This window comes from Engystomops pustulosus, chromosome 4, assembly GCF_040894005.1.
Source record: "Engystomops pustulosus chromosome 4, aEngPut4.maternal, whole genome shotgun sequence".
Classification (NCBI taxonomy): Eukaryota; Metazoa; Chordata; class Amphibia; order Anura; family Leptodactylidae; genus Engystomops; species Engystomops pustulosus.
Window position 1 is genome coordinate 167,938,085 of NC_092414.1, and position 288,358 is coordinate 168,226,442.

General features: G+C 41.6%; 2 long non-coding RNA genes across 2 annotated transcripts; one reads left to right on the forward strand and one right to left on the reverse strand.

Moving 5' to 3' along the window:
- Positions 1–19,044: 19,044 nt before the first annotated feature.
- On the reverse strand, positions 19,045–58,284 carry LOC140125697 (uncharacterized). The gene is made up of 4 exons (XR_011854698.1): positions 58,219–58,284; positions 56,724–56,866; positions 48,171–48,227; positions 19,045–19,919 (listed from the first exon to the last, which is right to left on the reverse strand). It is a non-coding gene; the product is annotated as an uncharacterized lncRNA (long non-coding RNA).
- A 1,288-nt stretch (positions 58,285–59,572) lies between these two features.
- Positions 59,573–181,427, forward strand: LOC140125698 (uncharacterized). The gene is made up of 4 exons (XR_011854699.1): positions 59,573–59,637; positions 61,374–61,485; positions 179,651–179,733; positions 181,255–181,427. It is a non-coding gene; the product is annotated as an uncharacterized lncRNA (long non-coding RNA).
- The last annotated feature ends 106,931 nt before the right edge of the window (positions 181,428–288,358 follow it).

The window sequence follows — 288,358 nt, forward strand, 5'->3', positions numbered from 1 at the left end:
ACTTTTAGTTCACGAGTTGTGAGCCCTATATAGATCTTGTTACACGGGCATGTGGCATGGTACACGACTGCCCTGGTATTGCAGGTGATTGTGTGGGTGATTTTAAATTCTTTTGACCCCGTAGAGTCAAAGAAGTTTGTAGCCCGTGCTATGTTCGGACAAGCGATGCATTTACCACAAGGTTTGCATCCCCATTCAGGTAATTTTGAACCAAAAATGGTTTTGGATTTCGCTGTAACGTAATGGCTGCGGACTAGCAGATCGCGAAGATTCTTAGAGCGTAGGTGTGTAGCCATTTACGGGAGCAGCGAACTTAGCCGAACCTGAATTTCAACTGGTCTGCTCATTACTATTGACTACAAATCTGTGTCCCCCTTCTTCACAAATGGCCTGTCCAGGACTCTACCTGCTCTTACCTTGGAATGATCTTGACCTTTCTATGGCTGATGCCTGGGGTACATGACCGTTGTCTGTAAATCACAGAGCTGACAACGGGACTCCATGCATCCTAGTGATATATGATACAATGAGTCTCCTTTCCACCCCCTAAATAGCAGCACAGGATTGTAATGATGATTACAATACAGGGTTGCTATTTAATGGTGCAGAAGGGGCTACTCGTATCATATATTGTAGAATATATCACAGACCAACCACAGTCTTTGCTGATGGCCTGTTTCTTAGAGTTTTTCACTGGCATCATAAGTACCTTGGAAATAATTAGAATATTGAATATCACACCTACCAGACACATGTAGAAGGACATAACCTCTAGACAGACTGATCATTACAGATGTGACATTGTGTCACCAGACTATCAATATGTATAAAAAAACTATCTAGTACCACTAATGAAATATAGTCCCAATTTCAAAGTAAGACTACTAAATATACATTGACATTTTAAAATAAGTTTAAGATAATTAGGAAGATAATTGCTCAAAGGTTATTTCACAGGCCAAGAGTAGTTTCTTCAGTGGACATGAATATTATGTGAATAGGAAAATATTTCCCCATTAACACAGTGTTACCTGTAACCAGAGCAGTTCTAAAACTTTGTCCTTGTACTTCATCAATAAGGTTGTGTGAACACACATAAAGAGGTGCAAACTCAATCTCTTCTGTACACTATACAGGCACAAGCTACACAAAAGTTGCTAGGAAACCCTATGATGTTGACTGTTAAGCAACTAACGGGTGCTCACTATTCGAGACAAACTTTTCCCGATGCTCGAGTGCTCGTCTTGAATAACGAACCCCATTGAAGTCAATGGGAGACTCGAGCATTTTTCAAGGGGACCAAGGGTCTGCACAGGGAAGCTTGGCCAAACACCTGGAAACCTCAGAAAATGATGGAAACACCACGGAAATGCACAGGAAACAGCAGGGGCAGCATGCATGGATGCCTCTGAGGCTGCTTAATCGCACCATTATACCAAAATTATGGGCATCAGCATGGCAATGACAGAGTGACCGAATGAGGCTAGATAGCATCTAAAACATGCAATAATTGACCCTGACACTATAGAAGACGGCATGCAGAGGTAGCAGCAGCAGCGGCAGGCTAGAGAGTGTCATGGCGACATACCCTAAATGGACTCAGGCTTTAAACCAATTTAAAAAATTCCTTTTGGCGAGGATAACGTGTAGCACTGTATGTATCAGTATTTTGTCTGGTTAAGGCGGCAGAGAGGAACCAAAGGAGGTGAGCAAGACGCGTTGAAATGATTTCCTACAGTATATTTAGTTGATAACACAGCATGGTGGCGACATAGTGACCAAGTTCCATAACGTATCTGGTGGAGGCAGCCATGGAGATGACTTCCATTATTAAGAGCGACAGTATGGGGCATCCATATTGCGCTGCTATGATTGCAACTTCAGGTCTCCAGCATGGCGGCGACAGATGGGACGAGTTCCATTATGTATCTGGTGAAACACTTGAAAATTCTGCCTGACACAGCTCGTTTGATAAGGGGATGATGTGCTGTATATCCTCTCGCGCTCCAGCGTCTGGGGTATAGACAGTTGAAAGTTGCGCATGGAGACATTGATGGAAGCTGTGGAGGATCGTGGAGGCGAAATGGACAGGAAACAGCAGGGGCAGTATGCATGGATGCCTCTGAGGCTGCCCTATCTTGGGATGGAGCTGGCGGTCTCTTGGCTCCTCCCCACCAAAAAGAGGCCTGTGGGCCAGAAGCGTTTACTTTGAAAAAAGTATCATTTTCAAAGCAGGCGGGGACTACAAACAGCACTTCTAAGAACCTTTTGTATAAGATCAAGTGTAGTACTGTTCTTTTAAGTAATTGGCTTGGTTATGGTGGGTGAGGGGAATGTAAACAGATGCACAAGAAGCGCTGAAATAATATCGGCAATATGGGCAACTTTGGGAGGCAGCTATGGAGATGATGTGTGGAGGTAGCAATGGAGACAACGTGTGGAGGCAGCTGTAAAGACGACGTGTGGAGGCTGCTATGGAGATAATTAAATTTGGATAGTGCCTGTATGTGGCAGTCCAAAAAAGTTTTCAAACCAGAGGAGCAGGTAGGTGGCCCTCCACAAAAATTAAATAGATTGAGTGCCTGTATGTGGCAGTCCAAAAAAGTTCAGGTTGAGCTTCTTTCACCAAGTGGAGAATGGAAATCCTGAGAAATCCAGGCTTTTCATCTTGATAAGCGTCAGCCTGTCAGCGCTGTCAGTCGACAGGCGTGTACGCTTATTGGTGATGATGCCATCAGCTGCACCGAAAACCCGCTCAGACAACATGCTAGCGGCAGGGCAGCCAAGAACCTCCAAGGTGTACAGCGCCAGTTCGTGCCACATGTCCAGCTTTGAAACCCAGTAGTTGTAGGGAGCTGTGTGATCATTTAGGACGATGGTATGGTCAGCTACATACTCCCTCACCATTGTTCTGTAAAGATCAGCCCTACTCTGCCAAGACTGGGGACAGGGGACAGTGTCTTGCTGGGGTGACATAAAACTGGCAAAGGCCTTGTAAAGCGTACCTCTGCCAGTGCTGGACAAGCTGCCTGCTCGCCTACTCTACCACGCTACTTGTCCCGCAGAAGTACGCCCTCTGCTGCTAGCGCTGTCAGAAGGGAAATACTGTTTCAGCTTGTGCACCAGGGCCTGCTGGTATTCATGTATTCTCACACTCCTTTCCTCTCCAGGGATGAGAGTGGAAAGAGTTTGCTTGTACCGTGGGTCCAGGAGAGTGAATACCCAGTAATCGGTGCTAGAATAAATTCTTTGAACGTGAGGTTTACGGGATAGGCAGCCTGGCATGAAATCCCAACTCGCAAGAATTCACTCCCCTCACTGTCCATTTCCTCCTCCTCCAACTCCTCCAACTCCTCTTCTTCTGCCCATACACGCTGAACAGTGAAGGACTGAGCAATGCTCCCCTCTTCTGTCTCGCCAACATTCTCCTCCTCTTCCTCCTCCACCTCCTCCGATATGCGCTGAGAAACAGACCTGAGGGTGCTTTGGCTATCAACAAGGGAATCTTCTTCCCCAGTCTCTTGTGACGAGCGCAAAGCTTCCGAGTTCATGCCGACCAGAGTTTTTCAACAGGCCAAGCAGCGGGATGGTGAGGCTGATGATGGCGGCATCGCCACTGACCATCTGTGTTGACTCCTCAAAATTACTCAGCACCTGACAGATATCAGACATCCACGTCCACTCCTCATTGTAGACTTGAGGAAGCTGACTGACCTGACTACCAGTTCTGGTGGAAGTTGACATCTGGCAGTCTACAATCGCTCTGCGCTACTGGTAAACTCTGGATAACATGGTTAATGTTGAATTCCACCTCGTGGGCACGTCGCACAACAGTCAGTGAGCGGGCAGTTGGAAGCGGCGCTGCGTTGCCCTGAGAGTGGCAGCATCTGTGCTGGACTTCCTGAAATGCGTACAGGTGCGGCGCACCTTCGTGAGCAAATCAGACAGATTGGGGTATGTCTTGAGGAACCGCTGAACTATGAGATTTAACACATGGGCCAGGCATGGCACATGTGTCAGTCTGCCGAGTTGCAGAGCCGCCACCAGGTTACGGCCATTGTCACACACAACCATGCCTGGCTTCAGGTTCAGCTGTGCCAGCCACAGATCAGTTTGCGCCGTGATGCCCTGTAATAGCTCTTGGGCTGTGTGCCTTTTATCACCTAGGCTCAGCAGTTTGAGCACCGCCTGCTGTCGCTTAGCGAGTTGCACTGTATTTGCTCTTGCACTCCAGCGTCTGGGGTATAGAGAGCTGGACGCTGCGCATGGAGACATTGGTGGATGCTGTGGAGGATTGTGGAGGCGAAGGTGTGGTTTTCGCACGGGAGGTGTTTGGGCCGGGGTCCTGGGCAGGTGGTGACTAGCAGAGGCAGCAGATGACACAGGGGAAGGAGCAGTGGTGTGCCCGGCCGGAGGTGAACGGCCTTGGTTCCATTGAGTGGGGTGTTTTGCATTCATATGCCTGCGCATACTGGTGGTGGTTAAGCTGGTAGTGGTGGAACCCCTGCTGATCCTGGTGTGGCACATGTTGCACACCACAGTCCGTCGGTCATCCGGTGTTTCTTTAAAGAACCTCCAGACTTCCGAAAATCTAGCCCTCGCCATGGGAGCTTCACTACGTGAAACATTTGGCGCGGATGCACCAGCACTGGCCCTGCCTCTCCGTCTGGCCCCACCACTGCCTCTTCCAACATGTTCTCGTCCAGGACTCGCCTCCGTCTCAGAAGCACTGTGTTCACCCAGGATATCAACCCAACTTGGGTCTATCACCTCATCATCCTCCGATCCCTCAGTCTGCTCCCCCCTCGGACTTCCTGCCCTGACAACAACTTCATCACTGTCTGACAACCGTGTCTCCTCATCGTCCGACACCTCTTTACACACTTCTTCCACTACGTCAACAATGTCATCATGACCCACAGACTGCGACCGGTGGAAAACCTGGGCATCGGGAAAGAGCTCAGCAGCAACCGGACAAGTGGTTTGTGACTCTGGGAAGGGTCCAGAAAACAGTTCCTCAGAGTATGCCGGTTCAAATGTCAAATTTTCCTGGGAGGGGGCAGACTGGGGGGAAGGAGGCTGAGGTAGAGCAGCTTGAGGAGTGCTGATTTCGGTGACATGGGTGAACTGCGTGGAAGACTGACTGGTGGACAAATGGTTAGAAGCATTGTCCGCAATCCACGACATCACCTGTTCGCACTGTTCTGGCCTCAACAGTGCTCTACCACGAGTCCCAGTAACTTGAGACATGAACCTAGGGAGTGTAGCTCTGCGGCGTTCCCCTGCTCCCTCATCAGCAGGTGGTGTCTCACCCCGCCCAGGACCACGGCCTCTGACCCCTGCAGTAGTTGGACGCCCACCCCCTCATCCTCTACCCCTACCGCTAGCCCTCGGGTTCAACATTTTCAAAATTAAAGTGTAAACTGTAAATTTTTTTTGTGTTTTTTTGTGTTTTTTTTGTGTTTTTTTTATGTTTTTGTACTTTTTTAACAAAAAAATCAGAAGAAATCACACAGCAACCACAGAAGATGATGATGATTGCTATGGCTAGTTTGTAACCTACACTGACAGCACACAACTGGATTTTGTGCTTTGCCTGTGATGACTTTTAGTTTTAAAAAAAAAATACAAGTAAAAAAAAAATCGGCAGACTGTGCCTAATTCAATCAAACCCCTAATAAATTGTCCCACTTAGGTGTTTGAGATGGATATGTGTGTCACTAAGAGCTAAATAGAACGTTCGCAAGTCTCCCTGCAAATTCCTCACAATATGGTACAAGCTGCACTACTAGTGCCAGCAAGGCCAGCCACAAGCAAATAAAAAAAAATAAAATATATAACGCTATTGTAGCCCTTAGAAGGCCTGTTGGATTCTTGTATGGCTAGTTTCTAACCTACACTGACAGCACACAACTGGATTTTGTGCTTTGCCTGTGGTGACTTTTAGTTTTGAAAAAAAAATTAAAGTAAAAAAAAAATCCGCAGACTGTGCCTAATTCAATCAAACCCCTAATAAATTGTCCCACTTAGGTGTTTGAGATGGATATGTGTGTCACTAAGAGCTAAATAGAACGTTCGCATGTCTCCCTGCAAATTCCTCACAATATGGTACTAGCTGCACTACTAGTGCCTGCAAGCCCAGCCACAAGCAAACAAAAAAATATATATATACGCTCTTCTAGCCCTAAGCTAATATAACACCCTAACGCTATCCCTGCAGCAGCAGCAGATCTCTCCCTAACGGCATCCAGACAGAGAATGATGCAAGCAGCGTGGGCAGGGGCTAGTCTATTCCAGGGTCACCTGATCAGGCCAGCCAACCACTGCTATCGACGTGTAAGGGTACCACGTCATGCTGGGTGGAGTGCAGAGTCTCCTGGCTTGTGATTGGCTCTGTTTCTGGCTGCCAAAAATCAAAACGGCGGGAGATGCCATTTTCTTGAGCTGGTAAAGTATTCGTCTGAGCAACGAGCAGTTACGAGTACGCTAATGCTCGAACGAGCATCAAGCTCGGACGAGTGTGTTCACTCATCTCTACTCCCCATCTATATGTCAAATCTTAGCCGACACTGGCTCTCTTAATTTGAACCTCATTTATATGTTGGCATTTGCATGGTTTAAGTAACACATTCCAGTGCTCTAGTGCAACACAAGAAAAGTCCAGAAAATGATAGTGGGATGTTCAGCTTATGTAAAATGTTATAGAATGTTGGCCGAATTTAGAGCACGGGAGGTTGGAAGTATGAGAATTTGGGCATATAGAGTGGTGCAGCAATGAGGAAAATGTGTGATTGAATCTGATGAGTTTAAATGTAACTATTAACACATACAATGTAGGCAGCCCATGGAGCATCTATGGAGCCCATAATGGAAGGTGGCCCAAAGCTAAACCTTTTTCTAAAGTGATCTTTTAAATTTTCCTGTGCCTGGTCCTAAATGAAGACGTAAGAGCAGGCAGAGTTCTAACAGTCTTGGTTTTATTAAGTATCTTCCCCAAGTATAAGTGTTCCTTCTCATGCTAGTGTCCTGTGAAGTTTTTTTTAGCAGAAATTACTGCTTGTAAGCTGCCCTCTGTGTTTGGGATCTGGGCCTTTTGATTCCTGATCTGCTGTTTTATTCCATGTGATGACCCCGGCTAATCCTGACCTCTAATCTGTGCTGCTGTCTTCACCTACAACGTGTCTCTATACTAGAGCTCTGTGAATACCAATATAAATATATAGGACTAAATTACTATCCACTATAAACAATGACTCCGGTATTGTAAAACAACTATTCCAATCTTTATTTATACATAAAAAGGCAATCAAAAAGGACTAAAACTAGAATACTAAAATAATAGAGCTCTGCCTCCCATGAACTTCACTGGATCTTGACTATTCTGTTCCTGACACCTAGAGTTTTCATTGACATAGCTAGACCTGCCAAGTGAAGTGCCACCTATAATAATAGTTTTAATTTCAGATCCAATATAAAATAAGGCCCAATCTGAGAGCTTACATGTTTACTGTCATTTTGAACTAAACCTTATATTGGATATGAAATTAGAATAATTATCAATTTTATTGGGTGCTGAGTGACTTTGAAAAAGTTTTGGATTTTCTCAATTTCTGGAGCCAGTGGAAAGTTTCTTGCACTCGAATTAGAGTATAGGGGATAATAAATGCTTGAAGGCCACTTTTCAACAAATCTCTTCTATTAGATATGATTCTGCATGTATATATACCTGTGTCTTTACCTCCTTTGAAAGCTGCATCGCTTCCTTATTCTCAGAATGCTGCCCTCTGCATATATGCAGTTGTCATCTCTGTATCTGCTCCAGGAAATCCATGTGATCTCACCCTCTGTGCTTCTATTCTGACAGTCCATACACACTGAAAGAGACAAGGAAAGGGAGGGGGAGGGAACAGGATGATTCATAACTCTGCTGCTGCAGCTCCTCCTATTCACCAGAACTCAGATATGTAAAGAAAGAAGCACAGAGGGTTTTCACACAGTTCAAAAGCGGAAACCGAAGAAGAAGTGGCCAAACCCACTCAACTAAACACAGCATTCCTTTTCTTACAGGTTCAGCTGCAACTCTGGCAACTATAATAACGATAGCACTGTAAAATATGTTACACCAAGGGGAAAATAACAGGACACATTTGTGGAGGAGCAGAATATGTTCAACTCCCTAACAAGTGTGCACTAACAATGCAGCTCAACGAAAATCTCTTTCACTTACTGCTGTGGTCTTCGTAGATTCCACAAATTATATTTAAAACCAGTTCCAAGGGCTCAGATGGTAAATGCACCTCTGTATAAAACCAGAATGGACAGCGCACCTCTGTATAAAACCAGAAATTCCCATTGACAATTCTGAATACACTCTTAATGCTCCCCTCATTTGCTGTTTGGTATCTTTTCATACGCCGCAATGTTTAAGCTGTCACTTTGGCAATAGGAAAAGTTTGGTTTAAGGCAGATTATCATACATATTTTGTGTAAATTAGATTCGATACCTGGAGTCTTTTAAGACAAGTATTTGATCGACTGCCAAGACAAAGAAATCTGTCTCATAGAGAACGACTAGGAGGGAGAAAGTTTTTGATTAATACTTTATGCTCTGATGATTGACAGTAATGGAATTTGGTTTAAGCAGGTCTGGAAAAAAAATCACCGACAAGGGAGGTCGCTGTATTGGGCTACTGTGACTCCATCCCTCTTCCTAGGGAAGACATTTAAAAACTTTTTCATACATTTCTCTGGTAAAGAGGACGCCTGCTGAATGACATATATTCTCTGGCAGCTGAAAGAAATGTAGTTCACAAACAGGGAGTTAACCTGGTTCCAAGGCAGTTTCTACGTCATTTATTTAACAGGGCACTTCTCAATATGTTGCTAAAAAGGCATGAAAATACATACAATTGACCCAAAAATTAATAATAACATAAATGGTGTCCCGAAGCAGGAGCATACAGTCTATTCCTAAAGTAATAGCGTTTACAGTGAATGCACCCATAGAGAGCTGCCTGGGTGTTTTTAGATGTTGATTTAGGGGCTATTCCCTGAGCTGTGCACTTGTACAGGTCCATATATACACACACACAGTTCCAGAATCAGGCTCACTACATAAAGGCAGCATTAACTAAGCTTATTGCATAAATACAGTCATAGAACTGACTTCTGTTAGAAAATACATTGCCAGAAACTAAGAACATAAATACAGCACCAGAACTGGACTCCGTATACAAATAACTTAAAGGAAATCTTCCTTTAAAGGACACCTGTCATCAGGTCGCTGTCACCTGTACCTGTTGGAGCAGCTCACAAGGATCCCATCCCAGCCTTTATCTAGTCAATTCATACATTAATCATTGTAAAATCATCTTTTCTTTATTATGTAAATGAGGCTGGTCACATGGTCAGAGGCAGTGATGTCACCCCTGTTCCCCCTCCCCTCTCCTCCCCCTGCTCATGTCTGTGTGTAATGTATAGTAAAACATTGCTAGTGTGTGTTCTGCATCTGCTGACATGCTCTCCCTCCTAATACACAGAGACACAGACATCAGCTACACAAGTACCTGACATGTTCTGCTATAACATGGCTGCCTGGAGCTGTTGTATCTCTCCTATACACACACACGTACACACACAGGCTGCAGGAGGTGTGGCCGCCAGCACCAGGAAGCACATGATTATGCCTCCCACTCATGAATAAGCTGGACATCTTGAATATGCTAATGACTCATTGGACATTTCACAGGTCATTTGCATACAGCTTTAGGACCTCATTGCTTAGGTTTACAGGCATGTAGAGGGACAATGAAGGGATAGAGGCAATGCTCTCTAATGGCAGTTCATGAAAATCTATTTAGATTAGGGGGTTATTTTGCCTGACGGGATCTCTTTAAAAAATCAACCATAGGCACTTACTCATAGTTCAAGGTATCGTGACTGTGGTAATCTTCATATATTTGTTATCCATGGCCTCCTTCGTTCTAAAATCAACTCTTACAATTATGTTAATACGTCTTAAGGGCTCTGTGCTGCAGCTTTACAGGCTTTTACAGTGTGCAAGGAGCACTTCCCCCTCCCACTGTGTGCTGAAACTTGCTCTATGGCAATGAGATTACATCAAACAGGCAGGGGGGAAAGTACTGTGGGAGCAGGGGGATGGGGAGAGAGACAGTCCAACAGCCTGTGAAACTGCAGCATGGAGGGGCTCTGGTAATGCAGTTACAGTGCCTGGATCTATAAGTGTGTACCCCTGGTTTATCAATATTGATTTTGATGATAGATTTCCTTTAATCAGAGCCCAGCACTATAAGGAAATTCAGCACCAGAACGGGGCTCAGTACATAAATAAAGCACCAGAACCAGTTTCTGCATATAAATACAGCACCAGAAGAACAAGGTTCCATACAGAAAATAGCACTAGAAATGGGCCGGACAGGTATACAGTGCTAAAACAAGATTTTGTACAGAAATACAGCATCAGAACCGTGATTCAAACAGAAGCAAGCCTCCATAAACAAATGCACATAGCTCTGCTGATGCTAAAAATGGCTTTGCAGGATTCCATCAATCAACCCGTGGTAGAATTCTCCATAAAGCAGATGACCATATTGGAGCAGGGGAGACAGTGTAACAGCCTGTAAAGCTGTAGCATGGTGGGGCTCTGGTAACACCCCCAGAACCCTTCTGGCTAATTAGCATAATTATAAAGTTGATTTTAGAAGGAAGGAGGCCATGGATATCAAATATAAGATAATGAACACAGTCACGGTGTCTATGAGTGTCCCTGGTTTTCATGATGGTAGATTTCCTTTAACAATATGACACTTTTTATTGAACTTTTGCAGAGTTAACCAAAGTCTTTACTAAACAATTTAATGGAAATATTGCCCCATTTAGGCTCGTCACTTTGGCTTCATGCTTAAAAACAGTGGTGTCAGACATTGATGAATTGATAATATAGGAACAGTAAGCTGAAAGACAAAATTGTATCAATTTGATAGTGTGACACACATATGTGACAGCTATTATCTTTATATCAAAGGGGCAAAAAGGAATTAATAAAGGTCAGGATACCTTTCAGCAACAGTAAGACATAAATCCTGCCAAGTACCTTTCTAACCTACATGCACAGAAGAACACGCAGTGGCTCAAGTCAACCTTTCTTCCTGCCAGCTCCCAGTGATTGAGGTGAAATGAGCATTTATGTGGCTGACTAGACCATAACACTGTGCTACTTCATGCAGTAAATTACCTTTCTCTTCCTCACATCCTGTATTAACCGTTGTTCTGCCGCAAACAAGGGCTTACTAAATACGGTTGACTTACACTGCAAGGATACTTGTCTACCTGACATACCAATCCCTCACATAATAATTTGCTCTAAGGTGAACAGATCCATTCATTCATATGGAATCAGTGCCCCTCCCCCCTAGACCCTGGATGATTTCCGCTTTGTAAAATACAAGTGTCAAAACAATGGCTTGTTTGGTCTTGGAACTACTCAGCCAACACAATGTTGGAAATAATAAGAAAAATACTTTGTTAAGAGTTTGCAATATTTTACTATTTGGATTTATGGCCATATTGTATGTTAAAGAATATAATATTATGTACAGTGACCTTTAATAACCATGACATGTCATCTTTCTGTAGAATCCTGCACTATTACAAAGACTCTGGTTAATAGACTGTAGTTGACATGGTTGCTTTGCTGTGCAGTGGTCTCTATGTTGTGCCTGTAGGAGGATATTTGCCCTCTACGAAGGATGGAAGGTATAAATGATGTACAGAGAGCATCAGTCATGCCAGTCACTCATGATAAAATATCCGGCAGTGTTTTACACTAGTGTGAAGCTCGCCTGAGGCTATGGTATGTTTTGAAGTAAGAGCTGGGATTACTTTGCTGACATTGTTATAGGGCATATCAAAAACAGATATATATATATATATAAATATATATAATATATATATACACACACTCACCGGCCACTTTATTAGGTACACCATGCTAGTAACGGATTGGACCCCCTTTTGCCTTCAGAACTGCCTCAATTCTTTGTGGCATAGATTCAACAAGGTGCTGGAAGCATTCCTCAGAGATTTTGGTCCATATTGACATGATGGCATCACACAGTTGCCGCAGATTTGTCGGCTGCACATCCATGATGCGAATCTCCCGTTCCACCACATCCCAAAGATGCTCTATTGTATTGAGATCTGGTGACTGTGGAGGCCATTTGAGTACAGTGACCTCATTGTCATGTTCAAGAAACCAGTCTGAGATGATTCCAGCTTTATGACATGGCGCATTATCCTGCTGAAAGTAGCCATCAGATGTTGGGTACATTGTGGTCATAAAGGGATGGACATGGTCAGCAACAATACTCAGGTAGGCTGTGGCATTGCAACGATGCTCAATTGGTACCAAGGGGCCCAAAGAGTGCCAAGAAAATATTCCCCACACCATGGCACCACCACCACCAGCCTGAACCGTTGATACAAGGCAGGATGGATCCATGCTTTCATGTTGTTGATGCCAAATTCTGACCCTACCATCCGAATGTCGCAGCAGAAATCGAGACTCATCAGACCAGGCAACGTTTTTCCAATCTTCTACTGTCCAATTTCGATGAGCTTGTGCAAATTGTAGCCTCAGTTTCCTGTTCTTAGCTGAAAGGACTGGCACCCGGTGTGGTCTTCTGCTGCTGTAGCCCATCTGCCTCAAAGTTTGACGTACTGTGCGTTCAGAGATGCTCTTCTGCCTACCTTGGTTGTAACAGGTGACGATTTGAGTCACTGTTGCCTTTCTATCAGCTCGAACCAGTCTGCCCATTCTCCTCTGACCTCTGGCATCAACAAGGCATTTCCGCCCTCAGAACTGCCGATCACTGGATGTTTTTTTCTTTTCGGACCATTCTCTGTAAACCCTAGAGATGGTTGTGCGTGAAAATCCCAGTAGATCAGCATTTTCTGAAATACTCAGACCAGCCCTTCTGGCACCAACAACCATGCCACATTCAAAGGCACTCAAATCACCTTTCTTCCCCATACTGATGCTTGGTTTGAACTACAGGAGATTGTCTTGACCATGTCTACATGGCTAAATGCACTGAGTTGCCGCCATGTGATTGGCTGATTAGAAATTAAGTGTTAACGAACAGTTGGACAGGTGTACCTAATAAAGTGGCCGGTGAGTATATATATATATATATATACATATATATATATATTTATATATATATATATATATATATATATATATATATATATATATATTGTGAGAAAGTGAGAGGTGTTGTGTGGGAAAACCGCTATCTGTCTTACAGGCAGATGAAATGCTGGTGGTAAAAGCCCTGGGTTTGTCTGCAGTAACCCAAGGGTTAATGCAGACATGATAAGCAGGAATAGTCTGTTTTGTCTGTGTTGGCCTAGCTAACACAGACACATTGGTAATGTCCGTACTGGGCCTGCTTATTATGGAGTAGGGGTAGGCTGGTAGTGGGACTCCTACTCCACCCGGGCTTCGGTCCTGGGCTTTTGTATAGCCCACAGGTGCAGGTCACAGGCCTCGTTAGGGCCTGATTTAGTCTGCAGGCCAGAAGCAGTAGGAGAGGCCCTACCTGGAGAGCTGAAAGCGAGATTGCATTCTCACAGCAAAGGTAACTGAGGGTCTCCTGTCTTGCTGCTGGCCAAGAGCGTGTGCCAGGCAGCCTGGTACCCGGATAGCTAGGGTCCTCAAAATGTATTAGACAGCGCCTAGCCGGGCAGGAATTACTTTTATAATGTTTTTGCATGTGCCTAAGCCAAGGCTGAATTTGTGTTCTGTTTTGCAAGTGTGAATAAACACTTAAGTTGGACTTTTAAACCTGCGTGTGTCACTGCTTCCTGCACTGCTACCTGTCAACTACCAGAGCAATTCCCCACAATATATATATACTGGAGATCAAAATAAGAGAAGAATGTATGATCCCTTGAAATAATGTAATCTAAGTGTTAAGCATTACAGCATTGCAGCGCTGGGGACCTGGGTTCAAGTCCCAGGGTCAACATCTGCAAGGAGTTTGTATGTTCTCTCTGTGTTTGCGTGGGTTTCCTCCAGGTCTCCCATGGGGACAGGGACTGATTTGGCAAACTGTGTGCAGCGCTGCGTATTCTGTGTGCCCTATATAAAGAATTATTATTATTATATAAATTTCTCCCATTGGTTGTACACCAAAATTATTCCTCCGTAAACTATCCATTTTCACACACCATAATGCACATTATGCGCTGTGTAATCTGTGTGTGCTATATAAATAAAGGAATTATTATTGTAAGGAGTACATTGTGCCACTAGAACAGTGTTTTACCAAATAACCAAAGTTTATCAACATAAAACCCAGGGGGTAACTAGGAGAGGCTGCGCCCTATTGCAGATTTCTGCATGGGCCCCCTTCCCCTTAAAGAAGTATTACAATCACACACATTTATACACTCATATACACACAAACACACATTTATATACTTATATATACTGTACACACACATTTATGCACTCATATACACACATATAATAATATACACACATGTGGTGAGATTTATCATAAGTTTCTGAGGTAAAACCGTTGTAGTTGCCCATGGAAACCAATAAGAGCTCAGCTTTTATTTTAGAAACAGCTGTGGGAAAATGAAAGCTGTGCTCTGTCTGGTTGCCATAAGCAACCAGAACAGTTCTGCTCTAAGAGAGTTCTGATAAATTTGCATAGCGCTGCAGTACTTGATGGCGCTATATAATAAAATATTATTATTATTATTTTGAATCTCCCCCCATAAAGCTCTAAATTTATACACTCCCTTTTATATACTTGTACACACATACATACTTACATGTACTCTTCCTCACACATTTATGTACTCATATATACATTTATACACTAATATATACAGTATTTACAAACTCGTATAGTATATACACACAGTATGTACATATTCATACATTTAACCCCTTCACGCTCCGTGGCGGATATATCCGCCACGGAGCGCAGTGACTTAGCGCTCAGTGGCGGATATATCCGCCACGGCGCTTATGCCGGCTCGGCTCTGGATCAGAGCCGAACCGGCATGGGGAAACACGGGGTGCCGGCTGTAACTAATAGCCGGCACCCCAGTGTAACACCCGCGATCGGAGTCGGCTCCGATCGCGGGTGTGTAACCCGTTAAATGCCGCGGTCAGCACGACCGCGGCATCTAACATGTCTCTGGGGTGTCTTTCCCCCACGATCGCCCCCCCCGAACCGTTTTCGGGGGGCGCCGATCGTTGCTATAGTAACTCTGGGGTCCGATCTGGACCCCAGAGTTACCTGCAGGCACTGCCAGTAAGATGGCGTCTGTGACGTCATCTTACTGGCATAGTGCCAGCCTATGCAAGTGCATAGGCTGACACTGATAATACTCTGCAATACATGATTATTGCAGAATATTATCATGAAGAAGCAATCAGATGATTGCTTGGTCATTTCCCATGGTGGAAAAAGTGAAAAAGTTAAAAAAAAAATGTTATTCAATAAAAAATAAAGTAATAAATCAATAAAAATGCCCATAAGTCCCATAACATATAAAGAGACATATAACCCCAAAAAAGTCTAAATCATAACAAAAACCGCACATATATAGTATCACCGCGTCCGTAACAACCCGTAGAATACAAGTAAATCATTATTGAACCCCCACGATAAACGCCTTAAAAAAAACCTGCTATAAACCTTCCAAAAATTATGATTTTTAGCTATTCAATCCCACAAAAAATGCTATAAAATGTGATCAAAAAACCATGTGTACTCCGACATGATACGGGTGCAAAGTACAACATGTCCCGCAAAAAATAAGCCATCAACCAGCTCCGTAGCCAAAAAAGTAACAATGTTATGCCACTTGGAAGACGGCAATACATAAATGATAGATTTTTCCCCACATTAGGGTTTTGTTTGACAAATTTAGTAAAACGTAAGAAAATATATTCATGTCTGGTATCCCCGTAATCGTATCGACCCATAGAATGAAGATAATATGATTATTAGTCTATACGGTGAACACCAAAAAAAAAAGAAGTAAAAAATCCAGTACAGAATTGATGCTTTTCTACTCCTGCCCTCAAAAAAAGTTCCTAAATTTTCAACAATAGGTGATACTAACCCCAAAATGGTAACAATGGAAAAAGCATCTCATCGCGCAAAAAAAATGGCATCACATGGCCCAAATAACGAAAAAGCGAAAATTGTATAGCCTTCAAAAGGGGCCAATGAGGAAACTAAAATCCTGGCAGCTGCAGGGTGCTCCTTCCCTTCTGCACCTCGCTGTGCCCCCATAACACAAGTCACAGCCACATGTGGGGTGTCTCTGTACTCAGGAGAAATTGTAGAACAAATTGTATGGTGGGTTTTCTCTTTTTATATTTTGGAAATGTGTAAATTTTAGTGCTAAATGAACGTATAAGGGAACAATTTGACCATTCTAAATTTCACCTCCATTTTGATTCAATTACTATGAAGATCTCAAGGGGTTAACAATCTTCGTAAAAGCTGTTTCTGATAGCTTGAGGGGTGCAGATTTGAAAATGGGTTGGTTATATAGGGGGTTTTGATGCTAAATATGTAAAATTTCATTCAAAACTGTATTTATCCCCAAAATAGTCAATTCTGAAAATCCGGAAAAGCGATATTCTTTTTGTAAGCCGCGTGACATCAAAATAAATTATCCAGACATTTCAGAAATTATGAAAATGTAAAGTAGACAAATGGGAAATGTTATTCAGCAACTTATTTAGGTGGTAAATCTATCTGCCTGAAAACGCAATGATTTTGAATTTCGAAAATGGCAAATTTTTCAAAAAATTTATCATATTTGCTTTTTTTTTGTAAGTAAACGCAAAACTTATCAGCCAAAATTTACCACTAAAATGAAGTACAACATGTGGGGAAAAAACAATCTCAGAATCGTTTTGATAAGTAACAGTGTTCAAAAGTTATAACCATATAAAGCGACGCAGGTCAGAATCCAAAAAATCGGGCTGAGCCTTAAGCTACAAAATGGCTGCGTCCTTAAGGGGTTAAACACACATACGGTGTATCCACATCATATACACACATAGGGAGAGATTTATCATCAAGTTTCTGAGGTAAAACTGTTATATACACATCAAATTTGCACATAATGTACGGTACATATACATTATATACATACAAATATGATAAGATAATCCTTTATTAGTCCCACAGTGGGGAAATTCACAACATTACAGCAGCAGAGAGAGTACAGTACAACCAATACTGCCTGGGCAGGTCATGTGATCATCACTAAGTTTGGCTGTATTCGGTTGGTTGCAGTGCATCCCATATGGCCAGTATTGTGGGGAGAAGTCATCTCTGTGATGTAACAATCTTAATGTGTTGCACACTTGACTCCTAGGAGCTAACAACGGCTCAGGACCGGTCCACAAACAGACCCACAATTAAAACAAAAGAAAGAGAAAAATTACTCTGACCAGAGCTCCAACAGTCCTCTATAAATTCTTTATGGATCCAACACAGTATATTGCTTGACGCATCAATCCCTTTCAATGAGTATTACATGTCTCCACAGGTTTCTGACAAGAATAGGTCACCATTCAGACCAACTCCATCGCGTTTCCTAATCCTCCTTCATTGCCATCTCTCTTTGAGACAATTTCACTAGAAGAAATACGCGTACGGATAGTGTAGTATATTCTTTGTAGTTTAAAATTTTATTAAAAATGTACTCACAAAACATTTGTAAAAATGTGCATATCTAGACATAAGCAGGACGACAGTCACACATGTCCACCCGACCCTGGGTTTCGCCTACACAGCTTCTTCCGGGGCGCTGCTGGCGTCTCATGTCCTGCCTCTTTTATATCATTCACAACACCATAAAATTACATAACAATACATCTTAAAAAATGCACAATAAGTTTATTCCACTATGCAACCTTTGTTCCTTATAATATATACATTCCAGAAATATATATTCCCAAGGTATATCTCATTTAGTTCCTAAATATATTCTCTTTTATATCAACTAATCATATAGCACATGATTTCATGCTACCCAACCCCTGTAAACTCACCTTTCAACTATTCACTTCCCCTTACCACATACTATTCACTCACAGAGATACTAGCATATGAGTTTTATCCCTGTCACAACCATAACGCCGGTATCTTATAACCTCTACCTTGTTTCTCAAGCCGTTTTTACACTTTTGATTCGATATCAACATAAATTTATCACTAACATATAGATAATCCATTTCAATCTAACCCCATATTTTCGTGGTATTCAACAAAAAGTATCCTTGACCTTTGTAATCCTAGGGATGTATTCACATTACCCTCTCACAAGTGCACTATTATCACTCCCTGTTTTGCATCTAATAGTGATAATGAGGTGACCTATCTACTATAAGGCCTTGTTCACATTATTACACACCATTTTGTGACTATAATCTCTATATTTCTTAACTTTACTACCTTATAATGTATCCTCATTCACCCATTCATCATTCTCAGTGATGTAATGTGCAGTGATAGCAGTTGCACATCATTACTATGGTAACAGATCAGGGCAGTCTATTAGACCATCACTGAGAGTAGACCATAAGAAGGAGGAAGAGTTACTGGGAGTTGCTCATGGGAGTTGTAGTATCTTGTGGCGGACATCTTGGAGATAACTCTGCCTACTTTAGAAAGCCTACGTATAAAATTTTGTAAATCATAAAAGCAAACTATTTAAGCTCCATTTTGTGACACTGAGTTTTGATTTAATCATTAATTTATCATTTGATGTTTTTTGTATCAGATATTCATATTCCCAGAATACCCCCTTAATTACACTTAGTAATAAAGGGTGATGTTGACAGAATTATACCTTTTAGCAAAAGAAGACTGTTACATATTGCCTAATGCCATAATATCCATTTTTGTAAATGCAGGTTGAAATAACAAAAAACTTTGTAGAAACATTTTTCCAAAAAAATCACAATATCAGGTTCTTGTGTAGAGATGCTCCCGTGGGTTCAGGTTGACAATTTAGTTCCTGTCTGATGTTTGCGGTTGGATACTTGGGTATACCACTGGGCTTGGGATAAAGGTTTAAAAGATTTTACTCACTGTGAGTACACAGGGCGCATCTGCAATAATCTTTTCTGAGCAGCCTTGGAACAGTCGCCTACTGGGTTTCCTTTTCCAAAGAGTTAGTACTCAACCTTTTCCTTAACAGAGATTTCAGCAGTCAGGGGAATGAAATGCTTTTTGTTTCAAGCTTAACATTTCATGTTTGCGGCATTTCCTCTGCTGTAGCGAGCGCTGACACACTTTGTATGAAAGTCGCCACATTATCTGACCGGATTATAATTGAGACTGTGAGAGCCGGGGACTTGGTGAGTGTATTAAAGTTCTGTGCGAGGCAGACGTGTACTTGTTTCATCACCATAAGCAAGTGCCGAGTCAATCAATATGCACATTACACCTACTGGACCGCATAGGTTTAGAGAAGAAAGCTTTCATATTAACCCTTTTCACCACCGGGGTTAAATTTTACACTTTCATTGTGTTATATATTTGATTGTTGTTAGGACTAGAGGCATATGATAACAATTATTCCAAAGAAACTATGGAAGCAAAGTTACGTTTTGTGTGTTTTAGTTGCAGTTTATCACAAGTCTTAATAATGGGGCTGTGCAGATTTTCATAATTTTGTCATGGGAACAAGGATTATGAATAAAACTTTATTACAGACACCTTACAGCTGATCATTGCAGCCTGGGACTAAAGTAACATCCAGAGAGCTTCACCAGTGGGCATAGAGGTCCGTCTGTAACTTGGGGTCGTCTGTTAATCATTTGTCCTTAAGTCGGGGACCATCTGTAGGGGGAAGAGAGGTAGATAGATGAGGCACTTTTCAGAGCTTTGTGGATGATGGTGATCAGTTTGAATTGAATTTGGAAGGAGACAAGCAACGAGTGCAATGACTTTCAGTATATACAGTAATATGTAGTCAGTCATTTTTAAGTGAGTAGCGGTTAGAGGAGCATGTAATCCTTAGGCCATATGGCCTGGCCAGTAGTGAGAGTGCTGTCACTTTGCTTTTCCTTTTTTATCTATGTCTTGACCTGTTCACTTGTAGTTTTCATCTCCCGTTGCTATAATACGTAACCATTGTTTAGAAGCTAGGTCTATATTTTATTAATGTCTTAATGGTTGGTGCTTCCCCAGGCTCTTATATATATACTAGGGGTGGCAAGGTAATACATCACCATAAAAGATATTGACAGAAATTGCTTCTGTGTTCTATGAGCTCATAGTCTAACTCACTGGCTGCTTGAATACTGCCATGTAGAAATGTGATATTTGGTGACAGTTCTCACTAACCTACAGAAATCCTATATATCTCTGTGATCTGCAGAACTAATAAGCAGCGTATCTTTTGAGAACTGCTGCCAAATGAAAACCTTTCATACTGAAGAAATGATGGAGAATCCTTCCACATTGACAAAGCAAAAAACTATTTGTATATGTTAATATAGCAAAAAATATAATCTTCAACCTCTTTCATCTATAAATTGCCGTCTGCAATGTAGCTTCAATATAAAATATCCACAATTTAGGTATTTTTATTAAGAAAAAGTGGAAATAAAAAGTTGGTGTTTTCTTAAAGAAAATCTACCATCAAAATCTATCATAATAAACTAGGGGAAATTACTCATAAATCCACATCAGCTCCATAGAGATGAACAGGGCAGCCCGGCAATGTGCGACCGACTGCTCCCCTCATCTCAGAAATCGACAAAGGGTCCAATGGAGGTACCTCCTGTTCTCGTTATCCATGGTGGTCTCATCACTGAGACTTCCACCGATCAGCAAGTTAGGCCCTATCCACAGGATAACTTGTTTAGTGGGACAATCCCCTCAAATGTCCCTTATAGTGGCTGATACTAGATATTGGGGCACATTTACTATGGATCCGCGGACCGCATTTCCGTCGGGTTTCCCGCCTATTTCTGATTTGTGCGGCAGTTAACAGGGGTTTTTGCCGCACGTGATCGGATTTTGGCACAGTCCGCCAACTTTCATGCAACACAAATCGGGGAGCGTGGCCATCGGACAACGCGACTGATTCAGACTAAGCACGGTATTTAAAATTCAAATCGTGTCGCAAGACATGCACTCACATACATCGGGAAGAAGAAGGTGAACTCCAGCGGACCTGAACAGGGAAGCGTCACATGCAGGATCTTGGGCACACGATCTTGTTGAATCGCGGCAGACTTCATCCTCATGGGACAACGCACCTCGGGGATTGCGCACCCACCGGGTAAGTAAATGTGCCCCTTTATGTCTGGTACTCTTAGCTTACTAGACCAACTCTTTTTTAACCTTTTTATTCCAAGATCGCCCCTCTCTACCTGTAAGCTCGGTAGTTTTATGTCTTTTTATCTAATAGTTAATGGGAAGTCCTGATAATATGCTGATCTTCTATATGACAGCTCTTGACAGATCTGCTGTAGAAACAAAGGTAAATGAATGTGCCTAAATCATAAAGCATTACAAACAACTAAGGAATGACTTAAAAGATGCAAGGAAAGCAACAACATGCAAATAAGGTCAGCAAAGCTAGAAACTCAAAGATGAATTGCTAAAAAAAAGAAACTCTAATCTGAAATGTTCTTCAAATACATAAATAGGAAAAAAGAACTATGAGCGTTGACCTTTAAAGGATAGACCAGGTAGATTTGCAAAGGAGATGAATGTGCACTTCCTAACAGTATTTAAAATTAAATGCCAAATAACAAATTGGTCGACTATGAGAACACTATGACTTGGGAAGCTGTGTGTACAGAAGAAGATTTATACTGAAAAATGCATTTCATGGAAAACACATTGCTTAAGGCTTTTTCCTCAGTCCTTTTGCTCCTTTGAGGATCATGAATATGCGTTGGCTGAATATATACTGGGGGGCAACAGCAGGCTGGCTCTATACTTGGGCAGGGCAGAAGCAGGCTGGCTACATACTGGGGAGGGGCAGCAGCAAATTGGCTATATACTGGGGGGGGGCAGCAGCAGGCTGGCTATATACTGGGGGCGGCATCAGGCTGGCTATACACTGGGGAGGCAGCAGCGTGCTGGCTATATACTGGGGGCAGATGGCTGGCTATATACTAGGGGAAGCAGCAGGCTGGCTATACACTGGGGGCGGCAGCAGGTTGGCTATACACTGGGGACGCAGCAGTGGGCTGGCTATATACTGGGGGGCAGCAACAGACTGGCTATATACTAGGGGGGCAGCAGCAGACTGGCTAAATACTGGGGGAAGGAGGCTGGCTATATACTGGCAGGATGCAGGCTATATATTGGGACAAAAGGCATGCTATATACAGGTGGTGGCCGACTACCTTCATACTGGGTGCAGGAACAAGCGATATCCTGCTGGCATGGTACGTCACATGTTGGTAAGGGCACGAAGAGGTTAAAGAAAACCCATCATCAGGATTTCACAGTCTCACCTGATGATAGGTTTTCGGTAGTCTTTCTAATACTTTTTCCCAATCTACTTTCATAATTAACATTACTACTTCCACTTACTTCTACAGCTCATGTTTGCACATAAGGAGGAAGTAAATGAGGATGACGTTATGACTCGATGCAGTTTGCTGGCAGGGAGCCAATTATACTTTTTTAAACTTTTAAAAGTTAGTGGAACCAGATTTGTTGAAAAAAAGATTGGAAATATTGGGAGTATTGGTAATATATGGGAGTATTAAACAGACTATGAAAATCTGTCATCAGGTGAAAATGTGAAATCCTGCTGACAGGTAATCTAAACTAATCTTTAATTTAGAAATGACTTGGCGCATTGCTAAGTTCCAAGAGAAGATGATTGAGATTTGCTTTAAGTAGATATGTCAAGATATTAAAAAACATGTAATTTGAAAGTGTCTTCTAAACATTATAATAATGATAAAAACAAATCAGGCTAACTTAATTGTGCCTTCACTTTGCAAACATATAGTTAAGCAATCCGACTTGTCTAGCCCATTTGTAGAGCATGACTAAATAAAAATGTACATTTACAGGAATAGAACCCACTTACATTTCAGATTTGTTTAGCCATTTCATGCCAGTTAAATGTTTGCATTTGTATATTCCACGGCATCACATCTTATCCATGAAAATGCAGTTTTGGATTATTAAGAAATTCTGGTACATCCTGTTCAGCGCTAGAAACCAGTGTGCGCTCTGCATAAAACGCCGTCCAGCCGCCACTAGTCTTTTTTACTGATGCAGTTTTACATCATAAGAGGCATAATACGATTTAATAAATGTTTTCGCAGTAGGGGAAAAAAAACAATTACGGATATATCTCATGAAGCATCCAGATTAAACGCTCAAGTTTATACTTGCAGTTTTCATGACTAATAACTTTGCAAAACCTTGCTTGTACAAGGAACGTTTAAGTGATAAATTATAATAGCAAAAACGTTGCAGCCACATTCATCAAACAAAGTGATGGTTTGTGTTTGTGTTGGCGTTTATACCGCCGTAGAAATGACTAGACTTCCTCGGCGCTGCATTAGCAGGGGGTAATGACAAAATAAGCCATCCAGGATTTTGGAGGTTCTTTTGCTAGTCCAATATTTGTTTTATGCAAAGCTCTTCTCGTTTTAATATTATAGTGCAAATAATAAAGAAATCCATCTCCTTTTATGAAGGTAATTTATAAATGTGTTTCTAAAAAATTTTTTTCATCTAATCCCCATGGCAAGGGATGTAAATACTAAAGGACTTCTAGATAATGGTGAACCGGTTCAACATAGAGGGGTTTTCGGGTTCTATATTGTCTTAGCCCCCATTTCAAAGTTGCAGTAAAGTCCCATAGGACCCTGGAGGTGTATCCAAACATAAAAGCATACGAGTACAGCAAATTTGGCTCAGTTGAGTGCCACAGCCTCACTTCTAAATGTAGGTAGGTGGAATGTAGTATTGAGGGTCCCACTTAGTTGCCTGTGTGTTTACCCACATGTTTAAAAGTTTTAGTAATGGGCCTATTTAACTGCAAAAAACTATTACATTTTTAATTCAACATACTTATATATTGTTTTTTTCAGTACATAAGACTATAGTTTTATGAAATCAGTTGAGGCAAAATTATTGAAAAAAACAGGCTTTAATTTTTCGATGTTATTTTTAAGTGGTAAAAAAAATTGAAAGAAAATGATTTTGGGAACTTTACCCTTATACCATCGCTGTATATTGCAATGCTATTTGTAAAATGTATTTGTTAGTTTGGCTAAGCAAAAGGCATGAAACTGCAGGAACGGATGAGTTTGAAGGCCTTTTTTTCTATTGGTCGGCTATCACATAGTTAATTTGCCCAGAGAATCCGACTGTACACTATGAACACCATCTAACTGTCTAGAAACAGCATCCTTGCACTGCAGTTCTGTTCCTTCTGGCCCGTATCTTGTCATAAAGGACCGCCAACTATATACTGAACCTCACAGCGTCTCAGTGAGCAGTGTGTAGTCGCACAGCAGTAAGAAAGTGGTTAAGAAAGAATGTTAAAGGGGTTTTCCGGAGATTGAAAAACATAGCTACTTTCTTCCTAAAACAGGACCTCATCTGGCAATTGTATGTGCAGGTATTGCAACTTAGCTACATAAAGATACAGTAAATGGAGTGGAATTGCAAAACTGGTACAAACCTAGGCTAGGTGTAGTGCTGTTTTTTCAAGAAAACAGTCATGTTTTTAACCTCCGGACAACCCCCTTTAAGAACTGTGCCAACCTATTATCTATACAAATTAAACAAAACAAATTAATTGCAATATTAATAATATCAAAATTATATCCTCCTCGATTATATTGCAGAGGTAAGTCTCCAATGTATGACACAAGGGGGCTTATTTACTAAGGGTCCTGTGACCGCATTTCCGTCAGGTTTTCGCGCTGCTGAAACAGGGATTTAGATGGGGGTTGTGTCACACGCGAATGGATTTTGGCGCATCGGCACCGGCTTTCATGAGACAGAAATCGGGGAGCGGGCTGTCGGACAATACGACTGATTCGGACAGAGGGATTTAACTTTAAAATTGTATTGCAAGCCAAGCGCTTACATGCACTGCGAAGAAGATGGTGAATTCCGGCGGCCCTGAGCGGAAAAGCAACTCATGCAGGATATCGGGCGCACAATGTAAGCTAATCGCGGCAGCTGTGCACTCTTGTCGGACACTCCGGATCAGGGAACGTGCAGGACCGGGTAAGTAAATGTGCCCCATGGTGTTAAAGATCATATTAGATAAAGTTGAGTAAAAGATCAAGTCCAATTTATAATCCTAAAATGAGGATGAAGAGGAAGAAAAAAAAAACTGTGACCAAATACAAATTATTAAAATTTTAAATTGAATCTCTGCTACTAATGTGCCAGTCAGAAAAAATTCTTGGATCAACACTTCCATCTAATAATTGAGACCTCTTGAAATTGTATAATATATCAACCATTATCTAATTCACTGTAATTAACACTTATACAGCATTTAACAGATATAATTCCAGCCCTGTACAATTTCAGTACCGAGGATCTGACTGTTAATCTTCTGACATATTGTTTTCCTGTCTGACGCTGCACTAAGCTCCTCTCTGCAACGGCCCCCACCCTTGCATTCTAAGATGAGCTCACACACACAAACAGAGACTGCCTGCCAGGAAGCAACAGTGTGAGGGGAGTAAATCTATAGGCTACTGACAGATAAGGTGTTTATCCAGGGTAGTGGGATAGAGTAATAACAGATCTGACAGTGTATATTTTGGTTGAAATGTACGGTAGCAGAGCTGAGAATGTAATTGCATGTTATATGCATCTCATGGATTTCATCATCTCTTATCTCTGATCTGTCTCATCTCTCTTTCTAAACTAGATGCTAGTGAGTGTTGAGAAGCTAAATGAAAGTGTATATAAACCAGTGTATATAAGTGTACATAAACTCTGATAATATAACCACATTGTCAGCACACAGCATCTCACATAGCACAAGAGGAATCATAATGTGTCTGCTTAGATAATCCCCGCCAATACTCTGGAATATTACACTGACCAGTCTAGGGAGTGATAGGCACTAAACAGCAATAAAACATCACTAAGGGATTGAAATTTTAGAATTTTCTTTGATGGGCTAACCCCTTTAACATATTAATAATTTTATTTGTTTACTTAAATATGAATTCTATGAAAGGGGAGGGGTGATTTGAACTTTTACTTTTCTTTTACTTTTTTTATTTTTCATTATTACTTCAACCTCTGGCAGGTTGTAAAAGATTATGACGGATGGCAAACCTGGGGCCAATCATGGAAGGTTAAAAGTATATAATTGAGCTGACATCTGTCTTGCATGGAACAAACTCAGTCTATGCCCTCTTTATTTATTCTTAGGGGTTATAGGGTTATAACGAACCTGTCATCAAAATTTCACATTTTCATATAATATCAGGTCCCTATTGTCTTTTTAAGACTGATTCCCAATTTGCATTACTGCTTCCACTCACCTCTAAAAGTCGATGAAATTATACCTAACTCCCCGCCAGCAAACGAGACCGAGTCGTCATTATTATCTTCACATTACTCTAACAGCTCTACTTCCTGCTTCCTTCTCCCCCTCCCTCCTGCAGACGTGAAGTGTCAGAGATTTACTTGCAGCACATGGTCAGCTCATGTTTGCAGGCGAGGAGGAAGTAAGTAATTGATGATGACCTGATGACTCAATGCAGTTGGGTCACTATGCAGGGGGAGTAGAGATAAGCTGTGACATCAGCTATTGTCAGTAGGGATGTAATGATGGGTTGTGGTATCTATATATGAGTCATTGTGTAGGGAGGGAGGGATAAGCTGTGACATCATCTATTGTCAGTAGTGATGTAATGATGGGTCAGTGTTATCTATATAGAGGTCATTGGGTAGGGAGGGAGAGGAGATGACCTGTGACATAATTTATTGTCATGTAGAGGTTGCCATCATGGACTTTTCTATAGATGCGTTATCTTTAGAGATGAGCGAACATACTTGTCCGAGCTTGATGCTCGTTCGAGCATTAGCGTACTCGAAACTGCTCGTTGCTCGGACGAGTATTTCGCCAGCTTGAGAAAATGGCATCTCCCGCCGTTGTGATTTTTGGCGGCCAGAAACAGAGCCAATCACAAGCCAAGAGACTCTGCACTCCACGCAGCATGACGTGGTACCCTTACACGTCGATAGCAGTGGTTGGCTGGCCTGATCAGGTGACCCTGGAATAGACAGGCCCCTGCCCGCGCTGCTCGCATCGTTCTCTGTCTGGATGCCGTTAGGGAGAGAGCTGCTGCTGGTCAGAGAAAGCGTTAGGGTGTTCTATTAGAATAGTGTTAGGTAGGAGTGATTCTACAAGAACCCAACAGCCCTTTTTAGGGCTACAATAACGTTATATATATTTTTTTTATTTGCTTGTGGCTGGGCTTGCTGGCACTAGAAGTGCAGCTAGTACCATATTGTGAGGAATTTGCAGGGAGACTTGCGACAGTTGTGTTTAGCTCTAAGTGACACACATATCCACCTCAAACACCGAAGTGGGACAATTAATTAGGGGTTTGATTTGAATTAGGCACAGTCTGCTGATTTATTTTTTTTTTTTACGTTTATTTACTTTTAGAACTCAAAGTAATCTGGCAAAGCAGTGTGCTTTCAGTGTAGGCTAGAAAATAGCCATAGGAGAACCCCAACGGCTTACTTAGGCCTACAATAGCGTTATCTTTTACTTTTTTTTGGTCTGCTTGTGGCTGGGCTTGCTGGCACTAGTAGTGCAGCTAGTACCATATTGTGAGGAATTTGCAGAGAGACTTGCGACCGTTGTGTTTAGCTCTTAGTGACACACATATCCACCTCAAACACCGAAGTGGGACAATTTATTAGGGGTTTGATTAGAATTAGGCACAGTCTGCTCATTTTTTTTTTTTACGTTTATTTTTTTTTATGACTCAAAGTCATCAGGCACAGCACAAAATCCAGTTGTGTGCTGTCAGTGTAGGTTAGAAACTAGCCATAGCAATAGGATAGCATTGTTTTGTTTAAAAAAACAAAAACAAAAAAAAACACGAAAAAACTATTAAAAAAATTTACAGTTTACACTTTAATTTTGAAAATGTTTAACCCGAGGGCTAGGGGTAGAGGACGAGGGCGTGGACGTGGGCGTCCAACTACTGCAGGGGTCAGAGGCCGTGGTCCTGGGCGGGGTGAGACACCACGTACTGATGAGGGAGCAGGGGAACCCCGCAGAGCTACACTCCCTAGGTTCATGTCTCAAGTTACTGGGACTCGTGGTAGAGCACTGTTGAGGCCAGAACAGTGCGAACAGGTGATGTCGTGGATTGCGGACAATGCTTCTAGCCATTTGTCCACCAGTCAGTCTTCCACGCAGTCACCCATGTCACCGAAATCAGCACACCTCCACCTCAGCCTCCTTCCCCCCAGTCTGCCCCCTCCCAGGAAAATTTGGCATTTGAACCGGCATACTCTGAGGAACTGTTTTCTGGACCCTTCCCACAGTCACGAACCGCTTGTCCGGTTGCTGCTGAGCTATTTTCCGATGCCCAGGTTTTTCACCTGTCACAGTCTGTGGGTGATGATGACATTATTGACATAGTGGAAGAAGTGTGTAAAGAGGTGTTGGACGATGAGGAGACACGGTTGTCAGACACTGGTGAAGTTTTTCTCAGGGCAGGAAGTCCGAGGGGGGAGCAGACTGAGGGATCGGAGGATGATGAGGTGACAGACCCAAGTTGGGTTGATAGGCCGGGTGAACACAGTGCTTCTGAGACGGAGGCGAGTCCTATACCAGAACAGGTTGAAAGAGACAGTGGTGGGGCCCGACGAAGAGGCAGGGCCAGAGCTGGTGCATCAGCGCCAAATGTTTCACGTAGTCAAGCTCCCGTGGCGAGTGCTAGATTTTCAGAAGTCTGGAGGTTCTTTAAAGAAACACCGGAAGACCGACGGACTGTGGTGTGCAACCTGTGCCAAACCAGGATCAGCAGGGGTTCCACTATTACTAGCTTAACTACCACCAGTATGCGCAGGCATATGAATGCTAAACACCCCACTCAATGGCACCAAGCCTGTTCACCTCCGGCCGGGCACACCACTGCTCCTTCCCCTGTGTCATCTGCTAGTCAGCCCCTTGCCCAGGACCCCGGCCCAAACACCTTCTTCGCCTCCACGATCCTCCACAGCATACACCAGCATTCAGCTCTCCATACCCCAGACGCTGGAGCGCAAAAGGAAGTATAGTGCAACCCACTCACACGCCCAAGCCCTCAACGTCCACATCTCCAAACTGCTTAGCCTGGAGATTCTGCCCTATAGGCTGGTAAAGACCGAGGCCTTTCGAAACCTCATGGCGGCGGCCACCCCTCGGTATTCGGTCCCCAGCCGCCACTACTTTTCCCGATGTGCCGTCCCAGCCCTGCACAAGCACGTGTCAGACAACATCATCCGTGCACTGACCAACGCTGTTTCTGACGAGGTCCACCTGACCACGGACACGTGGACGAGTGCTGCCGGGCAGGGCCACTATATGTCACTGACGGCACATTGGGTTAACTTGGTGGAGGCTGGGACCGAGTCTGACCCTGGGGCCGGTCATATGCTACCGACGCCGAGGATTGCGGGGCCTACCTCGGTCCAGGTCTCTCAGGCCTACTATGCCTCCTCCTCCTTCCACCCCTCCTCCACCTCCTCCTCCGAATTACCATCCGTGGGCATGGCGCCATCAGTCGGTAGCTCTAGGCACAGCAGCAGTGCCATCGCTAAGCGACACAAGGCACACCGCCCCAGAGATATTACAGGGCATCACGGCGCAGACTGATCTGTGGCTGGCACAGCTGAACCTGAAGCCAGGCATGGTTGTGTGTGACAACGGCCGTAACCTGGTGGCGGCTCTGCAACTCGGCAGACTGACACGTGTGCCATGCCTGGCCCATGTGTTAAATCTCATAGTTCAGCGTTTCCTCAAGACATACCCCAATCTGTCTGATTTGCTCCCAATCTGTCTGAATTGCTCACAAAGGTGCGCCGCATCTGTGCGCATTTCAGGAAGTCCAGCACAGATGCTGCCACTCTCAGGGCAGCGCAGCGCCACCTCCAACTGCCCGCTCACCGACTGTTGTGCGACGTGCCCACGAGGTGGAATTCAACATTAACCATGTTATCCAGAGTTTACCAGCAGCGCAGAGCGATTGTAGACTGCCAGACGTCAACTTCCACAAGAACTGGTAGTCAGGTCAGTCAGCTTCCTCAAGTCTACAATGAGGAGTGGACGTGGATGTTTGATATCTGTCAGGTGCTGAGTAACTTTGAGGAGTCAACACAGATGGTCAGTGGCGATGCTGCCATCATCAGCCTCACCATCCCGCTGCTTGGCCTGTTGAAAAACTCTCTGGTCAGCATGAAGTCGGAAGCTTTGCGCTCGTCACAAGAGACGGGGGAAGAAGATTCCCTTGTTGATAGCCAAAGCACCCTCAGGTCTGTTTCTCAGCGCATATCGGAGGAGGTGGAGGAGGATGAGGAGGAAGAGGAGGAGAATGTTGGCGAGACAGAAGAGAGGAGCATAGTTCAGTCCTTCACTGTTCAGCGTGTATGGGCAGAAGAAGAGGAGTTGGAGGAGGAGGAAATGGACAGTCAGGCCAGTGAGGGGAGTGAATTCTTGCACGTTGGTACTCTGGCGCATAGGGCAGATTTCATACTAGGCTGCCTATCCCGTGACCCTCGTGTTCAAAGAATTTAATCCAGCACTGAGTACTGGGTATTCACTCTCCTGGACCCACGGTACAAGCAAAATCTTTACACTCTCATCCCTGGAGAGGAAAGGAGTGTGAGAATGCATGAATACCAGCAGGCCCTGGTGCACAAGCTGAAACACTTCTTACAGCGCTAGCGGCAGAGGGCGTACTTGTGCGGGACAAGTATCGAGGGAGAGTAGACGAGCAGGCAGTTTGTCCAGCAATGGCAGGGGTACGCTTTACAAGGCCTTTGCCAGTTTTATGTCACCCCAGCAAGACACTGTCACCTGTCCCCAGTCTCGGCAGAGTAGGGCTGATCTTTACAGGAAGATGGTGAGGCAGTACGTAGCTGACCATACCATCGTCCTAAATGATCACACAGCTCCCTACAACTACTGGGTTTCAAAGCTGGACATGTGGCACAAACTGGCGCTGTACACCTTGGAGGTTCTTGCCTGCCCTGCCGCTAGCATGTTGTCCGAGCGGGTTTTCAGTGCAACTGGTGGCATCATCACCAATAAGCGTACACGCCTGTCGACTGACAGCGCTGACAGGCTGATGCTTATCAAGATGAATAAAGCCTGGATTTCTCAGGATTTCCATTCTCCACCAGGTGAAAGAAGCTCAACCTGAATAATGTATGCACTCCTCCTCCTCATTGTCCTCCTTCTCCTCCTCTTTGTACACTAAAGCAGAGGAAAATGGCTATTTTTTGCCAGGGCCAATTGGCTCTAGCTATAGTACTCTATGTATTTAATTTTTCTGGAGGGCCACTTACCCGGTCCTCTGTTTTAAACAATTTTTGGGAGTGCCACATACAGGCACTCAATCTATTAAATTTTTCTGGAGGACCACGTACCTGCTCCTCCGGTTTGAAAACTTTTTTGGACTGCCACATACAGGCACTCAATCTATTTAATTTTTCTGGAGGACAACCTACCTGCTCCTCTGGTTTGAAAACTTTTTTGGACTGCCACATACAGGCACTCAATCTATTTAATTTTTCTGGAGGACCACCTACCTGCTCCTCTGGTTTGAATACTTTTTTGGACTGCCACATACAGGCACTATCCAAATTAAATTGTCTCCAAAGCAGCCTCCACATGCGTCTTTTTAGCTGCCTCCACACATTGTCTCCATTGCTACCTCCACACGTCATCGCCATAGCTGCCTCCAAAAGTCGTCCATATAGCTGCCTCCATATATCGTCCCCTTAGCAAACGAGCTGTGTCAAGCAGAATTTTGGGTTGTTTTCATGGCTTCCACATCAAACTTGTTAACTTTGTTGCCACCCTGCTGTGTTATCCACATATACTGGCAAACTTTTATCATTTACCGATATTATTTCAGCGCTTCTTGCGCATCTGTTTACATTCCCCTCACCCGCCATAACCCAAACTTAGAAGAACACTACTACACTTATACAAAAGGTTCTTAGAAGTGCTGTTTGGGGAGTAGCCGAGAGACAGGGGCTTGGATAGGCGAAAGCTCGCCTGGCAGCGGAGCGCCAGCTCCATCCCAAGATCCAACTAACATAGTTTTAACTGCAGCACCTTTAATCTACTACTACTTCACTGCCTCCATACATCGTCCCCTTATCAAACGAGCTGTGTCAGGCAGAATTTTCAGGTGTAAACGCTTCTGGCCCCCAGGCCCATTTTGGGTGCGGAGTAGCCGAGAGACAGGTGCTTGGACAGGCAAAAGCTCGCCTGGCAGCGGACCGCCAGCTCCATCCCAAGATTAGTCAGCCTCAGAGGCATCCATGCATGCTGCCCCTGCTGTTTCCTGTCCATTTTGCCTCCGCGATGCTCCCCACCGTCCACCAATGTCTCCATGCGCAACTTTCAACTCCCTATACCCTCAGACGCTGGAACACGAGAGGATATGCAGCACATCATCCCCTTATCAAACGAGCTGTGTCAGGAAGAATTTTCAGGTGTTTCACCAGATACATAGTGGAACTCGGCCCATCTGTCGACGCCATGCTGGAGACCTGAAGTTGCAATCATAGCAGCGCAATATGGATGCCCCATACTGTCGCTCTTAATCATGGAAGTTGTCTCCATGGCTGCCTCCACATGTCGTCCCCTTATCAAAAGAGTTGTGTCAGGCTCATTTTTCGGGTGTTTCACCAGATACGTTATGGAACTTGGTCACTATGTCGCCACCATGCTGTCTTATCGACTAATTATACTGTCAACCTTTTGTTCACATAGGAAATCATTTCAGCGCTTCTTGCTCATCTCCTTTGGTGAAGCCTGAGTCCATTTAGGGTATGTCGCCATGACACTCTCTAGCCTGCCGCTGCTGCCGCTGCCTCTGCATGCCGTCCCCTATAGTGTCAGGGTCAATTATTGCATGTTTTAGATGCTATCTAGCCTCATTCGGTCACTCTGTCATGGCCATGCTGTTGCCCATAATTTTGGCATAATGGTATGATTAAGCAGCCTCAGAGGCATCCATGCATGCTGCCCCTGCTGTTTCCTGTCCATTTCCGTGGTGTTTCCATCCTTTTCTGAGGTTCCCAGGTGTTTGGCCAAGCTTCCCTGTGCAGAGCCTTGGTCCCCTTGAAAAATGCTCAAATCTCCCATTGACTTCAATGGGGCTTGTTATTCGAGACGAGCACTCGAGCATCGGGAAAAGTTTGTCTCGAATAACGAGCACCCATTTTAGTGCTCGCTCATCTCTAGTTATCTTCTATTGTAATTCTCTCTGTAGTGTATGCACAAAACCCTTCAGAATTAGTAAGTGTGAGTTATTATTATGCCTAATTGTAGGATATACTCGTTTTTACTATAAGAGAAAAGTTGAAAAAAAAAAGTTCCTAAAATATATTTCACTTAAAACTATATTTCTAGGCTCCAGCACTGTTCACAATATTCTCATATGCACATTTTATCCTCTTGCTGCTTTGTGATATTTCCACAGTGAGCAATTACCCGCAGTGGATATGGGTCATTGAGCTTATCTATGTCAGAGACGGGCTCGTCCTAAACAAATAACATTTTGGCAGTATGTCAATGGGAACATAATTCTGATAGCCTCACCTGCTCTATAACAGGAAAAGAGAAGTGTCTGAAATCACACATTATTATATATTCCTATCTCCAAGCTCAAATACATTCTGACTTTTCGGCACACTCAGACAACACAGTGAGAAACATGACCTCATGTCAATAGTGTAAATTGGAGATGCTTCTGCATTTCAAGGCAATTTCCTCTATTACTCTCAAAGGAAGAGAAAAAAGCCAGAACAAAAAAACACAACAATATTCTAAATACATAGATGAATAGACACAGTATAACCCCCTATATTATCTGAACTATTTCAGTGCTTAGAGGTAAAATACTATCATATAGGATAACATGGGTGAAGTATGTGATCTCAGATTTCCAGAATGATGAGATACTATAGAGCACTTGAAATGCTTTGTCATCTCCGGTAACACCTTTGGCACTCAGGGATTTCTATTACTCAACTCCTGTTCAAAATGCCATTATAACTATTCACTATTATTTACCATTTTGCCTTGAAAAATGAAAACCTATGTACATTTTTATATGCATACCTTTTACTAGGTTACCTTTGGCACACAATGTTTCTCTCTGTAGATGCAGACTGAAAACAAACCGTGCATATAGTCTAACCCAGGTAATCATCTACTAAGGGTGTCGCGGATCGCACTTTCGTTGGACTGTTCGCCATTTTCGGGGTTTGCGCGGCTTGGACAGGTATTAAACAAGTCTGCGCTGAGATTGTGTCATACGCGATAGTTTTTTGGCACAGCTGCGCTGGCTTCCATGCGACACAAATTGAGGGGCGTGCTGTCGGACAATCCGACTAATTCGGACTAAGCACGGGATTTAACTTTCAAATTGTGTCACAAGCCCTTGCTCTTAGATGCACAACTAAAAGGATGGTGGACTTTCGGTGAACTCCAATGTAAGTAAATGAGCCCCAATGTGTCTCTCCATAGATGCAGACTGAAAACATCCCGTGCATATAGTCTAACCGAGGTAATGGGGCACATTTACTTACCCGGTCCAATGATGTCACAGAATGCAATCATGCGCCCGATATCGCGTATGTGTTGTTTCCCCGCTCAGGTCCACTGGAGTTCACCTTCTTCTTCCTGGTGCATCTAAGTGCATTGTCTTGTGACACAATTTGAAAGTTAAATCTCGTGTCCGAATCAGTCGGATCGTCCAACGGCATGCCCCCGATTCTTTGCCGCATGAAAGCCAGCGCAACAAGATCCCAATGCAGACCCCTGTTAAATACCTATTAGAAACTCAGCTCCTGTAGTGTGGTTAAAAATTACCTTTAATCTTTATGTAAATCAATTGTAAGTACTCCAGAGGCATCACCACTTTTCTCAGACTTCCCTGCTCCCTCTGCACTCTCCCGGAACACCAATGGTTTGTCAGGTCTTAAAATCTAAGGTCTTTAATGTATGTGACCACCTCCTTTATGTGACCCATTATTAACTCTCCAATATAAAATAGCACTTGGGTCTGTGATCCACATTTTTGGTGAATACATTATCTCTATTTTTCTCTATTATGGCTCCTAACTACTTACACACCTTCTTATTGCCTGTTCAGCACCAGACTTATGGCTGTTCCCCAGCTCTCCAACTTACCGTATGTGTTATCCCAAACGCTCTACTTGCACTGCTTTTTCGTGTTCATATGATAACTTTCCTTGGGAACTTGTTTTATTTGAAGACACCCTTTAGGAAGGGATTAAATTTCCTTATTAGATTTATCTGGGCTATGCACAAATACTGCTTCACATTGCACCATGCATTTTGCCTGCTGTAGAAGATAGACACAGAATTCTTCTGAAATATTATAAGCCTGAAATTGATCTGAAATATTGTTTAAAGACTAAAGCTCACCCTGATTGGTCACCCATGTGGTCAGTGATTGGTTGAGAGGTCATATCAAGACAAGGATCAGGATGCAGGGCATAAAGACAAGGGTCATTATTTTGGAAATTACATTGATTTTGCAATGATATCATAACAGAAAACAAGTCAGAACCGAGTATTTCATGATAAGAAATACTGGAATAAAGTATTAAAAAATAAAAGATAAAAACCAAGGGAGAGTAAAAAAAAAAAAAAATTTAACAATAATAACTTTTACATTTTTTTTAGATTAAATTGGGAGTGTGGTAAAAATGTTTTATGTCACAAACATTGCTTAGCTTGTTTTGTGTCTTAAAGAGGTTAATAAGGAAATTTTCATCAACTCTATCCATTACTGGCCAACTATAAAATGCATGGCAATGAATAAAAACAATCAAAGCCAATTAATCCACTTTATGTTGAAGGAGATACTTCAGAAAAGCTGACATGAACATCTTCATCAGACTGAATACCAGTGAGACAACGCACTATTAACAAAGTGGGATGCAGGAACTGCTGAGGTGTTCATTGCTTATTCCTCAGACGTATCATATAGACTGGGAATCTTACTGTGAAGATAGACACTAAGAAATGGATGGGTGGAAACATCTGACATGATTAATGGAACACGTCTCATCAGTTTACAGGAATAGGAATCATTTTAACCCTTTGTCCAGTATGTGGAAGATATATGAGATGTGCTGGAAATAACCAGATTTGTTGTCCTCCTGGCTCTGGTTCAGTTTTTTGTTAAAACTTTATGCACTGAAGAGTGTCCAACTTTTTGGAAAGTAACATTTCAGCTGGTACCTAGAGGGGATCTTCAGTGTAGGGCTAAATGACTTCAGTTGCTGTATTGTCAATTTATTCAAATAAAGATATACAGTTAGGGCCAGAAATATTTGGACAGTGACACAATTTTCGTGAGTTGGGCTCTGCGTGCCACCACATTGGATTTGAAATGAAACCTCTACAACAGAATTCAAGTGCAGATTGTAACGTTTAATTTGAAGGGTTGAACAAAAATATCTGATAGAAAATGTAGGAATTGTACACATTTCTTTACAAACACTCCACATTTTAGGAGCTCAAAAGTAATTGGACAAATAAACATAACCCAAACAAAATATTTTTATTTTCAATATTTTGTTGCAAATCTTTTGGAGGCAATCACTGCCTTAACCCTGGCCTGTTTTTTTTTGGAATTGATGAATGGTTTGCATCTAGATGTGAACCCTTTGTATTTACTTTCATGGAGTCTTCTCTTTACTGTTGACTTAGAGACAGATACACCTACTTCACTGAGAGTGTTCTGGACTTCAGTTGATGTTGTGAACGGGTTCTTCTTCACCAAAGAAAGTATGCGGCGATCATCCACCACTGTTGTCATCCGTGGACGCCCAGGCCTTTTTGAGTTCCCAAGCTCACCAGTCAATTCCTTTTTTCTCAGAATGTACCCGACTGTTGATTTTGCTACTCCAAGCATGTCTGCTATCTCTCTGATGGATTTTTTCTTTTTTTTCAGCCTCAGGATGTTCTGCTTCACCTCAATTGAGAGTTCCTTTGACCGCATGTTGTCTGGTCACAGCAACAGCTTCCAAATGCAAAACCACACACCTGGAATCAACCCCAGACCTTTTAACTACTTCATTGATTACAGGTTAACGAGAGAGACTCCTTCAGAGTTAATTGCAGCCCTTAGAGTCCATTGTCCAATTACTTTTGGTCCCTTAAAAAAGAGGAGGCTATGCATTACAGAGCTATGATTCCTAAACCCTTTCTCTGATTTGGATGTGGAAACTCTCATATTGCAGCTGGGAGTGTGCACTTTCAGCCCATATTATATATATAATTGTATTTCTGAACATGTTTTTGTAAACAGCTAAAATAACAAAACTTGTGTCACTGTCCAAATATTTCTGGCCTTAACTGTAAATGAGGCATCTACTGACCAGTGGTTTAAGATGTCTACAATGGATCAAATATAACACCCAGTTTTGAATGATCATCATCATAGTTGAAGACATGACTCCATCCCCTTACTTGGGTGAGCGATCTCCTTCTGATTATACTTATGATCATATTTACCGTATATACTCGGGTATAAGCCGAGTTTTTCAGCACAAAAAATGTGCTGAAAAACCTAATCTCGGCTTATACATGAGTTAATTAAAAAAAAAATACACAAGTTAATAAAAAAAAAAATTAATACTCACCCTCCGGCTCCCGGTCCTCGGCGGCGGCTCCTGGTCCTCGGCGGCAGCTCCCGATCCTCTGCGGCGGCTTCTCTCTTCTATCTTCACGTGCCGGCAGTCGCGTCTATGCTACTTGCCGGCGGGCGCACAATATGATGTAGCGGTGTCGCTGCTGATGACGTCATCAGCGGCGACACCGCCGCATCGCACTGTGCGTCTGCCGGCAAGTCGCATGGACGCACAGTAACTCTCTCATCAGAATTGATGAAAATGAATTGACAAGTGAGTTTCCTTCTAGGCCTAGCAAAAAGTTTGGCCATAGCAAATGTCACTTTTTACCATATGATAATTAAAGTTTTCTTGTCATTCTTCATCTCCATAAATTTTTTCTGTCTCATGACTTATTTACCTTGTTTATTTAGTCATATAATTTCGTGGTATTTCCTACTCCAGCCTCTACCAAGAACACATTCATTATTCTGTTAATATTAGTTAAATAGAGAACACAACATTCTATGATAGTCTGTACTTATGAATTTCCAGTTATTTTTAAAAAATTGCAATAATGAGGGGTTGAGGGGTTTTAAAAGAAAGTTTTTACGTTATTAGTCATTTATCATGTATTATCCTTTTAAAAGATGAATGTTTGCTGCTGTTCTGAGATCTAGTCACAAATTAAGGAAGTTGATGGAAATTATTCTGGACTGAAATTGGACATTTGTAATCTTTTCAAGCTAACATGGATATAAGCACTTATTTGCATGATATAATGGAAAAAAGAGCTTGCTATGTTGCTTGTCCATTCTAGGCAAACATGTTTCCTAAAATGTTTAAACAAAATGAATTGTTGATGATTTGAAAAATCAAAAATCTACATCTGGAGTGAAGATAAGCAAATATATTCTTTGGTTCACAGATTCAGTATCAATTTGCCATTTTTCATGCACCTGCTATGTAACCATAGGGAGTACTGAAACTTAAACCCCTTCCCAGCTGCCCTACTTACCCTCAGCAGTAGGAGAAAATTAGTTGTCATTCCCTTCCTGCACCAAATTACAAGCAAACAGGTCAAAATGATTAAATCAAAAGTGAGAGATATTGGGGCAGATTTACTTACCCGGTCCATTCGCAATCCAGCGGCACGTTCTCTGCGGTGGATTCGGGTCCGGCCGGGATTCACTAAGGTAGTTCCTCCGACGTCCACCAGGTGGCGGTGCTGCGCTGAAGTTCCCCGAGGCCCGCTGGAATGCCCTGAAGTTCATCGGCCTATTCCTGGTGAAGGTAAGTGCAAGTTCCGCAACCCTTTTTTTTTTTAAATGCGGCGGTTTTTCCGAATCCGTCAGGTTTTCGTTCAGCCACGCCCCCCCATTTCCGTCACGTGCATGCCGGCGCCGATGCGCCACAATCCGATTGTGTGCACCAAAACCCCAGGGCAATACAGGAAAAATCGGTGCAAATCGGAAATATTCGGGTAACACGTCGGGAAAACGCGAATCGGGCCCTTAGTAAATGACCCCCATTCTGTCCAAATATGGATCAGAAGATATTGTACAAAATCACTAGGCAAATGGATAATCAGAGGATAAGGCTAATGGTTCAACAATTGGTGCCTGAATGCCCAGGTCAATTTTTGATGTTCTGCCAAGTGCTTCTTTAAATGATGATTTCATAACAATTTTTACTTTGTTTTCTGCATGACATGTGAGGTTTTCCCAGTTTCAGCTACAGATGCAGAGGGTGCATGTACTTTGGCAAAGTGAAAGTCTCCTGCAGCTTTATTTATATTCTGACTTCAGCTGACAGGCTGGAGGGGGGCACATTTCAAACGCATCTTCTGAACCATTGCATGGAGAAAAACAATTCTAGTGTCATATTAAACAATATAAAGAAATATATCCATTCCTAAAGTTACAATACGGAATTAAAGCTGCACATAAAAATATTTTTTTTTTAGTACAACTTTAATTGTGAATATCTCCGGCATCCCTACACAATCATACACCATATTAAAGGGGAGATTCTTCTAGTTAAAAATAAAAATTATGGGGGATAGTTATCAGGGCTTCTGCACCACGTAAGCCTCTTGATGTATCTTGATGTATCGGGTTGTGCCAGAGCGCGCGCCGGTGTATGTTTCTATGTGCCAGGGTACTGGAGACATGACCGTTTGAAGTTGGTCACTGTCAAGATATTTATAGACATCCTTTTTGCATGGGGCATGTGCAAATAGGACATATATAGCAGTATAAAAAATGGGGGGATTAAAAATGTCTCCAGTTGAACTCAATGGGGGGATTTATCTTAAGTGTCTGAGAGCAGAAGTGTTCTAGTTGCTCAGCTTCGCTTTCCCACAGCTGTTTTTCCCACAATTAGAACAGTTTTACCACTTTTGATAAATAGAGTCAAATAAGTTGGCTCTCCTATATTGCTGCCTATGTCAATTAGCCTTCCATGAAACTGCTGTAAATCATATTTCTAAATTCTGTAATTTGAGCACAGGCCTTATAGCAATACCCAGAATCATGGACAGAATATTGAAGAAAAATCTTTACAATCTGAGAATATAAATAGCTGAGAAAAAAGTGCTATTTTCTAAATTAAATGTGTAATTCATTAATAGGGCAAAAATTTGAAAGTTTGGAACACTAAAAATTTTCCATAGGATTTTTAAGCCTTGTATAAGGGTTACAAGTTTCGATTAGTTCAGTCAACGTTGAAGAATCACCATTTATCTTAAAACAAATACTTTCCAAAACTGTGTCTCCGTTTGCTTCATTGTGCAATGGTTCAATGTTTCCGCTGATTAATCGCAGCACTTGCAGAGAATTTTGCCCCTGGAGGGAAGGAGTAAATCTTCAGTAGCCAAGAGGTTAAGTAATAACATATAAAAAAAAAACTGCAATGAAGAACAGCTGGCTGCACAAAATTCCACTTCCTCGCACTTAAACACTGATTAACTTTAGTAAATGCTGTTTGAATTTACATATGTGACCTTCATAGACATAAAAAGTCATTGAAGGACCTATTAAAGGTCACTGAACCTTTGCATGGGAAAATTTTTATATTTAAAAAAAATATTATATCTTTCCCATTATTAAATATATGTTGGGAACAATATTTGCTGGAAGCTACGTTTCAATTACAGATACCTCAATATAGTTTCTTAATTACTTTGAACATTTCCTGCTGAGACAATAGTGAAATAACAAGATGCATTCTTCTAGGAGGAAAATTGGTAGCTGTGACAATATTATCACAGTCAAATATTTTTTGACTTGGCATTAAAAATGGAAAATGTTAATTAGACTGGGTTTTAAGTACTAATGGTCACAGATAATGACAGATGGTAAGATATATCTAAAGCAGGCAATCAAAAATAGAGTAAATTGCTCAGTTTATAGTGATTTGATGTAATTTAACAGACCTCTTATCAACACTCCTCCAGAATTTCTAAATATCATATGATTGCCTGAGTTCTAGAGGATGATTTGTAATTACTTCAGGTCAAGTCAGTTTCTGAAGTATTCATTGACCAAGGTCATAAAGAATTCACCTATAATTAGAACTGGATGAGTGAAGGGAAAGTTTGATGTTTTAGAAATTGTTATATGAACTTTGTTTTATACAGATGAGTGTTTATATCCTGGCAGTGTATTTCCTGACAAATCCAATTATTTTAGAAAAAACTTTTTTTTAATATCATGCACCAATAATACAGATAGGTTGTACTGATAAACATGGCGTTAACCCAGTGGCCAGATAGGGTAAGCCAGGAGATGAATGGTGGAGACAAAATCAGCATTGTCTCAAGTAGGCCCAAACAGGAAGCAAGATGGCCTCTAAATCCCACAACACAAAGCCTTCCAATATTTCGACAGCCCTTTGCTTGCTGATTTCTTTCCTTGAAGAGTTTCCAGATCTTATTGGTATTTTTAAAATCTCTACATATGTCATAAACTGACATGTATATATTTTATTAGGGGATATGTAAGCTTTTGTTAAAAATCTAAATCTTGAAATCTACCCCCTAAATGTCCATTGCTAAGGATAAAACATATTCATGCTCCTATGCAGGAGCATTATTGCTCCCTATTAAAGTATTTATATAATATCTACACTAAAAATTTGGTTCTAAATTTCTGGCTTCATTGTCTCCCTCTGACTTCAGCACTCCATGACCTCTTGTAGATGACTACAGGCAGTCCCCGGGTTTGTATGCAAGTCAGAACTGTATATTTTATATGTTAAATATATAAATATAATATATATTTTATATTATAAATGTTGGATTGACACAAGAACCAGGATTAACAATAAAGCTTAATTGCAGACGCATTTGATATCTGTTATAGCTGTTTATTGTAGCCTTAAAGTGCAGTAAATAACCAAAATCCAGACGTCTGTTTGTAACTAGGGGTCGTCTGTAAGTCGGGTGTTCTTAAATAGGGGACCGCCGGTATCCGGCTCTCCTTTCTTCCTGGAATATCATAAGCTTGAGAGCAGTCGGATATTGGATAGCATAGCTGACAGCCCGTAAAAATATAGAAGAAGAAGCTTTCTTAGTACATGGAAAGATTAATCCAGATATATGGATGAAGACAACATTAGGGAGAGTGAAGAGACTTTAACATTGAGTCGTATTCCTAATCTATTGTATAGGAGGAATCAGACTTTTCCCTAGCAATGGACATTTGTAGACGCATCCCCTACACTTATTTGAAAAAAAAAAAAAAAACTTTAATACAGTTACAAAAATTTCTTTAAAACTAATTCATCTCCAGGTCTGATCTTTCTATTTTCTTTTCCCAATATAAATTAGTAAATTCTTTGGTATAACATACTTTATTACATCTCATCACCATACCATTATTTCCAATATCTCCCTTATGTTAACTATCATACATTACTTCCTTTTTAATGTTCAATTTTTTTCTAATAATTTGTTTAATTCTGCATCAACGAATTGATTTGATAAAAACCAAAAGCAAAGAGTAAGCTCTGGCTCCTTGCAGGACATGTGGTCCTCTTTTTTATTACTTCTGTATTCATAATTTATTTTAATTTATAATTTATTTTTTTCTCCTGTAAGAAGGAATTCCATATCCAGGTTCAAATTCTAAAGAACAACACTCATGGAGTCAAAAGCTTTACCCTGTTTTACTTTGGTTCCAATAACCTCCAATATTATATACTGGATTTCACTTGATTTTGGTAGTTGTGCCCAAGGTGAGCCTTCTCATTATCTACCCCCCCCCCCCAAGTGTTTCAAAGAGAACATTTCTCAAGATGAATGGCACAAGATGACTAGCTTTGAAAAAAAACTCAATACAAGAATTTAGGGTACGGGTTCACTGCAGCGATTGGTACTGTTCGCTCAGCTGTTGACCATCTAAATGCCACAGCAAAGTATGATGTCACATTTAAATTAAAATGTTAACATGTTGATGTTAATCAGTGATAAACAGACATGTACCTTTAAATGGTTAACACTAGCGATTGGTGCCAGCACTGATCACAGTTGTTACCAGTGGGTGCTTGGGTTTGTGTGTTCGAGTTTTTGTTCAAGGTTCATCAGAACTCGACGAACCTGAACAGGAAAATTCATTATTAATGTTTGAAGCATTATGTGGCCACTGATTGCTTCACTTGTCTTTGCAATTATATATTAAAGGGGTATTCCCATCTGGGCATTAACATTTCCCATAATTTCCCACAAATATAGCCATGTCGTCCCTTAGAAACGAGATGGCTTCCTGGAATACGACCACCTCACATTTTGGCAGCAGTGGCAAGACATGCGCTATAGAGCTCTGTCTGACCACCAGGATTCAGCGATCATTACCACAGGACGGCTGTAGTACCTGCAGTAACTCCCGGACTTTTCAAATACAAAAAACTTTTGTTTCTTTGTGCAATCACTTCAGCAGAGGTGGCCGTATCCAAGGACACAGTTTTGTTTCTAAGGGATATATGGCAGATTAATAAAACTGAATGTAAATGCCCAGACGAGAATACCCCTTTAAATTTTATCCATGAAAACTGAAGCTGGGTACTTGAAGGGTGGATACATGTGCTCCGTGGTTAAGCTACACAGTCCACAGTTTGACAACAGGTCAAAATGGCTACCAAAAGTGAAGATAATAAACTTTTTTGGATGGGTACATTATGCAGGTGCTTGCGCTGACCCCAGGGCTCGACAGTGTTGACCTCTAGTGTTATGTAACATGATCCATATCCTATTCATGGGAATTTGCCTTAATTTTTCTTAATTAAATTTCTACCTATATACCATCTTCTTGTATTTTTTAATTGACTTGGTTATTAATGAAAAGGTAATGAGAAAAGCAAACAAATTAAAGTGCGATCTGACTTTTTTGTTCTTTAATTACAATAATAAACCCCTCCGGGGCAGCTGTATCTATTCTATTATGTGAATTGCATTATCTTGATGATAATAAACACTGTGCATACATGCTGTGGAATGGAGGTGAGATGAGATATAAATATATGTTTAATTCCTTTATAATTGCTACTATGAATAGATGGCAATTAACAGATTTCATAGAGGGGGAAGTCAGAACAGGCGCTGTGTTCTTTGTACATTCATATTAGGCATGTCGCTTGTTCTGTGTTTCTTATGTGGGAATAAACAAACTAAGCTCTTCAAAAGGTGATGCCCCTGGATAATTTTTATATTAGGGTTACAAATGTTTATATATATATATATATATATACAGGCGGTCCCCTACTTAAGAACACTCGACTTACATACGACCCCTAGTTAAAAAAGGACCTCTGGTAATTGGTAATTTTCTCTACTTTAGTCCTAGGCTACAATAAACAACTGTAACAGTTATCACAGGTATCTGTAATGAAGCTTTATTGTTGACATTCATTCTTATGACAACCCAACATTTTTAAAATCCAATTGTCACAGAGACCAAAAAAGGTTCTGGCTGGGATTACAATAATAAAATATACAGTTCCGACTTACATACAAATTCAACTTAAGAACAAACCTACAGACCCTATCTTGTATGTAACCCGGGGACTGCCTGTATATATATATATATATATATATATATATATATATATATATATATATATTATAATTAATTATTATAAAAAAGTCCAACTAGAAGATAGTGGAGGTTCCATGTATTGGATAGCCATGAGTCAACTGTTCTTGAATGTCTCCAGCATCCGAACTTTGCAGAAGAATCTGTCCACAGTGTGGTGGTCATAATGGTTTACTGCAGCTAGTCTCCCATTTACTTTAAGGAAATCTACCATCAAAATTAAGCATGAAAAATCAGGGTCACTTACTCATAGAGCCGGGCATTGTGACCGTGGTAATCTTTTTATGTTTGTTATACATGGTCTACAACCGACTAAAATTATGCAAATTTGTCAGAAGAGCCCTTGGGGCCTCGTCTGAGTCACTTTGTGAAAGTGCAGTAGCACTTTCTATCTCCCACTGTGTGCTGAAACTTTCTTTGTTGCCTTGAGATTACATCAGGCTGAGGGAGGTGGGAAGTGCAGAGGGAGCAGAGGGTGGTGAGATGGTTTAACAACCTGTAAAGCCAGGGCACAGAGAGACCCCAGAAGATGTTACAGCGCATGGATCTATGAGTACGTGGTTGGTCTTGTTTGATTTTTATGGTAGATTTCCATTAAACTATGACTATAACTACTCATAAATAGACACAGTTTCTGCAATTTCAGGACTGAAAGTCTGCATTCACATCTATGGCCATCTTCCTTCCAAAATCAACTTTTAAAATTATTTCACAAGGGCTCCTGGGGTGTAACAGGAGCCCCTATTCGCTACAATCTCACAGGCTGTTACGGTGTCTCCCCCTCCCCCCTGCTCCCTCAGCACTTTTCCCCTTCCTCTGCCTGATGTAATTTTATTGAAACGGAGGAAATTTCAGGTGAGAAGGGGGAAAGGGAGAAGTGCTCCCTGCACAGTGTAACATCCTGTGAATTCGGAGCACCTAGGAATGCTGGTCACTAGCATGTTTAATTGCAGAAGGAAGGAGGCCACTGATAACAAAAATAAGATTACCACTGCCCCAGTGCCTGGATCTATGAGTAAGTGTCCCTGGTTTATCATGATGGATTTTGATAGTAGATTTACTTTAAATATGAACTGAGATGTAGAACTTCCACTCCAGATCACTGATTTAAATAAAAATGATTTCATAAGGATAAGTCGCCAATTACTACCGTAAATCCGGCCTAGAAGCTTTTTCTTTGGGCCATGCTGTTTTTGATTTACTCTTTTCATTGACTATCATAGTACATGGTTCAATATCTTGATCTTTAGATCACTTACAGATGCCTAAAATTTTTGGTTTAGGTTTTTCCAAGACAATTTGGAATTCATTAGTCCTATGACCACCCCAAGGGTGGAACACAGATCCAGATCATTTTACTGGCTCTGCCTAGCTGGAGGTTAGATTTCTGCCACTCATTAACAACATTGTCAACAATCACTTAAACTAACCACTAAAGAAAACATATACCCATAGTACATATATATTGGCTTGATGCCAGTCCCATCAACCTTGTTTAGTGTTTCACTTTCATTACATAGTATTTGGGGGGATTACAAATGACTGCATGTTGTGCTCTTTCTACCTTATCTGCCTGTTTTTTAAAAATACATTTTTATTTATCTTATTCTATTATTATTATTATTATTATTATTATTATATTTTATACATCTTATTTGTTTTTTAATTGCACATTACAACCAAAAATTAAAAATAAATCATAATGTATCGGCCTTTACATCTAAAAGGCCAATTTTATAACATCCACTAATCCATAGTTTTTACCACACTATTATAACACAACCTACCCAACCAGAGGAGAAGAAGGGTGTAACGTCCAAACGTATTAAAAAGTATGGCTACAGGAGAGCAGCAACCATGGTACATAAGATCAATAATGATTTAAGGCATAATAGAGTAAACAACCCTTATTAAGTCTGCCCATCCAGACCACAAACATTGTAAAGCATATCAATTGCAATATAGTAACATTAGGATAAGGACGTAAATGAATTAGTCTAAAATAAAGGTCCGGGTCTTTGTGACCATGGTTACCTGGCTTACAAGATCCCCCAACGCGCGTTTCAACCCGCCGGTCTTTCTCAAGGGGTAATGTGACGTGTACATGCCCAGACATTTGAACCGGACCTGACCAATGAGCAATCAAAGATTATCAGTTGCGGTGATCCATCTGTGCAATCGGCGCATGCACAGTTGGCCTCCATCCCCGTCATCGAGCGGGCCGGGCAGTGACATCACAGAGGCCGTGCAACCACCGAGTCGTGATGGCAGTGCCACGCCCCCCACCCGAGAACCGCAGGACCGGCAAACCCGAGCATGCGCACAACAGAATAAGGTGCGGAGACCGCTGAGATGTGCAAAACGGAATGACAGGTAAGTCAAAATCAAGTGCAAGAACTGCTGTGATGTACGGAACAGAATGGCAGGTAAATCCAAAGTGTGTAACCAGTGAACAGGAGTTACAGATGTAGTTCACATGTATGGGGACATAGTAAAGATCATTAGTATTATTAGATGCATCAAACCCCTCAATTAAATATACATGTCAGAGCACAATAAGAAATGGTATACAAAAGTAAACATAAACATTTAGTGGATAAATATGCATACATATAAAACCCCTGATGTTGTGGAAAGTTTATTTGAGCAAATTGGAAACTTGGATGAAGGAATAAAAATGAGAAGTGTGGTTAGGGACTGCCTAAACATCATTGTGGGATGAACAATTGTTCCTGAAGAACAGGAATTGGTGAAATAAAGGGAAATCATGGGAAATCGGCCTTATTACCTGCCTATTCCCATCAGACCTTGCTGTTTATTTTGAGTCTTGTTTTACCAGTTTTACCTGTCTCCGTTTGTCTGCCTGTATCTGTACCTGACCTGTATATAATCTGCTTGATCTTTACCTCAACTGTGATTATCTGCCTGAAGACCTGTATATATCTGTTGTTTGTCCCTGTCTCAGTCCTGTGTTGGTATTCTGTGCACCAGTATGAACACTGGTCTATTCCTGTATTTCGGTTACCTGTCCGCTCCACCATCCAGCAGCTGCCAGATGAAGTAAGTCTTCCTGTCATCTTGTAGGGTCACTCAGGGACCGTCAGGGACATCGTAGGGTGAGTTTGCCACCACTTACCTAGTCTGACAGCTAGCGCCGAGCCAGGTTGTGGTTGCGCGGTTTGCTGGACAGGTACTGACAAAGGGTAAAAGAAAAAAATGAAATGATTTAAATAAATTAAAAAAAATATATATATATATATTTGTTTATATATATTTTGCCGCGAATACCATCCCTATGGTTTTCAAACTTTTTATACTACAAATAAATAAAAAAATGAATTGAGGGAACAATTTTCTGCAGTGGAAGGTGAAACCTTTGAGTGTTTGTTGCTATGAAAGAAATATGGGACAATCTGCCTAGGCTTTGTGAATCTATTTTCAGATATTACTACAGGACCTATAGAGGAAGAAGACCCTTGTAATATCAGACAGTCATATATCTTTTGACTCTGTAACACTGATGCATTGGTCCATTAAAAAGGATCACACCATCTGTGTCATGATTTACACTTTCTAGAAAAATTGGATAACTACACAGAGCCATAGCATGTTAGACAGACCAATATACAATAGCTGAGCCAGCATGTTCATTCTAATGCATATTGTATAGATCACATCAATTTTGGCGTCTGGAGCCATTATATTCCTGCATTTGGTTGTAATGACTTTATAAAGACTCTGTCAAATGATAACCCTGTTATTTATTAAACAGATGGTGGCTGGCTCCAAAATTAAAATGCTCAAAGGGCCCAGATCTATGGAACAGAATTACAAGAAAACTGAAATAAGCTTTTACTATGACAAATTATTGAATACAGTAAACAATATAACTCAACAGATCTTCTAAAGATAATATTGTGGCACTTGAGGCCATTATAGAACAGCCAAAATACCTACTACCCATTAATATTGTGTCCAAAGACGAGAGCCGAAAAATATATCAGAGTAATTGTATACATTGTAATGTGTTTAACAGTGAAATATAAAATAAAAAGCAAAACGACTAATAGCATTTGTTACAATAATACAATTGAGAATACAATAAAAAAGTGAGAGAAAATCCATTTAATTATTTTTCACCTCTTCTTTCCAGTCCAGTTTAAAATGATGAAGGTCTAAATCACAATATGGTTTTATTTTAAGTGGAATTTCTTTAACCTGAACATTTGTAAACTTTGGTGCAAAGATGCTTCTGCCTGCAGAATGCGGTTTAGAAGGAGTTAATTTTCTATTTTGTTTTGTGTGTGGGTGTAGGGGCTGCGTCCAGGAATTCCTTTATATATCTGTCAAGTTCTTTTACACCTTGTTGGGTTACTAGTCTACTGATGTTTCAATTTGATATACTGGGTATCTGACCTCTGCTGTGTTATTTGACCATTCTCTTTTCATTCAATTCTGTGTTTCACCACCATATTGGACCGGTTCTGTTGATATCGCTTGTCTGTAGTCCCTAACCAATAGTGTTTGCTTGATAGGTAGGTAACAGAGGTTGGGGGTGAGTCTAGGGCCTGCACCCCCTTCTCTACATCCGGAATTTGTTAGTTGTGATTTCCAGTGGATTTGTTTCTCTAATTTGGACAATCCCTACTACTGAGACAAGTAATTTGACAATAATCACTGATGAGCCTATTTCACTTAATGTTACTGGATTACCGTTGATCAGCCCCAAACCATGTATTACCATCTTTACAGCATTATAAGCTTAGGTTTGAAATATCCTTTTTAGAATTTCCTCTTTTATGGTAAAATTAATCTTTTAACAAATAAATATTTCCCTCCAATGTTATACGCAAATGATCTCAAAAGAGTCTCTTTTTACCAGAGACGAGTCATGCTGTGAAACTAAAGAGGGAGCCTCATTTCAAATTATCATATGTTGGGCTCTATACAACCTAAAGTTATGTTGCGGATTTCATTCTAAAAATGAAAATCTCATTCTGAGTAGTTCTGCTACAAAACTGGAGATACAGACAGCTAAAGACATAGCCAGGTATTGACTCTTTGTCTGCTGATCACATTTAACCATGTCTTCTCATATACCTCTTTCTCTGGTTCTATAAGACACAGTACCACAATTTTATCTTTAAAATTAGAAACATAAGCAGTATATAAGCAAAAGTCAACCCCCCCCCCCATCCTATCAGTGTGACTTATCTCTGGCAAAGAGTGACTCTTCTCAGCTCTTTTGCATATAACTTTTAAGTCTAATTTTTATAGGTAAACAGTGTTGTATTAATATCAAAGGATATTTCATACCCAATCTGAGGGTGCAGGTAGTTTAGTGGTGTAAGGAATAGTTTCTTTGATGTCACTTTTCCAAAAGTTTCCAGATACCGTGATAGTGTCAACCCTAGTCTAGGTACCAAGTGAAATGAGTACCAAGAAGTGCTAAAGTGTCATTTGTTGAACCTGGTATAGAGAGGGGGAGGAGAAAAAAAGAAGATCAGGTATTATACTATGTTAGGCCATCTTGGGGGACACAGGTTACTAGGTATTCTGCTCAACTGATTTGGGTGTCCTTATTCACAACCATGAGTTAGCTTGTAGTTATATGTGCTCTTGGATGCTGTTTTTTGGAATCCCTGTGTTGAACTTTCCAATGTGGGCATTGCTCTAGTTAGCCAAAAGCCTGGTTTAGGTAAAAACATCCGCTTTAATAGCTTTTTCCAAGAATAGTAATTTTATAAAAAAGCATAAGTAACAAAAGACTTTGTGCACATACATACTGTATGCATAACTAAAATACAGTAAAAGGCAGCAAGTCTCAAGTCCATACTGGATCCTTCATCACTCCATGTGTCAAACCTGCTCAGACCTGATTGGTACCTGCCTGAGTTATTGGTACCAGTAATAATAAAAGTTTGGTGAAAAACCAACCATATGGTACCCAATCCAGGTCCAATTAAACAAAACCAAACTGAGTCAACTGGAACTATTCCATGGAAAAGAGCATCCCTCCACATGGTCATCTGTAATCTGAAGGGATGCCTTAGTGTTTCGTGTCTCTGCAGCAGGGTTGGACTGGGGGGGCTTAGGGCCCATCAGTGGAACTGATTCTAAGGGACCACCCACTGCTACATAGACATATAACCTATAATGCAGGAGTCGTGAATCAGATAATTTGTAGGCACTGGAAGGGAGGCAGTAAAATAAAAATAAAAGAATCCCTTTCTCCACCTCTGACTTCCCGTGCATGACTCTTAGATTTTAAGCAGTGGTGCCATTCCAGTCTGTCGGGGCATTAAGGTTGGGAATCAAGAATGCTTGTGCCTGGGCTATGGTTAGGGATGTGTCAGCACCCAGCTTCAATGTTACCATTAAGAAAACACTGATAACAATAATAATAACAGATGACAATAACCATCTCCGACCCTGGAGTTAACTCAAAGCATACAAAAGACTAAAGGCTCACTGACAAGATGGAAATAGCACTACACAGAATGAGAGTTGCCTGACACAAAAAAGTTATGCAAATGAGCCTGAGGGGCTCCAGGTTGAGTTAATAGCTATGGAGCCCAGAGCGCTTTAGGTTAATTTGCATAATTTTTAAAACTTTGTTTGTAAAAACAATGGTGATCAATAAAGCACTACACAATATGATGGCACTAAATAAATAAAGATTGTTATTATTATAGTGCATCAGTAGTTGCTGAAAATTAGATTTTGTTTTAAGACTTTAATTATTATTGTTTTGAATCCAACTGAGACATATTCTGTTACTCTGGTGGACATGTTGGCCCTAGTTTCTAAAACAGGGATTTTGGAAAAAAAATGTATTTCAAAATAATTTTGTGAATTTGACAGTATGTTTTATTCAACATTTAAAGGAAATCCACCATCGCTCCAGCATGTATGGTAGTCTGATGCAGGATCTTATTTATTATTTTTAGGCTCTGACCTTAAAATTACTTTTAAAAATATGCAAACTAAGCCCAAGTGCTAAAGGGGGCATTGCAATAGGCCCTCTGAATTCCAGCAGAACTGGCAATTACCCACAATAAATACATGCCCTAGGCCATACTTTCACTTCTGCAGCCTGTCTACCTACCCTGAAGCCAATGCAGCGAGGGAGCTAGTTTGCAGGTGCAAGCTTTAAAATCAGTGGACCTGTGAACTAGACAAACTGAGGAAGCATCAACAATACGGGGGCGGGTAGTTTGCAGTGCTGCTGGAGCACCCAGGGGCTATGGCAATGGCCCCTGTAGCACTTGGGCTAAATTTGCATAAAAATGATGAAATAGAGATTCTGCATCAGGCTGCCATAGGGATTCTATAGCTGAAGCTGTTTTAGTAGGTATGATCCAGACGGTAGATTTCCTTTAAAATATACAAAGGTCGATGTGATAGAACATCTCCTACAAACTTATTTGGTGCATGTTTTCTTCATTTCTTGCACATTTGGGACTTGTGAACTGAGACACTACCTTCACTATATCTGGCAATATTTCATGGTTTGTTTTCATCTAATTATTGTTATTAGCTAAGGTAATAGAAAAATGACAAAATCGATTATTTTCAATATTTACACATTATTTTCACATGCTATTTGCAGACTCCATTGGTAATTAAAGAGCAGATCTTAAGCTGCTTCATTAATATCTCTTATTGTTAACCTAAGCAGGGTCATTCCAGGAGATAAAGCGTTTATAGTGAGCAAACCATAGGAGGAATATTACCCATTTCATACGATTTCTCCCTGATTTCCCCCACACCAGTGGTCTTCGGAGACATTGTTTGTTTTATTTTAACCAGCTGCTCCTGTTATCTGGAAATGTTCTGCGTTCCTTTCATTATGAGAAGAAGAGAGGCGGCTGTCTGCTGCCTAGGGAAAGGTTGAAGCATTATCCATCATCGTTAAATGTGTAATGTAATTTTCGGGGGTCTTCATCCTGTCCCACTGTCAGACTTGTGATTATTGATAGGAGAGAGCTAATGGAGGATCTTGATGGAAAGGCCAAAGAGGAGCACATGAATTTCACCACAATATTCTTACCAGATCGCACAATAACAGAGGGAAAAGTCAAAAAACCATTAAGCAAAGCATCCCATCTAAGTCTATCGCATAATGCCTATAGGGATTAATGGATGTTTGGGTAAAATGAAAACTCAATATCCTTAAAAGCTTGAGTTTATCAGGATTTTTTTTATGTTAAAGTACATACACTGACAGTGTGCTTTTCATCTTAGTCCATGCAATGGAGACAAGGCAGTAAAAAGTGCATTTTAACATGATGACCTTTCATAGATTTACCACCATATTGCAGAATTATGACTGTGAAAACAAATCGATACTGTTACGGCTTATATTTGCACATAGAAACTTATATGGTTTTCTGTTGTTACTGGATAGAGATTTCATAAAGTAAAATGGAAGCATTTGGAATAATACTTTCTCGGACCACAAACAGATGAGTGGTCCATTGTTTGTGGTCCATGTGTCACCAATCTACTAACTCGCTGAACTCGGCCCGAGATGCAAATTCGGTCAAGAAGAGGACCAGATCCATAATTTGTGTGTAAGCCAATAGAAATTCATTTCTCAGCATGCTATCTGTTGTATAAGGGCTTAGTGATGTAAAATGATATTCAGTTATGGAAGGGGTGGGTTTACCATTTTGTTCATTGCTTAATATTTTTATGATTTATGTAGTTTTCTATAGGGCTGCAAGTAAACCTACTATGTATTTTGCTCCACTGTAGAAAATTGTAAGATACAAATTCAGCATCTATAGCATAATCTTCCCTTACCAATTGATAAAGAGTGCACAACCTTCTTTTTCAACCTACAGAGTGGATTGTAGCTGATGCCACTGCACCCATACTATGGCTGACACCCCCAACCACCACAGACAAGACTATGACTGATGCCCCAGACCTAGCTTTGGCTGACAATGCAGACCTCCCAGATCAGACTATGGCTGAAGTCCCAAAACCACCAGACCAGACTATGGCTAACACCGGCCTAAGACCAAACTGACACCACAGGTCCCTCATACCAGATTATGGCTGACGCTCTAAACCACCCAAACCAGACTATGACTGACACCAACCACAGACCCCCAAGACCAGACTATGGCTGACACCAGTCCTAAATCCCCCAGAACAGACTATGGCTGACACCAACCCCAAACTCCCAAGACCGTACTATAGCTGACATCAGCCCTTAACCACCCAGACCAGACTATGGCTGATGCTGACCCTAAATCCACCATTCCAGACTATGGATGTTACCAGCCCCAGGCCCCCCAGACCAGAATATGGCTGACACATGTCCCAGACCCTGTAGACCAAACTTTGGCTGAAGCAGCTGAATTTGATTTATTCTTTTTTTTCCTTTTTTAATTTTTTTTTTCTTACAAATTTTCAACCAAGGCTCAACAATTTTTTAAGTTGGCAAAAGTTAGATTTTTCTGGAGCCATTAATGTCTGCCTATCAAACCATGCATGAAAGTATTTTGGACTTTAACTTTACTTTTGTTTTTTAATACAAATTTAAAAGAAATTTGTCAGAAATAAATGTTTTATTGGGGGGGGGCAGTCAGTAAATCATATGCTATTATTCTATTTTGATTTATGCAATCTTTCTAGAGTCTTCTTCTTGGTTCATTTGACCATGGTGGCTTCATAGGGTATTAATAATAAGAAGAATATGGTGGGGTTCTGAGTTATGAACCCATACAGGTCGATTATCTCAATAAACTTGTGCATTGTTGCCACTTCTGAGCAAATTGTAGAATTATTTCCAATTCCTAAGTCATAGTCCAACAAAAAGACTCAAAATTACTTGACAAATATACTTTCATCAGTGTGCAATTGTAATTCTCCATTTATAACTTGTCACCATTCTACAATTGCAATTGTTCTCATGTAACAAGAAAGCCTGAACTAAATCTTCAAACACAGCATTACAATTGAAGGAAATAACTGAATGTGCCGTAGAATTTTCTATAGCCATAAAAGAAAAAAAAAGTAATTGTACTGGAATCTACTGCGCTACATCTGCATGGAGACACTATGTATCAATTGTCAAGGAAAATTAAAAAAAACACTACAAAAGAATCTATAGAACATTGATGATTAATATTAAGACAATTGAGGAAATACATATAACACCACACAGCAACATAACGTAGGCAGCGACAATCTAAAACATATCAATGTCTCGCATCATCTTTGGAGCTACTTTGCATGTAAAAAAATTACAGTAAAGTGACAGTCAGTACTTAATGTAAAGAATGTACTCCAATGAAAATATCACAGTACGGAGCAGAAAATGAGATCCTGTAGGCTTCCTTTATGAAAGAAATTCCACCACGTATTATATACCAGTAGTTGTTATTGCTTGGAGATTTCGGCATAAATTACTAATCATTTATATTCATGATGAGCATATTAAATTCTGGAGGAAAGACATAGTGTCCACAGTGACTAAATTCTGCTTCTGCAAGGAGAACTGTAGTGAAGATAATTATGGCTCCACATTTAATATTTTAAGCCTGTGTGGCAAAGTCTGGAGACTTGTACGATGAAGAGACTCAGGGCAGCAAATCTGAAATAGACGACTTATCAAATCTTACGCAAGGCGCCATTTCATCAACTGTGTAATCCAATAAATACAACACAATCTCCCCATCATCTCTAGCCCGGCCTGATGGTCATAGCTGGGTGCACACATTGCCAATCTTCTGATGAAAGAAATAGTAGATAGGAGTCTTATTAACAACAACTTCTCACCAAAACAATGGAAATGTTGGGCATGGAAATCACATCTAATCGTAGAATACAAATCATATAGAATGGTTCCGCCACTCACAGTTACAGAAAAGAACCTGGAAGTTTACAACAATATTAACAAACACTTTGATACTAAGTATATAAAAGTAAAAAAAAAATATTTGTTACAAATGACTTAAAGGGATTGTCTGGTATTTTAAGTAATGTTATATAAGGCTGGGGGCAAAAAAGAACAATAAACCACTTATACTCACCTCCCCCGGCACTCCCATTGAGTCTCACTGCCACCATCTTTGTTTAGGGAGGCCAGTGGTGACGTCACGACAGCTGCCACACTCCTGAATTAGCCAAACTCTTGCTTTCCATTGTGAATAAGTGGTGTATAAGTGGTTTATTGTTTTTATTTAGCCCCCCTCCCCACCCCAGACCATATATAACCTTTTGGTTAAATCTACAACAACCCCTTTAAATAATAAAATAAAGCATTTGAAAACCCTTCACAATCCTCTTAGGACCCCAGTGCTTCTCAGTTTTACCACCACATGTTTTCAGTGATATAATATAATGACTTGGATCTTAGAGGATCAAAGCCACGTAGTGTAGACTGCAAGGAAACTGTGTTGCTACAAAACATGTATGATACTTAAAAGGTATATGGATAAAAAGCGCAGCACACTATATATACTCTGGTCGACCAAGAGCTTCACTCATTATTGGCTTCCTCGGGAGCAATGGCATTATGCTACAAGCATCCTCTTTATAAAGTGCCTGGATTCTCAACAAACATATTCTCAATTCTACCAATTATCAATGTGTATACATAACATGCATCACTTTAAAACAGAGTACACTGTAATAAAAAAAAAAATCAAGATATATAGATGTATGAACGTACTGGGAGTTGTTGATTTATTAAGACTGGCGTCTTAATATTTCCTCCCGTTTCCTGGATGTAGTGAGAGGCTCCGGCAAAACTTCAGAACTGGCGCATTTTTCTTTAGAAAACTGGAGGAAAAGTCTTCTGCCTAAAGCAGTAGCCTATTATACAGCAAAGACAATGCAAATATAAGTGCCCTAATGCATTAGTTGTAATGTTTTTCAGAAATTATGGTCCTCTATTGGTTTTATGGTGTTAAAAAAAACAACAGGTATGGTGTCTAAGAGGCAAGTTCCCAAGGCCTACAAACTACAGGGCTCCCTCCATAGGACATTTTTTTATCGAGCCCTTTGTCCCTAGGTGGGGGTCTAAACTAGAAGCTATCAAACCACAGGATACGTCAATAATAGTTGATTGATAGGGGTGCAATTTAATAAGAACAATGGGGGATATATGATAGCCCCGCCGCTGCAAATTCGCAGCCCGATACATCAAGAGGCTTCTGCAGTGCAGCGTTTATCCTATGCCAGGCAGGGCCGTAGAAAAAAAAACGCAAGTGGTACTTGCAAGACTTTTTTCTCTGTTAAAAAAAATGATGCCTGACAGATGGAGAAACTGATGAGAATGGATACAACTACAAACTCATTGAAATAAATGTCTGTTATAACAGGTCCATTTTTTTTGTTTTTCTCATTTTCTGAAGGAATAGACAAGTTGAAAGCACAAAACGCATGTAATGCTTTTGCGATTATTTTCCCCAATCCGCCACCTTCACGCCAGTGGGGCGTGAAGGGGTGTGAAGGGGGGGGGGCGCGGCCGGACGGGAGTGGGCCGGCGCGGGGCGTTACTGTCCCCGCGCCTGCGCACTCGCTGCTGCCGGCGACTTTTCATACGTGAGTTTACATGCGTTTTGTGCTTTCAACTTGTCTATTCCTTCAGAAAATGAGAAAAACAAAAAAAATGGACCTGTTATAACAGACATTTATTTCAATGAGTTTGTAGTTGTATCCATTCTCATCAGTTTCTCCATCTGTCAGGCATCATTTTTTTTAACAGAGAAAAAAGTCTTGCAAGTACCACTTCTCCTTCCATAAAAAAAAACCTGAGGCCTGATGGAACTGATGACAACTGGTGTTTTTAAACTCCGCTATAACTGGTGGGTTTTGTCTTCCTCTGTTGCAGCAGAAAAACCCAGGGCAAATCAGACATGCCAGTGTGTGTACAATGTGTGTAGGGTGTGTGCCATGAATAGGCAGTCTAGGCAGCAGAAATCACTGGTGGGGGATAGTACTTCCTTCAGGCCTCTGACCCTGGGGAACAGACTTTAAGAGGAATAAAAGGTGCAGAGCAAATGAAGGAGGGTAGGGGACGCAGTGGGTGCATGGGTGGCATAGAGTAAAGGGCATACAGGAAGTGACATAGTTGGGTGATACTAGGGGCAGGGGCTATGTGACTAAGTAAATATGTTATGCAGGTAGACAGCCCGCTCCAAAGACACTGCACAGCCATTAACCTTATGTGGAGTTTCCAAAACCTCTGCGTTTTCAGGCACATGTCTTCCCTCCTCCTCTATGGTCCCTTCTATCTGTGTTGTCGCTGTCTCTTCTATCTTAACAGGAAGTAGCATCACAACAATGCTGCCACCCACTGGACACAATAATTATCTCTCCTCGAAAACAGAGAGGAGATAATTATCGGAACTTTCCGACAGATAGCAACATCTTCGCCCACACAGAACACTAGGTCCTGCTGCAAACTATTGGTAGGAAGTTGTGTGCCGGATAGTTCCTAATGGCCCCAGATATGTCTGCTATGGTGGTAGTTACGCACCTGCATTTTTCCATAGGCTTCTCTATATACGGAACTACCTAAAAACATGGAAAATGTTTATATGAATACAACCCCCCCCCCTAAACTTATGGTAAAAACTTTGTATTTCCCAGTGGCCCAAATTGCTGAAAATGTTTCCCTCTCTCTCTAGTCAAGCTTATAAATAACAGAAAAAAACACATCTGTGTGATGGAACTGATGACTTCCTGTTGTATTCTTTTCTGTATTTTGCACACGTTTAAAGTCAATACATGCCACATAAGTATATATACCGTAACTGTGGAAAAGTTGGCAACTCTTAATAAAATGCTAATGAACAAAAAATTAACAACAACTTATTTTTTATTATAACTCAACAACTCTATGATCAGTTATTGCTTTGCATAGATTTCTGTCTCTCCGTGACATCAGACAGTCTTTGATCAATTACTATTATGTGATAAAGGCTTCACAGAGAATTTATAGGGTTTGACATTTCTTTCATGATTCTGTGACTCAGAGATGTTGTATGTGACTGCACTGAATAACTGTTTCCATCCATGTATGACTTGTCGTTCTCAGATCTGATTGTTCTAGGAAAGTGTGACAGAAGAGCTAAATGGGATATTGTCTGATTCTAATTAGAAATAAACAATGAGATTTGTTTAGTCAATCAATTTTATAAACACATTGTAAAGCGTGTGTGCCATGAAAAAATGTAGCGGGATTTCTTCTTAGAGCTGATATCCTTTTATAAAAACACAAGGACGGGTTATGAGAGTCATACGGGCAGGCTCGGTCTGGCCCGCCGGGGGGCCGGGTAATTCCCCGGTGGGCCCCGACTCCGGTCATTATGGCAGGGGCCTCCGTTCGTATCCATCGGAGGCCCCTGCCAGTGGCTGCAATAGTACTCGTTGCGGCTGAAACGGCCGCACGAGTACTATTCCTGCAGTCAAAGCTGTCAGTGTGACGCGGCCGGCTGCTTTGCGGCGCACGTCACACTGTAACTTAGATGCGCGCGCCGCGTCGTGACGTCATTGCGCGGCCGCGCCGTGACGTAACGACGCGGGCGCGCATCTCTACCCCGTCCCACGGCAGCAGCAGAGACAGGACGCAGGATGAGGTGAGTACATTTTTTTTTTCTATTGGCAAAACAGATGGAGGTGGGGGGCTAACTATTATATGAAGGGGGGTTAATGTGTATGGGGGGGGAGGTAACTATTATATGAAGGGGGTTAATGTGTATGGGGGGGCTAACTATTATATGAAGGGGGGGGGTTAATGTGTATGGGGGGCCTAACTATTATATGAAGGGGGTTAATGTGTATGGGGGCCTAACTATTATATGAAGGGGGGGGGGGTTAATGTGTATGGGGGGCCTAACTATTATATGAAGGGGGGTTAATGTGCATGGGGGGCCTAACTATTATATGAAGGGGGATTAATGTGTATGGGGGGGCCTAACTATTATATGAAGGGGGATTAATGTGCATGGGGGGCCTAACTATTATATGAAGGGGGATTAATGTGTATGGGGGGGCCTAACTATTATATGAAGGGGAGGTTAATGTGTATGGGGGGGCTAACTATTAAATGAAGGGGGTTAATGTGTATGGGGGCCTAACTATTATATGAAGGGGGGGTTAATGTGTATGGGGGGCCTAACTATTATATGAAGGGGGGTTAATGTGTATGGGGGGGGGGCTAACTATTATATGAAGGGGGTTAATGTGTATGGGGGGCCTAACTATTATATGAAGGGGGTTAATGTGTATGGGGGGGCCTAACTATTATAGGAAGGGGGGTTAATGTGTATGGGGGGGTAACTATAATATGAAGGGGATTTAATGTGTATGGAGGGGCCTAACTATATTATGAAGGGGGGTTTAATGTGTATGGGGGGGGCCTAACTTTAATATGAAGGGGGGTTTAATGTGTATGGGGGCCTAACTATAATATGAAAGGGGGGAGGTTTAATGTGTATGGGGGCCTAACTATAATATGAAGCTGGGTTTAATGTGTGTGGGGGGGGGGGGGTAACATGTATGGGGGGGTCTTACTAGAATCTGGAGGGTGGATGGCAATGTGTATGGGGGGTCTTACTAGAATCTGGAGGGGGCAGTGTGTATGGAGGGTGCCTATTTAAAATCTGGAGGGGGGCAAATGTTAAATTCTTGGGGGTGGTGTATAATAAGGGGGACAGTGTGTATGCAGGTGGAGGGGGGATGTATAATAAGGGGGGCAGTGTGTATATACAATATACAGAAATAAAACTATTTATATGTAGATGGAACGTGTCAGCAGGGAGTTTCCCAGTAACCAGCGACCTGTGCAGCAAGTCATTCACTTTATATTATAATACAATTAAATAATGTGCAGATACTATGTGTAAATAAATAGGAGGCAAGTTGTAGAAATGTATAACTGAAGGGATGCTATATGCGCATTAATAAATTGGAGGGGATTATATGTATACAGTAATTATAATTAGGACATGGTATAAAAACGTATTAGTACATTTTGTATAAAAATAATAAGTAGATTGTTATATAACACATTTCTTAGTAGGGGAAATGTATGAAAATAATTAGAAGGGACATTAAATAGATAAATTAATTCATTAAAATAATTCACAGGGGAACCAAATATTATGTAATTAATGGGGGGAACCATACTTTTTAAAGGCACGGTATTATTTATTCACAGACTGTAATGTAGTAATATATTTGGGGGTAACAATGTAATTTTTGATATGCTGGGGGCACAGAGGGGTTTCTTATGTAGATTCTTTATACGTACAGTGTGGGACATTGTTTTATCCAGGTGACATTATACTGTAAGTAATTGTGGTATTTTTAGGGGCGCATTGCGGCGGATCTGCTTCCCAGAGCTGAACACATCTGCCAGAAAATTCTGCAACCAGATTTTACGATGATTCTGGTTGTGAAGGCGAAGACAAGTCACCTGTGAGGTACTAGATGCTACTTCTTCCTGTGTCAGATCAGTATTGTAGTCACTGACTAACCTTCTAGTGTGAGACAGGTCTCAGAGTATGTACGGTTACATCTATAGGGTCAGAGAGCCAGGTGTGACTTGTCTATGTGGTGCGGGATGCCAGAGTAGGGTAGCATTTCCTTATTGAAAGGTCGGTGTGCAGTGCGAACACTTACATCCCTAACCATAGTCCGGCCGCCAGCAGAAAGCCCTTGAAACCAGTGGTAATTCTTATACCATTCCTAACATTATTGCCCCGGAGTTGACGTCACCCCTGCAGGGAGAAAGGGCTTAGCTTATCCGTTGCTTCACTGCCCCTGCTAGTGCGTATAAATTCCCTTATTCCAGAATATTTCTATGTAGTAGTAGGTGGGCCCCCAAAATCAATTTCACTGGTGGGCCCCAGGTATCCCAGTCCGACCCTGCATACGGGTAAAACATTTAGGTTTCATATGATTGGATTACATATCATATTGTGCACATTGGCCGGTAATGTGAACCAGTACAGACTCCATAATTGAAGCCCATATCTAATAATATAACTGCAATCAAGAATCTAAAAAGTTTTATGGACTGAATTTTTTGATTGGAGATTGGAAAATATTACAGATAATCGCACTTGTGAACAGATGAGTCTCACTGTGGACTCGACCTCCAAGGAAAGCTGCATGCATGGGCAATATTTCCTGCACTGATCAGACACCTGCCTTGCAGTGCACTGGTCAAAGCGGTTGTAGAGAGGGACAGTGCTAGAGAAAATGGGGAGTAAACGGGTGTTCAATAGCAACGCCTTGGGTTCTCCAAGGCTACATTCACACACATGTATGGGGGACGTATACGGCCCCCATACACTTCTATGGGCTCACGGCCCTGTACGGGAGCGGTACAGTGCAGCACACGTACGGCACCTTACCGCTCTATAGCCCGGGAAAAGATAGGACATGTCCTATCTTTTCCCGTGATACGGCGACGTGCGCTGTATCTTCCTATGGAGAGGGGCGGGGTGAGCAGCGCTCATCCCCTGCTCCTGTCCGCAGCGCCGATGTATGCCCACCGTACTACGGTATGGCGGGCATACATCGTGTGAATGTATATGTCTGCAAAGTAAATTGTTTGGAAAATGAAGCCAGAACTTTCAGTCTGTTAGGAATGTGTGTAAGGGTCTCAGTAACACTTAATTTTTGGTTACATATGTAGAAGGAAGTTTTGCTAGACTCCTGTTAAATATATTTGGAAAAAAAAAAACCTGATTGTTTTTAGGAGGCATAAGAGAATCAACCCACTTCTGATTATTTCCCTCTGATGCTTCTATATCTCCAATAAAGATGAACGGACCCAAACTTTAGGTTCGCCATCCTTCATTCGCCAGCTCTGCCTATCCCAGACATGTTGAAGAGCAGCCAATCAGGCAGCTTAATGCCCCAAGCAACTAGACATGGCTGTGATTGGCCATGTGTATGTATTATTCCCATTTTTATTTCTTTTGCTTACTATTTCTTTTGCATGTTTATCCCAGTTTCCCAGGTCGCAAAGACCAAAATGTCAATATACCTTTACTACAATTTTGAGTGCAGAGTTATCATGTTATTGGCCATGTGGACACATGGTGGACACACCTGGTCAATCACAACCATGCTTATAATAGTTGCTAGGAGCATAAACCTGGCTGATTGGCTACTCTGCAGCCCATCAAGCAACACGCTCGGGTTAGGTGGAGCTGGTGAACAGAGGACGCTGAGCCTAAAATTCAGGTCTGCTCATCTCTAATCACCAATATATTCCAAAGTCCTAAACAGAAATTACTTTCCGTACGGCCTCATAAACTTATATCTTTCACCTAAATATTTGGGCATAGGACATGAGATATTTTATAACACTACAGACCAAATTATCACTTTTGGTTAACACATTGGGGGTCATTTACTAAGGGCCTGATGCGCGTTTTCCCGACGTGTAACCCGAATATTTCCGATTTGCGCCGATTTTCCCTGTATTGCCCCAGGATTTAAGTGCACACGATTGGATTGTGGCGCATCGGCGCCGGCATGCACGCGACGGAAATCGGGGGGCCTGGCCAAGCGAAAACCCGACGGATTCTGAAAAACCGCCGCATTTAAAACAATAAAAGTGTCGCTTGGGACACTCTTACCTTCACTTGGTCCGGCTCGGTGAACTTGAGTGCGTTCATATGCTTTTCAGCGCAGCAGCGCCACCTACCTTGATAAATCCCGGCCGGACCTGAATCCACCGCAGAGAACGCGCCGCTGGATCGCGAACGGACCGGGTAAGTAAATCTGCCCCATTAAGTCAGTCATATTTACAATGTTTGCAAATAGGTCTGGAAGATGCAAATTACATGGAAGAGAACTGGCATTTACACCTTTTCTTCAATTACAAAATCGGATATTTGACAATTCTACCAGTAGCCAAGTAAAGAACTGTTGCTCTCCTTCCCCTTACCTAGTGCAGACCTTCACAGTACAAGCATGCTGTGACCTGCAAGTAAAATTGTTGAGGATGTGTGAAATCGCTGTGACTCTCAGTGCCACATGATTACCTACCCAGAGAATACAGCTCATTTTTCTCTTTTTCTTTTGAGTTGTTGAGATTCATTTACTAGAAAGCCCACATTGTGTTGATTGAAAGAAAAAGTGCAAGGAAGGTGATATTACTGCAAGTTTGAGTTGAGTTGAAATTTAAAGGTCATTGAAAGCAATGGCAATTTTCATGATGCCTGATAATCTATTTTTCAATATATATTTGGTAACATTCCCAGTTTTTATCTAATTTGAAGCAGCCATGTACGCCACATTGAAAAAAAATTGAAGTAAGCTCCTGGAAAATGTATGTAATATCTATTCTAAATGGGTGTCTGATTTGTACACAGTTCTAAAATTATGATTATAATAGGATTATAATAGGTATGTAATTATCCACCTGACGAAGGCTCCAGCCCGGGGCCGAAACGCGTAGTGTTTTACCTTTTACTTTTTATTAAAACTGGTTTTATGGATACACCATCCCAGTCTATTCTCTGAGACAGCGCCTCCAGAACGGGACGACTCCTCGTGGTTCTTCAGTATGATTATAATAGGGTTATGGTTATTTCCTGTTTTTTCCTTCACAAAGTCCCTTTAAAATAATGATACGTTAAAAAATATAACCTAAAGATTTCCCACAGGAATTTTCTCTATATTATTCATTGAGTTAAAGGAAACTACAATAGAACAGATACAGAGAGATTCTCCGAGGAACTGGGTCATACAATAACTTTGACCTCAACTGAAAGGAGAACTTCAAAAAATGTACATAAATTTACATTTTTTTCTGATGTTGAATTTGTCCAAAAATATTTTCTGCATATTCGTCAAGGCTTTCACTTAGCATTTGTTATATTGTAAATTGCAGTAATTTTCCCTTGTAGAATCAATTTACCAAATATATAAAGATATAGGAAGTTATTTATTATTGGTTTTTTCTGGTTCCAAAAAAATAGCATTAAGTTTTTTTAGGACTTTTCATTGCTAAAATGTTCACTTTTCTTGTGTACATGTAGAATCTGTTTCCTTTGCACATTACTTCTGTACTCAGGACTTTTCTCACATCTATTTCATTAAAGGAAACCTACCACTTTAAAATTACACTTTTAACCCACAAATACCTTGCAACAGCTCGGTGACGTCACCAGCTTTCCGGCACCTCATAATAATGCACACAAACAACTTTTTATCGCGGCTGGCTTCGGACGGTTGCTCGCATGGTGGGCACAGCGATATTGTGTTGCGCTGAAGGGGGGTTTGAATATGGCAAATAAAACAGTTTTTCACAGAATACAGCGGTTTCTGTGGTAGGTTTCTCATAAATTTAGTCATTTAGAAACAATACTGTGTCCTTGGATATGACCACCTCTGCTGGAGTGATTGCACAAAGAAACAAAAGGTTTTTTTAAATGAAATGTTGGGGAGTTACCGCAGGTCCCACAGCCGTCCTGTGGTAATGAATGCTGAGTCCAGGTGGTCAGGCAGGGCTCAATAGCGCATGTCTGGCCACTGCTGCCAAAATGTAAGGTGGTCGTATCCGAGGAAGCAGATCTTGTTTCAAAGGGACAGAATGACTACATTTATGAGAAATTATTTTCACACAGGAACATTTTTTTTAATAACTTCAAATTGAAGAAATGTTTACATATGGCAAATTAATTCAATTAAATGTAAATGCCCAGATGGGAATACCCCTTTAAAGAGAACCTGTCACCCATAATTTCGGCACTAGTGCTTAAACAAACGCTGCAGTGTTAGAAGGATAGCGTTACCGTAAACCTCCGATAACGGTATCTAATACTGTGGCGGAGTACAATGTAAATGCCGGACCGCTCACAAAGCGGTCCAACGAATTCATGAGGGGGCGGGATTGGGGCGGTGACTTCCACATGACGCGTGGCAGTCACCGCCTCCCTCTGGAGCGAACGGGGTGGTCCGATGAAGAGGCAGCTCCTCAGACCGCCCTCTCATGAATACATCTTTGCGAGCGGTCCGACGATTACATTTCCGGTAACGCTATCACTCTAACACTGCAGCATTTGTTTAAGCAATAGGAGCTGCTTTCTTTAGTAACATCTAGTGACGAAATTATGGGTGACAGGTAGAGATGAGCGAGCACTAAAATGCTCGGGTACTCGTTATTCGAGACGAACTTTTCCCGATGCTCGTCTCGAATAACGAGCCCCATTGAAGTCAATGGGAGACTCGAGCATTTTTCAAGGGGACCAAGGCTCTGCACAGGGAAGCTTGGCCAAACACCTGGGAACCTCAGAAAAGGATGAAAACCCCACGGAAATGGACAGGAAACAGCAGGGGCAGCATGCATGGATGCCTCTGAGGCTGCTTAATCGCATCATTATGCCAAAATTATGGGCAACAGCATGGCCATGACAGAGTGACCGAATGAGGCTAGATAGCATCTAAAACATGCAATAATTGACCCTGACACTATAGGGGACGGCATGCAGAGGCAGCGGCAGCAGTGGAAGGCTAGAGAGTCTCATGGCGACATACCCTAAATGGACTCAGGTTTCACCAAAGGAGGTGAAATGATTTCCTATGTGAACAAAAGGTTGACGGTATATTTAGTCGATAACAAAGCATGGTGGCGACATAGTGACCAAGTTCCATAACGTATCTGGTGAAACACCCGAAAAATGAGCCTGACACAGCTCTTTTGATAAGGGGACGACATGTGGAGGCAGCCATGGAGACGACTTTCATGATTAAGAGCGACAGTATGGGGCATTCATATTGCGCTGCTATGATTGCAACTTCAGGTCTCCAGCATGGCGGCGACAGATGGGCCGAGTTCCACTATGTATCTGGTGAAACACCTGAAAATTCTGCCTGACACAGCTCGTTTGATAAGGGGACGATGTATGGAGGCAGTGAACTAGTAGTAGATTAAAGGTGCTGCAGTTAAAACTATGTTAGTTGGATCTTGAGATGGAGCTGGCGCTCCGCTGCCAGGCGAGCTTTCGCCAATCCAAGCCCCTGTCTCTAGGCTACTCCCCAAACAGCACTTCTAAGAACCTTTTGTATAAGATCAAGTGTAGTAGCGTTCTTATAAGTTTGGGATATGGCGGGTGAGGGGAATGTAAACAGATGCGCAAGAAGCGCTGAAATAATATCGGTAAATGATAAAAGTTTGCCAGTATATTTTGTGGATTACACAGCAGGGTGGCGACAAAGTTAACAAGTTTGATGTGGAATCCATGAAAACAACCCAAAATTCTGGCTGACAAAGTTTGTTTGATAAGGAGACAATGTATGGAGGCAGCTATATGGACGACTTTTGGAGGCAGCTATGGCGATGACGTGTGGAGGTAGCAATGGAGACAACGTGTGGAGCCAGCTAAAAAGACGACATGTGGAGGCTGCCATGGAGACAATTTAATTTGGATAGTGCCTGTATGTGGCAGTCCAAAAAAGTTTTCAAACCAGAGGAGCAGGTAGGTGGTCCTCCAGAAAAATTAAATAAATTGAGTGCCTGTATGTGGCAGTCCACAAAATTTTTCAAACCAGAGGAGCAGGTAGGTGGTCCTCCAGAAAAATTAAATAGATTGAGTGCCTGTATGTGGCACTCCCAAAAATTGCTTAAAACAGAGGACCGGCAAAAAATAGCCAGTTTCCTATGCTTTAGTGTACAAAGAGGAGGAGAAGGAGGACAATGAGGAGGAGGAGTGCATACATTATTCAGGTTGAGCTTCTTTCACCTGGTGGAGAATGAAAATCTGGAGAAATCCAGGCTTTATTCATCTTGATATCGGTGATGATGCCACCAGCAGCACTGAAAACCCGCTCGGACAACACGCTAGCGGCAGGGCAGGCAAGAACCTCCAAGGCGTACAGCGCCAGTTCGTGCCACATGTCCAGCTTTGAAACCCAGTAGTTGTAGGGAGCTGTGTGATCATTTAGGACGATGGTATGGTCAGCTACGTACTCCCTCACCATCTTTCTGTAAAGATCAGCCCTACTCTGCCGAGACTGGGGACAGGTGACAGTGTCTTGCTGGGGTGACATAAAACTGGCAAAGGCCTTGTAAAGCTTACCCCTGCCAGTGCTGGAAAAGCTGCCTGCTCGCCTACTCTCCCTCGCTACTTGTCCCGCAGAAGTACGCCCTCTGCCGCTAGCGCTGTCAGAAGGGAAATACTGTTTCAGCTTGTGCACCAGGGCCTGCTGGTATTCATGCATTCTCACACTCCTTTCCTCTCCAGGGATGAGAGTGGAAAGATTTTGCTTGTACCGTGGGTCCAGGAGAGTGAATACCCAGTAATCGGTGCTGGAATAAATTCTTTGAACGCGAGGGTCACGGGATAGGCAGCCTAGCATGAAATCTGCCATATGCGCCAGAGTCCCAACTCGCAAGAATTCACTCCCCTCACTGGCCTGACTGTCCATTTCCTCCTCCTCCAACTCCTCCAACTCCTCTACTTCTGCCCATACACGCTGAACAGTGAAGGACTGAGCAATGGTCCCCTCTTCTGTCTCGCCAACATTCTCCTCCTCTTCCTCCTCCACCTCCTCCGATATGCGCTGAGAAACAGTCCTGAAGGTGCTTTGGCTATCAACAAAGGAATCTTCTTCCCTCGTCTCTTGTGACGAGCGCAAAGCTTCCGACTTCATGCTGACCAGAGAGTTTTTCAACAGGCCAAGCAGCGGGATGGTGAGGCTGATGATGGCGGCATCGCCACTGACCATCTGTGTTGACTCCTCAAAGTTACTCAGCACCTGACAGATATCAGACATCCACGTCCACTCCTCATTGTAGACTTGAGGAAGCTGACTGACCTGACTACCAGTTCTGGTGGAAGTTGACATCTGGCAGTCTACAATCGCTCTGCGCTGCTGGTAAACTCTGGATAACATGGTTAATGTTGAATTCCACCTCGTGGGCACGTCGCACAACAGTCGGTGAGCGGGCAGTTGGAGGCGGCGCTGCGCTGCCCTGAGAGTGGCAGCATCTGTGCTGGACTTCCTGAAATGCGCACAGATGCGGCGCACCTTCGTGAGCAAATCTGACAGATTGGGGTATGTCTTGAGGAAACGCTGAACTATGAGATTTAACACATGGGCCAGGCATGGCACATGTGTCAGTCTGCCGAGTTGCAGAGCCGCCACCAGGTTACGGCCGTTGTCACACACAACCATGCCTGGCTTCAGGTTCAGCAGTGCCAGCCACAGATCAGTCTGAGCCGTGATGCCCTGTAATAGCTCTTGGGCGGTGTGCCTTTTATCGCCTAGGCTCAGCAGTTTGAGCACCGCCTGCTGTCGCTTAGCGATGGCACTGCTGCTGTGCCTAGAGCTACCGACTGATGGCGCCATGCCCACGGATGGTAATTCGGAGGAGGTGGAGGAGGGGTGGGAGGAGGAGGAGGCATAGTAGGCCTTTGAGACCTGGACCGAGGTAGGCCCCGCAATCCTCGGCGTCGGCAGTATATGAGCAGCCCCAGGGTCAGACTCAGTCCCAGCCTCCACCAAGTTAACCCAATGTGCCGTCAGCGATATATAGTGGCCCTGCCCGGCAGCACTCGTCCACGTGTCCGTGGTCAGGTGGACCTTGTCAGGAACAGCGTTGGTCAGGGCACGGATGATGTTCTCTGACACGTGCTTGTGCAGGGCTGGGACGGCACATCGGGAAAAGTAGTGGCGGCTGGGGACCGAATACCGAGGGGCGGCCGCCGCCATGAGGTTTCGAAAGGCCTCGGTCTCTACCAGCCTATAGGGCAGCATCTCCAGGCTAAGCAACTTGGAGATGAGGACGTTGAGGGCTTGGGCGTGTGGGTGGGTTGTGCTATACTTCCTTTTGCGCTCCAGCATCTGGGGTATGGAGAGCTGAACGCTGGTGGATGTTGTGGAGGATCGTGGAGGCGAAGATGGGGTTTTCGCATGGGAGGTGTTTGGGCCGTGGTCCTGGGCAGGGGGCTGACTAGCAGATGACACAGGGGAAGGACCAGTGGTGTGCCCGGTCGGAGGTGAACGGGCTTGGTGCCATTGAGTGGGGTGTTTAGCATTCATATGCCTGTGCATACTGGTGGTAGTTAAGCTAGTAGTGGTGGAACCCCTGCTGATCCTGGTTTGGCAAAGTTTGCACACCACAGTCCGTCGGTCATCCAGTGTTTCTTTAAAGAACCTCCAGACTTCTGAAAATCTAGCCCTCGCCACGGGAGCTTGACTACGGGCAACATTTGGCGCTGATGCACCAGCTCTGGCCCTGCCTCTCCGTCTGGCCCCACCACTGCCTCTTCCAACCTGTTCTGCTATAGGACTCGCCTCCGTCTCAGAAGCACTGTGTTCACCCGGCCTATCAACCCAGCTTGGGTCTGTCACCTCATCATCCTCCGATCCCTCAGTCTGCTCCCCCCTCGGACTTCCTGCCCTGACAACAACTTCACCACTGTCTGACAACCGTGTCTCCTCATCGTCCGACACCTCTTTACACACTTCTTCCACTACGTCAATAATGTCATCATCACCCACAGACTGCGACTGGTGGAAAACCTGGGCATCGGAAAATTGCTCATCAGCAACCGGACAAGTGGTTTGTGACTGTGGGAAGGGTCCAGAAAACAGTTCCTCAGAGAATGCTGGTTCAAATGCCAAATTTTGCTGGGAGGGGGCAGACTGGGGGGAAGGAGGCTGAGGTGAAGGAGCTGGAGGAGTGCTGATTTCGGTGACATGGGTGGACTGCGTGGAAGACTGACTGGTGGACAAATGGCTAAAAGCATTGTCCGCAATCCACGACATCACCTCTTCACACTGTTCTGGCCTCAACAGTGCTCTACCACGAGTCCCAGTAACTTGAGACATGATGAACCTAGGGAGTGTAGCTCTGCGGCGTTCCCCTGCTCCCTCATCAGCAGGTAGTGTCTCACCCCACCCAGGACCACGGCCTCTGACCCCTGCAGTAGTTGGACGCCCACGTCCACGCCCTCGTCCTCTACCCCTAGCCCTCGGGTTAAACATTTTCAAAATTAAAGTGTAAACTTTTAATTTTTTTTTTTTTTGTGTTTATTTTTTTTTATTTTTATTTATTTTTTAACAAAACGATGCTATCCTATTGCTATGGCTAGTTTCTAACCTACACTGACAGCACACAACTGGATTTTGTCCTGTGCCTGATGACTTTGAGCTATAAAATGAAATAAAGGTAATAAAAAAATAAATCAGCAGACTCTGCCTAATTCTAATCAAACCCCTAATAAATTGTCCCATTTCGGTGTTTGAGGTGGATATGTGTGTCACTAAGAGCTAAACACAACGGTAGCAAGTCCCCCTGCAAATTCCTCACAATATGGTACTAGCTGCACTACTAGTGCCAGCAAGCCCAGCCACAAGCAAATAAAAAAAAAAATGTATAACGTTATTGTAGCCCTAAGAAGGGCTGTTGGGTTCTTGTAGAATCACTCCTGCCTAACACTATTCTAATAGAACACCCTAACGCTTTCCCTGACCAGCAGCAGCTCTCTCCCTAGCGGCATCCAGACACAGAATGATCCGAGCAGCGCGGGCAGGGGCTAGTCTATTCCAGGGTCACCTGATCTGGCCAGCCAACTGGCCAGCCAACCACTGCTATCGACGTGTAAGGGTACCACGACATGCTGGGTGGAGTGCAGAGTCTCCTGGCTTGTGATTGGCTCTGTTTCTGGCCGCCAAAAAGCAAAACGGCGGGAGATGCCGTTTTCTCGAGCGGGCGAAGTATTCGTCCGAGCTACGAGCAGTTTCGAGTACGTTAATGCTCGAACGAGCATCAAGCTCAGACGAGTATGTTCGCTCATCTCTAGTGACAGGTCCTTTTAAAGTTCTCTGAGTAACTCGGTTTGCACCAGTGTAGTTCATAGTCTTCAACCCTTACTAGCTTTCACCTGCTCTCTTTCATATTAATTCTTGACTGCTTTTTTGTCTGTGTACCATCATTGTAACTCTGCAATATCTTTATGTACTTTTACTATGTTAATGTGTTGTGACATGTATTTATGTGAATAAAGATTGTTATATTTTAATTCTATTTTGGAAGCTATCTTGAGGAGTACAATAGGTTGTATATATCTTGTGGCTTTCTGGGGCAACTGACCAGGTGTGATAACTTATACAGGCACCCCAAGCAACTCTGAGAGTAGTCTTTGCCCTCCCAATTTTCGCTGTTTCTTCCTGTCCCTATTTTCTGTCAAAATTGTTACATTGGTGCATCGTATGCTACTGTATTTACATGTAGTTTCCAGGGATTTGGGGGTTAAGCAAGCTAGTAACATCATTTGCTAAGTCACCGTGTTTTATACGGATACGGTGACATACATTCACATACAGATAAAAAAACATCAAGTATATGTGATCAAATACGGCACTGAAATACTTGACTGACAAAAAAGAAATACATTCATGTGAAAGGGGCCTAATTGTTGCAAAATATTTGTTTCCAGCATTATTCTATCATTTCAGATACCCACAGTATTATCTTCCATATGTTTATCGCACATACAGCAAACATTATTACAGAAAATCAGAATACTGATACAACAAAACCATGTGCTGCAACGTGCAGTGCGCTTGTTTATCTGGTATTTCTGCATCTGCGTGATTAAATTAAGCATTAATCTGTATTCCTGATGACAGCTCCATTACTATAAAGTATGGTTATGATGACAAAATTAGTTCAGACATCAACTGAGCTCCGAAATGTATTTAGCAGTGCAGGAGCCCTCTAATCTCTCAGTGACCCCCTACGTTTGTTTACATGGATATATAAGCAGTAGTAATAGTGTCACACATCAACTATAATGTTAAACAGCATGCTGAAAGCTTAGACGTTGGCGCATGCTGTTTCATGAATTGAAAATATCTCATTTCTTTTTAAAATATTTCCCTCATTTTTCATTGCCAGTTTCTAAAAATAATCGCTGAAATAATAACTATTATTACGTTGATTTGGCCTGTATCTATGTATTTAATATTCAAGACAAGTGGAGGCCCACAATGTTTATACATCCTCGGATGATGAAAATATGAGCTGATCACTAGGAGTGGATCATGAAATCTCAAAATGGGGGCCAACCAGAGCCATCAACGGCACACTAGAGCACTATGGGGTACATTTCCTTTAAGACATTATGACAAGTAATGTTCTGCTTCTGTTAGGTTAGGACTCAATGTATATAACGTTTGCAACTTGTCCCTTTTGTAAGGAGGCACTTTTGTAATTCCCAAAATAATTTCTTTTATGAAAAATACTATATAATTACTATAATCATCTTCTCTGCTTAAAAGAATACCAAACTTACACAATTTGACCAAAATACAAGGTAGTTATAACACATTTCCCACACCATTAGCAAGTCTATTAGGTATGTAAATGGGTGCAAAATACCACAGAATCAAAAATGTTATTTATTGTACAGTTAGCTGGCCATGATATAAATGGCTGGATTTCCTTCTAATGAAGTAATAATCCAACACACCAGGACTTGAAATTTCTTCTTTATTAGATCATTTTAAACGCAATTAAAAACATGAACTTCACACTGCACAATTAATGGGGCACATTTACTAAGGGCTTTTGTAAGACTGTGCACATTCTTCATGGCTTAAACGGCTTGCACAAGTATTTAAGAAGTGTGTGCGCTGCAATTGTATCGCACACAATCCTGTTGTGGTGGAGCTGCACTGGCTTCCACACGGCACAAATTATGGGGCGTGTCGTCGGACAGTGCGACTGATTGAGAACGAGCGCCGTATTTAACTTTCAAATTGTGTTACACACCCTATGTTAAAGGTGCACCACAAAAAGGATGGTGAACTCTGTCCAATCAGTGCGGGGGAGATTCATGATTTCTTATTGTCTTTCTATGTTTCCACCTTAGAATGACCGCTCTGGGGCGCGGTCATTCCAGACAGCAACCATCGGTCAATATGGGTAAGGTATATGACATCTATGCATTAGGCACTTTTATGCATTTTTGAAATACCACTAGGTTTCATTTAAAGTGTCAACTATTCCATACCTTCCCATCTGGTATGCAGCCAGAGCCACTGGTGCTTTCTATCTTTATGTATATATATAAAAAAGTTTTTTTGTGTGATGATCTTGTTTGTCTGGCGTGCAAATTTCATCTTGTGTCCCCCTTGGGGTTGAATCACTTTTTACCAGTGTTTGTTCAATGTCTATTTTTTTATCTAAATAAAGTACTATTTTTTATCAACATTGTGTTTTTGTGTTCTGAATTGGGCTATATTGTTGGACCCCCTTCTTTCTCTTTGTGAGGAAGAACAATTGGTTATATGTTAACTTTCTCCAACAAGCCATATGGTACTACGATATGTAGGAAGAGGGACAGACTTTAACGTATTACTATACATTATACTTTTTTCTATTCCCCCCCCCCCCTAAATTTTGGTTTGTTTCAATTTTATAAGCTAGATACACATGATGTTTGCCCGCTATACAGTAGCACGGCGGGCACGCGGTGGCGCCGGGGAGAGGAGGAGCGCTGCTCACCCCCGCCCCTCTCCATACCAATATATGTCACAAGGCGCCGCATTCTAGGGAAAGATAGGGCATGTCTAGAGATGAGCGAACACTAAAATGCTCGGGTGCTCGTTATTCGAGACAAACTTTTCCTGATGCTCGAGTGCTCGTCTCGAATAACGAGCCCCATTGAAGTCAATGGGAGACCCGAGCATTTTTCAAAGGGACCATGGTTCAGGAATAAAATGTGTTATTTAATTGAAAAAGAATGTCTTCTGATAAGTTAGCAGATGTATACTAACATCTGCAATCTATTCTTCACTGTTCCACGCGTATATTATCTCCCGACAAGATAGCAGATGTGAAGAACAGTGAAGAATAGAATAAAAACAGTGAACACAGTGAACACAGGATCATTTAAGTGAAAAACGCAGTGCAAAACACAGTGAAGAATAGATTGCAGATGTTCGGCACATCTGCTTACTTGTCGGGAGATACGCTGTCCCGGGATCCGCTCCTCTTCTTCCACTGAAGTCTCCCCGATCTCTCTGCCCTTCCCGATGTCTCTGTGCCCGCCGCTGCCCCGGTGTCTCCGTGCCCGCCGCTCCCCCGCTGTCTCCGTGCCCGCCGCTGCCCCGCTGTCTCCGTGCCCGCCGCTGCCCCGGTGTCTCCGTGCCTGCCGCTTCCCCGCTGTCTCCGTGCCTGCCGCTGCCCCGGTGTCTCCGTGCCTGCCGCTGCCCCGCTGTCTCCGTGCCTGCCGCTACCCCGCTGTCTCCGTGCCTGCCGCTACCCCGCTGTCTCCGTGCCTGCCGCTGCCTGTGCTGCTCCCCGGTATCTCTGTGCTGCTCCCTGGTGTCTCTGTCCTGCTCACCGTGTTCTTCAATGTGTTCTTCACATACTATTTTGTTCGCACCGTTCCGCGCGTATCTTCCGACAAGTAAGCAGATGTGCCGAACATCTGTAATCTATTCTTCACTGTGTTTTTAACTGTGTTTTTCACTTAAATGATCCTGTGTTCACTGTTTTTATTCTATTCTTCATTGTTCTTCATTGTTTTTTTATAATTAAATGCTCGATCTCGAGCAGGGGAAATACTCGTCCGAGCAACGAGCCGCTTCGAGTACCTTAATACTCGAACGAGCATCAAGCTCGGACGGGTATACTCGCTCAACTCTAGGCATGTCCTATCTTTTTTCCCGGCTAAGGGATGGTACGTTGCCGCTTGTGTGCAGCACCTTACCCCTCCCATACGGTGTTGTGCGCCCATTGCCATTAATGGGGGGGGTGTATATATGGCATATATATGTCGGCCGTATATATGTCCTCATACAATCGTGTGAATATTGTCTTAGTCATGATCTCTCATTCTGAGATAAAGAATACAGTGGGAACAAAATTCCAAGTGCAGGATTGCTGAATTCGAGTTTCTTGCCCTGGCCTCTGGGAACTGTCCACCAACTGGAGTTTCTCTTTATTGTTACTCTTTCAAATAACTGTTTAGATTGCTTTCTAATTGCTGATATATTTTAACTGGTGTCATTACTATCCATATGTCTTTGGTCTTAATTTTTTTAATGTGTTCAATACTTTTTCCCTGTGAAATAGTCATTCTTAATTTATGGAAATCTTTGGCTTGATTTCTTTGCCAATGTGGTTTGGATGGGTTGTTTACTTGGGTTGAGCAGAGCCAAACTGTAATATTCAGGTCTTCGTCGAACAGTGCATTCGGCTCCTCAAGCCTGAACTCAGACTTCGGACAGAAGTTTGGGTTTGGGTTCAGCATTCAAGGTATGCCCGCCATTTGCATGGGTTTACCACAATTGGGTAGTGACAACCTGTTCCCATGACAGACTGGATTCTGTACAAGACTCTAGACCTGTCATTCTGCATGATTTGTAGCAGTTTGCCAGTGCCAGTTCCAGTACACCATATAATGCAATACAGTAGTTCTTAAATATAGCCATTATTAAGATGAATGCATTTTATTACCTCTATTGTTTTTCATAGAAAAGAAGTGGTAATAGTGATACTTTCACAATATTATTTTTCTTTATGAAAATCGAACATTACCTCTATAAAAATTCAGCTGCCTACATCCATATTTTAACATTTTAAGATTTACATGAGACTTGGTGTCCTTCATCGCTACAAATTTTAAGAAAGGTTTTAGTTGACATTCTTATTAGTAGGGTATTGCATAGAGTGGTTTCAAAAATAGCAAATTTAATTTAATTGAAAAGCATATTTTTTTGTGCTGTTAGCATTTTGTTAAAATATTGCGACCTATTAGAGAAAACCATTTTAGATTCTTGCCATATTTCTTTTATACAAAGCAGCATATGCAGTAGGTTTGGGATTTTTGAAATATTTCTTATGACTAAAGGATGTAAAAATGTATGAGTGATAAAACGAAGGCAAAGGAAAAGGACAAAGGAAAAACTAATTGTTGAGGGTGAGTCATGGCAAAATCACTGATGGGAAATCCAATGTGATTTCCTGGAACAGAATAGTGAGGATTTATACAAAGCCCTTCACATATCACATCGAAATCTTGCCGATTTACAAGTGTGGTATCTTATGCGATTCAAAGGTTTCACCACACCACCTGCCACAAGGGAAGCATAGCCTAAAAACCCAAGAACAAATGATCCATTTTCAGAAGGATTTGGGGTTTCTTGGAATTTCTGTGAAATCTCTGCTGCAAAAATTCTGCCTTGATTCTGGAATGTGTGTTTCTGGCCCAAAAACTTATGATAAATGTAGGAAATTCAAAGAATTCTTTACAAGCCAAGAAAGTATTTATGAAGGTTTTGTTTTTTATTTTCATAGTAACTAGAAATATTCCGTTGCAATTTTGAAATTCTCAGGAAACAGCTGTTTTTGCTAGAAAATGTTTCAAGCCTTTAAAAAGTATGAAATCCAAGTCCGGCACCACGTGTAATTCTTGCTACGTATTTATTGGGGGATCTCTATCGCAGCCTAGACCCCACCTATATGACTCTCATATGCCTTGAAAAGTGCTTATCAATAGGGAATGGCCAAATATAATGAAACTTCCTCAAGGCAACATTGCTATAAAATGCTTCATGAAGCACTTGGAAAATTCCCATAGGCCACATGGTACAAGCACATTCAATTAAGGAGATGCTAGACTTCCACAGAACATTCTCTTTACTAAGCAGAACATACTACTGAGTATCATCACACAGAGTAAGATGATTGCTTGGCTAGTTTCTGCATAGCACAGTTACTGAACTTTACTTTTCAGGCATAGAACAAGGCTGTGATGTTTCAGCTGGGGAACATTCTGTGCTGGATGTGTACCTGACAACATTCAGTGGCAGATGTTCAATATAATCCTGTTTGTTTAGTGCACTCAAGGGAAGCAAAGTAAGATCTGAAAAGTCTTTTTAATTGTCCTTCCGGTTTCTTTAACAGTCCATGAAGATTTATAAATTCTTCATGTGTGGGATTCCATGAAGATAATGCTCCATTGACAAGCCTCCTGGCGCCCTTCTTTAGATACTTAGTCATCATTTAAGAAAATAATTAGTAAAATGTAATTTATCTACAAGATAAAACGTGAATGTGCTCATCCTGAAGACATGCACATGGACTATGTAAAATAAGAGATAAATATTTCAGTTCCATGTCAAGGAAAAAGTGGAACTGTGTAGTATCATTGGCCAAATAAAAAGGCACATTTATATACAGATGGTCTCCCCGGTCTCCCCGGTCACCCGACTTACAGATGACCCCTAGTTACAAACGGACCTCTGGATGTTGGTAATTTACTGTACTTTATCCTTCAGCTACAAAAACAGCTCTAACAGTTATCACAGGTGTCTGCAATGAAGCTTTTTTGATAATCCTTATTCTTATGCTAATCCAACATTTTAATAATCCAATTGTCACAGAGACCAAAAATTTTTTCGCTGGGGTTACAATTATAAAATATACAGTTCCGACTTACTTACAAATTCAACTTAAGAACAAACCAACAGAACCTATCTTGTACATAACCCTGCTTGTAGGTAACGGTAAGTAACTGCCTGTAAAAGCTTTTGATGCAACACTCTCTTTAAGTATGTTTAGATTTCAACATTCTAGAATTATTGTTTGTATTTGATGAACTTGTATTTTTGTAGCCTTATTACCCACTTACAGACAACATCTCAATTATTTCATTAGTTTAAATATTTTAAGCAACTTTTCAGAATTGCAGAAATCCTGTGAACCAATCAATCATAAATCATAAGGTAAGGGAAAATGTTGCCTACTTTAAGACTTTAGGGGATATCCAACTTCTGAAAACATGTTTGAAATGACTGTTAATAGTATGAGTCACATAAATTTTATTCACCTGAACTAATTTGATTCAACTTTGTCCCTGCTGATGCAGTACTAATGCTTCTCATTTCCTCCTGCTTTTTACCAGCATATGGCTGCTGCAGCCAATAAGTGGTTAGATTGGGGACGTGCTAGACTTTACATTGCATTGATGCCACGTTGACAGCCTATGACAACTGTGTCCACTGAGAAGTTACACAGCCTAAATATCTTTTGACATAGACTTGAAGGACCAAAGATAGACTGCTAAACTTTCATTTTAAATGTTTTTTTTTTTTTTTTAAATGTGGTACTCTCATATAGATACTTCCATTTAATTTAATCCAACTGCCATATACATACATTTCTTTGATTGGATGTAATTAAAAAATATGTATGCCTATATGTAGCCCTGTTGTCCATTAGAAACAAGAAAGTTGGGGGCGTGGCTTAGCGGAGGATGTGAGCGGTCGCACGCTGGCTGAGCTCCCGCTACACATCCTTACATTATCCGGCACCCTGCTAATTATAGTGCTCGGTAGCGAGGAACTCACTCCCGGAGAGCCCCACGATCCTCCATGGCCGGCGGGGGGAACAAAAAGAAGGCGCGGGAGGCGCCGGGAGAACAGACTGGCAGCGATCAGCATGCGGGCCGCGCGGCCATCGATCCTGCAGAGGTGGCGGCCCGCCTTCAGAAGTTTGCCCACGTGCTGCCTGCGGGCAGTGCGCTGGATCCGCAGCAGGAATCCTGGGGGGGAGATCAGAGGAGTGAGGACTGGCCGTCTCTGCCGACCCAGCAGTCCAACATGGCGACCGCAACGAGGTCCAGGGCACCAGACACCCCAAGACCACCACGTGGACAGCGTGTGCTGCAAGAGCAGGCAACTGCCTCCCCACATCCTGCTGCCACAGGCTCTGAACCAACTCTCTATGAGGTACTGTCTGCTGTGCATAATTGTAATAATGCTATTTCCTCACTCACAATGCTAGTGGGTGGTGTGAAGGAAGACCTTAATATTATACGTCATGACATGCAAAAGGTCTCAGAGAGAATGGGGGCCCTAGAAGGCAGGGTAGGAGAAGTGGAAGACCAGTTCCCGCCAGTCAAGAGGGATGTTTCACGTATGCATACTTCCATAGCTGCCCTGCTAGCTAAACAAGATGATATGGAAAACAGGCTACGGCATAATAATGTGCGCCTCATCGGGGTACCGGAGAAGGTGGAAGGCAGAAACCCGAGTGAATTCTTTGAGCAGTGGCTTCTATCTGTTTTTGGCAAAGAAACCCTGACTCCGCTGTTTGCTGTGGAACGTGCTCACAGGGTCCCATCCAGACCCCTGCCACCAGGCAATGCCCCGAGACCGGTGCTCATACGCATTCTACATTACAAGGATAGAGATATCATCCTGAGAAAGGCGAGAGAAAAGCAAAATCTGCGCATTGATGGAAACCGGATCTCAATCTTCCCCGATTTCTCAGCTGAGGTTCAAAAGCAAAGGGCCACATTTATGGGGGTGAAACAGCGCTTGCGCCAATATAATCTACCATATTCTATGTTTTACCCAGCAAAGCTGAGAGTGGTGGCGCCGCAAGCTACGCATTTTTTCACTTCACCGGAAGAAGCTACATCCTGGCTGGATGCTCACGACAACGAACTGCGACGGCGTAGCCCTCAGCGTGAATAGACTGTCTGCCAAACTGGACACTGACCCGGGAGCTGCAAGTATACACATGTTTGAGTTCTAAAAAGTAATTGCAGGGTGCAAACTGTTCATAGTTAAAGTTGAATAGCGGGTCACGCTCTACCAGTGACTGTACCTTACATTGTAATGATTTTTCTCACTACTGCATTATGTTGCGAGCAGGCAAACTGCAGGCCGCAGCTACTTTTTTTCCCCAAGGTTGCGCCTACGGCGCATGGTTTTATGTTTGTTTGTTGTATGTTGGTTCCTAACCGGGCATTTGCAGAGTATTATCAGGTGCATAGCAATTTTATTTTTAGACCTCTCATACAATGGCGACTAAGATTAATATAGTAGCCTGGAATGTCAGGGGATTGGGCGATTCCGTTAAAAGGTACGCGGTAGTTACAGCCCTAAAGCAGTATCAGCCTGCAGTAATTTGCCTATCTGAAACCCACTTTGCAGACACTAATATAGCTAGCTTGGGACGATCCTGGATAGGAACCGCGTATCATTCTACTTACTCTTCACATGCTAGAGGAGTGAGCATACTGGTACACAGAGCGATACCTTTCCAGTATTTAAGCTGTAGTATTGACCCAGACGGGCGCTTTATTGCTCTCAGATGTATTATACATACAAGGGAAATATTACTAGTAGCAGTGTATATATACCCCCGCCCTACTCCTCAACTATATTGAATAAAATTATATCCGTGGCTATGGAATTCCCAGCTATCCCTGTACATACTATGACAGACATCATAGAGGTAACATTCCTGCTAATAGTCCTGACACTTCCTTGGCTAAGGTTCTGGCTGAGGTGGGACTGACGGATATTTGGAGGCATAAATTCCCCACGACACGAAGATATTCATGTTATTCGAGCTCCCACAACTCCCTGTCCCGCATTGATCTGGCAATTGGGAACGATAGAATGCTGAACATGGTGGCAGGGGTGGAATATGCTCCTAGAAGTGTGTCTGACCACTCCCCAGTGTTGGTTACGCTTAAAATGGCTGCAGACACTGGGGGGGGACAGCGCCTCTGGAAGCTTAACCCCTTCTGGATACCGATTCTGCGACCGACAGATAGGATACCTGGGGAAATAAAGGAATTTTTAAGATTTAACATTGGCACCACCTCCAGACTGATAGTGTGGGACACATTAAAATCACTCATCAGAGACTGCTTTAATAAAGGCATTATCGCTCACAATTCCAAACAGAAGTCATATACACAGGTGCTACAAACGAGGGTACCAGACACTGAACGATGCTTTGTAGACACTGGAACGGAGGAAGCTAAGGCAAACTGGATAGAAGCCCAAGACCTTCTTAAGTCTCATGTAATGGCAACAGCTGAGGCTAAGAAGTTTTTCGTCCAACAGAAATACTTTGAAGGAGGGGAGGGTACAGGCAAGCTATTAGCCTCGGTAATAAGAGCACAGAAAGAGTCTAACAGGGTGCGTTCACTGACCTCGGCAAATGGGGAAATAGTTACTTCAGACCAAGACATTCTAGAGGTGTTCCGGGGATTCTATGAGGACACCTACTCCTCTAGACTTAGGGATACACCAGAAGATATCGAGAACTTTCTGGATCCAATCAATATACCCGCACTCTCCAGAGAACAGAGACAGATGTTAGAGGCCCCGATTAATCTAGAAGAATTAGAGGAGGCCCTTAAAACAGTGCAGAATGAAAAAGCTCCAGGGGCGGATGGCTTACCTGGTGAGGTCTTTAAAACCTATAGCTCCTTACTACTACCAGAATTTCTAGAGGTAATTAAAATTGCCGAAAGAATGGGTGAATTACCTAGCTCCATGAGCGATGCCATTATCGTGGTTATACCAAAACCTGGCAAAGACCTGCTGTTACCAGATGCATATAGACCAATATCACTGTTGTGCAATGATGTGAAATTGATAGCTAAAGTACTGGCAAACAGGTTGGTCAGGGTAATACTGACACTGATTCATGGAGATCAGACTGGTTTTATGCCAGGCAAGTCAACATCTATTAATCTTAGGAGACTATTTTTGAACCTGCAACTACAGCAAGAGGGAGAAGGGAGCAGAGCAATTTTATCGCTGGATGCCGCTAAGGCATTTGACAGTGTTGAATGGCCTTTCTTGTGGGCGGTCATGAGGAAAATGGGATTTGGGCCCAAGTATATTAAATGGGTACGGATGCTATATGGCTCACCCAGAGCACAAATAAGGGCGAATGGGCTTTTGTCTGAGGCTTTTGCACTTCACAGGGGTACTAGACAGGGGTGCCCATTGTCCCCGTTCCTATTTGCCCTGGCTATAGAGCCCTTGGCCTGCCTTGTTAGGTCTTCTCCAGACATACAGGGATTTAGCTATGGAACATTGGAGGAGCGCATCGCCCTTTACGCAGATGATATGCTGCTGTTTGTAGGAGACGTGGAGCGCTCTCTGGGCCCAATCATGGCTCTGTTGAATGATTTTGGCCGCTACTCTGGTCTAACAATAAATTGGCACAAGTCGGTACTGATGCCATTAGACCCCATCCCACCCAACCTAGACTTGCACCAAATTCAATCGGTCGTTACTTTTAAATACCTAGGCATCTGGATCTCGCCTAGGGTGTTAGAATATGTAACACTTAATATAGACCCTCTGCTTGTGAGAGCGACATCCAAGGTGGACACGTGGTGTCGCCTCCCCCTATCTGCAATAGGACGGACTAATCTATGTAAAATGGTGCTTATGCCTCAATTTTTATATGCTCTCCACAACTCCCCTGTGTGGATTCCAACTGGAATCTTCAATAAAATACAAAGATTATTCAGAACACTTATTTGGGGTAAGAAATCGGCCAGGATTCGCTTAGAAACCCTACAAAGAGCTAAAGACCAAGGGGGGCTAGCGGTCCCAAACCCGTGGTTATATTTCCTAGCGGCGCAACTTCAACACCTGAAAGGTTGGAGTCTAACAAACGCTAGATCTTCTTCTGAAAAACTACTGAGATACCATGGCGGTGGTAGACCTCCGTTATACTTGCTAGAACTGGGAGCACAGGGTAGACCACCTGACCGTATATACACTGTGACATTAATACGTAAACTATGGCAGAAAATTAAGAGTATACTCAGAATGAACGGTTTTACGCGGTTCACACCACTGTGGCAAAACCCTGATCTACAAGAAGTAATACAACTAGAGGGCTTTCAGAGATGGGAGAGTAAAAGCATACACGGGATACATCAGCTGTATCTGGAGGGTGCTCTCAAAAGTTTTGATCAATTGAGGGAGGAATTTCATCTTACACACGATTCCTTTTATCAGTACCTACAGCTAAGGCATGCCTTAGAAACTCAAAATAGGGTTGAGACCATACATATAGTAACACATGAACTGACTGAGAATATACTGGCTACAGATGGCACGAAAGGATATATATCTAGGGTGTATAGTATACTGTTGGAGGCCCAGCATACACAGAATCCCCTTACCATTAGAGAAAAATGGGAAGAAGATGTAGGACCTTTGACAGATGATCAGTGGACTGAGGCACTTTCCATCGTCCCCTCATTATCTCTATGTGAGGCTCACCGGCTTTCTCAAATATATTTATTGCACAGGGTATACCGTACTCCTCACTGGCTATGTAGGGTTGGTTTGCGTGAAGTGGACTCGTGTCCCAGATGTGGTATGGAGGGCGCACACATACTTCATATGCTGTGGGATTGTAGAAAACTCAAAAGATTTTGGGGAGAAGTATTAAGGCTGATTACAAAAGTGTATGGAGTGACACTGACGGCATCCCCGGTAGTTTGCCTGCTAGGTCTGTTGGGACAGGATGACTTGGAGGATGGAGTAACTGTAGGTATCAGTAGAATGCTATATCAAGCAAGGAAGCTTATTGCTATGTACTGGCTTCATCCCTGTGCACCAAGACTGGAGGCATATGTTAAAAAACTGAACAACATTATAAGGTTGGAAAAGACTGTTTATTGTAAACGTAAAGCAAATACAAAATTCGAACGCATTTGGGGCCCCTGGCTGGATTCGCCGGGACTCCCCTCGATACACTTGAGGCGTCATCCCCTATCAGCATTCATGTAGAGCATTTGTACTGTTGGAAATATGATATGTTGTAACTGCTAAATGCTGTGTATTTATTAGCTATGTATCCATATTTTATTGAACTCCTGTAATACCACTACCACTATGCAAGTGCACCGGAAGGGTAAGGGTTGGGGGGAGGGTATATGTGTCAGAGGGTGGGAGGGGGAAATGGGAAGTTGTGGTTATGTATAAAATGTTTTAAAAAACCAATAAAAAAAGATTTGATTCAAAAAAAAGAAACAAGAAAGTTGTCCAACAACTGCTGCTGGAGTGATTGGTTCACGTATACAAAATTGCTTTTGTATCTGAGATATATGGTACTTGCTGCATGTCTCACACCTGCCCTGTGGTAATGAATGCTTAATCCAAGTGTTCAGGTGCTTCAATAGTGCTTGTGTGGTCACTGCTGCTAGAATGTGGCAAAGGTCATATCCAAGAAAAACTGTCTTGTTTCTAAGGGACAATATGAGCTTAGCATTTATGGAAATTTACCTTCACCCAATTATCTTAAATTTTTTACATCCAATTGAAGAAATGTATGTATGCCAGATGTTTTACATTAAATGTGAATTTCCAGAAAATACACCTTTAATAGTTAGGGTAAATATAGGAAAATTTACAATATAGCTTATTGGAGTACAACACATTTTTTTTTTTCATTTCTTCCCAGCTTTATCCTGTCTGTTAAACTTCTTAACTCACTGCTCAGTCCCTTCTTCAGTTAAGATAGGCTGCATATCATAGAGGAGAAGTAGGAGCAAAGAAAAATACACACAGGCACAAAGAGAAGTTGCACCAGAGGACAGATTTCCCGTAGTTTTATTCCAGCAGCCTTTACACTGAATTTATTACATTTGAGTTATGGTAAAACAGATATCCTATTGGTATCATCTCCAAAACGACTACCTCTTTCTGATTTTGAATCATCTACTACTCAATGAAGACCAATCTAAGTAGTGAACTAAGCAGTCAAGGCGACAGGGGTTAATTTATACTAATAAAGAGTAGAAAGAGTATCCCTCATAGGGTATTGAGGGAATGGCTGCTGCAGGTTTTCTTCACTCCCTGGAAACTCATAGCGGCCAGTTGCTTGCAGTATAACTGGAATGTAAAAAACGGACATCTGCAACGCCAGAGACTCTGTATCCCACCTCAAATAAACTTTCACCACTTGGAATTCTTTTTGCTTCCAGCTTTATTAAAAGTATCAAATAAAAAATATTTTTGGGTTAAATAAAATTAGAGTTACAAAAGACTCATATGCAAATTTAAAGTGATTTTGCATAGCAGGTCAGGGCTCTGGTTTCCAATCTGAAAGGATCCAGGCATGACATAGCTGAAGGGTGAAATATGAAAGAAGGCACTGGGTTATGGAAGTGTAACAGGGGGCATTTTTGGAGCCAGATTCCTCCTTCAGTATCATTTGAAAATCTGTAAAGTAACTTTTGGCACAGAAGGAACAGCTGGAAAAATAAAAAACAAAGATATCGGTGGGAACTGTGGAGATTGCATTCCATATAATGAACATTATCATTTAAATTTGGTATTTATTTCATATATATATATATATATATATGTATATATACCGTATATACTCGAGTATAAGCCGACCCAAGTATAAGCCGAGGCCCCTAATTTTACCACAAAAACCTGGTAAAACCTATATATTTTTTACTCGAGTATAAGCCGAGTTTGGGTTTTCAGCACATTTTTTTGTGCTGAAAAACTAGGCTTATACTCGAGTATATAAGGTGTATATATATATATATATATATATATATATATATATATATATATATATATATACAAAATTGAAGCCAGATGCACATGTTTAGTACAAAGGCTTGAAAAAGGCTCCAAGCGAGCCGAAACGTCACTGTACAATGCTATGCTGTACTCTTAAACATGGAATAAAAACCACCTTCACTGGAAGCTTTGGAGTGCTACCTATTTTTCATATCTTATCATTGGAGGACCTGTGGACTGGTCCATGTGAGCCTGCACCCACCATTTTCCTTTCTTGTGAGCTGTTTGAACTTCTCTAAGTATATATTATATATATACAAAATTGTAGCCAGATGCACAAGTTTAGTACAAAGCATGGCAATTTTATCCAACACCAGAAAAAAAATAAAGCTTGAGGTCATGATATATTCACCGTTCTAGACATACTTTCTTGGCAATATTCACCTTCATATATTTTGTGGACAAACCATAAAAGTATAGATGAAAAAAGTAGAAAATGTATACATTTCCAAATTCTTTCAAATCTTAATATCAGAATTATAGGCTGTATCACTCGTAACAAAAAGAAAACAAAAATCAACCAAAAAAATCCTATATTTTAATCAAATTAAAAAAAATAATAAAAAAGTTTTTAGTGAGGAGGGAAGGTCATACTGTAAAGCTTTATTTTCTTTTTAATGTTTAGTTAATAGATCTTAGAAAGTACCAGTCGACCAAGCTAGAAACATTACTTCAGCTGCTCAATATTTTGCCATTTGTATCGCTGCTCTAAATCCGGTTGTAATTTATTGTATACAAATTTATCAAACCTCCATAATTCTGGTGCCAAAATTACACTGATATCATTGATTTTAAATAGCTGAAATCACTTAAAAAGCCCAGCCATTCGAGTCTGACCCCCCATCAGTTAACTGTTTATATGCTGATGGTCGAGTTAGCAGGGGCACATAAATGGTGGCGGTGGCATGCACCCTGGTACCATGATGTTGGTGGCGCATGTTGAGATTTTGGGGAGGGTCGTTTCTCTCGATGACATCTTCCGGGAACATCAATACTCCTCAAAATGGCTCGAAGCCGCAGCCATTTGAATGCTGCTGGAGACTTTACCAGTGGCATTTAAAGAGTTAACACTCGCAATCAGTGCCAGCAATGATCGCAGGCATGAAAAACAGGGGGCTGATCCAAACTTTGAATTTCGGTTCCGGTCAACACTATTTAATAACAAATAAAAACAAGATCTGATTTACATGGCATAAACACCAATACAAATACAAAAATATGCCTTGAAGATATTTAGGGCGTACCAAATGCTACATATGTGTCTGATTAAGGAGTATTTGACTCTTTTCAGAATTTTTGCACAAATTAGACTGGACAGATCTATGGTGAGTCATTGGTTTGCAGGGAGCATTGTAGCTTGCAGCATCGGAGCCTTTGGTTTGAATTTGACCTATGAAAACATCTGTATTGAGTTTGGATTTTCTCCTCATGTTTGTTTTGGTTTCCTGAGGCTACTCTGGTTTTCTCTTCCCCACTAAAAAACATACTTATGATGAATTGGCTGTTTTTGGCTTGATGTGTGTTTCTCTGGGATGGAAGAAGGATGTATCACACTGTTGTTGAATTTTTTCTTTTAATCTCAATGAAATCAGGTCAAATAGGAATATTTATTTAAAAAAAATCGACAACTTATTGTTATTTGACCCCAATTAACATTTCTGCGGCATCACATAAGCAGTAGCAGTAATGAAGACCCAGTTTTCTCTCCCTGCAAACTCCACTTGACATGCTGCACTTCTTTTACACATACTGCACTTTTTGCCCTCTCTTCTCAAATTATAAACGTTCCATGATGCATCAGCACAACATCACATGATAGCAAGAGGTGCACTATGATTGTTCTTTTCAGTTATTTCAGCCTAAATGTTTCAGAAATCTGTCTAATTGTTGTTAGTAACTATGAATTTCTGTGTGTTTGTTTGCGCCCCCGTTGAAGAGCGTATTTTGTACAATTCATGCAATTTACAAAATAAAGGAAGGTGTGATGCCTTTGATGGATGACATACAACTCTCTATAGATTCAAATTGTATACCATAATAGGACATGCTGGATATATAAATATAACTGTAATACAAACAATTTGGAAACAAGTCTTTTCCCACCCATTGTTGCTGGAGGTAGCAGGTCAAACAACATTGCATGTTCCACTTCAGAATTCTCTGATTGTCCACACGCCTGCATCCTGAACATTATTACAAGAGACACAGGGGGTAATTTACTAAGGGCCCGATTCGCGTTTTCCCGACGTGTTACCCGAATATTTCCGATTTGCGGCAATTTCCCCTGAATTGCCCTGGGATTTTGGCGCACGCGATCGGATTTTGGCACATCGGCGCTGGCATGCACGCGACGGAAATCGGGGGGCGTGCCCGAACGAAAACCCGACGGATTCGGAAAAAACGCCGCATTTAAAAAAAAAAAAAATGTGTTGCGAAAATTGCACTTGCCTTCACTCAGCCCGGCTCGGTGTATATTCCAGTGCGTTCCAGGGAAGTTCAGCGCAGCAGTGCCACCTGGTGGACGTCGGAGGAACTACCTTAATAAATCCCGGCCGGACCCGAATCCAGCACAGAGAACGCGCCGCTGGATCGCGAATGGGCCGGGTAAGTAAATCTGCCCCACAGTGTTACCCCCTTGGTCCTGGATATGGTGAAAGCAGGGACATGCATGCCAAACCGGCAAACGGAAGAAATATCAAGGTTAATTTCTGTGTACTTACTCACTTACTAAAATACAGCCATAATATAAGAAGAGGTTCAGATCTCAACCGAGCCACCCGAGTTTCATATGATTCTGGTTGTAAAAGATATAACCAAAATCTTTAAAAAAATGACTAACAGGTATCAGAGTCAACTTTAGAGGGAAAATGTTTCCTCTGATTTGATCAGAAATATAAAAAATAGGAGTTTGGAATCACATAGTCATGCAGGGCATAGAAAATTGCATTTCATGTCACTGCAATCATTTTATGTAAAAAAAATGAAAATGTTTCACTGTATCTAGGCCAGTCAAATATACAATGGGGGGCATTTATAATAGTTGTCATTCTTTTTTTTCTTTCTATTTACACCGTTTTAAGCGATTTAGGACTTTTTTGAGGCCTATTCAATGATTGTACAAAATTGTACTGAACTTTTGCCAAATTTTCTTTTTATTTCATAACGAAACATAAAACTTATCACTTAAATTTTACAACTTACATGAAGTACAATGTGTCACAAGTAAACAATCTCAAAATAACCGGGATATGTTAAAGCTATAAGTTATAACCAAATATCGTGACACAAATATCGAGTCTGGTGACTAAGCTGAAAACAAGCGTCGGTGATGAGGGATTGAAAATGATGACAACATAAAACAATGTTTGTAAATACTTTGAGTAGTAAAACTATTTAAAAAATGACACATTTTAAAAAAAAAGTTTTACCATATAAACACAAAACAAATCTAGCAAAATTTACCACTAACTTGACGTACAACATGTCATAAAAAAAACTCTCCCAAAATCACTCAAAGTAATAACCATATCAAGCAACACATGTTTGATTACATAAATGAGGCTGAGTTTTAAGTCACAAAATGTCTGTGGCCTTAACGTTTTTTTTGCATTTATTTACTGTGCTTCCCAATTTTAGACTAAATATATTATAAGAAACATTTCCACGTCAAGGTCATATAAATGTTTACAAAAATAAGCAGAACAGGAAGGATATTGGACAAAATTTGATAAATATCATCACATAGCATGTATTCTTTTATTACACACATGACAGTATTCTTATAGAAATTTTTTACCTGGCATACATTTGTATGCCATGAGTTAGTTTCATAAAATATGACTTTCTTGCAGCAAATAATCCTTTATAAATGCAGAATCTGAAAAGAGGCCCACTCACTGGGAATGTGTGATAGTAGTGTGATAACAGTGTTGGAACATGCCAGTCTATCTCCACTATATGTCTCACAGTCATGAATCTCTTGCTTCAAAAGCAAATACACATCATCGCTCACATAATTCTCATTTTGTGGACAGACAAGAAAAGGGACTATCATATTTGTACAGCATTATTCCTAAAGCGGAGATCTCTGCGTCTGTAAAAGGGACATATTTACAGAAATTCACATTGACTGATTTGCATAGGATCTATGTTTAGCAAACAACTTGTCAAAAAACGGTCACTATTTAATACGACTGCAACCCAACCATATTAAAGCAGGGAGTTAGAATAGTTTATGCCAAAGTTATTAAGAGACAAAATAGTTTGTTGCAGTTTCAACTTAAATAGGATATAATTAAACTTTTAGAATAAGTTGGCATGTTTGGCGCCTATACACAAAAATGCGTGTACAGTAGGTTCTTCCCATGTATATATAGCATAATCTTGAATATGTCTCCTCTTGAACATAACTTAATAATTCAATTTATACAAGATATTTGTAGTTTAATGTCAAAAATGTCTTGGTGTTCCATGGTGTTATTGCTCTAATACTCAGCCCCAGACACAATTGTCCTAAATTCTTGCAAAGATATGGGACTGCAAGGACCTACCATAGATTAGACCAGTAATTTACACCACTTTATAATAAATCTGTTGGGCCTGTCCTTCTCATTAAACCTTCCTGACATGACCACATTTTGAAAAATTTGATATAAAATATATGTTGGTTCAAGTAAAGGTAACTCACAGTACTTGAAAGAGAACACAAATGTTGTTATCTTGCATCACTTAAAGGGAGTCTATCATAAGGAAGATCATTCCAATAGTTGTTGTGTATCTCACTAATTACATTGCTTTTTAATTGTTTCTTTAACATGACCTGGCTCCCTGCCAGTAACGTGTGTGTCGAGTCCCAGAGGATGGGGGCCTTCAAACGAGAATTACTGGCTGTGGTAAGCTGGTATAAGGGGGGAGGGAGCAGGGGAGAAACTGAGGAGGGGTGAGGAGAAAGCTAATTGTGCCATTTGAACTTCCCCACTTCCCCTCAGGACATACCACACACTACTGGCAGGGGGGTAATGTTAAAGAAATTAATAAAAAGCACTGGAATTATTCAAATGCATAACAAAGGCATTTTTTAAATCAATGTATCAGAGGCTATTGGAACCTGTCATCAGGTAAAAATGACCTGAGGAAGGTATAATACACTATGTAAAGCCAATGAAGGACAACTCTTACTGTGTGAAGAGTCAAAAAAATTGTGCAAAAATGTTTTACCATACTGGGCTTCCCACTGATCATGAAAATGTGAGGTCCCTTTCTCACCAATTGATTGAAGCCATAGGTTGCACATGTGTCCTGCCAATCTATTGAATATTATGGAAGTGATTGTCAAGCATGGTACTCAGCTATCTCCAGCAATCACATTCACTGTTTATGAGAGATCAGGAGATAGCTGAGCTCTGTGCTCTGAATTTTCTGGAAATCCCATAGAATTGAATGAAACAGCGAATGCTTGCTTGACCTGCTGCTTCATCACTTCATTCAATTAGTGTGACCGTGCCCCCTGTTTTCATGATCTTCAGGAGTCCATCCCTCCAGTGTTTAGAACATGTTTTTATAGCTATGTAAGTGCCTATTGTTGCCTTTCAGACTTCTCAGATAAGGCTCCCTTTAAATATTCGGTATATTTTACACATTGACTGATTTATACCTGTGATTTTGTGCAGCTCTAGCCTCTTTGTGCTTCTTAAGCAGAGATTGATTACATCGCAAGATAATGTTAATCCACTTCATAATAAACATATTTTATAGTATCATCTAAATGAAACCTCCCAGACCCTTTCAGATGCATAGGAAATACATTTGGATAGAAAGAGTGAGCAGTGGTAATTTTATCACAGGACTGGGAGTGCATGTGAAATTACATTGAAGGCTTGAGATGATTAAAGTGAGGGAATAGTTAGCATTGTAAAAAAATCTCATTTTTTTCGGTGGCGTGCGAGGAATTGAAAGAGAGGCTCACTTATGAGAAGCAAATCTTAGCTGCATAAGAGGTTTGTACAAGTGCTCTGGACCTCTTACCAGCTTTCCTTCAATTTACTTTAATCAAAATCAAATTTCTTTGTTTTGTGTCCACTGGATTCTGAAACTCAGATGAATGTGTAATTTCTGTGTTTCTCGTGAGTAGCAGCATGTGACAAGGTTAATTAGATGGAACAAGGAAACGGACAACCAAGCACTTAAGACTTTGTTCAGTTTTTTTTTTTTTTTTTTTAACAGTTAAATCTCTATTGCTCTGCCTATATAATTTACAAAGCAGTAAGGATAGTTTTTAAAAAAAAAAAATAAAAGTATTATTATTATTATTATTATATATAGAGCACAGTTAATTTCTTTCGAAAAGAGGTTCACATACACTGTGTAAAGACAAGAACAAAATCTGGACTGAAGGGACCTTGAAGGCTCACAGTCTATATAATCGTTTGAGGTTTATTGGCTAAGGTGGTGCAGAAGGAGGCAGAAGTTGGCGCAGGAGCTGCAGTTTGACAACGTGGAGGAGAAAGCGGCGTCTCCTGTTCAGGTTGTTGGTGTGGCTGGGCGGGAAGCACATTCACCCAGTGGGCCGTAAAGGACATGTACTGGCTCTGATCGTAGTTACAGCTCCACACGTCCACTCTGCCGTGCACCTTGGAAGAAACAAATTGGACAGGAGCATGTTCAGCTTCTGCACCTGAGGATGGCTGGACGCATACAGTTGTCTCTTTGTAATCGCCTCTTGCAACGACTGCTGCCGCCATGCGTAGCGAGGAGCAGGAGCATCTGTCCGGGAGAGGATGTCAAAGACAAACAGCTCCCTTCGGCAAAGGTGCTGGAGCCCTGACTGTCTGAAATGGCATGTGTACCACTAGGTGCTGCTGCTGATGCTGCTGCGGCAGAATGGACCTCCACATCTGTACCATGTTTCTCCCAGGCCATTGGATGGTGACGCTCCATGTGTCGACCCAGGGCTGTGGTGCCAACATTAGCTCCCTGGGCATGCTTCACTTTCTGCCGCAGATTCTCCATATACACACGCTCAGCTCATCTGGTGTCTTAACAAGAAACTGGTGATTTTACTGCAACTCTGCACTGAGTGACAACTAATGCCGCTGCCTCGCTGAACCCCTGTGCCACTGCTTACTTGGACATGTGAAGTGGGGTTTGTACCCGATAGCAAGAAACAGGAGCTTGGGTGAACGAAGTCACGCAGGGGAGGAACTGCTCCGCGTCATGAACTGCTCCGCGTCATGCAAGAAGTCAGAACTATGGCTACATACAATGGGAGGAACATGGTGTCCGCTCTGCACCGAGAAGGGATCGTCCAATGCGCCCTGCATGGTGCACGTGTTCAATCTGGTTGTCAAAAGTTTCCTGAAGTCTTCCACCCATCTGCAAGACATTCCAAAAATGGCCTGGAAACTGCATGCACTTCATCCATTCTTACAAAGTCAAGTACACCCTCGTCGAGTTGCAGCAGCAGAATGACCTCCCCCAACATATGCTGATATGCGATGTTTCCAACTGTTGGAATTCCAGCCTCCATATGTTAGACCACCTGTATTAACAGAGAAAAGCCATTAATGATTTTTTTGATGATACAAGTGGACAAGAGTACTTCCCTATGTAACTTTGATATCAGCCACTGGCAGTACATGCGTGGCACCTGCCATTTGCTCAGGCTCTTTGAAGAGTTATTTGTCAGTCGCCAGGTCAACGGGATGAATAATGTCATTCCACTGCTTCATTTCCTGGAACTTATGCTGCAAAATCTGTCTGGTCAGGGCATTGTGCCACTCTGAGGTCTACCATGTGCTGCCACCTCCACAATCTGTCATTGTGCCACTCTGTGGCCTACCATGTTGCTACCATCCCCACACTTTGTCATTGTGCCACTTTGTGGTTTACCATGTTGCTGCCATCTCCACACTCTGACATTGTGCCACTCTGTGGCCTACCACATTGCTGCCACCTCCACTCTCTGTCATTGTGCCACTCTGTGGCCTAGCATGTTGCAGCCACCTCCACACTCTGTCATTGTGCGACTCTGAGGCCTACCATGTGCTGCCACCACCACAATCTGTCATTGTGCCACTCTGTGGCCTACCATGTTGCTGCCATCCCCACACTTTGTCATTGTGCCACTCTGTGGCCTACCATGTTGCTAACACCTCCACACTCTGTCAATGTGCCACTCTGTGGCCTCCTGCTGCTGCCACCACTACACTCTGTCATTGTGCCACTCTGTGACCTTCTGTTCTGCCGCCACTTCCACAGTCTGTCATTGTGCCACTCTGTGGCTTACCATGTTGTTACCATCCCCACACTTTGTCATTGTGCCACTTTGTGGCCTACCATGTTGCTGCCATCTCTACACTCTGACATTGTGCCACTCTGTGGCCTACCACGTTGCTGCCACCTCCACACTCTGTCATTGTGCCACTCTGTGGCCTACCATGTGCTGCCACCTCCACGATCTGTCATTGTGCCACTCTGTGACCTTCTGCTTCTGCCGGCACCTCCACACTCTCTTATTGTGCCACTCTGTGGTCTACCATGTTGCAGCCACCTCCACACTCTGTCATTGTGCCACTCTGCGGCCTACTCATGCTACTGCCAACTGACCGCTGTCTCCCTGGAAGACCTTGTGATTTCCATAATGCTGTTTTCACCCTCCACCACTCTATGACATTGCCACTATGTTTGGTTCCCCTTCATTTCATCTCAGGATTGTTAGCTTTTGAGTGGATACAGAACACAGAACACAGAGGACATTCAAATATCCCATTTACTGGTCATCTCTGTTTTGGATCAATTCCTGTTTGTTTTTGGCTTTAGCAATACTGACGGATTATTGACCGATTGAAAGTGGACACTGACGGATGAAATGAAGAGCAAAATGATCAGTGACGTCAATGCAAAAGTACTGCCCACACCCTCTCCATTCTTTCGGGGGGTTTCTACATATATCCGCGTTTAATAGAACAGGTTCTGTCGCAATCTATGGAATCATCTGATGTCAGTGTAAAAAGAGTGCACTCTTTGATGTTATAGTGGGATCTTGGCCCTCAGCTCTGTCCTTTCGATCTGGCACAGACGTTACCTTGTCAGGCTGCGTTCCTGCTTCACTTATTTGGTAAAGTTGGCCTCTGTAAGTGCACATGGAATTGAAGAGTGAAGCGATACTAAGAGCGGCGGCTGTCATGTGCGTGTCATACTAAAACACAGCATTGTTTGAAGACCAAACCCCGCTCCCTAAGCATATTTGAGCATGGCACAACGTTCTACAACACCCTTCAGGCTCTCTGCAGCCAGGAAATACCTGTTTTTTAATGTGATACTACATGATTCAATTCGGGTTGAATTGAATTTTGAAAAATTTGGCGAACCTGGTCGCATCAAATTTTGAAAAATTCGCCAATCTCTAGTTATAATGCAATTCTAAGCCAAGGAGGACCTGAGGTTAATACTTGCTCCCAATATGCTAACTGCTCACAAATGACCATTTGTACACTATGGGGCAGATTTACTTGCCCATTCGCGATCCAGCGGCGCGTTCTCAGCGGTGGATTTGGGTCCGGCCGGGATTCACTAAGGCAGTTCCTCCGCCATCCACCAGATGTTGCTGCTGCGCTGAAGTCTGCCGAGGCCCGCTGGAATGTCATGAAATTCACCAGCCTATACCTGGTGAAGGTAAGTGCAATTTTCGCAACACATTTTTTTTTAAAAATGCGGCGGATTTTCCGAATCCGTCGGGTTTTTCGTTCGCCCACGCCCCCCCGATTTCCGTCGCGTGCATGCCGGCGCCAATACTGACTGGCTTCGTAAATGCCATATAAGAGGATAGCCTCTATATATTAGCGATGAGCAAATCCATTGGTTGTAGAGATGAGCAAACATACTCGTCCGAGCTTGATGCTCGTTCCAGCATTAGCGTACTCGAAACTGCTTGTTGCTCGGACGAATACTTTGCCCGCTCGAGAAAATGGCATCTCCCGCCGTTTTGCTTTTTGGCGGCCAGAAACAGAGCCAATCACAAGCCAGGAGACTCTGCACTCGACCCAGCATGACGTGGTACCCTTACACGTCGATAGCAGTGGTTGGCTGGCCAGATCAGATGACCCTGGAATAGACTAGCCCCTGCCTGCGCTGCTCGGATCATTCTGTGTCTGGATGCCGCTAGGGAGAGAGCTACTGCTGGTCAGGGAAAGCGTTAGGCTGTTCTATTAGAATAGTGTTAGGCAGGAGTGATTCAACAAGAACCCAACAGCCCTTCTTAGGGCTACAATAACGTTATACATTTTTTTTTTTATTTGCAGCTAGTACCATATTGTGAGGAATTTGCAGGGGGACTTGCTACCGTTGTGTTTAGCTCTTAGTGACACACATATCCACCTCAAACACCAAAGTGGGACAATTTATTAGGGGTTTGATTTCAATTAGGCACAGTCTGCCAGTTTCTTTTTATTTTACATTTATTTTTTCATAACTCAGCGTCATCTCATCTGGCATAGCAGTGTGCTTTCAGACTTGGCTAGAAAATAACCATAGGAGAATCCAAACGGCTTACTTAGGCCTACAATAGCGTTATATATTTTATTTCTGGTTGATCTGCTGGTGGCTGGCCTTGCTGTAGTGCATCTACTACCATATTGTGAGGAATTTGCAGTGAGACTTGCAACCGTTGTGTTTAGAGCTTAGTGACGCACATATCCATCGCAAAGACCGAAGTGGGACAATTTATTAGGGCTTTGATTGAAATTAGGCACAGTCTGCCATTTACTTTTTATTTTACGTTTATTTTTTCATAACTCAGCGTCATCTCATCTGGCATAGCAGTGTGCTTTCAGACTTGGCAGAAAATAGCCATAGGAGAATCCAAACGGCTTACTTAGGCCTACAATAGGGTTATATATTTTATTTCTGGTTGATCTGCTGGTGGCTGGCCTTGCTGTAGTGCATCTACTACCATATTGTGAGGAATTTGCAGTGAGACTTGCGACCAATGTGTTTAGCGCTTAGTGACGCACATATCCATCGCAAAGACCGAAGTGGGACAATTTATTAGGGGTTGGATTGAAATTAGGCACAGTCTGCCATTTACTTTTTATTTTACGTTTATTTTTTCATAACTCAGCGTCATCTCATCTGGCATAGCAGTGTGCTTTCAGACTTGGCTATAAAATAGCCATAGGAGAATCCAAATGGCTTACTTAGGCCTACAATAGCGTTATATATTTTATTTCTGGTTGATCTGCTGGTGGCTGGCCTTGCTGTAGTGCATCTACTACCATATTGTGAGGAATTTGCAGTGAGACTTGCAACCGTTGTGTTTAGCGCTTAGTGACGCACATATCCATCGCAAAGACCGAAGTGGGACAATTTATTAGGGCTTTGATTGAAATTAGGCACAGTCTGCCATTTACTTTTTATTTTACGTTTATTTTTTCATAACTCAGCGTCATCTCATCTGGCATAGCAGTGTGCTTTCAGACTTGGCTATAAAATAGCCATAGGAGAATCCAAACGGCTTACTTAGGCCTACAATAGCGTTATATATTTTATTTCTGGTTGATCTGCTGGTGGCTGGCCTTGCTGTAGTGCATCTACTACCATATTGTGAGGAATTTGCAGTGAGACTTGCGACCGTTGTGTTTAGCGCTTAGTGACGCACATATCCATTGCAAAGACCGAAGTGGGACAATTTATTAGGGGTTGGATTTCAATTAGGCACAGTCTGCCATTTACTTTTTATTTTACGTTTATTTTTTCATAACTCAGCGTCATCTCATCTGGCATAGCAGTGTGCTTTCAGACTTGGCTAGAAAATAGCCATAGGAGAATCCAAACGGCTTACTTAGGCCTACAATAGCGTTATATATTTTATTTCTGGTTGATCTGCTGGTGGCTGGCCTTGCTGTAGTGCATCTACTACCATATTGTGAGGAATTTGCAGTGAGACTTGCGACCGTTGTGTTTAGCGCTTAGTGACGCACATATCCATCGCAAAGACCGCAGTTGGACAATTTATTAGGGCTTTGATTGAAATTAGGCACAGTCTGCCATTTACTTTTTATTTTACGTTTATTTTTTCATAACTCAGCGTCATCTCATCTGGCATAGCAGTGTGCTTTCATAGTTGGCTAGAAAATAGCCATAGCAATAGGATAGCATCGTTTGGTTTTAAAAACTAAAAAACACAAAAAAAACACAAAAAAAACACAAAAAAAAGTAAAAAAAAAATTAAAGTTATAACTTTCATTTTCAAAATGTTTAACCCGAGGGCTAGGGGTAGAGGACGAGGGCGGGGACGTGGGCGTCCAACTACTGCAGGGGTCAGAGGCCGTGGTCCTGGGCGGGGTGAGACACCACCTGCTGATGAGGGAGCAGGGGAACGCCGCAGAGCTACACTCCCTAGGTTCATGTCTGAAGTTACTGGGACTCGTGGTAGAGCACTGTTGAGGCCAGAACAGTGCGAACAGGTGATGTCGTGGATTGCCGACAATGCTTCGAGCAATTTGTCCACCAGTCAGTCTTCCACGCAGTCCACCCATGTCACCGAAATCGGCACTCCTCCAGCTCCTGCACCTCAGCCTCCTCCCCCCCAGTCTGCCCCCTCCCAGGAAAATTTGGCATTTGAACCGGCATACTCTGAGGAACTGTTTTCTGGACCCTTCCCACAGTCACAAACCACTTGTCCGGTTGCTGCTGAGCAATTTTCCGATGCCCAGGTTTTCCACCAGTCGCAGTCTGTGGGTGATGATGACCTTCTTGACGTAGTGGAAGAAGTGTGTAAAGAGGTGTCCGACGATGAGGAGACACGGTTGTCAGACAGTGGTGAAGTTGTTGTCAGGGCAGGAAGTCCGAGGCGGGAGCAGACTGAGGGATCGGAGGATGATGAGGTGACAGACCCAAGCTGGGTTGAGAGGCCGGGTGAACACAGTGCTTCTGAGACGGAGGAGAGTCCTCGACCAGAACAAGTTGGAAGAGGCAGTGGTGGGGCCAGACGGAGAGGCAGGGCCAGAGCTGGTGCATCAGCGCCAAATGTGTCACATAGTGAAGCTTCCGTGGCGAGGGCTCCCGCGGCGAGGGCTAGATTTTCAGAAGTCTGGAGGTTCTTTAAGGAAACACCGGATGACCGACGGACTGTGGTGTGCAACCTTTGCCAAACCAGGATCAGCAGGGGTTCCACCACTACTAGCTTAACTACCACCAGTATGCGCAGGCATATGAATGCTAAACACCCCACTCAGTGGCACCAAGCCCGTTCACCTCCGGCCGTGCACACCACTGCTCCTTCCCCTGTGTCAGCCCCCTGCCCAGGACCCTGGCCCAAAAACCCCATCGTCGCCTCCACGATCCTCCAAAGCATCCACCAGCGTTCAGCTCTCCATACCCCAGACGCTGGAGCGGAAAAGGAAATATAGTGCAACTCACCCGCACGCCCAAGCCCTCAATGTCCACATCTCCAGATTGCTTAGCCTGGAGATGCTGCCCTATATCGGTCCCCAGCCACCACTACTTTTCCCGATGTGCCGTCCCAGCCCTGCACCAGCACGTGTCAGACAACATCATCCGTGCCCTGAGCAACGCCGTTTCTGACAAGGTCCACCTGACCACGGACACGTGGACGAGTGCTGCCGGGCAGGGCCACTATGTATTGCTGACGGCACATTGGGTTAACTTGGTGGAGGCTGGGACCGAGTCTGACCCTGCGGCTGGTCATATACTGCCGACGCCGAGGATTGCGGGGCCTACCTCGGTCCAGGTCTTTCAGGCCTACTATGCCTCCTCCTCCTCCCACCCCTCCTCCACCTCCTCCTCCGAACTACCATCCGTGGGCATGGCGCCATCAGTCGCTAGCTCTAGGCACAGCAGCTAAGCGACAGCAGGCGGTGCTCGAACTGCTGAGCCTAGGCGATAAAAGGCACACCGCCCAAGAACTATTACAGGGCATCACGGCGCAGACTGATCTGTGGCTGGCACCGCTGAACCTGAAGCCAGGCATGATTGTGTGTGACAACGGCCGTAACCTGGTGGCGGCTCTGCAACTCGGCAGACTGACACATGTGCCATGCCTGGCCCATGTGTTAAATCTGATAGTTCAGCAGTTCCTCAAGACATACCCCAATCTGTCTGATTTGCTCACGAAGGTGCGCCGCATCTGTGCGCATTTCAGGAAGTCCAGCCCAGATGCTGCCACTCTCAGGGCAGCGCAGCGCCGCCTCCAACTGCCCGCTCACCGACTGTTGTGCGACGTGCCCACGAGGTGGAATTCAACATTAACCATGTTATCCAGAGTTTACCAGCAGCGCAGAGCGATTGTAGACTGCCAGATGTCAACTTCCACCAGAACTGGTAGTCAGGTCAGTCAGCTTCCTCAAGTCTACAATGATGAGTGGACGTGGATGTCTGATATCTGTCAGGTGCTGAGTAACTTCGAGGAGTCAACACAGATGGTCAGTGGCGATGCCGCCATCATCAGCCTCACCATCCCGCTGCTTGGCCTGTTGAAAAACTCTCTGATCAGCATGAAGTCGGAAGCTTTGCGCTCGTCACAAGAGACGGGGGAAGAAGATTCCCTTGTTGATAGCCAAAGCTCCCTCAGGTCTGTTTCTCAGCGCATATCGGAGGAGGTGGAGGAGGATGAGGAGGAAGAGGAGGAGAATGTTGGCGAGACACAAGAGGGGACCATCAGCGTGTATGGGCAGAAGAAGAGGAGTTGGAGGAGGAGGAAATGGACAGTCAGGCCAGTGAGGGGAGTGAATTCTTGCGCGTTGGTACTCTGGCGCATATGGCAGATTTCATGCTAGGCTGCCTATCCCGTGACCCTCGCGTTCAAAGAATTTATTCCAGCACCGATTACTGGGTATTCACTCTCCTGGACCCACGGTACAAGCAAAATCTTTCCACTCTCATCCCTGGAGAGGAAAGGAGTGTGAGAATGCATGAATACCAGCAGGCCCTGGTGCACAAGCTGAAACAGTATTTCCCTTCTGACAGCGCTAGCGGCAGAGTGCGTAGTTCTGCGGGACAAGTAGCGAGGGAGAGTAGGCGAGCAGGCAGCTTGTCCAGCACTGGCAAGGGTACGCTTTACAAGGCTTTTGCCAGCTTTATGTCACCCCAGCAAGACACTGTCACCTGTCCCCAGTCTCGGCAGAGTAGGGCTGATCTTTACAGAAAGATGGTGAGGGAGTACGTAGCTGACCATACCATCGTCCTAAATGATCACACAGCTCCCTACAACTACTGGGTTTCAAAGCTGGACATGTGGCACGAACTGGCGCTGTACGCCTTGGAGGTTCTTGCCTGCCCTGCCGCTAGCGTGTTGTCCGAGCGGGTTTTCGGTGCAGCTGGTGGCATCATCACCGATAAGCGTACACGCCTGTTGGCTGACAGCGCTGACAGGCTGACGCTTATTAAGATGAATAAAGCCTGGATTTCTCATAATTTCCAATCTCCACCAGGTGAAGGAAGCTCAACCTGAATAATTTATGCACTCCTCCTCCTCATTTTTCTCCTTCTCCTCCTCTTTGTACACTAAAGCAGAGGAAACTGGCTATTTTTTGACAGGGCCCACTGGCTCTAGCTATAGTACTCTATGCATTTAATTTTTCTGGAGGGCCACCTACCCGGTCCTCTGTTTTAAACAATTTTTGGGACTGCCACATACAGGCACTCAATCTATTCAATTTTTCTGGAGGGCCACCTACCTGCTCCTCTGGTTTGAAAACTTTTTTGGACTGCCACATACAGGCACTCAATCTATTAAATTTTTCTGGAGGGCCACCTACCTGCTCCTCTGGTTTGAAAACTTTTTTGGACTGCCACATACAGGCACTCAATCTATGTAATTTTTCTGGAGGGCCACCTACCTGCTCCTCTGGTTTGAAAACTTTTTTGGACTGCCACATACAGGCACTATCCAAATTAAATTGTCTCCATAGCAGCCTCCACACGTTGTCTCCATTGCTACCTCCAAAAGTCGTCCATATAGCTGCCTCCATACATCGTCCCTTTATCAAACGAGGTGTGTCAGGCAGAAATTTGGGTTGTTTTCATGGATTCCACATCAAAGTTGTTAACTTTATCGCCACCCTGCTGTGTTATCCACAAAATATACTGGCAAACTTTTATGATTAACCGATATTATTTGAGCGCTTCTTGCGCATATGTTTACATTCCCCTCACCTGCCATATCCCAAACTTATAAGAACGCTACTACACTTAACGTGGTGGAGGCTGGGACCGAGTCTGACCCTGGGGCTGGTCATATACTGCCGACGCCGAGGATTGCGGGGCCTGCCTCGGTCCAGGTCTCAAAGGCCTACTATACCTCCTCCTCTTCCCACCCCTCCTCCACCTCCTCCTCCTCCGAATTACCATCCGTGAGCATGGCGCCATCAGTCGCTAGTTCTAGGCACAGCAGCAGTGCCGTCGCTAAGCGACAGCAGGCGGTGCTCAAACTGCTGAGCCTAGGCGATAAAAGGCACACCGCCCAAGAGCTATTCCAGGGCATTCCACATCAAACTTGTTAACTTTGTCGCCACCCTGCTGTGTAATCCACAAAATATACTGCCAAACTTTTACCATTTACCGATCTTATTTCAGCGCTTCTTGCGCATCTGTTTACATTCCCCTCACCCACCATATCCCAAACTTATAAGAACGCTACTACACTTGATCTTATACAAAAGGTTCTTAGAAGTGCTGTTTGGGGAGTAGCCTAGAGACAGGGGCTTGGATTGGCGAAAGCTCGCCTGGCAGCGGAGCGCCAGCTCCATCCCAAGATCCAACTAACATAGTTTTAACTGCAGCACCTTTAATCTACTACTAGTTCACTGCCTCCATACATCGTCCCCTTATCAAACGAGCTGTGTCAGGCAGAATTTTCAGGTGTTTCACCACATACATAGTGGAACTCGGCGCGTCTGTCGCCGCCATGCTGGAGACCTGCAGTTGCAATCATAGAAGCGCAATATGGATACCCCATACTGTCGCTCTTAATCATGGAAGTCCTCTCCATGGCTGCCTCCAAATGTCGTCCCCTTATCAAACGAGCTGTGTCAGGCTCATTTTTCGGGTGTTTCACCAGATACGTTATGGAACTTGGTCACTATGTCGCCACCATGCTGTGTTATCGACTAAATATACCGTCAACCTTTTGTTCACAGAGGAAATAATTTCAGCGCTTCTTGCTCACCTCCTTTGGTTCCTCTCTGCCACCCATTGGTTTGAAGCCTGAGTCCATTTAGGGTATGTCGCCATGCCACTCTCTAGCCTGCCGCTGCCTCTGCATGCTGTCCCCTATAGTGTCAGGGTCAATTATTGGATGTTTTAGATGCTATCTAGCTTCATTCTGTCACTCTGTCATGGCCATGCTGTTGCCCATAATTTTGGCATAATGGTGCGATTAAGCAGCCTCAGAGGCATCCATGCATGCTGCCCCTGCTGTTTCCTGTCCATTTCCGTGGTGTTTCCATCCTTTTCTGAGGTTTCCAGGTGTTTGGCCAAGCTTCCCTGTGCAGAGCCTTGATCCCCTTGAAAAATGCTCGAGTCTCCCATTGACTTCAATGGGGCTCGTTACTCGAGACGAGCACTCGAGCATCGGGAAAAGTTCGTCTCAAATAACGAGTACCCGAGCATTTTAGTGCTCGCTCATCTCTAATTGGTTGGTTTATAGATTTGGAACAAATCTGGCATTTTTCAGGCAATTTCTTTATGATTCACCTCAGATGAATCTTTCAAAATGGCAGCTAACTTATTTATCTCAGAGCATAGGAAGAGGGATATAGGCAAGAAAGGAAAACTTGTTAAACTTTAAAACATTAACTAAATTAGACATTTGGAGCAACATCCGTTAAGATTTATTCTATATGGACTTGAACCAAATCTTTTGAAAAATGACAAAGCTTCTACAAATTAAATTATTCTCTCATCTCTATCTACAATGCTAGCTCCCAGCTGTGTTAGATTTCAGCTATAAAACATTGGGGCACATTTTCTGGTCCAAACTGTACTAAAAGTATGTTTGCCTGAGTATAATGCAGGGTGCGCCACAAAGTGTTGTGTGCGCCAGAAATGTGTCTCAGTCTGCCAGAAAACTGGTGCATGTCCCTTAGTAAATATGGGCCATTATTTTTGGGTTACAGTAAATTTGGCTGGCCAAGACATCCACACCTTTGGCCAAATTGTTCAATGCCATCCCAACTTTGTTAAAAAGTGTGGCGCATGACACAAAAGGACCATAAAGTCACAAATCCATGGGAATATAGTCACAAATCCATAGTTTCATGCCTTGTATGCCAAATAACTGGCATGATACATCAAATTTAAAAAAAATGTTTTTTTTTAAATCACAAAAATGTTGTTGCTAGTAGAAATGATTAATTCCTATCATTAAATTATAGATAGAATCAAATTCTGTAAGTTCCTTCTATATTTGAACATTTCAAATGCTAAATCTTCATAGTATATGTCTGATACTCCTGAGGTTTAGAAAGCAAAACTATTTTGCTCTATGGGTGGTTTTACTGTGCTGTATAAGAAATATGAATTCCATCAGTCTAGAGGTTATCTCTGCTCCTAGGCCTTGTAGTTTAGTCTTTCTAAGTTATTTCGTTATTATACGCTCATTTTATACTAGAAGTGCTAATACCGAATCCATCTTGACTGAACTTGTATCCAGTTAATGAAACAAAGGAATCGGAAATCAATGTTACAAAGACCCTAAAAGGTATTATTATCATGATCTTATCTCAAGTCTTAGCACATTCCAAGAACATGTCATTAGCATTGTGTACTGTGCAACATCATGCAAAATACATTTGTTATAAACTGGAATATACTAAATATGACCTACAAACGGTATGCATTTATACAGCATTAATACAAACATCATCCACCATTATTGGTTGTTAACTAGTAGATGCTATCAAGGTCAGACCACTGCCGTATCAATAAGACTGAAAAACCATTGTTAATATAATTATAGACCTTCTGCATTCTGAAAACTTTATTTATAAAGCACCATATGGGGGCACTTTCTCTTTGAAGTAACATTTTCCATCAGTAATAAGTAATCACTAATCTTCTTCTACTACCAGCAGTAAAGCCATGTGTTATACATGCATCGCCCTAGTATTTTTTTTATATTTATGCAGCTCACATCTATTTTGTTATATTTTTTCGATGACATGTTTTCTTGGTACTTACCATTACATATTTTCTACACTTTTCACTATTTCAATGTTGGTTCTACTTTCTACTTGTATTATTGCTTTCTAGATGTTCTTGACGTCTGCTTCACCTACACTCACCGGCCACTTTATTAGGTACACCTGTCCAACTGCTCGTTAACACTTAATTTCTAATCAGCCAATCACATGGCGGCAACTCAGTGCATTTAGGCATATAGACATGGTCAAGACAATCTCCTGCAGTTCAAACCGAGCATCAGTATGGGGAAGAAAGGTGATTTGAGTGCCTTTGAAAGTGGCATGGTTGTTGGTGCCAGAAGGGCTGGTCTGAGTATTTCAGAAACTGCTGATCTACTGGGATTTTCACGCGCAACCATCTCTATGGTTTACAGGGAATGGTCCAAAAAAGAAAAAACATCCAGTGAGCGGCAGTTCTGTGGGCGGAAATGCCTTGTTGATGACAGAGGTCAGAGGAGAATGGGCAGACTGGTTCGAGCTGATAGAAAGGCAACAGTGACTCAAATCGCCACCCGTTACAACCAAGGTAGGCAGAAGAGCATCTCTGAACACACAGTACGTCGAACTTTGAGGCAGATGGGCTACAGCAGCCGACCAGCAGCACACCGGGTGCCACTCCTTTCAGCTAAGAACAGGAAACTGAAGTTAACAATTTGCACAAGCTCATCGAAATTGGACAGTAGAAGATTGGAAAAACGTTGCCTGGTCTGGTGAGTCTCAATTTCTGCTGCAACATTCGGATGGTAGGGTCAGAATTTGGCGTCAACAACATGAAAGCATGGATCCATCCTGCCTTGTATCAATGGTTCAGGCTGGTGGTGATGGTGTCATGGTGTGGGGAATATTTTCTTGGCACTCTTTGGGCCGCTTGGTACCAATTGAGCATCGTTGCAACGCCACAGCCTACCTGAGTATTGTTGCTGACCATGTCCATCCCTTTATGACCACAATGTACCCAACATCTGATGGCTACTTTCAGCAGGATAATGCGCCATGTCATAAAGCTGGAATCATCTCAGACTGGTTTCTTGAACATGACAATGAGTTCACTGTACTCAAATGGCCTCCACAGTCACCAGATCTCAATCCAATAGAGCATCTTTGGGATGTGGTGGAACGGGAGATTCACATCAAAGATGTGCAGCCGACAAATCTGCGGCAACTGTGTGATGCCATCATGTCAATATGGACCAAAATCTCTGAGGAATGCTTCCAGCACCTTGTAGAATCGATGCCACGAAGAATTAAGGCAGTTCTGAAGGCAAAAGGGGGTCCAACCCGTTACTAGCATGGTGTACCTAATAAAGTGGCCGGTGAGTGTATACAACTTATATACTTATATATAGTACTCTGTATTTTTGGGATAAAATGTTTTTTTTTCCCCACAGTAATATTTCAACACTGCTACCCAGCCCAAACAATAAGACTCTAAATATTAACCATTTAAGCCACCATGAAGTTGGGGAACATCATGCTAAGCTTGTTTTTGCCCCCCCCCCCCTCCTCCCACAACCTCCCACGACCTTACCCAGAAGCAGAGCTTAAGTGATCAGTGCAGGAGGCTGGCTGTATGTGTAGGATGAGACTCTGCACTAATAGCCGGGATTGCAATAATTGTGTTCCCGGCTGTTTAACCCTTTAGGTGCCTTGGTCAAACATGACCACAGCACCTAAAGGGGTCATCCAGCTCTCCACTCGAGGATAGCACCCCCACGCAGAATATGGGGGTGCCGTTCGTCTCCAGAGCAACCCTAGAACCCTAGTGAAGGGCCCTAAGACTGCCTTGTCTAAGTGCCTGCTAAATGCCTTCTGCATAGGCTCACTGATATAATGCACTGCCATACTTCAGTATATTAATTTGAACAAGTGATACATTCCAGTAAATAATTGATATTGTTTGTGTAATGAAAAGTTATACTATATTCCAATATACATTCTGTATCAATTCTTCATGGTTTCCCAGATCTCTGCTTGTTGTCTGCTTGCTGTCTGCTGCATCAGGAAGCTTCATCGTTTACTTCCTGTAGATAAACACTGGTCCATGGTCATGTGATGTCACACAGGTGCACAGTTCGTTATAATGCACAGTATATTAAAAACTGTGTGATGTTAACAAGCTGCACCTGTGTGACATCACATGACCACGGACCGATGTTTATCTACAGGAAGTAAACAACAAAGCTTCCTATAGAATAACAGCAAACAGAGATCTAGAAAACTGTGAGGAATTGATACAGAAAGTATAATGGAAAATTGAATAACTATTTATTACAAAACAATATTAAATATTTGCAGTCATGTGCTAAATGTGGACAACCCCTTTAAAGTTTGGTTAATGCTTTTGACATCTCAAAACTCGTAGGGGCTTGAAAACAATCAGAGAGGTCACAAACAAAAAATAATTTATTATGTTCTTATAAATGTCTTATATATATAGTATATAGCATATACTATAATTAAACTAAGTTCCAAAGGATCCCCTGTGGTCACAGAAATGGTGCATAGAAATGTCCCTTTAAAATGAAAATAGAAAGTTGTCTTTAATTTAAAGTTATCTAATTTAAGTAACACTTATAATTCGATCACTTTTTGCGGTTCCTTCCTAACACTAGGGCATTATTAGTTTCTACTTGTTCATTATAAGCCAAAGCAAAGTCATCCATTTCATCCATGTGTAAGATGTGCGGTCTCCTCGCTCAGTGATGTTACATTTGTTATAGCATATGTTTAAGATCTCCCTGTAGAGTTTCCCTGAATGTAATTAGCATAACATCCGTTTTGTTCTCCATCATTGCAGAATCTTTAACCTGCAATTCCAGTAGATTTTAACAACCGGATAAGACCCCCTATAGCACAACTTCTCTAACTTTTTTCCTGTTCAGCAATACGTCTGCCAAAATCCATTGCTATTGTTTTGTCTAGAACTAAAGGGGTACATTGAATGGCTGCCAGATCACCATGTATTATAGGAGTGAGATGGAAAGTAGAGTTATAAGGGACCAGAATGAAATAAAGTTAGAAATCACAGTCCTGCTATTAATTACAATAGAGCATTGGCATTTAATTTAATCCATCTCCCATATACTGTATATACATTTCTTCAGTTGGATATTATTGAAAAAATGTTCCTGTTTGAAGATAATTTCCCATTAATGTAGCCATGTTGTCCCTTAGAAATGAGTTTGATGTCCTTGGATACGACCACCACTGCTGCAGTTGCACAATCAATTTTTATTTTTGTATTTGAAATGTCTGAGAGTTATTGCATGTCCCACATCTGTCCTTTGGTAATGATTTCTGAATGCAAGTGCTTGGGCTCCTCATTAGCGTTGTCAGGCCATCGATGTCAGGGTGTGGGGGTATCTTGTTTCTAAGGGACAACATGGCTACATCTATGGAAAATTATCTTCACACAGGGACAATTTTTTAAATAATATCTTTTTGAAGAAAAGTATATACTGTATATGGCAGGAGAATTAATTTAATTGTCAATGCCCAGATAATAATACACCTTTAGGGCTCATTCACACGCCCGTCTGTGGGGATGTACAGGCGGCAGTGGTACGGTGCAACAAATGTGTGGCACCGATCTGCGCCATACACCTGGAAAAGATAGAGCATGCTCTATCTTTTCCCGTGTGTACGGCTGTGCGCCGCTGTTTTCTATGGAGGGGTCACCTCCTCCTCTTCTCCGGGCGTGTGAATGTACCATTAACCTTACAAGGTGTCGGTGTTGTTGGTTAACCAATATAAGCCTAAGATGTTTTTTAAATGAAACAAGTCTTATTCGTATGTTTTATAAAGTGAGGTATTACAAAAAAACAAGTTGATTTGCCCCTTTATACGGTAAAAAGAGCCAAATTAGACCAATTAACCCATGTACCCATTAGCTCCATATTCATACCTAGTCGTGCATTAGTGGGCTTGTACTCTTTGCATAGCGATTTTTTTAAACCGGTCTCATTTTCCGTTTCGGAGGCATTTCATCCAGTGTATTATTTATTTATATTCTATTAAACGCTGATATATGTTTATTTGCTGTTGAATGCATTTTTCTTCTTTTTGTGCACTTTCTCTCTCCGCTCTCATTTGCAATCCATTTTAAAGCTCTGTAATAGCAGGGAATTTGTGTTTGTGCTTCGCCCTCCTGTGGATTAAGGCACACCACATTGAAAACCACTGCACTCAGAGCGGTTTGTAATGGTTTAAAGAGCAGTGAAAAAACACGGCTAAGCTTCTAATATGGGCTTCAGCAGACAGACCGAGCTTTCAGAAAACCCCACAATAGGCTCTATAATGACCCTGCTTGCCAAACTTCCATCTTGGCTTTTAACAAAAGATAGATGCCTTTTGAAAATTGAAGTTCTCTACCAAGGTGACCTTCCTAATTTGGGTTGTGCTGTTCAAGGAAACTATAAATGGATTCCCTTGTCTGTTAAGAGCATTTTAAGCATAATGGTATTTTCTCAGTATATCACTTCGCATTACTTTTTTATGTTGTGGGTGTTGTACAGTTTTATGTTACAGTATCCCGATGACTCATGGGTTATGCAAATTAGATTAGTTGTAGTTTTGATGTATGTCTTATAATAAGAGGAAAAGATAAGCAGAATTTGGTCTTCCGAAACTTTGGGGATAATTTATTATAAGAATATTTCCTCACAGTGGATGGTGATGTGTCATTGTAAATTATCTAATTGAATTCCACCTATTGGTTGGCTTTATATGTTAAAAAGGAACCCATTTATGCTAAACACCGCCCATTGTTGGTTTAGGCATAAAAACAGTGTAAAACGTGAGGAATGGCAGGGACACTGTGCGTACAGTGACAGCTGTAAATAATTGAGTATAATCCCTCACTGGACTTATAAGAAATAGCAAAAATACTCATTATACCCTTTTATATGTAATTATATAACAACCCGCAAAGGCGTCAGTGGTATTTAAAGTTTGAATTTGCTGCCATTGGATAGAGACGATCCTAGGGAAAAAAGTGTCACCCATACTTTACTGCTAGCTGTGTCTATAGAAATAAGACTGTTAACACCCAGGATTGGTGCTAACAATGATTGCGAGCATTGCCCATGGGTGTTGAGCCCTAACCTGAACTTCTGGCTGAAATCAAGGATCAAGCTTAGGAACCTAATGTTCTACATGGACCCAACCATTGCGGTTCCAGTCCATTACTACCCATAATGTTAAATCTATTATGCTGCAAGAGAAGGAAGGCGATGCGCGATGAGTTCCAATGATAACAACTTTTCAACACTGAAAGTTAATTGAAACACATCAATTTTACTAAATATTATACAAATACGACAAAGAAAAAAAAACATTGGGGTTTTATCTTTATTCAGGATTTGTGTGTCAGTTCATAGATTGAGCTCTTCTGCTGATCAGATTAATCATAGTAAATATTCATACTGTCTGAGGCTGTAAACCATAGAGCTGTCCTCCTCTCCTTCAGTTAAATCCGATAAAAAGGTAAATCCACAGGTCGCAGATTTTTTTTGAGTAAGTAAACACTCATGCGGACATCATGGTTTTGCTATGTTTCCACACTTCGCAATGGACCCCTCCATGTAGTAGAGACATCAACAAGTTGTCTGCGCTTGGATTGTGGTGTGCATGTGACCCTTTATGTGCTGCAGCTGCGCTGGCTTCCATGCGACACAAATTTGGAGGCGTGTGGTCGGTCAGTCCGACTGATTCGGACTGAGCGCAGGATTTAACTTGCAAATAGTGTTGCACGCCCTAGCTCTTACATGCACAACTAAAAAGATGGGGAACTCTGTCGACCTGAACGGGGAAGCAACTCATGCAGGATATCGGGTGCACAATCTTAGTAAATCGCGGCACAGTGCATTAAAGTCGGGCAATGGACTTTATGTGAACTCCGGTGACGGGGTAAGTAAATGTGCCCCGAACTGTTAAGGGCTGCTGAAAAGTCCTACATTTTTGTGTAACTGATTCCGAAGTATTTCCCACGCCAAGAGGAAACTGGAGTTTGGTTTTTTTGAACAGTCGCTCATCTTAAATCTGGATTAAAGTGGTAAATTAGGTGCATGGTAGGAGAATTAAAAAGTGGAATAGTCAAAAAAGAAAATAGCCTGAATTGGCAGACAATTTAGGGACTTGAAAAGGCCTGAAAACTACAAAGATAAATCCCTCCCAAAAAGGTCAAGTGATGAATAGATGATACAACCATTGGGGCACACATATCATGAGTCTGGCTTTGTCCGTCTGTTTGTCTATGTTTTTTTTTCACGTTTCTGCTGGTGACATTTATTTAATTTAATCGATTTTAATTGATATATGTGGCATTTGGTCTTTAGTAAACTTTGACCTCTGGATGCAAGCAACTCAGGGAAAATTACACAATGGAAAACTTTGAGGGGAGACTATCTAAGGAGTCATCACAAAATACAAAGGAAAACAAAAAGTTTGATACATGTGTCCCATTGACTGTCATGCACTCCAATGACCTCGGATTACTATACATGAATATTCAACATGAAGTAAAAATGAGTTTATCCAGTAAATGAAAGTGTATCTGAAAGTATTTGATGGGAAATTAGTTTTTAAAGGGATATTAAAGTTCTGTTATACACATTTCTATATGTGCCTATATATATACATTGAAATATTTTGTAACACTTTTCAGTATTGTAGCTCTACTTCCTAGCTCATCAAGCCCTAAGTAAGTCCATAATCGGGTTGTACGTTACAATTTCTCTTTCCTTGGACCAATCTCGGTAGGCATTGGCCACAACTTACTAGGAACACCTCACAATCTAGACCTAGTCCGTCCCATCCATCAAACTGACACAATTTGGTCTGTGTTAAAGTCATTCAGATAATTACACTTGATTCCAATACAACTGCTCCAATACATCAGTTTCAAAAAATTACTGTCACTTGATATATCTTTCTCTTTGACAGTTGTAGCAAGGTAATCAATGCTAATCAATGTAACCCTCTCTGCAGATATATATATATATAGTATATAGTATATATATATATATATATATATATATATATATATATATACTGTATATATATATATATATATATATATATATATATATATATATACACCAGATATATACACCATATATATATACCATATTTATTACATTGACATTCCATTCAGTGGACAGAAAGTCGCTTCTATTTTTCCCAGTACAGCTGGCTATAGATCTGGCAACAAAAGAAAGGCCTATTTCCCAGATGTATTCAAAACTGTGGTATAAGCAGAATCGTATTATCTGTGACATTAGTACTGCTAATTTCTTGATTTGTTGCATTTGCTACGATTTTTATATGGTACACAAAATGGTTGCCACGGGTGTTTGCAAGTGACAGGTGAATTTTACCGATAAGCCGTGTGTGACAGTCTTTTCAAATGTAACATAAAATCTCCATCTCTAGCTAGAGCCGCTATGTTTTATTCATAATATACTTACATCTGAACATGGGTAAACTGCAAACGTTTTGATTTAATACCTTGAAATAAATTATATATGAACTGATATGTTTTATGTTTTCATTATCTAAATATAAGCCATGAAGCTCCGGGAGACACTTTACCTCTATTACTGTCCTAGCTGTTCCCAGCCCATATCGACAATTGCTCTGTTTATTTACTCTTTATTCATACACTTTTATATATCTCTTTATATTTAGTATAGGTTTTTATTGTTTTAAAGTTTATTTTAAAGTGCAAAGTACTGAAATAGCTCTTTCTCCTAACAGATTGCAAGCTCTTGGGAGTATGTATTGTTTGGATTTGTGATTATATTATTATTCTGTCATCATATGCTTCTGGGTGTGTACCCCATGATTTCTAAAGTGTTACAGAATATGTTGGTGCTATCTAAACAAACCTAATGATGGTCATTTACTATGGCTCCGAGGACCGCACAAATGTCGGATATTCCGACGATTACCGTTTTGCGACGCATTTAAAAGGGGATTGTGGCGCACGCAATCAGATTTTTGTTCAAACATGCCGGCTTTCATGCAACACAAACCAGGGGACGTGCCGTCGGACAATCCGACGGATTTGGACCTAACGCAGGATTTAACATTTGAATTTGTGTCGCAAGCCATGCGCTTACATGTAGCAGGAAGAAGATGGTGAACTCTGGCAGACCTGAGCGGGGAAGCGACACAAGCAGGAAATCGGGCGCACGATACTAGTGAATCGCGCTGGAGGCCATGATCGTAAGACAATGCACAGCGGGGATCGTGCAAGGGACGGGTAAGTAAATGTGCCCCGATGATTATTAAAGGAAACCTGTCATCAGGAGCCCTTTTTCTGGCTCCCCCATGTCCCCATAGACAATAGTGTAAACATTACCAAAGAGTTTTTGTAGTAAAACTGGCTTTTCCGAAATAAAAGATGAGTTAGATCAAAGTTTACTGTATGCAAAGCTGTGTCCCTAGTCCCATGGGAGTGGCCAGTGAGGAGTGGTCCTCCCTCCAATTTTTGGAAAACCGCTCCGTCATGCATCAATTTCAAATTAAAAAACCTCCCATGTCCCCCATATCTCCTCTCCCCGTCGCTTCCCCCCTCAGAAATTTATACATGTCTGCCCCATTCCTCACTGTTCACTGCTATGGAGATAGAGACCCAGCTCTGCATACAGAAAGGTAAACTTTCATATAACTTATATCAAAGTTATAGCAAACTCCCTACTCACTCACCCTCCCAATTCCATAGACTTGATGAATCTCTGTGTACCGAGGAGAGCTGTGTAGGGAACAGTGAAGGGACAGAGTTGTGGCAAACAACTGGAAAACATAAAATGTATGTAACATACATTACAATGTTACTTATTCCAAAATGTACAATCAATTTATAAAAAGAAGCAGAATGTTGAATTTTGCTTTTAATAAGTTATTGCACCACAGATACAAATGTCAGGGTTGGAGGTAGTGGATCATTTGAACCGCCGCGGAAGATGACACAAGCCAACACCTGGGACCGGAGTCTAAGTGGCACTCGATCTACATCACAGCAGCAAAGCAGGATGGTCTTGTTGTGGTACCACCAGGTCGTTCCACAGTCGTAACTTGTCCGCGGTGGCAGCCAAGGTCGAGTTACAGGAACGGCAGGCAATCTCGTAGTGGGACAGGCAGGAGGTCAGGATGGGCAGCGGAGAAGCGTAGTCTGGAACCGAACTGGGGTCACAATGGGAAATCACAAAAATAACGCAGGACATCAGACAAAGCTTTCTCTAAAGCACAAGGCACGAAGATCTGGCAGGGTGTGATGGGAGAGGCAGATTTAAATAGCCTTCTGGGAAATGGCCAGTGCCAATTAGCGGTGCTCTGGCCTTTTAAAATTCCTGATGCCAGGGCGCGTGCCCTAGGAGACGGGGAAGCGCACACACGGGCCAAGGATGGGAATCCCATATCTCGGGTTGCGGGCTCACCCGTGCCCCCCGTGCCCGTGACAACAAACTAAAAGGAGATCTGTCATCAAAATTCATCATGATAAACTAGGGACACTTACTCATAGTGACTGTGGGAATTTCCTTATATTTTTATCCAGGGCCTCCTTACTTCTAAAACCAATTTAAAAAAAAAAATGCTAATGAGCCTAAAATGCTACTGGGGCAGTAAAATGATAAAGATTTTCATTTGCTAAAAAAGCCTACATTTTTTAAAGAATTAATAGCAACTTTTGCTTTCCTAAGGGTTCACTGCAATGCACATTATTATTCACGTCTAAACATGATTCCTACGAGTTCAAACCTGATTCATTTTCTAGAGAAAATCATTTGCACTGTGATTGCATCTGAATGAATTTTCCAATGAAACATTTGTTTTCTAGTATTGTACATTTATTCTCATCCAACCTTCAGTGTGCTCATTTTTGGAATCATCAGCAAGGCCTGGGACTGAGAATTGGGTAATGTCAAAGTGGGTAAAACTTTGACATCTCTCCACTCCATTTGGGGACCAGGTTCTCTATCATTTATTTTGTGCTACATGCATAACACAGTCATAGATTTCTGCTCTTCTTATCTCTATGGCAGTGAAAGGTGAGCACTTTATTTTATCTCCATCAGGGACATAGACAATGAAAGGGGCATCAGCACCCATGTCCAACCTTCTGCTCAATTCAACCATGACATATGGGGGTCCATACTGATGATAAAGTTATTCCCTATACTGTTGATAGGGGAGAACTTGTTATGACTGGACAACCCTTTGAACACTGCAGCCCTTTATTTACTCAATATATTCCAAAACCCAAAACTTTTTTATTTCTCCACTATATCAGTGCTGTATGAGGCTTGTTATCTGCAGTTCATTCTCTCTACTGGCGCTACTTAAAGTGGTTGTCCGAGAGCATAAAAAAAACTATTGGTGGTCGGGAGGGGTTAAAAGAAATAAACATTTACTCCGGTCCGTGCCCCATGTAAACAAACAAAAATAGAATCTTTTGAGAAAAAAATAGCTGTATCACCATATTCTGACATCCATATCTTTTTCATACTTTCGTATACAGATCTGTGTGAGGTGTCTATATTTGTGGAATGAGCTGCCATTTTTATTGATATCATTCTGGGTACTTTACAACCTTTTCATCCTATTTTATTATGAGTGGCGTAAAGTGGCAATTCAGACACTTGGACATTTTTTTTCCTGTTACCCTGTTCACTTTATGGGAGAATTATTACAATAGATCTGTCATTGGGACACGGAGATGTTCTCCCCCTCACACAATTAACCTTCCTCCATTCATGCATATGGGCTCCCATATGCATGAATGGAGATTAGGTGTGCATGTACACCAAACCCCTGTTCCTCACCTAGGGATCTGCACCTATAATCTATCCTGTGGATACAGAAGGTGGACTGCTATTGTTGTGTACCTACTTTAAGAACTGTTTGAATAAATTGACAACTGGGTGTTATCAACTTACGTGGGGTTTTGTCTTTGTCCAGTCTGACACCATCCAATCATGTGCTGCCACTGCCAAACTATCAAGGGACACACCCAGTAGGACAAGGAATTTGGTAATCTTTACTTGTCAATCTCATTTACATATATTTCATTATAAAACATATATGTGGTCCTAAAGCTTTCTTTAAAACAGACATCATAAACTGTACCAATCCGCATTGCATCAACGTAGACAACACGTCAATATTGAATATTTCATAATCTTATTTTTATATCATACATCTCGAACAGCCATAGATTTTAGCAATCTATGTTACATCTATCTAGCAATAGTATATGATCTAATCTGAGCTGTAAAATTCATTGTATGTCCTGTGAATATCCAGCAAGGGTTAATCTTGGGGCAGGCTTGACATGGCATGGGAGACAGGGTTGCGTCAGAGTTTATAGAATGAGCGCGGTAAGCTGCTCCTCGTACAATCACAACACGGCAGTGGCTACTGAGTCTTGTTCTATTTTCGGACCCTGCTTGATATCTCCTGCTGTTGCCTGTAGCTCCTGTGCTTTTTACTCTCCAAACAACTCCTGATTTATTGGGCAAAACACGAGAATAAAATCATCTTTCAGAAGAATTTTTAATGTTAGCTTTGACTCAACAATGAACTGTGATTCTTTCATTTTTCTTGACAGACTGCACAATGAGTTCCCTCCATTATAATGTGAACTGCGGCTGAGGCCACTAACAACAGGTGCAGCAGTTGACGTCTGTGTGATATATATGACAATGCACTCATATCAGTGGTGTACAGAATAATACTGCAATATAAAAAAACAAATGATAACTCCTTCACATAAATGTGTGTACATGTACTCCATTACCTGCAAGTGCATATTTCTGAACCATGCCACCCTATTATAGGACACACAACTCCACGCCATACAAGCTCTAGGGGCCCTTTAACATGTGTTTGTGAGCTGGAGAATGAACTGGGCATGTATCAATCGTCAATCATTATATGCATATACCATACATTTGTCAGTGCCACATAAAATGTTACATTAATCCTAATTGTCGATTATATTTTTAATTTGATAAGAATTTAGCCCTTCAAAGGTTTACATATCCTCCTGTTGTTTCCACTTTCTAACATTTAACATGGACAAAATGGAATCCCTCCTACCATCATAATTAATGGCTCTACACTGTCTCTAGTCCCAAATACTTGTATCTGCCCTATCATTTAAGTCCCGGATCCATGCCCTCACTACCACCTGCTTCCCCTGACTCAAGAACGACTCTAAATCTGGAGTCTAGTCCATGCCCTCTTCATTTCCCATTTGGACTACTACAATATTCTTCTCTGTGTCTCCCATCTAACTCTCTAATGCCCCTCCAATCCATCTTTAACTCTGTAACCCAGGTAAACCCCCTCACTTCACGTTTCTTCTCCTCCTCACCTCCCTGCCAGTCTCTCCATTGCACAACAAGTTCAGTGTAAAATATAAACCAAGCCTTCCACAACCTGTCCCCTTCATACATCTCTGACCTAATCACTCAATACCATCACAGCCATAAGGATTCACAAGACTTTCAAGAATGACTCTCAAACTAGCCATTCTTCTCACAATCTTCTACAGGGCTTCTTCCCCGACACCCCATACTTTGGAACAAACTAGCAACAAGTGGCTTTTCCTGCCTTCATGTAATGTGTGTGATCCCCATAGTGAATGTACAGCACCATAAAATTAATGGTGCTGTAAAACTTAATTATAATGATGACATAATTCCAGCCACTACTACCTCTTGGTGAAAAGAATTCCATAATTTGACAAATAAATTGACAACTGGGTGTTATCAGTTTGCGTGGGGGTTTGTCTTTGTCCAGTCTGACACCATCCAATCATGTGCTGCCACTACCAAACTATCAAGGGACACACCCAGTAGGACAAGGTATTTTACAGAATTTATTTTTTTAAGACATTGCTTTACCCCCACAGCTTATTTCAGTGTTTGGATCTTTGTATTCTGCTAAAAAAATTGACATTTTTATTTAATAATGTTCAAGCTTGGACAAGCGTGGGTTGGCCACTCTTTTATATTAGTTGCTCATGTGCCTTTACCATCTTAGTAATAATCCCTGAATGTTCGTTAAGTGATTCAGAAATCCTTCTACTTATTTTAGTGTTGTCTGTAAACTCTCTGTGGATCTTTGTTCACATGTCTGAGCTCTGATGGGGGGGCTGCAGCAGGAGATTATGAATGCTCCTGCTCCCTCCCCTCCCCTGTCCCTGTGTCTGCCAATGAGATAGACTATGGGAGACAGTGGGTGACACCATAAGACTGGCTGGAGCAGTTAGAGAGAGGAAGTTGTGTATATATGCAGAGGGCAGCATGGTAAGAACAGGGAAATGCTCAAGCTCTCAAAGGAAGAAAAGGCACAGGTACATATACATGCAGAGACATGTCTAATGGAAGAGATGTATTAAAAAGTCACCAACCCCTTTAATTTTTGAGGAAATGCTTTAAATCACCATATTAAACTCTTTTGAAGTACTCATTACTGACAGGATATCAGGATGGATGACAGAGTAGACTATGATGTCAACCACTTCAGAATTGTAGTAGAATGGAATGGTGGATGGAGATGTAGGGAATACATTAGAGAAAAGGTAGAAATCGAATATTCAAGCCTGTATGTATGCAACGCTAAACAGAATCTTTGCCAAGGGTGAAAGAAAGCCTAGCCTATATATGTCAGTATAAACCATATTGCTCCTGAGCTTTACAAGAATGAGTGATTGGAATCTTAACACAAGAGACACAACAGAGTGGAAATAATTCCAAATCTCTTGACCAGGCAGCAGTGAAATCTCATGTAGTTGGTTGCCTTCCAGCGCATCAGGGAGTAAGCTCTGGTATTTCCAGCACTGTCTATCATAATACTTTTAGAGTCTCCACATAGAATGTTTTGTCTCATTAATGAGGATAAAGCTCTCAAACATAAAGAGGATCCAGAGGATAGACGCAGAAGGTTAGTCCTGATCTGAAGAGGTCAGATAAAATCCATACTAGTAATAAACATGCTATTGATTTGTAAGCCTTGAAGAAAAAAAGAATATTTGTCTTTGAAATGTATTACAATATCTAAATAATGCACCATATTTGTTACAAGAATCACAAAATGTAATAATATCTATTTTAAGAGGGGTTATCTCGTGGGGATAACGTTGTTCTAATGTAAGATGCTGCTGCAACCAACTGATCTCTGTGGTTTCTGACTTTTGCAATTTGGGAGGATAAGATATCTAGTCAGACATTTCCCCTGCAGAGCCCACTGCTGGAAAATGTCATAGTAAATGGAAGCCGTAGCTTCCTATCAGGAACTATATGTGTTATAGAACTTACTGTACAACATTTCATCCTTCTGCTGTACCTTATATCAGTTCTCATCTTCTACATGGATCGGCTTAGATATCATGGATTTTCTTTGAAAACCTTTGAACTTTAAAAATGAAATGTTACCGATATAAATCTCCCATATGTAGTATCTGAATTTTTATTTCTTTCTACTCCACTTTCAATGCTAGTTCCTTATTGGAGGGACTTTGTAACAGATGGAGTTTAAGGTGTAAAATATGACCATGGGGCACATTTACTTAGAAATTCTGAAAATGCACTAAAACTGCTATTTCCGTCTATAATGCTGTGTGTGGCAATTCACTAAGATCATGTGCCAGAAATCATGAATGTGTTGCTTAGCCGCGATGGTCCGACAGAGTTCTCCATCTTTTTTGTGGGGCACCTTTAACATATTGGGGCAGATTTATCAAGCAGTCTGAAAGTCAGAATATTTCCAGTTGCCCATGGCAACCAATCACAGCTCCCCTTTAAAATATTCATGAGCACTGGTGAAATGAAAGCTGAGCTGTGATTGGTTGCCATGGGCAACTGGAAATATTCTGACTTTCAGACTGCTTGATAAATCTGCCCCACTGCGTACGACACAATTTGCAGGATGCTGGATATACTAAGACGCACCAGCCTATTAGTAGATTTGAACATGTGTTCTGCTGCTCTCTGTCAGGTTAGACCAGGTCCGGTTGAGATTTCAGCTATAGCATCAGCTGGAGTTGTCAGTGGAGAGTATAGTAAATACAGCAGGCCGGGGCATTCACACCCGCAACCCACCCCCTGCTTTGTCGTAATCTCTTCCCCCTCACACACAAAGGGCCAATCTGTGTGAAAAACTAGAAACAAGATTGAAAATGTTGATTTAACAGGCCTTGTCTGCAAGAAAACTTTAATTCTCCCAAAAAGTTGTAAAAAACAATGTTTTTTTGGGAATTTTTAATGACAAAATTCAGAATGTAGGGATTAAAAATTTTCAACAATGTGCTTTGCAGAATTTAAAAATCTTAATATTCCCCCTGGTGTCCCTGATCTAGCAAGAGGCTGGAGCCGGACACAATCACCTCTGGGTAGTACCTGTTTACAGCAAGTCTAAGCTGGTGGAGATTTCCGCTATAGTCTCCCCCTGTTTTCCGTCAGAGACTATAGTAAATGCGGCAGGCCTGGGCGTTCTGTCATCAGGTAAGTGGCATGTGGGACAGAAATGGCTCTGAACTGTCGAGGATGGGAAGGTTCACATGTCTACTCTAACAGAAAAATGGCATAATAAATCTCCCCCACTAATAAGAGTAATAGTGGAGTAGATTTCAAAACCCTCCTTATGACAACTTAAGTCAATACAAAAACTATAGACTACCATGATATTGACTCGTGGTGACAGGGGTAAGATGCAATAATATTGGTTGACATGTGTCCTGAAGAGATTACACATGCAGAATTCCAGATTGGGCTTTATTGTATCTGAACAAACAACATGATTATTAAAAGACTGGATAACAAACTGCAGACAGTAAACTATAATGTAAATGCATTATACATACACTTGGAAAAATGTTTTATCTGTGCCACACAGTTATAGACTAATATACTGTAACTGGGGAACTTGCAGCTTGGCTATTGGTAAATCCCCTCTAAGGGATATTTAATTGTTTTGATTGTTGGCCAGAATTGCATTTTCCAGTTCTCTTTATACATAATTCACACATGCAGTTAGTAGCCTTGTTTACAACATGTAACATAGCAACATTTTCAAGACGTCAATAAATATCGGTCTGCTGGAAGCAAAGCCGATGTAAATAATACACATATACCGTCTTTCCATCCATGCTTTAGTGTGATAGAGAAACATAATTCACATCTAATAGTTTATTCATATTATAACATTTGTAATGTTCGGCTCTTGTTCCAGAACAAGTTAGTAGCAGCACGCACTAAACAAAATTATAAAAATCATATGTATTCATTCAAAACAAAAAGGGGGAAATTTAATGCTTTATTGAACACCGCTTCACCCACTAGAAGGGCCCAGGGGTGTGTTGAGAATGTGAACCCCCCTAGACTCAATGGGCCAGATTTGTGAAAGGTGTCCTAAGGTAAAACCCTGCAGAGTTAGACTAGACAGTCTTCTGCACAACATTCATATGAGAGTGTGACACTGGATAATAAATCTGTTGTAGTATATGACTGTCAAATTTTGCACCTCTTATTAGTTGGCTTATTTTACTGGGACAAAATTATGTTGGTGCATCGTTATTTTTGGTGCACAGACTTTTTGGCGTGAAACCAAGTCCCCTTCTAGTCTTACTAGTCATAGAAATGGTTGAAAATTGTCAAAAACCTTTATAAATGTGGGACAAATTATGACAGAATTATGTCATAGATTACTAAATCTTCCCCAATGTTCTTACTACATACATACAGCCTCCTACTGCTGAACCCCCGCTAAATCATGTCAACTGATGTTACCATGCAAACCTTAGAAAATTATTTGTTGATCCTGCAGCTCATAGCTGACAATTCTTTTCCAGTGGGTAGAGGACATAAGAGTAGCTTCTCTAGGCTGTGAGTTTTCACTTTGGAATTGGCCTCCTAGCACATCTCCACACTGCGCCCCTGAATATATGTCATTTACGGATTGGTTACAGTAGAGTTTCCCATAAATAAACTATACCTCTCATAATGCATCTGACAATGTGCCCACAACAGTCAATATAGGATTTTAACATAGCATGGCAAGTCTATACTTGGGGCCTAGTATTCTATACTCTTCACCAATGTGGGGTTTTGCATAATGGGTGGAATTTCCTTTAAAGAATTACATAATTATATAAAAAATATTAAGTACATTGACTCAACTTTGTTGAGTGAAGAATGAAATATCTCCTATGCATACATCTTCATATTCAACATTTCCTGAATTGCAAAAAAATAGATATTTACAATAAATGGTGTTGATGGAAGTCAAAGGAGAAATCCATGGTTTGCAATTACATGTAAATAATTTATATGTCAACTGATACAGGTTATACTTAATTACGAACATGGGAAATATCTGTGCCCTGTCACAATATGTACATAATAGGCTCATCAGCTTCTAGTTTTCCCCTTTGCCTGACACGTACCTCTATATGATTTGCAGCATGAGATTTTCATGTGTGTAAATAGCAGAGATATATATTACACCGCACTGTGGGGGAGGTGTCATATTGTACTCATGAAGATACCAGATTGATCAGGTTTTAGTAGGGGGGCAGAGAACTTTGATAAATCACATGTTTTTATTTCTGGAGGAATAGAATATATATGTATATGTGTAGTATATGGTTAAACAACGCAAGATGCTCAGGTGATAGAAAATCATAGGGAGACTAAATGGGCAGATTTCTACATCGTACAAGAAAGAATTGTGACGTTCCTCACCAAATGTAGGTTAAAATCCTTTAGATTTTATTCACTCATCCAATTACATAAAATAACAGCAACACATCCTGACAAAAGGAGAGAAAGTGAGAAATGGACTACGCGTTTCAGGTGTGTGCTACGCCCTTAGTCATGGCTAAGGTTAGTAGGTCTGTTTGTGTTCACTTTGTCCTACAGATCTAAGCGGTGTTCACATATTGCTCTGTGTAGCACCAAGATTACTATAAAATACAATCCCAAATACAATATGACTCAGAATTTCTTACAAATAAGATCTAACAAATGTTAATTATTAATAATTAATAATAATAATAATAATAATAATAATAATAATTAAAACATAGTATGCCACATCTACTCTCATGAGCTATAGCCTGAAGGTAGAAACCAATGTCCCCATCAGAAGTCAAACTTAACACAGCGACAGGGAAGGCTTGTAGGAATCCAATTAGCTTTTTACTGGCACCTTCAGATTTACTTTGTTTCCACTGAGTTCCTCTTATTTAATAGGTAAATTAAGCATTAAGCATAACTTGTAGTTACAGTGAATGCAAACAAGGAGATTGAGACATTTATCCTTTGTATAGTTGAGTTCAGAACAATGTTATTATGGCTCTTAAATCTCGTCATCATAATAAGATAATAATATTCTTATTCAGCTCCTGGTGACATAACCGTCATGAAAAATAAACTATGTATAAATCTCAAAGGGATTGTGTCACTATACACGTTTCATCTTCTATCCACAGCATGGGGGGGAGCAGAAGTCCCATTTTATTGAAATGTATTTCTTACGTTTAACCCCTTAACGACTTGGCCTTTTTTAGTTTTTTCACTTCCATTTTTCACACCCCACCTTCAAAAATCTATAACTTTTTTATTTTTCCACATAAAGAGCTCTGTTATGGCTTATTTTCTGCGTAACAAATTGCACTTCGTAGTGACGGTATTTAATGTTCCATGGCGCGTACTGGGAAGCGGGAAAAAATTTCCAAATGCAGTGAAAATGGTGAAAAAACACATTTGCGACGTTTTCTTGTGGGCTTGGATTTTACAGCTTTCACTGTGTGCCCCAAATGACATGTCTACTTTATTCTTTGGGTTGCTACGATCACAGGGATACCACATTTGTACAGGTTTTATAATGTTTTCATACATTTAAAAAAATTAAAACCTCCTGTACAAAAATTTTTTTTTTATTTTGTCATCTTCTGGCGCTAATAACTTTTTCATACTTTGGTGTACGAAGCTGTGGGTGGTGTCATTTTTTGCGACTTTTGATGGCGTTTTCATTGCTATCATTGTTAGGACTGTGCTACCTTTTGATCACTTTTTATGAATTTTTTTATATTTTCCAAAATGGCAAAAAAATGTCATTTTTGACTTTGGACGCTATTTTCCGTTACGGGGTTAAACGCAGTGAAAAACCGTTATTATATTTTGATAGATCGGACATTTTCGGACGCGGTGATACCTAATGTGTTTATGATTTTTACTGTTTATTAATATTAATATCAGTTCTAGGGAAAGGGGGGTGATTTGAATTTTTAGGTTTTTTTAATATAATTTTTTTTTTTTAAACTTTTTTTTACTTTTACTTTAACTATTTTTCAGACTCCCTAGGGTACTTTAACCCTAGGTTGTCTGATCGATCCTACCATATACTGCCATACTGCAATATGGCAGTATATGGGGATTTTACTCCTCATTCATTACAATGTGCTGATAGCACATTGTAATGAATAGGTTAAAACGAGACAGCTTCGGGCCTTCGTGAGGCCCGATGCTGTCATGGCAACGGATCACCGCTCCCCGTGACGTCATCGCCGCCATCTTTTTGAAGCCTCCGGCAGCATTGCCGGAGGAGATCGCGGTGAAAGCACCCGCGATCGGTGCTAGTACCGATCGCGGGTGTTACCGGTAAGCCTTTGCTGCAATATGCAGCAAAGACTTACCGGCTATGGAGAGGGCTCGGCCCGCGAGCCCTCTCCATGCACCGGGACCCGGCGCGCGCCGTACTAGTCGGGAAGGGGTTAAGGGTGGGGTCACACCTTGCATTAACACATGTGTTTTCAAAGGCATCACAACAGCTGAGAAGAGCAGATTTGCCTAATTACATTAGTGTCAACATGCATCAACATGCATGCATTAACGCAATGATAAAATGTATGTTAACACAGTGTTAACAGATGCATGTATTAATGATACATTAACAGGGGTGTTTACATCTTGTTGACAGATGCATTTTGTAAAAGCCATGTAATTAGGACAATCTCCTCAGCTGTTGGGATGCGTTTGAAAGGTCACCACGTGTGACCACAGCCTCATATGTCCATCATGGGGTGTGACTCGTGTGCTTTAAAATGCAGGCCACAGCCTCAAATCCAAAATTTACAGTAGTGTCCACTCTTGTACATAACCTTTTGTTGGGTGGATTTAAGACATTTGCAACAAAAAGTCTAAAAAAAAAGCCAAAAGTTGCACCTACCAGGACAGGAAAAACTAAACATATATCACAGGGAAAAAGACATGATCATGTATAAGGCACAAAAAAAAAACCTTCCATGCACACTCATTATTAATCAGAGCTGTTATATAACGAGTCGTGTATCCGGGTGAATCCATCACATGACCATGGACACATTTGTATCCACTTGAAATCTGTCAAGTGTATTTGAATCACATGAATATAAAATTTCTGCTATGTTCATGATTTACTTTATATTTTTATATTGTTTGCCCACCCTCTCCTTTCCCTGTAAAGACAACCTGCCATTTAAATGAACTCACCTAAAATAAATACTTTATTAAAATATCATTAAAAAGCATTGCTCTTATCCCTAAATGGTTCTTTTTCATGGCTGCAATGTTAAAAAATATCAGTTTATAAACTTATATGCAAATCACCTTGTGTGAGTCAAATCACAACTTATGTGAGTCCTGCATATTAAATTTTACTTGCATTGCCCTGTCTCCTTGCTCCTGATTGACAGGTCTCACTGCAGGGACATGCTGCTGTATGGAACATAGAGAGACAGCTCTGTTACATTGTTGACCAGTTTATGTCATGTGACCATGGTGATGTAATCTGAGATCCTTTATCTAGTAAGTTCTTCAACTTATACCCCATGCATGTATTAGATTGTGAGCCCCATGCGGACAGGGACTGGCAAGCTCTGTGCAGTGCTGCATAATCTGGGTGCGCTATATAAAGAAAGAATTATTATTATTATCACAGCATGCCTCCATGGAGGATGAGGAGGCGTAAAAGTCCATGGAGGCTGCTGTGATTTCATGTAATCAGATACATACATACGGTAGACGTTGCAAATTTTACTAGGTAAAGAGCCTTAGATGAAATCATATAAACATAATATATGTGTGGGCAACAATATATCTACCTTATTTTGTCACTATCTACAAGCAATCTACCAACAATTTCTTAACCCCTTTGTGTCTAAGCCATTTTAGACCTTTAGGACCAGGCCTGATTTTTAAAATTTGCCCTATGTCATTATAGGAGGTTATAACTTTGTGACGCTTTAACGTAACCAGGGGATTTTGAGATTGTTTTACCATCACACATTGTACTTCAAACTAATAGAAAATTTTTGATGATATCTTTTGTGTTTAATAATGAAAAAAAATTCAATTTTAAAAATTCAAAATTTTCTGCTTTTCAGGCAGATAGTCATAGCACCCAAGTAAGTTTATAACTAACATTTCCCAAATGTCTGCTTTATATCGGCATAGGGTTTTATGCATCCTCTCTCTTTTCTTTTTCTCATTTTTATGAAAATCGCCAAAACCCTAATTTAGAGGCACCTCCTCAGCTTTAACTGACTTTGAGAGGCCTAAACAGAAGTAAAACCCCATAAATCATGCCATTTTAGAAACTACACCCCTCAATGTGTAAAAAAATCAACTTTAAGAAGTGTGTTAACCCTTTAGATGCTTCACAGGGGTTAAAACAAAATGGAGGTGTAATTAACAAGCTGTAATTTTTTTTAGACAATGTATTAATTTTGGCCTAAAATTAAACAGTCACAAAGTATTAAATGACAAAAAACTCCACAAAGTCTGATACACAATTTCTCCCGAGTATGAGGATGCCCCATATGTGGTGGTAAACTGCTGTATGGGCACACGCCCGGGCATAGGACAGAAGCAGTGCCATTCAGAGCAGATCTGCAATGTCACATTTTACAGGCTATAAAATGTTTATTTTTTTGTAATTTGGACATATGGGAGATTATTTTTTTTGTGGATGAGATCCACTTTTCAGGTACATCATTTACGGGGGGCTCAATAGCTAATAATCAGATTTTATCAACTCTTTCTTGCTTATGCTTTTTAGCATTTTTTTCACCGGAAGTTCACCATACCATAAAAATAATGTGTTTAACGTTATTCTATGGGTCCTTACGATTACAGCGATACCCCATTTATATGGCTTTTTTATGGTAAACTTGTTTTTCACAATATAGAACTCATTTTTTGAGAAATTTGTTTGTTTTTGTATCGCCATGTAACAATGGGCAGAACATTTATATTTTTTTGTTTACAGAGCTGGTTTAGAGGTTATTTTTTGCGGGACAAGCTGTACTTTTTCTTGGTATCATGTTGGGGTAAATTTAACTTTTTGATCACTTTTTATGCGCTTTTCATGCGGTCAGATGTGAAAATTTTATAATTTTTTTAAGGTTTTTTTTGTGTTTTTTTTACGGCGCTCACTGTACGAGTTCAGGGACAATTTTATTTTATTGGGCGGGTTGTTACAGACGTTGTGATACCCAATATGTTGTGATTTTTTGGTCATTTTCATTTTTATTTTACTGTTTTATTTTGTCGCAGGGTGAGACATGAACAAGTGATCATTTGAGTACTAAAATGCTCGGGTACTCGTTATTCGAGACAAACTTTTCCCGATGCTCGAGTGCTAGTCTCGAATAACGAACCCCATTGAAGTCAATGGGAGACTCGAGCATTTTTCAAGGGGACCAAGGGTCTGCACAGGGAAGCTTGGCCAAACACCTTGAAACCTCAGAAAAAGATGGAAACACCACGGAAATGGACAGGAAACAGCAGGGGCAGCATGCATGGATGCCTCTGAGGCTGCTTAATCGCACCATTATGCCAAAATTATGGGCGACAGCATGGCCATGACAGAGTGACCGAATAAGGCTAGAGAGCATCTAAAACATGCAATAATTGACCCTGACACTATAGGGGACGGCATGCAGAGGCAGCAGCGGCAGGCTAGAGAGTGGCATGGCCACATACCCCAAATGGACTCAGGCTTCAAACCAATGGGTGACAGAGAGGAACCAAAGGAGGTGAGCTAGAAGCGCTGAAATGATTTTCTATGTGAACAAACGGTTGAGGGTATATTTAGTCGATAACACAGCATGGTGGCGACATAGTGACCCAGTTCCATAACGTATCTGGTGAAACACACAGCTCGTTTGATAAGGGGATGACATGTGGAGGCAGCCATGGAGACGATTTCCATGATTAAGAGCGACAGTATGGGCCATTCATATTGCGCTGCTATGATTGAAACTTCAGGTCTCCAGCATGGCGGCGACAGATGCGCCGAGTTCCATTATGTATCTGGTGAAACACCTGAAAATTCTGCCTGACACAGCTCGTTTGATAAGGGGATGATGTGATGTATATCCTCTTGCGCTCCAGCGTCTAGGGTATAGACAGTTGAAAGTTGCGCATGGAGACATTGGTGGACGCTGTGGAGGATCGAGGAGGCGAAATGGACAGGAAACAGCAGGGTCAGTATGCATGGATGCCTCTGAGGCTGCCTAATCTTGGGATGGAGCTGGCGGTCCACTGCCAGGCGAGCTTTCGCCTGTCCAAGCCCCTGTCTCTCGGCTCCTCCCCACCCAAAATGGGCCTGGGGGCCAGAAGCGTTTCCTTTGAAAAAAGTATCATTTTCAAAGCAGGCAGGGGCTACAAAGAGCACTTCTAAGAACCTTTTGGATAAGATCAAGTGTAGTACTGTTCTTATAAGCTTTGGTTATGGTGGGTGAGGGGAATGTAAACAGATGCGCAAGAAGCGCTGAAATAATATCGGTAAATGATAAAAGTTTGCCAGCATATTTTGTGGATAACACAGCAGGGTGGCGACAAAGTTAACAAGTTTGATGTGGAAGCCATGAAAACAACCCTAAATTCTGCCTGACACAGCTCGTTTGCTAAGGGGATGATGTGCTGTATATCCTGTCTCGCTCCAGCATCTGGGATATAGACAGTTGAAAGTTGCACATGGAGACATTGGTGGATGCTGTGGAGGATCTTAGAGGCGAAATGGACAGGAAACAGCAGGGGCAGTATGCATGGATGCCTCTGAGGATGCCTTATCTTGGGATGGAGTTGGCGGTCCGCTGCCAGGCGAGCCTTCACCTGTCCAAGCCCCTGTCTCTCGGCTCCTCCCCACCCAAAATGGGCCTGGGGGCCAGAAGCGTTTCCTTTGAAAAAAGTATCATTTTCAAAGCAGGCGGGGGCTACAAACAGCACTTCTAAGAACCTTTTGGATAAGATCAAGTGTAGTACTGTTCTTAAAAGTTTTGGTTATGGCGGGTGAGGGGAATGTAAACAGATGCGCAAGAAGCGCTGAAACAATATTGGTAAATGATAAAATTTTGCCAGTATATTTTGTGGATAACACAGCAGGGTGGCGACAAAGTTAACAAGTTTGATGTGGAAGCCATGAAAACAACCCAAAATTCTGCCTGACACTGCTCGTTTGCTAAGGGGACGATGTATGGAGGCAGCTATATGGACGACTTTGGGAGGCAGCAATGGAGATGATGTGTGGAGGTAGCAATGGAGACAACGTGTGGAGGCAGCTATAAAGACGACATGTGGAGGCTGCTATGGAGACAATTCAATTTGGATAGTGCCTGTATGTGGCAGTCCAAAAAATTTTCAAACCAGAGGAGCAGGTAGGCGGTCCTCCAGAAAAATTAAATAGATTGAGTGCCTGTATGTGGCAGTCCAAAAAAGTTTTCAAACCAGAGGACCGGGTGGGTGGCCCTCCAGAAAAATTAAATACATAGAGAACCTGTATGTGGCACTCCCAAAAATTAAATACATAGAGTACTATACCTGGAGCCAGTTGGCCCTAGCAAAAAATAGCCAGTTTCCTCTGCTTTAGTGTACAAAGAGGAGGAGAAGGAGGACAATGAGGAGGAGGAGTGCATACATTATTCAGGTTGAGCTTCTTTCACCTGGTGGAGAATGAAAATCCGGAGAAATCCAGGCTTTAGTCATCTTGATAAGCGTCAGCCTGTCAGCGCTGTCAGTCGACAGGCGTGTACGCTTATTGGTGATGATGTCACCAGCTGCACTGAAAACCCGCTCAGACAACACGCTAGCGGCAGGGCAGGCAAGAACCTCCTAGGCGTACAGCGCCAGTTCGTGCCACATGTCCAGCTTTGAAACCCAGTAGTTGTAGGGAGCTGTGTGATCATTTAGGTCGATGGTATAGTCAGCTACGTACTCCCTCACCATCTTTCTGTAAAGATCAGCCCTACTCTGCCGAGACTGGGGACAGGTGACAGTGTCTTGCTGGGGTGACATAAAACTGCCAAGGTCTTGGAAAGCGTGCCCCTGCCAGTGCTGGACAAGCTGCCTGCTCGCCTACTCTCCCTCGCTACTTGTCCCGCACAAGTACGCCCTCTGTCGCTAGCGCTGTCAGAAGGGAAATACTGTTTCAGCTTGTGCACCAGGGCCTGCTGGTATTCATGCATTCTCACACTCCTTTCCTCTCCAGGGATGAGAGTGGAAAGATTTTGCTTGTACCGTGGGTCCAGGAGAGTGAATACCCAGTAATCGGTGCTGGAATAAATTCTTTGAACGCGAGGGTCACGGGATAGGCAGCCTAGCATGAAATCTGCCATATGCGCCAGAGTTCCAACGCGCAAGAATTCACTCCCCTCACTGGCCTGACTGTCAATCTCCTCCTCCTCCAACTCCTCTTCTTCTGCCCATACACGCTGAATAGTGAAGGACTGAGCAATGCTCCCCTCTTCTGTCTCGCCAACATTCACCTCCTCTTCCTCCTCATCCTCCTGCACCTCCTCCGATATGCGCTGAGAAACAGACCTGAGGGTGCTTTGGCTATCAACAAGGGAATCTTCTTCCCCCGTCTCTTGTGACGACCGCAAAGCTTCTGACTTAATGCTGATAAGGGAGTTTTTCAACAGGCCAAGCAGCGGGATGGTGAGGCTGATGATGGCGGCATCGCCACTGACCATCTGTGTTGACTCCTCAAAGTTACTCAGCACCTGACAGATATCAGACATCCACGTCCACTCCTCATTGTAGACTTGAGGAAGCTGACTGACCTGACTACCAGTTCTGGTGGAAGTTGACATCTGGCAGTCTACAATCGCTCTGCGCTGCTGGTAAACTCTGGATAACATGGTTAATGTTGAATTCCACCTCGTGGGCACGTCGCACAACAGTCGGTGAGCGGGCAGTTGGAGGCGGCGCTGCGCTGCCCTGAGAGTGGCAGCATCTGTGATGGACTTCCTGAAATGCGCACAGATGCGGCGCACCTTCATGAACCATGATGCCCTGTAATACCTCTTGGGCGGTGTGCCTTTAACCCCTTAGGGATGTGCCCCTTTTTCGTTTTTGCATTTTAATTTTTCACTCCCCACCTTCAAAAATCTGTAACTTTTTTATTTCTCCATGTAAAAAGCTCTGTTTGGGCTTGTTTTCTGCGTAACAAATTGCACTTCATATTGATGGTATTTATTATTCCATGCCGTGTACTGGGAAGCGGGAAAAAAATTCAGAATGCAGTGAAAATGATGAAAAAACGCATTTGCTCCGTTTTCTTGTGGGCTTGGATTTTACAGCTTTCACTGAGCGCCCCAAATAACATGTCTATTTTATTCTTTGGTTCGGTATGATCACGAGAATACCAAATTTGTACAGGTTTTATAATGTTTTCATACATTTAAAAAAATTAAAACCTTCTGTACAAAAAAAAAAATTCTTCACTTTGCCATGTTCTGGCACTAATAACTTTTTCATTCTTCAGTGCACGGAGCTGTGGGTGGTGTCATTTTTTGCGACTTTTGATGCTATCATTTTGAGGACTGCATGGCCTTTTGATCACTTTTTATAGAATTTTTTATATTTTTCAAAATGGCAAAAAAGTGGCATTTTTGATTTTGGGCGCCAATTTCCGTTACGGGGTTAAACGCCGGAAAAATTTGCTAAGATATTTTGATAGATCAGACATTTTGGGACGCGATGATACCTAAAGTGTTTATGATTTTTACTGTTTATTTATATTTATATCACTTCTAGGGAAAGGGGGGTGATTTAAACTTTTCCTTTTTTTACAATTTTTTCATTTTTTTTAAATTTCTTTTTAATTTTTTTTACCATTATTTAAGATCCTCCAGGGTAATCTAACCCTGCAGGGTCCGATTGCTAATACTATTTACTGCAATACTACTGTATTGCAGTATATAGCAATTTTACAATGATTTTTAATAGCCTGCCCTCTGCTGGCTACTATAAATCATTGCACATAGCAAGCCTACGAGTCTCAATGAGACTCTAGGCTGCCATAGCAACCGATCGCCGCCCTCCTATGACATTCCAGGGGGCGGCGATTGTCCATCCGAGATGGCGGCGCCCATATAACGGTATGTTATGTGCCGCGGTCGGGTTCGACCGCTGCACTTAACAGGTTAACTGCCGCGATCGAACCAGTGCCAGAACCGACCGCGGCACTGACAGGCGGGTGTTGGCTGTTTTATACAGCCGTTACCCGCTGTGTATGGAGAGAGCTACAGGCTGATGGCGCCATGCCCACGGATGGTAATTTGGAGGAGGAGGTGGAGAAGGGGTGGGAGGAGGAGGAGGCATAGTAGGCCTGAGAGACCTGGACCGAGGTAGGCCCCGCAATCCTCGGTGTCGGCATTATATGACCAGCCCCAGGGTCAGACTCGGTCCCAGCCTCCACCAAGTTAACCCAATGTGTCGTCAGCGATATCTAGTGGCCCTGCCCGGCAGCACTCGTCCACGTGTCTGTGGTCAGGTGGACCTTGTCAGAAACGGCGAATACCGAGGGGCGGCCGCCGCCATGAGGTTGCGAAAGGCCTCGGTCTCTACCAGGCTATAGGGGAGCATCTCCAGGCTAAGCAGTTTGGACATGTGGATGTTGAGGGCTTGGGCATGTGGGTGGGTTGCACTGTACTTCCTCTTGCGCTCCAGCGTCTGGGGTATGGAGAGCTGAACACTGTGCATGGAGACATTGGTGGATGCTATGGAGGATCGTGGAGGCGAAGGTGTGGTTTTCGCACGGGAGGTGTTTGGGCCGGGGTCCTGGGCAGGGGGCTGACTAGCAGAGGCAGCAGGTGACACAGGGGAAGGAGCAGTGGTGTGCCCGGCCGGAGGTGAACGGCCTTGGTTCCATTGAGTGGGGTGTTTAGCATTCATATGCCTGCGCATACTGGTGGTGGTTAGGCTGGTAGTGGTGGAACCCCTGCTGATCCTGGTGTGGCACAGGTTGCACCCCACAGTCCGTCGGTCATCCGGTGTTTCTTTAAAGAGCCTCCAGACTTCCGAAAATCTAGCCCTCGCTACGTGAAACATTTGGCGATGATGCACCAGATCTGGCCCTGCCTCTCCTTCTGGCCCCACCACTGCCTCTTCCAACCTGTTCTCGTCAAGGACTCGCCTCCGTCTCAGAAGCACTGTGTTCACCCGGCCTATCCACCCAGCTTGGGTCTGTCACCTCATCATCCTCTGATCCCTCAGTCTGCTCCCCCCTCAGACTTCCTGCCCTGACAACAACTTCACCACTGTCTGACAACCGTGTCTCCTCATTTTCCGACACCTCTTTACACACTTCTTCCACTATGTCAACAATGTCATCATCACCCACAGACTGCGACCGGTGGAAAACCTGGGCATCGGAAAAGAGCTCAGCAGCAACCGGACAAGTGGTTTGTGACTCTGGGAAGGGTCCAGAAAACAGTTCCTCAGAGTATGCGGGTTCAAATGCCAAATTTTGCTGGGAGGGGGCAGACTGGGGGAAGGAGGCTGAGGTGGAGGAGCTGGAGGAGTGCTGATTTCGGTGACATGGGTGGACTGCGTGGAAGACTGACTGGTGGACAAATGGCTAGAAGCATTGTCCGCAATCCACGACATCACCTGTTCGCACTGTTCTGGCCTCAACAGTGCTCTACCATGAGTCCCAGTAACTTGAGACATGAACCTAGGGAGTGTAGCTCTGCGGCGTCCCCCTGCTCCCTCATCAGCAGGTGGTGTCTCACCCCGCTCAGGACCACGGCCTATGACCCCTGCAGTAGTTGGACGCCCACGCCCTCGTTCTCTACTCCTAGCCCTCGGGTTCAACATTTTCAAAATTAAAATGTAAACTGTAAAATTTTTTTTGTGTTTTTTTTGTGTTTTTTTGTGTTTTTGTTTTTTTTAACAAAACAATGCTATCCTATTGCTATGGCTAGTTTCTAGCCTACACTGACAGCACACAACTGGATTTTGTGCTTTGCCTGATGACTTTGAGTTATAAAAAAAAAGAAAAGTAAAAAAAAAAGAAAAAGCAGGCTGTGCCTAATTCAATCAAACCCCTAATAAATTGTCCCACTTAGGTGTTTGAGATGGATATGTGTGTCACTAAGAGCTAAATAGAACGTTCCCAAGTCTCCCTGCAAATTCGTCACAATATGGTACTAGCTGCACTACTAGTGCCAGCAAGGCCAGCAACAAGCAAATCAACAAAATATATATATATATATAACGCTATTGTAGCCCTAAGAAAGCCTGTTGGATTCTTGTATGCCTAGTTTCTAACCTACACTGACAGCACACAACTGGATTTTAAGTCACTTCAAGTTTAAAAAAAAAAAAAAAATCATCAGACTGTGCCTAATTCAATCAAACCCTTAATAAATTGTCCCACTTAGGTGTTTGAGATGGATATGTGTGTCACTAAGAGCTAAATATAACGTTCGCAAGTCTCCCTGCAAATTCGTCACAATATGGTACTAGCTGCACTACTAGTGCCAGCAAGGCCAGCCACAAGCAAACAAACAAAAAAAAAAAAATATATATATATATATAACGCTATTCTAGCCCTAACAAGGGCTGTTGGGTTCTTGTAGACTCACTCCTGCCTAACAGTAAGCTAATAGAACACCCTAACGCTTTCCCTGACCAGCAGCAGCTCTCTCCCTAATGGCATCCAGACAGAGAATGATGCGAGCAGCGCGGGCAGGGGCTAGTCTATTCCAGGGTCACCTGATCAGGCCAGCCAACCACTGCTATCGACGTGTATGGGTACCACGTCATGCTGGGTGGAGTGCAGAGTCTCCTGGCTTGTGATTGGCTCTGTTTCTGGCCGCCAAAAATCCAAACGGCGGGAGATGCCATCTTCTCAAGCTGGCGAAGTATTCGTCTGAGCAACGAGCAGTTACGAGTACGCTAATGCTCGAACAAGCATCAAGCTCGGACACTGTGGTCACAATGACCGCGGCGTCTATAGTGTTAAACAGCCGGGATCACGACTATCGCTATCCTGGCTGTTTAACACTATAGACGCCGCGGACATTGTTACTGCGGGATCTCGGCTACCGCGTAGCTTCTGAGCCCGGGTGATCAACATGATGGGATACTACATCAAGGTGTGGGAACGACCCGCATCCTATGACGTAGTATTACGTCAAGATGCAGAAAGGGGTTAATAACATCAGAGTTTTGTTATTAAATAAAAGTAGTGCAGGGCTTGGAAAATAATAAAATTCTGATGTTATTAAGAAATTGTTGGATAATAATACAATTCTGATGTTATTGAAATTGTTAGGAAATTGATGGTAAATAGTGATATTAAGGCAGACTCACACAATTTTTATGTCTTTATGTTTGCCTATTGTCCCCTGCAATACCCAGGTAGTGTTGAGAGAACAGTATTGATACTGACACCCCTTTTTCTATGATGCCCCTCACTTTTGTGGTATAGAAACTGTATTTTTAGATGAAATCATCATGGTCCCATGACCTGCTGAGAAGGGGCATGGAAGATGAGGAGTAGATGGGAGGGGCTAGCAGAAGAGGACATGCCCTCTCTGATAAAGTTGACTTATGGAGATGTGAAGCAAAGTATTTTTTGCTAAAGAAGGGTGTCAGTTATTTGTGAAAATGTGGTGACGGATTCCCTTTAATGTAATAGCAGTAGCAACCGTTCCCAGTGAACTTTATATTACATCTTATAAGTCCACAATAAGATTCCTTCAGTTTGGTCATTCATCCTTTAAGGGGAATATTACAATTGATTTGAGCAGAGATCTACTTATTTGTCTTCCTTCCAATTTAGAGAATATACAACCTGTACCTTGCAGGCAACTTTTTTCTTTGTCTGGTCTGACAATGCAGTGACCGTCTTGTTGTAGACACACAGTTAATAGCTGCGCCATTCACAAGGAAGATTACTATCACTCAGCAGGAGCATCGGGTCCACAGTCGGCAGCAGGTAATTTCGGTGCGGGAATTCTAGTGTTATTTCTTCCCTTGCTGCTGCCTTCTTTGCTATTCTTCTACACTGTAGCACCTGGTTCTCCATTGTCTGGTAGGGTGCTCCTTCTAAGAATTAATGTACTGTAATCATCTCCGTTTATTTATAAACAATAATTCCAATAATTCCAATAATGAATGGTAATGAACCAGTGTACAGAGCAATTCTTCAATAAATCCAATTATTATGCAACAATATGTTTTTACCTTATGCTTTATTGTGTTATGGTTGTTTGTACAGGCAGTCCCCAGGTGACGTACAAGATAGGTTCTTTAGGTTTGTTATTATGCAGAATTTGTATGTAAGTCGGAACAGGTATATTTTATAATTTTAGCTCCCCTTTTCAATTGCATTTTCAAAATTATCAATAAATCTTCATTTCCGACACCTTACAGCTTATCATTGCAACCTGGGACTAAAATGTAGCTTCCAGACAACTTCACAAGTGGTCACAGTGGGGAGAGGAGTCCGTCTGTAACTAGGGGTCGTCTGCAATTCTGGTTTCTTTAAAGGGAACCTACCACCACAAATCTACCTAGAAAGGTAGATCGGGTGGTAGGTGGATCAATGGAACGTGAGGATAGCCCTTTTAAGGGCTAATCCTCAAGTCCCCGCACTTTTTTGGTAACTTTTATTAAACTAGTATGCAAATTTTGTTATGCGGCTTCTGGCGCGTGGAGTAGCCGCATCTGAGGTTACACGAGGTGGCTACTCCACGCCTCGGTAGCCTCTTTTCTCCTCCTACTCACTATTAACACTAACGAAACTAAGCACCGGCACCAGCTCACCCTGAGCTGGTGCTCGGTACTTACTGCTTACCCCTGCCATTCTAACTGGTAGGTTTCCTTTAAGTCAGGGACTGTCTCTATTAGGATCCACAATATAATCTCTTTACTTCAGTACTTTACCTATGATCTGTACCCTACTATATTTATACAGTATGTATATCTATCTATCTTGTCTAGTGTCCATCCATCTGTCTGTCTAAGGTATAAACCCTGTTAGATACATTGCTCACTTACATGCAGGTTTTACATAATAAATTTCACAGCAGATAGAAAAAAAGGAGATTAGCCAAACAGATAAGAATTCACTGCTGTCTCAAGGATTTATCTACTGGAGCAAAGTCTAATAGTCCTAATGCTGCCCAGGCTTTCATGTAACAGATGCAAGTGAGGTTCTTCGGGGTGATCGGAGGTCAGGAGAATATTTTGGATTATTTCTTATATTTAGGAAGTGAAGTTTGCACACAGCACTTGCTCCATAATTCCTCCTAAACCAATAAAGAAACCATCAAACCAAAAACACATTAGACAATACTATTTCTTCATTGTTTGGCTAACAACTACTTAGGATGAGTATTATTTTCCAGTGCTTATGAGGATCACTATGACAAAATGTAATTTAGTCTTAAAAGTGCTCACATCTCTAATGTAAAGCTTTATGGCTACTATCACTATTTTCAAATCTGTTATTCCATCTTCAGCATGTATGATATATCCATAGAATAAGCCATGAAAAAACTTATAGGGGACAGTCCCTCCTCAAATGCATTTTAAGATTTTCCATAATCTTACATGTGCCCTTTCGGACCAAGCCAAACTGATCCTGTATCTGTATGATAGAGTTTGGTGGGTTAAGAATTAGCTAAAAGAATGTTTGGCTGCATCTCATCTATATGAAGACTGAGCACCGGTCACATATTCATTATCCACATATCACATTAAATATATAGAGGAGAGCTATTTTTAAAACTCATTTCAGCAGTCTTCTAGACCTACTCTGTGACCCATAGTGGAGAGTTCCATGAGCTTCTTTTTGAATGGGTATCAGTATACTGCCCAATAAATAATAAGAATAGATGATAAACTCTGATCACTGGAAGTTTGACCGCTAGCATCCCATTAATCTTCAGGATGGTCGAGATATGCAAATTTGTTTTCCCAAATGGGAATTGGATATTTTATTAGATTCTCCCTTGTTCCTCTGTTTTTTGGATCTCAGAGTTCTGACTAGGACTCACATAAGAGTTTTTCCCACCATATTAAGGGTGTCTGCTGTCTGTCTCCTGTTATTCTGAATTTTGGCTCATATTTTGAGTATTTGAGGCTATCACGATTTTGAACTTCATTTGTCCTCTTGGTTCCAACTCTTTTTTGTCTAGTTTATCTTGTCCTGTCTTTGGCTTTTGCAGTCTGGCGCAGGAAGGGAACATCTCCTAGTTGTCCTTTACTGCTAGGGTTTATGAGGCAATCAGGTGGCGACAGGTGCAAAGTGTGTTTAGCATTAGGGCCCACTGTCTTTGTCTATTGTTCCATCTCGTTCCTGTTTTTGCATATTTCCCAGAATCAAAAGTATCAATGGCTTGAAGTCGACAGACACCTGCAGAGATGGTCTTAAATGGCAAAGTTTCCATTAGAAACCTTCCTAATTCCCTGACCAGAATGAGGGAGTTCACTGTGTGAATCATGACCACTACTCTGCTCACATCTATGAGACTAATGAATTACTGTACATGGTTATCTGTCACTTCCATAATAGTGAATGAATATTTCAAACATCTTGGAGAACTCACCACAGACTTTCCATGAATGTAGACTTGCGTAAATCCTTCTCTAAAAAATATTTTACTAGAAGGCACAGATAACAAGTATAGTGATATTAAAACAGTTTAAGTGTGGAATTCCCATGGCGTGTTCAGACAGCTGGAGGAAACATTTTATAAACTTAGATAAGTCATCTCATTGTCTTAAATGCATTATATTTCCTTCATTCGCCACAAGCTGATATAAAGCATAACATCATTTATAACGCCAAACAGAATGACAGAGAGCGGCAGCCATGCTGCATTATAGGGCTTATTAAAATTTGATGCAGCAATTTAACACTTATTAGCAAGCGAGATGCCCTTTACCCAGACAGAGAAAGTATTAAATGGATACCCAGAGCACCAATATGGCTTTAAGCGGCTCGGATTTTATTTTATGATTCCAATTAGTGGTATGTAAAAACACAACAGAATATCAGTTTGCAGCAGGTTAATGTCCATACACTAGAACCACTGAATTTTTCAAGCAAGAAGTTAAATTTTTAATTGGTTTCTTTGCTTACAAAATATATGATGACCCAGGCTCCCGGAAGGATCTGTAAGCTATGGGATAATGGTCACTATTTACTTTCCACATCCCGATTACTAATTCGTTTTGTGGGAGAGGTGAAGGAACATGCAGCACAATGGTGTTCTCCTTATCTCCTTCTATATTGTTATACCTTAAGGGTAAATACTTCATCATCCTTATCACAGCTTGCACACTGAGAAATCACTTACAGTAAATCACTGAGGGCACTCGTCTACATCAACTTCTAATCATATATACATTTCAGGTAAGAAGAGGGAACATCAGGAGTGTCACAGAACAGATAACATTTGCATAATTTGCATCCCGTCTGATTTGTGTTTATTTGTGAAGCAAATTTGCATCTGATTTATGTGTTGGGGGCTTGTATATGACTTGAATAGTGTCAGTCGCATTCAGAGAGTGGTAAAGCTCATTTTACAGATATTATTTTTCTTTGTGGTGTAGTAGACTATGGAAATAATTGAAGGACATTGTATATTCGCATAATTCAACCATCATAGTGAATTTGACCATTTTTACATGATAAAATAAAGCCAGTTGGATAAAAATAAAATATTCCATAAGAATAATAGGCAGATGGTAGATGGAGACCTTTACTACATCTAGCATAAGGGCCCAGGAGCATGTGATTATACTATCATCATAATAATATGTTTTGTTGATAAGAAGCAGGGGGCGTAACTACAGAGGTAGCAGCCATAGCAGCCGCTATGGGGCCCGCAGTGTCAGGAGGCCCCCTAATCTGACCTGGCACTAAAGAATGAAGGATGTGCATCTTTATGTACATATTATGCTGCACATTGTACAGTACTACATGTGTATGTAACATATGGTATGTATACATGCTGTATATGTGTTTATCTGTGATGTGTATATGTTGTGTGTATATCTGATGTATCGTGTGTATATACTTTGTATATGCTCTATGTGTACATATATGTGTGAGGCTAAAAATGTGTCTGTCTCTGACTGAAGAGCTGTATGTTTATGTATAAAGGTATATAAATATATGTGTAAATCTAATAATTATAATAACAATTCTTTATTTATATAGCGCACACAGATTGTGCAGCGCTACACAGAGCTTGCCAAATCAGTCTCTGTCCCCATGGGGCTCACAATCTAATCAACCTACCAGTATGTGTTGGAATGTGGGAGGAAACCCACGCAAACAAGGAAAGAACATATAAACTGTTTGCAGCTGTTGACCCTGTGACTTGATCCCAGGTCCCCAGCGCTGCAAGGCTGTAATGCTATGCACTGAGCCACCGTGCTGCCCCTAATAGTGTAATATGTACATTTTAAGGGGGCCCCAATCCCGAATCTGCTATGGGACCCTGTCTCTCATATTTAAGCTCCCCATAACAGGACTTTTTTAACTCTTTGTCACCAAAGCCAGTTTTCGCTTTTTGACCAGGCCCAATGTTTACAATCTGACATGTGTCATGATAAATGGTTATAACTTTGAAAAGGTTTGCCACTCTTTTACATAAGTTGCACATGTGCCTTTACTGCCTTAATAATAATCCCTGAATGTTTGTCAAATGATTTAGCAGTCCTGCTACTTACTTTAGTGATGTTTACAAACTCTTTATGGATCTTTATCACATGTGGACTGATGAATAGGGCTGATGACTAATCCTGTCCCCCTCCCTCTCTCTGTTAGTGAAGCAGACTGTGAGAGAAAGAGGCACAGTGGGTGATGCCAATAAAACAAACTTAAGGATTAAGAAACAGGAAACAAAAATTTGAAAAATTCTCCTTTATCAAAGTTTAAAATGTTTTGCTATCCAGGCAAATAGTCAGACTCCCGAAATAGATTGATAACTGATAATTCCTAAATGTCTGCTTTATGTTATGTTTTTTATGTGCCCTCTAATTTTCCTTTGAAGTTATGAGGCTTGGAAGTTTAGGTGCGATTCAGCTTCAAGTGACTTCGAGAGGCCCAAATAAGAGTAAAGCCAGTAAATTATTCCATTATAGAAACACACCTCATTGTATATAAAACCAGTCAGTTACTCCTTTAAGTGTTTAACAGTGGTTAAGACAAAAAGGAAGTATAATTAAGAAATGCATTTATTTTTAGAAAATACATTCATATAGGACAAAAATTACACATTAACAATGGATTAAAATAAAACAAAATTTAAAAAATTAAAATTAAATGCTCTAAAAAGTTTGATACCCAGTTCTCCCCAACACCCCATATGTGATGGTAACCTGCTGTGTGTTAACACGGCCAGGCATTGAATGAAAGTAACAACATTCAGAGAAGATTGGTATTGTACAGGGTATAATTGTATTTTTTTGATATCGGAGAAGATGACATTTGTTTTGTTATTGCCAAATTTTCAGAAGCATAACCTGTTGAGCTGGTTAAAGGATTATTTATTCTTAAAAGAGTTGTTCTTTACAGCAGGATAATTTTTGGGAATGTAACTTTTTATTGCTTTTTACAACAGGGGTCTAATATTGCTTTAAATTTAGTATACAGATTGTTACTGATGCTGAAATACCCAATATGTGTTTTTTTATATGGAAATACAGTGTATTATGGATTTTTAATGCATTTATTTATACATTTTTTTCCAAAATAATTGTAGCTTTATTTCTAACTTTTTCTACTTTTTTCAGATTTTGGCTTGAACAAGTGTTATATGATTGCTTGTTCAAGCCCTTGCATAATGTAATAGAAATGTATTGCAGTGTGTTATGTAACTAAGTGAGTATGCAAACTCATGCTCAGTTATATGCAGTGGCTGGGAAGCCTCGGGGCTGCCAGAGGAGTTATCAGTTCTCCCTGATAAGCTCCCCAGGGGAGGGGTCAGATCCACAAGGAGAACGTGTGAAACATACATCAAGGTGTTAACACTCACGATTGGAGTTATCTCCGATCATAGGTATTAGAAAAGGGTGTGAGCTGTAATATACAGCTGACACCTGCAGCTTCTGGCACCAGCTCCGCTTGGGAGGTTTACGGAAACTTACTTCCCACAGCTCAATAGTATTAGCTACTTTTGCAGGTCCAGCCAGCCCCTGGGTCTTTCACTAGACCCTGGGCTGCCATGCAACACCATCGGCACCCCACGATTGTTGCTGCAGGGTGCTGATGAGTGACACAGAGAGTGTGCTCCCTATAAACCTGCTTAGAATCCGTGATCCATGTTTGATCCCAGTGTCTAAGGGGTTAAGCACCTGGCATCAGAGCTTTTATGATCCTGGACACTAGGTCCTGCAATCTTCTTCCAATCTTCTCCCTCCTTTATGTTGCAATGCCTGAGAAGAAGTACTCTTTATGACCGCCATACAAACCCCATATTGCAGTCATTAAAGGGTTAAGGCTCATTGGAGTCCCAATGCCATACAAGTTGGAAATAGCGCATTCATGGGAAAAGTTTTGTAGGTAAACACTTAGCTACCAATTATTATGTATAGTAGCCCGTTTGGCATGCTTGTAAGGATCCATTGATCGTCAGAGTGTCACACAGAAGAAGAAAATTTTCATTCAGCATATGTACCATGGGAAATAAAGAATGGAATTTTTTATATTTTTTTAAAGTGGAAGCAGGATGAATATTTTCTTCTTTCCATATAAAGAGATATATAGTCATCGAAATATATAGTTGTCACACAGTGATTGCATAGAGGCAGTGAATTGATTTTGTAACTTAGTCTTTATTATTTGTTTAAAATTGGTCACAAATAAGGACTAAGTTTAATGTAAATATTTAAAAATCTTTTTCCATTCAACTATCTATATTATTGATATTATCTTATACAAATGGTACCCTAACCACTCGCAGTCTAGCACTTCTTTTATTCTTCTTTTTCCAGCAGTCACCCAATTATCAGCACTGGTAATCCTTAGGACTATAATGAATAATAACACCCCTATTACAGGCAGTCCCCGGGTTGCATACAAGATAGGTTCCACAGGTTACAATAATTAGCTATAACAGTTACTAAAGGTGTCTGCAATAAAGATTTATTGTTAATCCTGATTCTTATGGCAATCCGACATTTTTAAAATCCATTTGTTACAGAGACCAAAAATAATTAGTCTGGACTTACAATTATAAAATATACAGTTCTGACTTACATAGAAATTCAACTTAAGAACAAACCTACGGAACCTGTCTTGTAAGTAATCCAGGGCCTGTATACTGCCTGTATTTTATGATTGTAGATCGAGACAAACATTTTTTTTCCCCACTTACAATTGGAATTTAACATTTTTTGCTGTAATGGGACCAAGGATTATCAATAAATCTTCATTACAGACACTTTACAGATGTCTAGGTCTATAGCAGTGGTTCTCAACCTGTGGGTCGGGACCCCAGCGGGGGTCGAACGACCAAAACCGGGGGTCTCCTAAAGCCATTGGAGCCTAAATTTTACTGTGTTTTTACTGCGAGTTGCATGGTTTGGGGTCACCACAGCATGAGGAACTGTATTGCGGGGTCACAGCATTAGAAAGGTTGAGAACCACTGGTCTATAGTAACATCCAGGGAGCTTCACCAGAGGTCACAGTGGGCAGAGGGGTCCGTCTTTAACAGGGGGTTGTTTGTAAGTCAGGTGTTCTTAAGTAGGGGACTGCCTATATAGGATCTACTATTCACAATAGATATGATCATCCCCCCTCCCTGCATAGTTCCCATAGACTTTAATACACTTCTACAGACTATTGTGTCTATGTCCTTGTGACTGCAGTAAAGCAAATAACTAAATGACGTTACCAACAAGAGGACTGCCTAAAACATCATGTACAGAAAAAGGAATACACAAACACAGGAAATTGTATTCTATGCTCAAGATTTAATGAGAAAAAATATAAATGGCGCTTACCTTTTTACGCATTGAGGTAATAAAAAAACCAAGTGATATAAATATACATCTATGGTAATATCTGCCACTCTCCAGCTTACACTGTAATGTTTACTGTACAATGACAGGCAGGTTGTCGTTATACAGGTATATAATTATATTTACATATTATGTAGTTATTTTTGTGTCGCTCAATGAGAAACATGTATAAAGACAACTTGCCAGTCATTGTATAGTAAGTATAGTCCTACCTGCGAAGGCTATATATAGTACAGAAGAACAAGAAGGTATAACCACTTGAATGTGAAGGGAGATAAAGAACAAAAAAAGCATACGATTATTAGAAGGTCTTACAATTATTCAAACACAAGATGAGACATTCCACAGAATCATTATGTATATGGCAATATTATAGAAATGATAAAACATAGTATTAGGCTCCCTAAATAACTTCAGGTGCTGTAGCTGTAAAACACTTTGGTTCTGCCAATGCAGACTTTTTGCATGTTGGCCAAACATTTTTAACTGTCCAAAAGACATTTGGAGATGTGTTAATGTGTCTGTCTTTGGAACAGTAGATCACTAGACAGTTCTCTGCTGTACCAGATTAACCGCTGTGCCTGATGCTGGCACAATGGGGCACATTTACTTACCCGTCCGGAGGAGTTCACAGAAAGTGCATTGTCCGACGATAATGCTTCTGTCGCGATTCACTAAGATCGTGCGTCCAACAGAGTTCACCTTCTTCTTCCTGGTGCATGTAAGTGCTTGATCTTGCGACACAATTTGAAAGTTCAATCCAGTGCTCAGTCCGAATCAGTCAAAGTGTGCACGCCCCCCAATTTCTGCTGCATGAAAGCCGGCGCAGCTGCACCAAAATCCGATATCGAACGACATAATCCCATGTTAAATATCTGTCACAGCTGTGCAAAACCCAAAAACGTTGGAAAGTCCGATGAAAGTGCGTCCGCGGACCCTTAGTAAATAAGCCCCCAATATTGCTATTACTAAACCACAATATTGAATTTTCTAGGGCACAGACTGAAAATGGGCTATTTTCTGTTGTGGACATGCCCCTTTTTATCAAAGTAACTCCCCTTTATTGGAAGTCGGAAAACTGCCTAAAATGGTTAGGCCCTTGATAAATGTGTCGCACTTGTGGTTTGTCCAGATGCACCATTGAAAACATAAGCTATTATGCCACATTTAAAAAAAAAAGAGTCTTTCCTGGCAATACTATTAAACCAGTCATATTTAATAAGTCTTCTTGCTCATTGTATAGTCATTAAAGGGGTTTTCCCATCTGGGCATTTACATTTAATTAAATTCATTTGCCTTATGTAAACATTTTTTCAATTGGATGTTAATAAGAAAAAATGTTCCTGTGTGAAGATAATTTCTCATAAATGTAGTCATGTTGTCCCTTAGAAACGAGATACGACCACGTCACACTCTGGCAGTGGTGGCCAGACTTGCGCTATAGAATCCTGCGGACCACCAGGATTCAGGGATCATTACCACAGGACGGCTGTGCGACATGTAGTAACTCCCGGACATTTTATATACAATAACCTTTTGTTTCTTTGTGCACTCACTCCAGCAGAGGTGGCCGTATCCGAGGAAGCCATCTCGTTTCTAAGGGACAACATGTCTACATTTATGAGAAATTATCTTCACACAGGAACATTTTTTTTAATAACATCTAATTGAAGAAATGTTTACGTATGGCAGATTTATCAAACTGAATGTGAGTGCCCAGACGAGAATACCCCATTAACTTAAAAATTTTACATGAAAACTGATCTCTCTGATGTCTGAGATGTAGCTCTCATATTGGACAGTATGACCTTGGGAGATATTTCAGTTGTTGTTACAACATCCTTTTGCACTAGTTTAGAAGGAGGAGCTTCATGTGAAATCGCACATGCACCTGCACATGCACAGGATTTGAATCCATGGGCCACTGATGTCATTGTCAAAAATGACATGTATAGTTAAATCAGAGCCGACAAGAGAGAAGCGAGCAGTGCTTGGGCATAGATGGTGATGCCCTGGATTCATTGTTAAACTAATTTGCATAAGAAATATAAATTATTGTAGTACCCAACTGAATATCCAGCAAGCACTGTAAATTATGCATGAATCAAAGGTGTTGTGCTCAGTGTGCTGTTATAATATACTAATATGGTGTAATATATGACACATTCTGGTGACAGTAGACACTCCCTTTAAATGTTTACACTTTTAAAAAAAATTTTCATTTTACAATTATACACTTCAAATTTCTTGGAAGCAAATGATTGCTGAGATCCTTTTTCCTTGGCATTGTGTATATGCACACCTAAATGCTAGCGAACTAGCAAAACCTTTATCGTCGAACCTATTCTCTTCAATCTGCCAGTGATCTAATATTATTCCCATTTTTATGTTTGAGCACCCACTCACATCTCTAGGACTTCTCTTGTGCTGCACCAATTCTTTAGAATGCCCTACCCGGTCTATCAGACAACACCCAACCTCCAAAGCTTCAAACATGCTCTTAAAGTTGCATGCAATTAGTGAGTGTGATAGTCTTGCCTAAAGAGATGAGTTTTAACTCTCCTTTTACCATTCTGTGTACCCCTCCCATCTGTTATCCGGCAAATACCAGATACCAAACTCGAGACTTGTGTATAAGATGATGGCTGATGAATGTTTCAGGCAGCAACATTTTTTTTGTATTAAATTATTTTTATTCTTCAGAAAGAATGGCAGGACCTTTATACAACCTCTTTTACCTATTGTGTAACCCCTTTACCCTCATACACAGCAATCTCTTGTGAGCAGGGCCCTCATTCCTATAGTTTCCTATTACAATAGATTTGATGGCGATATATAAATACAGATTTTTATTATTACTTTTTATATAGGAGGTCACACCTGTTGATGGTCAATTAATCAAAGGCAATTGATTGGCCACACTTTTTGGCCAATTGTCCTTCTAATTTCATTGGAAGATTTTGTTGTTCAGCAAAGGTTTAATTTAATCTTAAGACCTTCCAAGGACTAGATATTTTCATATCCTGGCACATAAAACCATAGGGCTTACATTCTTTTTCTCACAACTACATTTTAACACCTGGGACACAGCCCGATTTCTCACGATTATTACACGATATGCAGTTATAACTTTGAAATGCTTGATCTCACAGCGTTCAGATAGTTTGTTTTTTCATGACATGTTGTACATTAATGCTATATTTTAGTTGAAATATATTTCACTTAATGGAATTTTCAGATTTTTCTGATTTCTAAATGTTAGACTAACTGTATGATAAGTATAACTGCCAAAATTGGTTGCTAACTAACATTAACCATTTGTTTGCTTTATGCTGACATATCTTTTTATTTGTTAATTTTTTTTATTAGGATGTTAGGAGGCTTACAGTTCAAACAGTGATTTTCCAAATTTTTAAGTACATTTTAGATTCAATATTTGTAAAGGACAATTCATCTTCGTAAGCGTTTTCCATGTTGTTCTATTTATTAGAAACTGCCCACAATGTGCCCATTTTAAAAACTGCACCCCTCAAACTATTCAAAAGAGTATAACACTATAAACATCTCACAAGAAATAAAACAAAATGGAGGCTCTTACATTTTACATTTTGACAATAAAATTGTTATTTAGTCCTAAAATGTACACTTTCATGCAGGATAAATGAGAAAACACATCTCAGATTTTATTGTGCAGTTTCTAACGAGTACGGCAATACCCCACATGTGAATGTAAATGACTTTAGGGGCCTACAGCAGAGCAGAATGGAAGGAGCTTTTGAGCTTAGAGGGCAGATTTTGATGACATTGGAGCTCATTTACCAAGGGTCCGTCGGACACATTTCCACTGGGTTTCCCGACAATTTCCATTTTTGGTGCACGCAATCGGATTTTGGCGCATCGGCGCTGGCTAGCACATGACAGAAATCGGGGGGCGGGCTGTCGGACAACACGGCGGATTCGGACAACATTTAGAATTGTGTCGCTAGACACGCACTTACAAGCACCGGGAAGAAGCAGGTGAACTCCGGCGGACCTCGGCGCGGACAACCTCGTTGGACAACGCACCGCGGGATCGCGACAGGACCGGGTAAGTAAATCTGCCCCAATGTCTTCAGGTGTCATTCAACATTTGGAAAGTTCCTGAGCTACGAGAACAGTGAATCCCCTTACAAAGTATTCTATTTTGGATACTACAACACGCAGGAAATTTATCATGGTTTATCTGAAGCTTTTCACCACCGCTAATGTTTTATGGAAAGTCTTTACATTGGCTCTTGTAAGTGAAAATCTTTTTCCAAAAATCTTACTTTGGCCCCTAAAGAAGTAAACGCACCCCATACTTGTTTACTCAGTTTCTTCTCAATGCAGTAATAACCGATATGTGATCACAAACTGTGAACCCATTTTAAAAGTAGACTCCTCAAAGATTGCAGTAACACTATATTTGGGGGTTCGATACCCCGTTGTTTAACCTTTATCAGCTTTGTTTTGGGGGGGGGTTTCAAAAAAAATCTATTCTGTAATTGATTTTTATGTTTTTTTTTTTGTTTTATACACCAAATAGCATAGATTACATATTACTTATGTTCTATGGGTCAGTACGTTTACGGTGATATCTTATTTATGTAGCTTTTTTATGTCTGACCTGATTAAGTTGTTTTAGATCTTATTTTTTATGGGACAAGTTGTACTTTTTATTGGTATCATGTAGGGGTAAATTTGACTTTTTGATCACTTTTTTTGTTTGCTCGGATGCACAAAATTTGTAACTCTTGCTGTGTTTTTAATTTTTTTCTTAAGTTGTTAACCTTCATGTTTAGTAATGATTTTTTATGATTTTTATTGTACGGGTTGTTAAAGATGTGGCTTTACTCAATGTGTTGTTTTTTTATACTGTGTGGAAGTTTTAAACTATATGGAGTATTTAGGGGACTTTTTATGTATTTAATTTTATTTTTATTAACTTTTTTTTATCTTTTTTTTGGTCCCCCTCTGGGGCTTGAACAAGTGATCAGATGATCACTTGTTCAAATTAATACACTACTTTATTGATGTATGACAGTATATTAGAACAGTCCGCCTATGCAAATTTCTTGCCATTTGTCCTATGAATTGGTCTAATGAAGGGAAGACTCCTGAAATGCGTTTCCATGTAAATTGGATTTTTTATATTCATATACATTTTTATATGTTTTATAGCTTTTGTTGATTGATGGATATGCCTTTTACCATCATTATATACTAATAGTATATTTTATGTGCTTTCTACGACGGAGTTGAATCAGTTAATCAGCTATTCTGGTGTAGATACTCCAATATTGACAGGTTTATAGCGCCCTGTGGGAGCTCGTTTTTTTACTCTACTGTTTTTTTAGCCTATGTAAATGCATAGGCTGACAGCTGTACTGCAGGGTCTGATCCAGCAGGTAGTCAGACAAGGCAGCCCTGCGGTTGCAGTGAACATGATCGGCACCCCCATACTTGGGGAGCAATGGTTTGGTGGAGAGGTGGGTGACACCTTTAGGTGCTGCAGTTTGACCGCTGTACCTAAAGGGTTAAACAACAGGGATCACTACTATTGCAATCCCAGCTGATTGTGCAGAGGCTCAGCTGTCACATACAGCCAGTCTCCTGCACAGATCTCACAGGCTCTGCTTATGAGCCTGTGTCAGACAGTAGGTGTTCTCCTTAAGGAAAGATTGCCAATTAAGGCCACCTTAAAGGCATGTGGAGACTTAAAGCCATAGATGCTCCACTAGGGAATTCCAAGGTGTTTAATGGAAAACAATGCCTCCCTTTGCTACCTTAAAAGGCACCTTGGAAAACTTATTTGCATTCTTCCCAGAATTCCCTAGTGGAGCATCTACACTCACCGGCCACTTTATTAGGTACACCTGTCCAACTGCTCGTTAACACTTAATTTCTAATCAGCCAATCACATGGCGGCAACTCAGTGCATTTAGGCATGTAGACATGGTCAAGACAATCTTCTGCAGTTGAAACCGAGGATCAGTATGGGTAAGAAAAGTGATTTGAGTGCCTTTGAACGTGGCATGGTTGTTGGTGCCAGAAGGGCTGGTCTGAGTATTTCAGAAACTGCTGATCTACTGGGATTTTAACGCACAACCATCTCTAGGGTTTACAGAGAATGGTCCGAAAAAGAAAAAAAAACATCCAGTGAGCGGCAGTTCTGTGGGCGGAAATGCCTTGTTGATGCCAGAGGTCAGAGGAGAATGGGCAGACTGGTTCGAGCTGATAGAAAGGCAACAGTGACTCAAATCGCCACCCGTTACAAACAAGGTAGGCAGAAAAGCATCTCTGACGCACAGTATGTCGAACTTTGAGGCAGATGGGCTACAGCAGCAGAAAACCACAACAGGTGCCACTCCTTTCAGCTAAGAACAGGAAACTGAGGCTACAATTTGCACAAGCTCATCGAAATTGGACAGTAGAAGATTGGAAACACGTTGCCTGGTCTGATAAGTCTCGATTTCTGCTGCGACATTCGAATGGTAGGGTCAGAATTTGGCGTCAACAACATGAAAGCATGGATCCATCCTGCCTTGTATCAACGGTTCAGGCAGGTGGTGGTGGTGTCATGGTGTGGGGAATATTTTCTTGGCACTCTTTGGGCCCCTTGGTACCAATTGAGCATCGTTGCAACGCCACAGCCTACCTGAGTATTGTTGCTGACCATGTCCATCCCTTTATGACCACAATGTACCCAACATCTGATGGCTACTTTCAGCAGGATAATGCGCCATGTCATAAAGCTGGAATCATCTCAGACTGGTTTCTTGAACATGACAATGAGTTCACTGTACTCAAATGGCCTCCACAGTCACCAGATCGCAATCCAATAGAGCATCTTTGGGATGTGGTGGAAACGGGAGATTCGCATCATGGATGTGCAGCCGACAAATCTGCGGCAACTGTGTGATGCCATCATGTCAATATGGACCAAAATCTTTGAGGAATGCTTCCAGCACCTTGTTGAATCTATGCCACGAAGAATTGAGGCAGTTCTGAAGGCAAAAGGGGGTCCAACCCGTTACTAGCATGGTGTACCTAATAAAGTGGCCGTTGAGTGTATGGCTTTAAGTCTCCTTTAAGGTAGCCTTAAATGTATTTGCATTCTTCTTATGAGCCTGTGTGCAATACACATGATGTCAGGGAACTTTATGGTGCCCGAAACAGAAGCTCACCATGACGTTCCCCAACGCCATGGTGGCTTAAGGGGTTACAGACTGTACATAGTTGTATATAAGTCTATCAAATAAGATTTGTGCCTGCCTATAATGCATATGGTACTTAAAAAAGAAATTACTATATCATTAAAAATACATTTGCATCTTGACGACCAGCTGATTCCTGTGCCTGAGGTGTTGTAGCTATTGGATACAGGGAAGGACTAATCTCCTTGTTTTTTTTATTACAACTTTCCTGGAGAGGAATATGAAGAGTTGATACTGATCTAAGTAGTTCTCCTCAGTGTATAGTCATGAGTGAGTACTTGGACGGATAAATTGAACACCACAGATATAAAATCGCCAGAATAATCTGTCCAGACCACTTTAGTATTCTCCTGCTGTGCTTTATTTCCGAGTATTTTAAAAACAGGTGAAATGTCTCATTATTACTGATTTCTGAAAGGTCTTCCTTTTATTGACCTTGAAATGATGGAAGGCTGATTACATCTAATTCACATTTTCACCAATGATTATGCAATTACACGCAGGTCATCCTAAAATAAACCCTATGTTAAAAGCAGCTGTGATGACACTGAGAAGCGAGCGTGGAAAATTACATTGCATAATACTATCAGTGGGTTAAGTAGCGTCTGCACTGGGATAAATACACCACTGTAACTAAGCCAGAGAGTGCAGAGGAGGATTCAGATTAAAATAGACATCTGCTAAGCACTTGGATAAGAAAATAAAAAATTCTTAACTTTTTCTTTTGCCTTTAAAATGTAATTCTAAATATTTAGGTGAAATTGTTATTGGTGAATTTGGAACCTGATGATTTTGTTAGGGCTTAAACTGGTTGTTTTGTAATGGCTTTTTAATAGACTAATTTAAAAAAAATTATTGGCACAGTAGAGCCTTTGGACAGAAACGTTGTATTGGACAGTGTGATATTTATTGTTTCAATTGCTAACACACAACCTCATGTATTTGTACGGGCTCATAAACACGGCCATGGTTTCCGCAACTCCGATTGCTCAAGACCCAAACCAAGAGCAGGTCCTACTCATGGCTGTGTGTGTGGCTCAGTCAGTCTTGCCTTTTGTCACTGGTGTGTGAGTGGACTCTCCACACCGATGACAATCTGACCACAAACAAAGGACCACTGTCCTGTTAGAGACAGTTAGAGAATGCACAAGTTCTTGTGCAGGTAGGTTATATGTCTAATGCCACCTGTTTTCTGTGGTTGGTGCAGGAAAATTGGATAACTGCTGCAGCATTTCTACATAATTGTAACCTGCAGCATGTAAATTTATGCTGAAGATTTCCATTGTAGATTTCAGCCTTTACAAAAAAGGTAGAACTACTGAAAACCAGCTGTACTTTTTAATATAAAGAGAACCTGTTGGCAGGTTTTACCAAACTAAACTACTAGTACCCTCAGAATGGGTATGAGATGTCTTGTCTAAAATTCCCTCTTTTCTGTGAAATCTCACATTACCTATACAAAATCTTCCCTGAAGTCAGGCAATATGACTCTGCACATCATTTTTACATGAGATGAGTCAAGTTTAGTAGTTGCAGGGGGAGTTTAACTTCAAAAGGCTTTATCTTCTGTTCTATGGCACATATAAACATGCTTATTGTATCATATTTAAGATAATAATTTAATCTTTAATAGTTTTATAGCTTTGTTAGTTACAAGAGCTACGTGCATCTAAAAGCATAATTGTCAATGTGAGCGACAGATAAAGATTTTGCGGTTCTATCCCATTTTTGAACTGCCTGTAAGTCCAGTTCTGTAGCTCACAGAATGCATAAGCTTGATTCTTATCCTTAATTTGACACAAGAAGCATGTTCATAGGTTCTATAGAACCAGAGATAGGGGCTTCTGAAACGACAGTACCCTTGAAACCACTAAACATGACTCATCTCCTTTGGTCTAGGCCAGTGATGGTGAACCTATGGCACGTGTGCCAGATGCGGCACTCAGAGCCCTTTCTGTGGGCACCCGGTCCATCGCCCCAGCACACCAGTGAGGACTCAAAGAATCTTCCTGCAGTTCCAAGCAACTTAATAGATGCTGCTTTCAGTCATATTTTGATACTTCCTTTGCTACTTGGGACTGTAGGAAGAGGGAGAATTAGACAGGGCTGAATTATTTTTGGAGGATCTCCTGCTGGCCCCACGATTCTCTGTGTACAGAGGGACACTGGAAAGAAGTGATGTAAATTTTCCATCTTTCTACTGCTGTCCTCAGGAGGCCAATATGATTGAAAGTTGTTGAACAGGGAGCAATAAGTTACTGCTTTAATTTTTGGTTGGCACCTCGCGATAAATAAGGGAGGTTTTGGGTTGCAATTTGGGCACTCGGCTGTTAAAAGGTCGACGCAAGGGTGGAGAGAGGACATCAAAGATGATCCAACAGAGTGAGGCCTATGTATTAAAACCAGCCTTTGTCTTCAAGTGCCAAAAACCAATACAATGATCCAAGAAAAAGTATTACTACATTATCAATAACTTTTTTTGCTTATCAAAGGGCTATGCCTAAACAAAATATGCAACCTATAAATCACAGTCCCTGTAGGGTTGTACACTCAAAAATTTACATGAAACAGCAATACTGTATATCAAAAATCAATATTTATTAATTACAGACACCAAATGACAAAAAATTACCCTAAGTAAAACCATCATATAAAAACATACAAAGCCCATGGACAGTGTGACATACATAAAGCAGAATGAAACAAGTTACTAAATGGGCTTTGTTAATAGATAGAAAATCCAATTCCTAAAACAATAATACCAAAGCCGTGGAAGTAAAGTAACAGACAACATGCACGGATTCTGGCTTATAATTGTTACCATTGAGCTGCAGACACTGTCAAATATTGCACATATTTCTGATACTAGAAATCCTTATCAATAGACTCAAAATCAATTAGCATGTGCAAAAAAGTGTCATTTCTATAAATAAACCACATCCCGAACAAGAAAGAGTTAATACCAACCACTGGCCATCATGCTATGTAAAATGCAGTCACACTGTCCAGCACCCCAACGCATGATTCGAACCCTGCTTTGTCACTTTGTCTTAATGTGCACCTGTCACCGGGATTGTAATGTTTAGCTGGTGACAGGTTACAATATCCCATGCTATGCTGATTATAAAAACGCCTTCACCAGCATTCTGAATCATTTCAGTTTATAGTAGTTTATTTCACATTACCTGGCTCCATGCCAGTAGCATGTGGTGAGTCCTGGTGGCAAAAGGGGCAGCTGCAGCCGGTGTGTTCCTGTGCCAGTCTTGTCTCCTCCACACTCATGCTGCTCCCTCTCTCTCATGGTGGAGACACAGGCACACACAGGCTGCAGCAGCACCCCCCCCCAGGACTAACCACACACTGCTGGCAGGGAGCCATGTAATGTGAAGTAAACTTATGTAAAGTAAAAAAGCAAAACAGTCACAATTTCAATGGCATGATACATTGACCCCAATGCACATAGATAGGTCTGAGTATCCTGCTCATTATTTTACAGATAAAAGAAAACAGAGAATGAAATCATTTATAGCATTGCATTGTGTGTACATGTAGCTATCATACAGCTGCATTAGAATTCAGAGCTTGTTGCTATAGCTTGTGATCTCCAATAGATGGTCTTTATTGATATGCAATGTTATACGGAAGGCCTGGACTGCCAGTATTATTAAAGCAAGAATGCTATAGTAACCAATGTACTGAACGGTGGCATTTTAATAGCATTGCTTTCGCCATTGATGGAACTGAGAAGTAGAAAAGTTTGCAACAATAAATCTTTTCTGCAACTGGATTTGTTTTTTAGTATTAGTATTAAAGAAATAACCAAAATAGTTCATTTTCTAGTTAAGTGTCACTGTGGTTAGTATAATTTATAAAGTGTGAGCACAGTTAGCCAATAGGGCAGCATGGTGGCTTAGTGGTTAGCATTACAGCCTTGCAGCACTGGGAACCTGGGTTCAAGTCCCAGGGTCAACATCTGCAAAGAGTTTGTATGTTCTCTCCGTGTATGTGTGGGTTTCCTCCGGTTTCCTCCCACACTCCAAAACATACTGGTAGATTGATTATATTGTGAGCCCCATTGGGGACAGGGACTGATTTGGTAAGCTCTGTGCAGCGCTGCATAATCTGTTTGCAATATATAAATAAAGGAATTATTATATTATTATAAATAGAAGCAGTTCCTGGGTTATGTACAAGATAGGTTCTTTAGGTTTGTACTTGATTTGAATTTGTATGTAAGTCGGAACTGGTATAGTTTATAATTGTAACCCCAGCCACATTTTTTTTTGTCCCTTTGACAAATGGATTTTCTAGATTTTTGAGCTGTCTGGCCCGGGACTAAAGTAAAGCATCCAGAGAGCTTCACCAGGGGTCACAGTGGGCAGAGAGGTCAATCTGTAACTAAGGGTCGTCTGCAAGGGGTGGCCCTAAGTCGGGGACCGCCTGTAAATAAATGCAGACAAAACATTTTGTGGGAACTACCTTAAAATGTGATGGTTTTTGAATGGGGGTAGTGTTGTCATAAAATGAGGCTAATATATAGGCTAATATAATATAATCCAAAATCTAGTCTGAATAAGAGCACAAAGAGGCCTCATTGTATACTGAACTTATGAACTAGTATAGTATATAAATGAGTTAAGATTATGGCTGTGGAAGTGTTAACACATCAAACTGTAAAATTTACGTTTCTGCGCATGCAAGATTAAGATCCATTCCCTGCTGCCTTCCTCATACATACAGGTCGATTGATACTTTGCATTTCCACATGTATATTTTACAAATGCTTGGTTTTAGTTTGCTGACCTGGCTATTCTGACAGCAGGAGATTAGCCTTTGTTGTCTAAATTCACATGTCAAAAATCAATCTGTCATGAAAACATGTTGGCTGCATATTCAGAACCAATACCACCGTCATCATATAGTCAAATGTATGCAATATTATACAGCGCTACGGTGCAGAAGCTCTGAGCAAGCAGATCCGTGGAGTTCAGTTAGTGGTGTCAGATTTTTCATGACAGATTTTTACAGTTATCCAGGTCAGCGATTTATTCTGCCTCCCAGCAATAATCAATTAATCCAATTAATTATTGAGCTGATGTCACTTCATTATTAGTACTTTCTCCACAAATCACATTTGATTGTCATTGATAATGAAGGCATTTGTTTTCTTGCTCTTTAATGTTCTTATTTTAAAAGCTTTTCACTGTTTATATATATGGATAAGGCATCTAAGATAACTAGACAGAAATTAATTCTTTATAAGACCTTGGAGATTTGAAGGAACTTGTCTTGTTGAAAATGTTGTCTGTTTTACAGGCAGGATCTTATAAATCAGGAGGAGCTGAGCAGATTAAATCTTGTGTTCCAATTTCAGGTAACATGCAATACAGCAGGAGGAGCTGAACAGATTGTATATGGTGTAATATATGCTGGGAGCATGTTATAGAGCAGGAGGAGCTGAGCAGATTGTATATAGTGTAATATCTGCTGAGAGCATGTTATAGAGCGGGAGGAGCTGAACAGGTTGTATATAGTGTAATATATGCTGGGAGCATGTTATAGAGCGGGAGGAGCTCAGCAGATTGTATATAGTGTAATATCTTCTGGGAGTATGTTATAAAGCAGGAGGAGCTGAGCAGGTTGTATATAGTGTAATATATGCTGGGAGCATGATATAGAGCAGGAGGAGCTCACCAGATTGTATATAGTGTAATATATGCTGGGAGCATGATATAGAGCAGGAGGAGCTCAGCAGATTGTATATAGTGTAATATATGCTGGGAGCATATTATAGAGCGGGAGGAGCTGAACAGATTTTATATAGTGTAATATATGCTGGGAGCATGTTATAGAGCAGGAGGAGCTCAGCAGATTGTATATAGTGTAATATCTGCTGGGAGCATGTTACAGAGTGGGAGGAGCTGTGCATAGTGTAATATCTGCTGGGAGCATTTTATAGAGCAGGAGGAGCTGTGCAGATTGTATATAGTGTAATATATGCTGGGAGCATGTTATAGAGCAGGAGGAGCTGAGCAGATTGTATATAGTGTAATATCTGCTGAGAGCATGTTATAGAGCGGGAGGAGCTGAACAGGTTGTATATAGTGTAATATATGCTGGGAGCATGTTATAGAGCGGGAGGAGCTCAGCAGATTGTATATAGTGTAATATCTTCTGGGAGTATGTTATAAAGCAGGAGGAGCTGAGCAGGTTGTATATAGTGTAATATCTGCTGGGAGCATGTTACAGAGTGGGAGGAGCTGTGCATAGTGTAATATCTGCTGGGAGCATTTTATAGAGCAGGAGGAGCTGTGCAGATTGTATATAGTGTAATATATGCTGGGAGCATGTTATAGAGCGGGAGGAGTTAAGCAGATTGTGTATAGTGTAATATCTGCTGGGAGCATGTTATAGAGCGGGAGGAGTTAAGCAGATTGTGTATAGTGTAATATCTGCTGGGAGGATGTTATAGAGCGGGAGGAGCTGAGCAGATTGTATATAGTATAATATCTGCTAGGAGCATGTTATAGAGTGGGAGGAGCTAAGCGGATGGTGCATAATGTACTATCGGCTGACAGAATGTTATAGAGCAGGGGGCGCTGAATGGTGTCCTAAATGTAGAGCAACTAAGGCAATATAGAGCAATATATAGCAATATGGGGCTCTACTGGATGGGGGGTAAAGTAAATAACCAGAGAGTGTCTTAGATTCCTCTGCAGTGTGAGATAGATATTTGATTACTCCATGAGAGAGCACCCGTAAACGACTTTAAAGAGACTTGCAAACGAAATATCTCTTGCCACAAACTCCTAGGGATGGACGCATCCCGCTGCTTGTAACAAAACACTCACCACGACCTCAGGACAAAGAAGTTATAAAGCTGCAGAAACTCTGTCATCTGACGCAAGATCCACGCCAAAACAGGCGCCTTGAATGCCATTGCGCAACACACGTGGCGGTGAAGACGACATTGTTCATACAACCTTCTATTATCCTCTGATACGGAGAAACCGGGGTCTGTGACGAGAACAAGCCATTGCTAATTGCAACATATCATTGGGCCGATCCCATTTTTTTTTTAGCCACATATACTGCAGATATAGGGCCCTATATCCTGCCAGTTGCAAAAGATACCTCCTGGATATCCACTTTTTTACCATATGCATATGAACGTTTTTATATAAAAATATTTTTCTCTTATACCTCACAATATAAGTAAAATACTTATCCTTAAACCATTTTTTTTTTTAAACTTTATTGTAAACCAGTTGTTTTTTGTTATAAAGACCAAACTTTTATGTACAGACGTCTGTAGGTCTGATTTTGCATTATCTTTGTATTTATTTGTATATACCGTATATACTCGAGTATAAGCCGACCCGAGTAAAAGCCGAGACCCCTAATTTTACCACCGAAAACTGGGAAAACCTATTGACTTGAGTATAAGCCGAGGGTGTAGTATACAGCCAGCCCCCATGTAGTATGCAGCCAACCAGCCCCCATGTAGTATACAGCCAGCCCCCAGTAGTATACAGCTTGCCCCCATGTAGTATACAGCCAGCCCCCAGTAGTATACAGCTTGCCCCCAGTAGTATACAGCTTGCCCCCAGTAGTATACAGCTTGCCCCCAGTAGTATACAGCTTGCCCCCAGTAGTATACAACAGCCCCCATGTAGTATACAGCCAGCCCCCAGTAGTATACAGCTTGCCCCCATGTAGTGTACAGCCAGCCCCCAGTAGTATACATCTTGCCCCCAGTAGTATACAGCCTGCCCCCAGTAGTATACAGCACAGCCCCCAGTAGTATACAGCACAGCCCCCAGCAGTATACAGCACAGCCCCCAGCAGTATACAGCACAGCCCCCAGTAGTATACAGCACAGCCCCCAGTAGTATACAGCACAGCCCCCAGCAGTATACAGCACAGCCCCCAGTAGTATACAGCACAGCCCCCAGTAGTATACAGCACAGCCCCCAGCAGTATACAGCACAGCCCCCAGTAGTATACAGCACAGCCCCCAGTAGTATACAGCACAGCCCCCAGCAGTATACAGCACAGCCCCCAGTAGTATACAGCACAGCCCCCAGCAGTATACAGCACAGCCCCCAGTAGTATACAGCACAGCCCCCAGTAGTATACAGAACAGCCCGAGTAGTATACAGCACAGCCCCCAGTAGTATACAGCACAGCCCCCAGCAGTATACAGCACAGCCCCCAGCAGTATACAGCACAGCCCCCAGTAGTATACAGCACAGCCCCCAGTAGTATACAGCACAGCCCCCAGCAGTATACAGCACAGCCCCCAGTAGTATACAGCACAGCCCCCAGTAGTATACAGAACAGCCCCCAGTAGTATACAGCAGCCCCTATACAGATAAAGAAATAAACTTAATACTCACCCTCCGTTGTCCCGATGTTCGTCGCGGCTCCCGATCCCCATTGCGGCTCCCGGCGGCTTCTTCACTCTTCTCTGGCCGGGAGATCGCGCTGGCCGTCGCACACTGTGATGCCGCGCTGTCGCCGCTGATGACGTCATCCACGGTGACAGCGTCGCATCACAGTGTGCGACGGCCAGCGCGATCTCCCGGCCAGTGAAGAGTGAAGAAGCCGCCGGGAGCCGCGACAGAAATCGGGAGCCGCCGGGAGCCGCGAGGAACATCGGGGACACCGGAGGGTGAGTATTAATGTATTTATTTTTATCACTGTTTCGTGTATAAGCCGAGGCGAGGTTTTTCAGCACATTGTTTGTGCTGAAAATCTCGGCTTATACACGAGTATATACGGTAATTAGATTACATAAATTAAAATTTTCATATTAAGAAATCTGGCACCGGCCCTTATTAGTGCCCACCTATACACCAATTTCACAAACCAACAATTTTCTCTTTTCCCTTTTCTGGTGTTTAAGGGTTAAGGTGGTAGCACATAAGAACGGTTTTATAAGTCTGATAAGTGCCACTAAACATTTTTTCCATTTTGTTACTATAGGTTTGTTCTATCTAGAAAGATCAGTAAACTCTTTATTACATGGTCATATAAGGTTTATAAGCTACAGATGTAATGGGCTGGACAGAAGATCTGTCTCCAGGGATTATTCCATGAGTTAAAGTCCTATCAGGACCCAAAGAAACACCGTCTTACTGGTTGTAGAATATAGACCACCATATTTAAAGCTGCAGCCCATGGGAGCCGTGATGGATAATATAAAATTAGTAGCTTGCATATTGTCTGATTAGGTCTATTGTAACTCTGTTCTCATAGATGGTAGATATACGTAAGTGTCAGAACTAGATTTACCTTGTCAGCGAAAGTTCACGGAATAACAGATCAATGAGAAATATTGAAATGATTAATATTATGTGCACAGCAGCAGGTTTCTTTGCACAGGAAATTACAAAAAATCTTTTTTCCATCATATTTATTTTCATATTATAAGTTTAAAGGGACACTGTCAGCAGCTGTTACCATACCAAACTACTAGCGCCCTCAGGTGGGACATGAAGTATCCTTTCTAGAATTCCCTCTTTTAGGTGACCTCTAAAGTCACATACAAATGGGGGAACAATAGTCATTTATTGCATTAGATGAGGCACTTCTAGAGGCTGGATCAGGAGGGTGACTTCAGTCCACTACTACCCAGTACAATTTTTTGTTGTCAAATTAATATGATTCTCATCTTTCAGATGACATCAGACTTATGCTCCTCTCTACATCGCGTTACTTCTGTCCGATGCTGTGAAAAGTGACAAAGGGAGAAGCGGTAATAAACTGCATCTTCCTTCTCCCCAGGGTCTTGGGGTGCCTCTGACACCCAAAGTCCCATTGCTGTTCCTTCGGCTAATGTGGGCGAAGAAGAAAACTGCAGCGGCGTCTGAAGACAACGCTGCATACTCCGAACCTGCGAGCAGAGAGGAATAAAGAGCTTCTTCTGGTCACTTGTCATGGCACCAAAATGTTGTGACAAGATCATTATACTTCTTAATAACCAGCCCACTTTATACTACTCAACCAGGTACTAATCCAGGACAGACAACCTCGGTACTTCGTCCAGAGACAAAGCTTACTTTATTAGATTTCAGGCCCAGAGACTGCCAGATATTGACAATGGTGTTAATATATATTGTCCATTCAGCCCCACATAGCAATCAGTCTTCCTTGTCTTCAGTGTTGCATCCCTTCCATCCCTCTGTATGCTTACACCCTCATAACCTTTTCTCTAACTACCTTACTTTATAGAGATTATTTCCCATTGACAGGCATGTGGAAGGTATCTTATTGGCTGAAACAGAGATAACTGAAGATCCTATAGCAGTTTTTGGCTAATTAGTGGGCTCTGTTATTATGGTTACTACTAAACAAACTTCTTCTCTTTGAAATGCAGAGGGGCAGTTGTGTGGTAGGATTGACATTCGCCTCTCCGCAGGCAATGGCCATAAACTTACATATTTTCAGTCGTTATTTTCAAAACTTTTTTGTTAACTATATAATTCACTCCCACTTACTGTTCGCTGTTGGAAAGTGTAAATTCAAAAATTAGCCAAAAAATTCAAACTATGAGAATCCTTTCTCAAACTATGCTAAATTCATTCATACAAAAATGTGTTTAAGCGATGGAAATGAATTCTTCTGTTAGAACCCAGTTGCCTACTATTGAAGTCAATATTCTGGATCCTCATGAGGTTGGATTCACACATGAAGTTTTTGATACAGATTCTGTGCAGTTACGATGCATTTTCTGTCAAACCCATGAGAGAATCCAAAAGGAAGTAAAAGAATAAAGGAAAGATTTATCTCCTCCTGGCTTTGGCTAAAAAAAAGCCTTAGGGTAAGGAAAAATTCTTAGATTATTTCAATACAGTTTTTGAAGTTAAAGAACAGATGTGGATTTAAAAGGGTAATTTTTTTTAAAGAAAATCTACCAAATGGATTAAGGATATTATATCAAGCATACTTACAGAACAGTGTGTGTCCCCTGAAATTTGATACATTCTTCCTTTGTCTAGTTTTGGATATTATTGTCTTTTAAAAATAGGCAAATTAACCTCAGGGGCTCCTGTCTATCTCACAGAAGCCCTGTCTGGCTCTGTTTTCTGCTAATTATGCATGCCTCTTCAGTGTTAATGCACACGTCCTTCCTCTCCTACCTAGCCAGAGAGCCAGTGGAGTCATAATTAGCCGGCTTGTCGGATGAGGGCGTGCAGCTACGAGGAGCTGTGCGCCGCACACAACAGGGTAGGAGGAGTAACGTGGCTACTGGGGCGTGGAGTAGCCACGCTGTGTAGCCTCGTGTCCGGCTACTCCACGCCCCAGTAGCCGCATAACTAAATTTACATATTATGGGAATAAAGTTTACCAAAAGTTAGCGGGTACGTGAGGATTAGTTCTAAAAAGAGCTATCCTCACATCCCTTACATCCAACTACCACCCGTTCTACCTTTATAGGTAGAATCGTGGTGGTAGGTTCCCTTTAATGGATCCGTTAAAAAAGTATTGCAATTAGCGCAGTCCTGTGCCGGCAATTCAAAAAACAGACAACAGATATTTGTTTTTCATTTCCAACACTAATCTAGACTTGATGCAGAAAGAACAGATTCTCCTCAATCCAGTATTAACTAAAAATATTTTTTCAGCAGTCTGTATATGAAAACTTTATTCCACAAAAATAGTTGTTTTGTGCAATGTTCCTATCTATTATGCTTTTTGTTGCTGAGCAGGAGGATCGGAACATTCTATATTTCAATGCTAATTTTTTTCACGCTATTCTACACTGAGAAATGGTTGCTCTGATTTTTTTCTGAACTCCTGCCCCTTCTCTTTTACATCAGCAAGTATCTTTTAGAAAAGCTTGTCCCCTCACAGCTTCATTGTCATCCTTAATGAGCATTACTTTTATATTATACATTTTTAATTGAAATAAATGATAAGTTACAGGTAATGCAACAGGACGTATTGTAATAGAGTAGTTATTACTGGTAGGTTGTTGCTGTTCATGGAGTTTTTTTGTATGATAATGTAATTGTCTTTAAGCAGACAAGTTTTAATTAATGCAAGTTACAATTAAATTCCCTAAGTGGCTAAAGTCCTTTTCTCTTCAGAGTCTGCTTGTCCCGCCCCCCACCTGTCAGATTGCCTCCGCTTCCTGAACTTGTCTGTGGAGGTGGAGTATCAACACTTGCAATTAGCAATGGCCTTTCAGCTGTAAGTATCATAGCACAGTTATTGCTTCTCTACATCCACAGGAGTTCGGAGAAAGGTCGTAATAAAAATTTTTTTTATAATTTAATAAGTCTATTTCACAAGGTATAGAAATGCAACAAGTTCTGCTAATTATAATCTGCATAATAATACCGCACACTAGTAGATTCACACATTTGTACTAAAAATGTATGGACGGTTGCGTTGGTTGCAGAATATGCAGGAGGATATGTGGCATGAAGTACAAAGGGGATCTGAGGGCCGCAGTTGGTTAGTGACCTCCAACTAGTATCAAAATAGTTTAGCCACACCATATCAATCAGAACTTCCCCAATTAATTTACATCTTGGGCAATTTTCTTTCATAGCACCTGAAAAATTTTGGAGTATCATGTACATCATGAATTAAAAATAGCTGTGAGATAACTTATTTTTAGTAGTTTGTTCATTCCACTCCTCAATAGACAGTTTCCACAACATATTTATGCATCTTTCATAATGAGGCCTGACAGCAAACACCAAACTTGGCTTTCCAGTCCATACAATCTTGACAGTACACCTTTTGATGGGGTACATGAGTCCAATAGGGCAAGCAGGGGATGTTTCTCTTCCCTAAATTTAGAATCACTCAGAGCCACAATAAATGCATAATTGATTTGAGCATAATAGAACCAATCTTGTGGATCAGGACCCCTACTAATTAACAGTTCTTTAAAATATTATAATAATATTAATTATTATTATTTTATTTTATTGACTATTCTTATAGCCAATGATAAGTTTAACTTGAACGAAACCCCAAATTAAAACCCCCAAATTACAGGGTTTATATTAAATTCAACATGCTCCATTGGATCTCTACATATTACAATATTGTTTGACACAGAAAAATGTCTCAGCCTATATTTATCCCCCTCTGCTTGATCCAGCAACAAGCGGGATGATTTTGCCCAATTAAATGTAAACCTTGAAAACCGCTCATGAAATTTAATTCAATATTTCAATTTCCTCAACCATATGCGCTAAGAGATCCAATAGAAGAATTTCTCTGGGGACTTCTAAAAGTATATAGGCCCACATTGATCAAAACTAGTGCACGGTTTTCATGAATCTGGTGCCCCCTGCTCTGCTCGAGAAATGTGTACCATTTTTTTTTGGTGCTTTTTGTTCATGCTGCAGAATTGTGCCACACATCAGTAAAAAATGTGGCGCAAACTCTGACGGTGCACATTTTTTCAGTTTCGGACACAGAGCAGCCGCGACACAAAACTTACATGTACAAGCACATGTTCAAGCAGTTTGTATGTTCTTTTCAGTCCAAAGTCAGAAAACTGGTGCAATGTGGGACATAATCTTTTAAGTGAAGAAATCTACACCCACTCATTGACATTTTGGTAATTTAGTATGAGATAGAATGCATGTCACATAAATCTGTAAGTAACATCCTTTTCTGAGGACCTAACTGTATGACAGGTGGAAAATATTACGCATCATTGTTAAGTTAGGAACTTTTGAACATTTGTATTTTCTTCTAAGGTATACGATACAAGAGAATTACATGCTGTTGATCATCCCAATCCCTTGTAGTCTTAAATCTGAAATGACTAATAGTCAAAGTCAACTACTCTACTCGTTGTTAGCTCATAAAATGCCCACGTCAGAAGACATAATAGACTTCTGACTAAAATGAGCTAGAGAGGCTGCAGCCCAGATTTCCTGAGATGAGCATTTTATCCTAATCACTCATTTCAATTACACAACCATTTCCGCGAAACCTTATACATTCCAGTTTCCATTTGGCAATGGATGGTCTTCTCTGAATTTAACTTTGTGGTTATTGCTCAGCATCTATGATAGAAAACAAACTCCGCTAATAAGCAAAGACATTGATCAACACAAATAAAGAATGTCATAAATTAAATTTATTGACTGAACACGTTCAACATTGGTGAGAGAGACTGTAGAAAGGTTCAGCATTTCACATCTTATTTCTGCACTCGGGCATAGGCCTTATGAACAGAGAGTGTTTGAGGAGATTCCACCAGCGTGATTGAGAAAAAATCCAAACTTTATTTCAAACCATTTAAAACATGTGCACATGACAGACAAAAGAGAAAACTCTAAACCAACACAAAAATTGGACACCAAATATGATAGTAAAGAGTTAAAAATACATTGCTTTTATTAATAACTGACTTGGAATGCGGAAACAGCCAAAGCCATGTGCAAGAACAAATGTGGACTATACACGCACATATATAATATCAATGTTTGCAATTTTTCAAGCATGATTGTATACATAGTGCAGGGATGGGGAAGCATACAAATATTTGTAGTCAAACATACACTGAATGTTCAATCCATAACAAAGTACCAAAGTAGTATGAAAGAACATGCAGTGTATAAAAAGCCCACAAACTGCCCAAAAGCACATCTTAACCCCTCAGGTCTTCATCCAGGTGGTGACAAGAGTGTGGTCTAGCTTAGCATTTAAACACAAAGATGGCAATCCAGGTACTGGAGATGGCACCTTGATGGAAAACATCTCAGTTTAGTGGAAAACACATAAGCCTGAAATACTCCCGGTTACATCCAGGACTATACTGACATTTCCAATAAACTCAAGACTGTAGGCCCACTACCTAATGTTACAATTCTGGAAACCCTGGATATGGAGTCTTCTGTACACAAACATTCCCCACAAAGATGGAATAGCGGTGTGCTGGGTACACTTGGAGAAAATTAAATTACCAACAGAACTTATACAATTTTCGCTCACCCACAACTGTTTTGCATTTGGAGATGACCTGGACCTACATCACTTGGTTTACATCACTTGTGACATGCACCACAAAACCCATGGTCTACCTATGTTACATTGACGATATTGTGATCATCTGGGCTGCACATGAGGATGCCCGTCTTCAATTCCATGAGAGTTTCACCCCACCATAAATCTGAAATTAAGCTATTCAGATAATGAAATACCTTTTCTAGACATCACCATACACATTAAAGTCAGCTGCTTAACCACATCAATATACCACAAACCAATGACTTGAGAAATGATAGTTTCCACCTCAAACACAAAAAGCAATTTATGATATACAGTCAGCCTATATGTTACAACCATATCTGTTCAGACAAGACGGACCTGGAAAAACACTTCCTAGAGCTAAAGTCTAAATTTCAACAGTTAGGCTACAGACCACAAGTTATTCAGAATTTAATATGTAAAGCAGCAGCCATCAAGAGACATAGACACCTTACTCTCATGTAAGGAGACCCAACATGAGGCCCAAGAGCCCCTAGTTTTCACTTACAGCCCACAGTCAGAGATTCTACAATATATTGTATTCACCATAAAGATATAAGAAATATCCCCTCCCCCTCTCCTTTCCTTCTGGCAAACACCACATCTAAAAGAGCAAGTTGTCCGGTGTGCCGCAAAGCCACCACCATAAAATGGGACCTCACTCTGCCCGCAAAACAGGTACAAAACATGTTGGAACATTCACACAATTGACAACGTACTCTAGGTTTTCTAATGTGTGAACAGTGTCCCATCACAGGCATCTATGTGAAAGATGGCCACACATTTCTCCAGAAAGGATCATAGTTTTAATTAAAATTGTAAAAAAAAAACCAGAAGGAAAGGAAAGAATGAAAGTATAAATGAATGCATAGATTTAACACCTTGCAAAGTGGTCTTAATATTGATGCCAACTTCATGACCCCCTATCTCTGACCTGGAGGCCACAAGTAGATAAGAGCCAGAGCCTCACAATATTGTAGTCTGTTTATTATTATACAGTTGTAAATAAGATGTCTATGTATATATCATTTTTGTGTTATACAGTTTTTTTAAGATCCCTTGATGATAAATCCGGGCTGTATATGAAATGCTGTGTATATTCATGCGTTTCATGCGTAAGGTCAGTAAAAAAAAAAATCAAGTGTGAAAAAGCCCAATGAAAAGAATGAGTCAGTAAGACGTCAGTGAAGGATCACTGAAGCCAGGAAGAGAAAACCAATCTGTATGTGTCCATAAGCCAAAATGGTTCCAGTGAGAAATCACTGATGTGTAAAAAACGCCAACGTGAAACTACCCTAAAATGGACAGATCACTTGTTTTGTTTTCCCATGCTAAACTTCCAACAGACATAACTTGTTTATTTTTTTCTGACAGGGGAATATGAGGGTTTGTTTTTTGTGGTAAGAGGTATATTTTCCCATGGGTTACATTTTAGGGTAAAAATAACATAATGCTAAAAATAAATTAACTCTTTCTTGTAGATGAGCAGAAAAAACATTCCACTACTTATATTTGAATTCAAATGTTTACACAGTTCACTGTAAAATATAAAAAAAAAAATATTCTGTAGGTTAGTACGATTAAGGAAATACCAAAAATGTACAGTTTTTCTTATATTTTACTTCTTTAGCAAAAAAAACACTTTTTTGAAGAAAACTCCTCTGATTATGTGTTGCCATATTTTAAAACTATTACTTTTATATTCTTCAGTGAAAATATCAATATCAGGGATTGTTTATTGCGGGAAAAGATAACAGTTAGGCTAGTTATTTTGAGTTACACCAAAATTTATGATCACTGTTTAGTACAATTTTTGGTAGGTAGGAAGCGCTAAAATTGCAATTTTGAAATTGTGCTATAGTTTTTAATTTGCATACCTTTAACAGATCAAGTATAATAATGTAATATCTGCTGAGCTAAGGTCGCTACGGACACTACAATACCCATTTTCTTTTAATTTATATAATTTGTATTTTAATATGAGCTTTAGTGAGAAGTGCCACCAGAGCCCTTTCTGAGCTTCATCTTCACATTAGCTATCACCAAGCTAAGGCTATATTCGTATATACATCCCCTATTGGCTCACAGAGTGATATGGTGCAGCACACCTCGCCTTTCCTCCTGTTACGGCCCTGGGCGCTATCCATCGCTTTGGAGAGGGGAGGAGTCACCACTCCTCCTCTCCATCGCGAAGAACGTATGTACATAAGTTCATGTGAATGTAGTCTTACCCTGATCATTTTTTATCCACCCACCACTCCAACTTCACAACCTCCTCCCAAGAGACAGAGCGAGCTTCTGTGCAGATATGAGATTTTAGTTGTATTGGCAGAAGAAGGCAGTGCAGCTGGATGGTGGGCAGGTAAGAAGTGCTCTGGGTGGTATGTGAAGCTGAAAGTTGAATTTTGAATTAAGGAACCCATAAGCAAATAATATAAACATAGAAATGATCAGTAATAACTGTGCCCAGGTGCCACCATAAATGACTTTCCTTTTCCTTTAATTTTTCTCCTTTTTTCCTTTAATTTTTTTCCTTTAATCTTTATACATTGCAAGGGTCTATATGTCTCCTCAGGCATCACTGCACAGGAACAACTTCTAGTTCCAAAAATAGCATCCTTTCCAAAGGATATAGACGAGTATCAAATGTCAGATCGTCTACACAATATATACAGTATACAATATGGTGTTTTCTTCAGGTAGGTCTAAGCAGCCTCCAGCTACAAAGGATTATATTCCCTGATACTTCCTATAAAAATAATTAAAGAAAGCGCAAACAGCTAAGAACTATTGAAGTGATGTATTTATATGTAAGCCTTCATGTCATAGATGGTAAGCTAGGATGAAGCATGAATTATACATCAGTGAGTGCACAAAATACTCCTTTTATTATGGTAATTTCACATGTATCAAGTGCCGTATTTGAATCTTTTTAACTTCCTAGTCAGAGTTTTAATATTTTACTTTCTAGAGGACTATTATGTCTTTGCTGCTGACTTCTGATGGATGTCGGGATGAGTTTAGCTATGCATGAAGATATAGAGCTCAGCAGGAGGCACTATGAATGTGGCTTAACTATTGTATTGTGTAGCTGTGCGCTTGACTGTACTGGAGGGAAAATCATTTATCCCACAAGATCCTCTTCAGACCATTGTTTAGATGTGAAAGTAACTGCATATACTCATTAGAAGAACACGCTGAAAAGAAAACAATTCTTTATCTGAATACTTCACTTTTATCTACTAAAGAAATATATGATTATTATTTTTAACATTACTCTATAAGCATCTTTACAATGTGACTGGGATCTATCTATCTATCTATCTATCTATCTATCTATCTATCTATCTATCTATCATCTATCTATCTCATATCTATCTATCTATATCATATCTATCTATCATGTCTGTCTAGAGATTTATCATTACTTTTCTTTTAAATGTCAGTGCAGTAATATTTTTGCACATTTTTTTGCAACTTTTCCACCTTTGCATGTGGCACCATTCTGCGTCACACACCAGGAAAAGATAGAACATGCTCTGTCTTTTCCCTGGTGTGCGGCTGTGCGCCGCTGTTTCCTATGGAGGGAGGAGGGGCCACCTCCTCCTCCTCTCCTGCACACAGCTGTATAATAGATTCTTAAAAGAATGAAAAAACAAGACCAATATATATATATATATATATATATATATATATATATATATATATATATGAGCATAGAAACACCTATAAAATTATTTAATATATCCAATGAATATGAATAAAGCAGACATATATAAAAATAGTCTTTTACAAAAACAAAAAAAAAGTAGAAAAATATCCTAATAAGATGAATAAAAGAACCTACTTACATACAGGGGTCACACTCCAGCAGGATCGCTGTGTATTATGTCCTGCTAAGGCGTGTGGGTTTTTGTACCAACAGAAAAAAAAAGAGGGGAAAAAAAAGCACTAATAATAAAATAAAAAGTGTGAGATGTTGAGAATAAAAATACCATATATACTCGAGTATAAGCCTAGTTTTTCAGCACAAAAAAATGTGCTGAAAAACCCTAACTCGGCTTATACTCGAGTCAAGGAAAAAAACAAAAAGTGAACTCACCTTCTGACGCTCCCCGGCAACCATCGTGACTCCGACATCGGGTCCTAGACCATCAGTCTTTGTGACATCAGCTGCATTGGCACACACTAGGATGTCAGCTTGCGGCTGACGTCATGGTGCTTGCGACGGACCGGGAGGGGCTGGCAGGCCATACACTTGAGGGGGCAGGAAGGCAGGCTATAAACTAGAGGGGGCGGCAGGAAGGAAGGCTATATACTAGAGGGAGCAGGCAGGCTATATACTTGAGCGGGCAGGCAGGCTATATACTCCAGGGGGCTGGCAGGCTATATTCTTGAGGGGGCTGGCAGGCTATATACTACAAGGGCTGGCTATATAGTACAGGGGACTGGCAGGCTATATACTCCAGGGGGCTGGCAGGCTATATACTGGGGGGGGCTGTGACCAATGTATTTCCCACCCTTGGCTTATACTCGAGTCAATAGGTTTTTCCAGTTTTTTGTGTCAAAATTAGGGTCTCGGCTTATACTCGGGTCGGCTTATACTCGAGTATATACGGTAATAGGTTAAGGAAGGGAGTAGCTTAATGATAAAGAGCTACATTCAATAGCTAAATGCAATGGAGAGAACAGATAGAAAATTGCTTTCTAAATAACTTATGTAAAAAATGGAAAATAAAGATACAAAGAAAAAAAATAACATGGCAAAATGCAAAGGTTATAGCCATAAAACTGCTTTCTGACTGAATAATGTGGATTTTATATGAAGGACAGATGCTAAAAATGGAAGCTAAAAATGGACAGTAAAACACTAGGAAACCAAGCCGATAGAGATAGACTAAACTCTCTACAGGGAATCATTAAGCCCATAGGGACAGATAGTGTTCAATTTATAAATTCAGTAGTCCTCTCCACGGATAAGTTGGTTGAGCCTATCTGGGTGGTCTCTTGGGATCTGCTCTAGTACAATGAGGGATCGAGCATTAAAATTACGATTATGATGAGAATGGAAATGTATAGATAGACTGCGAAGCTGGTACCTTGTCTTGGTTATAATCCATTGTGAATTAATTCTCTCTCTCAAAGTTTGAGATATTTTTCCGAAATATTGCAGTGTGCAGAGATACTTCAGTAAGTAGACCACATACTCCAATGCACAGTTAAAAAAGGTTTCAATCAGGCATGTTTCACCTTTGGTGGTCGATGAGACTTGTCGAGTGCGATGCTGCATGATGTTACATGTCAAGCAGCGGCTACTATTACATCTGAATGTTTCTTTCAATGTGGGAAAAAGAGTAGGTGGGGCTGAAATAGGTTTGTGAGCATTATTGCACATCTTTTATGCATCTTTTAGGATCTTCTTTGGACAAAAGAAGGTTTTAAGAAGGTTTGAGTTATCAAACTCATTTGAGAATCATTAATGGAAATGAGTCGGTCCAAGAACTTAATCTGGGTGGGAGAAAAATTTGTCAAAGTGATAACCCATGAATTCTTGTGGTCATATTCTGCAAATTTAAGGTCTGCTTGTTAACTCCTTTCCCAGATCATCAATGTACTTTTTAAATATTTTAATCTTCTGCATGTAGTTGGAATTGCCAATGATGTGCATTGTTTCTAACTCTCCCATAAAATGTAGCTGGGTGCCCATTGCTGTGTCTTTTTATTGCTGGAACATATCAGTAAGAAAGGTGAAAACATTATGTTACAGTGTAAAGTGAATACTATAAATTTAAAAAAATTGTGCCGGTAAAGAGGAATCCCTCAATGTATTAATGATTGCTTTGATGCCCGAATTGTGTGGTATATTTGTATAAAGGGCCATGACATCCATGGTGAGAAGGTTCATAGAAGTCCTCCAGTTCCAGAATAAGTTGAGAGCAATACTTTAAGAATGTTCAAAAGGAAAGAACATGGTTTTGTAGAAAAGTATCTACCGTACATATTTGGAAAGATTATATAAAATAGAAATAACTCCCAAAATAATGGGGCAACCAGAATGTTGGGCTGGATCCTTATGGATCACTCATGAGATAGAATAAAGCTATCTTTGAATTAGTTGGGATAATAAAATCCTTTTTCCATTTGTTAAGGATCCCTTATTTATGGACCTCCTCAACGAAAGCCTTCAAGCTTTCAATATGTTCTAAACTGGGGTCCATCTTGAGTTTCACGTAATAGCTTTCATTTGACAGTATTCGTTTGCTCTTTTCTACATAGTCCTTTTTGTTGAGTATGACTGTATGGTCACCCTTGCTTGTTGGTTTGTTCACCAGGTCTGGGTTCCTCATAAGGCCATTCAAAGCATATCATTACGACTGTGTGAGATTATCTCCCAAACTCAGATGAAATCATGGTGAAAAACGTTTCAATATGAGGCCCGCGGTTTGGACTGGATTAAATGAAGGAGATGCTTTTAAAGTGGTATGAACAAACAGGTTGCTTGGTATTTCCTCATTGGTTTTGCATTTTGCCTGAGCGACTGCAAAATGGCAACTTGTGTGAGTTTGCGGATAAAGCTATTCAAATCCATGTAAAGGTCAAAAGCTAAAACCCTTACTAGGGTGCTAACACCAATCGCGGGTGTTATCTCATTGATCGCTGCCGGCTAAGCTGCCAGTGGCTTCAAAAAGGTAGCGGCGCCACCGTCTTGCCGAAGATCGTCGCTCCCTGTGACTTCCAAAGACCTGAGGCTGTCTCGTTTTAATCTAATTGCACATTGTAATGTATGAGGATGAAAATCCCCATATACTGCCATACAGTAGTATGGCAGTATATGATAGGCTCGATCAGACAACCTAGGGTTAAAGTACCCTAAAGTGTATGAAAAATAGTAAAAATAAAAAAAGGTTAAAAAAAAAAAATAAACCGTAAAAATCATCAACACTTTAGGTATCGCGACATCCAAAAATACCCGGAGAACATGGCACACACCAATTCTGAATTCTTCAAATGGTTTTTATTTCAGTGATTACAGATTTCTCATGTCAGATCCTACTTGACAAAGGTCGTGATGACCGAAACGTCGTACTAAATATTTAAGATCTGTGAAAAATTACTCTTTAAAATTTCTTTATACTATGGTGAAGGCTTTGCTATGTGATAGAATCACTGAAATAAAAATCATTTGAAGAATTCAGAATTGGTGTGTGCCATGTTCTCCGTATAAGATTGAACGTGGATTGAGAATCCTACATTGAGCACCACCCTCCTCAAGTGTGCGGTCACTATTGTTCTACGTATCCAAAAATACCCGATCTATCAAAATATAATAATGGTTTTCCACCACATTTAACCCTGTAAAGGAAAATAGTGCCCAAAATACAAAATGGCACTTTTTTTCCATTTTGAAAAATATGGAAAATTCTATAAAAATTGATCAAAAGATCATACAGTCCTTAAAATGATAGCATTGAAAACGGCATCAAAAGTCGAAAAAATGACACCACCGACAGCTCTGTACACCAACGTATGAAAAATTCTTAGTGCCAGAAGATGGCAAAATTTAAAAAAATCAAAGTCCAAGCCCACAAGAAAACGGCACGAATGCTTTTTTTTTTTTACCATTTTCACTGCATTTGGAATTTTTTCCCCCTTCCAATGGAAAATGAAATACCATCACAATGAAGTGCAGTTTGTTACACAGAAAACAAGCCATCACACAGCTCTTTACGTGTAAGAGCTTCTCTTTTCTGCGCACAGAGTAACGCGCCCAGCGCTGGCAGCGTTATGACGTCATTACGCTGCCAGTGCTAGGATGCTTACCGTCCTGTGCGCTGCTTCAGGCATCATTGTGACAGAGCAAGTAGTGTCAGCGCATGTCACTTCCTGCTCTGTCACAGAACTAAGCTGTATCAGAGCTGAATCCGCCTGGAATCATTAAATCATAGCCAATGCATAACAGGGGAGACAGACATTCCCCCGAAAAGTGGGAATGCAAAAACGCTAAAACAATAAAGGGTCTTTTCGTTAAGGGGTTAAAGTGGCTTTTGGCCCTTGATAAACCTTGGTGGTGTCTTGTGCTAAGGGGGTTGTTTACAACAGTCAAAAAGTAGCAACATCAAAAGTCGCAGAGTGGGAACAGGAGTCAATTTGTGCCAAAACTTGCACCTAAAAAGAAAATCTGATTATGCAAATAATGAATTTGGTACCAAATGTCGTGTCTAAGTCAAAGTGACTTTGCATTGTCCTATTTTCCTATTCATTTAGTGCAAAAGAGAATCCCAAAACAGCTGTGACAGAGCAATTTGACAAATGATACAACGCCACCAGTCTTTCTCAACCATGCATTTTTTGGGCATTTTTGCATTCCAAAATAGGGTATTTATCACTGCTTGTACGCCTGAAAACAGGCGTGTGTATTATACTGACAATAATAAAACCTTCTCCTTTAAAGCTTTCACATCACTTCATTGTTCCCTGCCCGTCAGTGTCCATTCATCCTAATGCGATATGTTATAATTACGAGGTGATGACATGGTGTCTATAGTGATGTAACATCCTGTGACATTCTATTACAATATTGCTTTTTCTGCACTTATTCAAGCTTCGCTTTACTTTATGATTTACTGCAAAGCTCCACCTCAATGAAATGTTGACACCGCTGGGGTTTTGCTTGCATATCCTGAATAATTGCATCTATATCCTTGAGTACAGGAGATGGCTCAGAATTCCTGGTCAACAAGTCTAATGATGCTCAGTTTGCAGAAAACAATTGTGGCGCAATAAACAAAAATTGTATGCTGGGAAAATACTAATAAAATCAGACAACCATTGGGCTCGGAGCTGATTAAATTATAGTTGGTTTTGTATTGATTCTGTTTGTTCTTGGTCTGCTGACCTCAATGCGAGTACATTGTTTGGCCAGTTTTAGCAATGCTTATTTTTTGCTGACTTCTTATAATGGAAGTCTTTGTAATTCTATAAAGCCTCACCACAAACATGCAATTTCCTTCCCCATTTTCACCTATGACTGACAATAAGCAGCATAAATATTGCATTCTCCTTTTCCTGAGCTGCATAAAGAAATTGATTTCAAATAAAATCCCGAGCTAATCTACTGAGGCTTCTTTACAAGATGATCTCTGGTGATGATGTAACATTTTACATATCCCTTACAAGCTGCAGAGACCATGGTGATATGGAAGAACCAATGTAATAGTACTAAAAACTGAAAATCGAAAAGGTTTACATAGGACTGCAGGAACAAATATGGGAATATATTATACTCTTTCTCCTTAGTAAAATTATGTAGAAGGTCTGGGAAATGTAACATTATAAATGTAACTCTAATAATTGTGCATTGCTGAATCCTACTTCCAACCTTATCTGAACAAAGGCTTGACAGCAAGTATTTTTTCAAGGCTTACTTGCAGAATAAGGAGGGCTGCAAGGATTGTTGTTCAGTACAACGTTAGTAGGCATTCACCCCCTAGACCAGGGGTATCAATCTCATTTTCACGGAGGGGCCACATTATTATGTGACATTATCACATTATCTTCAGAGCCTGCCTGTACTGCAGCGATCACGGCTTTGTGGGAGTGAGAAAAGGTGAGTATCGGACCCTGCCTCTATGGTTTGCTCCCAATTAGTTCAGCATAGAGACAGGGAAACAAGTGCTAAATAACACAAGGCCATGGGCCGGATATGGAATAGACTTGATAGATATACCTCAAGTAAAGCCTTCATACATGTATGAAGCTGACCAAATCTGCTGATTTAGGAAGACCAAGTGGTATGTTTGGATGCATCTGGACTCCCTCTCCCCACAAAAAAAGATAAAACATGTAACTTTGTGCTGTGCCATAACATCTAGATACAGAAACATCTTAAAAAAACATGTCAAGTGCTGATGCAACGTGTGCCTGCTTTTGATGTCCTCCCACCTTGCACGACTTGCTGAATTCACTGAGTCGTGCAGGATGTAGCTATATGCAACCACGTCCTCCACTCTTGCTTATTCCACGGTCTGCCAAGGCCCACTCCATGCCCCTCCCTGTCCACTCCTCAAGGAGGTGGAGTGCAGGGGAAGGATGAAGTATGCCAGTACAGACCATGATAAATCCCCCTGATGTTTGATATCCAAATGATTTGTCTGAATCGATAATTCAACTGTGCTACTCCTGTAACATTCCCTCTTCATCCGATGGTATGTTTCTAGCACTATATAGACCATAGGCAGAGATAAAAAGGATGATTAAAACTTTCTTCTTTACTGAGCATGGATAAAACAGAAATGCAACAATTGATGCATTTCGACTTATTCAGTCTTGGTCATAATCTAATTCCCTCTTTGTCATCCCTCTGTTACAAAGACCTTGGAGTGTGGTAGAAGGGGATGTATCCGGTAACCTTCAGTGCCAGCTCAGGGCCATCTGTGTTTTTAGAGGACTGACTCTTTGGGGGTCCATGAAACTGTATAAACTGATTTGTTTCTATTTATACATTTCAATATTGTCAATTATTATAAGACACACATTATTATTTCACACCCAGAACCTGTCCATATAAATTGCCTTGTTAAAAATAATCTTTGTAATAGATCAATCACATATACCATTACAGAAATAATCAGATTCACGGGTCCCTTATCTATAGTTAGATCACGAGTGAGCCTGGGAAATTGATTCTCAATGAACTTCTAATTGACTGTGCACTGATAAAAAGGTTTCAGTTACAGCAACTGAAACCCAAGTTATAGCTGAGAAGTCCCGAGGACCCCGGGGGACACTGATTTATGAGGCCTTTATCATTTCATTTTGTATTAAAGGATATTTTAGTGTCCCTTTGGAAATGATAGTGGAATGACAAGAGCAGCATGAACTCACCAGGCAGAAGGCTGTAAGAATATGGGATGAGGAAGGATCGCTTATCAATGATGATTTATCTATTTATATATAGAGCTCCGCATCTGTGCAATTACCAGCATTATTTATTAGTAATCTAATTCACAGAAGATGGCATGTTTTCTATAATAATACTGTGACCTTGTTCGCATCAAGTCTGACCTTAAATGAGTCACTTTCTATATGTAACATCACCATCTCTAAGCTTACTGAGAAAGATAACCAATCCAAAAAGTTATACAAAATCTACACGTGTATGAATGCTGGGGTTCCCAGTACGCCTGCTACATCTGCTGTGACAAAGGGAATTACACTGCCCTCTCTTATACTGTACAGATCATTATATCAAACTGTCTTCTGAACCAACAAAGTCCCACATAGGGGCCACAGAAACATATCATTGTGGTAACAAACCAATGGCCAATGAAGAGAAAATGATTTTTAAATAGATATGAAAATCAGGCACACCTTCTCTTAAATGAAGTCCTTCTGGCTTCATCCCTTGCCTATAAAAAGGATAGGTGACCTCCTGGGAATGAAATCCCACATAACCTCACCAGACATATCGATGCAAACACTACTGAACAAAAAAACCATTGGGGATGTTCTATGCCAGTGGTGGCAAACCTATGGCACGGGTGCCAGAGGTGGCACTCTGAGCCCTTTCTGTGGGCACTCAGGCCATCGCCCCATTACAGAGTTCACCAAACAGGACCAAATCTTCCTGCGGTCCCAGGCAACTTATGAGATGATGCTCTCAGCGCTATTTTAAAGCGACACTTTATTGACTGTTTGGAACGGCAGGAAAAGTGAGGTCATCTTTGGAGGTCATCCTGCTGGACCCACCAATCTTCCTCTACAGAGAGACCCTCTTTCTTTCAACTGTATTGGTGGCCTCAGAGGCTGATACGATTGAAAGATGTGGAAGAACACGTAGTAATAAGTTACTACTTAAAATACCACGTTTGCACTTTACCGTAAATAAGTGGATTTGGTAATAGTTTGGGCACTCGGTCTCTAAAAGGTTCGCCATCACTGTTCTATGCGATGTAGCTTTCCCCTCTCTCAACCAATTCTAACAAATCTTCCCTCAATCATCGCTAGACCCCCTCTCATACACTCATTTGAGAACATTTAAACAGTGCCTCACCACCACACCATAGCCTACTGGTTGTGACACTGTGTATACCAGCACAGTATTATCTATAGGCATCTGTGACTACATTTCCGTGCCCTAATCTCTAAGAATTAACCTTTCAGGGTACCAGAGCCAAACACTGTGAAACATGTCATGTCAGGATATGAACCACATTAAGCCCATTGGACCACCAACGGTACAGTAGTGGCACAATAGGGCATCTTATTGAGGTTCTGGTCAGGGGGCAGCATCCTAGGGTGGTTACTTAGAGGTTAGGACTACAGGGGTTAATAGCTACATGGTGTAATAGGTATAGATGGTGGTCCTATTATAGGTCCTAGACATCAGCAAGCACACCACAACTTGACTTACCCCAATCCACATGTACTATTGATAAGCCTATTTATTTTAACCCTAGGTGTGGATATAACACAGGGACCGTTTTCGGATCAAGTAGACCTCATTGGATCAACACCTAAGCACTGACCGCATCAAGAATGGGTAAGATCCCCAAATGTGGCCTGGTTTAAATACTTGCTAGCTGGTGTAATGTCTTTGTCCATCATCCTTTTGTGTGGTGTCTCCACAGAGACAAGATTGGTCTAAAGCTGGGACAGTCCAGCTGGTTGTCTTGTATTTATAAGTTTATAGGAAGTGAAAGTTATGTTTTATACACAAGCAAAGTCTGTTTCATACTTTTGTAACTCAATTAAAATCTAACTTAAAATAATTAATTTGTCAAGGGGACATTTTTCAGGACCTAACATGACTAGAAAAGACCTTTTCCGCCACCTCATATTCCACTATATTGATCTCCACACTCTACAGATTCCTACTCACTCAAGCCAGAGGAGAAAATGCTAAATGTTTCCTTTTCAGGTCCAAAAACTCTTCAGATTCTACATCACAGTCATGGCCTCTCTAGATGTATAGCATTAGAAGAAGCTACAAGTTAGTGAGCAGGTGGTAAAAAAAACTGTTATTCTCCAACACTACAGTGGCCTAATCCCAGACACCTGCTGGAGATGGCAACACTCAAAAAACACATTTATTCACATGTACCTAAAAATTATTTGGATTCTTCCGTTTCGTAACTCCTTCCCCCCAACCCTGTAACCCACTCCAGCACTCTGAAGAACCTATTCAGGGTCAGCTCCAGGCTTCAGTAAGTCCCTGCAAGACAGAGCCTCTGACAGCCCCTTTGAAGTGAACTCACAAGGCAGCATTAAAAATTCTAAAACTAAAACAGACTCCATATCCCTAAAATTTTCCTTAGCTTATTATCCCAAACAGCCCCATCATATAAAGCCCCCCTCACCCCCTACGGATTAATTAGATACAGCCCCCCTCACTTCTATGAATTCCTTATGTACAAACTTCCTAGCAGCTCTGGGCCTGAGTACTTGCCGGAGCTTTCCCAGTGCTGGCGCCGGTCCTGAACCTATTGCAGCCATGTACACTATAGGGGTCATTTATCTTTAGTCAGGACATTTGAGCATGTCTATTTTGCTTTTTCTAGCGTTTGGACTTACTCTCAGAGGGTGATATATCAGGCATGCGAATCTGTTGTTTATTTGGCTCCTTTTTTTAAAAAGTTACACAAAGGTTTCAAATTATTCTTCAAACCCCTTCTAAAGACCTGCTCAGGCCTGAAGTTTATTTATGCCCCAATTGTCCACATCTTGTTTTTAAAGAAATATCAGGCACAATTTCTTGCACTTCTAACTTTTCTAGGTGTGTGGAAAGTCACAAATTTTGGAGCAAATATGCAACTGCACCAAAAAAAGTCGCAAATAAGAGAATAAGAAGAGAAAATCCTCAGATTAATGACCCCCGCTATGTGACGAACATCTTATAATGTTGAGATCTTTTCGCTATGTTCACTTCCTCATGTCCTGAAATATAATACCAGGGTAGCACAGTTTGATATTCTATCCCCGTTCTGTGAACTCTAAATTGTTAAAGCAATGTTATTGTCTTTAAGGTGTTATCTTTTAAATCTCTTTTTATTGGTTTTTCAAGGTATATGAAAATCATCCTACAAGTGTCACAAGGGTGGACCTGATTTTACATTAGTGGCTATAGGTTGATAAACCAGAAGATAGAGTGTAAGCTCTTGTGACCATAGCCCTCACTCCTTTTGTTTCATATGACCATGTTATTACTCTGTAATGTCCTATTTTGTCTGTCTATGAACCCAATGATCTGTAAAGCGCTGCAGAATATGATTGCACTAAATAAAGAAAAATACCTTCTTCTTCATCATCTTTTTATTATTAATTATTATTTTCATTATTGGTCCAGTATATATTGCAATTGCAGGCTGATTTGCCTACCCATCAAATTATAATTATCTCTGCAATGCCTCATCACTTTTTGACCATAGTGATGTTTCTGCTCTTAATGGCCCCTTCATTACACTACTTTTGGCTTAGAATGCATTGCAGACCTGAAAGGCTGCCTTTAAAAAAACATTTCCCATTGTAATCAAAATTCCTACCCCTATCACCCTGCTGAATGACAAATGTGGCATAGTATAAGACATGTCTACTCATACTTTTCACATCTCATTAGTTGGCTTAATAATGTAAAAACATGTCCAAGGCAAAAAAAAGGGCTAAAGGGTCATGTTACTGCTTAATCTGAGTTTGCGCCATTTATTATTGATGTGCGCCACAATTTGGCAGCATGAACAAAGTCCACCAAAAAGAAAAATGTTGCACTCTTTTTGAAGTCCATGTCTACAAATCAGACTGTAAAAGAGTGATACAGATTGATATGTTTTCCCCAATATACTGTGCATACTGCATACATATTGATAGAAAGATACATTGGATGTAAATGGATAGATAGATAAATAGATAGATAGATAGATAGTAAGGAGATGGATAGATAGATAGATGTCACGGGTGGTGCCCGGCTCGCTCCCCTCCGCTGTGCTCCTTCTCCAGATTTAAAGGGCCAGCGTGCCATTAATTGGCGCTGCCCATATTGCCCAATTCTATGTAAGCCTGCCTCTTCCTGCAAGCCCTGCCGGGTCTTTATGCCTCACAGCCTGAGAGAAAGCTTTACTGCGATTTGCCTGAGTTCCTGTATGTCCTGCGTTCCTGTGTGTCCTGCGTTCCTGTGTGTCCTGCGTTTCTGTGTCTCCTGCGTTCCTGTGTCCCTCCGTGTTCCTGTGTTACCTCAGACCCTCAGTGTTCCCGTGTACCAGTGATCCTCTGTGCTGCTGTCCTGTGTGCTGTGTTCCCGTACCCCTCTGCTTGGACCTCCTATTGCTTACCTCGGATTGGACTCTGACGTTGCATCTCTGCCGTCTGCCCTGACCCTGTGCCTGGACCTTGACCACGAGATTGACTGCCGTTCTTGTACCTCAACCTTTGTGACCACTGCAGACAAGTCACGCCTGAGGAACGACCTGGTGGTACCACGCCGCAGCTTGTCTAACCCGCTTTGCGGCGGGGTCTGGTGAAAACCGGGTACCAGGTAGTGGCTTGGGTCATCATCTGCAGTGGTCCAGAAGATCCACAACCCGCAAGCCTGACAATAGATAGATAGATAGACAAGTACTCTAAGCAAATAAAGTACTTATTATTTAAATTTTTATGCATTGATGTGCAGCCCCTTTCATTTTATAGATAGAAAGATGCACACAAAAAAAAATGTAGGTATACACACATACATAAGTCTTTGACGCATCCTACACCTTGAGGTTCGCGAGACTCCAGAGGCACCAGCAGCTTCAAATATCTGTTTGCTGGTTTGTAAAGGCATTTTAGCAGCTGCTCGATTACAGTAATGCTGCAAATTCAAGAATTGACCATTTTCAGTTTTTTACAACCTATAAAATGCTTTGAAACTCTGCTGTGCAGAATAATTTGGCCCATTTAGATTTTTTTTTTAATTTTGAAGAATATACTTTTATCATTTGGAAATTTGTTCAATAAAATTTGATTTATACTCTAAATAAATCAAATTTCTGACTTTTATTATGCTGACCATCATTTGGTTGACAAAATCAGAGATAAATATAATTTGCATAATAATTTGGATTGTAGTGTGCATATATATTTGGACAATATTTGGCTATATTGATGCTGGAAGAAGAAACAACAGGACATGGGCCTATATGTCATTTCCGATATCGGATGACTTTCATACTCGGGAACCTATGAGATAGCCAGGTCCTCCCTATGGTTAGACACGTCTCCTGAGGAAGCAGCAAGTGAGAAGACAGACAAAAAATAAGGTATTCATCTCCATAATAATAAGGTATACATGATTGTGATAACAAGTAGTTAGTAGTAAGTAATAACGCAAAGCACTTTATTGGTTTTGGGCTTTCTTATCCCCTGATTACTTGGGACCACTTTTATTATGTGTAATTGGGTGATATATATATATATTTTTTTTAATTATGAAATAAAATGTAAATACCGTATATACTCGAGTATAAGCCGAGTTTTTTAGCACAACTTTTGTGCTAAAAATTCAACACTCGGCTTATACTCGAGTATACAAAATAATAAACTTCCAACTCACCATTCCGACGGCCCGGACAGCTCCTCTTCATCTTCGTGCCGCAGGTCCGCGGCAGCTCCGTGGCCGCGCCTCTTCTGTCTTCATGCCGGCTCAGGGCTGTGACAGCTCCGTGCGCACGTCCCGGGACGTGCGCACGGAGCTGTTGCAGCCCTGAGCCGGCATGAAGACAGAAGAGGCGCGGCCACGGAGCTGCCGCGGACCTGCGGCATGAAGATGAAGCTGAAGAGGAGCTGTCCGGGCCGTCGGAATGGTGAGTAGTAAGTTTATTATTATTTTTACCGGCAACAGGGGGCTGGCAGGCATTATAGATAAAGGGGCTGGCAGGCTGTATACACAAATGGGCTAGCAGGCTGTATACACAAAGGGGCTGGCAGGCTGTATACACAAAGGGGCTGGCAGGCTGTATACACAAAGGGGCTGGCAGGCTGTATACTGAAGGGGGCTGGCAGCTATATACTGGGAGGCTGTGACCAATGCATTTCCCACCCTCGGCTTATACTCGAGTCAATAGGTTTTTCCAGTTTTTGGTGGTAAAACTAGGTACCTCGGCTTATACTCGGGTCGGCTTATACTCGAGTATATACATAATTTTTTTTTTTTTTTTATTATTATTATAAAACTGTTAAAGTTCCTTATTTGTAGGATTTTGTAAGATTGTGTGGTGAGAATTTTCCTGAGATTTAAAAGAACAGGACAAAATTAAATTGGTCCTATAAATCTAGAACACAAAGAAAAATGATACACGGCAAATGCTTTCTACATATACTATACAATTATTGGCAAATGATTTATCTGGCCTCTCGATACATCTCCAGATGAGATATTTTCTTTCATATGTATCCTTGTCAAATATTTCTACTGAGGCAATTACTTTGTGATTGTATAATAATCTCACAGAACAGACTTATGTCAGACACAAAAATCCAAGTTAATACATTGTTCAAAGGACGAGCAAGCAGAAAAATGGCGTTTTATGAGATTCTTAGTTTATCTAATTCATGACGTAGCTTTTTTTTTATATGGAGCTTAAGTGTTATTCCACATTTCCAGAGAAGAATGCATGCCTTCAGTGATCAGTCTAATTGGCTTCTACAAATAGAAATAAGCTCCACAATCTGCATGTCGTTCTGTCTCCATAATTAATTATAACAGGAAAATGTCTGCATTCTAAATGGGGAAGTGTTTGTCAATCAAATCTGCGTTCATGTGTACTGCAATGAGAAATAAGAAAGACAAACAAAGGAACAATAATTGATCATATGAAAACATATGGATAATATAATATGCAAAAAGGCCCAAATTATAATGGCCTCGGATCTATGGCAGATATTTACCATGATATATACCATGGTAGGATGTCATGTCCTGCCATGTCTATTTTAGTGAATACCTGTATTTTTTAAAATGGGAAGAATTTTGGATCATCTTTCCTGATGTTGCCTTTTTCTATTGTTGCTCACAGAAATGTTTTCATAAATTGACAAATAGGAGTAAGTCTATACACAGTCTAACAATATTCACTCAGTGGTGACTGATCCTATACTGCTTACTGGAGTTGTTGTTGGATTTTAAGTCCTTTTACTTCGCCACTCAACATAACATAAAAATTATATTTGATCTTTATTCTTCGGTTCACTGCCATTGTGGTGATACCTCATTTATATAGTTTTCTTATCTTTGCTCAATTTTACTGAGCAAAACCAATATTAGAGAAAATCGCATTTGTTTTAGTATCAGCAAATTTTCAGAGGTATAACTTCTGTTTTTTTTTTTGTTGACAGAGCTGGTTGAGGGCTTACTTTTTTGCGAAAAGGGTTGTTATTTTCAGCCGTACCATTTTGGAACATGTAAAGTCTTTTGATGTATTGCAGTGTATAAGGTAAGTAATGTTAGTTACAGCCGGTCCTGCCAGGAGGCGGAACCCGATATGAAGAGGAGCCAGCAGCCTCAGGGCACATGCACAGCAGGGGATACATTTACACTTAAGCATGACAGGGGCGTGCAGGTGGTTAAACACACAGCATCAGAGTTTTACCAATCCCAGGTGTCAGTGCTGGGTCCGTGTTTTGATGACAGCCCGACACTGGCACTTCCAGAATCTTCTTCTGATGCACCGACGTAGAAAGGGCGCCATAAAAACCTGATACAGCGGACACTAAGGAGTTAATAGTCCATACAAGATATAGATGAATGCTTCATATAAAAGTAAGGGTTCATTCACACTAACGTATGCTCGCCATAGTCGAGGAAGCACAGGAAGGGGTGCTGGAGAGGAGTAGGGGTGAGCACTGCTCACTCTTCCCCTCTTCATAGGAAATAGCATGTCCGGCCATACGTAAGGGGAAAGATAGAGCATGTGGTGGAGTATGGTACCGACCTACATACTGCAGCCAGAACACTATAGTCATCAAAAGGGATGTATATAACAGTTCGGATATACGTTACCACAATGGCTGTGCAAATGCAAACTTACAATGTAAGTAAAACATTTGAATTGAAGGTTGGATTTTTAAAATTCATCAACTGGAGACAAATTTTATTACTAATTAGTTAGGAAGGGGTCCAACTTCTGGGACCTTCACCTTTGACCAGGACAAGAGACCCATAATCTTACTCCATGGCTGGATGAAAATACTCATTGTTCACTCCTTAGACACAGATGAGAGCACCGGATAGAGCCAAGCAGACTCCTTCTGTAAAATGAAAGTACTCACACTGATATTCCAATTCATCATTATTGTAGAGATGCTTTATACTTGAGAACAGACAGTCGTTCCCAGAAGCATTCAGCTGTATGTGGTCGCCTTTGCTATAGCTTTACATTTGCAATGGCGAAATGTAATAATAAAATAAACTATATTACTCTAATAAATAATTCATGTATATAGAAGAAGAAATATTCATGTGAAATCCACTATGGTTTCTTTTACACACTCCTATGCCCTGTATCTCTATCTCTCCTAGTGCTAAAAGGTCCGTTTTGTGCTAAAAATATTGAAGCATAACCATTTTTAGAACATTATAGATGTCTTACCTATATTGCTTTAAAAAAAAAAAAAGATAAAACCTTACATCTATTAAGTGTTATTTTTCGGAACTTTGCAGTCTGACATTGCAGTCAAGGTCAGGTTGTGTGGAACAGACAGACACACTATGATCTTTGCTGCCTCGCTCATTGTTCCCCCAAAGAGCCATAAAAAGGAGAAAAGGAATAACAGAGGATTACCAAAGGGATTTTTAAAATATTGATTTTAAAGTTTTACTGTCTGCTTGTTTTATTGTTTGGATTATTGAAATGCGTTTTGGCCGTTTGCTGGAAATACCTCATCTGCATTTATATGGAGGCACTGAGTAAAGGAGCGATACATGGAAGTCTTCATCCTCCAGAGTGGCCAGTCACTATATAATTGTACATAGTAGTTTTACTAGCAAAGTAAAGGAAACCAAATGGCAATAAAGAATCGAAACATTTCCATTTTTTTTTCTTCTTCTATCTGGAAAGGTGCTTAAGTTTGCACTGGATCTTTTCCCCTCAGGCAACCACTGACCTCAGCTTCTGAAAAGCATCCAGGCTTTCCTCTATTAGACATATGTATGTGGCTGTGTTTTAAGTTTGGCTCAAAGATCTTTTGTTAGCTAAGCCAAGAAAACTGTAAAAGGTCCCAGGTTGCAGTGAACAGAATGTGTGTCTATCAGCGTTCTCTGGGGTGAAAGCTTCAGTCTTCCAATGACTTGACCTTGTGTACATGTAGAAAGATATTAGGGTATATATATATAACTTTCTGTTATTTCTTTCTGACATTGTAATACTGATCATGTATAGGAACATCACAGGTCACTTCTCAAACCAAGTGCATTTACCGCATATACCATACGTATAAGCAACTAGAAGTCACAGCCTGTGTATTCAGCGCAACTTCCAATGTCCAATATTATATACATTAATTAAACATACGCAGAGAGGTGCAGCGCTCCTGGAGACTTCAGTGATTTTACTTATCCACGGTACAGGGCGATGGTGCAGCTCCTAAATGTGTGTTTATTGTCATAACACAGCCCAGTCCTGGCACCAACAGGGCATGATTGCCACAAGCAACAGACCTTCTGACAATAAATTAAATAGATGGGCCCATGGTAACCATATCCTTGATCATAGAAATACAAAAGCCCATTTCACATTGTTTCAGGTGCTAGGACATAGCCAAAAACAATGTTTGTGTGCATGTAACCAAAACATACATGTAAGTATGTCTTACTGAAAGGGAACCTTCCATCATACTAACCCCCCTGGTTCGCAAACAGTACCTTCTTCTATAATATATATGTCTGCTGGAGGTCCTTTTATTATATTTCTTATTTGCAGCATGAATTAAAAATCATCTTTTATTCTTTTGTAGAATGCAGTCAGGCAACCCCACCTCCTGCAGTCAGGTAACCCCACCTCCTGCAGTCAGGCAATCACACCACCTGCAGTCAAGCAACCTCACCTCCTGCAGTGAGGTAATCCCACCACCTGCAGTCAGGCAACCCCACCTTCTGCAGACAGGCAAACCCACCTCCTGCAGTCAGGTAAACCCACCACCTGCAGTCAGGTAACCCCACCTCCTGCAGTCAGGTAACCCCACCTCCTGCAGTTTGCTCTCCCCGCTTAATGCATCTGGCATCCCATGCCACATATATGGAATTGGCAGAGCAAATTGACTGCAGGAGGTGGGGTTTTACCTGACTGCAAGTGGCGGGGTTGACTGACTACATCCTACAAAACAATAAGATTTAATTTTTTTATTCATGCTGCAACCTAGAGATGCTAAAAAGACCTTCAGAAAACATACATATTGCTGAAGAAGGTAGTTTTTGGACAAGAGGGCTGTGTGGTGACATTTTTTTACGCCTTCACAGTCTGAGAGTACCTCCCTACGCCAGTTTCATGATGGAAGGAACCCCAGTCAATTAATTATTGGGATCACAATCCACAGAATATTAAGTAACATTATAGGAAGGGTATATTCAGTAAATAAGATATTCATCTCTATAATGCAGAGACAAAGGAAAAGCATGAATGGCTGCCTAAACTCATCAGTGACATTACTGATTGCATTATTACACGTTTTTTCCTTTTACGACATGACAAAATGCTCTTTATCTGTTAAAGCTTTTCATATCCTATCTCCCGACCAAGCCAAAATGCACTTTTCCTATTTATTTTTAGAAAAGCTTTTATTGTTAAAGCGATTGTCTTTTTCTTTCTTTTTAACTGCTTTAACCATATGTCAGTGGAAAAATCTCTTCAAGTTCTGCTGTGGAAGGGCTTGATGGTGATCATGTCATATTAGAAATAATAATTTAATCTACTGCTGTGAAGCAAATGGCAGAATGCTCTCATAATGAGAAAATTCCCCCCTTCAGCAGACAATACAGAGCTTAAAAGAGCCTCTGTTCAATACGGACATCAGACAGAAACATTTTCTTTGCTGCCCCTAGTATTTCCACTAATGGGACTTTTTGTCAAAAGAAGATTACTATATACAATATTTCTAGTTTCTTTTTTTTTTGTATTGTTTGCTTTTCCCCAGATCCTAAACACAGGGTTGTAGTATCAAACCAACACGGCAGTGGTAGAGTGTTAGCCCCCAGGAATATCATCATTGAGAGGCTCAGGGTGTTATAAAACCGTGTGAGGTCGGTGATTATAGCCGGGATGGAAGCTTCAAATCCAAAATTAATAAGATAAAACTCCGGCAGAAAAAAAAAGAAGGATAAATTTAGAGAATGTTAAATGTTAAACATGACCCAGCGCTGTCATTTCTGCTATAAAACAAAACTTTAGTATTAATGTTCAACATTGTGGAAGCATAAAAAGAGGCTTTTATCACACCGCCCAGTCATGTCCCAGTGTGAGATGTGAAGTCTGGAGGATGCCATTATATTAACTGTATTATACATTCAGGGGATTCTTTTTTCTAAAATCCGGATCTCGTGTAATTCTAAGATGTCAAAAGGCACAGCTTAGCTAGCAGTTCTTTCATAGAGGCAAACAAATAACGTGATTATGGTAATTTCCCTGCCAGCTATTAGTTACCTCCTGGACGCCGCCTATTCACTGCCAAAAATGACTGACAGACCCAATAGCATTCGCCATTTTACCTTCATAATGTGACATCGTAATTAACAAATCTACTTACAAAATGCTAGCCAGGCGGAACAAACATTTCACATGGTTTATGCGCATTGGAATATTTTTAAGGCTACCACCCGGCAGATGAAGTAATGCTGTTTTATCGCTCATCTTTCTGAAACGCTCTGCTTTTCCTGTTTTTTTCCCACTTATACAACACATATTGTTACTTTACAGATAACCGATGTAACAGAATAAAATATTTATAACTGTACCGTTTATGTGAGGTACTTATGCTTTATAGTTTGTGTACAAAGTATCCTTGCGTTTGTATGCAAACTGAGCGGAGGTGTTATCTCTAGGATTGGCAGAATTGTCAGTTCTCCTTACGTAATTATGTTAAAGATGCATTGAAAATATTTTTCTGGTTTTACAGCTCCATAGCCACGATACACGTAAACACACCACCCAGCACATAACTTATTTCTGTTATACATTTACATATAATGATACCATTCTGGCCAGGGTAGTAACTACAGCTGCTATGGGGCACGCATTGTCAGGGGCCCTAGTATCCAACCTGACATACTAAAGAATGGAGGATGTGCACCATTGTCAGGAGCCCGCCACGAAGCAGATTGGACTTGTTGCCGTGTGGTACCACCAGGTCATTCTGCAGGCACCACTTTGTCCGCTTTGGAGGCCAAGGTGAAGTACAGAGTCGTAAAGCAGGATCGTAGTCGGGGACAATCAGGAGGTCAGGACAGGCAGAACGGGATCAGAGTTGGGGACATACCAAAAGGTCAGTTCAGGCAGCACAAGAGAGAAGTCAGAAACAGAACAAAGGTTACAACCCGAATTCAACAGACATCATGAGACATCATTTCTCTAAGGCATGAGGCACAAAGATCCGACATGGCATAAGGGAAGAGGCAAGCCATTTATAGAATGCCAGGTGGCCAATTAAGGGTGTGCTGGCCCTTTAAATCTCGGACACCTGTGTGTGTGTGTCCCAGGAGGCAGCGATGAGTGCACTGGAGCGAGGAGACCGTTACTTTAGCGCAGCAAGGTAAGTGCACCTGCTGCTGGTGGGAGCACCCCTGACAACCTTTATATACATATTATGCTGCACAGTGTAGATCTTTCACAGTACACAGCATAAATTGGCAGCTCAGATAAGGGAGGGGACAACAGAATGACAGGACTAGGGATCTGCTATCTCTAATTCCTGCCGTGAACTTTCCCTGTGTGGTCAGCAGCTACTGGGGCAGACCTGTGTAAGTGTATAAATGTATATATCAGAGCATAAATGTGTATGAGTGTATAAATGTGTGAGTATACAAATATATTTATTTTCTGAGGGTGAAGGGGACCCCATTCAGATGTATGCTATGGAGCCCTGCCTCTCCTAGTTACGACTCTGATTAAGGCTTTAGTTAAAATTCAGGCAGAGATGACCACAGAACTATTCACCTATAAGTCTTTACCCCTGGCTTAAAGGAAATCTACCATCAAAATCAAGCATGATAAACCAGGGACACTTACTCATAGATCCAGGCACCATTACTTTGGCAATCTTCTTATATTTGTTATCCATGGCCTCCTTCCTTCTAATAATCAACTTTTGTAATTATGCTAATGAGCCTGAAGCCTCTGAGGCTGTTACCATAGCCCCTCCATGCTTTAGCTTCACACACACTGTCTCCCCTCGCTCCCTTAGCAGTTTCTCCTTCCGCAGCTGTGAGTTCCCCAGGCTTATAACCACATCTGGATGAGAATGTCCATTAAAGGCTTTTCAAGTGATAGGTGAATAGCCTGGGGGTGTGTGACACAAGGCTTTACGAGTGACGGGGAGCCTTGCCAGGTTGTTTCCTCACCGCCATATGGGCCTCCATTTAAACCTGCTTGTTTTCTTACCCCTTGCGTGTTATTGTCTATCTTGAAAACTTGGAGGTTACACACAATGCCCTACATCCCCCTTCCCCGCAGTTGTCAAAAAAAGAAAGGTCACAAATCTTTATATAAAGAGTTGTGCAAGACCCTCAGTGGGCCCCTTTGCAGTGAACTGATGCTGCAGCAGTTGAAATTCAGAAACTAAAACAGTCTCCTGTTCTAAAATATTCCATAGTTTATCATCCCATACAGCTCCCTCATGGTTATTTTATTTAAGCCCCCCTCATACCCTATGGATTCAGTAGATACAGCCCCCATCACCCCCATGGATTCCTTATGTGGGCCCCCCCAGCACTTGCCCAGGTATGCCCAGTGCTGGCGCTGGCCCTGGCTATATTTGCAGGAAGCATAAAGAGCAGGAAAGGCTGAGCAGACTTTTATATAATATCATGTCAATTAGAGATGAGAGAGCACTAAAATGCTCGGGTACTCGTTATTCGAGACGAACTTTTCCCGATGCTCGTCTCGAATAACGAGCCCCATTGAAGTCAATGGGAGACTCGAGCATTTTTCAAGGGGACCAAGGCTCTGCACAGGGAAGCTTGGCCAAACACCTGGAAACCTCAGAAAAAGATGGAAACACCACGGAAATGGACAGGAAACAGCTGGGGCAGCATGCATGGATGCCTCTGAGGCTGCTTAAACGCACCATTATGCCAAAATTATGGGCAACAGCATGGCGATGACAGAGTGACAGAATGAAGCTACATAGCATCTAAAACATCCAATAATTGACCCTGACACTATAGGGGACGACATGCAGAGGCAGCGGCAGCAGCAGCAGGCTAGAGAGTGGCATGGCGACATACCCTAAATGGACTCAGGCTTCAAACAAATGGGTGGCAGAGAGGAACCAAAGGAGGTGAGCAAGAAGCGCTCAAATAATATTGGTACATGATAAAAGTTTGCCAGTATATTTTGTGGATTACACAGCAGGGTGGCGACAAAGTTAACATGGAAGCCATGAAAACAATCCAAAATTCTGCCTGAGACAGCTCGTTTGATAAGGGGACCATGTATGGAGGCAGTGAACTAGTAGTAGATTAAAGGTGCTGCAGTTAAAACTATGTTAGTTGGATCTTGGCATGGAGCTGGCGCTCCGCTGCCAGGCGAGCTTTCGCCAATCCAAGCCCCTGTCTCTAGGCTACTCCCCAAACAGCACTTCTAAGAACCTTTTGTATAAGATCAAGTGTAGTAGCGTTCTTATAAGTTTAGGATATGGCGGGTGAGGGGAATGTAAACAGATGCGCAAGAAGCGCTGAAATAATATTGGTAAATGATAAAAGTTTGCCAGTATATTTTGTGGATTACACAGCAGGGTGGCGACAAAGTTAACAAGTTTGTTGTGGAAGCCATGAAAACAACCCAAAATTCTGCCTGACACAGCTCGTTTGATAAGGGGACCATGTATGCCTACAGTTCATGCCAGTCGCTGCACTGGCTGCCAGTCTCCTTTCGAATACAGTTTAAAATAATAACCCTCATCCATAAAGCTCTGTATAATGCTGCACCCCCATACCTCTCCTCTCTTATCTCAGTTTATCGCCCAACCCGTGCTCTTAGATCCGCCAGTGATCTTAGATTAACCTCTACCCTAGTGCGGACCTCCCACTCGCGTCTCCAAGACTTCTCTAGAGCTGCACCAATTCTATGGAATGCTCTGCCCCGGACTAACAGACTAATACCTAACCTCCAAAGTTTCAAACGTGCTCTTAAAACCCATTTCTTTAGGCAAGCCTATAACACTCATTAACTGCATGAAGTTTTAACTCTTCTACTAACCCGTCCTGTGTCGTCCTCCCATCTGTTATCCAGCAACCAACAGGCACCAGACTTCTCTGCAGTCCCATTCACCCTGGACCTGGTATATAAGATGACGGCTGAGTGGTTCAAGCGACAGCAATTCCATTTATTATATTTTGTTCTATTCCCTAAGAAGAATGGCTTGACCATTAAATATTCTTTTACCTCGTGTTACCCCATCATCTTCATAAACCGTAAGCTCTGGCGAGCAGGGACCTCACTCCTGTTGTTCCATACAAATGTTGTGCTCTGTTATATTACATTTGTATTTGTTTCCTATGATTTGTAAAGCGCTACGGAATATGATGGCGCTATATAAATAAAGATTATTATTATTATTATTATTATGGAGGCAGTGAACTAGTAGTAGATTAAAGGTGCTGCAGTTAAAACTATGTTAGTTGGATCTTGGCATGGAGCTGGCGCTTCGCTGCCAGGCGAGCTTTCGCCAATCCAAGCCCCTGTCTCTAGGCTACCCCCCAAACAGCACTTCTAAGAACCTTTTGTATAAGATCAAGTGTAGTAGCGTTCTTATAAGTTTGGGATATGGCGGGTGAGGGGAATGTAAACAGATGCGCAAGAAGCGCTGAAATAATATCGGTAAATGATAAAAGTTTGCCAGTATATTTTGTGGATTACACAGCAGGGTGGCGACAAAGTTAACAAGTTTGATGTGGAATGCCCTGTAATAGCTCTTGGGCGGTGTGCCTTTTATCGCCTAGGCTCAGCAGTTTGAGCACCGCCTGCTGTCGCTTAGCGACGGCACTGCTGCTGTGCCTAGAGCTACCGACTGATGGCGCCATGCCCACGGATGGTAATTCGGAGGAGGAGGAGATGGAGGAGGGGTGGGAGGAGGAGGAGGTATAGTAGGCCTTTGAGACCTGGACCGAGGTAGGCCCCGCAATCCTCGGCGTCGGCAATATATGACCAGCCCCAGGGTCAGACTCGGTCCCAGCCTCCACCAAGTTAAGTGTAGTAGTTTGGGGTATGGCGGGTGAGGGGAATGTAATCAGATGCGCAAGAAGCGCTGAAATAATATCCGTAAATAGTAAAAGTTTGGCAGTATATTTTGCGGATTACACAGCAGTGTAATCAACAGATGCGCAAGAAGCGCTGAAATAATATCGGTTAATCATAAAAGTTTGCCAGTATATTTTGTGGATAACACAGCAGGGTGGCGACAAAGTTAACAACTTTGATGTGGAATCCATGAAAACAACCCAAATTTCTGCCTGACATACCTCGTTTGATAAGGGGACGATGTATGGAGGCAGCTATATGGACGACTTTTGGAGGTAGCAATGGAGACAATGGGGGTCATTTACTAAGGGCCCGATTCGCGTTTTCCCGACGTGTTACCCGAATATTTCCGATTTGCGCCGCTTGTACATGAATTGCCCCGGGTTTTTGGCGCACGCGATCGGATTGTGGCGCATCGGGGCCGGCATGCGCGCGACAGAAATCTGGGGGGGCGTGGCCGAACGAAAACCCGACGTATTCGGAAAAACCGCCGCATTTAAAAACCGAAATGTGTCGCTTGGGAAGCGCTCACCTTCACCTTCTATGGGATGGTGCATTCCGGGGCGTTAAGATTATTTTCGGCGCTGCAGCGCCACCTGGTGGACGGCGGAGGAACTACCATCTTAAATCCCAGCCGGACCCGAATCCTGTGCAGAGAACGCGCCGCTGGATCGCGAATGGGCCGGGTAAGTAAATGTGCCCCAATGTGTGGAGGCTGCTATGGAGACAATTTAATTTGGATAGTGCCTGTATGTGGCAGTCCAAAAAAGTTTTCAAACCAGAGGAGCAGGTAGGTGGCCCTCCAGAAAAATGAAATAGATAGAGTGCCTGTATGTGGCAGTCCAAAAAAGTTTTCAAACCAGAGGAGCAGGTAGGTGGCCCTCCAGAAAAATGGAATAGATTGAGTGCCTGTATGTGGCAGTCCAAAAAAGTTTTCAAACCAGAGGAGCAGGTAGGTGGCCCTCCAGAAAAATGAAATAGATTGAGTGCCTGTATGTGGCAGTCCAAAAAAGTTTTCAAACCAGAGGAGCAGGTAGGTGGCCCTCCAGAAAAATTGAATAGATTGAGTGCCTGTATGTGGCAGTCCAAAAAAGTTTTCAAACCAGAGGAGCAGGTAGGTGGCCCTCCAGAAAAATGAAATAGATTGAGTGCCTGTATGTGGCAGTCCCAAAAATTGTTTAAAACAGAGGACCGGGTAGGTGGCACTCCAGAAAAATTAAATGCATAAAGTACTATAGCTAGAGCCAGTGGGCCCTGTCAAAAAATAGCCAGTTTCCTCTGCTTTAGTGTACAAAGAGGAGGAGAAGGAGGAAAATGAGGAGGAGGAGTGCATAAATTATTCAGGTTGAGCTTCCTTCACCTGGTGGAGATTGGAAATTATGAGAAATCCAGGCTTTATTCATCTTAATAAGCGTCAGCCTGTCAGCGCTGTCAGTCGACAGGCGTGTACGCTTATCGGTGATGATGCCACCAGCTGCACTGAAAACCCGCTCGGACAACACGCTAGCGGCAGGGCAGGCAAGAACCTCCAAGGCGTACAGCGCCAGTTCGTGCCACATGTCCAGCTTTGAAACCCAGTAGTTGTAGGGAGCTGTGTGATCATTTAGGACGATGGTATGGTCAGCTACGTACTCCCTCACCATCTTTCTGTAAAGATCAGCCCTACTTTGCCGAGACTGGGGACAGGTGACAGTGTCTTGCTGGGGTGACATAAAGCTGGCAAAAGCCTTGTAAAGCGTACCCTTGCCAGTGCTGGACAAGCTGCCTGCTCGCCTACTCTCCCTCGCTACTTGTCCCGCAGAACTACGCACTCTGGAAATAGGGAAGGGAAATACTGTTTCAGCTTGTGCACCAGGGCCTGCTGGTATTCATGCATTCTCCCACTCCTTTCCTCTCCAGGGATGAGAGTGGAAAGATTTTGCTTGTACCGTGGGTCCAGGAGAGTAAATACCCAGTAATCGGTGCTGGAATAAATTCTTTGAACGCGAGGGTCACGGGATAGGCAGCCTAGCATGAAATCTGCCATATGCGCCAGAGTCCCAACGCGCAAGAATTCACTCCCCTCACTGGCCTGACTGCCCATTTCCTCCTCCTCCAACTCCTCCAACTCCTCTTCTTCTGCCCATACACGCTGAACAGTGAAGGACTGAACAATGGTCCCCTCTTGTGTCTCGCCAACATTCTCCTCCTCTTCCTCCTCATCCTTCTCCACCTCCTCCGATATGCGCTGAGAAACAGACCTCAGGGTGCTTTGGCTTTCAACAAGGGAATCTTCTTCCCCCGTCTCTTGTGACGAGCGCAAAGCTTCCGACTTCATGCTGATCAGAGAGTTTTTCAACAGGCCAAGCAGCGGGATGGTGAGGCTGATGATGGCGGCATCGCCACTGACCATCTGTGTTGACTCCTCAAAGTTACTCAGCACCTGACAGATATCAGACATCCACGTCCACTCCTCATTGTAGACTTGAGGAAGCTGACTGACCTGACTACCAGTTCTGGTGGAAGTTGACATCTGGCAGTCTACAATCGCTCTGCGCTGCTGGTAAACTCTGGATAACATGGTTAATGTTGAATTCCACCTCGTGGGCACGTCGCACAACAGTCGGTGAGCGGGCAGTTGGAGGCGGCGCTGCGCTGCCCTGAGAGTGGCAGCATCTGTGCTGGACTTCCTGAAATGCGCACAGATGCGGCGCACCTTCGTGAGCAAATCAGACAGATTGGGGTATGTCTTGAGGAAACGCTGAACTATCAGATTTAACACATGGGCCAGGCATGGCACATGTGTCAGTCTGCCGAGTTGCAGAGCCGCCACCAGGTTACGGCCGTTGTCACACACAACCATGCCTGGCTTCAGGTTCAGCGGTGCCAGCCACAGATCAGTCTGCGCCATGATGCCCTGTAATAGTTCTTGGGCGGTGTGCCTTTTATCGCCTAGGCTCAGCAGTTTGAGCACCGCCTGCTGTCGCTTAGCGACGGCACTGCTGCTGTGCCTAGAGCTAGCGACTGATGGCGCCATGCCCACGGATGGTAGTTCGGAGGAGGAGGTGGAGGAGGGGTGGGAGGAGGAGGAGGCATAGTAGGCCTGAAAGACCTGGACCGAGGTAGGCCCCGCAATCCTCGGCGGCGGCAGTATATGACCAGCCGCAGGGTCAGACTCGGTCCCAGCCTCCACCAAGTTAACCCAATGTGCCGTCAGCGATATATAGTGGCCCTGCCCGGCAGCACTCGTCCACGTGTCCGTGGTCAGGTTGACCTTGTCAGAAACGGCGTTGGTCAGGGCACGGATGATGTTGTCTGACACGTGCTGGTGCAGGGCTGGGACGGCACATCGGGAAAAGTAGTGGCGGCTGGGGACCGAATACCGAGGGGCGGCCGCCGCCATGAGGTTGCGAAAGGCCTTGGTCTCTACTAGCCTATAGGGCAGCATCTCCAGGCTTAGCAATCTGGAGATGTAGACATTAAGGGCTTGGACGTGCGGGTGGGTTGCACTATATTTCCTTTTCCGCTCCAGCGTCTGGGGTATGGAGAGCTGAACGCTGGTGGATGCTGTGGAGGATCGTGGAGGCGACGATGGGGTTTTTGTGCCAGGGTCCTGGGCAGGGGGCTGACTATCAGCTGACACAGGGGAAGGAGCAGTGGTGTGCACGGCCGGAGGTGAACGGGCTTGGTGCCACTGAGTGGGGTGTTTAGCATTCATATGCCTGCGCATACTGGTGGTAGTTAAGCTAGTAGTGGTGGAACCCCTGCTGATCCTGGTTTGGCAAAGGTTGCACACCACAGTCCGTCGGTCATCCGGTGTTTCCTTAAAGAACCTCCAGACTTCTGAAAATCTAGCCCTCGCCGCGGGAGCCCTCGCCACGGGAGCTTCACTACGTGACACATTTGGCGCTGATGCACCAGCTCTGGCCCTGCCTCTCCTTCTTGCCCCACCACTGCCTCTTCCAACCTGTTCTGGTCGAGGACTCTCCTCCGTCTCAGAAGCACTGTGTTCACCCGGCCTCTCAACCCAGCTTGGGTCTGTCACCTCATCATCCTCCGATCCCTCAGTCTGCTCCCCCCTCGGACTTCCTGCCCTGACAACAACTTCACCACTGTCTGACAACCGTGTCTCTTCATCGTCCGACACCTCTTTACACACTTCTTCCACTACGTCAAGAAGGTCATCATCACCCACAGACTGCGACTGGTGGAAACCTGAGCATCGGAAAATTGCTCATTAGCAACCCGACAAGTGGTTTGTGACTGTGGGAAGGGTCCAGAAAACAGTTCCTCAGAGTATGCCGGTTCAAATGCCAAATTTTCCTGGGAGGGGACAGACTGGGGGGGAGGAGGCTGAGGTGCAGGAGCTGGAGGAGTGCCGATTTCGGTGACATGGGTGGACTGCGTGGAAGACTGACTGGTGGACAAATTGCTCGAAGCATTGTCGGCAATCCACGACATCACCTGTTCGCACTGTTCTGGCCTCAACAGTGCTCTACCACGAGTCCCAGTAACTTCAGACATGAACCTAGGGAGTGTAGCTCTGCGGCGTTCCCCTGCTCCCTCATCAGCAGGTGGTGTCTCACCCCGCCCAGGACCACGGCCTCTGACCCCTGCAGTAGTTGGACGCCCACGTCCCCGCCCTCGTCCTCTACCCCTAGCCCTCGGGTTAAACATTTTGAAAATGAAAGTTATAACTTTTATTTTTTTTTGTTGTTTGTTTGTGTTTTTTAGTTTTTAAAACCAAACGATGCTATCCTATTGCTATGGCTATTTTCTAGCCAAGTATGAAAGCACACTGCTATGCCAGATGAGATGACGCTGAGTTATGAAAAAATAAACGTAAAATAAAAAGTAAATGGCAGACTGTGCCTAATTGAAATATAACCCCTAATAAACTGTCCCACTTCGGTCTTTGCGATGGATATGTGCGTCACTAAGCGCTAAACACAACGGTCGCAAGTCTCACTGCAAATTCCTCACAAAATGGTAGTAGATGCACTACAGCAAGGCCAGCCACCAGCAGATCAACCAGAAATAAAATATATAACGCTATTGTAGGCCCAAGTAAGCCGTTTGGATTCTCCTATGGCTATTTTCTAGCCAAGTATGAAAGCACACTGCTATGCCAGATGAGATGACGCTGAGTTATGAAAAAATAAACGTAAAATAAAAAGTAAATGGCAGACTGTGCCTAATTGAAATCTAACCCCTAATAAATTGTCCCACTTCGGTCTTTGCGATGGATATGTGCGTCACTAAGCGCTAAACACAACGGTCGCAAGTCTCACTGCAAATTCCTCACAAAATGGTAGTAGATGCACTACAGCAAGGCCAGCCACCAGCAGATCAACCAGAAATAAAATATATAACGCTATTGTAGGCCCAAGTAAGCCGTTTGGATTCTCCTATGGCTATTTTCTAGCCAAGTATGAAAGCACACTGCTATGCCAGATGAGATGACGCTGAGTTATGAAAAAATAAACGTAAAATAAAAAGTAAATGGCAGACTGTGCCTAATTGAAATCTAACCCCTAATAAATTGTCCCACTTCGGTCTTTGCGATGGATATGTGCGTCACTAAGCGCTAAACACAACGGTCGCAAGTCTCACTGCAAATTCCTCACAAAATGGTAGTAGATGCACTACAGCAAGGCCAGCCACCAGCAGATCAACCAGAAATAAAATATATAACGCTATTGTAGGCCCAAGTAAGCCGTTTGGATTCTCCTATGGCTATTTTCTAGCCAAGTATGAAAGCACACTGCTATGCCAGATGAGATGACGCTGAGTTATGAAAAAATAAACGTAAAATAAAAAGTAAATGGCAGACTGTGCCTAATTGAAATCTAACCCCTAATAAATTGTCCCACTTCGGTCTTTGCGATGGATATGTGCGTCACTAAGCGCTAAACACAACGGTCGCAAGTCTCACTGCAAATTCCTCACAAAATGGTAGTAGATGCACTACAGCAAGGCCAGCCACCAGCAGATCAACCAGAAATAAAATATATAACGCTATTGTAGGCCCAAGTAAGCCGTTTGGATTCTCCTATGGCTATTTTCTAGCCAAGTATGAAAGCACACTGCTATGCCAGATGAGATGACGCTGAGTTATGAAAAAATAAACGTAAAATAAAAAGTAAATGGCAGACTGTGCCTAATTGAAATCTAACCCCTAATAAATTGTCCCACTTCGGTCTTTGCGATGGATATGTGCGTCACTAAGCGCTAAACACAACGGTCGCAAGTCTCACTGCAAATTCCTCACAAAATGGTAGTAGATGCACTACAGCAAGGCCAGCCACCAGCAGATCAACCAGAAATAAAATATATAACGCTATTGTAGGCCCAAGTAAGCCGTTTGGATTCTCCTATGGCTATTTTCTAGCCAAGTATGAAAGCACACTGCTATGCCAGATGAGATGACGCTGAGTTATGAAAAAATAAACGTAAAATAAAAAGTAAATGGCAGACTGTGCCTAATTGAAATCTAACCCCTAATAAATTGTCCCACTTCGGTCTTTGCGATGGATATGTGCGTCACTAAGCGCTAAACACAACGGTCGCAAGTCTCACTGCAAATTCCTCACAAAATGGTAGTAGATGCACTACAGCAAGGCCAGCCACCAGCAGATCAACCAGAAATAAAATATATAACGCTATTGTAGGCCCAAGTAAGCCGTTTGGATTCTCCTATGGCTATTTTCTAGCCAAGTATGAAAGCACACTGCTATGCCAGATGAGATGACGCTGAGTTATGAAAAAATAAACGTAAAATAAAAAGTAAATGGCAGACTGTGCCTAATTGAAATCTAACCCCTAATAAATTGTCCCACTTCGGTCTTTGCGATGGATATGTGCGTCACTAAGCGCTAAACACAACGGTCGCAAGTCTCACTGCAAATTCCTCACAAAATGGTAGTAGATGCACTACAGCAAGGCCAGCCACCAGCAGATCAACCAGAAATAAAATATATAACGCTATTGTAGGCCCAAGTAAGCCGTTTGGATTCTCCTATGGCTATTTTCTAGCCAAGTATGAAAGCACACTGCTATGCCAGATGAGATGACGCTGAGTTATGAAAAAATAAACGTAAAATAAAAAGAAACTGGCAGACTGTGCCTAATTGAAATCAAACCCCTAATAAATTGTCCCACTTTGGTGTTTGAGGTGGATATGTGTGTCCCTAAGAGCTAAACACAACGGTAGCAAGTCCCCCTGCAAATTCCTCACAATATGGTACTAGCTGCAAATAAAAAAAAAAAATGTATAACGTTATTGTAGCCCTAAGAAGGGCTGTTGGGTTCTTGTTGAATCACTCCTGCCTAACACTATTCTAATAGAACAGCCTAACGCTTTCCCTGACCAGCAGCAGCTCTCTCCCTAGCGGCATCCAGACACAGAATGATCCGAGCAGCGCAGGCAGGGGCTAGTCTATTCCAGGGTCACCTGATCTGGCCAGACAACCACTGCTATCGACGTGTAAGGGTACCACGTCATGCTGGGTGGAGTGCAGAGTCTCCTGGCTTGTGAGTGGCTCTGTTTCTGGCCGCCAAAAAGCAAAACGGCGGGAGATGCCATTTTCTCGAGCGGGCGAAGTATTCGTCCGAGCAACGAGCAGTTTCGAGTACGCTAATGCTCGAACGAGCATCAAGCTCGGACGAGTATGTTCGCTCATCTCTAATGTCAATAGTTTCACTATAGTTTGCTATTCTTTGAGCAGTCCTTATGAATGATTGACAGCTTATCCTACATGAGTATGTATAAAAATATAGCTCTGTATCACAGTCTGGGACCACCCATTTGACATTACTCTAAAAACAAAACCTGCTGCCCCCAGCCGTGCATTGCTCTGAAATCCTCACTGTTACACGCGCTGATGCCTCTTTCTCTCTAGTAATGGAGGACATCATGACTTCCCTTATCTGTACATCAGAATATATGGTCATATATTTTTACCGCTAACCCTAAAACTCCTTCATTGCTGCATTACACATGAATACAGAGTAGATAACAAAGGGTTTCTACATTCCTGCTGGGACCTGGCCTTTATGACATTTCCACCATTCTAAGTCTTATGTGTGTTCTAGCTCTTCATAACAGATGGCATTTCATCCCATCAATCACTATCAGATACCTTGTCATTCGGTAGCACAGTTACATATGCTTGGCTTTATAATGGTAATACTACAGCAGTCAAGCTGATACCAATGTAGTAAATGTTAACTTGACTTTTAACATGTTATCTTCCATTTCTTTCAAGGATATGTAAAAATTTTACTTTGCATTAAAGTGGTTTTCTGAAGGTTGCATTAATCTGCCATATATATATATATATATATATATATATATATATATATATATATATATATATATATCTTCAATTAGACATTATTAAAAAAAAATCTAATTTCTCATAAATGTAGTCATATTTTCACTTAGAAACAAGACTGTGTCCTTGGATACGACCACCTCTGCTGGAGGGATTGCACAAAGAACCAAAAAGCTTTTGCATATGAAATGTCTGAGAGTTCCTGTATGTCCCACAGCTGCCCTGTCGTAATGAATGCTGAATCCATGTGGTCAGGCTGGACTCAATAGCGCATGTCTGGCCACTACTTCCAGAGTACGGGGTGGTTGTATCATGCTGCTTAGAGACCACATGGCTACATTTAAAAGACATTATCTTCACACGGGAACATTTTTTAAAATAAAACCCAATTGAAGAATTGTTTACATATGGCAAATGAATTAAATTAAATGTGAATGCTCAGATAGGAATACCCCTTTGAGTAAAACCTGCCAACTTTGCTGACACTCCACCACTTTTTGATTAAGGCTCCATGCACCCGTCCGCATAAGCCTTGCCTTGAGCTGCAAGCCGGATGGAGAAGGAGGTAAGGAACGCTGCTCACCCCTTCTCTCTCTTCTCCACAGGGCAGGAATAGGGCCTACTCTATCTTTTGTTGCCTGTGCACAATGCACATCTATGGTGATCATAAGCTAGCTGCCGTTTTGCTGTGAGCTGCCATTATTGCAGCTAACATGCCACCATTTGCAGAAGTGCACATGAAGCCTCAGCATGTACAATTTATGCTGTCCAATCTTTTCTTTGTACGACACTGCCACAGTGAAAGTACTTCTTTTTCCCTATTGGCAACACATGCACCCTCCACTGAGCCTTGTAGTGTCATCTATTATTTTAGTTACACATATTTAATTTTATATTTTATGGAACTTTTGAAATAAAAAATGATTTCAAATGGAAAATGATATTTCAATAGATAAAACTGGTAAGTGATGTCAACTAAGATATAATGTATAGAAAACCTTGGATACGATCCCTTTTCTATACTTAAAAGAAGTTGATTAATTGTTTAAGATATTATTATAATCTACCAAATGTTTCTGATTTGCCTTGAAAAACTTAGCACAAAGGGGTAACCTGAATACACAGGCTAATCCGGATACGAGATGTAAAGAGATATGGTGATAACTATACAAAAAGTGGCTACAAGCTATAAAGTACCGGACGACAACACCCAAATATAAATCCCCTAGAGTATTTTTGAAACAATGATGCTCCTCTTGGCACTTCTATAGCAATATTTCTATCTCTTGAATGGAGCAAACCTATGTTTTGTAAGTCATTGTATCACGCCTTTCATGTTTTCATGCCTGCGTGCATGAGATGTTATATGTATGATATATTGTGTCTTACATGACTGGATTTTGTAAACTTATCTTATATGTTTCTCAATAAACTTGAATGATAAAAAAAAAAAAAAACTTAGCACAAAAGCAAATAAAGTTTTAATTAACAATAATGTAATTTATTCAGTAATGCATTAGAGGAAGGCGGGGCACACACCTAACAATCCTCTAAAAATTATTAACACAATGGATGGTGCTATTGTTTTCAATACAGTATAATTGCAAGTGCATTCTATATTCAGAACTTGTTTTTTCATTGATTTTTCAAATATTTTTAAAACAATCTGTGCCAGAAGACAACAATGTCAAAAATTACAACGATTTGTATAGTGGCCTTTTGTTTTACTTCAATGGGAACACAGTCACAGCATGGTGCTATCTGCCTTTTCTGCACTATGTTTATGCCACCTGCAGACCCTAACAGCCGGTGTAGGGGCCTAGTGTTGATGATTTATCCCAAGTATACAGTATATAAAGTTTATCCCAAATCTGTCCCTGTGCCCTCCCTCCATTTCAGGACATTCAGGCAATTCTCCCCTCAGACTACACTGTTGGCACAGTAAATTCTAATGTAGAATAAAACTTTCAGTTTCAGTAACTATACATTGTGTTTTAGGTGTCTTACTACAAAGTAGAGGTAAGTCTGCCAGTTGTTTAATGCTGCAGCTCTTTTCCATTCCTGCACTTTTGTTTTTTACTCATCAACTTCTAAAAGTCAATACTTTTTACTTTTCTAAGGGCACTCTAATTCTAATTCCTAGTGTTGCCCTTAAACTTTACCTGCAATGCATTATAGAGTTGGTTACCAATTCCAAATGCAGTGTAATGGAAAAAAAAAAGTTCTACCATTTTCTTGCAGGCTTTGTATTTGCAGATTTTGCTTTTTGTAAGCTTTCCACTATTCTTTGGGTGAGTACAATCATGGAGATACCACATTAATAATTTTTTACTATTTTTAAATACCTTAAATAAAATCACTTAAAAGACCATAACTTTTTTTTTTTGTATGTGTAATACTCTGAGGGACATGGCTTGGATGGACTGGAAGGACAGAATAAGACAGCAAGCATTAAGGCTAAAGAACCTCCTTCCCAGCTGTCCCCACCTAATTGCATATCCTACTTTAAGTGATAGATGACTACTGGCCGACATTCCCAAAGTACAAACACGGTGATAAAGAACTGACAATAGAAACATAGAAGAGTAGTCAACAAATACAGGTCAGAACCAAGATGACAAAGCATTACAGAATCGATAGCCAGACAGATAATCAGAAAACAGGTAAAGGGTGAAGGAATCCAGAAAACAGATGTCAGAATCAACACCAGAAAGCCCAAAATAAGACTTTTATCAAGCGCATGTGAAATGGCAGGCAACTCCTTTTATGAAATGTCAGATCCAGAATTTGATTGGCCAGTTCCCTGACATCCAGACAAGTGGAATGTAAGTGGAGGAAGATTCTGTCCATCTCAGCTAACTTAATTGTTTGAGCACAGAGCAAATCCACAGGAAAATGAATCCCTGTCTGTGTAGGGAGGCAATGGCTAAAGTGTTAATTAGTTGACCCATTTGGACCCATAGACTTCTTGCCATATAGGATACCCACTCCTCGTCAGTGTCCTGCTAGTCTGTTTTTATTTTGCCAGATTTGACTTAGACCTCATGTAGTCACCTTTTTTGTCACATTTGGTCCCTGCCCCATTTCCCTCCCCCATAGCACAATCATAGCTCTGCTTTTACCATCTTTATTCCTTTTGATACATTTAAACCTAAAGTCTTGTGATCAGGATTGATTATCATGTGCTTGACATGTAAACAATGGAAAACGTATGCTGCTTGTTAACGGATGCAAGTGTTTAGGTCTAAGGGTGCTGTCACACATACCACTTTGACTTAGTTTAGAAACAGAATCAGGGCACATGAGGGTGGGCCACAGCCCGATCGCATATGCGTTTCTATGTAAACTCATACGATTGGTAACCAGCACCCGGTGTCTTGTATTGCTTGACTACAAGACACTGGGTGCTAGTTACCAATCTGATGGGTTTGCATAGAAACGCTTATGCTATCGAGCCGTGGCCCACCCACCCCCAAACCTAACTAAATCAAAACGGTTTGTCTGTCCGTACTCTCATTCAAACACAGCGTGTGAATACGGCCTGAACTTCTGTTTTAATTGTCTGTTACCTCAGTCTATTCACTAGATAAGAGGCTTCCTCTTCAAGTTCTCATAGCTGGAAAGGATCTGCGTGGGAGTACAATAGAGTATAAGGCTGTGTTCACACAATGCATTTTGAAAGTAACAACATGTGTTTTGCCTTGTTAAACATTATTAATGTTAAGAAGCAAAACATATGTGGCTGCTGTAAACTCCCATGTGTGTTTGGTGATGTTGCTCAGTGCATTTACAATGCATATCAAAATGAAATGCAAATGCATCGTGTGAACATAGACTTAGGGTGCATCCAGATCTCATCATTTTCTGACCACATAATACATTTTCAGAATTCCTTTTTTCATAAAAATGTATCAGTCACCAGATCTCATGACCTGGATGTTATCTGAGTAGTGTGGTAGGTTGGTCATGGGGAAAAGGGGGTCTAAAAGCAAGAAGTGTGGGACTGGACTTAAGGAGGGGGGCAATAAATATTAGAGGGGACAAGGAGAGCATCAAAACTATTTGGAAAAAGAAGTAGAGGAGCAAGAAAGGGGGCAATAAGTGGCATTGCAGTAGCATTGGTGTCCTTTACATGATGAAGTTAATCACTTTGTGGCAGTAATATTCTTCACTGCATGGTGGTAATATTTATCACTTTATGGTGTTAATGTTCAACACTGGCACTAATGGACATCTACCACCAGCATGAAGGACTGTAAACCAAGCACACTGACTTTCTGGTGTGTGCCCCCTCTGGCAGGATATGATCTCCCTTTAGCTTCTTATGTACCTGTTTTTTTTTTAAAGTATTTTAGAATTATGCAAATGAGCCTGAGGGGCTCCAAGCTCCATAGATTTAAATTTGCATATATTTAATTTGCATATTTGTTATGCTTTATTACTTAAAAGCAAGGGCATAGGAAGCTTTAAAAAAAGCGGATCCTGCAAGACGGAACGCGCACCAGTATCTCAGTGTGCTTGGTTTACAATCCTTCTTTCTGGTGGTAGATGTCTTTATCAATTACTTTATGCATATTTTCTATATATAATTGAGTAATTGGCCGAGGAGCTAGGAGCCAGCCTGTGGTGTCAGAGAGCCGGGGCATAGAAAAAATGGGGCTGTGCTCTCTCCTTGCTCCCTGAATGGGAACAGGATGTACTATTACAGTAGGAAAACCCGGCATTGCTGAGAGGCTCATTTACATATTTTTTAAAAGTCAATTTTGTAGCAAATATGCCCTTTCTTTTTGCACTAAAAGCAGTTCCAATTAGTGCATAAGGAAATGAGCTTGTAATGCTGGACATGTACCATCAGTCAAACTGGTACATGTCCCTTAGGCATGATGCTATTTATATTGTTGTAATTGTGGTGGTCATCACGTGGCAGTATTATTTGGCACTTAAATAGTGTTATTATGGGTAATATTAGGCTAAATTACTATGTAGTCACTATGTGATAGATAAGTGGGTTTTGGATTGCAATTTGGCCACTCGATCTTTAGAAGGTTTGCCATCACTAGTATTGGGGATCATATTTTGCATGACAAGCTAATGTTTTCATGAAAACCATTTAAGCAAATGTATAACCTATTGATACATTTTTATTTAACATTTTATGGATGATAAAACAGAAAAAAATTGGTAATTTAGCCTACCTGATGTCTTATGCCCATCTGGTGTCCCCATGCTAGCTCTTTTTATAGGGCTTTTTCAGATGTAAAGATAATCAATATATATTCAATATAGTCATATATATAATCATATATATGTCATATAGTCAATGTCTATGGTTTAATGTAGCAACCAATCTGTGCAAGGGAAATCTACTTTTACTTTCCCATTCGGAGGAGTTCACAGAAAGTGCATTGTACGATGATAATGCACGGTTGGCGATTCACTAAGATCATACGCTCAATATCCTGCATGTGTCACTTCCCAGCTCAGGTCTGACGTAGTTCACCTTCTTCTTCCTGGTGCATGTAAGTGCTTGATTTTGCAACACAATTTGAAAGTTAAATCACACGCTCAGTCCAAATCCGTCAGATTGTCCGATGACACTCCCCCTAATTTCTGTCACAAGAAAGCCAGCACAGCTGCGCCAAAATCCGGTCACAATCCTCTGTTAAAAAACTGTCATAGCCGCACAAAACCCAAAGACGTCAGAAAATCTGATGAAAGTGCAGCCGCTGACCCTTAGTAAATAAGCCCCAAAATGATGAAAATCTTATTCAAATACAGTAATTATGCAGCAATGCAATTTCACATAACTAGCATTTTTCTGGTCACATATATCTTAGTGATTGCTTCTTCATCATTTGTGCTTGTTTGCTTCGGTATTACAGCCATGATAGTGCACACCTGCACATATATTTTACTTTGTTTGGATATGATGACTATTTTGGTATTTTGCCGAGCATATTTCAGCCTTTCCTTGTGCTTTCATGATATGGCACATTAAATAGTTTCCTACTGCTGTGTTCTTTTGTTTCACAAACTGCTAACATAGTGCTTATGATCTCGCCATGTTTGAAGTGACTCATGCGACTGAATCATTCCTAAAATGAACTTGGACAAAAAGTTACATAAATTTTACATGTCTCATTTCGTGAAATGGTAATGATGTGTACTTATAATATTTATGATAATAAACCTTGCTGAAAATTATATTTTTAACAAACAGAAAAAGAAAATAATTCCTGACCTAAATTAAAAGATCTTACAGAACGCCTCAGTATCATATGGTTTGAAATTTTGAGCAATGCATATTCAAGAGCAAGCCATTATTTCTAGTCTTCTTTATTAAAAATTCTAGATAAAAATAGATTTGTATGAAAACATTTATTATTAGAACTACATAAAGATACTGTGGAGTGCCAGAAAACTGTGTTAGAAAACCAAGTTTTATGGAAGATCCCCTAGGCACTGCCCATAAATAATTTAATAAAATTTTCAAAAGCTTTATTCAAAAAGTACCGCAATGGCAAGGCATTAGGTGGAATGTATTGATATATATACCCCTGTCACCTACCTAACAAGTCTTTCAAAACCTACTGTTCAAGGGACTACTGAATAAGTACAGGAAAGATGGCAACACACAAGGAACTTTACAACAGATAATAGACAGACAAGCAAAGTCAAATCCCAAATGGTGGATAGACACAATATCAAATAGCAAGGGAATAGTCAAATAACCTAGCAAGGGTCAGTTACACAGTATAGCAAAACAATAGCAAAAGGCAAGAGAAATGGACAACAAGTGTCAGAAGACTGAATTAATCAGCAACATGATCAGCAACAATCAGCACTGGGCAAATAAACAAAGAGCTTCCTGAAAGCTGTCCCCCAGAAGCTTGGCTGTCCATCAGTCCACAGCTGAACAAAAACTGAACTCAAAATGACACACACAGCTTTCACCAGGAACAGAACCTGAAAGACAGCAGTCAATCAAAAGAAGCACTGGGAGTTGTTTTTAAGCAAGAAGCCTAAAACCTGAGCCCATTCAGAGGCTTCTACCAATTACAGCAGATTAGATGTGCTCAGCCATCACCCACTCCCCATGCCTTAAACACTTTGCAAACAAGTGACAAACAGGGTAAAAAACAGTAAAAAGTCATAAGAATGGACTGATACAAAAATGTGAAACTTTTAATAGAATCATTTTAAAGGAAATTTATTATGAAAATCCATCATGATAAATCAGTGACACTCGTAGATCCAGGCACCATGACTGTGGTTATCTTCTTATATTTGTTATCGATGGCCTCCTTCCTTCCTTCTACAATCTTCTTCAAAAATTATGCTAATGAGTCTGAAGGGCTTCTGGGGCGGCTCCTAGAGTACCTTCGTGCTGCATCGTCTGGCTTATGCAGTGTGCAAGGAGCACTTTGTGGCTTCCACAGGAGACATTGGATTTGATCGCCGTCCTTTGTGAAGTCATTGTCGGGCGGCAATCGATTACTATGAAATACAAAGTTCAGATGCTGCCTGATTTAAAGCCTTGTATCACAATGTGCGATTTGCACATTGTAATACATGATGGGGCAGATTTATCAAGTGTCTGAAAGTCAGAATATTTCTAGTTGCCCATGGCAACCAATCACAATTCCCCTTTAAAATATCCATGAGTACTGGTAAAATGAAAGCTGAGCTGTGATTGGTTGCCATGGGCAACTAGAAATATTTTGACTTTCAGACACTTGATAAATCTGCCCCGATGTGTAACATCCCCATATACGGCCATAGTGTAGTATGGCAGTATATGGTAGGATCAATCAGACAACCCCTAGGGTTGTAGTACCAAAGGGGGTCTGAAAAATAGTAAAGAAAAATTAAATTAAAAAACCCGAAAAAATTCAAATCAACCCCTTTCCCTAGAACTGATATAAATATAATTAAACAGTCAACATTATAAACATGTTAGGCATCTCCGCTTCCCAAAATGTCAGGTCTATCAAAATATTTTAACGTTTTTTTCCCAACGTTTAACCCCGTAAGGAAAATAGCGTCCAAAGTCTAAAATGCCATTATTTGCATGGAAAAATAAAAAAAGTTGTAGATTTTTGAAGGTGGGGAGTAAAAAATGGAAATGCAAAAACATAAAAGGGCCTTATGAGTAATAAACAATGGTGCCAGTGTATCACTCTTCATATGTCAGAAATTGCTACTTTTCTTGGGCAGCCAAATTTATTATTACCCATGCCAGAAAACTGGTGCAGGTCATAGCTGAAATCTATACTATCCCTTGGTCTGGCATGAATTTTAATTCCAAGCACAAAGCGCCAGTCTTAATACATCAGTTTCATATTTTCCTAAATAATTGTGAAGCCAAACTCTTCATAGTTCTAACAGACTTAGTAACTTGTTAAAAAAAAGTGTGTTACAAAGTTCTGCAAAGATGTCTTTCTAATATTCATATTCCTTTAATATTGAAGAACTTCAGTGATAAATATGACTGTTCTCTGGAGCATTATATCTGCTAAATATCTGATGAAAGAAATTTTTTGAAGCAAGGCAGTGATTTGTTTAATGGTTTTACACAAAACCACCAATTGAACAGCTGAAGGATATTATCCCATAAAGAACATAATGGCTGATGTCAGAATAACTAGTCCATCACAGGGGGGGGGGGTCTGAACATTACTCTGTGATATGACATATTATCATTGTGGCTCCTAAAACTGATCACGTCTGTTTTTGCTTCCATTAAAGTGGATTACTTGGGAACACTAATGCTATTTGTACATACAGTAGTAGCTGCCTATGGAATCTCAATAGCCCCCAAGGACAAAGGAGGATGTTTATTAACCCTAAGTAAATCTGTAAAAAAAACCGAAACATACAGACCTTTTTTCTGTATTGAAAGGATCAGGGTCACAGGGTGAAAAGGTTGGGAAACCATTCCGTTTTCCAGAGATTATACATATAACTTAAAAGGAGAGTAATCACTTAAGACCACAAACACATGAACTGACCCATTCAGCTTCACAGAAGGCATGGAAGAATTTTCCCATGTGTGATGATCCTGCAGAGTTAAATAAAGGAAAACACTGGATGTATACTAAACATAGGAAGCAATAGGACTGGATGGGATTTGTGGCAGGAAAGAGGAGGGGACTCATGGGACAGTTCTACCGCCAACCTGTAGACCACCATGCTCCGATCTGATATTCTCATTAGTTTTTTTGGGCTTCCCTCAAAAAATCTCATTTTTACTTTATAGGCAATATGTATAAAAGTGAAAGTACAGAACGTCAAATCCTAAGCAAAAACATATTAGAAACAAGTACAATAATCCTTCATTATATTGTCTAGTACAATATCTGTTTAACATGCACCACCAATATATCTGCATGACGGATAAGAAAAGGGAAACTCTTCCACTAAACGATAAAACAGATGTACACTTCATGCTGAACAAGTCATTTGAAACATATCTATATAGCTGTCTGCACACATCTAAAGCATTTAAAGGAAATCTGCTATCAAAATCCATCAACTCATAGATCCAGGCAGTGTGATTGTGGTAATCTTCTTATATTTGTTATCCATGGCCTCCTTCCTTCTAAAATCAATTATCAAAATTATACTCATCAGTCAGAAGAGCTCTGAGGGTGTTACCAGAGCCCCTACGTTCTGTAGTTTCAAAGGCTGTCACACAGTGCAGACGCGCATACCCCTCCCACTGTTTACTTAAACTTCTGTTGCAGTGAGGTTACATCAACCTCATAGGCATATATGATATTTTTAATATGCCCTCTGCTAGTGGGAGTACCTAATACTAGCTAGATATGTGTAATCATACTTTTGTTTGTGGAGTTGGTGTCAGCAGAATTGTAAGAAGTTAAAACACACTTTAAGTCTGTTGCTGCAGCAGGGCTCTGGGTAGATCTCACAACTTAAAGAGCTTTCTGCTCTTTACACTACACTTTCCACAGCCCCTCCCTTCTGCTCTGAGTGACTGCTGTGATAGTCTACCAGCCCTCCTAGTGCTTTTACTAATAGCTAAGGGGAGGGGCTTGGAGCAGTGCAGAGAGCAGAAAGATGTTAAAAGAAATCAACCACTTGCCTTTGGTAGTTTTCAGCAAAAGTTAGGGATACATCAGTGTTGGTATGAATATTAATGTTTTAAAATTATGTTAATTTGCTTCTGCCACTTCAGGCTCTCTAAAAGAAGCCATTCGGCGCTCCTAATTTCCCTAATTATTCTCACTGCCTTGCTCTGTTTATCCCCTTTTCGGCCCCTTCGCAGAAAACGCTTCTTTTACTGAAGACAGTAAAACATTCGAGAGCCGGCGGATGTGACAAGCTCTCAGAAAGGGGTATCAGCGGGTGGGGGAGGTGATAAACGGAGCAAGGAGGTGTGAATAATTAGGGGAAGTAGGAGTGCTGCAAAACTTCATTTAGCGAACTTGTAGCGTCAGAATCTAATTAGCATAATTATAAAACTTTTTTTTTCTGGGATAATAAAATTTTGTGTCTAAAAAAAACTACCAAAGGCAAGTGGTTGTTTCTTTTTAAGCCTTAAAAAGCCTCCCTGAACCCTTGTAGAGCTTCAGACGTGGATCAAAAGTTAAGTACTCACAGTTCTGCTATTTCTTACTATACACACGAGTTAGAGTTACACAGCAAGTTATGGACCTGTACCCACATGTACAAAGTAACAATATAAAGTATTCTACCTGCCGGCCCTACAGATGCACCACACATGCGCCAGTGCATGGCTGGCTAGCACTCCACACCAGCACTATGCGGTCATGCACTCTGATGCCAGACTAATGGGCGGACTACGCATGTGGTAAAGTTTGAAACTGAGTATAGTGACATAGAGCTGGGGCAGTGTTTTAAATTGTGGCTTCAAGCAAGAGCAGCCGTGAGGAGGTGGAGTGCACTTGAGTGGCTGGGAAAGCTGTCCCGCCTCCTTGACTACATAAATGAACAAGGGCAAGAAGAATAAAATTTGTTTTTATCAGACAACAGCAATGCAGAGTAACAGATTTAGAAGCATTACAATGACTCTACAGTGTGCTCTGAGGTACTGTCAGGGGTTTGTTTAGCTGATCAGAGGTGGCAGGTTCCCTTCAAATCATGACGGCCTAGAGGTGAGACAAAGAATAAGTACTCTGTTTAAAAAAAAAGGCTTCCCGGGCTAGATTTAGCCCTAATTCAGAACACTGTCAAAGTAGAGATATTGCTCTGCCATATACTCTGCCATATCTTTAAACTCTACTGGTGCCTTGAGGATGGTATAGTTGAGGATGGTATAGTTTAAAGCACATAAAGGGAATATGTGGAATGGAAGGTACATGTCCCAGGTTTCCTGAATTGGTTCAGGAGAACCTGCATCCCACCACTATGTTGGTGTTAGAGAAAAAATAGAAACGGTCACATGTTATTTCAACATTTGCTACTTTTGTTTTTGTGGAGGACCGTAGGGGTTTGAAAGACTAACTCTCCTCTCTGCAAGGGCAATGGACACCTTAAAGATCACCCACCTATGGTTATGTGTATAATAAAACAAGAAATATCTGGAAGAGCCTGTCAACCTAGGAAAATAAAAATGTAGAAGTTGTATAGATAAGCTGGAAACAGTTTACTCTACAAAGTAGAACTTGGATGTGAAAGTATTCTGTAACTGCCCGAAATGTGCCGTGAGAGTCGCCAGTGTTTGTCACTTTTAGTTTATGTCATATATTCGACACTTATTGAGATATAGATTTCTTCCATAATTCTCTTCTTCTGTCATTTCATTTCCAACTCATAAGCTTTACTGAATGTTCCTAAAAAGCCTTGGTAGACCACTTTAGATTATGAATGATGGCAGCTGGGAACGCCATGGAAAGAGGGCTAATAATTGTGCTAAATTGATGTATGGATAATGGTTGTACCAGGACTTGAGTTACATCTTTCACTACTCGTATAAATGCTGCATGTTCCCTTTCTTCCTCTCAGAAAGCTTATATTCCTAGATCCTAAATGACATCAGAATGTGTTGTGTGAGAGACTGGTGGAGGGAGAAGAAGATATATAGGCACAAAGATCAAAAACGAATGTAAGGACTAATGGAGCTTGTTTGCTATAAACTTAGCTGACAGGATACATCACGCATGCCATAGCATGAAATTAAACCTTCAAAGGGACATCATTTTTACTCCCGAGCTGGATGTACCGTATTGTTTTCAGGAGTTAGGAAAGCCAGCAAGCTTGTGCATAGCATCTGTCATTATAGAGACATGCAGTTATTGTATTACTAATGGATGTTTTTAGAAATTATACATCAATTTTAAAAAGGTGAAACAAATATTGTCCTTCTTTAAAAGTATAATATGGCCTTCATCAATTTTAAGGTAAAAAAGCAGAGATTATGAGGTTTTGTTTTTTGTTATCTCTTTGCTAACTCCTTTAGCCCCTATAATCTGGTTTCTGCTCGATGGATTCCACTGACATTGCTCTTTCTGAAGTCTCTACCGATCTCCTGACTGCAAAATCCAAATGTGGCTATTCTCATTCTTCTGGATCTCTCTGCTTCATTTGATACCGTGGACCACCAGCTTCTCATTAGGATGCTGCGCTCCATCGGACTGAAGGACACTCTGCTCTCTTGGTTTTCTCTGTAAGTTCTTGTGAGCAGGGCCCTCAGTGGTATTGTTCATCTGTCCATTTTATTACTCTGAAATGTTTTATTTTATTTCCATATGTATCCCATGATTGCAAAATATGATGGCGATAACTACCATAATACTGATCCTATGTACAAGAATATAACTACTATAATACTACCCCCTATGTACAAGAATATAACTACTATAATACTGCTCCTATGTACAAGAATATAACTACTATAATACTACCCCCTATGTACAAGAATATAACTACTATAATACTGCCCCCTATGTACAAGAATATAACTCCTATAATACTGCTCTCTATGTACAAGAATATAACTACTATAATACTGCCCCCTATGTACAAGAATATAACTACTATAATACTGCCCCCTATGTACAAGAATATAACTACTATAATACTGCTCCTATGTACAAGAATATAACTACTATAATACTGCTCCTATGTACAAGAATATAACTACTATAATACTGGCACCTATGTACAAGAATATAACTACTATAATACTGCCCCCTATGTACAAGAATATAACTACTATAATACTGCCCCCTAGGTGCATGAATATAACTACTATAATACTGCCCCTTATGTACAAGAATATAACTACTATAATACTGCCCCTATGTACAAGAATATAACTACTATAATACTGCCCCCTATGTACAAGAATATAACTACAATGATACTGCCCCCTATGTACAAGAATATCAATACTATAATGCTGCTCCCTATGTACAAAAATATAACTACTATAATACTGCCCCTATATACAAGAATATAACTACTATAATACTGCCCCTATGTACAAGAATATAACTACTATAATACTGCCCCCTATGTACAAGAATATAACTACTATGGTACTGCCCCCTATGTACAAGAATACAACTACTATAATACTGCCCCCTATGTCCCACAATTTAACTACAATAATACTGCCCACTATGTACCAGAATATAACTACTATGATACTGCCCCCTATGTACAAGAATATAACTACTATAAACTGCCCCCTATGTTCAGGAATATAAGTACTATAATACTGCCCCCTATGTACAAGAATATAACTACTATAATACTGCCCCCTATGTACAGGAATATAACTACTATAATACTGCCCCTTATGTACAAGATTATAACTATTATAATACTGCTCCCACCAGGTCTCTCTTCTCACTTAGTACACCCCTCAATGTTTGCTACCCCCTTCTCATACAGTAAATCCCTCTAGGTCTCATAAAGCAAGCTCCCCCAGGTGTAGTTCCCCCCAGGTCTAGTCTCCCCTTTCCCCCAGATGTAGCACCCCCTGCCCTCAGCTAGCCCTCCTCTGCCCCAGGTCCAGCCCCCCCCCCTGCACCAGCTGTAGTCCCCCTCTGGCCCCAGCAGGCCCCCCTACCCATAGCTAGTTCCTCCCTGCCCTCATCTAGTCCCCCATGCTATCCCCCCCTGCCCTTACTGTCAGCAGTTCCCTGGCTGCTTCATGGAGGATAAGCTGGGGGATCATGTGATGATGACAACATCACAGGTCCTTGAGCTGCCCGGCTGTACAGCGAGGGCCCTATGCACCGTGTGCTTACTGCACATGTTTTATTGGACTTATGAACGAATCATGGCACTCAAGTTGTGCACCCCTGATAGAAAGCATGCCAGATTACAAAATGGGGTGGAGCTTTAGGCTACAAAATGGCTGCATACTGAACATAACAAATGGTTAAGATGTCTACGGAGAAATATAACCTATCTTGCAGAAGACAAGCTTTTAGATGGGTTGAGGAAACCGGCGTAGAGATGTCAATAGATGGAAAAAATGGAAAATAAACAAATGACTGTGTGTTCCAAGTCCAAAATAGGCTTTGGCAGGTAACAAACATTGGGCAGTAGTAAGTGACCAAACTTTCTTATTACCAACAATAACAGAAAATCTGGAAATTTTGAGAATTGTTTTGAATTATTATACTGCTATATTACACCTCAGACTGCTAGAAATAATAGAAGAAAGACGGCTTTTATGTGTTTATTTGTCAAAAGCAGGCATGGAATCATAACTGTCTGCCGCACTGATGCGGCCAATGAAAGTGAATGATTAAATAAATCTAAATTTATACAGTAATTTTATTTTTAGCTTAGACTTGAATACATCTGCCGTGGGAATTAGCTATTTGTACAAATTTAAGGATAGCTGCTGGGAGATATGTTCCCTGCTAAGGCAGCCAATGTCATCCCAGGCACCGTTTTAAAGGGCAGACGGTCCATGGTGGAGGAAAATGAGGTGATGTCCAGACTAATAGAATTATTTCTGTCACAATACTGCTCTGTGCTTATCTCTGTCCTTCCAGTAAATGGGTTAAGATGTCTCCAATGCATAACCTTCAATGTGCGGCTTAGTAATGAATGAAATAAAGTACATTTCGGGCCTATTATTTAGAAAGAGGGGTGCAATTTACCAGTTCAGGAATAAGACCGTTAGGGGAGTCATCATAATCCATGAGCGCTGACATATCATAGTCCAATATTTTATTGTAATGATAATCTCATGTATGAAAGAGCAGGGCTCTACATAGTTTTGATATTCTCACAAAGATTTTAGTATAATAATAAAGAGGAGATATCACACCTTTCACATTGGCAATTGGAGCATATACAATAGGCTTGGACTTTTTTTTTGCTACTTTAAATTTCGGCTGTAGGGACTGATAGGTATATATGTAAATATAGCATCTGTATTGCACTAGTGAAGCTCTGGATAAGGGTGAATTACTCAATTATATCTTATATTAGAAATATGTGATCTCCTTACATCACACTGATATGAGCTTCCCTTTACTATTCCAAGAAACATTGTAGTTACATTCTAGAATACATGTTGGGGTTCATTTACTAAGGGCCCGAATCGCATTTTTCCATCTGGTTACCCGAATATTACCGATTTGCGCCGATTTTCCCTGAATTGCCCCGGGTTTTTGGCTCACGCGATCGGATTGTGGCGCATCGGTTCCGACATGCATACAACGGAAATCGGAGGGTGTGGCCGTTGGAAAACCCGACGGATTCGGTAAAAACCACCATATTTTTTAAAACAAAGTGTCGCTTGACACACACTTACCTGCACCCAGGATAGGATAGTGAACTTCCGTGAACTCCATTGTCACATTACACAAAAAAAAACATAAATAGTGGGTGTTATTATGCCCATTGTTTCAATGCTCTCAACTAGTAATGAGCTGACCCGATAACATTTGGGTTCCGCTGAGTTAGGCCGTACCTGCATTTTGATTCCCTGTTTGGACCACCCATAACTTTGCCAGCGGCTATTAACCCACTTCATCTGCCCATGTGTCGATACTAACATGTCAGCATCTCTGCGCGCTGCCATTTTGTGGTCGCTGCTCCCAATGATGTCATCAGTGACCCACGATCCTCCCCAATATAGCAGGGACCAGTGTTGCTAGCAGATGAGTACTGGCACAAGTCTAAATATTTAAATGGATCTGTGCCAGCAACAATCGCCAAACTCGTCCCTTGCCCTGAAAAATGTATTTTTTGACAATTTCACTGTATTTATTTACACAGTAGGGGATATTAAATACTGTCACTATAAAGTGCAGTTTGTTACACAAAATCAGGCCTTTATAATGCTCTGAATGCTGTAAAATGAAAAAGTTATGGAATTTTGAAAATGGGGAGTGAAAAATGGAAATGCAAAAACCAAAAAGCGCTGTGCCCTTAAGGGGTTAAAAGGGAGAGTGATATGTACCGTAACGTATCATGGATCTTTTCATAGATCTCATTCCAGAACACATTTATTAGCAGACAATTCCTGTCATATCAGTGTGATCCTGGGAGCGTCTCCCACTCCATGAATCCTTTCTTAGACCTGACTTAAAAAGCAAATCTGGGGAAGTGTTTGTTCTGCAGAGAATATTTTACTGTATCGATTCCCACATTATATATTTTGTGTCTTAAAATCTACATACCAAAAGCTGCCAATATACTATGAATAATTGAGTAGTCCAGTGTATGTTAGGGCTAGCACTTTTATGTTCATTACATTATAGAACTCATATGTTCCAATTTTATTAGCTGTTTTAACCCTTTACACCCTTTATCACAAATCCTATTCCAGTCTGCACTGGTAGGAGACTTGCTGTTGTCCCAAACCCAATCCCTATTACTTATCTAATCAGACACCTTTTGTGACCTTCTGTCCATCCTTCCATCAATACATTTTAGAGTGAAAGTATGTTTAGCAGGAAGAAACATAAAAATAGGCCAATTAAATGGCGAGCAAGCATTTACCTATGACGAAATAGATAGAAGGTCTATGCAAGTCATGCTAGTTATGATGCATCACTTGTCTTGAAGACCCTCATGATTGTAACATCCTGCCAATGACTAACAGCTGTAAATCGATCAGTCAGTGCTTACTAAGCAATATACATAATAATAATGAAAAGTAATGAGTAATAACAACAGCGTAGTAAGATAACACAGCCAGTTTAGTTGTCATACCTCCAGCAATTTTTCCATTCATAGTAGACAATGCCAACCAATGAATTCGTCTGAGATCTCACTACTATGTTACTTTTCCACTTCTCATGTACAAGATATCCAATGCACTTAAATAAATCTTAAACACAACATTCATTGTGTCCTATAAATAAGTTACACTGAAACTAAATTACAAAGTATAGGATTGAGAGCAAACTTGAGGGCTCTTGGGTCTGTGTGTTGTAATTTTCATGTGAAGTGATTTTTATATACAGGATACAATAACAGCTATTTTATTGCGTCTTAGAGGAAAATTATAGCGGAACTAAAAATTGCTCCTATAGGAGAATATTCTGTTATATTCAGCAAGATACCATTAACAATTTGTGCACTTACGTTGCATCTGAAATTTCTTGGCAAGGGGGAACTTTTTCTTTGTACCCATAAACTAAGACTCTTATGTACAGGATCTCATTATTCTTGGAACAATCAACGACTTTGTGTGCACAATTCTTTAATTCAGGCTGAACACTAAGATAGATTTCATATTAACGGTACATATCCTTTCATATGAATGCAAATTAATGTTTTTGTTATATTAGTTTATTTGTATTATAAGCTTATATACAGGGCCTGCTCTAGGTTTTAGTAGGCCCCTGGGCGACTGAGCCTTAGTGGGTCCCACCCAGTAGCCACACCGTCTCCCCCCTACATAGCCACACTGCCCCCCTCCACCTGTAGCCACACTGCCCCCCTCCCAATGTAGCCACACTGCCCCCCTACCCCTCCAGCTACACTGCCCCCCCCCAGGTACACTGCCCCTCTCACCCCACACTGCCACCCCTTCAGCTGCACTGTCACCCTTACCCCTCCAGCTACACTGCTCCCCCTACTTTCTTTGGCATGCGCCCACCATGCCAGTACACGTGATCCGATGACATCATTATGTGAGCCGGCTTCAGAGCTACCCCATACTGTGCAAAGCGCCGATTCGGGGGAAAGAGGAAAGGAAAGAGAAAGGATTCTGCTTCTATGCTGCACTCCCGACGAGCGCAGCATACAGGCAGAAAAGTACACAACCTGGAAGGTGATCATTTGTACCAGAGTCTTAAAGCAACACAAGTAAAATTGAGACAGGGGCCCGGGTGGGCCCCTCCAGCATCCTTGGGCCCCAGCACTTGCCGGGGTTAGCCAGGTGCTGGCGCCGGGCCTGCTTATATACTATATATACCCTCTTGCTAATACACAGCAGGGTCTACTTAATCCCACTACAGGGGTAAACTGTATGTTTAAACAATGTAATGAATGACTACATGGTAATAGGGGCTCTCTACTGGCAGAACACTACTGAATAATGAACCACTGGGGAGTAACAGTCGTGATCAAAATTGTTATACTTTTAGTTATACTCACAAAAAGTAATATTTTATTTTGCCTTATGTCAAACCTAAGCTAGAGAAGAGCAACTGGTTCTTTGAAACATAGAATCATGGATAAGTAGGGATCTGTCAGCAAACATCAGAGTTTTGAACATAACCTGATGTATATGAAGGAAAATGCTAGATAATTGAATCCATTTACTAAGTTTCTCACTAAGGACCAATTAACAGTGTAAAAGGTGAACATATGAAGGAATTGGTACTGTACCTATAACTAACTTTACATACATTAGTATTAATGTATATACAATATTATAAGAGTAGAAAAGACATACTCAGAGACAAGATTGAATTTTATCTCTCTTAGGGTTCATTTTACATGCTGCATATAGAAAAAAGAGAAGAAGGATGCCAACTGGATCCAAAGACCCAAACAAAAGAAGATTGATGCTTCCTTGTTTTTTTACCAATGTGCTGGATTCATTTCTACAATGCTCAGTATATGCCAGAACAGGATCTCCTCTTATACGAGTGCAGGATACAGGAGACAACATAACAGCTAGTTTCCCCCCACTAGCACAGGGACAAGAATTGTTACAATTTCCATGTACAAGTCATAGAATAACCTGATAGCACCTGACATGACATGTTCACGTCAAGTATGTGAGGGAAATGTTCAACTTCTGCTGTACAATAATTTACTCTTTGTGTTATTTCATTAAAATAAATCAAGCCTCGCGGCCTAATGACTCTTGTTATTGCACCCTGGGTGAGTGTTGTTCTTCTAAGCATATGATGTAAATTATTGATCAAATAAAGGCCTTTGGAATTCCTATTTCTACTTAATTATGACGGACGTATCACTTTAGATCCAAGTGTTGACCTCAGTTGCAAATATTCATAGGCTTGATTCTTAAATTAGCATCCTCCATACAGAGAGAGTTAATTGGGGGTGGACATTAGTCTGTTCTTTTTTTTCCGTCTGAGTGAAAGTTCATAATTGATTTTCTGTTCTATATTAACCTACTCATTTATTTTTCCTAGGCTACAATAAGCAACTTGGCTGATTTTATTCCGCACTCCAACAGAACTAGCCCTGAAGCCAGCTCGAATTGGCTAACTGTAATAGGGGAAAGTAACACAAAGCAATAATTAGGAGTCTTAACAATTTTATCCAATTCGTGCACTGTCATAGATGACTGCTCCTGTCATTAACACTGCACAATCTAATCTCCTGCCATCTTCTTGGATCTTTCAGCTGTCTTTGAAAAGCCAACTACCAGGCCAAGTCCAGGAATCTTTTCATGCAGATCATCAAACGGGCCAAGTTTCTTATATGTATATTGTTCCATTTCATTACATCAATTTATTTCAAAAGTTCAAGAAATAACTATGGGCTTTTTATCTTACAATGTCTAATATTAATCCTGTCACTGCTAAGACTTGAAAAATCTGGTCAAGTTTCTCAATTGCCAATTGTTAAATGGAATTGAGCTTTTGCAGCATTATGCCGATATTAATAGGCTTTGGTTTCCACATAGTAGTACAGATATCAAAAGATGAGAAAGTTAGTGTTCCTTTAGCATCCATTTATTATGGTCTAGACATACATTATTGCAGAATGTATTGAATGTATACAGGAGACTCACACAGTTACAGCTAAAAAAGAGACACAAGACCATCAGGTCCAACAAACTAAGAGCAAACCTCCTTCCTGACCCCATATTGAGAATTGACTACTTGCATGACAGCTAGAGATTCCCAATGACAAATCCCTATCAATATATCTCAAAGCAGCCATTTGAGCAACTTTTTTCTCGAAGGGCATCTACCATTAGTATGAATGACTGTATGCAAATGAGCCTGAGGGGCTCCAGGCTCCATAGGTGTTAATGGAGCCTGGAGCCCCTTTGGCTCATTTGTATAAGGTTTTCATCCTGGTGGTAGATGTCCTTTAAACTCAATTTTAACAACTCAAAGGGGTCAGCTCCTCTCCCAATATTACAGGAAAACGTGAGGAGTTGCAAGGGTCTGAGTGTTGGATCTCTATCTAAATGTAGAAGAAGATTTATAGAGTTGAGCGCAAATGCTTGTCGATTGTGATGATCACAATTTGAATTTGTATGTAAGTCGGAACTATATATTTTATAATTGTAACCCCGGCAAGAAATTTTTTTGGTCTCTGTGACAATTGGATTTTAAAAATCTTGGATTGTCATATGAACCAGGATTAACAATAAAGCTTCATTACAGACACCTTTGATAATTATTATACCTGTTTATTGTAGCCCTGGACTAAAGTACAGTAAATTATCGACATCCAGAAGTCCATTTGTAACTAGGGGTCGTCTGTAAGTCAGATGTTCTTAAGTAGGGGACTGTCTGCATATGTAAAATATTTAATTTTACCAATTATGTAGGGAAGGAATCTTGTAGGAATAACCTACACCCTTGATCCAGGTTTTGCAGATGTAGAATATTGATAAAAAAACTATTTTCAAACTAAAGTTGTGCATGCAAATATGTTTAAACATTAGTAAAATAATTTATATATGAACGCTATGTTGCTAGCTTTTCTAAATAAGTACCAAGTGCGCTTCAGGAGAACTAATGGCTTCAATATAGTCCTATTAAACAGCTCCTCATGCTTTTGAATATTTTAGTAGATACAAACATAACTTCAATGTTCTAGGCTAGCAGTAGTATGCTATTACATGTGCTTTTACATAAAATTATCAACAGGGTTCACAACTTTCTGAGATGTTTCATCTCATGATGATTAAGAATGCATTATCCCCAATCCGTAAAAGTGACCAGGTTTAAGCACTTAACCATTTAGCATTAGTGAGAAGTTTGAAATAGTTTTATAGCTTATAAAAAAATTCACCATTGAAATATTTACAATAATTTTAAATCCGCAGTTAGAATTATAGTGTTTCTGTTTTTCTTTTACTTTAACATTTAAATTAAATATGTTTAAAAAAAAATCTGTGCTTTCCCATGAGCTGGATGGGATTTTGTAGAAGGCCTGATCCTTGCTGATCTTGTTGGTCTACCACACATGGAGTGAACAGTACAATCTCTCCAGTAGACTAGTTTTCCATGAAGAAACAATTTTGATGGAACTTTGTGTGGTCGTTAACCCAATGGAAAAATAATTCTACTCAAGTTGGCTGATGGTTCATGTTCAAGAGGGACCTGGATGAGAGCAAAGATATCAGGTGATGGGAACATGTTATCTTGATCTAGAGAGTTAAAGACAGGTTGCAGAAGCCCATCACACCTGCAGTGCAAATATGCCTTTCTACTTTCTCTAAGCATTTGCATTACAATATAATTGTACATTGCACACTGACAAAATCACAGGGGTTGGGCTTTGGTTTGGATGCCTTTCAAAAGACAACATGTGACTTGTCTGTGTTACTCACTCCTCAACTCTCAGCCCCCACCTTTGTGCTCCTGTACAGCTCCTCCCCCTGCTCCTACACATAGGCCAAAGCCTGGTGAGCTGACATCAGTGGGGGAGGGAGGAGCTGTACAAAGGTGGGGGCGGAGAGCTGAGGAGTTTTTCATGAATCTGGTGCCCCCTGCAGTGCTCCGATAGAGTGCACCAACTTTAATCTGGGTTGTGCTTTGCGCGAGTTCACAGGTTCTGTCAGACTTTGCATGATAAATTTGGTGCACAATCTAACTGAGCACCGGAACGCCCCTTAATTTGTGACGCATGCTGCCTAGTGCAGTTGTCCTACAAAATGGTCGCAGGCAACACAAACGTGGCACAGGCAACTCCTAAATGTATTATATGGGCCTACCTGCATGACAAGGATATAAGTCTGATTAAAGGGAACATGTCATCACGAAGATTATTTTTAAATGTTGACAGGTTCCAGTTGCCTCTTTATATTACCTGGCACGTCAGTGAGACCTAGAGGAAGGGGGTCATTTAAATAAGAATTGATTATGGCTCTAAGTAGAGAGACTACTTGGGTGCCATTTGAACTGACCACCCATCCCCTCTCATTAACTGCCGACAGGGAGTGGGGTAATATTAAAGAAATTATTAAAAAGCAGTGGAATTCTTTAGGTGCACAACAAAGGCATATTTGAAATCAACTTGATTGAGGTTATTGAAACCTGACATCATGTAAAAATGACCTACCTGACGACAGGTTCCCTTCAATACCTATCAGGTACAAATGACTAATCGTTTCAGGTGTTAATATTGGTTGGATTACAGGTTAGACTTGATGGGCCTATGTTTTTTCAGCCTTCTCTACTATGATAAGCATGGAATCCCATTGACTTGAATAGAAGAACATTCCTACAGCTGACAAGTACTTTTAACGACAGCATTTACAAAAAATAATTTGGGAGTTAGATCGGGAGTTTCATCTAAATCTCTTAGATAAATATTAGATCATCTTGTTTCCCTTTTCTCGATTGAGTGCACTATTACATGGTTGGCATCTAAGGGAATAAACTTTTTCCTTTGTTTTGTTACTAGAGATTTTTCTCCTACAAACAGCCAGATATGACATTTAGAGTAGAATCATTCTAGTAAACTTTTTTGGCCCTTGCCCCTGACTATTTATTGAAATAGCTTTTTTTTCTCACGTTGTACAATAAAGTTTCCATGAAATATGCATGCATTTTTTCAAGTCTTGTTCGATTCCCTGGCCATAGAGATACAAAACTGGCCTGAACTGTGACACACGCTTAACATTTACACACAAAAGTAAGCAACGTGTCTGTTATAAATAAACCAGCTGGTTCCAGAAGCTCTAATCTTAAATTATTACAGGACGGAAGCCAAACTCTCTTTCACTGCAATAATAAATCACTGTTTGTGTTCTATTTTCTGGAGAGGTCTCTGAATATGCTCTATTTTCTTGTTTAACTTGTTGTCCCCTGAGCCCGATACTATGATCATTCTCAAAAGGTCAAGTGTAGCTTTGTAAAAGTAATTTAAGTTGAACATTGTAAATGTTATACAACCTTACCTTAGCTCACCTTCTTACTTTCAAAATGGTTCTTTTTATTTTTTTGGACCTCAGGAGCCATTGATTGGTAGGTTACAAAGCTGTAATGAAGCATCGATCAATTGTCTAACTGAATGTTTCCTGATCATTAATTAAGGTCACACGTAATGAGAATTTTGAGCACCAAGAACTGTAAATTAGATGGGATCAGTGGAAGGATTGCACACATAGCCTACGGAATGAGGGATTTACAATATTTGCTCATTTTGCCCTGATTAACAGTCCCTTTTGGTTGTCTGCACTCTAGAGCTTGGTAACAGACAAGGAAGGACACATGTCCATTGATCTCATAAGGAATTTGTTTCTGCTAAAAGTGGCCTGGATCCCAAGACACTAAAGATCATTAAACAACAAGATTTTGCAGAATTTTCCTTTAAGTACATTTATCCCCTACATTCAGGATAGGGGATACATGTCAGACGGTAGGGAAGCGGGGATGGGATTCAAGCTGTTAGACCCCATTTAATATTTTACCAAACAAACAAGAAATTTTTTAAGTATATCAATGCAAAAAAAAAAATTGATCAGAACAGGTTGGACCCCTTTATTGTGAAAATGGGGCATCGGTGACTGGAGACCAAGAGAAGGTGGAGGTACTTAATAGGTTTTTTAGCTCAGTTTATACAATAGAAGAAAGAAATTCTGACGTGGGTGTGCCAGTGCGGGTTATGCATCCTGTAATATACTAGACTGGCTACTACCCTGGACCAGATGGGTTACACCCCAGAGTTCTTAAAGAACTCAGTTCTGTTATTGCTGTACCGGTGTTTAAAATCTTCAGGGATTCCATAATGTCTGGTGTGGTGCCAAGTGACTGGCGCAAGGCAAATGTAGTGCCAATATATAAAAAGGGCTCTAGAACTTCGCCAGGCAATTACAGGCCTGTAAGCTTAACTTCCATTGTGGGGAAAATATTGGAACGGTTAGTAAAGGACTATATACTGGAATATGTGACATCAAATAGTATAATAAGTGACAGCCAGCATGGGTTTACTAAGAATAGAAGTTGTCAAACTAACCTGATCTGCTTTTATGAGGAGGTGAGCAGATGCCTAGATGGAGGAGCAGCTGTGGATATTGTGTTCTTGGACTCTGCAAAGGCATTTGACACTGTCCCTCATAGATGCCTGATGGGTAAAATTAGGGCTATTGGTTTGGCAGAAATAATTTGCAATTGGATTGAGAACTGGCTGAAGGATCGTATCCAGAGAGTTGTGGGCAATGATTCCTACTCAGAATGGTCACCAGTTATGAGTGGTGTACCCCAGGGTTCTGTGCTTGGTCCACTACTATTTAATATATTTATTAATGATATAGAGTTAGGAATTAATAGCACTGTGTCTATTTTTGCAGATGACACCAAGCTATGTAGTGTAATACAGTCTATCGAGGATGTTCATAGGCTGCAGGGTAACTCGGACATACTGAATGTTGGCACTTGGCAAATGAGGTTTAATGTGGATAAATGTAAGGTTATGCATCTGGGGGCTAATAATCCAAACGCAAAATATGTCCTTGGGGGAGTAAATCTGGGAGAGTCCCTTGTTGAGAAGGACCTGGGGGTAGTAGCTGATCATAAATTGAATAACAGCATGCAATGTCAATCAGCTGCCTCTAAAGTAAGGAGGATCTTGTCATGTATCAAAAGTGATATGGACTCTTGGGATAAGGATGTAATATTACCACTGTACAAGGCATTGGTTAGGACTCACCTGGAATATGCTGTCCAGTTCTGGGCACCGGTCCAAAAAAAGGATGCCCTGGAGCTGGAGAGGGTTCAACGTAGAGCGACAAAAATTATAAGGGGTATGGAGGATCTCAGTTATGAGGAGAGATTAAAACAACTAGATTTATTTAGTCTGGAAAAGAGACGACTGATTAATTTATTTAATTATATGAATGGTCCATGCAAAAAATATGGTGGTAAGTTGTTTCAGATTAAATCAAATTAAAAGACGAGAGGGCACTGTCTCTGTTTGGAGAAGTCAAGGTTTAATCACCAGAGGAGACGGGGCTTTTTTACTATGAGAACTGTCAATCTGTGGAATAGCCTGCCTCAGGCGATGGTCACAGCAGGGACAGCAGAGAGCTTCAAGAAGGGTCTAAATATCTTTTTACACCTAAATAACATTGATTGCTATGTTATATAGAATTGTTTCCCCTAAATCCCAAATTTTCATTAATAACATGATGTTGGTCACACAATACATTAAAACACACTGTTAAAAGGATGCACATAAAATAAAGCAAAGAAAGAAGGGAAGTGAGGTGAGGAGGGGTAATATACCCATGACATGGTAAAAGTGTGTCCAACTATACAGCCAAGTCACAGGAAACCCAGATCAAAATATAAGGACCAATTTAAATGTCTTAAGCTTAATGTCTAAGCTTAATGTCTAAGCTTACAACTTACAGGCAGTCCCTGAGTAACGTACAAGATGGGTTCTTTAGGTTTATACTTAAAGGGGTATTCTCATTTCAGGAAATAAGTGTTATTGTTTGTATAGTGAAAGTTATACAAGTTTTTACTTTTTGTATCAATTCTGCATGGTTTTCTAAATCTCTGCTTGCTGTGGTTCTATAGGAAACTTCTTTTCTGTTTACTTCCAGTGGGCAGAAATCTGACCATGGTCCCACAGGTGCACAGCTTGTTATATCACACGGCTCTGATTACTCTCTGTGATACTAACGAGCTGTGCACCTGTGTGACCAGGGTCAGATTTCTGACCACAGGAAGTAATCATGAAAGCTTTCTATAGAATGACAGCAAGCAGAGATGTAGAAAACCATGAGGAATTGATACAGGAAGTATATTGGAAAAATGTATAATTTTTGTCATGTAAAAATAACCGTAATTTGCTGAAATGAGAATACACCTTTAAGTTGCATTTGTTTAGTATTCAGGAGATGTATATTTTTTAATTGTAACTCCTGATAAAATATTTTTTTGTCCTTGCGACATTTGAATTATCAAAATTTTGTGCTGTCATGGGAACAAGGATTATCAATAAAACTTCATTACAGACACCTTACAGATGATCATCGCAGCCTGGGACTAAAGTAACATCCAGGGAGCTTCACCTGAGGTCACAGGGGGCAGAGAGGTCCGTCTGTAAGTAGGGGTCGTCTATAAGTTGAGTGTCCTTAAGTTGGGGACTGTTAGTATACTTTTTTTTTCTTACTTTAATGATGGTCACATTGATATACTGACCTTACATTAATACAGATCTGTATATTTTCATGTCATACTGCTGTTTCAGATATCAAAAAGACCTACAGCCTTGCTTCCAGATGTGGGTTGCTATGACAACCATTCATTTTCTATTATTATTATTTTGAATTACAACACAAATTAGATAAATTAGATTTCTCTACAATGTAATTTCATGCAATGAGAATACTCCTTATTCATCTTCCTATGTAAATTAATTTTCCTGAGGACCGAATGGGTCTGAAAGGCAGAAGCCACCTCCAGTATAGCATAAAACATTCACTATATGGAAGTCTTTAGCAGCTTGAATTTCAATTTCCGGCAGCGGAATGTACAATGAAGTGGCAAATAATGGTATCTGAAGCTTGGTGTCAGATTGAAAGACAACCATCCATCTTTCATTCATTCAGGCATTCCCTCCTTTTCTCTGTGAGTTTCAGTCCTGGTATGAGCACACACAGCTGTTCTGCAGCAGATGAGATGGAGAAGCAGAGTGCTCAGACCTCCATTGTGCCCACTATTTAGGAATACTGTTGATCAGGATAGCTCTACTGTCTATCCTTCTGCTCCCCTTGTATTAAATGGGTTTGCCCATGAAAGAAAGCTCTCAAACTATAACCCTCTAGTGATGTTTATACAATAAAGATCATTTTTAACCCCCTTACTTAACAACTTTACTCAGTTTTATTGCTGTTTTAGCCTCTATCATTCAGAGGTGGTGATTGTAAAATTCCAGAGTGCTGGCAGGGATTCTCTAAGCAGACACTACATGATCCCTATAGTGATATTAAATGCTGTGAGCTGACAATGTGCTTAGATTATCAGGGTCGAGTTTTATCTACACTTTCATTTAGCCTCTGAACACTCTACAAGTATCTGAAACATAGAAAAAGAGATGATGAGATGGATATAACACACAATGACACTCTGCTAACCAGTCATAACACACACAGTCAGCTCTGCTGTGCCTCCTTCCGCTGGTATAATGATCTTGAGTGTAGCTTGTAGAGTAAGTCTGTGTGTGCTGCTTCCTGGCAGAAAGTATCTGTGTGTCTCTATGTGTGAGCTCATCTTGTAATGAAAGGGGATGGGCAGAGATCACAATAATCAAGCAGAAAGGAAAAGCAATTCATGAGAAAAATCTGTCCGACTATATAAATATAAGAGATTTATGGTCGGATCCTGGGAGAACCAGAATTTTATAAACCAGGACTGATAGAGACAGGTTGGAATTATATCTGTGAAATGCTGTATCTTTGTTATCTTTGTAATATTAGTGAATTAGAAAATGTGTTAATGTTAATCCTGCGTATATTTAAGAATCTGGTCTTTGTGGGAATACCCCTTTAAGAAGAATGATAACTGTTAGCCTTAAAATTTAGCAACCCAATCAATGATGTATGAGCAATGAGCCTGGAAAAACACTGGGTAAAATCATGAAATTTGGTACAAGCAATGCAATTTTTTTATTCAATTTCCTCTCGTTTCTGGAAAATGTAAGTGATTACAAGACCAGTTCACTCATTAATCAGGACCCTTGTCTCCATAGAGATCCGAGGTTCAGAACCTTTGTAACATGAATTTAAAATTTCAAGTACCACAATTAGAAGACACCAACTTTTCCTTTTTTTTCAAATCAGCTGTAATCTTAAAGCTCTAAGTTTAGAAACCCCATAAATGGTCACTTTGCTATTTTGTCAATTAAAATTGTAAGTGAATGAACAAAAGATACACCTAAATCAAATCAATATTTGCTGTGGTCGTCCTTTGGCATCAAAACTGCATCACATTTTTTAGGTTCACTTGCACATAGGAACTCAGCATGGATAACTCATACGAAATATCTACAGATGCTGTTTGTTGTGAATAATGTGCATTATTGTGTATGAAAAAGGATAGTTTACAGATAAATAATTTTGGTATACAACCAATGGGAGAAATGTATAAAATAATAATAATAATTCTTTATTTATATATCACACACAGATTATGTAGTGCTGCATAGAGTTTGACAAATCGGTCCCTGTTCCCAATGGGGCTCACAGTCCAATCAACCTACCAGTATATTTTAGTGTGTGGGAGGAAACCTGAAGACCAGGAGTAAACCCACGCAACAAGGAGAGAACATACAAACTCTTTGCAGATGTTGACCTGGATGGGACTTGAACCCAAGACCTTCTAAACCTCTTAATTTACACTCCAAATCTGCCCATAAACTTAACATGCATAAACATAATTATATAAGAGAGAATCCCACACAACCTCCCAATGTTAAATTGTTGGTCTAGTACAAAAAGCAACGAGTCATCCAGTGTAAAATGTTACCCCTTTACTCCAAAAAACAGCAATCAATTTGACCTTGAACCTTATTGCTACATGAGACATCATATCACAAAGCAAAGTGACTGTTAACATCATTCAATGTTAATTTAATACTTTATTTAATACTCTGTTTATAAAATAGTAGAAATAACATGTGACGTGTGTGGTGCCAGTGCATGTGATGCATCTTGTAATATACTAAGCTGGATGAATGTAGACATGATCCAATATAAGCTCAATAAAATAAATGTGTGCAAGGCTCCTGGACCAGATGGGATATACCCTAGAGTTCTTAAAGAACTCAGTTCTGAAATTTCTGCGCCACTGTCCAAAATAATCAAAGATTCCCTATGACTGGTACAGTGACAAGTGACTGATGCAAGGCGAATGTGGTGCCAATATTTAAAAAGGGCTCTAGAACTTCACCAGGCAATTACAGGCCTGTAAGCTTAACTGAAATTGTGGGGAAAATATTGGAACAGTTACTAAAAGACTACATACAGGAGTATGTGACATCACATGGTATAATAAGTTACAGTCGGCATGGGTTTACTAAGGATAGACTAACCTGATCTGCTTCTATGAAGAGGTGAGCAGATGCCTGAATGGAGGAGCTACTGTGGATATTGTGTTCTTGGACTTTTCAAAGGCATTGGACACTAGATGCCCAATGGGTAAAAAAAAATCTATTGATTTGGCAGTAATGATTTGCAATTGGCTGAAGGATCATACCCAGAGAGTTGTGGTCAATGATTCCTGCTCGGAATGGTCACCAGTTATGAGTGGTGTACCCCAGGGTTCTGTGCTTGGCCCACTACTATATAATTTATTTATTAATCATATAGTGGTAGGAATTAATAGCACTGTGTCTATTTATGCAGATGACACCAAGCTGTGTAGTGTAATACAGTCTGTGTAGAAGGCTCATAGGCTGCAGGGTGACTTGGACAAACTGAATGTTTGGTCACCCACTTGGTAAATGAGGTTCACTGTGGAGTATTAGTACATATTAGATAAAATAGCATGTTATTTAACCAGCTGCCTCTAAAGCCAACAAGATCTTGTCATGTATCAATTGTGGTAAGGACTCTCCGGAAAGGGATGTAATGTTAGCACTGTACAAATTTGTGGTTGGCCTCACCTGAAATATGCCATCCAGTTCTGGGCATCAGTCCATTAAAAGGAACTGGAGAGGATACAATGAAGAGCCACAAAAATGATAAGGGGTATGGAGGGTCTCGGTTATGAGGAAAGATTAAAACAATTAGATTTATTTAGTTTCAAAAAGACACAACTAATAGGGAACATGATTAATTTATTTATAAAAATATATGAATGGTCCATACTAAAAAATATGGTGGAAAGTTTTTTCAAATTAAATCAAAACAAAAGACAAGGGGGCACTGTCTGTGTCTGGAGGGTTTAATCATCAGAGATGATGACAGAGTAACAACAGACCAGCAAGGGACATAGGACACACAGGATATTTATATGTTTGCCAGGAACCCTGCTCCAGGTGAAAAGGGGCAGGACTTTGGCTGTCAGAGTGAGTTAACCCCTGCTAGTCCAGAACCAAACTGCAGAAAGAGGAATATGGTAGGCTCATTCAGTAGCCGAGCACTAGAATACTATTTAGACAGCACAAAAACAAGCGAGTTACAGAGAAAGCAGCAGGTTGTGAGAGTAAGGTAGTCCTCTTAACATACAAACATGTTATTAGGCTTTCTAAAAAAACGTATGCTTGATGTTCCCCAAATTATGGGGAAGGCTCCTGGGGACGATTTGAGCAGTAGCATGGCCCCCCAAATCGCCCACCATTTGCACAGAGATTGAATCCGGTCCAGCTCCCGGCCCAAGAGACTGACCCGGGCTCTCCCACACACACTTGGTTTTTATTGCAGATAGAAGATGTTCCTTGCTCTGCCATAGACAGCGAAGTGCATGGGACCTCAGCGTACTGCCAGGCCTCTAACTGCAGGAAGGAGGAGTCACGGCACGCATCAGGGCAATGAGAGAGAAGGGAAATAAGGTTTTATTTTTTTTTTCTATTATTTTATTTGTATAAATGCATAAAGCTCCCAGTTATACATATATCCAGCTCCCAATTTTTTTATATATATATACTGTATAAACAGTCCCCCGGTAATACATTTACTACTGGGGGCTTTATATATGTATTACTGTGATGGTGTATATACGTAAATATGTAAATTCTACCAATAAAACAACTGCTTATTACTTGACCTCTGAAAAGTGACCACTAGGATTTCATTGGTTAGTGCATTTCCACATGACTACCACTGTCCTTTGCAGCCTTCTTGGTAATCAGAATATTTCACATCAGTCCAATTACTCCCAAATAAATCCGGAGTCTATTCACACTCTGCTGAGACAAATAATCTTCTGCATTCTGGCACATTAGTCATAAAAAAAACAGTGTGGCATTGGCAGAGGAGGGAGAACAGCTAAAGAGCAGACCTTTTTGTAAATGAGATGTGGGCAATGAAGTATATTAATCAATGATTTAATTTGTGCTAACATTAAACTAGCAGCTGTCACACGGGCGAATGTGAATTTAATTCTGAATTTCTAAAACGGAACATAAGGCAAGCAAGTAAAGGCAATGCCGGACCCTGGCTTAAAGCACTGAATATGGATAGGGGCCGAGCACCAACACAAGGGGTTGTAACAAAGGTTGGGTATACGTTTGCTAAGAGTACACACTTATGAACCTGAAGAATATTAGAGAGAAATCTAACGAAAAGTAAATCATTTTATTTTACATTTTTTATTTTACCTTTAGAGAGAATGTGATAGGGGACACCAAATCCCCCCAAATTCATAGGAATAAAATATTATAGTATTGAAACCTGCCTAAGCTAATGCTTAGCTATAATGACTGACAATCTAATAAGTGTGGGGTCCTATTAGCTTGATCCTTTTATCCTTGATAACATCTGGCAGTAGTTATCTACCAGTTCAGAACACATATCATGTGGTGGAGGGTGCGGTCACATGTTCCGCTTGAATTTCATTTTGAAACACAATGCAACCAGAACAAGGAGGGGCTTGAGACGACTGAATCTGTATTTCCTATGAAAATATAAACAATGCAAAACAAGTACAGGGGCATTTATCAATTTGGGTACAGGTGGCACTAGAAACGTGCCTATTTTTCAGTTGGATGTAAGTTTGTGGCACAAAGGATTAATGATTTGGCACACAAACACAAACCAAAAGGTGAAGAACTGATTACACAAAAACTTGCCAAAAACCGTGCCACAAAATGAGTGGGAAAAAAAGAAGCCTCAGAAAAGTAATGGATTCACCAGCGGTGACACAATTTTGTGGGCAAAAACAGAACAAGTTGTGAGTGTCAGTAAACCACCAAAAGAGTGGCACTGACACTTCATAAAGAAGGCACAAGAAGTGCAGCAAGGGTAAAAAAAAATTCTGCCAGTTTCTGCCATAGTGCTTGTTAGCGACGGCACAAGTCTTTCCTCATTTTGGTTCCAATGCATTTCAAAACGAAATGCAAACAGAAAGTGAGACCGCACTCTGAGGGTGAATTTGTATTAAGGCTAGGTTTTTTAAGTTAGCTGACAGCTATTTAAGGGATATATGGACAACTATTGAGACATGATACATTACAGATAAGTGCAAGAAACAAAGGGTTAATGGAAGGCAGAAGAGTGTATGGTACTTTTAACAAAGACCAGGCCAATGGTTCCTTTTTTACTACAACACTATATTTCTATGCCTTAGAGAATGGGCCGCTTGCTAATGTCTTGGAATAAGAAATGATGGGGCACATTTTCTAAGGTCCTTGCAACAATTTTCTTTCATGTTCAAACTGGTTGCATATGTATTTAAGAAGAGGCTGCACCACATATGTGTCGCATGCAACCCTTTATGAATTTGGCACCTTCTGCACAGCTCCGACAGTGTGCACTAACGTTTTTTTGGTACATCTTTAACATAGGAAGTGCAACACACATCTGTTGGACTTTGCATGTTAAATGTGCCGCACTGTGCACTGGAACATCCCTTCAGTGACAAAACGTGTAGAATATTGCAGCCACAACACAAATTTTGCCACTGAAGGGGGCGGAACGTGCACCAAAAACTTGGTGCACTTTGTCGGAGCATTACATACATGAAGAACGGGAGACACAAATCATGAATCTGGAGCCCTCTGCACAATAAACAGTTTTTACTGTTTTTAGTAAATGTGCCCCGTTGACAGAATCATAAGCTGCCTTCACTTTACATGGTCATAACACCCAGAGGTTTTCAACTTATAAAGTGCTTTCTAGATGGGAGCAATGCAGTCTACATATCAACTCTACATAAAAGTTAGAACCAATCTTGCTCCCACATCACCAAAAGCTGTAATATATTTTATGTGTGGTCATTCCAGTGTAGTGCAGAGAAGCTACAGTTTATTGTAGTTTTTCCACGATCTGGAAAGTGTCTGATAGGTACTCCTCTGGTATTTCTAAATCTTTCATGAAAAAGTTCCTGACAAATGCACTTTTCTCAGTTAAAGAATTGGCACATATCAAAATTGGAAAAAATAAACATTGGTCAAAGGGCTGAGAACGTGGAGTGCGCCCAGTTTCTCATATTCCAGCATAATGAACCCACTCTGTTATCTCATCATAAATATGTAAATAATGCCAAATCACCAAGTGGACAGTTGCAATAGTAAAAACATTTAGTTATGTGGCCTCCGTTAGTCAGTTGCCATAGCCACCCACCAGATCTTCAGCTCTGTATTAGGAGAAGAAGGGTACTCGCAGGTTGTCATAAAACACATCCACTGGGCACTGCAGCCTTAACTGGGTGATTCACTGTACCACCCTGCAATGTCATTTGTGGGCTGCTGAACTTTGTGTACAATACTGCCATTCTTCAAGCTTCTAGAGAGAATCTAGATATCATACACAAAAATGTGCAAATCAAACTGTAGCCATCCCTGTCCCCTATCATACTTACCAAGACGTGAAATCCAAAATCTATAACCAATACTCTGAGTGCCCCATAAACGGCTTGTCAAGTGACTCTATCCTTTTGGCTTAGCTACAATCAAAAATGTTAAGCAGATCACTATTCGTTCCTTTTGCAATTCTAGTACCAAATTACAAATAAAAGGGTCATTTGTTTATGATTGTCCACCACATTGAGACAACATAAGACATTGATGATTCACTCACCTTCTCTCTTTATAGGCTGTTTTTTCTAATTCTCCCCATCACACCCACAGGCTGATTTACCCATAATAAAACCCAAGCAATTGCCTTACTCTGCCATTCTGAAATATTCATTATAGGGCCTACAGACATCACTCTACTTGAAGACCCAGAAATAACAAATCCATCTACAATTTCCTAGTTATGACCCTAAGAGTCACTATTTATAAGGGTATAATTGTCTACCTCTCTACCTAATAAATGTTAGATAAATAAGAGAACACCTAATGACCCTCTACTGTATACAACAGCTCTTTTGGTTGTTTTGTCTTTATTTTTGACTATTATAGATGGTCATCTAGTGTCTTGGATTAATGATGTGAATGTTTTTTCCCCCAAGCCTCCACCAGCTATAGTTCAGCTCCTTTTGTATTTCCTTGTCACGTTGTGTAGGTATGGTATATACACAGAACAGTTAGCTCGGATGGGACTCATACCACCACCAAATCCAATCCTAACAAATAAACTAGTGAATGTTTTATATACATCCTCAGAGACCAGAGAAAGACAAAGGTTTAACACATGAGAATCCTAGCGTCTGATCTTCAGTACCAAATTGGTTAAGACAAGAAGTTCCTTTCATGTTCAGGAAGAAATAGTAATAAGAATGAGGGAGTACAGACAAGTCTTTCCCATATGTCATCAAATTCCCATTCTACATTTGTATGATTAATGTTTCTGCTAATCCCCTTTCAGCCATTAAATACAGCATAATAATATGATGTATCTATACAGACATGAAAGTGCTAGAAACCATAGATCAAAAGGCAGAATGTCAGGCACAGAAATCCATATAATGTACAATTAAAGAGGCAGATGTAACAAGTTTGGGGGAAACCTAATAATCTTCTTAATAATTCAGTGTTGTGTTAAAGTGGGAACGCTAAGTTCTAGATCCAAGGGGTTGACCTGTCTTCTAGTGACTGCAGTAAGCCCATTTGTGTACACTATTTCCTTGGCCAGATTGGAGCACTAAGGTAATTGATGTGGCTGTAAAGTACGGCGCGTGAGTAAGCGAAACATCTGTCCACAATTTCATTGCTGTTTTGGTGTCAGAAATGAATTCTGTTGCTGGAGTCCGCTGTGCTGATCACTGAATTATTCAGTATAGAGATTGAGCACTTTCTGACCTCATTAGTAACCCTGAGGTGAGATGAGCCCATTAGACTAACCACTAAAATGTCACAGAAAATAAAACCTAAAGGCATTAAAATGTATTAAAGTGCTTTACCAAGAACTAGTGAGCGACTTAAAAACCACCGCAAAGCAGCACTCTAACAATGCAAGCAATGGAGACTAGTGATGTAGGCACTGGGGGGGCTGGTCTGTGCTAAGACCAGAAATATACAGCTGTCCTTAGTCATACAGATATGTATTATCCCTTATATAACAACAATCATCATGACCTGAGATAACAGCTCAGAGGGTATTTAGGATATGGCTATGTACAATATATAAATACAGAATATATATATATATATATATATATATATATATATACACATATATATATATAGTACTGTGCAAAACATTTAGGTTAGCTTCTACAAATAGGAGCCTTATTACCTTTTAAATGTAGAAAATGGGAGTGAATGAACAGAGAAGTTTTTGAAGGAACTTATAAAGCCAAACATTTTGGAGAAATATTCTTCTATCCCAGTTGGATTTTTTCATAATCTTCTGTCTACTAATGAAATTCCAGACAGACTGAATGATGTTGTGATCAAGGCGTCATTATGACTTCCAGGGTCTTCTTATTTTTATTTATGCCAAAGATACCTCTAAATAAGGTAAAAAAGCTGCCATGTTTTTCATGTTCCATTATGTTTCACTATGAACATGTGATGTTTTTATATGGAAAAATTATTTATTAACAATAAGTGGAAAAACAAAGAACAAGAAACCAACAGTACATTATGAAGCAGACTTGCAGGGTGCAGATTACTAGACAGGCATGCATGGCAAAATACAGGGTTCCAAGGCAGGCATGGCAAATAACACAAGTCAAGAGCAGGCATGACAGACTTGGTAGGATACAAAGCGCTCCAATGCAGGCTTGGCAGGATACAATGGATGGCAGGATACATGGATGTCCAAGGCAGGCTTGGTAGGATACACAGTGTTCCAAGGCAGGCTTGGCAAGATACAATGAGGTCCAAGACAGGCTTGGCAGGATACAATGTGGCCCAAGGTGGGCTTGGCAGTATACATTGTGGCCCAAGGCAGGCTTGGTAGGATATATGGTGGTCCAAGGCAGGCTTGGCAGGTTATCCTGTGGTCCAAGGCAGGCTTGGCATGATACACAGTAGTCCAAGCAAAGCAGGCTAAGTTCCCCAGATGAGACCTTTGAGTCAAGTACCAGTCCGTCAGTATAATCCACCCTCAGACACCTGTGAGGCAGGATTATATGCAGCCCTAGTAAAATGCCCACCACAGCTGAAAAAGCCCAGAGCCTAATTACCAGCAACCCAGCTTTCCAGAGATAAAGGAAAGTTGGATGTGGTTCACAAGCCTTCCAGCAGAGGGTCATGACAGAGCTACAGTCAGTCATTATTGAACTCCTTTGGTGAACCAATTGCTGCATGTTACACCCAAATATTTAAAATGTTGCTTTATCAATCCAGACAAATTATGCATTTTGGCCACAAAATTCTTCTTTGAAGAACACTTCTGGTCAGACATTTAGAAACAGTTGATGAGTTTACCTGGTTCTTTGTGTTTCTTGGAATGGGCTTGAGTAAAGCACACATTGAAGCCTGCTTCGATATCTTTAGGGAAAGATATTGCCGATGCAGCATATCTACTTTGTGCCTTGTTGCTGTACTTAGTCTTACCATGTTGTAACTTGTAAAATCAAACAGTCATCTAGCTTACAGCTTCCACCACAGCTATTTTAGTTTGTGGCTGTGTTTTTACCATAAATTTATTTGGTGTATTTGGTCATTTGCATACTTGATATTAATTCTACAAAATACCTGACCAGTACCTAGTAGAATAGATGCTATTTTGGAGGGTATATGTCATCATACCAAATGTTGACTTGATTTTGCCGTTTGTTAATTGACATAAAATAAACATTGCATTTGTAATAATCACTTAGCATTTTACAACATTGTTCCACACCTGTCTAAAATAGTTCCACAATATCTAATATATAAAGCTGTGTGTGTATGTATGTCTGACAATAAGCAGCAACGAAACTATTTCAATGTAGCAGTCATAGTTTCAAACAAAACAGTGGCCTACAGCATTCAATAAAGCTCAAACATAATCCCAGCAGAATGCTATCAATGAATATTATAAAACTTAACTTTTAATAAAGCACTTCCAATAAAATTAATACCAAAGTACAATTACATAAAAAATACCTAGTGAAGTGGACACATAGCAAATGTCCAAAAGGTCAATAGACGCACATTATTCACATTTTTGCATGATAGGGTAGCAATATTATATGAGGCAAGAAAGGAAAAACAGGTTTGATCTCACCAGTCTTCACTCGATCGGTTGGGTGCGCAGGCAATTCAGAAGGGAGATGATAGACCTTTCCCTATTTTAGCCCTTTCTGCAACCCTAATCCGGCTGTTAGTAGCTCCCAGCCCTTACAAGGGCGGTCCCAAAAAGCTGCCCCTACATACAAACTGATGCACCCTAGATTAACACAATTGTTAGTATTCCTTATTCCCTAAGGAATATTCATTGATAGCATTCTGCTGGGATTATGTGTGTATGTCTGCTAAAGAAATCTGCACCATCGCATTTACAATCACCAAATTTTCACAGCTGCTCCTGTCATAGGCTAGGTTTTGTGTCGAAATTTTCACCCCACACTTTTCAAAATACACTTTTTAACAACCATATACAGAAGCCATTGTCTGTTGTGGAAGTTAGAAGCTTAGCTATGATTGTTTGCTATTTTGCCACACGTCATTAATATCAACTTTGATTGATTACTATCGGCAATGAGTATAAGTTTATGTGTGAGGTAATATGGAGAGAGATAGAGAGAGGCAGTCAAAGACAGACAATCAGAGAAAGACAGCCAAAGACAGACAGTCAAGGATAAACAGAGAGAGACATTCAAATACAGACAGTCGAAGAGAGAGAGAGGGACAGTCAAAGACAGACAGAGAGACAGAGAGAGAGAGACAACGAAAGACAGAGACAGTCAGAGACAGAGATGGTCAGAAAGAGAGAGATACATATAAAATACATTTTGTTAACCCATTCTATTTTGTTATAACTAAGAGCAGTTATTTACTTTCCGGGGCAATGCCAGCAGCTACAGGTAGTTATGTACAGTATATACAAAGGATATTCAGAGGATAGAAAGATTTTTGTTGCTGGCCTTTGTAAGTCAGGCCTGATGAAATGTTGATGATAATAACATCATTCTTATGTTGTGTGGCTATAGTAAAAAAAAACTCCAATTAATCAAAGACAATACAATATTGTGACATACAGTCACAGTAATTCTGAACAATTCCTGCAGAGTTGCAAGGAAAACAAAATTCCCTGCATTAGTTCTATTGACCTATCATAAAGTAGCAAGACCATTCCTTAGTGATTCATATTCCAAATAATAGGTATATGTAAATATTTTTATTCATATAGTTACATAATGTTTTGGTAGTGTGCAAGGATCGGAATATCCTGCCATCTTTCGTATACTCTCTGGCAAAATTACCACTCATGTACAGTAGGTAACAGAGAAAACGGCAACAGCGGGGAATACAAGATCCCTACAGATTCCTTATGGCCAAATGATGTTTTGTACAATCTGCACCTTGTACTTTTGCAAATGTGGAAAGAAAGATTCTCTCATCCATGATAGTTGAGCAACACAGTGTGAAAGACATACAAATTCTAGCCATTTATTTCCCCTTTAGTTATGTATTATTTAACTCTGGAAGGTTTAATGTAGATATTCCATTTTGAAGGAGTAGTAGTTCCCAATGCTTTACATAAAAGTTACTGTATGATTATTTCATGAGCACACGATAAGAACTATATAGAGTGTGACAGAAGAATCTGGTGTAATGTACTCACACTTTTCATACAGTACATTATAAAGTGCTTGCATATAGACTTCCTGAAATACATTAAATTCCAATAAAAATATGACAACGATCTCACTGTTGAAGTGGGAAGATTTATGAAAGTGTGCACTGGAAGGAGCAAGACAAGCTTCTGATAAATGCTAATTCTCATACACATGTGATAGCATCCCTGTGCTGCCTGCTCTATATTCCTAGACTTATATATAGTAACATTGAATTGCTGCCGCATTACAGGCCAAATCTTTTTTTTGGGAGCCCACAAGAGATATGTATTGCTTTTAGATAAAGTGTCTCTTAGAGGAAACAGCCAGGCAGGATGCAGATTACACCATGTTCCAAATTATTATGCAAATTATATTTAGCTCTGATTTTAGCTCTGATTTTCCTAAATGGTCATTGCAAATAACAGTATAATAAAGGTATACATTTTTTTATTGAACAAATAATAAAAGTATATTCTTCCAAATTCTTCCCATAGCAGCCAATGACACAGAGGTATCTTCGCAGCATGAGATGGTGCATTGTCCTGCATGAAGATGATTTTGCTCCGGAAGGCACGATTCTGCTTTTTGTACCATGTGGTCAGTCAGAAACTCTATATACTTTTCACACCTTCAGCAACCCTAAAGAGGCCTACCAGCTCTCTCCCTATGATTTCGGCCCAAATCATGACTCCGCTACCTCCTTACTGAGGTTGCAGCCTTCTTAGGACATGGTGGCCATCCACCAACCATCCTCTACTCCATCCATCTGGACAATCCAGGTTTAGACGACACTCATCAGTAAACAAGACTGTTTGAAAATGAGTCTTCATATATGTCTGAGCGCAACCATTTCTGCTTGTGACCACTGGTTAAGGGTGGCTGAGTAGTAGGTTTATGCACCACCGCAAGTCTTTGAAGGATCCTTCATCTTAGGTTCGCGGGAATCCAGGAGCACCAGCAGCTTCAAATATCTGTTTGCTGGTTTGTAATGGCATTTTAGCAACTGCTCGCTTACAGTTATGCTGCAAATTCAATAAATCACCATTATCATTTTATCATGCATTTTGATTTTTTTTTTAATTTTTAATCATTATAGCCCCTTTAAGTCTGGAATTCACTTCCTACTTTTGGTTCTAGAGTCAAGCTTCTTGAAGAATGGAGGAGACATTCCTTCTGCCTGCTTTCATTCTGTGGTTTCAGGACCTTTGAGGTATCTTCAAAGGTCCGGAAATGGCTCTTGTGTACATGTATTGAGAGCAGGAAGAAATGTGAAAGGATTTTCTCGGTGATGGTCCTTCTCAGTATAAATTTGGTGGGTGGTTTTGGTGGCGATGGGCCCCCTTGAAGACTTGGGCCCTGGGCTACATCCCAAACCTTCTATATTATAATCCACTACTGCCACCAGGTTACATTTTCCAAATACATTGACAAATCTAGTAAAATTTCAGAAGATTTATTGGTAATTTAATGCCTTAATGTGCCAAACTTGTGGAGATTGTACACTTTTGTGTAGAGGGGGTAAGGGCAATCAATTTCCAATGGGACAGCGGAATTGGAGAAAGGGGAGGGTTTTCTAAAAGTGACCCATGATAAGCTAATTCGCTCCTAAAAAACTTGCATCCAGTGGCCATCTTTACTTTCTGCGCAAGCTACCTGGTATTGATGTGGCGTTCTCCAGCTACGGAAGAGGCTGCCTTTCTGTGTTACTCTTATCTTTGTCTTTGTCTCTTATCTTAAATGTTTTTTATGTTCAATAGTTTGTTTGTTTGTGTTTCTACTTTAAGTAGAAACTTTGAGTAGGGAAAAAAAGAATCAGAGGTAGTTAGGGTGGATCTTGTTTCTACATTTGTCGTTATTTATGGAGAGGTCTTTCATTACCATAGAATATGGTGCGGTAGGGGAGAAACCTCTGCCCTGATCATATGTAACATCTGTGCATTTATTGAATATATAACAGAAGCATATTTCCTTTATTTGCATAACGTATCCATTTAATTGCAGATTATTAGCCTCCTATGACCACATAGCTCCATCCAGAAATTTGATGAATAACAGAACATTTGTCTAAATATCTGTCTATATGGATCATTATCTACACCCAGCTTCTCCATATCCTTATGATCTTGTTATTACAATGCACTTGCTTCTGTTAATTATTTTATCATTAAGCAATGAAAATAATTCTGATGAAAACAATATTCATGCTACATGCCATAGTATGCCCCTACATAGACATTCACACTTTCAACAATTAGTTAGCTATCTTTATTCATTAGAACATCCAATTTGCTTCAATTAATTTGTTTTCAAGGTCCTCAAACTGTTTTGGTGCATATCCCTTAGACATTGCAATGAATATTAAATAACCTGCATAAACATTTATGTTCTGATAAAGGTTGCTTAGGAAACAGAAATATTTCAGGATTCATTATTTAACGCTCGTGATTGTATTGAAACCTCCAGCGTATCTTCACGAGTAGGATCTGTATTCATTTAGATATACAAATCATCCCCTCTAACGCTGTTGTATGGATGACATTTTATTTACAAATGATTTTACTTGATGTTGTTTCACAATTTAAACACTTGTGCCCTTTGGCTTTCTAAAACCAGACATTGTTCCAATGAATTTCTGGCTCAATAATCAAAATCATTATTATGTTGCCCAGGGTCAGAGTGCTCCACCAGAATCCTCCTGTTGGTGCATGGTTTGAAGGAAATAATGGACACTACTCATAAGGTTCAATACAATCCCACCTAAAGCTCATTTAAAACAGATCATTTGCCTCTATGGAATTGTGTTAAATCTCATTTATTAATGTGACCTCCAGCAACTGAATGATGTTTGTAATTATTCATAAGTATTCCATATGCTTTTGTGGGAGATCTGTGAAACATAAAGTTGGGCCTTGACAAGATATGCAAAACTGTTGCACCTCTCCATTTCACCCTCAGCCCTTCTGCCTGGTTTATTCACATCTCTGAAGTGGATTAGTGGTTAGCACTGCAGCCTTGCAGCACCGGTGACCTGAGTTCAAGTCCCAGGGTCAACAACTGCAAAGCTTTTGTATGTTCTCTCAGTGTTTGTGTGGGTGTCCTCCAAAACATACTGGTAGGTTGATTGGATTGTAAGCTCCATGGGGACAGGGAATGATTTGGCAAGCTCTGTGCAGAGCTGCGTAATCTGTGTGCGCTATAGAAATAAAGGAATTATTATTATTATTATTACCTCTATTCACTGTTACACTCTCACCTTCATACCTCCTCATACATCATCTTCTGTCCTCACAAGATGTCTTTCTTTACTCTTTGTATTTACTCTGGAACTTGCTACCCCAAAAAATCAGCTTCTTCCCATCATCAAATCCAGACACTCTTTAAAAAGCAACCTCTTTAGAATAGCCTTCAATCTAAAGTAACCACACAGAAGATCTTTCAAAGTACTTCATAGTACTGAAGTTAGTGGATAATCTTCACATAGTGTTGAGTTGCCATATTTTTATATATATTCTGTAGCTATGAAGTTATTACTGTTGTAATATTTGTGCTAATATTTAGGTTTCTGCTCCTTCTGTAAAGTAAAATTGAGGATGTGCAGATAAGTGTAATTTTGTACCATTTTGCTTTTGCTAGACTGAACACTGGCGTATTCCTTTCCCAGAAGCCATGATTGGTTTACACGCAGACCATCTGTCTCCTGTGATCTCTTCTTTAGTTTACTAACAATTAATCTGCTTTGATTGACAGAATCTCTTGCCTATCTCATTGCTGCCGTGCCTGAAGTCAGCAAACTGAGAGATCCAATAATCTTCTGGTCTGGGGCTCTAGCATCTAATATAAGATTTTGTGGAGTAGAGCTTTTTGCTAGAGTCCTGTATGCAGCTATCTAGTCTTCTGTATTCTGGAATCTTTGATCTTTCGTCTGATTCTTTAACTATCCATTTGCCAAGTGATTTTGTACTGAGTCCTCTTTGTCATTTCAACCTATATTGGGCAACTAATATTTTCTATTTTTATTGTTTTTCCCCTTTGCACTTTGGTACAGAAAGGGAACATCAACCAGTTATCTCTTACTACTTAGGGTAGGTAGAGCAATTATGCAGGGACAGCTGGGAAGGGGGTTTCGTCTCGGGTCCACTGTCTTTGCCTTTTCCTCCATTCTGACTGCTACCCTACAGCAGCATTACAATGGTATAACATAATTATGGTCTGATCATTGGTATCATTTATATACATTAAAACCAAGCAAACTAAATCTGAAATTGGCACCTTTAGCACCATGACAACCATTGGGAGAACTTCATACTTTCTCCGTATAGAAAGATTTTCAAGTCTGGCAAATCTGTTTGATGAAAGTTTTCACATATATACACAAAATATAAAGAAACTGACCAAATATTTCTTCTTTCAATGCTGAAAAAAAATCTCTAAAAATATAAAGCACACCTCTATAAGGTCAGTTTTTGGTGAGAAAAGTTAGTAGTTTTAATTGAGCTGAGGCTTTGCAGCACTCTTGTATTTTAATATTTCGCTATTTACATCAGCAATTTACAGGATGTAAATACATTTCAAAAGTAAGTTGAAGATTACAAGTAAACAAGCCTTTGTAAAGATAAAAAGAGTGGTGCCTCCAACTTTAAGGCTTCTCCTGTACCAGCAGTGGGGCTTTCCCAACCTAATAATACTAGCCTTTTACCCAGTTGCTTAACCATAGATAGATGCTGGATGCTCCAAATTCCCAGTACCATTGGGGGTGGTGGATATTGGGGTAGTACTGGTCAGAGGGGGTGAAATTTTTGGAAATCATTATGCTAATTTCTAGTTTCTCTATTTATTCAATGGGGAACATTTACTGAGGGCCGTGTACCAGTTTTCTGTCATACTGCACATTCTTTCTAGTGCAAATGGCTTACACACGTATTTAAGAAGTGTCTGCACCACAATTGTGTCACAACTAGTCATCATGCGAAACAAATAAGGGGACGTTCCAGTGCTCTGTCAGACCGTGTAGAAGATTTATCATGCAAAGTCTGACAGAAGTGTGTCGAAAGCCCTATGTTAAAGGTGCACTACAAAAAAGTTAGTGAACTCTGCAGGGAGCTCCAGGTTTATGAAGAGTGCGTGCCAAAAATCATGAATCTGGCGCCCCTTGCATTATACATAGGCAAACTACATTTAGTACAGTTTGCACTACTCTTAGTAAATGTGCCACAATAGGGGCAAATTTATTAAGGGTCCGCGAACCACATTTCCATTGGGTTTCCCGACTATTTCCGATTTGCACCACATTTAACACTTTTTTTTGTGGTGTATTTGTCTCTAAGGTAAGCATCATATATGCCCCACATACTGATGGAGGATTGGCATATTATAACCCTCTGTAGGTACTAGTACATCTACACTATACTAGACCAGCTATTGTGGAACAACAATTCCCAACATTCACACATGTGCCCAGTTGGTCTCTGAACGTCTATTGAACTAGAGCATGGTGCTTATTTATGGCAGTAGGAAGGGGCCAGAGGTTGTTGTCCCCTGGTCTAGATAATATCTTCAAGTGCTGCGGAATATGATGTCGATATATTATTGTTAAAGATAAGAGATGAGCGAACATACTCGTCCGAGCTTGATGCTCGGTCGAGCATTAGCGTACTCGAAACTGCTCGTTGCTCGGACGAATACTTCGCCCGCTCGAGAAAATGGCAGCTCCCGCCGTTTTGCTTTTTGGCGGCCAGAAACAGAGCCAATCACAAGCCAGGAGACTCTGCACTCCACCCAGCATGACGTGGTACCCTTACACGTCGATAGCAGTGGTTGGCTTGCCAGATCAGGTGACCCTGGGATAGACTAGCCGCTGCCCGCGCTGCTCGGATCATTCTGTGTCTGGATGCCGCTAGGGAGAGAGCTGCTGCTGGTCAGGGAAAGCGTTAGGGTGTTCTATTAGTTTACTGTTAGGCAGGAGTGATTCTACAAGAACCCAACAGCCCTTCTTAGGGCTACAATAACGTTATACTTTTTTTTTTTATTTGCAGCTAGTACCATATTGTGAGGAATTTGCAGGGGGACTTGCTACCGTTGTGTTTAGCTCTTAGTGACACACATATCCACCTCAAACACCAAAGTGGGAAAATTTATTAGGGGTTTGATTTCAATTAGGCACAGTCTGCCATTTACTTTTTATTTTACGTTTATTTTTTTAATAACTCAGTGTCATCTCATCTTGCATAGTAGTGTGCTTTCATACTTGGCTAGAAAATAGCCATAGGAGAATCCAAACGGCTTACTTACGCCTACAGTAGCGTTATATATATTTGATTTCTGGTTGATCTGCTGGTGGCTGTACTTGCTGCAGTGCATCTACTAGCAAATTGTGAGCAATTTGTAGTGAGACTTGCGACCGCTGTGTTTTGCGCTTAGTGACGCACATATCCATCGCAAAGACCGAAGTGGGAAAATTTATTAGGGGTTGGATTTCAATTAGGCACAGTCTGCCATTTCCTTTTTTATTTTACGTTTATTTTTTTAATAACTCAGCGTCATCTCATCTGGCATAGTAGTGTGCTTTCATACTTGGCTAGAAAATAGCCATAGGAGAATCCAAACGGCTTACTTACGCCTACAGTAGCGTTATATATATTTGATTTCTGGTTGATCTGCTGGTGGCTGTACTTGCTGCAGTGCATCTACTAGCAAATTTTGAGCAATTTGTAGTGAGACTTGCGACCGCTGTGTTTTGCGCTTAGTGACGCACATATCCATCGCAAAGACCGAAGTGGGAAAATTTATTAGGGGTTGGATTTCAATTAGGCACAGTCTGCCATTTCCTTTTTTATTTTACGTTTATTTTTTTAATAACTCAGCGTCATCTCATCTGGCATAGTAGTGTGCTTTCATACTTGGCTAGAAAATAGCCATAGGAGAATCCAAACGGCTTACTTACGCCTACAGTAGCGTTATATATATTTGATTTCTGGTTGATCTGCTGGTGGCTGTACTTGCTGCAGTGCATCTACTAGCAAATTGTGAGCACATATCCATCGCAAAGACCGAAGTGGGAAAATATATTAGGGGTTGGATTTCAATTAGGCACAGTCTGCCATTTCCTTTTTTATTTTACGTTTATTTTTTTAATAACTCAGCGTCATCTCATCTGGCATAGCAGTGTGCTTTCATACTTGGCTAGAAAATAGCCATAGCAATAGGATAGCATCGTTTGGTTTTAAAAACTAAAAAACACAAAAAAAACCAAAAAACACAAAAAAAAGTTAAAAAAAAAATTAAAGTTATAACTCTCATTTTCAAAATGTTTAACCCGAGGGCTAGGGGTAGAGGACGAGGGCGGGGACGTGGGCGTCCAACTAGTGCAGGGGTCAGAGGCCGTGGTCCTGGGCGGGGTGAGACACCACCTGCTTATGAGGGAGCAGGGGAACGCCGCAGAGCTACACTCCCTAGGTTCATGTCTGAAGTTACTGGGACTCGTGGTAGAGCACTGTTGAGGCCAGAACAGTGCGAACAGGTGATGTGGTGGATTGCCGACAATGCTTAGAGCAATTTGTCCACCAGTCAGTCTTCCACGCAGTCCACCCATGTCACCGAAATCGCCACTCCTCCAGCTCCTGCACCTCAGCCTCCTCCCCCCCAGTCTGCCCCCTCCCAGGAAAATTTGGCATTTGAACCGGCATACTCTGAGGAACTGTTTTCTGGACCCTTTCCACACTCACAAACCACTTGTCCGGTTGCTGCTGAGCAATTTTCCGATGCCCAGGTTTTCCACCAGTCACAGTCTGTGGGTGATGATGACCTTCTTGACGTAGTGGAAGAAGTGTGTAAAGAGGTGTCCGACGATGAGGAGACACGGTTGTCAGACAGTGGGGAAGTTGTTGTCAGGGCAGGAAGTCCGAGGGGGGAGCAGACTGAGGGATCGGAGGATGATGAGGTGACAGACCCAAGCTGGGTTGATAGGCCGGGTGAACACAGTGCTTCTGAGACGGAGGAGAGTCCTCGACCAGAACAGGTTGGAAGAGGCAGTGGTGGGGCCAGACGGAGAGGCAGGGCCAGAGCTGGTGCATCAGCGCCAAATGTGTCAACTAGTGAAGCTCCCGTGGCGAGGGCTCCTGCGGCGAGGGCTAGATTTTCAGAAGTCTGGAGGTTCTTTAAGGAAACACCGGATGACCGACGGACTGTGGTGTGCAACATTTGCCAAACCAGGATCAGCAGGGGTTCCACCACTAATAGCTTAACTACCACCAGTATGCGCAGGCATATGAATGCTAAACACCCCACTCAGTGGCAACAAGCCCGTTCACCTCCGGCCGTGCACACCACTGCTCCTTCCCCTGTGTCAGCTGATAGTCAGCCCCCTGCCCAGGACCCTGCCACAAAAACCCCATCGTCGCCTCCACGATCCTCCACAGCATCCACCAGCGTTCAGCTCTCCATACCCCAGACGCTGGAGCGGAAACGCAAATATAGTGCAACCCACCCGCACGCCCAAGCCCTTAATGTCCACATCTCCAGATTGCTTAGCCTGGAGATGCTGCCCTATAGGCTAGTAGAGACCGAGGCCTTTCGCAACCTCATGGCGGCGGCCGCCCCTCGGTATTCGGTCCCCAGCCGCCACTACTTTTCCCGATGTGCCGTCCCAGCCCTGCACCAGCACGTGTCAGACAACATCATCCGTGCCCTGACCAACGCCGTTTCTGACAAGGTCCACCTGACCACGGACACGTGGATGAGTGCTGCCGGGCAGGGCCACTATATATCGCTGACGGCACATTGGGTTAACTTGGTGGAGGCTGGGAGCGAGTCTGACCCTGCGGCTGGTCATATACTGCCGACGCCGAGGATTGCGGGGCCTACCTCGGTCCAGGTGTTTCAGGCCTACTATGCCTCCTCCTCCTCCCACCCCTCCTCCACCTCCTCCTCCGAACTACCATCTGTGGGCATGGCGCCATCAGTCGGTAGCTCTAGGCACAGCAGCAGTGCCGTCGCTAAGCGACAGCAGGCGGTGCTCAAACTGCTGAGCCTAGGCAATAAAAGGCACACCGCCCAAGAGCTATTACAGGGCATCACGGCGCAGACTGATCTGTGGCTGGCACCGCTGAACCTGAAGCCAGGCATGGTTGTGTGTGACAACGGCCGTAACCTGGTGGCGGCTCTGCAACTCGGCAGACTGACACATGTGCCATGCCTGGCCCATGTGTTAAATATGATAGTTCAGCGTTTCCTCAAGACATACCCCAATCTGTCTGATTTGCTCATGAAGGTGCGCCGCATCTGTGCGCATTTCAGGAAGTCCAGCACAGATGCTGCCACTCTCAGGGCAGCGCAGCGCCGCCTCCAACTGCCCGCTCACCGACTGTTGTGCGACGTGCCCACGAGGTGGAATTCAACACTGACCATGTTATCCAGAGTTTACCAGCAGCGCCGAGCGATTGTAGACTGCCAGATGTCAACTTCCACCAGAACTGGTAGTCAGGTCAGTCAGCTTCCTCAAGTCTACAATGAGGAGTGGACGTGGATGTCTGATATCTGTCAGGTGCTGAGTAACTTTGAGGAGTCAACACAGATGGTCAGTGGCGATGCCGCCATCATCAGCCTCACCATCCCGCTGCTTGGCCTGTTGAAAAACTCTCTGATCAGCATGAAGTCGGAAGCTTTGCGCTCGTCACAAGAGACGGGGGAAGAAGATTCCCTTGTTGATAGCCAAAGCACCCTTAGGTCTGTTTCTCAGCGCATATCGGAGGAGGTGGAGGAGGATGAGGAGGAAGAGGAGGAGAATGTTGGCGAGACACAAGAGGGGACCATTGTTGAGTCCTTCACTGTTCAGCGTGTATGGGCAGAAGAAGAGGAGTTGGAGGAGGAGGAAATGGACAGTCAGGCCAGTGAGGGGAGTGAATTCTTACGCGTTGGTACTCTGGCGCATATGGCAGATTTCATGCTAGGCTGCCTATCCCGTGACCCTCGCGTTCAAAGAATTTATTCCAGCACCGATTACTGGGTGTTCACTCTCCTGGACCCACGGTACAAGCAAAATCTTTCCACTCTCATCCCTGGAGAGGAAAGGAGTGTGAGAATGCATGAATACCAGCAGGCCCTGGTGCACAAGCTGAAACAGTATTTCCCTTCTGACAGCGCTAGCGGCAGAGTGCGTAGTTCTGCGGGACAAGTAGCGAGGGAGAGTAGGCGAGCAGGCAGCTTGTCCAGCACTGGCAAGGGTACGCTTTACAAGGCTTTTGCCAGCTTTATGTCACCCCAGCAAGACACTGTCACCTGTCCCCAGTCTCGGCAGAGTAGGGCTGATCTTTACAGAAAGATGGTGAGGGAGTACGTAGCTGACCATACCATCGTCCTAAATGATCACACAGCTCCCTACAACTACTGGGTTTCAAAGCTGGACATGTGGCACGAACTGGCGCTGTACGCCTTGGAGGTTCTTGCCTGCCCTGCCGCTAGCGTCTTGTCCGAGCGGGTTTTCAGTGCAGCTGGTGGCATCATCACCGATAAGCGTACACGCCTGTCGACTGACAGCGCTGACAGGCTGACGCTTATTAAGATGAATAAAGCCTGGATTTCTCATCATTTCCAATCTCCACCAGGTGAAGGAAGCTCAACCTGAATAATTTATGCACTCCTCCTCCTCCTCATTTTCCTCCTTCTCCTCCTCTTTGTACAGTAAAGCAGAGGAAACTGGCTATTTTTTGACAGGGCCCACTGGCTCTAGCTATAGTACTTTATGCATTTAATTTTTCTGGAGGGCCACCGACCCGGTCCTCTGTTTTAAACAATTTTTGGGAGTGCCACATACAGGCACTCAATCTATTCAATTTTTCTGGAGGGCCACCTACCTGCTCCTCTGGTTTGAAAACTTTTTGGGACTGCCACATACAGGCACTCAATCTATTCCATTTTTCTGGAGGGCCACCTACCTGCTCCTCTGGTTTGAAAACTTTTTTGGACTGCCACATACAGGCACTCAATCTATTCCATTTTTCTGGAGGGCCACCTACCTGCTCCTCTGGTTTGAAAACTTTTTTGGACTGCCACATACAGGCACTCAATCTATTTCATTTTTCTGGAGGGCCACCTACCTGCTCCTCTGGTTTGAAAACTTTTTTGGACTGCCACATACAGGCACTCAATCTATTCAATTTTTCTGGAGGGCCACCTACCTGCTCCTCTGGTTTGAAAACTTTTTTGGACTGCCACATACAGGCACTATCCAAATTAAATTGTCTCCATAGCAGCCTCCACACGTTGTCTCCATTGCTACCTCCAAAAGTCGTCCATATAGCTGCCTCCATACATCGTCCCCTTATCAAACGAGGTGTGTCAGGCAGAAATTTGGGTTGTTTTCATGGATTCCACATCAAAGTTGTTAACTTTGTCGCCACCCTGCTGTGTTATCCACAAAATATACTGGCAAACTTTTATGATTAACCGATATTATTTCAGCGCTTCTTGCGCATCTGTTTACATTCCCCTCACCCGCCATATCCCAAACTTATAAGAACGCTACTACACTTGATCTTATACAAAAGGTTCTTAGAAGTGCTGTTTGGGGAGTAGCCTAGAGACAGGGGCTTGGATTGGCGAAAGCTCGCCTGGCAGCGGAGCGCCAGCTCCATGCCAAGATTCAACTAACATAGTTTTAACTGCAGCACCTTTAATCTACTACTAGTTTACTGCCTCCATACATGGTCCCCTTATCAAACGAGCTGTGTCAGGCAGAATTTTGGGTTGTTTTCATGGCTTCCACATCAAACTTGTTAACTTTGTCGCCACCCTGCTGTGTTATCCACAAAATATACTGGCAAACTTTTACCATTTAGGGATATTATTTCAGCGCTTCTTGCGCATCTGTTTACATTCCCCTCATCCGCCATATCCCAAACTTATAAGAACGCTACTACACTTAACTTGGTGCAGTCTGGGACCGAGTCTGACCCTGGGGCTGGTCATATACTGCCGACGCCGAGGATTGCGGGGCCTACCTCGGTCCAGGTCTCAAAGGCCTACTATACCTCCTCCTCCTCCCACCCCTCCTCCACCTCCTCCTCCTCCGAATTACCATCCGTGGCCATGGCGCCATCAGTCGGTAGCTCTAGGCACAGCAGCAGTGCCGTCGCTAAGTGACAGCAGGCGGTGCTCAAACTGCTGAGCCTAGGCGATAAAAGGCACACCGCCCAAGAGCTATTACAGGGCATTCCACATCAAACTTGTTAACTTTGTCGCCACCCTGCTGTGTAATCCACAAAATATACTGGCAAACTTTTATCATGTACCGATATTATTTGAGCGCTTCTTGCTCACCTCCTTTGGTTCCTCTCTGCCACCCATTGGTTTGAAGCCTGAGTCCATTTAGGGTATGTCGCCATGCCACTCTCTAGCCTGCTGCCGCTGCCTCTGCATGCCGTCCCCTATAGTGTCAGGGTCAATTATTGGATGTTTTAGATGCTATCTAGCTTCATTCTGTCACTCTGTCATGGCCATGCTGTTGCCCATAATTTTGGCATAATGGTGCGATTATGCAGCCTCAGAGGCATCCATGCATGCTGCCCCTGCTGTTTCCTGTCCATTTCCGTGGTGTTTCCATCCTTTTCTGAGGTTCCCAGGTGTTTGGCCAAGCTTCCCTGTGCAGAGCCTTGGTCCCCTTGAAAAATGCTCGAGTCTCCCATTGACTTCAATGGGGCTCGTTATTCGAGACGAGCACTCGAGCATCGGGAAAAGTTCGTCTCGAATAACGAGTACCCGAGCATTTTAGTGCTCGCTCATCTCTATTAAAGATGCATTATTATTATTATTATTTCACATTTTATGTAGTTTTTATATGCAAGAAATTACACCGCATTACTTATTAATACAGTTGGAACTTAACTGATGAAGTTACTAAACATGTAGTTACACAACATCTCCCTCTTTGCATCAGCTCTCCGGCACTGGGCTGTTTCTCTTCCCTCTATACTTTTCCATTCCATTCATTCAGATCTGAGCTCTTTGCTATTAGAAGTGAAGTTTGTGACAATGGAGTATAATGTCATAGAAGTCAGCATGTGACAGAATCAAATAAAAGTGTCACAAACATGCATGGAGTACTATTGTTTTTTTATTTTTTTACTTCTTTGCACTTCTATCCTGATGTGAGATTAGAATAATATGTTGAGATGTTTCTATGGAAACTTATTGTGCTTGGCTCATGAGGATCTTTTGTTGATCATGGACGACATTTGTACATGTATGCAAATCTGAATGTGAACAGGTCTGCACATTAAATCTGATTATATGATATAGAATAGAAAATACACTGAAAAGATGAAAACACATTACAATGTAAGGTAGAAGGATAGCCTAGTGGCACTAATAAATAGTTAATATGCCGTATACCGAAAGACACTGTACCCACTTTGATATTTATTCCTGTAACATAGGGAGTGTTTAATAATGTAAATGGCTGATAATGAAAGTCATTCCATGCCGCACATTCCTAGAAAAGGCATAGATTGTAATATTCCATGTGGACAAATCAACATACTTGGTGGAACAAGGATTGCCAACGCCTTCCTTTGTTTCATTTGGTTTCTTTTGCTCAAAATAGACCTCAAAGGAGAAAACACTTATGTAAATATGTGTTTAGTGGACATCTATTGGGGGTTGTATGGATGTTCCAACATGGATTATAGGAACAACTTGTAATGCTCCAAAATTCAGAATTCAAACACATATCTTCTATAACACAACTATCATTTGCAAATCACTTAAATTGTATGTATCCAATTTACAGGCTTCATCTGTAACCCTTGTCCACATTGCTGTCACAGGCTGACAATCCAGACAAGAGGGATGTCGTTATGTATACGAGTAGAGGAATAGGAGAATCAAAGTATATGGGTTTATGGACAGAAAAGTTACTGGCAGTGATGAGCCGACCCCTTTGAGCAAAATTTTGGTTTACATACCCAACCATAAATCTGTGCCCAGTAGTCTGTTTGCTCCTACCATATACTGCACACTGTTACAGAGTGCACAGAATCACAGGCCGGGAGTCTCATGAACACTCCAGGCTGTCATGGGTGCCGCAAGTACCCACCAAAAGTTGGTTTCAACCCTTTAAATGCCACCCACATCATTGTGAAGCAACAATCCTAGGGAAAAGCAGCCCTTCATCCAACTTTTTCAGGTGAACCTTAGTGTCAAACTAGTACTTCTGGCTGAAATCTAAGTTCAGGGACCGGAACTTGGTCAATGTTTGATATGGACCAGAACATTGTGGTTTGGGTCCACACAAACCTAGTAAATGGTCTTTTTGGGGAGGGTTGTCAAACTGTATAGGAGGTAAAATTACTGAGGACTGGGAACACAAGTGGTAATTACATAGATGTTGGGACACAAGGATATAGTTAAGTGGAGCTAAAGAGGATTAAAGTCTAAATAAATGGAGGTTAACAAGATGTTAGGAATTAGAGGTTATTCATGGGATATCGTATTTATCTTATTTTTATTTCTAAACTCCTTTGATGACACTGATCAGTATCTGATACTTCTAGATAGTTGGCTGTCCAGGGGGACCAATATGGATTCAGGAGATCTTCTTTAGTGGAAAGAGAGTTGGAATGAAGAAAAATGAACCGGTAAGAAGAGAAAATCGCATTATTGTCTTGTAAAGATTTATTACAAAGTTTCTTGTATTCACTTGCACTGCTGATTGAAACAAAGTTTATTTAAAAGTTGAAAACAATTTAAGCTTTCCCTATTCTGTAGCGTAAGTACAGGTAAAGTATCTTAGCTTCCTGGTAATAGAGACTATCACGTAGAACACACATACATTACATTTTTATTAAAAATATGTCTTGGTCAATTACTTGTTATTTCAGGGATACGGACATCATTACGGACATCATTCGATGCTGGGACATCTGCAACCTGAGGCGAAATTCTCATCTTGTCTCATGGTAGATGTAGCCCTGCACAAAACCACATCTTGAAGAACTGATGTCACTTTTCTACATTGATTTACTCTTAGATTTATTACGTTTATATTTTATTGCATATTTATATAACATTATTAAGTGCCTCAACACTAAAAGGGTTGTGCTAATGACCCTGAATTCTGAAATTTTATTTATAATCATTCAGTAAAATTTAATGTTAAATGTTTAAAGTTTGTCTCTAGAGTTCAACTAAACAAGTAGCAAAGTTCTATGTTCATGGTAAATGTCTCATTATCTCATGGCAGGGAAGGTGATGGGAGGTAGACGGATACAGATTACAATGACATGATTGCAGTACAGCAGCTTTTCACTCCTACTCTTTTGTGAGCATAACCTTGAAAGTTTGTGTGTCTGTATCCATTTCTTTTGCAATGCTCTGCTTTGTTTTGATGTACTATTGTTCTCAGACATTTCTCAAGTGATTTTTCTGTTTGAACAGTCTCTGAATTTGCATAGAGTTACAGGTATCCTTCACATTCGCGCTTGTTGTTGCTGTGTAACACAGTCAATTATAAAAATCAGAATCTAAAAAATAATCATGAAAAATGAAATATGGCATAAGCATTGGTCTTATGGTGTGTAATTTATTTACAGTCCCGATTCCTTGTCCAAATTGTTATGATATTACAGATGTGCAATTTGTCTAAGGACCTTTTTGTCACAAGTCATTAGTCATTAATCATAGGCTAGCACTACCCCTACCCTCAGCACAACGCACCAATGTGCTGCACCATCTGGCTCTTCTACAATCTGACCCGGTGTAGTGCCTTAGCGTGTGCCTCTATGCCGCAGGCTATAGAGCAGTGATGGCGAACCTTTTAGAGACTGAGTGCCCAAACTACAACAAAGACCCGCTTATTTATCGGAAAGTGCCAACACAGAAATTCTATTTGTGATTTATACTCCCTTCTCTGTCACAGTTTTCATTGATACCAGCACTCTGAGGACACCAATAAAGCAGAAAATAGTCCCAGGTAGAGCTGTCACTTTAAAATAGCTCTGTGCACAGCAAGTCCTGGGCTGTCTGGGACTGCAGGAAGATACGTGGAGTCATCTCTGGTGATGGCCTGAGTGCCCACAGAAAGGGCTCTGAGTGCCACCTCTGGCACCAGTGCCATAGGTTCGCCATCACTGCTATAGAGTGTGCACTGGCGCAGAACAGGAATTCCCTGCACTCGCCCACTTCACCACAAAGCATATACTCTCCAGGGGGAAGAAGTCGCTATTCTCTGCGAGAATGTTCACCGGTTTTCAGGCATACAAGCTGTGATAAAACTCTGTAATAAATTGCTTTGCACCATACATTTTGACAAATGTATCAATATGGTGCACACATCACACACACTTAGGCACACCATTACCCAATGTTTCACCGCCACATAGCTAGCTTGCAATACATTCACACTAATATTTTGCCTGTGGGTACGGAAAGTATTCAGACCACCAAATACATTTTTCACTTTTTGTTCATTGCAGCCAATTGGTAAGATCAAAATAGTTATATTTTTGTTTGCTCATTAATGTACACTCTGCAGCCCATCTTGGCAGAAAAAAACTGAAATGTTGATATTTTTGCTATTTTTATTAAACAACAAATATCACATAGTCATAAGTATTCAGACACTTTGCTGTTATTTAACATGCATCTCCTTGAGATGATTTTACTCCTTTATTGGAATCGAGTTGTGTTTAATTAAACTGATTTAAACTAAACTTCATTAGGAAGCATACACCTATCCATATAAGACCTCACATCTCACAGTGTAAGTACTACCCAAGAAACTCAGAGACAGAATGTGGCAAGGCACAGATTTGGCCAAGGTTACAAAAGAATTTCTGCAGCACTCAAGGTTCCTAATAGCACAGTGGCCTCCATAATCTTTAAATGGAAGAAGTTTAGGACAACCACAACTCTTCCTTGATCTGGCCATCAAACTAAACTAGGCAATCATGGAAGAAGAGCCATTTGTTATGGTGTATTTAAAAAAATGATGTATATTTTACTATTGAAAGTATAGATTGCCACTGATTGCAACTGAATATTAGTGCCACAACTTTTCCCATTTTCTCCACAATATGTTTTATCTGCTTGAGATGTCCAAGCTGTGTTGAAGAGCACAATAACCAGAAGCACATGTTGATTTAACCCATACTCGTCCCATATATGTGAAGCCTCATTAATGGTTTACATACTTTAATTTACGGGAAAGTCATAAATAAATGCCCCCCAATGTGCTAGTCTTTACACAAGAGCATAATAATGCTTTCAAGAACTGTTTCCACAAAAAAAAAAATGTCTAAATCCTTTTATGACACACTCCCTTCTTTTGAAAGGGAATCAGCTGCAGTTAGATTTTGAAACTGAAGAAATTTATCAAAATTTTAATTATCCAAAAATTTCCAAATATTGTATTATTTTGGAAAAAAGTATCAGCACAACCTGAAATTTATGACATGTGTCAAACAACATTACTCAGCCACATGGAACATGTAAAAATCCATAGAACACAGTAATCCATCAAAAAATGACAGGAGTAATGAATTAAATTACTCAAATTTTCATTATTATGAATTTATTTATTTTTTTTTTAATTTAACATTAGAAATTCCACTCCAGGGTCCTTTGGTACATTCCAGTTCTTTGAATGCTTCTAATACCTTGTAATTTCCTTTTTTTGTGTTTAGAAGTAAATAACAGGCATTTACGTCATGCAAAGCACTGTAATAACTTCAAAGCAAAATAAACCATTACCATTGTGTAATAAAATTTTGTAATACAAAACAGCTGTATTTATAGACTTTATTCCTGTACACAACAATAGGAGTAATGCAGGTGCACAAATATCTGTTTGTAGTCATTCGCTATGGAGCTTTTAATAGCAAAATCTTTGTATTCGTATTGCAAACCTGCTATTGTAAAATTGTTGGAACTATGCCATTAAAATATTATTATTATTATTTAATTGCTTTGATACATTCTCAGGAAATATATTTATTTTAGCTGATCTTTTTCAATAAAGACACAACTGCGTGAAAAAAAAAATTAATAAAGGAGGAATGTATGTAAAATTTTATATAAATATTATATACATTCTTATGAAGCTCTCACTAAAGATGCAATATCAAAAGTAAATGAAGTCATTATAATTTATGTGCAAAAATTTTTTACACCTAATTCACGAAATTACCCCTTTTAAAAAATTGGGCAACTCTCCTGCCCTCCATGCACCAAAAATAATGCTATATCTGTTCCGGATAAGAGCGGATGAAGATCTGAAACATATTTGATGCCAATTACTGTAATAAACAATGTCTTTTGGGGCATAGGGAGGCCATGCTCCTTCCTGCTAAACCTGCCCCTTTATCACAATAGTGATGAGGATGGCACACAAAAGAGTTGTGCCAAACTTTACATTTTATTTGTATTAATTGAGTGTTAATAGTTATTTTCTGTATCCTGGAGACTGATTGATTGTTATATTGGTGCCAGCACACACATGACCTTTCAATATTGTGACAACTCTGATCCATCAAGGCATAGACTGCCCCACTATTTAATCTGATGGTTTTATGGAAATACAATGCAAAGATAATGATGGAGATATAAGATAAAAAAGAACTTTCAGAAATATATATATTAAAGGGGTATTCCGGGAATATGAACGCCTGATACAAAAACCCATAATGTTATAAATAAATAAATGTAACAAAACTCAATGTCATTAGTCACAAAATAGAGCTTAAATAGTTTCATTTTATGATTCATAAAATGTTATAAATTTTAAAATTATATCTAAAGTATGCAGAGTTTTCACCAAGATGGCTGCCACTGGAAACTACAAGTCCCAAGATCCTTTAGTTCTCAGTAACTCCTCCCCCTCTTATGCTCTGCTCCCAGTGATGATCTAACAGGTTTTCTTGCTCTGTTACCATAGTAATGATGTGTAACTGCCATCACCAAAACACTGGCCATACTGGATGCACTGCAACCAACCAACTACAGCCAAACATAGTGGTGATCACATGACCTGCCCAGGAAGGTGCAGGACATGTGATATGGGCATGTGACCAGTGGCCATCTTCTGTCCTGTGTCTGCTCTGCGCGCAGGAAATTAACGGACTGATTAATGGGCCAGTAGCATTTTAATTCTTCGTTACCGTCTATGTCACCAGCATTTACTGCTATGGGGGGCAAAATTTTAAATAACAACTAATTACATATTAGCTTATATTTTATGGACCCATTTGTATATGAATTATGCTGATTCCTGGAATATCCCTTTAATGTACTATATTATTTTATTTTCGAACATGACTGTGATGTATGGATTGTGGTGTATAGCTGCATAAGCAGCAGATATATAGCTCTATCCGCTGCATGATGTGCATTTTGTGCTGCATATCCAGCTGTGTTTTCCAACAATTAACCCCTTAAGGACGCAGCCTGTTTGCAGGTTAAGGCTCGCAACTTTTTTTGGAAATTTGACCAGTGTCTCTTCCTGTGGTAATAACTTTTCAACGCTTTAAGATATCTCTGTGATTTTGAGATTGTTTTCTCGTGAGACATTGTAGTTTATGTTAGTAGTGTCATTTCGGTGATCCGTTCCTTTTTTGGGGGGTAAAAATTCAAAAATTTAGGAAAAATTTGAAAAAAATGACTATTTTCAAAGTTTCAAATGTTATAATTTTTAGACAAAAAGTGATACCACAAATTTTTTTTGATAGAAACCTTTTGCCATTGGTCTTCTTTTTATATCCATTATTTGTTTTACGTTTCCATTATTTTTATGGATGTGAGAAGGTTTGAAGTTTTAGGAGCAACTTCTCAGATTTTCTTGAAATTTGAAAAATGCTAACTTTTTGGTGATCAATTCAGTTTAGAAGTGCCCTATAAAGACTTATGTACTATATACCCCCACAAGTAACACCATTTTATGAACCTAACATCTCAACCTATTCAAATCAGCATTTAAGAAGTCTGTTAACCCTTTAATTATTTTTCCGGAAGCATATGAAAATGGAGTGGAAATTTTGAAATTTCAATTTTTGATTTCAATCTTTCCAATTTAGCCCTAAAACGGATACATTCAGAAGGAATTTGAGGTAAATATATATTCCTAATTTCTTGCCCTGCTTCTTCCGAGTACGGCAATACCAGACATGTGGATGTCAGCTGCTGGTTCCCCGCACAGCGATGTCCAGAACAGAGTTAGCGATACTGGGAATTTGGAAGGCCAATTTGGCTGCAAATATTTTGTGGTGCCACAGTGTAATTGAAGAGCCCCTGAAGTAAAAGTACAATAGAAAACCCCCCAAAATGTCACCATTTCGGAAACTAGACCCCTCAAAGAATTTATCGGTGGTTGTGGTGAGCATTTTAACCCCCGACACGCTGGTCAAAATTGAATGCAAAGTAAATGGTGCAGAGTAAAAATTGCGTTTTTATCTCAAAAATGTCATTTTAGTGCCTCATATACTGTGCCCAACTCATGCCACTTTAGACAAACACCCCAAAAATCATTCTGCGGGTTGTCCTGAGTACAGCAATACCACACATGTGCCAATAATTTACAGACTGGGCACACAGAAGGGATGAGAACGGAAGGAGTGAAATTTTGATTTTCCAGCTCCGTTTTCACATGTTTGGATTTGGAGTGCCATGTCATGTTGGCAGGGCCCGTGAGGTGCCAGTGCAATAGAAACCCCCAATAAATGATACCATTACGGAAACTAGACCCCTCAAAGAATATATCGGTGGTTGTGGTGAGCATTTTAACCCCCGACACGCTGGTCAAAATTAAATGCAAAGTAAATGGTGCAGAGTAAAAATTGCGTTTTTATCTCAAAAATGTCATTTTAGTGCCTCATATACTGTGCCCAACCCATGCCACTTTAGACAAACACCCCAAAAATCATTCTGCGGGTTGTCCTGAGTACAGCAATACCACACATGTGCCAATAATTTACAGACTGGGCACACAGAAGGGATGAGAACGGAAGGAGTGAAATTTTGATTTTCCAGCTCCGTTTTCACATGTTTGGATTTGGAGTGCCATGTCATGTTGGCAGGGCCCGTGAGGTGCCAGTGCAATAGAAACCCCCAATAAATGTCACCATTACGGAAACTAGACCCCTCAAAGAATATATGGTGGTTGTGGTGAGCATTTTAACCCCCGACACGCTGGTCAAAATTAAATGCAAAGTAAATGGTGCAGAGTAAAAATTGCGTTTTTATCTCAAAAATGTCATTTTAGTGCCTCATATACTGTGCCCAACTCATGCCACTTTAGACAAACACCCCAAAAATCATTCTGCGGGTTGTCCTGAGTACAGCAATACCACACTAGTGCCAATAATTTACAGACTGGGCACACAGAAGGGATGAGAACGGAAGGAGTGAAATTTTGATTTTCCAGCTCCGTTTTCACATGTTTGGATTTGGAGTGCCATGTCATGTTGGCAGGGCCCGTGAGGTGCCAGTGCAATAGAAACCCCCAATAAATGATACCATTACGGAAACTAGACCCCTCAAAGAATATATGGGTGGTTGTGGTGAGCATTTTAACCCCCGACACGCTGGTCAAAATTAAATGCAAAGTAAATGGTGCAGAGTAAAAATTGCGTTTTTATCTCAAAAATGTCATTTTAGTGCCTCATATACTGTGCCCAACTCATGCCACTTTAGACAAACACCCCAAAAATCATTCTGCGGGTTGTCCTGAGTACAGCAATACCACACATGTGCCAATAATTTACAGACTGGGCACACAGAAGGGATGAGAACGGAAGGAGTGAAATTTTGATTTTCCAGCTCCGTTTTCACATGTTTGGATTTGGAGTGCCATGTCATGTTGGCAGGGCCCGTGAGGTGCCAGTGCAATAGAAACCCCCAATAAATGATACCATTACGGAAACTAGACCCCTCAAAGAATATATCGGTGGTTGTGGTGAGCATTTTAACCCCCGACACGCTGGTCAAAATTAAATGCAAAGTAAATGGTGCAGAGTAAAAATTGCGTTTTTATCTCAAAAATGTCATTTTAGTGCCTCATATACTGTGCCCAACCCATGCCACTTTAGACAAACACCCCAAAAATCATTCTGCGGGTTGTCCTGAGTACAGCAATACCACACATGTGCCAATAATTTACAGACTGGGCACACAGAAGGGATGAGAACGGAAGGAGTGAAATTTTGATTTTCCAGCTCCGTTTTCACATGTTTGGATTTGGAGTGCCATGTCATGTTGGCAGGGCCCGTGAGGTGCCAGTGCAATAGAAACCCCCAATAAATGTCACCATTACGGAAACTAGACCCCTCAAAGAATATATCGGTGGTTGTGGTGAGCATTTTAACCCCCGACACGCTGGTCAAAATTAAATGCAAAGTAAATGGTGCAGAGTAAAAATTGCGTTTTTATCTCAAAAATGTCATTTTAGTGCCTCATATACTGTGCCCAACCCATGCCACTTTAGACAAACACCCCAAAAATCATTCTGCGGGTTGTCCCGAGTACAGCAATACCACACATGTGCCAATAATTTACAGGCTGGGCACATGGCAGGGGTCAGGAAGAAAGAAGCACAATTTAGGTTTTCAAGCTTCGTTTTCACTAGATTGGTAATGGGGGGTACCCCCGAGGTACCAGTACAATAGAAACCCCCAAGTAGTGAACCCATTTTGGAAAGGGCACCCCTCAAAGAATGTATGTAGGCTTGTATGAGCATTTTAACCCCCAACACGCTGGCCAAAATTGAGTGCAAAGTAAATGGTGCAGAGTAAAAATTGTGTTTTTATCTCAAAAATGTCATTTTAGTGCCTCATGTACTGTGCCCAACCCATGCCACTTTAGACAAACACCCCAAAAATCATTCTGCGGGTTGTCCCGAGTACGGCAATACCACACATGTGCCAATAATTTACAGGCTGGGCACACGGCAGGGGTCAGGAAGAAAGAAGCACAATTTAGGTTTTCAAGCTTCGTTTTCACTAGATTGGTAATGGGGGGTACCCCCGAGGTACCAGTACAATAGAAACCCCCAAGTAGTGAACCCATTTTGGAAAGGGCACCCCTCAAAGAATGTATGTAGGCTTGTATGAGCATTTTAACCCCCAACACGCTGGCCAAAATTGAGTGCAAAGTAAATGGTGCAGAGTAAAAATTGTGTTTTTATCTCAAAAATGTCATTTTAGTGCCTCATGTACTGTGCCCAACCCATGCCACTTTAGACAAACACCCCAAAAATCATTCTGCGGGTTGTCCCGAGTACGGCAATACCACACATGTGCCAATAATTTACAGGCTGGGCACACGGCAGGGGTCAGGAAGAAAGAAGCACAATTTAGGTTTTCAAGCTTCGTTTTCACTAGATTGGTAATGGGGGGTACCCCCGAGGTACCAGTACAATAGAAACCCCCAAGTAGTGAACCCATTTTGGAAAGGGCACCCCTCAAAGAATGTATGTAGGCTTGTATGAGCATTTTAACCACTAAGGTGCTGGCTCAAATGTAATACAAAGTGAGTAGTGCAGAGAAACAATTGTATTGCAATTTATAAAATATGCCATTGAAGTGACAAAAGTATTTTGCCCAACTCATGCCACTTTAGACAAACACCCCAAAAATCATTCTGCGGGTTACCCCGGTTAGGGCAATACCCCATAGGAGGCAATAATCTGTAGGATGGAGACACGGCAGGGCTCAAAAGGGAATAACATGTTGGAGCACAGACATTGTACATTTTTTTTTCTTTTTGGCATCATGAAAGATTTGTAGATGCCAATAGGGGCCAGTACAGTAGAAACCCCTAAGAACTGACCCTATTTTGGAAACTACACCCCTCCATGAATTAATCTAGGGGTATAGTTAGCATTTTAACCCCACAGGTGGACCCCTGAAAAAGTGCATAATGGATAGTGCATAGTAAAAAATATCCATTATGTCATTTTGTGCCCAGCTGCTGCCATGGGAGACAAACACCCTAAAAATCATGATGCATGTTTTCCCGGGTAAAGCATACGGGACAGTAATCTACAGGCTGGGCACATGGCAGGGCTTAGAAGGGAAGGTGCGGCATGCGGCATGATGTATAAGCTGTGCGTCAGGGTAACAACAGGGTACTCTAAAAATCCAGGGATGTATGATAAATTCGGAAGCAATCTTTCATACATAACCCTGGTTTTTCTGGGCATGTCTCACAGTGATGAATGGTGTCCTTCCTAATGCCATTTTTGGAGCACACCCTGCACCTCTTTTGTGTCCTTCCCTTGCTGGCTGATTGGGGAACTACTCCTGGAAAGTGCTGCCCTGGTACAATACGTGATGTGGCCTCACTTCCAGATGTGCTAGCACTCCCCCCTTCCTGGTCTCCAAAAAGAAAGTACTTTATTACCACCTCTTGAAATTCCAGGAAAGTTCCCCTCTGGCCGGCATATCGATGCAGCACATAAGCATTATACAATGCCATCTGCATGATGTGCACGGCCAGCTTCTTGTACCACACCCTCGACTTCCGCATGGCATTGTACGGCTGAAGCACCTGGTCAGACAAGTCCACCCCTCCCATGTATTTGTTATAATCTAAAATACAGTCTGGCTTGGGGGCTTCTGTACTGGCACCTCGTACTGGGACAGGGGTGGTGGTGTGCTCATGTATTGTGGTTAATACAAGGACCTCTCTCTTGTCCTTGTACTTAACACACAATACAGAGTCGCTGCATAGTGCCCTGCTTTCGTGCCTTTTAAGTTTTTGCCCAAGCAGCGACTTAGGGAGACCTCTCTGATTTCTGCGTACAGTGCCGCATGCCGCAGTATTTCTGGAAGTGAGGCACTTGAACAGGGTGGTGCTGGTGTAGAAATTGTCCAAGTAGATGTGGTAGCCCTGGTCCAGCAGTGGGTGCACTAAATCCCACACTATCTTCCCTGTAACACCCAGGAAGGGGGGGCATTCTGGGGGCACTATAGTGGAGTCCTTCCCTTCATATATCCTAAACTTGTATGTGTACCCTGATGAACTTTCGCACAGCTTATACATTTTCACACCATATCTTGCCCTCTTATTGGGCAGGTACTGGCGGAATTGAAGTCTCCCTTTGAATTGTACCAGGGACTCGTCTATGCTCACATGTTTGGCGGGGGTATATGCCTGGACAAACTTGGCACTAAAATGATCTAATATGGGCCTGACCTTAAATAACCGATCATAACTGGGGTCACCTCTGGGTGGGCACTGTGTGTTGTCAGTGTAGTGCAAAAACTTATGGATGGCTTCAAAGCGCATCCTGCTCATTGCCATGCGGAACATGGGGGTGTGGTACAGTATATCTGTGCTCCAGTAGTCCCTGATTGAAGGCTTCTTTACTATCCCCATAAGGAGTATTATGCCCCAATACTTGTGCATCTCTGCTGCAGTGACAGGGGTCCACCTGTAGGGTTGTGCATAAAAGGACGTGGGGTTTTGGGCAATATGTTGTGCAGCGTAGAGATTTGTCTGAAATATAATAATATTCAGCAGCGCCTCATCAAAAAAAAACTTTAAAAAGTCCACAGCTCTGAGCCCTGTCGTGTCAAAGTTAATTCCAGGATGGCCCGTAAAGTCAGGGACCTGAGGGGTATAATTATCTGGGGCTACCCATGTGGGGTCAGTGGAAGCCCCAGACGCTTCTCCTGCAGAAGTCCCAGAAACTTCTCCTGCAGAAGTCCCAGAAACTTCTCCTGCAGAAGTCCCAGGCACTTCTCCTGCAGAAGTCCCAGGCACTTCTCCTGCAGAAGTCCCAGGCACTTCTCCTGCAGAAGTCCCTGGAACCCTACGGCGCCTTCTTGGGGGTCCTTCCAGGTCACTGGAAGATGAGCAGGAGGATGAGGATAGGTAAAAGGGACCATCATCCCCACTAGCTGACTCGGTGTCGGAGGCAAGCATGTTATATGCCTCCAACACGGTGTATGTCTTCTGAGACATTGCACACAAAAAAAATAGAGAACTAGAAAAATTAGATAATGTGCACCAAACTACACGGATAAACCGTCTAGCAGGCACACAAAAAAAAAAAAATATAATGCACACCAAACTACACGGACAAGCCGCACAGATGGCACACACAAAAAATAATGTGCACTAAACTACACGGACAAGCCGCACAGATAGCACACAAAAAAAAAAAGATAATGCGCACCAAACTACACGGACAAGCCGCACAGATGGCACACACAAAAAATAATGTGCACTAAACTACACGGACAAGCCGCACAGATAGCACACAAAAAAAAAAAGATAATGCGCACCAAACTACACGGACAAGCCGCACAGATGGCACACACCAAAAATAATGCGCACTAAACTACACGGACAAGCCGCACAGATAGCACACAAAAAAAATAATGCGCACTAAACTACACGGACAAGCCGCACAGATAGCACACAAAAAAAAAAGAGAATGCACACCAAACCACACGGACCAGCCGCACAGATGGCACACAAAAAATAATGTGCACTAAACTACACGGACAAGCCGCACAGATAGCACACAAAAAAAATAATGCGCACTAAACTACACGGACAAGCCGCACAGATAGCACACAAAAAAAATAATGCGCACTAAACTACACGGACAAGCCGCACAGATAGCACACAAAAAAAATAATGCGCACTAAACTACACGGACAAGCCGCACAGATAGCACACAAAAAAAAAAAGAGAATGCACACCAAACCACACGGACAAGCCGCACAGATGGCACACAAAAAATAATGCGCACTAAACTACACGGACAAGCCGCACAGATAGCACACAAAAAAAATAATGCGCACTAAACTACACGGACAAGCCGCACAGATAGCACACAAAAAAAAAGATAATGCACACCAAACCACACGGACCAGCCGCACAGATGGCACACACAAAAAGTAGCTACGTATGGGTACACCTACGGCGCTCTGGAAAAAAATATTACCAGGCACCGAAAAAAAACCTATGTGCACCGCGCAAAAAGGCGCTACAAATGCACCTAGCTTGCCCTAAGACAAACTAACTACCGCTAAGACTGCTAAAGATTCTGTGCAGCGCTATTCACACGGCGCACTGAAAAGTGCGTCCAGTGCAGAACAACGCTAACACAGCGCACTGAAAAGTGCGTTTGGGTTCAGAAGGGACAGACAGGGAAAAACGGAAGACACGTGGGATCACACAAGGCGATCACACAGGGAACACACAGGACACAGGAAAAAACAGATAGGGATGGGAATTTGTAGGGAACAATAGGGATCAGATAAGGATCAGAACACTATTTTTAGTGTAAAAGTGTATTTTGGTGCACACAGTAACGCTCTCTCCTCTCTCCAGCGATACCAAACCAAAATGGTGCCGCTGGAGGAAGAGGAAAGGGCTAAAAGCACGTTTTTTAGCCCAAAATCGCTGTAATTGGCCAGTCAGGTTTGACTGGCCAATCACGGCGATCGGCGGGCGGGACCGATTTGATTGGTCGGGTGACGGAGACAGGAACTCCTCCTGCCTCTGTCACCCAATTCTCGTCCCGATGTCACCACGTCGCGAGACGTGGTGACAATTCTAAAATAGTATGCGCTCGCGCCGTAGCTGTACTGCGCTGAGCGCTAATAGTCGGAAGCTGCGCAGTACAGCTACGGCGCGGAGCGCTAAGTGGTTAATATGTGTTTTTTATGTATTACATGTTGTAACTATTTAATGATTTCCGCACATTTTGTTACATTGAAAACCAAAAACAAGAACGTGGATTTCTGCTAATACTCAACCACACATGCAGCAGCTTCGTCTATAAATCCACACAAACCTCTCCCTCAGCGAATAATATATTGGTTAGGGAAGCAGCAGTTGGTGCCTTTCAGTCCAGTCTTGAGTGATTTGAGATTTGGCAGGTGCTTATGTGCTCTGAGAAAGTGGGACCCCTACAGCTGTGTCAATTTGGGGGATATCCAACTGAGTGTATTGTAGGTTACTATGGCAACAGTAATACTGCACAGTTCTATAGCAACATTAGCGCAGACGTGTAGATTTAGGTGTCTATGGTGGCAGAGAAGTATAGTCGTTTGATGTTAATAGAAGCTGCATTGCCTGGAAATCTACCGTACGGAAGATCTATGATATTTCCTTGGCTTTGTTAATACAGGAGAAAAAGCTCTTTCAAGAGATATTATAAAAAGATGGATAAGGATAGATGTATAATGCCAGGACTTTGTAACTTGGGTAGCTAACAGGTTGTAGACCAAATGTGATTGTAGGATGACTTAACCATATTATGGCAAAAAAATGATCATCTATTTCTCTTTTTCAGCCACAAGTCGTTAAAATAATTAGATTCTTCATGCTTAACATCACAACCTAATTCAGGTAAACTAAGCACTAATTTATGTTAATAGGTACAGTGTAGAAGGTCCTGTCCTAGACAAGGCAGAATATGCACTTCCACGTACAATGTTATGATTGAACATTGTTACTGTACTCAAGACTGGTTCTACTAAAGTTAACTGGGACTGATGATATAACTTTATCCATATGTATTATCCTTTGCTACTACTGTAATATGCCTCTAATTTGAGGCAAGAAAGTACAGAAATCCACCCCCTTTTTAGGATAATAGATAGAGATGAGCGAACATACTCGTCCGAGCTTGATGCTCGATCGAGCATTAGTGTACTCGTAACTGCTCGTTGCTCGGACGAGTATTTCGCCCGCTCGAGAAAATGGCAGCTCCCGCCGTTTTGCTTTTTGGCGGCCAGAAACAGAGCCAATCACAAGCCAGGAGACTCTGCACTCCACCCAGCATGACGTGGTACCCTTACACGTAGATAGCAGTGGTTGGCTGGCCAGATCAGGTGACCCTGGGATAGACTAGCCGCTGCCCGCGCTGCTCGGATCATTCTCTGTCTGGATGCCGCTAGGGAGAGAGCTGCTGCTGCTCAGGGAAAGCGTTAGGGTGTTCTATTAGCTTACTGTTAGGCAGGAGTGATTCTTAAAGAACCCAACAGCCCTTCTTAGGGCTACAATAACGTTATAATTTTTTTTTTTTTTTATTTGCAGCTAGTACCATATTGTGAGGAATTAGCAGGGGGACTTGCTACCGTTGTGTTTAGCTCTTAGTGACACACATATCCACCTCAAACACCAAAGTGGGAAAATTTATTAGGGGTTTGAGTAGAATTAGGCACAGTCTGCCAGTTTCTTTTTATTTTACGTTTATTTTTTTCATAACTCAGCGTCATCTCATCTGGCATAGTAGTGTGCTGTAATACTTGGCTAGAAAATAGCCATAGGAGAATACAAACGTCTTAATTACGCCTGCAGTAGCGTTATATATATTTGATTTCTGGTTGATCTGCTGGTGGCTGTACTTGCTGCAGTGCATCTACTATCAAATTGGGAGCAATTTGGAGTCAGACTTGCGACCACTGTGTTTTAGTGACGCACATATCCATCGCAAAGACCGAAGTGGGAAAATTTATTAGGGCCCGGGGTTGTATTTCAATTAGGCACAGTCTGCCAGTTTCTTTTTATTTTACGTTTATTTTTTTCATAACTCAGCGTCATCTCATCTGGCATAGTAGTGTGCTGTTATACTTGGCTAGAAAATAGCCATAGGAGAATACAAACGTCTTAATTACGCCTACAGTAGCGTTATATATATTTGATTTCTGGTTGATCTGCTGGTGGCTGTACTTGCTGCAGTGCATCTACTATCAAATTGGGAGCAATTTGGAGTCAGACTTGCGACCACTGTGTTTTAGTGACGCACATATCCATCGCAAAGACCGAAGTGGGAAAATTTATTAGGGCCCGGGGTTGTATTTCAATTAGGCACAGTCTGCCAGTTTCTTTTTATTTTACGTTTATTTCTTTCATAACTCAGCGTCATCTCATCTGGCATAGTAGTGTGCTGTAATACTTGGCTAGAAAATAGCCATAGGAGAATACAAACGTCTTAATTACGCCTACAGTAGCGTTATATATATTTGATTTCTGGTTGATCTGCTGGTGGCTGTACTTGCTGCAGTGCATCTACTATCAAATTGGGAGCAATTTGGAGTCAGACTTGCGACCACTGTGTTTTAGTGACGCACATATCCATCGCAAAGACCGAAGTGGGAAAATTTATTAGGGCCCGGGGTTGTATTTCAACTAGGCACAGTCTGCCATTTCCTTTTTTATTTTACGTTTATTTTTTTCATAACTCAGCGTCATCTCATCTGGCATAGTAGTGTGCTGTAATACTTGGCTAGAAAATAGCCATAGGAGAATACAAACGTCTTAATTACGCCTACAGTAGCGTTATATATATTTGATTTCTGGTTGATCTGCTGGTGGCTGTACTTGCTGCAGTGCATCTACTATCAAATTGGGAGCAATTTGGAGTCAGACTTGCGACCACTGTGTTTTAGTGACGCACATATCCATCGCAAAGACCGAAGTGGGAAAATTTATTAGGGCCCGGGGTTGTATTTCAACTAGGCACAGTCTGCCATTTCCTTTTTTATTTTACGTTTATTTTTTTCATAACTCAGCGTCATCTCATCTGGCATAGTAGTGTGCTGTAATACTTGGCTAGAAAATAGCCATAGGAGAATACAAACGTCTTAATTACGCCTACAGTAGCGTTATATATATTTGATTTCTGGTTGATCTGCTGGTGGCTGTACTTGCTGCAGTGCATCTACTATCAAATTGGGAGCAATTTGGAGTCAGACTTGCGACCACTGTGTTTTAGTGACGCACATATCCATCGCAAAGACCGAAGTGGGAAAATTTATTAGGGCCCGGGGTTGTATTTCAACTAGGCACAGTCTGCCATTTCCTTTTTTATTTTACGTTTATTTTTTTCATAACTCAGCGTCATCTCATCTGGCATAGTAGTGTGCTGTAATACTTGGCTAGAAAATAGCCATAGGAGAATACAAACGTCTTAATTACGCCTACAGTAGCGTTATATATATTTGATTTCTGGTTGATCTGCTGGTGGCTGTACTTGCTGCAGTGCATCTACTATCAAATTGGGAGCAATTTGGAGTCAGACTTGCGACCACTGTGTTTTAGTGACGCACATATCCATCGCAAAGACCGAAGTGGGAAAATTTATTAGGGCCCGGGGTTGTATTTCAACTAGGCACAGTCTGCCATTTCCTTTTTTATTTTACGTTTATTTTTTTCATAACTCAGCGTCATCTCATCTGGCATAGTAGTGTGCTGTAATACTTGGCTAGAAAATAGCCATAGCAATAGGATAGCATCGTTTGGTTTTAAAAACTAAAAAACACAAAAAAAAAAAAAAAAAAAAAAGTTAAAAAAAAAATACAAGTTATAACTCTCATTTTTAAAATGTTTAACCCGAGGGCTAGGGGTAGAGGACGAGGGCGGGGACGTGGGCGTCCAACTACTGCAGGGGTCAGAGGCCGTGGTCCTGGGCGGGGTGAGACACCACCTGCTTATGAGGGAGCAGGGGAACGCCGCAGAGCTACACTCCCTAGGTTCATGTCTGAAGTTACTGGGACTCGTGGTAGAGCACTGTTGAGGCCAGAACAGTGCGAACAGGTGATGTCGTGGATTGACGACAATGCTTCGAGCAATTTGTCCACCAGTCAGTCTTCCACGCAGTCCACCCATGTCACCGAAATCGGCACTCCTCCAGCTCCTGCACCTCAGCCTCCTCCCCCCCAGTCTGCCCCCTCCCAGCAAAATTTGCCATTTGAACCGGCATACTCTGAGGAACTGTTTTCTGGACCCTTCCCACAGTCACAAACCACTTGTCCGGTTGCTGATGAGCAATTTTCTGATGCCCAGGTTTTCCACCAGTCGCAGTCTGTGGGTGATGATGACCTTGTTGACGTAGTGGAAGAAGTGTGTAAAGAGGTGTCCGACGATGAGGAGACACGGTTGTCAGACAGTGGGGAAGTTGTTGTCAGGGCAGGAAGTCCGAGGGGGGAGCAGACTGAGGGATCGGAGGATGATGAGGTGACAGACCCAAGCTGGGTTGAGAGGCCGGGTGAACACAGTGCTTCTGAGACGGAGGAGAGTCCTCGACCAGAACAGGTTGGAAGAGGCAGTGGTGGGGCCAGACGGAGAGGCTGGGCCAGAGCTGGTGCATCAGCGCCAAATGTGTCAACTAGTGAAGCTCCCGTGGCGAGGGCTCCTGCAGCGAGGGCTAGATTTTCAGAAGTCTGGAGGTTCTTTAAGGAAACACCGGATGACCGACGGACTGTGGTGTGCCACATTTGCCAAACCAGGATCAGCAGGGGTTCCACCACTACTAGCTTAACTACCACCAGTATGCGCAGGCATATGAATGCTAAACACCCCACTCAGTGGCAACAAGCGCGTTCACCTCCGGCCGTGCACACCACTGCTCCTTCCCCTGTGTCAGCTGATAGTCAGCCCCCTGCCCAGGACCCTGCCACAAAAACCCCATCGTCACCTCCACGATCCTCCACAGCATCCACCAGCGTTCAGCTCTCCATACCCCAGACGCTGGAGCGGAAACGCAAATATAGTGCAACCCACCCGCACGCCCAAGCCCTTAATGTGCACATTTCCAGATTGCTAAGCCTGGAGATGCTGCCCTATAGGCTAGTAGAGACCGAGGCCTTTCGCAGCCTCATGGCGGCGGCCGCCCCTCGGTATTCGGTCCCCAGCCGCCACTACTTTTCCCGATGTGCCGTCCCAGCCCTGCACCAGCACGTGTCAGACAACATAATCCGTGCCCTGACCAACGCCGTTTCTGACAAGGTCCACCTGACCACGGACACGTGGACGAGTGCTGCCGGGCAGGGCCACTATATATCTCTGACGGCACATTGGGTTAACTTGGTGGAGGCTGGGACCGAGTGTGACCCTGCGGCTGGTCATATACTGCCGACGCCGAGGATTGCGGGGCCTACCTCGGTCCAGGTGTTTGAGGCCTACTATGCCTCCTCCTCCTCCCACCCCTCCTCCACCTCCTCCTCCGAACGACCATCCGTGGGCATGGCGCCATCAGTCGGTAGCTCTAGGCACAGCAGCAGTGCCGTCGCTAAGCGACAGCAGGCGGTGCTCAAACTGCTGAGCCTAGGCGATAAAAGGCACACCGCCCAAGAACTATTACAGGGCATCACGGCGCAGACTGATCTGTGGCTGGCACCGCTGAACCTGAAGCCAGGCATGGTTGTGTGTGACAACGGCCGTAACCTGGTGGCGGCTCTGCAACTCGGCAGACTGACACATGTGCCATGCCTGGCCCATGTGTTAAATCTGATAGTTCAGCGTTTCCTCAAGACATACCCCAATCTGTCTGATTTGCTCACGAAGGTGTGTCGCATCTGTGCGCATTTCAGGAAGTCCAGCACAGATGCTGCCACTCTCAGGGCAGCGCAGCGCCGCCTCCAACTGCCCGCTCACCGACTGTTGTGCGACGTGCCCACGAGGTGGAATTCAACACTGACCATGTTATCCAGAGTTTACCAGCAGCGCCGAGCGATTGTAGACTGCCAGATGTCAACTTCCACCAGAACTGGTAGTCAGGTCAGTCAGCTTCCTCAAGTCTACAATGAGGAGTGGACGTGGATGTCTGATATCTGTCAGGTGCTGAGTAACTTTGAGGAGTCAACACAGATGGTCAGTGGCGATGCCGCCATCATCAGCCTCACCATCCCGCTGCTTGGCCTGTTGAAAAACTCTCTGGTCAGCATGAAGTCGGAAGCTTTGCGCTCCTCACAAGAGACAGGGGAAGAAGATTCCCTTGTTGATAGCCAAAGCACCCTTAGGTCTGTTTCTCAGCGCATATCGGAGGAGGTGGAGGTGGAGGAGGATGAGGAGGAAGAGGAGGAGAATGTTGGCGAGACACAAGAGGGGACCATTGTTGAGTCCTACACTGTTGAGCGTGTATGGGCAGAAGAAGAGGAGTTGGAGGAGTTGGAGGAGGAGGAAATGGACAGTCAGGCCAGTGAGGGGAGTGAATTCTTACGCGTTGGTACTCTGGCGCATATGGCAGATTTCATGCTAGGCTGCCTATCCCGTGACCCTCGCGTTCAAAGAATTTATTCCAGCACCGATTACTGGGTGTTCACTCTCCTGGACCCACGGTACAAGCAAAATCTTTCCACTCTCATCCCTGGAGAGGAAAGGAGTGTGAGAATGCATGAATACCAGCAGGCCCTGGTGCACAAGCTGAAACAGTATTTCCCTTCTGACAGCGCTAGCGGCAGAGTGCGTAGTTCTGCGGGACAAGTAGCGAGGGAGAGTAGGCGAGCAGGCAGCTTGTCCAGCACTGGCAAGGGTACGCTTTACAAGGCTTTTGCCAGCTTTATGTCACCCCAGCAAGACACTGTCACCTGTCCCCAGTCTCGGCAGAGTAGGGCTGATCTTTACAGAAAGATGGTGAGGGAGTACGTAGCTGACCATACCATCGTCCTAAATGATCACACAGCTCCCTACAACTACTGGGTTTCAAAGCTGGACATGTGGCACGAACTGGCGCTGTACGCCTTGGAGGTTCTTGCCTGCCCTGCCGCTAGCGTCTTGTCAGAGCGGGTTTTCAGTGCAGCTGGTGGCATCATCACCGATAAGCGTACACGCCTGTCGACTGACAGCGCTGACAGGCTGACGCTTATCAAGATGAATAAAGCATGGATTTCTCCTAATTTCAAATCTCCAGCAGGTGAAGGAAGCTCAACCTGAATAATTTATCCACTCCTCCTCCTCCTCATTTTCCTCCTTCTCCTCCTCTTTCTACAGTAAAGCAGAGGAAACTGGCTGTTTTTTGACAGGGCCCACTGGCTCTAGGTATAGTACTTTATGCATTTAATTTTTCTGGAGGGCCACCGACACGGTCCTCTGTTTTAAACAATTTTTGGGAGTGCCACATACAGGCACTCAATCTATTCAATTTTTCTGGAGGGCCACCTTTCCGGTCCTCTGTTTTAAACAATTTTTTGGGACTGCCACATACAGGCACTCAATCTATTCCATTTTTCTGGAGGGCCACCTACCTGCTCCTCTGGTTTAAAAACTTTTTTGGACTGCCACATACAGGCACTCAATCTATTCCATTTTTCTGGAGGGCCACCTACCTGCTCCTCTGGTTTAAAAACTTTTTTGGACTGCCACATACAGGCACTCAATCTATTCCATTTTTCTGGAGGGCCACCTACCTGCTCCTCTGGTTTGAAAACTTTTTTGGACTGCCACATACAGGCACTCAATCTATTCCATTTTTCTGGAGGGCCACCTACCTTCTCCTCTGGTTTGAAAAATTTTTTGGACTGCCACATACAGGCACTCAATCTATTCCATTTTTCTGGAGGGCCACCTACCTGCTCCTCTGGTTTGAAAAATGTTTGGGACTGCCACATACAGGCACTATCCAAATTGAATTGTCTCCATAGCAGCCTCCACACGTTGTCTCCATTGCTACCTCCAAAAGTCGTCCATATAGCTGCCTCCATACATCGTCCCTTTATCAAACGAGGTTTGTCAGGCCGAAATTTGGGTTGTTTTCATGGATTCCACATCAAAGTTGTTAACTTTGTCGCCACCCTGCTGTGTTATCCACAAAATACACTGGCAAACTTTTACCATTTACGGATATTATTTCAGCGCTTCTTGCGCATCTGTTTACATTCCCCTCACCCGCCATATCCTAAACTTATAAGAACGCTACTACACTTGATCTTATACAAAAGGTTCTTAGAAGTGCTGTTTGGGGAGTAGCCTAGAGACAGGGGCTTGGATTGGCGAAAGCTCGCCTAGCAGCGGAGCGCCAGCTCCATGCGCATCATGCGCTTCTTGCGCATCTGTTTACATTCCCCTCACCCGCCATATCCTAAACTTATAAGAACGCTACTACACTTGATCTTATACAAAAGGTTCTTAGAAGTGCTGTTTGGGGAGTAGCCTAGAGACAGGGGCTTGGATTGGCGAAAGCTCGCCTAGCAGCGGAGCGCCAGCTCCATGCGCATCATGCGCTTCTTGCGCATCTGTTTACATTCCCCTCACCCGCCATATTCCAAACTTATAAAAACGCTACTACACTTAACTTGGTGCAGGCTGGGACCGAGTCTGACCCTGGGGCTGGTCATATACTGCCGACGCAGAGGATTGCGGGGCCTACCTCGGTCCAGGTCTCAAAGGCCTACTATACCTCCAAATCCTCCCACCCCTCCTCCACCTCCTCCTCCTCCGAATTACCATCCGTGGGCATGGCGCCATCAGTCGGTAGCTCTAGGCACAGCAGCAGTGCCGTTGCTAAGCGACAGCAGGCGGTGCTCAAACTGCTGAGCCTAGGTGATAAAAGGCACACCGCCCAAGAGCTATTGCAGGGCATTCCACATCAAACTTGTTAACTTTGTCGCCACCCTGCTGTGTAAGCCACAAAATATACTGGAAAACTTTTTTCATTTACGGATATTATTTCAGCGCTTCTTGCGCAGATGTTTACATTCCCCTCACCCGCCATATCCCAAACTTATAAGAACGCTACTACACTTGATCTTATCCGAAAGGTTCTTAGAAGTGCTGTTTGGGGAGTAGCCTAGAGACAGGGGCTTGGATTGGCGAAAGCTCGCCTGGCAGCGGAGCGCCAGCTCCATGCCAAGAACCAACTAACATAGTTTTAACTGCAGTACCTTTAATCTACTACTAGTTCACTGCCTCCATACATCGTCCCCTTATCAAACGAGCTGTGTCAGGCAGAATTTTGGATTGTTTTCATGGCTTCCATGTTAACTTTGTCGCCACCCTGCTGTGTAATCCACAAAATATACTGGCAAACTTTTATCATGTACCAATATTATTTGAGCGCTTCTTGCTCACCTTCTTTGGTTCCTCTCTGCTACCCATTGGTTTGAAGCCTGAGTCCATTTAGGGTATGTCGCCATGCCACTCTCTAGCCTTCCGCTGCTGCCGCAGCCTCTGCATGCCGTCCCCTATAGTGTCAGGGTCAATTATTGGATGTTTTAGATGCTATCTAGCTTCATTCTGTCACTCTGTCATGGCCATGCTGTTGCCCATAATTTTGGCATAATGGTGCGATTAAGCAGCCTCAGAGGCATCCATGCATGCTGCCCCTGCTGTTTCCTGTCCATTTCCGTGGTGTTTCCATCTGAGGTTCCCAGGTGTTTGGCCAAGCTTCCCTGTGCAGAGCCTTGGTCCCCTTGAAAAATGCTCGAGTCTCCCATTGACTTCAATGGGGCTCGTTACTCGAAACGAGCACTCGAGCATCGGGAAAAGTTCGTCTCGAATAACGAGTACCCGAGCATTTTAGTGCTCGCTCATCTCTAATAATAGACAAAAATCTCAAAAAAAAAAGCTAAAAACTAATGGTTTGTTCTTTTTTCTTCATTGACAAGTCTAAAGAATCCATTATTGAAATCAGGGAGACATTTGGGGGGCATTTATCGAGCTCTTGTACATTGTGCACCAGTGTTTGATGGCAACCCTGCCTCACATGTCCCATCGGCCTCACAACCCGGTGTAGAATTCCACTCTAAGTTGCCGCTTTACAACCCACTCTACACCCCAAAGTCGGGAAAAGTTGGTGTAAGGTGGTATGATGACTATTTCAAGCCTTGTCCGCCAGTGCAAGCCTTGATAAATCCCCTTTACTGTATAAAAGTGGAATCAAATTCAGCAGTCAGTTGATATATTCGAGTCGAAGAAAGGGTTTTGCCAACTATAAAAAGTAAATGACAAGAAAGCCATGTCATTTAAAAGGATGGACTAGTATGGTGGTTCTGTGTGATTATCCTACTACCAATTTAACAAAAGATACTAGAGTGATGTATCATTGCAGTACCTTCAATTTCATGTTTTCAAAATATATTGGCATTTATCCTAACACCACATTGGCAACTTTTTGTAAAGCCACTTTTCACTTCACACACCCTACTCCTGCATTTATAATGTAAATTCTGTTGTATACAGATGTATGTTTGTATTGTACTTGAGGCCTAAGTATTTACTGATGGGAAAACCCCTATAAAAAACTAATATTGCTTAAGTGAGAACTCTGATCCATTGAGGCTGATGGTTTTATATAAATAATACTGACAAAGAAAAGTACAAAGATATAAATGGAGATATACAAAATAAAATAGCCTTCAAAAATATAAATAATAAAATACTGTGTTATAGAAACAAAAAAACACATAACTAAAAACAATGGCAATGGCGGCAATTAAATTTGGGAAAGGGTGTGGAGAGAAAGGGGAGAGGTTGAGGAGTTCACAGGCCCAATCATTATTGAAGCTTCTACGCCAGGCTATGGGAAGTGCAGAGGTGCGGGACAGCAACGCTCCTTACTGTTAGGTTAAAATTAAGAGAATTAGGGGTGTGCATATATTATCAGACGTTGGATCCAAGAGGGGCTTTGGTGATTGAGGGCAGAGCATCTCCTGCACATTTGTGTATTTTTATAAGATCTCTTTAGAGGATGTTCCCAGACATAAGAAAATTGGTGCCATCACCTAGTAAACAGAACAAGCAAGTAAGTTAAGGAAGGTTACCATCAGTTAATCTTATGGTAGATGTCCTTTAAATATCCTCAACAGTGCTAACCTCCAGGTGCCTATAGCATGTAAGATTGGTTTTGTAATGCTCAGAAACCCACAAGTCCTGGCCAGACTAATCGGGAATTACACCCGGAACACTGAACTAAAATTTAGGCATGTGCTGAAATTATACAAATTACATCCACAGCACCGAGTGAACTGAAATTTAGGCACATACAAAGAGAATATGCAGATTACATCCTGAGCGCCGAGTAAGCTGAGATTTAGGCACATACTCTGAGAATATCGTAACAAAGTAGCCCAATGCAGAGGTCTGATGTGGGTGCCATGTCGCTATACAACAAAGTAGCTGTAGTTCTACAAGAATGTTGAGTATGGTGCACAAGAAAAATAACTAAGCTTATGTTAGCAACAGATCAACTATATGATCATTAAACGTCCATGTAATTAGGATAATTGACAGATATTCCGAAAACAAAAAGCTGACATTACTGCTATGATAGATTCCCACACTGGTTATTTATCATGAGCTGGTGCATGGTTTGGGCAGGTCCTGCCTGTAACTCTGCGCTTTAACTTTCACCCATTCAGACGTGGGGGAAAGCACATCCCATGCCGGTATACTCTACCTGCCATACTCCGCCCCTTTATTCTTGGCTTAGAGGTGGCATAAAGGGGGAAATTATTTATTCACAGCTTGGCTTGTACGCCAAACAAACTGGCAAACAAGCCCTGATCCCCATTGTGTTAAATACAACATGCATCTTTTACATATAGTATTCTTCTTCTTTAGGCTGTCGTACATTTGTTTTAATGATCACAGAATAAAATCATATATGATCTTTAGGTCACTAATCATCATCATTTTCTGTTCTTTTCTGGTCTGGTGGTGGTGAATACAAATTATAAGGTAATTATAGCTGCTGCCCAATAAGTGATTTATATTTGAAGTGTATTCATTATCTGCAAATTACCCTTTCAGTTTACAGAAACTGATGTGCATAATAGTTACTGAGACAATAGTGATGAAAGTTATTTATAACATATTTTATACTAGAATGTGTCCAAAGCTGCACACAAAAAGTAAAGAACAATCTGATCAGCAACTCTATCTCTTGCTCTCTCCATAGCTCTTTCTCTGTAGTGCTACTAGGGGGCATGCAATAGCCATAACCCCTGGAGCTAGCAGAGGCTATGGTGATGCCCCTGGTAGCCTTTGCTACTATTTTGGGATGCAAATGAGGCCATACAAGGTATTTTAAAACACAACTTTAGGATCATACTGCCTTGAGGAATCTGTCACTAGATCTACTTTGGTAAGTAGATTTTAGATGGTAGACTTTTACCCCACTATACTGCTAGTTCCCTTAGGTAGGGTATGAAATGTCCTTTCTGAAATTCCCTCTTTTATGTGAAATCTTAAATGTTTGCCTATAAAATTTTTCCTCTAAAGTCAAGTGTGAATTAGTAGAAAACATATTTTGTCATAGATAAGTCAGGCTCAGAACCTCCAAGGAAGCATCAGTATATATGCCTATAGCTTAGGCTCTAAAGCCGCTAGAACCATGGTATCAGATTATAGAACAGAATTTTATATTACCAACCACATCAGGCTTGTGCTTCTGACATTGAAATTGCATCAAGTTTGTGGTTCTGTGAATTTGTGGTTCAGAGATAAATCCGCGTTCATAGTTGGGAAAACAAGTTGCAGAAAAAGAATACAAATCCATTCCATGCATTTAGCACCCATGTATCTCCTGTTTTTAGAATATCGTTCTCATATCAGTTTAAAGAACAGAATCTTGTGTTTCAAATCACAGCAGACATGTAGTTTTGTCAGCTACAGAACAAGAAATACAGGCAGTTTAAGAAAAAGGTAGGAATTTGATCTTTATCAGTATCTCACATTCCCAACTACCTCCCTATATCTTGGGTTCGATACCCCACAGGAACACAAACCTAAATTAAATTTGAAAGGGAATTATCTTCTTTATTCTGGAACGCTCTGCTATAGAACCTAAGATACAGGTGTCCAAACTAAAGCTTCCCCACCAGTCTCTGAGACTGACTCATCTCAGGCAAAAAGTTATAGTTTATTCCTCATTTTCACATCACTTTGATTTTTTTGTATAGACAAATGGTTGATGTTTCAAATAAAAGAGGGAATTTTAGAAAATGCATTTCATCTTTAATCAAGGCTGCTATTAGTTAAGTGGCATATAAGTAGATGACAGGTGCCTTCAAAATATTTTCCTATGATATTATTGGTGTTTCAGCGATTGTTTGAGAATATTTTATTTTATATTACCGGTAATACTTTTTAATACTTTGTCTTTGGATATCTCATCTTCTGTCTTTTATTTTCCTCCCACTGCCTGAAGCTGCTCACTCTAGTAAAAATGAGAATAATTTTAATGAATAAGAAAGATACGATAAGAAATTAAGGAGGTGAAATGTTGTTTGTGGGATCTTCTTAATACTCTGCACGTCATATCATGCTGTTAAGTGTTGTAGCTATTGATTATAAAGATCATCTCTTAAAGATTTTATTTTCTGACATATAACTGTAAAAATGGAAAGAAATAGTTGATCCAAAACTATTGCATATTACAGTGTCTGATGTTGTTTTCAAAAAAGTTTTGACAGCCGTCCTTAAAGGGGTTATCCGGGTTTAAAAAATTTTTTATGGCCGGGCTGGGGAGGGATAGTTAAACATAATAAACATGGACTTACCTCCTCCGGGGCCGCCGATGTCCCGCGCCGCGGTCACTTCGATCCGTGCCCCCTGTAAACAAACAGGGGCACGGAAGCCGCGCACAGGGAGCTTCCGGTCCGCGTTGTGGACGCCTCCTCCCATCCGTCCCTATATCTCAGCGTTGTAAGCGCTGGGAGATGGTGCGCATGGGAGCATCCGGCCGGCCGGAAGCTGCCTGTGCGCCCTTGTACTGAAACCGGCGCACGGAGAAGACGGGCCGCGGTGCGGGACATCGGCAGCACCGGAGGAGGTAAGTCCATGTTTATTATGTTTAAATAGCCCTCCCCAGCCCGGCCATAAAAAAAATTTTTAAACCCGGATAACCCCTTTAAGCCCTCAAACCCTGCCTCATTTAAAAAAAAAGTCTCTTACTCTACTTGGAGCTCAGGCAAGACTGGAGTTCACCGGGACCCTCAGAACAAATTATTCTGGGGACCCACTCTCCTTCTAACCCCATAGAAAATCGACCCAGATAGCCTCCAGATTGAGTTAACTTCTGCTGGACCCCTGTGATCCAGTAGGAAAGGAATGAGATGACGCGGATGAAGGATTGTAAACCGAAAACACTTACTTGCTGATGTGTGTCCTCCCTAGCAGGATCCACTCATCTTTTACCTTATCATGCCATTGTTTTTATAATTTTTAAAGCCTTTATTTTGTAAAAACCGAGGGGCACACACTAGCATGTAAGTGTGCTTGGTTTACAATCCTTCGTCCTGGTGGTAGATTTTCTTGAGGAATCTATCATCAGAAGAAGATCTGATGGTAGATTCCTTGAGTCTGCCTCTGCCCTAATCAGTAATTTAATAATCCTGGAAACTAACCCAACTTTTTTTTTAAAAAAACTTTCATTTAGTAATATGTAATTAATTGCTACTGGGGTGTGTACTAGCCTGGCCAGGCACTGGGAGATAAGGCCCCAGTAGCTTATGCAGTTAATTTACATATCACTAAAATAAAGTTTTTAACAAGTTATGTTAGGTTCCAGGATTATGAAATTACAGATTAGGGCAGAGGTAGAAAGGAGGGATCAACTTCTAATGGTAGATCATCATGGTGCAGTGAATGTATTGGAGCCTGCCTGAGAGAAGAAGAACAATACAAGTTCCCATCACTCCTTACTAGATATGTGTAAAACTTGAGGGGGGAGAAATTATTATGTGAATAGAAGCCTGACATCCATGGCTTTGGATAACTCAGTGTTTCTCTAAAGAAGTATTGCACCAGAAGTTGAAGAATCACCCCCTGCTGCCTTGAGGTAGTCTTGATCACAAAGTTGGGGGACAAATCCCATTGAGAAGGACAATGGTAAAGTCCAAAAATATATATTTATCGTGTATTTTAATGTGGAATAACCATGCAGACATCCATACATCCATTTGGCAGCATAAGGAATCCATCAGACAAGATGCACCTATATGTCATCATTTCCATTTATACTTATGTAAAAAAAATATGGTGACCTCTATTAAAGAATAATTCCAAGAATACCACAATTTTTTGTATTCTGGATTTGGAATATGTGCTGATATTTGTATTGTCTATTATACATGAATACATGCCCATGACTTTGAAAACCAATATAAAAGATTTTTTTGGACTGTACACCGAGTGCAGACCTTGCATTTTGTTAAGTGGTCTGTTTATTGCATAGTTCTACACATTATTTCCACGAGCACTATTTTGGCTATGTCCTTTGTACAAGGGGTCATTGAAGGAGACATCCTTTTAAAACCATTGCATGAAATACACACGTAGGAGGAGGTCAAATCCATCTCTGTCCCAACTATGTTTTGCTAAATAGATTTTCACAGCGATGGAGATCAGGGACACAATCGCAATGTTGTAGGTTTTTATATACTTGCAAGACAAATTGAACAGTTGGAATTCTGTTCTTTCCTTTGTAGGGAATAATGATCTGTAATGTTTCCTGGTTGCAAGAGTTTTGCTCAGTGTAAAAACTAATGGTATATTTCATAAGAAAGATGGAAATGTTCCTTAATAGTAAGCTGGGGTATAAATACTATAACACAATGGGGCACTAGATGTCAATTGCATAGAAACTGTATTGCATTGCTTAAACACAGATGCCATTGTTTATGTCACTTAGGGTTCATGTTCATACACAGCAGGTCTGAACAGGTCATTTCATTTCTAACTGGGTTTGTTTATAAGGGCTATACAGTACATGCATTTCCTCAAGACTAGAGATGAGCGAGTATACTCGTCCGAGCTTGATGCTCGTTCGAGTATTAAGGTACTCGAAACGGCTCGTTGCTCGGACGAGTATTTCCCCTGCTCGAGATCGAGCATTTAATTAAAAAAACACAGTGAAGAACAATGAAGAATAGAATAAAAACAGTGAACACAGTGAACACAGGATCATTTAAGTGAAAAACACAGTGAAAAACACAGTGAAGAATAGATTACAGATGTTCGGCACATCTGCTTACTTGTCGGGAGATACGCGCGGAACGGTGCGAACAAAATAGTATGTGAAGAACAATATATATGTGTGAAGAACACATTGCAGAACACGGTGAGCAGGACAGAGACAACGAGGAGCAGCACAGAGACACCGGGGAGCAGCACAGAGACACCGGGGAGCAGCACGGAGACATGCGGCAGCGGCAGCACGAAGACATGGGGCAGCGGCAGCACGGAGACATGGGGCAGCGGCAGCATGGAGACATCAGGCAGCGGCACGGAGACATCGGGGCACAGAGACATCGGGGCACGGAGACAGCGGGGCACGGAGACATCAGGGCACGGAGAGAGCGGGGCACGGAGACAGCGGGGCACGGAGACAGCGGGGCACGGAGACAGCGGGGCACGGAGACAGCGGGGCACGGAGACAGCGGGGCACGGAGACAGCGGGGCACGGAAACATCGGGGAGCGGCGGGGAGCCGCACGGAGACATCGTTGCACGGAGACATCGGGGAGCGGCACGGAGCGGCATGGAGACATCGGGGCACGGAGACATCGGGGCACGGAGACAGCGGGGCACAGAGACAGCGGGGCACGGAGACAGCGGGGCACGGAGACAGCGGGGCACGGAGACAGCGTATCTCCCGACAAGTAAGCAGATGTGCCGAACATCTGCAATCTATTCTTCACTGTGTTTTTCACTTAAATGATCCTATTCTTCACTGTTCTTCACATCTGCTAACTTGTCGGGAGATAATATACGCGCGGAACAGTGAAGAATAGATTGCAGATGTTTGCATACATCTGCTAACTTATCAGAAGACATTCTTTTTCAATTAATTAACACATTTTATTCCCGAACCATGGTCCCTTTGAAAAATGCTCGAGTCTCCCATTGACTTCAATGGGGCTCGTTATTCGAGACGAGCACTCGAGCATCTGGAAAAGTTCGTCTCGAATAACGAGCACTCGAGCATTTTAGTGCTCGCTCATCTCTACTCAAGACCCATTTAGAAAAATAGGAATACATCTGTTTTGCGTAAACATATGCTTACACATGGTATTATATTTTATAACTGCTAGTTATGGTACATGTATGCTATATGCATGAAACACTGTGTTTTGAGGGGACACCTACCAACCAAACATTGATAGTTGATCCATTGGCTCCTAACTAGTCTGATAGGTTCGGGTTCACAAGACGCCTACTGACTGGTTCAGTAATGTGTATGGACTCATAGCGAAGACTTTAGTGTAACATAGTAGTACAGGCGGTCCCTTACTTAAGGACACCTGACTTATAGATGACCCCTAGTTAAAGATGGACCCCTCTGCCCACTGTGACTTCTGGTGAAGCTCTCTGGATGCTTTACTATAGTCCCAGAAGGATGATCAGCTGTAAATCTGTCTGTAATAAGGATTAATTGATAATCCTTAGTCCAATTACAGCAAAAGATTTGTAAACTCAGACACCATCTCCCAGCGCTTACAATGCTGAGAGATAGTGACGGATGGGAGGAGCCGGCTCCCCGTGTTCAGCTTTTGTGCCCCTGTAAACAAACAGGGGCACGGATCAGATGGACCACGGCGCGGGACATCAGCGGCGCTTGAGAAGGTATGTACAAGTTTGTTATTTTTAAATAGCCCGCTCCAGCCCGGTCCTAAATTATTAGTAAACTCGGATATCCCCTTTAACAACAAACTATCTGTGGAAACTATCTTGTACGTAACCCGGGGACTGTATTATACTAAATTAATCCCTCTTCTCCGATGGTCTTTTATGATTTTACATTTCTCCCCTTCTTTAAAAATCCATAACTTTTATATTTTTCCCTTTATGAAGTTTTTATAAGGGCTTTTTTTTTGCATAACCAATTGTATTTCCCAGTGACAGTATTTAATTTCCCATGCTGTGTACTGGGAAGTGGGAAAAATATTCTAAATGCAGTGAACTTGACAAAAAAATGCTTATGCGTAATTTTCTTGTCGGTTCTGTTTTTATGGCTTTCACTTTGCGCTCCAAACGACATCTCCACTTTACTTTTTGGGTCGATGAGATTATATTGATACCAAATTTATATAGGTTTGATTTGGTTTTAATAGTTTTTAAAATATTAAAACCTTATGTACAAAACAAATTTCTTCATTTTGCCGTATAATAACTTTTTCAAACTTTGGTGTATTGAGCTTTGTGAGTCACTTTGTCACTTTTTGAGGGATATGATGACGTTTTTATTGATACCATTTTGGGGATTGTACAACATTTTAATAATTTTTTAATTACATTTTTATGTATTGCACAATGACAAAA